A 288,358-nucleotide genomic window follows, 5' to 3' on the forward strand; every position below is an offset into this window, starting at 1 on the left:
TATGCAAATAAAGGGGCGTGGTATGCAAATGAAGGGGAGTGGTATGCAAATGAAGGGCGTGGTTCCGGCTACTTTGTGGGAGCGGTTCATGCAAATGAAGGGGCGTGGTTCCCGCTACTTTGTGGGAGTGGGTTATGAAAATTTGAAGGGCGTTGTTTCGGCTACTTTGTGGGTGTGGGCTATGCAAATTAGTGGGTGTCGCTTATGCAAATTAGTGGGTGTCACCACGCCCTTCATTTGCATACCACGCACCTTCATTTGCATACCATGCCCCTTCATGTGCATACCACGCACCTTCACTTGCATACCACTCCCCTTCATTTGCATACCATGCCCCTTCATTTGCATACCACTCCCCTTCATTTGCATGCCACGCACCTTCATTTGCATAAGCCAATCCCACAAAGTAGCAGAAACATGCCCTTCATTTGCATACCACTCCCCTTCATTTGCATACCATGACCCTTCATTTGCATACCACGCACCTTCATTTGCATACCACTCCCCTTCATTTGCATACCACGCACCTTCATTTGCATACCACGCACCTTCATTTGCATAAACTAATCCCAAAGTAGCCGGAACCATGCCCTTCATTTGCATACCACTCCCCTTCATTTGCATACAACGCCCCTTAATTTGCATACCACACCCCTTCATTTGCATAAACTAATCCCACAAAGTAGCCGGAACCATGCCCCTTCATTTGCATACCTCTCCCCTTCATTTGCATACCAAGACCCTTCATTTGCATATCCCCTTCATTTGCATACCACGCCCTTTCATTTGCATAAACTAATCCCACAAAGTAGCCGAAACACGCCCTTCATTTGCATACTACTCCCCTTCATTTGCATACCACACACCTTCATTTGCATATCCCCTTCATTTGCATACCACGCCCTTTCATTTGCATAAGATAATCCCACAAAGTAGCCGAAACACGCCCTTCATTTGCATACTACTCCCCTTCATTTGCATACCACACCCCTTCATTTGCATATCCCCTTCATTTGCATACCACGCCCTTTCATTTGCATAAGCCAATCCCACAAAGTAGCCGAAACACGCCCTTCATTTGCATACCACTCCCCTTCATTTGCATACCAAGACCCTTCATTTGCATATCCCCTTAATTTGCATACCACGCCCTTTCATTTGCATAAACTAATCCCACAAAGTAGCCGAAACACGCCCTTCATTTGCATATCCCCTTCATTTGCATACCAAGACCCTTCATTTGCATATCCCCTTCATTTGCATACCACGCCCTTTCATTTGCATAAGCCAATCCCACAAAGTAGCCGAAACACGCCCTTCATTTGCATACCACTCCCCTTCATTTGCATACCAAGACCCTTCATTTGCATATCCCCTTCATTTGCATACCACGCCCTTTCATTTGCATAAACTAATCCCACAAAGTAGCCGAAACACGCCCTTCATTTGCATACTACTCCCCTTCATTTGCATACCACACCCCTTCATTTGCATATCCCCTTCATTTGCATACCACGCCCTTTCATTTGCTTAAGCTAATCCCACAAAGTAGCCGAAACACGCCCTTCATTTGCATACTACTCCCCTTCATTTGCATACCACACCCCTTCATTTGCATATCCCCTTCATTTGCATACCACGCCCTTTCATTTGCATAAGCCAATCCCACAAAGTAGCCGAAACACACCCTTCATTTGCATACTACTCCCCTTCATTTGCATACCACACCCCTTCATTTGCATATCCCCTTCATTTGCATACCACGCCCTTTCATTTGCTTAAGCTAATCCCACAAAGTAGCCGAAACACGCCCTTCATTTGCATACTCCTCCCCTTCATTTGCATACCACACTTTCATTTGCATATCCCCTTCATTTGCATACCAAGACCCTTCATTTGCATATCCCCTTCATTTGCATACCACGCCCTTTCATTTGCATAAGCCAATCCCACAAAGTAGCCGAAACACGCCCTTCATTTGCATACCCCTCCCCTTCATTTGCATACCAAGACCCTTCATTTGCATATCCCCTTCATTTGCATACCACGCCCTTTCATTTGCATAAGATAATCCCACAAAGTAGCCGAAACACGCCCTTCATTTGCATACTACTCCCCTTCATTTGCATACCACACCCCTTCATTTGCATATCCCCTTCATTTGCATACCACGCCCTTTCATTTGCTTAAGCTAATCCCACAAAGTAGCCGAAACACGCCCTTCATTTGCATACTCCTCCCCTTCATTTGCATACCACACCCCTTCATTTGCATATCCCCTTCATTTGCATACCAAGACCCTTCATTTGCATATGCCAATCCCACAAAGTAGCAGAAACATGCCCCTTCATTTGCATACCATACCCCTTCATTTGCATATCCCCTTCATTTGCATACCAAGACCCTTCATTTGCATAAGCCAATCCCACAAAGTAGCAGAAACATGCCCCTTAATTTGCATACCACTCCCCTTCATTTGCATACCATGCCCCTTCATTTGCATACCATGCCCCTTCCTTTGCATACCATGCCCCTTCATTTGCATACCACGCACCTTCATTTGCATACCACGCACCTTCATTTGCATACCACTCCCCTTCATTTGCATACCACTGCCCTTCATTTGCATACCACGCACCTTCATTTGCATACCACTCCCCTTCATTTGCATACCAAGACCCTTCATTTGCATATCCCCTTCATTTGCATACCACGCCCTTTCATTTGCATAAGCCAATCCCACAAAGTAGCCGAAACACACCCTTCATTTGCATACTACTCCCCTTCATTTGCATACCACACCCCTTCATTTGCATATCCCCTTCATTTGCATACCACGCCCTTTCATTTGCTTAAGCTAATCCCACAAAGTAGCCGAAACACGCCCTTCATTTGCATACTCCTCCCCTTCATTTGCATACCACACCTTCATTTGCATATCCCCTTCATTTGCATACCAAGACCCTTCATTTGCATATCCCCTTCATTTGCATACCACGCCCTTTCATTTGCATAATCCCACAAAGTAGCCAAAACACGCCCTTCATTTGCATACTACTCCCCTTCATTTGCATACTACACCCCTTCATTTGCATATCCCCTTCATTTGCATACCACGCCCTTTCATTTGCATAAGCTAATCCCACAAAGTAGCCGAAACACGCCCTTCATTTGCATACTACTCCCCTTCATTTGCATACCACACCCCTTCATTTGCATATCCCCTTCATTTGCATACCAAGACCCTTCATTTGCATATCCCCTTCATTTGCATACCACGCCCTTTCATTTGCATAAGCCAATCCCACAAAGTAGCCGAAACTACGGCCACAAAGGAGGCGGGACGCCGCCCACTAATTCACATAGGCCACGCCCACAAAGCGGACGGGACGACGGCCATCAATAAGCATAAACGACGCCCATGCAATTTGCATAGACCACGCCCACAAAGCAGGCGGAGTTACATAGCGAGTAGGCGTGGCCTAAGACAATGAGAGGTGTGGCCTAACATTACGAGAGGCAGAGTCATTAACGAGAGGGGGTGGAGTTTGTAAGGTGGAGTTTGTAACCAATGTGAGGTGTGTGTGTAGTAGTAGTAGTAGAAGTAGAAGTAATACATACGAGATGATGCCTGATCTTCTGACATCCATATTTGGTTGACTGGATGGCGTTGTCCTCACCTGGAGAGAAATGCCCCCGGAAATATGATTATTTATTAATGAATGAATGAATGTATGTATGTATGTATGTATGTATGTATGTATGTATGTATGTATGTATTCATTCATTCATTCATTCATTCATTCATTCATTCATTCATTCATTCATTCATTCCCTCCCCCGGGAAATAAATAAATAAACAATGCTAATCATCCATCCATGTGTGACAATTGTTTGACACACATCATGTCATGTCATGTCATGTCATGTCATGTCTGTCTATAGACAAGAGGAGAGGTGGAGGGGGGGGGGGGGGGGCGCCAAAGCATATTTTAGACTGATTCAGTATTGACCATATTAAGCCAGGTCTCACGGCAGACAGCACTAATATAATAAACAAACGTGAACGGAGCACTGCTGCCAACATAATACACGCATAATGTGGCCATACTGGCATACTCACCATAGCCTGGTCAAGGTTTCCCCCAGGTGGACGTGTCATTTCCAACTATTGCCAGCACATGGAAACTAGGGGCTACTGATATATACTATTCTCTGCCTATCGGGACGTAACTCGGACGGCGCTGAGTCGGGTCTTAAATACATTTCAATTGTACATTTAGGTAATGTGTGATTTATTTGGATTTATCCTTATTATTGTGAAAGATGTCCCCCAAATGTAAATTATTAATGTATTATTATTATTTTAATAATTATTATAAATGTGCAAAAAATATATATATAATTTATTTTACATGATTTCCTCTGATAAGTCCTAGTAGTAAAAAGTAGTAGTAAGGTTGAAATCGTTTTTTTGCAAGTAGAAATTAATCCGGGTTTTACAGGGTTAGTCATTCATTCATTCATTCATTCCCCCCGGAAATAAATAAATAAACACGGCTAATCATCCATCCATGTGTGACAATTGTTTGACACACATCATGTCATGTCATGTCTATCTATAGCAAGAGGTGGAATTGCGTCAGATCTTCTACACAAAGCAAAACAAAAGGGAGCAGTGCACCACCCTGTGGCAACAACTGGCACTGCTGACTGTTACAAGTTGACAGAGTGGATTATCTTGGATTACGTCCGCCAACATACATTCCAATAGTACATTTACTTGACCAAAAGGTAAAGACTGATTTATTTTGATTTATTCATTCTGGATCCTTAGTCCTTGGTCCGAGGTCACGAATCTTGACTGCAGACTTGTTGACTGTCTCGAACCAGCGTCCTCTCACACCATCAGCAACTGCCAGAACCACTGAGCCATCGTGGAATACTCTTAACCATGGATTTGGGGTAATTTTATCTTTTTTCTTTTTTTGGAAGGGAAGACAAAAAAAAAAAAAAGTCTATTTTACCAATGCAAAGGGTGAAATATTGTCATAATGTACGTTGTGTTTGTTTTGGAAAGGAAAAAGTGTTTTAATGTACTTTTTACTGACGTTAGGGTAGAGTTTGTTTTAACAGTACAGGACTCTCTCTCACACACACACCAGAGACTGGCAGCTGACTGGCTCATTCAGGGTTGCCAGGTTGGTGGCTGTCAGGTTGTCTAATGCCTGCTGCATTGTGTGTGTGTGTGTGTGTGTGTGTGTGTGTGTGTGTGTGTGTGTGTGTGTGTGTGTGTGTGTGTGTGAACCAGCTACACTGGCATTTAAACACATTCATATTGTAACTGTTGCCACTATAGGTGATATAGTTTGCTTTATTCCTAAAAGGTACAAGTTCATAATGAAGAAGTTCATAATTAAGTCACATTTAAAACATTATTTCATGTATTTGTCTCAAGTTGTTGTTGTAACTGTTGCCACTATAGGGGATATAGTTTGCTTTATTTCTCTAAGACAAAGTTCATAATAAGGTTAAAATAAGTTCATAATTGTTTATTATCTTTCTAAGTGTACAAGTGCATAATTAAGAAGTTCATAGTTAATAGTTACATTCTTCCACTCACAATTTAGGTGGCTTTTTAATGCGGTACTTATTCCTTCATTAAAAAATATGATTGGCACCTCATAAGTGTAAATATAAAATCAAATATAATATAGCCTACAATTGAAACCGCAGTGATTTTATCCTGTGTTCAATGCGTTTCTGCGTGGACTCAGATATCTGTCGTATGGGCAGGGATTTTTTCTAAAACGGAGGACGGAAATACTGACTGATGGCAGCAGCCAGGCGAGCCAGCCTCATTTTAATAATATCATCATTATCTAAACTAGAAATGCCAACTAGCCTACGTATCTCCACACCTCTCTGACTCTATCTCTCCTCTCTCACTTTCTTTGCCCACAACCATTTTTGATGAATTGAAAATGCGTGGGCCCTATTGTAAACAAGTGTAATGCTTTATGGTGTCGTCCACTCACAGTTAACAGTTTTTGTATTGAGTTGTACTTGAAATGTACTGTAATTCTGCAAACTGTTAATACATCAATCAATCAATCAAAAAAGCCCCGACACGGTCGAGGCAGACGGCCACCCACCCTAGAGTCGGCGGGTTCGGTTCAGCTTTACGTTTCTTCCTAATATAAGAGTAGGCCTATATATAAATATAAGGGGGAGCTTTTTTTTCTTCTTTTTTTTTAAATAGTTACCACTGTCGCAAAATTGCTTGGTCAGTGTGGGGCATAGGTGTGGGGTCTCTGTCGGTCCTTTGCTCTATATCTGGTGGCGCCTTGAGACAACTTGTGATTTAACCCCCTGGATTTAACGCTTTAATACAATTGATGAGCCCGTCTCTGCTGCCATCTAGTGGAACCTAAAGTACAGTAGCTCAACAGACCACCCTAAACACCCCAGCCAAGGCCTATCTCACAGCCCGCTTTCCACGCCCGGTAAATAGTGGTGTCTTTAACATTAGCATTTACACGTTTTTTTCTCTGGAGAATCTAAGTACATTTTCTAATGTAAAAATGTGACAGACCAATATTATTATGAAGCAAACAAGATGGTAAATCAGCTCGAACAGATAGAACAAACCTTACCTTGAGAAAACAAAAGTTGTAGACTTCTTAAATTACCTCTGTTAACATGTAGCGTCTATGGAGTGACGTCACGCTATCACCACTAACCTAAGGGGGGCGTATTAAGGGGGGCGGGGAAATTCTGTGAGATAGGCCCATAACAGGTGCGTCGGCGACAAAGCAGCAGACTGCAAACACGTAGAGAAGGAGGGAGACCCGCACACTGTCACTTTCTGGTTCAAGAGCTTTTTATTCATTGTCCAAAATGCAACGATTCGGTCCTTCGACCTTCCTCAGGCATCTGCCTGACACACACACACTAAATATATAAATCAAGTAAACATGTTAAATATCAAAGCAGCACTACGTGTAACTTTCCTCTTTTACCCCGGATTTTAACTTAGTTTCCTGTGCATGTGCTGAGATTTTGACTATTGAGCTAATTAGAGCCGGCCTGCTTGCTCTGGGGATAAATTTAATCTTGACCATACATCAGGTCAAACGTGGCGTCAGATCCTGTGTCTAGGTGAGACATGACCTTTGACCTCATGTCAGATCCTGTGTCTATGTGAGACATGACTTTGACGCAATCTGCAGTATGTCTCAATAGAATAGCAGGGAGACAAAATACAACCACCCCAATTGGATAAGTTATATTGTATTATACCACAGGTCGTTTCGAGGAAGCAATCTGATTGGTTGAAACAGCCTTCTAGCCGTGGGTTAAACCAGCACCATTCACCACCTAATCAAAACAAAGAATTCAGCTGCTCTGTTCTCCCAGAGCGCTAGCAAACTCGGTGGCTAGGCTAGCTAGTTTCTTGGGACATTTGTGGTCGTAGTGACTACATCTGTCATTCAAAAAATATATTCTTTCAGCGATTTTCTTAGTTTTAAGGGTAACTGTTGTATTATTGCCACTTCAGTGATGCTTGCGGAACTCGACTTCGTCTCGTTCCTCACCGCATCCCTGTCGTGGCAATAATCACGTTAACGCACACCCTCTCGTGTAATATTGCTTAATTAACATACTCTGCCATACAGATTGGACACACTTACATTTCATTCATTATAAAAAAGTTACAAAGTGAACCTTCAGGCAAGTTTAGGGTATGGAAAATATGTGCTTTTGCTACTACTCCTACAGATCAAAAATGCACAAATCAGTGCATATTATCTCTGACTGGGCCCTGGGACTGGGGTCATATTATCTCTGACTGGGCCCTGCAGGGACTGGGGTCATTTGAGTAACATCCGCTATGACTCCATGGCTGCCTTCCAACGTTTGCAGGCCCTGGGTAGTCAACACCATAGACATATATACATAGACGCCCCTTCCGGCTCTGAGACGTGTGTCAAAATTGAAGGCACTATTTTCCCGACATTCCTTGCGAAGAATAGCGGAAGCAAAGCGGAAGCTTGTCAAGCTTCCGCGTGCGTAACATAAGTCCCGGAAAAGACGCGCTGTGATTGGCCAGTAGTCACTTGAGTGACAGCGAGAGACATGGAGGATTCACATGAGTGACGTCACTCGGGCAGCGACGCAGTCGCCTTCAGCAAATGCCTTCAGCACTTCTAAATAAGAAAGCTGCGGAGAACTGTTGCTTTGTGTTCACTCTTTTAATGTTTTCTGTTAGTAATCTAATCCCCCCTGGCTCTGATGTTGTATTGTTAATAACTTTGTTGTTTGTGTTTGTTTGTTTGTCTTGTTTTGTAATGTATATTGTAATGACTGTTAAAAAAAAAAAAAGCCTTCAGCACTGCACTTCCGCCTTCATTGGGATACACGTCGCTCCAATGAACTGCAGCGGCAAATGAGGCGTCTATGTATATATGTCTATGGTCAACACAGTCTGGCGGAGATGTGCGCTCCGAGGTTCACACTTTTCTAATAGGCCTATCTCACAGCCCGCTTTCCACGCCCACTTCCGGTAAATAGTGGTGTCTTTAACATGAGCATTTACACGTTTTTTTCTCTGGAGAATCTAAGTACATTTTCTAATGTAAAAATGTGACAGACCAATATTATTATGAAGCAAACAAGATGGTAAATCAGGTCGAACAGATAGAACAAACCTTACCTTGAGAAAACAAAAGTTGTAGACTTCTTAAATTACCTCTGTTAACATGTAGCGTCTATGGAGTGACGTCACGCTATCACCACTAACCCCGAAAGGGGGCGTATTTAGGGGGGGCGGGGAAATTCTGTGAGATAGGCTTATTCTGTTAAGGGCCTGTGCTAGATGCTGTATGGCAAATGCTTGCCTTGATTTCATGTTTACATTTTGTTCCCCTTTTCTTCTTAATTTATATTATTAGCGCTACAGTAAACACGTGTGCCTTTGACATGATCCATTTAACTACTTTTAGCAGATGAGCTTCAATGTTTATTTTAATGGAATTATACTCCACTCTGCCCACTTCAGTAACACCTTTGCAACAAGGAGAATACTGTACATAGTTTGTGTTTTTTGTCCTTTTAGTCACAAGAGGGTGCTGTTCCCTAGGTGTTCTATGTTGCTCTATCATGCATGTATCATGTTCTGTAGACACTACACTAGAGTTCTTACAAACAAATGTATCACAACAGGGCTGGTCGGCCGGGGCTCCCATAGGCGGCTGCCTGGGGCAATGTTCAATGTCATTTGCCAGCATGTTTAGGAAAAAGCTAAATAAAAACAAAAATAACCATTAAGTTTGATATAGACCCAGAGATCAGTGTAAGAGACAAAAAACAATCAAGCAAAAAAGAAAACACCTCTGTTTATTTTTTGCTAAACTGTCCAAGACAGAGGGTAAACTTCTTAGACTTGTGATATGAATGACAGTCAGTGAAAGATATTAGAGGAATTATAGACTATAGGGTATGCACGTGACATCATCATAATACCCGGAAGTTACAGTACGCCTACTGAGTGGCAAGAAACTACTTTATGGCCTTGACAGCGCATACATCCAAACAGAAAAGTCCTATCTGATTGCATTAAACAACGTTAAATAACGTTAAACTCACTTTGCCATTCACTTTGTCACTCAATTTGCCACTCACTTTATGCATGCATACCCTCTATTAGGAGACAGAAAACAATCCTTTGCGATGTGTAGTTTGTGTAGCATGAACTCAATCCGAATACCATCTCGTGTTTGTGCTTAATGCAAAAGCAAATGTTGGAATTAGTTGGAAAGTACTGTGACTAATGCCCCAGTTTCTTAAAAAAATTAAATAACAAAAAAATAAAAGAACCATTTAATTCTGAGGGACAATCATATTATAGTCAATATGCATTTAAGTCCTTCACCTACACCTCACCAACACTCACATTGACATTAAAAGTACAAATTGTACCCGTTTACATTGTACTGCGGTTCCATGTGAATGACACTTTAAATGGGCTAATAAGCCTGATTTGCCATAATATATTACAATTGAGCTCTATAACTTTTATTTTTTTCCAGCTATTTTTTGAGTGGTGCAACCACTCCAAGGAACAGCTTTGTCCCTATGGGACTATGTTTAGAGTACCAATAGGGGGTTCTGTTGCACCACTCACTTCAGACTGGTCTGATTTCATCTATTTTTAGAAATAGTTCATCTTTTACTTAAGGGAGACAACATATATCACAAGTTGTGTGGTCCAGCCCCATGGAGAATGGATATTGTAACTAAAAACAACGTAATAATACTTCCTAAGAGCACGTTTTTATTAGTACATGCATTGCATTCCATATTGCTGGACGATGATGGACAAATGACATCATCTTGCAACAGGCGGTCCCCTTAAAAGATGAACTATTTTGCAAATAATATATTATAATAATTATAATTTAAGGTGTTTTAAAAAAACATATAAGGCTTATTAGCCAGGGATCCTTTAAAGAAATGTCTTTTTGGCATCGGGACAAGTGCATTATGTTAGAAGGGACACATGCATGCCATCACATAGGGTCATTTAACCTAAAAATTCAGGTCTTTTATTCATAGCTCGTCTACCTTTGAATGTTTTTTAGAATTTTTGCAGATCAATCTGATTTTAGATTGACACTTCATTCTCTTCACTTTAAAACTGGCCTCTTTATTTGGGCATGTCATTACAGGCAGAAAAAAAAAGTCATTGTTCTTTTTTCAAAAATAGCAGATCTACCAGCTCACTAGCATCACAATGCGTTGTGAGCTTGTAGATGGGCTATTCTTTTTGCATTTTTTTGCAATCAGGCTTACAGTAAGTGCAGTCACTTTATATTTTGCCAGCGTCTAGTCTGCCATCCCTCAAACAAAGACAACCACCCGGCTCCGTCACCTTCTTCTCGGAGTAGGGAGGAGTCAAGTCTCGTCTTGCCCACCAGGTGAGCCTGACAGAAGGCATGAAGTACTTAGCTTGAAGAGTCCTCCTCAAACCTCCATCTAAGAAATGGCACTGTGACATCACATGACATTCACGTGTGACATCTGTGGTGTCTTAAGGCCTGGTCCACTTTGGTGGAGAACCGGGTTCAGAACCAAATACAGCCAAGATCAGTGATGCGTCATGACATCTTCAGAGAGCTCCATTTCTATCACAGCTTTCCTGTGGAGAGAATTAAACACAGTCTATATTTCACGCGTGCGCGCACACACACACCTCTGACAAAAAAAATTGAGATATGCTTGAGACAAAATCTGTGCACAGACAATTTGGCTCCATCTTAAATCAGATCACGCAGTCAGAATATTAACATACCCAGGCCTTTTCCCATTGTTTTAGCAGCTGTTCGTGTTCAGTGAGTGCACTCCTCCACTGGTTCAAATCTCTGGATGGAATGCTCTCCTCATCTGTTAATTGATAAGAGGCTTTATGCATATAAAACATACCTAACAATGTCATGTCAGGAGTCATGGCAAAACAGCAAAGGTTCAGGGAAACCAATCATTTATCCTCAATTCAAAGTTGATTGCAGGGGCACTATAGTCTCAAAAATATGGAGGAAAAAGAGTGGAAAAAGAGTTGCAAGAAGTTTAACGATGACTCAAGTCTACTCAAAGATGACAAAAAGTGCTCAAGTGTAAAGCTCTGGGACAATGCGATCAGTGTAACTGATGACTGTAACGTTTGTCTTAGCATTTCACTTTCTCTTAAATAGAATGGTCAAAAACAGGGGTGGTTAACTTTGACGACGGAGAGTGCCACAAATTATTTCCACTCACTCCAGAGGGCCACATTGCATATATATTGTAGCAAAAATAGCCAATCTACAAGCTCAAAATGCGTCACAGTGTGACGCGTTTTGAGCTTGTAGATCGGCAATTTTTGCTATTATTTGAATTGAAATCCTGAATTATATTTTGCCATTTTTCAATTGGTACAAATGGACCTTTTCACCCAAACCAATCACCGATACAGATTTAGGCATGCTACATCTGTTGATTAATCAGGTGATGATTAATCATCTACCTCCAATAGTGAGGTGCAGATCGACCTCAGAGACGTCACGTCCTACGCTGGCTTCAGCGATACAGTGGTAACGGGCGTCCTTAAGCAGCGGCCCCTCCCTGAGCCAGCTGCTCACTAGCGCCTCCCCATGGCCCGTCTGCCGTCGGTGCTCCATGACGGGGCCATCGAGACCTTGTCCGTTTACTAGCCAGTGAATGTGGACGTCACTAGGACCTAAGAGGACAGAATGGGACTTCATGTTTGACCCCTGATTGGTCGACAACTCTGCCAAGACACCCGTCACTCCACAGGGCCAAAAATAGCCGATCTACAAGAAGTTCACAATTGTGAGTGAGCTTGTAAATCTGCTATTTTTGGCGAATCGAGTTGTGTAGAGTGAAGTAAGATCGTACCAAATGTGCTCTTTACAGGTCTGTTTTTTATCAAGTACAGAGGGTTTAAGTAGTACGGAATTTGCAGCTCAGCAACACATAATTCACCAGTTATTTATATATTTAAAAAAAGAAACTTACCCTAAAAAGGTTTTCTTTCATTCTAAATGTTTCTATCGTTGTTAATGCCAGTAATAAAAATGATGACGTAACACAACTGAATAAATAGGCACCAGCATTGATAACATTTGAAATCAAGATTTATTTAACCTCCCTAACAGCAATAACCCCAAAATGTTTGAGAATATTATGTACATCTTGAAAGTATTTCCCAATATATACAAATATATTTACATTTGTTTACAGGCAAAGAAAATCCAAGTTACACATTTAACCTACAATATTTCTACAAAAAAAACATCGTTCTTGACACTGCTTGAGAAGTACCTACTTATAAATATCTCATATATCAGGTCAGATTTTCCAGTTATAAAAACAAAATTCAGTACCATGGAACTGAGGCATGTGAGACATGAAACCACATGTCGGAGGTTTTTAGGAAACTCCAATTTATTCAGATTAGCCTCATATACAGTTTAGGTATAGTCCAAATGGGCCTAAAGTTAAGGTACACCAATTGTAACAGTAAAAAGGCAGTTTTGTTGTGAGAAACTTTGCACATGCGCACATACAGCACACACACACACACACACACACACACACACACACACACACACACACACACACACACACACACACACACACACACACACACACACACACACACACACACACACACACACACACACACACACACACACACACACACACACACACACACACACACACACACACACACACACACGTGGGGGGGGTAAATATCTATGCAGGTTAGGTTGGGGGTAGGGAAGTGATGTCAGGTAATATTGTAGCCACATGCACAAAGAGAGAGCGAGAGAGGAAAAGGAGGAGATAGAGAGAGAAGGGTGAAAGAGGGGACATAGAGAGAATGGGAAAAGAGGGGAAGACAGACATATAGAGAGGAATAAAAAGAGAAAGCGTGACCGACAGGCAAAAACCAGGCAGTGTGAGTTCCTGAAGAAGGGGTTTTGGGTGGGGGTGAGTCAGTGTCACAGGCACCACTCACCCAAGGCCAGGCAGAAGAGCAGGAAGGCCTCCTGGGCGTGAACCCCCCAGGCCTGATCCTTCAGCAGGGGGGGCAATAGTCTCACCTCTGCCTCCCTCTGGCCCTGCACACCGCCGCCGCGAGGCCCGGCGGAGGAAGAGGTGGCAACGGAAAGAGGAGGAGAGGAGGAGCAAGGGAGGACAGAGGGAGTAGTACTACTACTTCCAGATGAGGAATGGGAGGAGGAGGAGGAGGATGCACTGGAAGAGGAGGAAACAGCAGCGGAGGCTGTGAGGGGAGAAGGGAGCACATGGCAGGGGAGGGAGGGAGTGATGGAGAAACGGTAAGAACTGAGGAAAGTCGAGGAGGAAAAAGGGTTTGACGTGCAAAACACACAAGGAAGGATAACAAAAGGTAAATTAGAGGTCTGCACAGGAAATGACCCGAGAATAACCATACCCGGTTCCAAACGGACCTTAACCCATTTAGACCTGAGGACGCATGTGTGTCATATTATACCGATATTATTATATATTATATGGTCTTATATATTATTATACCATATTATTACCGATTTTGGGCGGGAACCCCTTTTGGTGTTTTAACTCAGCATTATGTTATACTTTAGCTATTGAAAAATAGCAGATCTACAAGCTCATAGCGCGCCACCGAGTGGCGCGCTATGAACTTGTAGGTCTGCTATTTTTGAAAAATCGTAAAAATGCGGCACAAATCTTTGAATATATATTCTTTCAGAGCGAACGTTTTTTTTATTTCGACGTCAGGCCTGAATGGGTTAATGGGTCTCGACCCGAACGTACTGGACCCGAAGCAGGCTACATTATACGTACACTGAAATTATATTTTCAGCAAGGCCTTGCAAAAACAATGCTCGTTTCACCGCTGAGACTTGCCTGTCTTGGTTGCATCAAATCTGCAGTAGTGCATTGCAGAGAGTACATTTAGCCGCGCCAATGTTCTTAAATTGCCCTTCGATAATATCCACTACCGATGACGATCCTGGTGGCTTTTGCACACTATATTGTTTCTCTCGTAGTTTGGGTTTAATCTCACTATATGGAAAATGTCCATGGTGTTCAGGCAACGCACTGCACCTACTTGAGATTGGCTGAGTTTCAATCGGCTGTAAACGTCATTCAAACCAAACAGACAATATGGATTTTAGAATGTAATTATACCGAAGCAGATTAAAGCAGCTCACCAGCTCAGTGGCCTTGTGGTCAGAGTGTCTGCCCTGAGACTGGGAGGTCGGGGTTCAATCCCTGGCCGGGTTATACTAAAGACTCTAAAAATGGGACCCAGTGCCTCCCTGCTTGACACTCAGCATCAAGGGTTGGATTGGGGGTAAGTCCCTGCGACATACTAGCGTCATGTCCAGGGGGGTGTACTTGTACATCAAGCTGCCTCACGCTACAGAAACAGGAGATAGGCTCCTGCCCTATGGGCCTCATGGCTCGGCAAGGCTACTTACTAGATTAAAGCAGATGGGGTCAGAGTCTTACTCGAGACACCGCAGCAATTAAAATAGATCTGACCCGTACCTGAGAGAAAGTAAATATGTTTTACCCTGATCCGCTCCAGTCTCGGGTAGGCCCTCGGGTTTCCGGTTTCGGGTTGACCTGTGTAGACCTCTAGTTCCAATGCCTGATTTAAACAGTACTTGGTTGCGCATCGTGACGATCCACATGCTCCCAACACGTCGCAATGTGCAACACGCTGTAAGCTTGCAGATCAGCCATTTTTGATGTGCGACACTGGTACAAATCAAAAGTATAAAGTACAAATCAAGCCACAATGGGGAACATCATAACTAAGTACTGTATGCTATCAATAAAATGAGAATGTTACCACAGATGTGAGATTCATACTTTAACTAATCATGCTCTAGGGGGGGAAAATCTAGAATTTAAAGCTGAATGAAATAGAAAATTGGAAATGAAAACATGGTAAAAGATTGTTTTCAGGGCTCATTTGAAGACAAAAGAGAAAAAAAAGGATAATCAATCAGCGTATTTCTGTACATTAATGGGTTATTGTCAGCCAATAGGGAGGAAGAGTAGTAGAGGTTAATATGGCCCTGGGGGGGCAGAAGTGACTTTGTACCATCAGGGTTTCATAGGGTGAAAAACAAAACAAAAAAAGATTGTGCGACTCTGGTCACATCTACACAGTTCAGACAGTGGTTTGAAATCTTCCAGCACTTTTCCCCATTTTGTGAGTCAAAGTTCCCACCTCCCTCCTTCCCCTCACCCCACTGTAGGGTTGATTGGTGCCGTCTAAGCAATAATAGGGTTCTGATTGACAAAACCTTTGTGCGAATATCATCTTCCTCTTCCTCCAGACGTATGATTCGGTAAATCCACCCAATCTCACGTAGGAGAATACAGCATAAAGTCTTCATAAACATACAAATTGCTGTACCGGCGACCAGTTTTGTTCTTTTTCTTCCTTTGTATCTTCGCTGGTCCTATACAGTACCTCAACAGGTGGAACATCCATAGTCCACAGACCACGTACGTCGTACGTGCTAGAGGTGTGACGATTGTACACAAAGCTAGGTAGTATAATGACAGCGTACTGAGCAAACCTTCCCTGAGAAATTTAACTACATCCACTAGCCCAAATTGCAAAATAATAAAAAACAAACTAATAAAATACATGAATTTAACAAAATCACACCCTCCACACCCACCCACCCCAATCTCACACTGTACAAAAAGGTAACATGCATCCAATTTGGAGAACATCAGGGTAACTTACCAATTTGGTAAACAATGTTTCCAATTTGGAAATTTTAAATAGCTTCTTTACTTTTCTTTTCTGCTGGACTATGCACAGAGAGTTACGACATTCATGAGTTGCCTTGATATTAAATACTTTGTAGCCCTTTGCATCAGAAAAGAAATCCAATCTCTGGAGTCTGATGCACGACCTTAAATTTGAAATAAACGTATCCTCATCTGGCACTGTAAATAGTACTATGTACTGTGAGGCAACAATAGCGTAGTATTCCCTAAAGTTTCTGGGTTAAGGGAAATAACAGGCAAATCTATGGTTTCTCGCTAGCAGCAAGGCTCATCGGCATCTGCAAACTCAATCGGTTGAGATTCACAATCTACGTCAAATGGTTTCTCCTTGGATGGACTGTCGTCAGGGAAACTGTGAGAGGGGATCCTTCCGTTTCCACACTCCGGTTCGGTCTCGTACCCGGTGTCGCGCAGCGCACGCAGCTGATTATTTGGGGTGACTTTGCTGCCGTTCTGGGTCGGGCGCTGTTCCGTGAGGTTCAGTTTTTCCGTCACGGCTTGCTCTGTCGTCAGGCCCGACTCACAGGACCGGTACTCGGGCTGGATGGGGTTCTTGTGGCTGCCCAGGAGGGCCGCTCGCAGCCGCAGGCAGGGCGCCGGGAGGTACTGCATGTAGCAGTTGTACGCCAGCGCAGCCAGGAAGAGGAGGAAGAAGAGGAGGAAGAGGGCGAGGAGGGCCGAGCTATTGTTGTACTGCAAAAACTCCGCTGACGGGTCCAGGGTCTCTGGCCGGGGAACGTTGGGATTCGGGGGGAGGTGATTAGGCTGTAACCTGATGGTAGTACTACTGGTGGGTGGGGTTAGTGACAAGTCAGTTTGAGCCGGGGACGTGAAGAGGTTTGTGGCCGCGGGGCTGGGAGGGGCACGGGCCGAAGTTAGTGGAGGTTTGGCTGTGTTACCGTTACCTTCAGAGAACCGGGGGCTTTCCGTCTCCTTCTGCCCGAGATTGGTGCGGAGGGTGGTCACGGTGCGACCGGCCTGATACGGCGGTCTGGATGGGGCCTCCAGAGATAGAGAGTATCCAGCTTGGAGGTGGCTAAAGTTCTTCCCGGAGGCAGGGCTCCACTCCAGGGACCAGCACTCATAGAGGCCCTGGTCCTCCGGAGCCACGCTGTAGATGAGGAGGCCAGCCTCCCCTATGAGGTGGAAGCGAGAGGCCTCGGTCAGCGCCGAGCCATTGGACTTCCATATCAACTGGGCTAGGTTGGAGCGCACCAGACAGGGCAGCTCAGCAGAACTCCCTGGCTTCACGGTGACATGCTTGTAGTCCTGCACAGACAGGACTGGCACTGGGGGATACACAGGAGGAAAACACCATGTTTTTGAAGGCCGACATTTAATTTAACATATTTAGACCTGACGTCGAAATTTAAAAAAAAAAGTTTTCTAAATCATGACAATTTTCGGAAAGATTTGAGGCACATTTTAACGATTTTTCAAAAATAGCAGACCTACAAGTTCATAGCGCGCCACTCGGTGGCGCGCTATGAGCTTGTAGATCTGCTATTTTTCAATAGCTAAATTATAACAATGTTTAAAACACCAAAACGGGTTCCCGCCCCAAAATGGGTTAATGGTTAATGTGGTTAAACGCTAACGTGACATGGATGCGTTCCAGGTCTCAATGGATTAACATATTTAGACCTGAGGCTGATTCTAAAAGAAATCTTCTAATCTAAATCCTAACAGTTTTCTGAAAAATTTATGTTATCAGTGGTGCTCAAAACTTTTTCGCTGGCTCATCAGCCATGAGGTGCTGGAATCACAATTAAGTAAAAAGGTAAAGGGAGTGGCAGCGGTGGCCGAACGGATTGCGGAGCGGTCTTGATACCGGAAGGTCGCCAGTTCGAATCAGCGGTCCGACACGTTAAAATTACCACCGCTGAAGTGCCCTTGAGCAAGGCATTGAACCACTACCATGAAATGTTCTATGAGCAGGGCCTGGCTGGAAACAAGTTCTTGAGCTTAGCCCAGATACCCTGGGTAAATATAGTAACTTTGCTTTGCTTTGGAGGCTCCGCACACTCAAATCTGTGCACAATCGGATATTTTTATTTATATGATTAAGATAGCAAGCTTTCATTTAGCAAGCTTTTGTCATGCCTTCTTCAGGCATCTCAGGCCGCCGACCCCCCAAAATATTTTGTCCAGACACCCCCAGAAGCAAGGATTTGAGTTAAAGATTTGCACAAATTGTCACGATTTTTCAAAAATAGCAAGTGATGCTATATGAGCTTGTAGATCTGCTATTTTTGAATGGCCAAAGTATAAAGTGGTTAAAATATGTAAAAATGACACAGATGCTTTCTCCGTCTTAATGGGTTAAGCAACAACAAAAAGAAGCTTGTCAATGATGAGTCGAGCCCGACCGATGTAAGAGCTCAAAATTGAGAGACTAGACCATTACCAATATGGGTCAGGCTCCAACAGTGAGACAGAATGACATGTTGCACTACCTGTTGGACAGCCGTCTGCATCGCCATTAAGACTCTGGAGTAGACTCCTGGTAAAACAAATATGCATTATGTACACAAGTGTCTAAAACACGCACAGAGACAAACACCAACTCTGAAAGAAACAGGCCAAACAGGAAGGGGTGCGGTGACCGTTAAGATGGCTTTGGTTTGATAATGTGGTTTCTGCTTTTGGTTACTGCTGTTAGACAGATAGTGAGAGACAGCTAGCGTGAGAAAAAAAACAATGTGGGAAAATACCAGAACTTGAATTACCCGTGTGTGTGGCTGGGGGCATCGAATATATTCACACAGGCAGTTTTTTTAGGGTCCCAGGCGCAGTAGGGGTCCCGGGCCAGAATGCAGTCTTCACAGGACAGGTATTTGTCACAGAAGGCTGTGGGTGACTGGACCACTCCTGAGTCTGAGCCAGCATATAGAAAACGTGTCTGTGGACACACACACACACACACACACACACACACACACACACACACACACACACACACACACACACACACACACACACACGTTAAGGGAGTCCATGTCCTCAGTGGAACTGGTGGCTTTGCTTTGAAACAGATTGTAAGGTGCACTAGACAACACTAGATGTCACACTTTAACCACTAAATCAATTAATAGTTAAATAAATAGTTTTCAATAAATGCCTCAGTCAAAATATTGCTATAGCATTTAATATGAATATCAGAACGCTCGCCTCAAAACACAGTCGCCACCATTCACTTCAATGTTAACTCGAAGTGAAACATCGCTATATAACATGTCCCGCGAATGTCATTTAATTAACTCAAAACATACATTTTGTAACCGGCGTTACAAAATGTAACCATTTGTAATCATATCGTTTAAAGAAATGAGCTGCAAATCAAGACAGCAGACTTCTCACTTCAGATTTATTTTCATCGCTCGGCAACCGGAGTGTTACGAGCGCGTGCAGAACAGAGTTGTGAAGTGTTATCAATATATATATTAAAACAGACATCCAAAGTCGATGAGGGCCCAAGAAGGTTAACTGAGTTAACCTCAGTAAAACGGTGGCACAACCTAACCCTGCCTAACCCTAAACTTATTTCTAACCTTATCCTTGCAAGATTGCAAGATGCAAGATTACAAGAACCGCCCCACAGAGCAGCTGGCGTGCGGTTGGCAGAAAGAAAATGAGGGCAAGGGTGTTTCGAGGCGAGCATTCCAGTTACCTAATAAGTAAAATAATTATGTATATGATCTTACACCAGCAAGTTTCCAATTCTATAACCCACTACATGAATACACACCTGTGAGGACAGCACTAAGTTCTTAATGGACTCAGAGTTCTTCAGTAGTTGAATCTCTTCCACGCTGTGTACGTCTCCTTCATACACTACTGACTTGTGTAAGACTCCCTTGTCTATGGAGCAGAAATAAAAGGGAAAAGCATGCTGAACATGTAGACTTTCACAGCATAGTTTTAGACTAGTTATTATTTATGCATGATTAAGAGGATAATCTAAGCCAGTGGCTCTCAAAGTGGGCTCAGGGACCCCGAGGGGTTCTTGAGGGGGTCCCCAGCAAACATCAGGACCTGATGATGTTTGAAATTACCTGAGGCATATATATATATATTTAAAAAATCACACCCGTGTGAACTGAGTGGTGCAAGGTCTTATATAGCCTGATCAGCTGTGGTCTGACGTAATGTCAGTGACCATAGTAACCATGCTCATTCTTTTGGGCCCCCACGTACAGGTACACACATACACGGGTACAAACAAAGCCGGTTGTTGGAGTGGTTTGCACCACTCAAAAAAAGATATAATCTTGAAAAAAATGGCACTACACAACATTCAGCCACTAGATCAGGGGACCCCACTTTTTGGCCGGGGACCCCCGAAAATGCTTTGGCAACGTCTCGGGACCCCCCCATTGTTATAATTTAGCTATTTAAAAATAGCAGATCTACAAGCTCATAGCGCGCCACCACCGAGTGGCGCGCTACGAGCTTGTAGATCTGCTACTTAAAACCTTTGCTTCTGTAGAACGCCACAACGGTAAGGCCTTCCGGTCTGATTTAGGGATATGTTATAGAGCTCCACGAGACGCACGCGTGGAACTGTAGTACGTCCTCGGGCGACCTTTCTAGTCGACATGGCACGCGCGAACGTTCCACTACACCGAGTGGCGCGCTACGAGCTTGTAGATCTGCCACTTAAAACCTTTGCTTCTGTAGAACGCCACAACGGAAAGGCCTTCCGGTCTGATTTAAGGATATGTTATAGAGCTCCACGAGACGCACGCGTGGAACTGTAGTACGTCCTCGGGCGACCTTTCTAGTCGACATGGCGCGCGCGAACGTTCCACTACACCGAGTGGCGCGCTACGAGCTTGTAGATCTGCTACTTAAAACCTTTGCTTCTGTAGAACGCCACAACGGTAAGGCCTTCCGGTCTGATTTAGGGATATGTTATAGAGCTCCACGAGACGCACGCGTGGAACTGTAGTACGTCCTCGGGCGACCTTTCTAGTCGACATGGCGCGCGCGAACGTTCCACTACACCGAGTGGCGCGCTACGAGCTTGTAGATCTGCTACTTAAAACCTTTGCTTCTGTAGAACGCCACAACGGTAAGGCCTTCCGGTCTGATTTAGGGATATGTTATAGAGCTCCACGAGACGCACGCGTGGAACTGTAGTACGTCCTCGGGCGACCTTTCTAGTCGACATGGCGCGCGCGAACGTTCCACTACACCGAGTGGCGCGCTACGAGCTTGTAGATCTGCTACTTAAAACCTTTGCTTCTGTAGAACGCCACAACGGTAAGGCCTTCCGGTCTGATTTAGGGATATGTTATAGAGCTCCACGAGACGCACGCGTGGAACTGTAGTACGTCCTCGGGCGACCTTTCTAGTCGACATGGCGCGCGCGAACGTTCCACTACACCGAGTGGCGCGCTACGAGCTTGTAGATCTGCTACTTAAAACCTTTGCTTCTGTAGAACGCCACAACGGTAAGGCCTTCCGGTCTGATTTAGGGATATGTTATAGAGCTCCACGAGACGCACGCGTGGAACTGTAGTACGTCCTCGGGCGACCTTTCTAGTCGACATGGCGCGCGCGAACGTTCCACTACACCGAGTGGCGCGCTACGAGCTTGTAGATCTGCTACTTAAAACCTTTGCTTCTGTAGAACGCCACAACGGTAAGGCCTTCCGGTCTGATTTAGGGATATGTTATAGAGCTCCACGAGACGCACGCGTGGAACTGTAGTACGTCCTCGGGCGACCTTTCTAGTCGACATGGCGCGCGCGAACGTTCCACTACACCGAGTGGCGCGCTACGAGCTTGTAGATCTGCTACTTAAAACCTTTGCTTCTGTAGAACGCCACAACGGTAAGGCCTTCCGGTCTGATTTAGGGATATGTTATAGAGCTCCACGAGACGCACGCGTGGAACTGTAGTACGTCCTCGGGCGACCTTTCTAGTCGACATGGCGCGCGCGAACGTTCCACTACACCGAGTGGCGCGCTACGAGCTTGTAGATCTGCTACTTAAAACCTTTGCTTCTGTAGAACGCCACAACGGTAAGGCCTTCCGGTCTGATTCTCGGATATGTTATAGAGCTCCACGAGACGCACGCGTGGAACTGTAGTACGTCCTCGGGCGACCTTTCTAGTCGACATGGCGCGCGCGAACGTTCCACTACACCGAGTGGCGCGCTACGAGCTTGTAGATCTGCTACTTAAAACCTTTGCTTCTGTAGAACGCCACAACGGTAAGGCCTTCCGGTCTGATTTAGGGATATGTTATAGAGCTCCACGAGACGCACGCGTGGAACTGTAGTACGTCCTCGGGCGACCTTTCTAGTCGACATGGCGCGCGCGAACGTTCCACTACACCGAGTGGCGCGCTACGAGCTTGTAGATCTGCTACTTAAAACCTTTGCTTCTGTAGAACGCCACAACGGTAAGGCCTTCCGGTCTGATTCTCGGATATGTTATAGAGCTCCACGAGACGCACGCGTGGAACTGTAGTACGTCCTCGGGCGACCTTTCTAGTCGACATGGCGCGCGCGAACGTTCCACTACACCGAGTGGCGCGCTACGAGCTTGTAGATCTGCTACTTAAAACCTTTGCTTCTGTAGAACGCCACAACGGTAAGGCCTTCCGGTCTGATTTAGGGATATGTTATAGAGCTCCACGAGACGCACGCGTGGAACTGTAGTACGTCCTCGGGCGACCTTTCTAGTCGACATGGCGCGCGCGAACGTTCCACTACACCGAGTGGCGCGCTACGAGCTTGTAGATCTGCTACTTAAAACCTTTGCTTCTGTAGAACGCCACAACGGTAAGGCCTTCCGGTCTGATTTAGGGATATGTTATAGAGCTCCACGAGACGCACGCGTGGAACTGTAGTACGTCCTCGGGCGACCTTTCTAGTCGACATGGCGCGCGCGAACGTTCCACTACACCGAGTGGCGCGCTACGAGCTTGTAGATCTGCTACTTAAAACCTTTGCTTCTGTAGAACGCCACAACGGTAAGGCCTTCCGGTCTGATTTAGGGATATGTTATAGAGCTCCACGAGACGCACGCGTGGAACTGTAGTACGTCCTCGGGCGACCTTTCTAGTCGACATGGCGCGCGCGAACGTTCCACTACACCGAGTGGCGCGCTACGAGCTTGTAGATCTGCTACTTAAAACCTTTGCTTCTGTAGAACGCCACAACGGTAAGGCCTTCCGGTCTGATTTAGGGATATGTTATAGAGCTCCACGAGACGCACGCGTGGAACTGTAGTACGTCCTCGGGCGACCTTTCTAGTCGACATGGCGCGCGCGAACGTTCCACTACACCGAGTGGCGCGCTACGAGCTTGTAGATCTGCTACTTAAAACCTTTGCTTCTGTAGAACGCCACAACGGTAAGGCCTTCCGGTCTGATTCTCGGATATGTTATAGAGCTCCACGAGACGCACGCGTGGAACTGTAGTACGTCCTCGGGCGACCTTTCTAGTCGACATGGCGCGCGCGAACGTTCCACTACACCGAGTGGCGCGCTACGAGCTTGTAGATCTGCTACTTAAAACCTTTGCTTCTGTAGAACGCCACAACGGTAAGGCCTTCCGGTCTGATTCTCGGATATGTTATAGAGCTCCACGAGACGCACGCGTGGAACTGTAGTACGTCCTCGGGCGACCTTTCTAGTCGACATGGCGCGCGCGAACGTTCCACTACACCGAGTGGCGCGCTACGAGCTTGTAGATCTGCTACTTAAAACCTTTGCTTCTGTAGAACGCCACAACGGTAAGGCCTTCCGGTCTGATTTAGGGATATGTTATAGAGCTCCACGAGACGCACGCGTGGAACTGTAGTACGTCCTCGGGCGACCTTTCTAGTCGACATGGCGCGCGCGAACGTTCCACTACACCGAGTGGCGCGCTACGAGCTTGTAGATCTGCTACTTAAAACCTTTGCTTCTGTAGAACGCCACAACGGTAAGGCCTTCCGGTCTGATTTAGGGATATGTTATAGAGCTCCACGAGACGCACGCGTGGAACTGTAGTACGTCCTCGGGCGACCTTTCTAGTCGACATGGCGCGCGCGAACGTTCCACTACACCGAGTGGCGCGCTACGAGCTTGTAGATCTGCTACTTAAAACCTTTGCTTCTGTAGAACGCCACAACGGTAAGGCCTTCCGGTCTGATTTAGGGATATGTTATAGAGCTCCACGAGACGCACGCGTGGAACTGTAGTACGTCCTCGGGCGACCTTTCTAGTCGACATGGCGCGCGCGAACGTTCCACTACACCGAGTGGCGCGCTACGAGCTTGTAGATCTGCTACTTAAAACCTTTGCTTCTGTAGAACGCCACAACGGTAAGGCCTTCCGGTCTGATTTAGGGATATGTTATAGAGCTCCACGAGACGCACGCGTGGAACTGTAGTACGTCCTCGGGCGACCTTTCTAGTCGACATGGCGCGCGCGAACGTTCCACTACACCGAGTGGCGCGCTACGAGCTTGTAGATCTGCTACTTAAAACCTTTGCTTCTGTAGAACGCCACAACGGTAAGGCCTTCCGGTCTGATTTACGGATATGTTATAGAGCTCCACGAGACGCACGCGTGGAACTGTAGTACGTCCTCGGGCGACCTTTCTAGTCGACATGGCGCGCGCGAACGTTCCACTACACCGAGTGGCGCGCTACGAGCTTGTAGATCTGCTACTTAAAACCTTTGCTTCTGTAGAACGCCACAACGGTAAGGCCTTCCGGTCTGATTCTCGGATATGTTATAGAGCTCCACGAGACGCACGCGTGGAACTGTAGTACGTCCTCGGGCGACCTTTCTAGTCGACATGGCGCGCGCGAACGTTCCACTACACCGAGTGGCGCGCTACGAGCTTGTAGATCTGCTACTTAAAACCTTTGCTTCTGTAGAACGCCACAACGGTAAGGCCTTCCGGTCTGATTTACGGATATGTTATAGAGCTCCACGAGACGCACGCGTGGAACTGTAGTACGTCCTCGGGCGACCTTTCTAGTCGACATGGCACACGCGAACGTAAAAACCTTTGCTTCTTTAGAACGCCACAACGGTAAGGCCCTCCGGTCTGCTTTTCGGATAGGTTATAGAGCTCCCAGATACGCACGCGTAGAACTGTAGTACGTCCTCGGGCGACCTTTCTAGTCGACATGGCGCGCGCGAACGTTCCACTACACCGAGTGGTGCGCTACGAGCTTGTAGATCTGCTATTTAAAACCTTTGCTTCTGTAGAACGCCACAACGGTAAGGCCTTCCGGTCTGATTTTCATATGTTATAGAGCCCAGCAACACCGGCCGACACCTCCAAGGCTTCCTGGGTGATGGCGAGGAGGAGGAGGAGGGCTGCCACGTCACCTCACAGTCCAACTGTCTGTGTACGCCTCTGCTGTGCCTGAGGGAGGCACGCGCGCACACACACGCACGCGCACACACTCACCTGCCCAGGCCATTGATGCCAGACGACCCTCGGGCCAGGCACTGCAGCCTCAGCCTCTCCACGGGATCTGAACTCACACACAGACGTCTCTTGGCGTCCAGCGCCATCTCTCGGTCGTGCCTCGACGTCCTGGCCATGGCTGAACACACAGAGCACATTAATATAATGTGTAACATTATAGTGGATGCAGTTAGCTTAATGCTAATTCCGATTAGCATAGTTAGCTTCTTATCCATGCTACTGGTTTATCACAATACAAACTCGGACTCATTACATAACATGCAAATCACACCACCAATCAATATAAAAATAAAACGTTGTCTTATAAAGCAGCATATACTTTGTTTACATTCAGACCCATGGCTTTGTACAACTACTGGCCAAAGTTGAAGTTCATATAGTTGTAAAACATTCACCATAAAAGCCAAAATCGCGACAGAGTCAGCTATTCATTCATTACTAACTATTTCACAGACCTTGATGTGACTGTTAGCTGTGATAAAGTAAAGTAAACAAAGTGATGATGAATGACACGACACGAAACACACACGTAGGGTGTAGCTCTTCTCACAACATTGACGACACAGGTCGGTTCTTTATAAACGGGCATTTATTGGGCATTCTTCTCATCCCTCTGCTGTTCCATGCCGTGAGAACTATGTTCACACAAAATAATAAACACATAAACAATCAACAAATTACGTCGCAATACATAATATTGATCAAACAAAGAAATACAAAACATGTAGAAATGCGCGATGCGCAGGTGAACGTGTCCGTCAAAACACCACAATACAACACAACAAAGATAACTCTCAAATAATAATACCTCGTTGGCCGCTTGTTGTGTAAAGAGGTTCTTGATGCTTCTTGAGTTTCATACAGTCCTTTGAATGTCCTTTTGACCGTGTTTAATAACTTTAAACAGTTCAAACACACTACTCTGCTGCGAGTGTGCTTCCTTGTGCAGACCAGAGTCTGAATGAGTGAGAGAAATGTTTGTACCACCTGTGTGCAATGCCAGGCAATCATGCATCAATCAGTCAATCAATCATGGTCCAGTGTTGCTACTGACAGACAGGGAACTTGGTTCTGCCTCAGAAAGTTATCATCACATCATGTTTACATTTTTAACCTCATATGAAATCAATTATGAACCACATATTTATTATTGTATCATGACATTATTATGAATTATGCTTTATGAACTTATGACCATGAATTGTTGTATTTTAGCTATTTTAGTCTTTTTAAAGTAAGCATTTTAATAGCAGCACTTACATAGGAAGTCAGAGAAACGAATCAAAGAAAAGACCGTCATCTGCCAGTGGAATTCAGAACAGCGCCACAGCCCATCCACATGTATGAAGGCATATGCCTCTCCCCTCCTCTCCTCTCTCTCCTCTCTTTTTGAATGAACAGACAAAACACAAAACACAACATGTTCATTAATGTTATTCTTCACAAACTAGACATTTTATTCATATTTAGAAAATGCAGAATCCAATGGCGTCGGTCTGGGCTCTCCACGCCGTTTGCAAAGGTCAATGGTCAGCAAAAAGACTGCCTCCTCTCTCCCCTCTCTCCACAGAAGTGAAAACAGACAAAACACACCTTTAAAATATGTTCCCTAACCCTATTCTTCGCAAACGAGACATTTTATTCATATTTAGAGCGTCCCAAATTCAATGGGGCCGGTCTCGACTTTCCAGGACGTTTGCAAAGGTCAATGGTCAGCAGAAAGACTGCAACGGTGACCCTTTGGGCCAAATTCTTAAAAAAACGGGGTGATATATAATTTAAAAAATATGTAAGAACCTCCAATATCCATATTCAGGACATGTCGAATCCAATGGAACCAGTCTCGAATTTCCACGACGTTTGCAAAGGTCAAAGGTCAGCCGAAAGACTGCCACGGTGACCTTTGGGCCAAATGCCTTAACAATTAAGTGATAGATATTTTTTTAAATATGTAACACCCCCGAATATCCATATTCAGGCCATGGCGAATAAAATGGCGTTGGTCTCGATTTTGTGGGACTCTTACAAGCGTCCGATAAAGGGAACTACACTGCAATGCTAGGCCTCGGGTCAGATTTGAGGTTCCCGAGGTCGCAGAAAAAAACTCAGACCATCACGAAGATCGGCTCGTCGCCGCGATCGCAGAGGTGTTCGGCCCATCCCGAACAGACTTACGATCGTCGGCGTAGGCGCGCGTGAACGTCAAACTTTGCTTCACTGGAACGCCACGACGGTGAGGCCTTCCGGGCTGATTTTCGGATATGTTATAGAGCTCCCGGAGACGCACGCATGGATCTATAGAACGTCCTCGGGCGACCTTTCTAGGAGGTGCGGTCTCGTTTCAATTTTTCAGCCAGGACACTGTTAGAGTCTATGGTCCTCATTCACAACGGCGTTTACGCTCATACCGTTACGTAACGTGAGCGGAGCGTGAGCGGACAGGCATTTACGTGGATTCCCACATTACGTGGGAATTCATGAACTTGAACGTGAACTTGACGGTGACGTCGGATGGTCGGAATCTCCGCTAAAAGCTGCGCCAGCTCAGAGGGTCGTGTACTGCTTGCGTAGATTTATTCAGAAGGCTTTAGTCTTCATTCTGAATCAATTAAAAGTCCCCAAATCTCAGATAAAATATGTAGGAATGTGTCCAAAACATTGGTCAGCACATAAAAAAATGATAGCTTATATAAAAGCCAAGTATCACTTGGATGCCTAAATGCATGCATTCTAGAGGCAGGTTAGCCTAGAGTCCCATACAGAAACTGCCCCTGCAAACCTGACACCTTTTTATTTATTTATTAGGATATTTCTAGCATGCGCGATTGCGATGCACTTGACAGCTTTCTACTCGCAGTGCAACGCGTTGTGAGCTTGTAGATCGGCTCTCGCGGACTCGCGCTGCATGTTAAAAAACAAACTCACAATTATAATAAGAACATACACTTATCTGCATTCTGCACTGTACGAATTCATTGGAAAATGAATTAGCCCTATAACAAAATAGAAGTCCACATTATTGCATCAGCGTGCAATTCGGCCAGTCATAGTTTTAAGCCAGTGCACCTTAATTAATTATAATATGGGGAACTTATAGCTGGGCTGTAGGCTACTATATTGATGAGATCAATCAAGTTTGGTGCCAAATGTCCCGCGAAATTCGCGAATCATTTTAATATGACATCATCATAAATGAACCTGCACTACGTGTCCATGATCAGAACAAATCCATTCTCCACATGGCATTCAGACAGATGACAGTGAGATGATATTAATCTATTCCCCGCATGAATCAATGCAGCTCTGATAAAAATATCGGATATATGTTTTACCTCTGCAAAGGTGTGAGTGAGCAATTGTTTAATAGAAAAGAAAAGGCTTTATAATATAATTGCCAAGTATACGCTAGCTTGCTGCCTTGGTCCCGAACTTAAATAAATAAATAAAAAAGCTGCATTTTATACCGTAAATCAGCTTGACATTGCTGCAGCGGTGCGGAGCAGCGTTCACCGTTCTGTAAGCTTGGGAAAATGATTTATATAGTTTAATGGTAGGCTATAGACAATATAAAGAATCACGCACAAATGTAATGGTATATGGATGTAAAAAAAAGAGACTGCAGGTGGTGGTCGTCGCTCCGGCGCTTGACATGGTCAGATCATTTTCTTTTAATTTCCTAATATAGCCTAATTTCTTTCCAGCAATCATTTTTATTTTAATTTGTGAAGCCACTATACTGGAAAATATCATTATTTTGTTGCATTCCGTCAGGAGGACCTCTATTTCGTTTGAGCTGTAAGGCCTATAGTTCTTTTTTGTTTTTTTACTGCTGTCTGCTGAGTCATGCTTGACGCCTTTTATGGTGTGAAATGGGGCGTGGATCAATGCAAATTAAGTTATCCGCTGATTTTCCGATCATTTGGCACCCGTTCGCATTCACCTGCGTACCTCACAACATACACCTGCGTACCTGTGGTACACACCGCTCTTTGAATTGCACGGCAAAACAACGTTGCGTGATCGGACGGAATTTCCCGCATCAGTTTACGCTTCCGTTCCGCTTCCGTTACACTCTTGCGTATTTCTCCTTTGTGAATGAGGACCTATGGGTCTATGACGTGTCTGCATGCACAGAGCCAAAGTGAAGGACGTTTTGTACGACTGTCGGAGGCGTACGTCCGAGACACCTAACCGTTCGTCTCGGCTGGCTCTCCGACATATCCGAACGTCGGACCGTGATGTTTTATCGTTGGCGCGTTGTCGCGCGTCAAAGTCGGCAATTTGTAGGCGTTCGTTCAAGGCTACCGCCGCGGCCGTATGTCCGTTTGGCCCGAAACCTATACGGCTACGATCGGGGCCGCGACCCGGCCGCGGTGATGGTCTCGGATTTGTTCTGCGACTTTCGCGTCAAAGTCGCAAATTTCGATGCTTTCGTGCAGGGCTACTGTCGCGACCGTATGTCCGTTTGGCCCAAACCCTATACGGCTGCGATCGGGGCCGCGACCCGGTTGCAGTGATGGTCTCGGATTTGTTCTGTCGAATTTCGCGACTATTCTCGCTAACTTAGGCCTTACTTTGTGGGAGCAGTTTATGCTAATGAAGGGCGTGGTTCCGGCTACTTTGTGGGTGTGGGTTATGCAAATTTGATGGGCGTGGTTTCGGCTACTTTGTGGGTGTGGTATATGCAAATTAGTGGGTGTCGCTTATGTAAATTAGTGGGTGTCACCCCGCCTACTTTGTGGGAGTGGTTTATGCAAATGAAGGTTGTGGTTCCTGCTACTTTGTGGGTGTGGGCTATGCAAATTAGTTGGTGTCGCTTGTGCAAATGAGTGGGTGTCGCCCGCCTACATTGTTGGAGCGGTTTATGCAAATGAAGGGCGTGTTTCGGCTACTTTGTGAGATTGGCTTATGCAAATGATGGGGAGTGGTATGCAAATGAAGGTGCGTGGTATGCAAATGAAGGGGCATGGTATGCAAATGAAGGGGAGTGGTATGCAAATGAAGGGGCATGGTATGCAAATGAAGGGGCATGGTTCCGGCTACTTTGTGGGATTAGTTTATGCAAATGAAGGTGCGTGGTATGCAAATGAAGGGGAGTGGTATGCAAATGAAGGGGAGTGGTATGCAAATGAAGGGGAGTGGTATGCAAATGAAGGGACATGGTTCCGGCTACTTTGTGGGATTAATTTATGCAAATGAAGGTGCGTGGTATGCAAATGAAGGGGAGTCGTATGCAAATGAAGGGGAGTGGTATGCAAATGAAGGGACATGGTTCCGGCTACTTTGTGGGATTAATTTATGCAAATGAAGGTGCGTGGTATGCAAATGAAGGGGAGTGGTATGCAAATGAAGGGGAGTGGTATGCAAATGAAGGGACATGGTTCCGGCTACTTTGTGGGATTAGTTTATGCAAATGAAGGTGCGTGGTATGCAAATGAAGGGGAGTGGTATGCAAATGAAGGGGAGTGGTATGCAAATGAAGGGGAGTGGTATGCAAATGAAGGGGCATGGTTCCGGCTACTTTGTGGGATTATTTTATGCAAATGAAGGGGAGTGGTATGCAAATGAAGGGGAGTGGTATGCAAATGAAGGGACATGGTTCCGGGTACTTTGTGGGATTAGCTTATGCAAATGAAGGTGCGTAGTATGCAAATGAAGGGGAGTGGTATGCAAATGAAGGGGAGTGGTATGCAAATGAAGGGCATGTTTCGGCTACTTTGTGGGATTGGTTTATGCAAATGAAGGGGCGTGGCATGCAAATGAAGGGGAGTGGTATGCAAATGAAGGGGCATGGTTCCGGCTACTTTGTGGGATTATTTTATGCAAATGAAGGGGAGTGGTATGCAAATGAAGGGGAGTGGTATGCAAATGAAGGGCATGTTTGGCATGCAAATGAAGGTTCGTGGTATGCAAATGAAGGTGCGTGGTATGCAAATGAAGGGGAGTGGTATGCAAATGAAGGTGCGTGGTATGCAAATGAAGGGGAGTGGTATGCAAATGAAGGGGCATGGTATGCAAATGAAGGTGCGTGGTATGCAAATGAAGGGGAGTGGTATGCAAATGAAGGTGCGTGGTATGCAAATGAAGGGGAGTGGTATGCAAATGAAGGGGCATGGTTCCGGCTACTTTGTGGGATTAGCTTATGCAAATGAAGGTGCGTGGCATGCAAATGAAGGTGCGTGGTATGCAAATGAAGGTGCGTGGTATGCAAATGAAGGGGAGTGGTATGCAAATGAAGGGGCGTGGCATGCAAATGAAGGGGAGTGGTATGCAAATGGAGGGGAGTGGTATGCAAATGAAGGGGCATGGTTCCGGCTACTTTGTGGGATTAGTTTATGCAAATGAAGGTGCGTGGTATGCAAATGAAGGGGAGTGGCATGCAAATGAAGGGCATGTTTGGCATGCAAATGAAGGTGCGTGGTATGCAAATGAAGGTGCGTGGTATGCAAATGAAGGGGAGTGGTATGCAAATGAAGGTGCGTGGTATGCAAATGAAGGGGAGTGGTATGCAAATGAAGGTGCGTGGTATGCAAATGAAGGGGAGTGGTATGCAAATGAAGGGGCATGGTTCCGGCTACTTTGTGGGATTAGCTTATGCAAATGAAGGTGCGTGGCATGCAAATGAAGGGGAGTGGTATGCAAATGAAGGGGAGTGGTATGCAAATGAAGGGGAGTGGTATGCAAATGAAGGGACATGGTTCCGGCTGCTTTGTGGGATTAATTTATGCAAATGAAGGTGCGTGGTATGCAAATGAAGGGGAGTGGTATGCAAATGAAGGGGAGTGGTATGCAAATGAAGGGACATGGTTCCGGCTACTTTGTGGGATTAATTTATGCAAATGAAGGTGCGTGGTATGCAAATGAAGGGGAGTGGTATGCAAATGAAGGGGAGTGGTATGCAAATGAAGGGACATGGTTCCGGCTACTTTGTGGGATTAGTTTATGCAAATGAAGGTGCGTGGTATGCAAATGAAGGGGAGTGGTATGCAAATGAAGGGGAGTGGTATGCAAATGAAGGTGCGTGGTATGCAAATGAAGGGGAGTGGTATGCAAATGAAGGTGCGTGGTATGCAAATGAAGGGGAGTGGTATGCAAATGAAGGGGCATGGTTCCGGCTACTTTGTGGGATTAGTTTATGCAAATGAAGGTGCGTGGTATGCAAATGAAGGGGAGTGGCATGCAAATGAAGGGCATGTTTGGCATGCAAATGAAGGTGCGTGGTATGCAAATGAAGGTGCGTGGTATGCAAATGAAGGGGAGTGGTATGCAAATGAAGGTGCGTGGTATGCAAATGAAGGGGAGTGGTATGCAAATGAAGGTGCGTGGTATGCAAATGAAGGGGAGTGGTATGCAAATGAAGGGGCATGGTTCCGGCTACTTTGTGGGATTAGCTTATGCAAATGAAGGTGCGTGGCATGCAAATGAAGGGGAGTGGTATGCAAATGAAGGGGAGTGGTATGCAAATGAAGGGGAGTGGTATGCAAATGAAGGGACATGGTTCCGGCTGCTTTGTGGGATTAATTTATGCAAATGAAGGTGCGTGGTATGCAAATGAAGGGGAGTGGTATGCAAATGAAGGGGAGTGGTATGCAAATGAAGGGACATGGTTCCGGCTACTTTGTGGGATTAATTTATGCAAATGAAGGTGCGTGGTATGCAAATGAAGGGGAGTGGTATGCAAATGAAGGGGAGTGGTATGCAAATGAAGGGACATGGTTCCGGCTACTTTGTGGGATTAGTTTATGCAAATGAAGGTGCGTGGTATGCAAATGAAGGGGAGTGGTATGCAAATGAAGGGGAGTGGTATGCAAATGAAGGTGCGTGGTATGCAAATGAAGGGGAGTGGTATGCAAATGAAGGTGCGTGGTATGCAAATGAAGGGGAGTGGTATGCAAATGAAGGGGCATGGTTCCGGCTACTTTGTGGGATTAGCTTATGCAAATGAAGGTGCGTGGCATGCAAATGAAGGGGAGTGGTATGCAAATGAAGGGGAGTGGTATGCAAATGAAGGGGAGTGGTATGCAAATGAAGGGACATGGTTCCGGCTGCTTTGTGGGATTAATTTATGCAAATGAAGGTGCGTGGTATGCAAATGAAGGGGAGTGGTATGCAAATGAAGGGGAGTGGTATGCAAATGAAGGGACATGGTTCCGGCTACTTTGTGGGATTAATTTATGCAAATGAAGGTGCGTGGTATGCAAATGAAGGGGAGTGGTATGCAAATGAAGGGGAGTGGTATGCAAATGAAGGGACATGGTTCCGGCTACTTTGTGGGATTAGTTTATGCAAATGAAGGTGCGTGGTATGCAAATGAAGGGGAGTGGTATGCAAATGAAGGGGAGTGGTATGCAAATGAAGGGGAGTGGTATGCAAATGAAGGGCATGTTTCGGCTACTTTGTGGGATTGGTTTATGCAAATGAAGGGGCGTGGTATGCAAATGAAGGGGAGTGTTATGCAAATGAAGGGGCATGGTTCCGGCTACTTTGTGGGATTATTTTATGCAAATGAAGGGGAGTGGTATGCAAATGAAGGGGAGTGGTATGCAAATGAAGGGCATGTTTCGGCTACTTTGTGGGATTGGTTTATGCAAGTGAAGGGACGTGGCATGCAAATGAAGGGAAGTGGTATGCAAATGAAGGGGAGTGGTATGCAAATGAAGGGGCATGGTTCCGGCTACTTTGTGGGATTAGTTTATGCAAATGAAGGTGCGTGGTATGCAAATGAAGGGGAGTGGTATGCAAATGAAGGGCATGTTTGGCATGCAAATGAAGGTGCGTGGTATGCAAATGAAGGTGCGTGGTATGCAAATGAAGGGGAGTGGTATGCAAATGAAGGTGCGTGGTATGCAAATGAAGGGGAGTGGTATGCAAATGAAGGGGCATGGTTCCGGCTACTTTGTGGGATTAGCTTATGCAAATGAAGGTGCGTGGCATGCAAATGAAGGTGCGTGGTATGCAAATGAAGGTGCGTGGTATGCAAATGAAGGGGAGTGGTATGCAAATGAAGGGGCGTGGCATGCAAATGAAGGGGAGTGGTATGCAAATGGAGGGGAGTGGTATGCAAATGAAGGGGCATGGTTCCGGCTACTTTGTGGGATTAGTTTATGCAAATGAAGGTGCGTGGTATGCAAATGAAGGGGAGTGGTATGCAAATGAAGGGCATGTTTGGCATGCAAATGAAGGTGCGTGGTATGCAAATGAAGGTGCGTGGTATGCAAATGAAGGGGAGTGGTATGCAAATGAAGGTGCGTGGTATGCAAATGAAGGGGAGTGGTATGCAAATGAAGGGGCATGGTATGCAAATGAAGGGGCATGGTTCCGGCTACTTTGTGGGATTATTTTATGCAAATGAAGGGGAGTGGTATGCAAATGAAGGGGAGTGGTATGCAAATGAAGGGACATGGTTCCGGGTACTTTGTGGGATTAGCTTATGCAAATGAAGGTGCGTAGTATGCAAATGAAGGGGAGTGGTATGCAAATGAAGGGGAGTGGTATGCAAATGAAGGGCATGTTTCGGCTACTTTGTGGGATTGGTTTATGCAAATGAAGGGGCGTGGCATGCAAATGAAGGGGAGTGGTATGCAAATGAAGGGGCATGGTTCCGGCTACTTTGTGGGATTATTTTATGCAAATGAAGGGGAGTGGTATGCAAATGAAGGGGAGTGGTATGCAAATGAAGGGCATGTTTGGCATGCAAATGAAGGTTCGTGGTATGCAAATGAAGGTGCGTGGTATGCAAATGAAGGGGAGTGGTATGCAAATGAAGGTGCGTGGTATGCAAATGAAGGGGAGTGGTATGCAAATGAAGGGGCATGGTATGCAAATGAAGGTGCGTGGTATGCAAATGAAGGGGAGTGGTATGCAAATGAAGGTGCGTGGTATGCAAATGAAGGGGAGTGGTATGCAAATGAAGGGGCATGGTTCCGGCTACTTTGTGGGATTAGCTTATGCAAATGAAGGTGCGTGGCATGCAAATGAAGGTGCGTGGTATGCAAATGAAGGTGCGTGGTATGCAAATGAAGGGGAGTGGTATGCAAATGAAGGGGCGTGGCATGCAAATGAAGGGGAGTGGTATGCAAATGGAGGGGAGTGGTATGCAAATGAAGGGGCATGGTTCCGGCTACTTTGTGGGATTAGTTTATGCAAATGAAGGTGCGTGGTATGCAAATGAAGGGGAGTGGCATGCAAATGAAGGGCATGTTTGGCATGCAAATGAAGGTGCGTGGTATGCAAATGAAGGTGCGTGGTATGCAAATGAAGGGGAGTGGTATGCAAATGAAGGTGCGTGGTATGCAAATGAAGGGGAGTGGTATGCAAATGAAGGGGAGTGGTATGCAAATGAAGGGGAGTGGTATGCAAATGAAGGGGCATGGTTCCGGCTACTTTGTGGGATTAGCTTATGCAAATGAAGGTGCGTGGCATGCAAATGAAGGGGAGTGGTATGCAAATGAAGGGGAGTGGTATGCAAATGAAGGGGAGTGGTATGCAAATGAAGGGACATGGTTCCGGCTGCTTTGTGGGATTAATTTATGCAAATGAAGGTGCGTGGTATGCAAATGAAGGGGAGTGGTATGCAAATGAAGGGGAGTGGTATGCAAATGAAGGGACATGGTTCCGGCTACTTTGTGGGATTAATTTATGCAAATGAAGGTGCGTGGTATGCAAATGAAGGGGAGTGGTATGCAAATGAAGGGGAGTGGTATGCAAATGAAGGGACATGGTTCCGGCTACTTTGTGGGATTAGTTTATGCAAATGAAGGTGCGTGGTATGCAAATGAAGGGGAGTGGTATGCAAATGAAGGGGAGTGGTATGCAAATGAAGGTGCGTGGTATGCAAATGAAGGGGAGTGGTATGCAAATGAAGGTGCGTGGTATGCAAATGAAGGGGAGTGGTATGCAAATGAAGGGGCATGGTTCCGGCTACTTTGTGGGATTAGCTTATGCAAATGAAGGTGCGTGGCATGCAAATGAAGGGGAGTGGTATGCAAATGAAGGGGAGTGGTATGCAAATGAAGGGGAGTGGTATGCAAATGAAGGGACATGGTTCCGGCTGCTTTGTGGGATTAATTTATGCAAATGAAGGTGCGTGGTATGCAAATGAAGGGGAGTGGTATGCAAATGAAGGGGAGTGGTATGCAAATGAAGGGGAGTGGTATGCAAATGAAGGGGCATGGTTCCGGCTACTTTGTGGGATTAGCTTATGCAAATGAAGGTGCGTGGCATGCAAATGAAGGGGAGTGGTATGCAAATGAAGGGGAGTGGTATGCAAATGAAGGGGAGTGGTATGCAAATGAAGGGACATGGTTCCGGCTGCTTTGTGGGATTAATTTATGCAAATGAAGGTGCGTGGTATGCAAATGAAGGGGAGTGGTATGCAAATGAAGGTGCGTGGTATGCAAATGAAGGGGAGTGGTATGCAAATGAAGGGGAGTGGTATGCAAATGAAGGGGAGTGGTATGCAAATGAAGGGGCATGGTTCCGGCTACTTTGTGGGATTAGCTTATGCAAATGAAGGTGCGTGGCATGCAAATGAAGGGGAGTGGTATGCAAATGAAGGGGAGTGGTATGCAAATGAAGGGGAGTGGTATGCAAATGAAGGGACATGGTTCCGGCTGCTTTGTGGGATTAATTTATGCAAATGAAGGTGCGTGGTATGCAAATGAAGGGGAGTGGTATGCAAATGAAGGGGAGTGGTATGCAAATGAAGGGACATGGTTCCGGCTACTTTGTGGGATTAATTTATGCAAATGAAGGTGCGTGGTATGCAAATGAAGGGGAGTGGTATGCAAATGAAGGGGAGTGGTATGCAAATGAAGGGACATGGTTCCGGCTACTTTGTGGGATTAGTTTATGCAAATGAAGGTGCGTGGTATGCAAATGAAGGGGAGTGGTATGCAAATGAAGGGGAGTGGTATGCAAATGAAGGTGCGTGGTATGCAAATGAAGGGGAGTGGTATGCAAATGAAGGTGCGTGGTATGCAAATGAAGGGGAGTGGTATGCAAATGAAGGGGCATGGTTCCGGCTACTTTGTGGGATTAGCTTATGCAAATGAAGGTGCGTGGCATGCAAATGAAGGGGAGTGGTATGCAAATGAAGGGGAGTGGTATGCAAATGAAGGGGAGTGGTATGCAAATGAAGGGACATGGTTCCGGCTGCTTTGTGGGATTAATTTATGCAAATGAAGGTGCGTGGTATGCAAATGAAGGGGAGTGGTATGCAAATGAAGGTGCGTGGTATGCAAATGAAGGGGAGTGGTATGCAAATGAAGGTGCGTGGTATGCAAATGAAGGGGAGTGGTATGCAAATGAAGGGGCATGGTTCCGGCTACTTTGTGGGATTAGCTTATGCAAATGAAGGTGCGTGGCATGCAAATGAAGGGGAGTGGTATGCAAATGAAGGGGAGTGGTATGCAAATGAAGGGGAGTGGTATGCAAATGAAGGGACATGGTTCCGGCTGCTTTGTGGGATTAATTTATGCAAATGAAGGTGCGTGGTATGCAAATGAAGGGGAGTGGTATGCAAATGAAGGGGAGTGGTATGCAAATGAAGGGACATGGTTCCGGCTACTTTGTGGGATTAATTTATGCAAATGAAGGTGCGTGGTATGCAAATGAAGGGGAGTGGTATGCAAATGAAGGGGAGTGGTATGCAAATGAAGGGACATGGTTCCGGCTACTTTGTGGGATTAGTTTATGCAAATGAAGGTGCGTGGTATGCAAATGAAGGGGAGTGGTATGCAAATGAAGGGGAGTGGTATGCAAATGAAGGTGCGTGGTATGCAAATGAAGGGGAGTGGTATGCAAATGAAGGTGCGTCGTATGCAAATGAAGGGGACTGGCATGCAAATGAAGGGCGTGTTTTGGTTACTTTGTGGGATTGGCTTGTGCAAATGAAGGGGTGTGGTATGCAAATAAAGGGGCGTGGTATGCAAATGAAGGGGAGTGGTATGCAAATGAAGGGCGTGGTTCCGGCTACTTTGTGGGAGCGGTTCATGCAAATGAAGGGGCGTGGTTCCCGCTACTTTGTGGGAGTGGGTTATGAAAATTTGAAGGGCGTTGTTTCGGCTACTTTGTGGGTGTGTCGCTTATGCAAATTAGTGGGTGTCACCGCGCCCTTCATTTGCATACCACGCACCTTCATTTGCATACCATGCCCCTTCATGTGCATACCACGCAGCTTCATTTGCATACCACTCCCCTTCATTTGCATACCATGCCCCTTCATTTGCATACCACTCCCCTTCATTTGCATGCCACGCACCTTCATTTGCATAAGCCAATCCCACAAAGTAGCAGAAACATGCCCTTCATTTGCATACCACTCCCATTCATTTGCATACCATGACCCTTCATTTGCATACCACGCGCCTTCATTTGCATACCACTCCCCTTCATTTGCATACCGCGCACCTTCATTTGCATACCACACCCCTTCATTTGCATAAACTAATCCCACAAAGTAGCCGAAACATGCCCTTCATTTGCATACCACTCCCCTTCATTTGCATACCTTGCACCTTCATTTGCATAAACTAATCCCACAAAGTAGCCGGAACCATGCCCCTTCATTTGCATACCTCTCCCCTTCATTTGCATACCACGCACCTTCATTTGCATAAACTAATCCCACAAAGTAGCCAGAACCATGCCCCTTCATTTGCATACCACTCCCCTTCATTTGCATACCATGCCCCTTCATTTGCATACCACTCCCCTTCATTTGCATGCCACGCACCTTCATTTGCATAAACTAATCCCACAAAGTAGCCGGAACCATGCCCCTTCATTTGCATACCACTCCCCTTCATTTGCATACCATGCCCCTTCATTTGCATACCACTCCCATTCATTTGCATACCATGCCCCTTCATTTGCATAAACTAATCCCACAAAGTAGCCGAAACATGCCCTTTGTTTGCATACCACCCCCCTTCATTTGCATACCACTCCCCTTCATTTGCATACCAAGACCCTTCATTTGCATATCCCCTTAATTTGCATACCACGCCCTTTCATTTGCATAAACTAATCCCACAAAGTAGCCGAAACACGCCCTTCATTTGCATACTACTCCCCTTCATTTGCATACCACACACCTTCATTTGCATATCCCCTTCATTTGCATACCACGCCCTTTCATTTGCATAAACTAATCCCACAAAGTAGCCGAAACACGCCCTTCATTTGCATACTACTCGCCTTCATTTGCATACCACACCCCTTCATTTGCATATCCCCTTCATTTGCATACCACGCCCTTTCATTTGCATAAGCCAATCCCACAAAGTAGCCGAAACACACCCTTCATTTGCATACTACTCCCCTTCATTTGCATACCACACCCCTTCATTTGCATATCCCCTTCATTTGCATACCACGCCCTTTCATTTGCTTAAGCTAATCCCACAAAGTAGCCGAAACACGCCCTTCATTTGCATACTCCTCCCCTTCATTTGCATACCACACCTTCATTTGCATATCCCCTTCATTTGCATACCAAGACCCTTCATTTGCATATCCCCTTCATTTGCATACCACGCCCTTTCATTTGCATAAGCCAATCCCACAAAGTAGCCGAAACACGCCCTTCATTTGCATACCACTCCCCTTCATTTGCATACCAAGACCCTTCATTTGCATATCCCCTTCATTTGCATACCACGCCCTTTCATTTGCATAAACTAATCCCACAAAGTAGCCGAAACACGCCCTTCATTTGCATACCACTCCCCTTCATTTGCATACCAAGACCCTTCATTTGCATATCCCCTTCATTTGCATACCACGCCCTTTCATTTGCATAAACTAATCCCACAAAGTAGCCGAAACACGCCCTTCATTTGCATACTACTCCCCTTCATTTGCATACCACACCCCTTCATTTGCATATCCCCTTCATTTGCATACCACGCCCTTTCATTTGCTTAAGCTAATCCCACAAAGTAGCCGAAACACGCCCTTCATTTGCATACTCCTCCCCTTAATTTGCATACCACACCCCTTCATTTGCATATCCCCTTCATTTGCATACCAAGACCCTTCATTTGCATAAGCCAATCCCACAAAGTAGCAGAAACATGCCCCTTCATTTGCATACCATACCCCTTCATTTGCATATCCCCTTCATTTGCATACCAAGACCCTTCATTTGCATAAGCCAATCCCACAAAGTAGCAGAAACATGCCCCTTAATTTGCATACCACTCCCCTTCATTTGCATACCATGCCCCTTCATTTGCATACCATGCCCCTTCCTTTGCATACTATGCCCCTTCATTTGCATACCACGCACCTTCATTTGCATACCACGCACCTTCATTTGCATACCACTCCCCTTCATTTGCATACCACTGCCCTTCATTTGCATACCACGCACCTTCATTTGCATACCACTCCCCTTCATTTGCATACCAAGACCCTTCATTTGCATATCCCCTTCATTTGCATACCACACCCTTTCATTTGCATAAGCCAATCCCACAAAGTAGCCGAAACACACCCTTAATTTGCATACTACTCCCCTTCATTTGCATACCACACCCCTTCATTTGCATATCCCCTTCATTTGCATACCACGCCCTTTCATTTGCTTAAGCTAATCCCACAAAGTAGCCGAAACACGCCCTTCATTTGCATACTCCTCCCCTTCATTTGCATACCACACCTTCATTTACATATCCCCTTCATTTGCATACCAAGACCCTTCATTTGCATATCCCCTTCATTTGAATACCACGCCCTTTCATTTGCATAAGCCAATCCCACAAAGTAGCCGAAACACGCCCTTCATTTGCATACTACTCCCCTTCATTTGCATACTACACCCCTTCATTTGCATATCCCCTTCATTTGCATACAACGCCCTTTCATTTGCATAAGCTAATCCCACAAAGTAGCCGAAACACGCCCTTCATTTGCACACTACTCCCCTTAATTTGCATACCATACCCCTTCATTTGCATATCCCCTTCATTTGCATACCAAGACCCTTCATTTGCATATCCCCTTCATTTGCATACCACGCCCTTTCATTTGCATAAGCCAATCCCACAAAGTAGCCGAAACTACGGCCACAAAGGAGGCGGGACGCCGCCCACTAATTCACATAGGCCACGCCCACAAAGCGGACGGGACGACGGCCATCAATAAGCATAAACGACGCCCATGCAATTTGCATAGACCACGCCCACAAAGCAGGCGGAGTTACATAGCGAGTAGGCGTGGCCTAAGACAATGAGAGGTGTGGCCTAACATTACGAGAGGCAGAGTCATTAACGAGAGGGGGTGGAGTTTGTAAGGTGGAGTTTGTAACCAATGTGAGGTGTGTGTGTAGTAGTAGTAGTAGAAGTAGAAGTAATACATACGAGATGATGCCTGATCTTCTGACATCCATATTTGGTTGACTGGATGGCGTTGTCCTCACCTGGAGAGAAATGCCCCCGGAAATATGATTATTTATTAATGAATGAATGAATGTATGTATGTATGTATGTATGTATGTATGTATGTATGTATGTATGTATGTATGTATGTATGTATGTATTCATTCATTCATTCATTCATTCATTCATTCATTCCCTCCCCCGGGAAATAAATAAATAAACAATGCTAATCATCCATCCATGTGTGACAATTGTTTGACACACATCATGTCATGTCATGTCATGTCATGTCATGTCATGTCATGTCTGTCTATAGACAAGAGGGGAGGTGGAGGGGGGGGGGGGCGCCAAAGCATATTTTAGACTGATTCAGTATTGACCATATTAAGCCAGGTCTCACGGCAGACAGCACTAATATAATAAACAAACGTGAACGGAGCACTGCTGCCAACATAATACACGCATAATGTGGCCATACTGGCATACTCACCATAGCCTGGTCAAGGTTTCCCCCAGGTGGACGTGTCATTTCCAACTATTGCCAGCACATGGAAACTAGGGGCTACTGATATATACTATTCTCTGCCTATCGGGACGTAACTCGGACGGCGCTGAGTCGGGTCTTAAATACATTTCAATTGTACATTTCGTAACTCGGACGGCGCTGAGTCGGGTCTTAAATACATTTCAATTGTACATTTAGGTAATGTGTGATTTATTTGGATTTATCCTTATTATTGTGAAAGATGTCCCCCAAATGTAAATTATTAATGTATTATTATTTTAATAATTATTATAAATGTGCAAAAAATATATATATAATTTATTTTACATGATTTCCTCTGATAAGTCCTAGTAGTAAAAAGTAGTAGTAAGGTTGAAATCGTTTTTTTGCAAGTAGAAATTAATCCGGGTTTTACAGGGTTAGTCATTCATTCATTCATTCATTCCCCCCGGAAATAAATAAATAAACACGGCTAATCATCCATCCATGTGTGACAATTGTTTGACACACATCATGTCATGTCATGTCTATCTATAGCAAGAGGTGGAATTGCGTCAGATCTTCTACACAAAGCAAAACAAAAGGGAGCAGTGCACCACCCTGTGGCAACAACTGGCACTGCTGACTGTTACAAGTTGACAGAGTGGATTATCTTGGATTACGTCCGCCAACATACATTCCAATAGTACATTTACTTGACCAAAAGGTAAAGACTGATTTATTTTGATTTATTCATTCTGGATCCTTAGTCCTTGGTCCGAGGTCCGAGGTCACGAATCTTGACTGCAGACTTGTTGACTGTCTCGAACCAGCGTCCTCTCACACCATCAGCAACTGCCAGAACCACTGAGCCATCGTGGAATACTCTTAACCATGGATTTGGGGTAATTTTATCTTTTTTCTTTTTTTGGAAGGGAAGACAAAAAAAAGAAAAAGTCTATTTTACCAATGCAAAGGGTGAAATATTGTCATAATGTACGTTGTGTTTGTTTTGGAAAGGAAAAAGTGTTTTAATGTACTTTTTACTGACGTTAGGGTAGAGTTTGTTTTAACAGTACAGGACTCTCTCTCACACACACACCAGAGACTGGCAGCTGACTGGCTCATTCAGGGTTGCCAGGTTGGTGGCTGTCAGGTTGTCTAATGCCTGCTGCATTGTGTGTGTGTGTGTGTGTGTGTGTGTGTGTGTGTGTGTGTGTGTGTGTGTGTGTGTGTGTGTGTGTGTGTGTGTGAACCAGCTACACTGGCATTTAAACACATTCATATTGTAACTGTTGCCACTATAGGTGATATAGTTTGCTTTATTCCTAAAAGGTACAAGTTCATAATGAAGAAGTTCATAATTAAGTCACATTTAAAACATTATTTCATGTATTTGTCTCAAGTTGTTGTTGTAACTGTTGCCACTATAGGGGATATAGTTTGCTTTATTTCTCTAAGACAAAGTTCATAATAAGGTTAAAATAAGTTCATAATTGTTTATTATCTTTCTAAGTGTACAAGTGCATAATTAAGAAGTTCATAGTTAATAGTTACATTCTTCCACTCACAATTTAGGTGGCTTTTTAATGCGGTACTTATTCCTTCATTAAAAAATATGATTGGCACCTCATAAGTGTAAATATAAAATCAAATATAATATAGCCTACAATTGAAACCGCAGTGATTTTATCCTGTGTTCAATGCGTTTCTGCGTGGACTCAGATATCTGTCGTATGGGCAGGGATTTTTTCTAAAACGGAGGACGGAAATACTGACTGATGGCAGCAGCCAGGCGAGCCAGCCTCATTTTAATAATATCATCATTATCTAAACTAGAAATGCCAACTAGCCTACGTATCTCCACACCTCTCTGACTCTATCTCTCCTCTCTCACTTTCTTTGCCCACAACCATTTTTGATGAATTGAAAATGCGTGGGCCCTATTGTAAACAAGTGTAATGCTTTATGGTGTCGTCCACTCACAGTTAACAGTTTTTGTATTGAGTTGTACTTGAAATGTACTGTAATTCTGCAAACTGTTACTACATCAATCAATCAATCAAAAAAGCCCCGACACGGTCGAGGCAGACGGCCACCCACCCTAGAGTCGGCGGGTTCGGTTCAGCTTTACGTTTCTTCCTAATATAAGAGTAGGCCTATATATAAATATAAGGGGGAGCTTTTTTTTCTTCTTTTTTTTTTAATAGTTACCACTGTCGCAAAATTGCTTGGTCAGTGTGGGGCATAGGTGTGGGGTCTCTGTCGGTCCTTTGCTCTATATCTGGTGGCGCCTTGAGACAACTTGTGATTTAACCCCCTGGATTTAACGCTTTAATACAATTGAGTACCACAGACGAAAAACAGTCTAAGTCCAAATTTCAGACTGACCCCTCCACGAAAAGGCCTTGTTGTCCTGAACCCTTATCTATAATTTATATATTATGGATCAATAGTGTGGACTTGAACTGTTATTCGTCTGTGGTACTCAATTGATGAGCCCGTCTCTGCTGCCATCTAGTGGAACCTAAAGTACAGTAGCTCAACAGACCACCCTAAACACCCCAGCCAAGGCCTATCTCACAGCCCGCTTTCCACGCCCGGTAAATAGTGGTGTCTTTAACATTAGCATTTACACGTTTTTTTCTCTGGAGAATCTAAGTACATTTTCTAATGTAAAAATGTGACAGACCAATATTATTATGAAGCAAACAAGATGGTAAATCAGCTCGAACAGATAGAACAAACCTTACCTTGAGAAAACAAAAGTTGTAGACTTCTTAAATTACCTCTGTTAACATGTAGCGTCTATGGAGTGACGTCACGCTATCACCACTAACCTAAGGGGGGCGTATTAAGGGGGGCGGGGAAATTCTGTGAGATAGGCCCATAACAGGTGCGTCGGCGACAAAGCAGCAGACTGCAAACACGTAGAGAAGGAGGGAGACCCGCACACTGTCACTTTCTGGTTCAAGAGCTTTTTATTCATTGTCCAAAATGCAACGATTCGGTCCTTCGACCTTCCTCAGGCATCTGCCTGACACACACACACTAAATATATAAATCAAGTAAACATGTTAAATATCAAAGCAGCACTACGTGTAACTTTCCTCTTTTACCCCGGATTTTAACTTAGTTTCCTGTGCATGTGCTGAGATTTTGACTATTGAGCTAATTAGAGCCGGCCTGCTTGCTCTGGGGATAAATTTAATCTTGACCATACATCAGGTCAAACGTGGCGTCAGATCCTGTGTCTAGGTGAGACATGACCTTTGACCTCATGTCAGATCCTGTGTCTATGTGAGACATGACTTTGACGCAATCTGCAGTATGTCTCAATAGAATAGCAGGGAGACAAAATACAACCACCCCAATTGGATAAGTTATATTGTATTATACCACAGGTCGTTTCGAGGAAGCAATCTGATTGGTTGAAACAGCCTTCTAGCCGTGGGTTAAACCAGCACCATTCACCACCTAATCAAAACAAAGAATTCAGCTGCTCTGTTCTCCCAGAGCGCTAGCAAACTCGGTGGCTAGGCTAGCTAGTTTTTTGGGACATTTGTGGTCGTAGTGACTACATCTGTCATTCAAAAAATATATTCTTTCAGCGATTTTCTTAGTTTTAAGGGTAACTGTTGTATTATTGCCACTTCAGTGATGCTTGCGGAACTCGACTTCGTCTCGTTCCTCACCGCATCCCTGTCGTGGCAATAATCACGTTAACGCACACCCTCTCGTGTAATATTGCTTAATTAACATACTCTGCCATACAGATTGGACACACTTACATTTCATTCATTATAAAAAAGTTACAAAGTGAACCTTCAGGCAAGTTTAGGGTATGGAAAATATGTGCTTTTGCTACTACTCCTACAGATCAAAAATGCACAAATCAGTGCATATTATCTCTGACTGGGCCCTGGGACTGGGGTCATATTATCTCTGACTGGGCCCTGCAGGGACTGGGGTCATTTGAGTAACATCCGCTATGACTCCATGGCTGCCTTCCAACGTTTGCAGGCCCTGGGTAGTCAACACAGTCTGGCGGAGATGTGCGCTCCGAGGTTCACACTTTTCTAATAGGCCTATCTCACAGCCCGCTTTCCACGCCCACTTCCGGTAAATAGTGGTGTCTTTAACATGAGCATTTACACGTTTCTTTCTCTGGAGAATCTAAGTACATTTTCTAATGTAAAAATGTGACAGACCAATATTATTATGAAGCAAACAAGATGGTAAATCAGGTCGAACAGATAGAACAAACCTTACCTTGAGAAAACAAAAGTTGTAGACTTCTTAAATTACCTCTGTTAACATGTAGCGTCTATGGAGTGACGTCACGCTATCACCACTAACCCCGAAAGGGGGCGTATTTAGGGGGGCGGGGAAATTCTGTGAGATAGGCTTATTCTGTTAAGGGCCTGTGCTAGATGCTGTATGGCAAATGCTTGCCTTGATTTCATGTTTACATTTTGTTCCCCTTTTCTTCTTAATTTATATTATTAGCGCTACAGTAAACACGTGTGCCTTTGACATGATCCATTTAACTACTTTTAGCAGATGAGCTTCAATGTTTATTTTAATGGAATTATACTCCACTCTGCCCACTTCAGTAACACCTTTGCAACAAGGAGAATACTGTACATAGTTTGTGTTTTTTGTCCTTTTAGTCACAAGAGGGTGCTGTTCCCTAGGTGTTCTATGTTGCTCTATCATGCATGTATCATGTTCTGTAGACACTACACTAGAGTTCTTACAAACAAATGTATCACAACAGGGCTGGTCGGCCGGGGCTCCCATAGGCGGCTGCCTGGGGCAATGTTCAATGTCATTTGCCAGCATGTTTAGGAAAAAGCTAAATAAAAACAAAAATAACCATTAAGTTTGATATAGACCCAGAGATCAGTGTAAGAGACAAAAAACAATCAAGCAAAAAAGAAAACACCTCTGTTTATTTTTTGCTAAACTGTCCAAGACAGAGGGTAAACTTCTTAGACTTGTGATATGAATGACAGTCAGTGAAAGATATTAGAGGAATTATAGACTATAGGGTATGCACGTGACATCATCATAATACCCGGAAGTTACAGTACGCCTACTGAGTGGCAAGAAACTACTTTATGGCCTTGACAGCGCATACATCCAAACAGAAAAGTCCTATCTGATTGCATTAAACAACGTTAAATAACGTTAAACTCACTTTGCCATTCACTTTGTCACTCAATTTGCCACTCACTTTATGCATGCATACCCTCTATTAGGAGACAGAAAACAATCCTTTGCGATGTGTAGTTTGTGTAGCATGAACTCAATCCGAATACCATCTCGTGTTTGTGCTTAATGCAAAAGCAAATGTTGGAATTAGTTGGAAAGTACTGTGACTAATGCCCCAGTTTCTTAAAAAAATTAAATAACAAAAAAATAAAAGAACCATTTAATTCTGAGGGACAATCATATTATAGTCAATATGCATTTAAGTCCTTCACCTACACCTCACCAACACTCACATTGACATTAAAAGTACAAATTGTACCCGTTTACATTGTACTGCGGTTCCATGTGAATGACACTTTAAATGGGCTAATAAGCCTGATTTGCCATAATATATTACAATTGAGCTCTATAACTTTTATTTTTTTCCAGCTATTTTTTGAGTGGTGCAACCACTCCAAGGAACAGCTTTGTCCCTATGGGACTATGTTTAGAGTACCAATAGGGGGTTCTGTTGCACCACTCACTTCAGACTGGTCTGATTTCATCTATTTTTAGAAATAGTTCATCTTTTACTTAAGGGAGACAACATATATCACAAGTTGTGTGGTCCAGCCCCATGGAGAATGGATATTGTAACTAAAAACAACGTAATAATACTTCCTAAGAGCACGTTTTTATTAGTACATGCATTGCATTCCATATTGCTGGACGATGATGGACAAATGACATCATCTTGCAACAGGCGGTCCCCTTAAAAGATGAACTATTTTGCAAATAATATATTATAATAATTATAATTTAAGGTGTTTTAAAAAAACATATAAGGCTTATTAGCCAGGGATCCTTTAAAGAAATGTCTTTTTGGCATCGGGACAAGTGCATTATGTTAGAAGGGACACATGCATGCCATCACATAGGGTCATTTAACCTAAAAATTCAGGTCTTTTATTCATAGCTCGTCTACCTTTGAATGTTTTTTAGAATTTTTGCAGATCAATCTGATTTTAGATTGACACTTCATTCTCTTCACTTTAAAACTGGCCTCTTTATTTGGGCATGTCATTACAGGCAGAAAAAAAAAGTCATTGTTCTTTTTTCAAAAATAGCAGATCTACCAGCTCACTAGCATCACAATGCGTTGTGAGCTTGTAGATGGGCTATTCTTTTTGCATTTTTTTGCAATCAGGCTTACAGTAAGTGCAGTCACTTTATATTTTGCCAGCGTCTAGTCTGCCATCCCTCAAACAAAGACAACCACCCGGCTCCGTCACCTTCTTCTCGGAGTAGGGAGGAGTCAAGTCTCGTCTTGCCCACCAGGTGAGCCTGACAGAAGGCATGAAGTACTTAGCTTGAAGAGTCCTCCTCAAACCTCCATCTAAGAAATGGCACTGTGACATCACATGACATTCACGTGTGACATCTGTGGTGTCTTAAGGCCTGGTCCACTTTGGTGGAGAACCGGGTTCAGAACCAAATACAGCCAAGATCAGTGATGCGTCATGACATCTTCAGAGAGCTCCATTTCTATCACAGCTTTCCTGTGGAGAGAATTAAACACAGTCTATATTTCACGCGTGCGCGCACACACACACCTCTGACAAAAAAAATTGAGATATGCTTGAGACAAAATCTGTGCACAGACAATTTGGCTCCATCTTAAATCAGATCACGCAGTCAGAATATTAACATACCCAGGCCTTTTCCCATTGTTTTAGCAGCTGTTCGTGTTCAGTGAGTGCACTCCTCCACTGGTTCAAATCTCTGGATGGAATGCTCTCCTCATCTGTTAATTGATAAGAGGCTTTATGCATATAAAACATACCTAACAATGTCATGTCAGGAGTCATGGCAAAACAGCAAAGGTTCAGGGAAACCAATCATTTATCCTCAATTCAAAGTTGATTGCAGGGGCACTATAGTCTCAAAAATATGGAGGAAAAAGAGTGGAAAAAGAGTTGCAAGAAGTTTAACGATGACTCAAGTCTACTCAAAGATGACAAAAAGTGCTCAAGTGTAAAGCTCTGGGACAATGCGATCAGTGTAACTGATGACTGTAACGTTTGTCTTAGCATTTCACTTTCTCTTAAATAGAATGGTCAAAAACAGGGGTGGTTAACTTTGACGACGGAGAGTGCCACAAATTATTTCCACTCACTCCAGAGGGCCACATTGCATATATATTGTAGCAAAAATAGCCAATCTACAAGCTCAAAATGCGTCACAGTGTGACGCGTTTTGAGCTTGTAGATCGGCAATTTTTGCTATTATTTGAATTGAAATCCTGAATTATATTTTGCCATTTTTCAATTGGTACAAATGGACCTTTTCACCCAAACCAATCACCGATACAGATTTAGGCATGCTACATCTGTTGATTAATCAGGTGATGATTAATCATCTACCTCCAATAGTGAGGTGCAGATCGACCTCAGAGACGTCACGTCCTACGCTGGCTTCAGCGATACAGTGGTAACGGGCGTCCTTAAGCAGCGGCCCCTCCCTGAGCCAGCTGCTCACTAGCGCCTCCCCATGGCCCGTCTGCCGTCGGTGCTCCATGACGGGGCCATCGAGACCTTGTCCGTTTACTAGCCAGTGAATGTGGACGTCACTAGGACCTAAGAGGACAGAATGGGACTTCATGTTTGACCCCTGATTGGTCGACAACTCTGCCAAGACACCCGTCACTCCACAGGGCCAAAAATAGCCGATCTACAAGAAGTTCACAATTGTGAGTGAGCTTGTAAATCTGCTATTTTTGGCGAATCGAGTTGTGTAGAGTGAAGTAAGATCGTACCAAATGTGCTCTTTACAGGTCTGTTTTTTATCAAGTACAGAGGGTTTAAGTAGTACGGAATTTGCAGCTCAGCAACACATAATTCACCAGTTATTTATATATTTAAAAAAAGAAACTTACCCTAAAAAGGTTTTCTTTCATTCTAAATGTTTCTATCGTTGTTAATGCCAGTAATAAAAATGATGACGTAACACAACTGAATAAATAGGCACCAGCATTGATAACATTTGAAATCAAGATTTATTTAACCTCCCTAACAGCAATAACCCCAAAATGTTTGAGAATATTATGTACATCTTGAAAGTATTTCCCAATATATACAAATATATTTACATTTGTTTACAGGCAAAGAAAATCCAAGTTACACATTTAACCTACAATATTTCTACAAAAAAAACATCGTTCTTGACACTGCTTGAGAAGTGTACCTACTTATAAATATCTCATATATCAGGTCAGATTTTCCAGTTATAAAAACAAAATTCAGTACCATGGAACTGAGGCATGTGAGACATGAAACCACATGTCGGAGGTTTTTAGGAAACTCCAATTTATTCAGATTAGCCTCATATACAGTTTAGGTATAGTCCAAATGGGCCTAAAGTTAAGGTACACCAATTGTAACAGTAAAAAGGCAGTTTTGTTGTGAGAAACTTTGCACATGCGCACATACAGCACACACACACACACACACACACACACACACACACACACACACACACACACACACACACACACACACACACACACACACACACACACACACACACACACACACACACACACACACACACACACACACACACACACACACACACACACACACACACACACACACACACACACGTGGGGGGGGTAAATATCTATGCAGGTTAGGTTGGGGGTAGGGAAGTGATGTCAGGTAATATTGTAGCCACATGCACAAAGAGAGAGCGAGAGAGGAAAAGGAGGAGATAGAGAGAGAAGGGTGAAAGAGGGGACATAGAGAGAATGGGAAAAGAGGGGAAGACAGACATATAGAGAGGAATAAAAAGAGAAAGCGTGACCGACAGGCAAAAACCAGGCAGTGTGAGTTCCTGAAGAAGGGGTTTTGGGTGGGGGTGAGTCAGTGTCACAGGCACCACTCACCCAAGGCCAGGCAGAAGAGCAGGAAGGCCTCCTGGGCGTGAACCCCCCAGGCCTGATCCTTCAGCAGGGGGGGCAATAGTCTCACCTCTGCCTCCCTCTGGCCCTGCACACCGCCGCCGCGAGGCCCGGCGGAGGAAGAGGTGGCAACGGAAAGAGGAGGAGAGGAGGAGCAAGGGAGGACAGAGGGAGTAGTACTACTACTTCCAGATGAGGAATGGGAGGAGGAGGAGGAGGATGCACTGGAAGAGGAGGAAACAGCAGCGGAGGCTGTGAGGGGAGAAGGGAGCACATGGCAGGGGAGGGAGGGAGTGATGGAGAAACGGTAAGAACTGAGGAAAGTCGAGGAGGAAAAAGGGTTTGACGTGCAAAACACACAAGGAAGGATAACAAAAGGTAAATTAGAGGTCTGCACAGGAAATGACCCGAGAATAACCATACCCGGTTCCAAACGGACCTTAACCCATTTAGACCTGAGGACGCATGTGTGTCATATTATACCGATATTATTATATATTATATGGTCTTATATATTATTATACCATATTATTACCGATTTTGGGCGGGAACCCCTTTTGGTGTTTTAACTCAGCATTATGTTATACTTTAGCTATTGAAAAATAGCAGATCTACAAGCTCATAGCGCGCCACCGAGTGGCGCGCTATGAACTTGTAGGTCTGCTATTTTTGAAAAATCGTAAAAATGCGGCACAAATCTTTGAATATATATTCTTTCAGAGCGAACGTTTTTTTTATTTCGACGTCAGGCCTGAATGGGTTAATGGGTCTCGACCCGAACGTACTGGACCCGAAGCAGGCTACATTATACGTACACTGAAATTATATTTTCAGCAAGGCCTTGCAAAAACAATGCTCGTTTCACCGCTGAGACTTGCCTGTCTTGGTTGCATCAAATCTGCAGTAGTGCATTGCAGAGAGTACATTTAGCTGCGCCAATGTTCTTAAATTGCCCTTCGATAATATCCACTACAGATGACGATCCTGGTGGCTTTTGCACACTATATTGTTTCTCTCGTAGTTTGGGTTTAATCTCACTATATGGAAAATGTCCATGGTGTTCAGGCAACGCACTGCACCTACTTGAGATTGGCTGAGTTTCAATCGGCTGTAAACGTCATTCAAACCAAACAGACAATATGGATTTTAGAATGTAATTATACCGAAGCAGATTAAAGCAGCTCACCAGCTCAGTGGCCTTGTGGTTTGAGTGTCCGCCCTGAGACTGGGAGGTCGGGGTTCAATCCCTGGCCGGGTTATACTAAAGACTCTAAAAATGGGACCCAGTGCCTCCCTGCTTGACACTCAGCATCAAGGGTTGGATTGGGGGTAAGTCCCTGCGACATACTAGCGTCATGTCCAGGGGGGTGTACTTGTACATCAAGCTGCCTCACGCTACAGAAACAGGAGATAGGCTCCTGCCCTATGGGCCTCATGGCTCGGCAAGGCTACTTACTAGATTAAAGCAGATGGGGTCAGAGTCTTACTCGAGACACCGCAGCAATTAAAATAGATCTGACCCGTACCTGAGAGAAAGTAAATATGTTTTACCCTGATCCGCTCCAGTCTCGGGTAGGCCCTCGGGTTTCCGGTTTCGGGTTGACCTGTGTAGACCTCTAGTTCCAATGCCTGATTTAAACAGTACTTGGTTGCGCATCGTGACGATCCACATGCTCCCAACACGTCGCAATGTGCAACACGCTGTAAGCTTGCAGATCAGCCATTTTTGATGTGCGACACTGGTACAAATCAAAAGTATAAAGTACAAATCAAGCCACAATGGGGAACATCATAACTAAGTACTGTATGCTATCAATAAAATGAGAATGTTACCACAGATGTGAGATTCATACTTTAACTAATCATGCTCTAGGGGGGGAAAATCTAGAATTTAAAGCTGAATGAAATAGAAAATTGGAAATGAAAACATGGTAAAAGATTGTTTTCAGGGCTCATTTGAAGACAAAAGAGAAAAAAAAGGATAATCAATCAGCGTATTTCTGTACATTAATGGGTTATTGTCAGCCAATAGGGAGGAAGAGTAGTAGAGGTTAATATGGCCCTGGGGGGGCAGAAGTGACTTTGTACCATCAGGGTTTCATAGGGTGAAAAACAAAACAAAAAAAGATTGTGCGACTCTGGTCACATCTACACAGTTCAGACAGTGGTTTGAAATCTTCCAGCACTTTTCCCCATTTTGTGAGTCAAAGTTCCCACCTCCCTCCTTCCCCTCACCCCACTGTAGGGTTGATTGGTGCCGTCTAAGCAATAATAGGGTTCTGATTGACAAAACCTTTGTGCGAATATCATCTTCCTCTTCCTCCAGACGTATGATTCGGTAAATCCACCCAATCTCACGTAGGAGAATACAGCATAAAGTCTTCATAAACATACAAATTGCTGTACCGGCGACCAGTTTTGTTCTTTTTCTTCCTTTGTATCTTCGCTGGTCCTATACAGTACCTCAACAGGTGGAACATCCATAGTCCACAGACCACGTACGTCGTACGTGCTAGAGGTGTGACGATTGTACACAAAGCTAGGTAGTATAATGACAGCGTACTGAGCAAACCTTCCCTGAGAAATTTAACTACATCCACTAGCCCAAATTGCAAAATAATAAAAAACAAACTAATAAAATACATGAATTTAACAAAATCACACCCTCCACACCCACCCACCCCAATCTCACACTGTACAAAAAGGTAACATGCATCCAATTTGGAGAACATCAGGGTAACTTACCAATTTGGTAAACAATGTTTCCAATTTGGAAATTTTAAATAGCTTCTTTACTTTTCTTTTCTGCTGGACTATGCACAGAGAGTTACGACATTCATGAGTTGCCTTGATATTAAATACTTTGTAGCCCTTTGCATCAGAAAAGAAATCCAATCTCTGGAGTCTGATGCACGACCTTAAATTTGAAATAAACGTATCCTCATCTGGCACTGTAAATAGTACTATGTACTGTGAGGCAACAATAGCGTAGTATTCCCTAAAGTTTCTGGGTTAAGGGAAATAACAGGCAAATCTATGGTTTCTCGCTAGCAGCAAGGCTCATCGGCATCTGCAAACTCAATCGGTTGAGATTCACAATCTACGTCAAATGGTTTCTCCTTGGATGGACTGTCGTCAGGGAAACTGTGAGAGGGGATCCTTCCGTTTCCACACTCCGGTTCGGTCTCGTACCCGGTGTCGCGCAGCGCACGCAGCTGATTATTTGGGGTGACTTTGCTGCCGTTCTGGGTCGGGCGCTGTTCCGTGAGGTTCAGTTTTTCCGTCACGGCTTGCTCTGTCGTCAGGCCCGACTCACAGGACCGGTACTCGGGCTGGATGGGGTTCTTGTGGCTGCCCAGGAGGGCCGCTCGCAGCCGCAGGCAGGGCGCCGGGAGGTACTGCATGTAGCAGTTGTACGCCAGCGCAGCCAGGAAGAGGAGGAAGAAGAGGAGGAAGAGGGCGAGGAGGGCCGAGCTATTGTTGTACTGCAAAAACTCCGCTGACGGGTCCAGGGTCTCTGGCCGGGGAACGTTGGGATTCGGGGGGAGGTGATTAGGCTGTAACCTGATGGTAGTACTACTGGTGGGTGGGGTTAGTGACAAGTCAGTTTGAGCCGGGGACGTGAAGAGGTTTGTGGCCGCGGGGCTGGGAGGGGCACGGGCCGAAGTTAGTGGAGGTTTGGCTGTGTTACCGTTACCTTCAGAGAACCGGGGGCTTTCCGTCTCCTTCTGCCCGAGATTGGTGCGGAGGGTGGTCACGGTGCGACCGGCCTGATACGGCGGTCTGGATGGGGCCTCCAGAGATAGAGAGTATCCAGCTTGGAGGTGGCTAAAGTTCTTCCCGGAGGCAGGGCTCCACTCCAGGGACCAGCACTCATAGAGGCCCTGGTCCTCCGGAGCCACGCTGTAGATGAGGAGGCCAGCCTCCCCTATGAGGTGGAAGCGAGAGGCCTCGGTCAGCGCCGAGCCATTGGACTTCCATATCAACTGGGCTAGGTTGGAGCGCACCAGACAGGGCAGCTCAGCAGAACTCCCTGGCTTCACGGTGACATGCTTGTAGTCCTGCACAGACAGGACTGGCACTGGGGGATACACAGGAGGAAAACACCATGTTTTTGAAGGCCGACATTTAATTTAACATATTTAGACCTGACGTCGAAATTTAAAAAAAAAAGTTTTCTAAATCATGACAATTTTCGGAAAGATTTGAGGCACATTTTAACGATTTTTCAAAAATAGCAGACCTACAAGTTCATAGCGCGCCACTCGGTGGCGCGCTATGAGCTTGTAGATCTGCTATTTTTCAATAGCTAAATTATAACAATGTTTAAAACACCAAAACGGGTTCCCGCCCCAAAATGGGTTAATGGTTAATGTGGTTAAACGCTAACGTGACATGGATGCGTTCCAGGTCTCAATGGATTAACATATTTAGACCTGAGGCTGATTCTAAAAGAAATCTTCTAATCTAAATCCTAACAGTTTTCTGAAAAATTTATGTTATCAGTGGTGCTCAAAACTTTTTCGCTGGCTCATCAGCCATGAGGTGCTGGAATCACAATTAAGTAAAAAGGTAAAGGGAGTGGCAGCGGTGGCCGAACGGATTGCGGAGCGGTCTTGATACCGGAAGGTCGCCAGTTCGAATCAGCGGTCCGACACGTTAAAATTACCACCGCTGAAGTGCCCTTGAGCAAGGCATTGAACCACTACCATGAAATGTTCTATGAGCAGGGCCTGGCTGGAAACAAGTTCTTGAGCTTAGCCCAGATACCCTGGGTAAATATAGTAACTTTGCTTTGCTTTGGAGGCTCCGCACACTCAAATCTGTGCACAATCGGATATTTTTATTTATATGATTAAGATAGCAAGCTTTCATTTAGCAAGCTTTTGTCATGCCTTCTTCAGGCATCTCAGGCCGCCGACCCCCCAAAATATTTTGTCCAGACACCCCCAGAAGCAAGGATTTGAGTTAAAGATTTGCACAAATTGTCACGATTTTTCAAAAATAGCAAGTGATGCTATATGAGCTTGTAGATCTGCTATTTTTGAATGGCCAAAGTATAAAGTGGTTAAAATATGTAAAAATGACACAGATGCTTTCTCCGTCTTAATGGGTTAAGCAACAACAAAAAGAAGCTTGTCAATGATGAGTCGAGCCCGACCGATGTAAGAGCTCAAAATTGAGAGACTAGACCATTACCAATATGGGTCAGGCTCCAACAGTGAGACAGAATGACATGTTGCACTACCTGTTGGACAGCCGTCTGCATCGCCATTAAGACTCTGGAGTAGACTCCTGGTAAAACAAATATGCATTATGTACACAAGTGTCTAAAACACGCACAGAGACAAACACCAACTCTGAAAGAAACAGGCCAAACAGGAAGGGGTGCGGTGACCGTTAAGATGGCTTTGGTTTGATAATGTGGTTTCTGCTTTTGGTTACTGCTGTTAGACAGATAGTGAGAGACAGCTAGCGTGAGAAAAAAAACAATGTGGGAAAATACCAGAACTTGAATTACCCGTGTGTGTGGCTGGGGGCATCGAATATATTCACACAGGCAGTTTTTTTAGGGTCCCAGGCGCAGTAGGGGTCCCGGGCCAGAATGCAGTCTTCACAGGACAGGTATTTGTCACAGAAGGCTGTGGGTGACTGGACCACTCCTGAGTCTGAGCCAGCATATAGAAAACGTGTCTGTGGACACACACACACACACACACACACACACACACACACACACACACACACACACACACACACACACACACGTTAAGGGAGTCCATGTCCTCAGTGGAACTGGTGGCTTTGCTTTGAAACAGATTGTAAGGTGCACTAGACAACACTAGATGTCACACTTTAACCACTAAATCAATTAATAGTTAAATAAATAGTTTTCAATAAATGCCTCAGTCAAAATATTGCTATAGCATTTAATATGAATATCAGAACGCTCGCCTCAAAACACAGTCGCCACCATTCACTTCAATGTTAACTCGAAGTGAAACATCGCTATATAACATGTCCCGCGAATGTCATTTAATTAACTCAAAACATACATTTTGTAACCGGCGTTACAAAATGTAACCATTTGTAATCATATCGTTTAAAGAAATGAGCTGCAAATCAAGACAGCAGACTTCTCACTTCAGATTTATTTTCATCGCTCGGCAACCGGAGTGTTACGAGCGCGTGCAGAACAGAGTTGTGAAGTGTTATCAATATATATATTAAAACAGACATCCAAAGTCGATGAGGGCCCAAGAAGGTTAACTGAGTTAACCTCAGTAAAACGGTGGCACAACCTAACCCTGCCTAACCCTAAACTTATTTCTAACCTTATCCTTGCAAGATTGCAAGATGCAAGATTACAAGAACCGCCCCACAGAGCAGCTGGCGTGCGGTTGGCAGAAAGAAAATGAGGGCAAGGGTGTTTCGAGGCGAGCATTCCAGTTACCTAATAAGTAAAATAATTATGTATATGATCTTACACCAGCAAGTTTCCAATTCTATAACCCACTACATGAATACACACCTGTGAGGACAGCACTAAGTTCTTAATGGACTCAGAGTTCTTCAGTAGTTGAATCTCTTCCACGCTGTGTACGTCTCCTTCATACACTACTGACTTGTGTAAGACTCCCTTGTCTATGGAGCAGAAATAAAAGGGAAAAGCATGCTGAACATGTAGACTTTCACAGCATAGTTTTAGACTAGTTATTATTTATGCATGATTAAGAGGATAATCTAAGCCAGTGGCTCTCAAAGTGGGCTCAGGGACCCCGAGGGGTTCTTGAGGGGGTCCCCAGCAAACATCAGGACCTGATGATGTTTGAAATTACCTGAGGCATATATATATATATTTAAAAAATCACACCCGTGTGAACTGAGTGGTGCAAGGTCTTATATAGCCTGATCAGCTGTGGTCTGACGTAATGTCAGTGACCATAGTAACCATGCTCATTCTTTTGGGCCCCCACGTACAGGTACACACATACACGGGTACAAACAAAGCCGGTTGTTGGAGTGGTTTGCACCACTCAAAAAAAGATATAATCTTGAAAAAAATGGCACTACACAACATTCAGCCACTAGATCAGGGGACCCCACTTTTTGGCCGGGGACCCCCGAAAATGCTTTGGCAACGTCTCGGGACCCCCCCATTGTTATAATTTAGCTATTTAAAAATAGCAGATCTACAAGCTCATAGCGCGCCACCACCGAGTGGCGCGCTACGAGCTTGTAGATCTGCTACTTAAAACCTTTGCTTCTGTAGAACGCCACAACGGTAAGGCCTTCCGGTCTGATTTAGGGATATGTTATAGAGCTCCACGAGACGCACGCGTGGAACTGTAGTACGTCCTCGGGCGACCTTTCTAGTCGACATGGCACGCGCGAACGTTCCACTACACCGAGTGGCGCGCTACGAGCTTGTAGATCTGCCACTTAAAACCTTTGCTTCTGTAGAACGCCACAACGGAAAGGCCTTCCGGTCTGATTTAAGGATATGTTATAGAGCTCCACGAGACGCACGCGTGGAACTGTAGTACGTCCTCGGGCGACCTTTCTAGTCGACATGGCGCGCGCGAACGTTCCACTACACCGAGTGGCGCGCTACGAGCTTGTAGATCTGCTACTTAAAACCTTTGCTTCTGTAGAACGCCACAACGGTAAGGCCTTCCGGTCTGATTTAGGGATATGTTATAGAGCTCCACGAGACGCACGCGTGGAACTGTAGTACGTCCTCGGGCGACCTTTCTAGTCGACATGGCGCGCGCGAACGTTCCACTACACCGAGTGGCGCGCTACGAGCTTGTAGATCTGCTACTTAAAACCTTTGCTTCTGTAGAACGCCACAACGGTAAGGCCTTCCGGTCTGATTTAGGGATATGTTATAGAGCTCCACGAGACGCACGCGTGGAACTGTAGTACGTCCTCGGGCGACCTTTCTAGTCGACATGGCGCGCGCGAACGTTCCACTACACCGAGTGGCGCGCTACGAGCTTGTAGATCTGCTACTTAAAACCTTTGCTTCTGTAGAACGCCACAACGGTAAGGCCTTCCGGTCTGATTTAGGGATATGTTATAGAGCTCCACGAGACGCACGCGTGGAACTGTAGTACGTCCTCGGGCGACCTTTCTAGTCGACATGGCGCGCGCGAACGTTCCACTACACCGAGTGGCGCGCTACGAGCTTGTAGATCTGCTACTTAAAACCTTTGCTTCTGTAGAACGCCACAACGGTAAGGCCTTCCGGTCTGATTTAGGGATATGTTATAGAGCTCCACGAGACGCACGCGTGGAACTGTAGTACGTCCTCGGGCGACCTTTCTAGTCGACATGGCGCGCGCGAACGTTCCACTACACCGAGTGGCGCGCTACGAGCTTGTAGATCTGCTACTTAAAACCTTTGCTTCTGTAGAACGCCACAACGGTAAGGCCTTCCGGTCTGATTTAGGGATATGTTATAGAGCTCCACGAGACGCACGCGTGGAACTGTAGTACGTCCTCGGGCGACCTTTCTAGTCGACATGGCGCGCGCGAACGTTCCACTACACCGAGTGGCGCGCTACGAGCTTGTAGATCTGCTACTTAAAACCTTTGCTTCTGTAGAACGCCACAACGGTAAGGCCTTCCGGTCTGATTTAGGGATATGTTATAGAGCTCCACGAGACGCACGCGTGGAACTGTAGTACGTCCTCGGGCGACCTTTCTAGTCGACATGGCGCGCGCGAACGTTCCACTACACCGAGTGGCGCGCTACGAGCTTGTAGATCTGCTACTTAAAACCTTTGCTTCTGTAGAACGCCACAACGGTAAGGCCTTCCGGTCTGATTCTCGGATATGTTATAGAGCTCCACGAGACGCACGCGTGGAACTGTAGTACGTCCTCGGGCGACCTTTCTAGTCGACATGGCGCGCGCGAACGTTCCACTACACCGAGTGGCGCGCTACGAGCTTGTAGATCTGCTACTTAAAACCTTTGCTTCTGTAGAACGCCACAACGGTAAGGCCTTCCGGTCTGATTTAGGGATATGTTATAGAGCTCCACGAGACGCACGCGTGGAACTGTAGTACGTCCTCGGGCGACCTTTCTAGTCGACATGGCGCGCGCGAACGTTCCACTACACCGAGTGGCGCGCTACGAGCTTGTAGATCTGCTACTTAAAACCTTTGCTTCTGTAGAACGCCACAACGGTAAGGCCTTCCGGTCTGATTCTCGGATATGTTATAGAGCTCCACGAGACGCACGCGTGGAACTGTAGTACGTCCTCGGGCGACCTTTCTAGTCGACATGGCGCGCGCGAACGTTCCACTACACCGAGTGGCGCGCTACGAGCTTGTAGATCTGCTACTTAAAACCTTTGCTTCTGTAGAACGCCACAACGGTAAGGCCTTCCGGTCTGATTTAGGGATATGTTATAGAGCTCCACGAGACGCACGCGTGGAACTGTAGTACGTCCTCGGGCGACCTTTCTAGTCGACATGGCGCGCGCGAACGTTCCACTACACCGAGTGGCGCGCTACGAGCTTGTAGATCTGCTACTTAAAACCTTTGCTTCTGTAGAACGCCACAACGGTAAGGCCTTCCGGTCTGATTTAGGGATATGTTATAGAGCTCCACGAGACGCACGCGTGGAACTGTAGTACGTCCTCGGGCGACCTTTCTAGTCGACATGGCGCGCGCGAACGTTCCACTACACCGAGTGGCGCGCTACGAGCTTGTAGATCTGCTACTTAAAACCTTTGCTTCTGTAGAACGCCACAACGGTAAGGCCTTCCGGTCTGATTTAGGGATATGTTATAGAGCTCCACGAGACGCACGCGTGGAACTGTAGTACGTCCTCGGGCGACCTTTCTAGTCGACATGGCGCGCGCGAACGTTCCACTACACCGAGTGGCGCGCTACGAGCTTGTAGATCTGCTACTTAAAACCTTTGCTTCTGTAGAACGCCACAACGGTAAGGCCTTCCGGTCTGATTTAGGGATATGTTATAGAGCTCCACGAGACGCACGCGTGGAACTGTAGTACGTCCTCGGGCGACCTTTCTAGTCGACATGGCGCGCGCGAACGTTCCACTACACCGAGTGGCGCGCTACGAGCTTGTAGATCTGCTACTTAAAACCTTTGCTTCTGTAGAACGCCACAACGGTAAGGCCTTCCGGTCTGATTCTCGGATATGTTATAGAGCTCCACGAGACGCACGCGTGGAACTGTAGTACGTCCTCGGGCGACCTTTCTAGTCGACATGGCGCGCGCGAACGTTCCACTACACCGAGTGGCGCGCTACGAGCTTGTAGATCTGCTACTTAAAACCTTTGCTTCTGTAGAACGCCACAACGGTAAGGCCTTCCGGTCTGATTCTCGGATATGTTATAGAGCTCCACGAGACGCACGCGTGGAACTGTAGTACGTCCTCGGGCGACCTTTCTAGTCGACATGGCGCGCGCGAACGTTCCACTACACCGAGTGGCGCGCTACGAGCTTGTAGATCTGCTACTTAAAACCTTTGCTTCTGTAGAACGCCACAACGGTAAGGCCTTCCGGTCTGATTTAGGGATATGTTATAGAGCTCCACGAGACGCACGCGTGGAACTGTAGTACGTCCTCGGGCGACCTTTCTAGTCGACATGGCGCGCGCGAACGTTCCACTACACCGAGTGGCGCGCTACGAGCTTGTAGATCTGCTACTTAAAACCTTTGCTTCTGTAGAACGCCACAACGGTAAGGCCTTCCGGTCTGATTTAGGGATATGTTATAGAGCTCCACGAGACGCACGCGTGGAACTGTAGTACGTCCTCGGGCGACCTTTCTAGTCGACATGGCGCGCGCGAACGTTCCACTACACCGAGTGGCGCGCTACGAGCTTGTAGATCTGCTACTTAAAACCTTTGCTTCTGTAGAACGCCACAACGGTAAGGCCTTCCGGTCTGATTTAGGGATATGTTATAGAGCTCCACGAGACGCACGCGTGGAACTGTAGTACGTCCTCGGGCGACCTTTCTAGTCGACATGGCGCGCGCGAACGTTCCACTACACCGAGTGGCGCGCTACGAGCTTGTAGATCTGCTACTTAAAACCTTTGCTTCTGTAGAACGCCACAACGGTAAGGCCTTCCGGTCTGATTTAGGGATATGTTATAGAGCTCCACGAGACGCACGCGTGGAACTGTAGTACGTCCTCGGGCGACCTTTCTAGTCGACATGGCGCGCGCGAACGTTCCACTACACCGAGTGGCGCGCTACGAGCTTGTAGATCTGCTACTTAAAACCTTTGCTTCTGTAGAACGCCACAACGGTAAGGCCTTCCGGTCTGATTTACGGATATGTTATAGAGCTCCACGAGACGCACGCGTGGAACTGTAGTACGTCCTCGGGCGACCTTTCTAGTCGACATGGCGCGCGCGAACGTTCCACTACACCGAGTGGCGCGCTACGAGCTTGTAGATCTGCTACTTAAAACCTTTGCTTCTGTAGAACGCCACAACGGTAAGGCCTTCCGGTCTGATTCTCGGATATGTTATAGAGCTCCACGAGACGCACGCGTGGAACTGTAGTACGTCCTCGGGCGACCTTTCTAGTCGACATGGCGCGCGCGAACGTTCCACTACACCGAGTGGCGCGCTACGAGCTTGTAGATCTGCTACTTAAAACCTTTGCTTCTGTAGAACGCCACAACGGTAAGGCCTTCCGGTCTGATTTACGGATATGTTATAGAGCTCCACGAGACGCACGCGTGGAACTGTAGTACGTCCTCGGGCGACCTTTCTAGTCGACATGGCACACGCGAACGTAAAAACCTTTGCTTCTTTAGAACGCCACAACGGTAAGGCCCTCCGGTCTGCTTTTCGGATAGGTTATAGAGCTCCCAGATACGCACGCGTAGAACTGTAGTACGTCCTCGGGCGACCTTTCTAGTCGACATGGCGCGCGCGAACGTTCCACTACACCGAGTGGTGCGCTACGAGCTTGTAGATCTGCTATTTAAAACCTTTGCTTCTGTAGAACGCCACAACGGTAAGGCCTTCCGGTCTGATTTTCATATGTTATAGAGCCCAGCAACACCGGCCGACACCTCCAAGGCTTCCTGGGTGATGGCGAGGAGGAGGAGGAGGGCTGCCACGTCACCTCACAGTCCAACTGTCTGTGTACGCCTCTGCTGTGCCTGAGGGAGGCACGCGCGCACACACACGCACGCGCACACACTCACCTGCCCAGGCCATTGATGCCAGACGACCCTCGGGCCAGGCACTGCAGCCTCAGCCTCTCCACGGGATCTGAACTCACACACAGACGTCTCTTGGCGTCCAGCGCCATCTCTCGGTCGTGCCTCGACGTCCTGGCCATGGCTGAACACACAGAGCACATTAATATAATGTGTAACATTATAGTGGATGCAGTTAGCTTAATGCTAATTCCGATTAGCATAGTTAGCTTCTTATCCATGCTACTGGTTTATCACAATACAAACTCGGACTCATTACATAACATGCAAATCACACCACCAATCAATATAAAAATAAAACGTTGTCTTATAAAGCAGCATATACTTTGTTTACATTCAGACCCATGGCTTTGTACAACTACTGGCCAAAGTTGAAGTTCATATAGTTGTAAAACATTCACCATAAAAGCCAAAATCGCGACAGAGTCAGCTATTCATTCATTACTAACTATTTCACAGACCTTGATGTGACTGTTAGCTGTGATAAAGTAAAGTAAACAAAGTGATGATGAATGACACGACACGAAACACACACGTAGGGTGTAGCTCTTCTCACAACATTGACGACACAGGTCGGTTCTTTATAAACGGGCATTTATTGGGCATTCTTCTCATCCCTCTGCTGTTCCATGCCGTGAGAACTATGTTCACACAAAATAATAAACACATAAACAATCAACAAATTACGTCGCAATACATAATATTGATCAAACAAAGAAATACAAAACATGTAGAAATGCGCGATGCGCAGGTGAACGTGTCCGTCAAAACACCACAATACAACACAACAAAGATAACTCTCAAATAATAATACCTCGTTGGCCGCTTGTTGTGTAAAGAGGTTCTTGATGCTTCTTGAGTTTCATACAGTCCTTTGAATGTCCTTTTGACCGTGTTTAATAACTTTAAACAGTTCAAACACACTACTCTGCTGCGAGTGTGCTTCCTTGTGCAGACCAGAGTCTGAATGAGTGAGAGAAATGTTTGTACCACCTGTGTGCAATGCCAGGCAATCATGCATCAATCAGTCAATCAATCATGGTCCAGTGTTGCTACTGACAGACAGGGAACTTGGTTCTGCCTCAGAAAGTTATCATCACATCATGTTTACATTTTTAACCTCATATGAAATCAATTATGAACCACATATTTATTATTGTATCATGACATTATTATGAATTATGCTTTATGAACTTATGACCATGAATTGTTGTATTTTAGCTATTTTAGTCTTTTTAAAGTAAGCATTTTAATAGCAGCACTTACATAGGAAGTCAGAGAAACGAATCAAAGAAAAGACCGTCATCTGCCAGTGGAATTCAGAACAGCGCCACAGCCCATCCACATGTATGAAGGCATATGCCTCTCCCCTCCTCTCCTCTCTCTCCTCTCTTTTTGAATGAACAGACAAAACACAAAACACAACATGTTCATTAATGTTATTCTTCACAAACTAGACATTTTATTCATATTTAGAAAATGCAGAATCCAATGGCGTCGGTCTGGGCTCTCCACGCCGTTTGCAAAGGTCAATGGTCAGCAAAAAGACTGCCTCCTCTCTCCCCTCTCTCCACAGAAGTGAAAACAGACAAAACACACCTTTAAAATATGTTCCCTAACCCTATTCTTCGCAAACGAGACATTTTATTCATATTTAGAGCGTCCCAAATTCAATGGGGCCGGTCTCGACTTTCCAGGACGTTTGCAAAGGTCAATGGTCAGCAGAAAGACTGCAACGGTGACCCTTTGGGCCAAATTCTTAAAAAAACGGGGTGATATATAATTTAAAAAATATGTAAGAACCTCCAATATCCATATTCAGGACATGTCGAATCCAATGGAACCAGTCTCGAATTTCCACGACGTTTGCAAAGGTCAAAGGTCAGCCGAAAGACTGCCACGGTGACCTTTGGGCCAAATGCCTTAACAATTAAGTGATAGATATTTTTTTAAATATGTAACACCCCCGAATATCCATATTCAGGCCATGGCGAATAAAATGGCGTTGGTCTCGATTTTGTGGGACTCTTACAAGCGTCCGATAAAGGGAACTACACTGCAATGCTAGGCCTCGGGTCAGATTTGAGGTTCCCGAGGTCGCAGAAAAAAACTCAGACCATCACGAAGATCGGCTCGTCGCCGCGATCGCAGAGGTGTTCGGCCCATCCCGAACAGACTTACGATCGTCGGCGTAGGCGCGCGTGAACGTCAAACTTTGCTTCACTGGAACGCCACGACGGTGAGGCCTTCCGGGCTGATTTTCGGATATGTTATAGAGCTCCCGGAGACGCACGCATGGATCTATAGAACGTCCTCGGGCGACCTTTCTAGGAGGTGCGGTCTCGTTTCAATTTTTCAGCCAGGACACTGTTAGAGTCTATGGTCCTCATTCACAACGGCGTTTACGCTCATACCGTTACGTAACGTGAGCGGAGCGTGAGCGGACAGGCATTTACGTGGATTCCCACATTACGTGGGAATTCATGAACTTGAACGTGAACTTGACGGTGACGTCGGATGGTCGGAATCTCCGCTAAAAGCTGCGCCAGCTCAGAGGGTCGTGTACTGCTTGCGTAGATTTATTCAGAAGGCTTTAGTCTTCATTCTGAATCAATTAAAAGTCCCCAAATCTCAGATAAAATATGTAGGAATGTGTCCAAAACATTGGTCAGCACATAAAAAAATGATAGCTTATATAAAAGCCAAGTATCACTTGGATGCCTAAATGCATGCATTCTAGAGGCAGGTTAGCCTAGAGTCCCATACAGAAACTGCCCCTGCAAACCTGACACCTTTTTATTTATTTATTAGGATATTTCTAGCATGCGCGATTGCGATGCACTTGACAGCTTTCTACTCGCAGTGCAACGCGTTGTGAGCTTGTAGATCGGCTCTCGCGGACTCGCGCTGCATGTTAAAAAACAAACTCACAATTATAATAAGAACATACACTTATCTGCATTCTGCACTGTACGAATTCATTGGAAAATGAATTAGCCCTATAACAAAATAGAAGTCCACATTATTGCATCAGCGTGCAATTCGGCCAGTCATAGTTTTAAGCCAGTGCACCTTAATTAATTATAATATGGGGAACTTATAGCTGGGCTGTAGGCTACTATATTGATGAGATCAATCAAGTTTGGTGCCAAATGTCCCGCGAAATTCGCGAATCATTTTAATATGACATCATCATAAATGAACCTGCACTACGTGTCCATGATCAGAACAAATCCATTCTCCACATGGCATTCAGACAGATGACAGTGAGATGATATTAATCTATTCCCCGCATGAATCAATGCAGCTCTGATAAAAATATCGGATATATGTTTTACCTCTGCAAAGGTGTGAGTGAGCAATTGTTTAATAGAAAAGAAAAGGCTTTATAATATAATTGCCAAGTATACGCTAGCTTGCTGCCTTGGTCCCGAACTTAAATAAATAAATAAAAAAGCTGCATTTTATACCGTAAATCAGCTTGACATTGCTGCAGCGGTGCGGAGCAGCGTTCACCGTTCTGTAAGCTTGGGAAAATGATTTATATAGTTTAATGGTAGGCTATAGACAATATAAAGAATCACGCACAAATGTAATGGTATATGGATGTAAAAAAAAGAGACTGCAGGTGGTGGTCGTCGCTCCGGCGCTTGACATGGTCAGATCATTTTCTTTTAATTTCCTAATATAGCCTAATTTCTTTCCAGCAATCATTTTTATTTTAATTTGTGAAGCCACTATACTGGAAAATATCATTATTTTGTTGCATTCCGTCAGGAGGACCTCTATTTCGTTTGAGCTGTAAGGCCTATAGTTCTTTTTTGTTTTTTTACTGCTGTCTGCTGAGTCATGCTTGACGCCTTTTATGGTGTGAAATGGGGCGTGGATCAATGCAAATTAAGTTATCCGCTGATTTTCCGATCATTTGGCACCCGTTCGCATTCACCTGCGTACCTCACAACATACACCTGCGTACCTGTGGTACACACCGCTCTTTGAATTGCACGGCAAAACAACGTTGCGTGATCGGACGGAATTTCCCGCATCAGTTTACGCTTCCGTTCCGCTTCCGTTACACTCTTGCGTATTTCTCCTTTGTGAATGAGGACCTATGGGTCTATGACGTGTCTGCATGCACAGAGCCAAAGTGAAGGACGTTTTGTACGACTGTCGGAGGCGTACGTCCGAGACACCTAACCGTTCGTCTCGGCTGGCTCTCCGACATATCCGAACGTCGGACCGTGATGTTTTATCGTTGGCGCGTTGTCGCGCGTCAAAGTCGGCAATTTGTAGGCGTTCGTTCAAGGCTACCGCCGCGGCCGTATGTCCGTTTGGCCCGAAACCTATACGGCTACGATCGGGGCCGCGACCCGGCCGCGGTGATGGTCTCGGATTTGTTCTGCGACTTTCGCGTCAAAGTCGCAAATTTCGATGCTTTCGTGCAGGGCTACTGTCGCGACCGTATGTCCGTTTGGCCCAAACCCTATACGGCTGCGATCGGGGCCGCGACCCGGTTGCAGTGATGGTCTCGGATTTGTTCTGTCGAATTTCGCGACTATTCTCGCTAACTTAGGCCTTACTTTGTGGGAGCAGTTTATGCTAATGAAGGGCGTGGTTCCGGCTACTTTGTGGGTGTGGGTTATGCAAATTTGATGGGCGTGGTTTCGGCTACTTTGTGGGTGTGGTATATGCAAATTAGTGGGTGTCGCTTATGTAAATTAGTGGGTGTCACCCCGCCTACTTTGTGGGAGTGGTTTATGCAAATGAAGGTTGTGGTTCCTGCTACTTTGTGGGTGTGGGCTATGCAAATTAGTTGGTGTCGCTTGTGCAAATGAGTGGGTGTCGCCCGCCTACATTGTTGGAGCGGTTTATGCAAATGAAGGGCGTGTTTCGGCTACTTTGTGAGATTGGCTTATGCAAATGATGGGGAGTGGTATGCAAATGAAGGTGCGTGGTATGCAAATGAAGGGGCATGGTATGCAAATGAAGGGGAGTGGTATGCAAATGAAGGGGCATGGTATGCAAATGAAGGGGCATGGTTCCGGCTACTTTGTGGGATTAGTTTATGCAAATGAAGGTGCGTGGTATGCAAATGAAGGGGAGTGGTATGCAAATGAAGGGGAGTGGTATGCAAATGAAGGGGAGTGGTATGCAAATGAAGGGACATGGTTCCGGCTACTTTGTGGGATTAATTTATGCAAATGAAGGTGCGTGGTATGCAAATGAAGGGGAGTCGTATGCAAATGAAGGGGAGTGGTATGCAAATGAAGGGACATGGTTCCGGCTACTTTGTGGGATTAATTTATGCAAATGAAGGTGCGTGGTATGCAAATGAAGGGGAGTGGTATGCAAATGAAGGGGAGTGGTATGCAAATGAAGGGACATGGTTCCGGCTACTTTGTGGGATTAGTTTATGCAAATGAAGGTGCGTGGTATGCAAATGAAGGGGAGTGGTATGCAAATGAAGGGGAGTGGTATGCAAATGAAGGGGAGTGGTATGCAAATGAAGGGGCATGGTTCCGGCTACTTTGTGGGATTATTTTATGCAAATGAAGGGGAGTGGTATGCAAATGAAGGGGAGTGGTATGCAAATGAAGGGACATGGTTCCGGGTACTTTGTGGGATTAGCTTATGCAAATGAAGGTGCGTAGTATGCAAATGAAGGGGAGTGGTATGCAAATGAAGGGGAGTGGTATGCAAATGAAGGGCATGTTTCGGCTACTTTGTGGGATTGGTTTATGCAAATGAAGGGGCGTGGCATGCAAATGAAGGGGAGTGGTATGCAAATGAAGGGGCATGGTTCCGGCTACTTTGTGGGATTATTTTATGCAAATGAAGGGGAGTGGTATGCAAATGAAGGGGAGTGGTATGCAAATGAAGGGCATGTTTGGCATGCAAATGAAGGTTCGTGGTATGCAAATGAAGGTGCGTGGTATGCAAATGAAGGGGAGTGGTATGCAAATGAAGGTGCGTGGTATGCAAATGAAGGGGAGTGGTATGCAAATGAAGGGGCATGGTATGCAAATGAAGGTGCGTGGTATGCAAATGAAGGGGAGTGGTATGCAAATGAAGGTGCGTGGTATGCAAATGAAGGGGAGTGGTATGCAAATGAAGGGGCATGGTTCCGGCTACTTTGTGGGATTAGCTTATGCAAATGAAGGTGCGTGGCATGCAAATGAAGGTGCGTGGTATGCAAATGAAGGTGCGTGGTATGCAAATGAAGGGGAGTGGTATGCAAATGAAGGGGCGTGGCATGCAAATGAAGGGGAGTGGTATGCAAATGGAGGGGAGTGGTATGCAAATGAAGGGGCATGGTTCCGGCTACTTTGTGGGATTAGTTTATGCAAATGAAGGTGCGTGGTATGCAAATGAAGGGGAGTGGCATGCAAATGAAGGGCATGTTTGGCATGCAAATGAAGGTGCGTGGTATGCAAATGAAGGTGCGTGGTATGCAAATGAAGGGGAGTGGTATGCAAATGAAGGTGCGTGGTATGCAAATGAAGGGGAGTGGTATGCAAATGAAGGTGCGTGGTATGCAAATGAAGGGGAGTGGTATGCAAATGAAGGGGCATGGTTCCGGCTACTTTGTGGGATTAGCTTATGCAAATGAAGGTGCGTGGCATGCAAATGAAGGGGAGTGGTATGCAAATGAAGGGGAGTGGTATGCAAATGAAGGGGAGTGGTATGCAAATGAAGGGACATGGTTCCGGCTGCTTTGTGGGATTAATTTATGCAAATGAAGGTGCGTGGTATGCAAATGAAGGGGAGTGGTATGCAAATGAAGGGGAGTGGTATGCAAATGAAGGGACATGGTTCCGGCTACTTTGTGGGATTAATTTATGCAAATGAAGGTGCGTGGTATGCAAATGAAGGGGAGTGGTATGCAAATGAAGGGGAGTGGTATGCAAATGAAGGGACATGGTTCCGGCTACTTTGTGGGATTAGTTTATGCAAATGAAGGTGCGTGGTATGCAAATGAAGGGGAGTGGTATGCAAATGAAGGGGCATGGTTCCGGCTACTTTGTGGGATTAGCTTATGCAAATGAAGGTGCGTGGCATGCAAATGAAGGGGAGTGGTATGCAAATGAAGGGGAGTGGTATGCAAATGAAGGGGAGTGGTATGCAAATGAAGGGACATGGTTCCGGCTGCTTTGTGGGATTAATTTATGCAAATGAAGGTGCGTGGTATGCAAATGAAGGGGAGTGGTATGCAAATGAAGGTGCGTGGTATGCAAATGAAGGGGAGTGGTATGCAAATGAAGGTGCGTGGTATGCAAATGAAGGGGAGTGGTATGCAAATGAAGGGGCATGGTTCCGGCTACTTTGTGGGATTAGCTTATGCAAATGAAGGTGCGTGGCATGCAAATGAAGGGGAGTGGTATGCAAATGAAGGGGAGTGGTATGCAAATGAAGGGGAGTGGTATGCAAATGAAGGGACATGGTTCCGGCTGCTTTGTGGGATTAATTTATGCAAATGAAGGTGCGTGGTATGCAAATGAAGGGGAGTGGTATGCAAATGAAGGGGAGTGGTATGCAAATGAAGGGACATGGTTCCGGCTACTTTGTGGGATTAATTTATGCAAATGAAGGTGCGTGGTATGCAAATGAAGGGGAGTGGTATGCAAATGAAGGGGAGTGGTATGCAAATGAAGGGACATGGTTCCGGCTACTTTGTGGGATTAGTTTATGCAAATGAAGGTGCGTGGTATGCAAATGAAGGGGAGTGGTATGCAAATGAAGGGGAGTGGTATGCAAATGAAGGTGCGTGGTATGCAAATGAAGGGGAGTGGTATGCAAATGAAGGTGCGTCGTATGCAAATGAAGGGGACTGGCATGCAAATGAAGGGCGTGTTTTGGTTACTTTGTGGGATTGGCTTGTGCAAATGAAGGGGTGTGGTATGCAAATAAAGGGGCGTGGTATGCAAATGAAGGGGAGTGGTATGCAAATGAAGGGCGTGGTTCCGGCTACTTTGTGGGAGCGGTTCATGCAAATGAAGGGGCGTGGTTCCCGCTACTTTGTGGGAGTGGGTTATGAAAATTTGAAGGGCGTTGTTTCGGCTACTTTGTGGGTGTGTCGCTTATGCAAATTAGTGGGTGTCACCGCGCCCTTCATTTGCATACCACGCACCTTCATTTGCATACCATGCCCCTTCATGTGCATACCACGCAGCTTCATTTGCATACCACTCCCCTTCATTTGCATACCATGCCCCTTCATTTGCATACCACTCCCCTTCATTTGCATGCCACGCACCTTCATTTGCATAAGCCAATCCCACAAAGTAGCAGAAACATGCCCTTCATTTGCATACCACTCCCATTCATTTGCATACCATGACCCTTCATTTGCATACCACGCGCCTTCATTTGCATACCACTCCCCTTCATTTGCATACCGCGCACCTTCATTTGCATACCACACCCCTTCATTTGCATAAACTAATCCCACAAAGTAGCCGAAACATGCCCTTCATTTGCATACCACTCCCCTTCATTTGCATACCTTGCACCTTCATTTGCATAAACTAATCCCACAAAGTAGCCGGAACCATGCCCCTTCATTTGCATACCTCTCCCCTTCATTTGCATACCACGCACCTTCATTTGCATAAACTAATCCCACAAAGTAGCCAGAACCATGCCCCTTCATTTGCATACCACTCCCCTTCATTTGCATACCATGCCCCTTCATTTGCATACCACTCCCCTTCATTTGCATGCCACGCACCTTCATTTGCATAAACTAATCCCACAAAGTAGCCGGAACCATGCCCCTTCATTTGCATACCACTCCCCTTCATTTGCATACCATGCCCCTTCATTTGCATACCACTCCCATTCATTTGCATACCATGCCCCTTCATTTGCATAAACTAATCCCACAAAGTAGCCGAAACATGCCCTTTGTTTGCATACCACCCCCCTTCATTTGCATACCACTCCCCTTCATTTGCATACCAAGACCCTTCATTTGCATATCCCCTTAATTTGCATACCACGCCCTTTCATTTGCATAAACTAATCCCACAAAGTAGCCGAAACACGCCCTTCATTTGCATACTACTCCCCTTCATTTGCATACCACACACCTTCATTTGCATATCCCCTTCATTTGCATACCACGCCCTTTCATTTGCATAAACTAATCCCACAAAGTAGCCGAAACACGCCCTTCATTTGCATACTACTCGCCTTCATTTGCATACCACACCCCTTCATTTGCATATCCCCTTCATTTGCATACCACGCCCTTTCATTTGCATAAGCCAATCCCACAAAGTAGCCGAAACACACCCTTCATTTGCATACTACTCCCCTTCATTTGCATACCACACCCCTTCATTTGCATATCCCCTTCATTTGCATACCACGCCCTTTCATTTGCTTAAGCTAATCCCACAAAGTAGCCGAAACACGCCCTTCATTTGCATACTCCTCCCCTTCATTTGCATACCACACCTTCATTTGCATATCCCCTTCATTTGCATACCAAGACCCTTCATTTGCATATCCCCTTCATTTGCATACCACGCCCTTTCATTTGCATAAGCCAATCCCACAAAGTAGCCGAAACACGCCCTTCATTTGCATACCACTCCCCTTCATTTGCATACCAAGACCCTTCATTTGCATATCCCCTTCATTTGCATACCACGCCCTTTCATTTGCATAAACTAATCCCACAAAGTAGCCGAAACACGCCCTTCATTTGCATACCACTCCCCTTCATTTGCATACCAAGACCCTTCATTTGCATATCCCCTTCATTTGCATACCACGCCCTTTCATTTGCATAAACTAATCCCACAAAGTAGCCGAAACACGCCCTTCATTTGCATACTACTCCCCTTCATTTGCATACCACACCCCTTCATTTGCATATCCCCTTCATTTGCATACCACGCCCTTTCATTTGCTTAAGCTAATCCCACAAAGTAGCCGAAACACGCCCTTCATTTGCATACTCCTCCCCTTAATTTGCATACCACACCCCTTCATTTGCATATCCCCTTCATTTGCATACCAAGACCCTTCATTTGCATAAGCCAATCCCACAAAGTAGCAGAAACATGCCCCTTCATTTGCATACCATACCCCTTCATTTGCATATCCCCTTCATTTGCATACCAAGACCCTTCATTTGCATAAGCCAATCCCACAAAGTAGCAGAAACATGCCCCTTAATTTGCATACCACTCCCCTTCATTTGCATACCATGCCCCTTCATTTGCATACCATGCCCCTTCCTTTGCATACTATGCCCCTTCATTTGCATACCACGCACCTTCATTTGCATACCACGCACCTTCATTTGCATACCACTCCCCTTCATTTGCATACCACTGCCCTTCATTTGCATACCACGCACCTTCATTTGCATACCACTCCCCTTCATTTGCATACCAAGACCCTTCATTTGCATATCCCCTTCATTTGCATACCACACCCTTTCATTTGCATAAGCCAATCCCACAAAGTAGCCGAAACACACCCTTAATTTGCATACTACTCCCCTTCATTTGCATACCACACCCCTTCATTTGCATATCCCCTTCATTTGCATACCACGCCCTTTCATTTGCTTAAGCTAATCCCACAAAGTAGCCGAAACACGCCCTTCATTTGCATACTCCTCCCCTTCATTTGCATACCACACCTTCATTTACATATCCCCTTCATTTGCATACCAAGACCCTTCATTTGCATATCCCCTTCATTTGAATACCACGCCCTTTCATTTGCATAAGCCAATCCCACAAAGTAGCCGAAACACGCCCTTCATTTGCATACTACTCCCCTTCATTTGCATACTACACCCCTTCATTTGCATATCCCCTTCATTTGCATACAACGCCCTTTCATTTGCATAAGCTAATCCCACAAAGTAGCCGAAACACGCCCTTCATTTGCACACTACTCCCCTTAATTTGCATACCATACCCCTTCATTTGCATATCCCCTTCATTTGCATACCAAGACCCTTCATTTGCATATCCCCTTCATTTGCATACCACGCCCTTTCATTTGCATAAGCCAATCCCACAAAGTAGCCGAAACTACGGCCACAAAGGAGGCGGGACGCCGCCCACTAATTCACATAGGCCACGCCCACAAAGCGGACGGGACGACGGCCATCAATAAGCATAAACGACGCCCATGCAATTTGCATAGACCACGCCCACAAAGCAGGCGGAGTTACATAGCGAGTAGGCGTGGCCTAAGACAATGAGAGGTGTGGCCTAACATTACGAGAGGCAGAGTCATTAACGAGAGGGGGTGGAGTTTGTAAGGTGGAGTTTGTAACCAATGTGAGGTGTGTGTGTAGTAGTAGTAGTAGAAGTAGAAGTAATACATACGAGATGATGCCTGATCTTCTGACATCCATATTTGGTTGACTGGATGGCGTTGTCCTCACCTGGAGAGAAATGCCCCCGGAAATATGATTATTTATTAATGAATGAATGAATGTATGTATGTATGTATGTATGTATGTATGTATGTATGTATGTATGTATGTATGTATGTATGTATGTATTCATTCATTCATTCATTCATTCATTCATTCATTCCCTCCCCCGGGAAATAAATAAATAAACAATGCTAATCATCCATCCATGTGTGACAATTGTTTGACACACATCATGTCATGTCATGTCATGTCATGTCATGTCATGTCTGTCTATAGACAAGAGGGGAGGTGGAGGGGGGGGGGGGCGCCAAAGCATATTTTAGACTGATTCAGTATTGACCATATTAAGCCAGGTCTCACGGCAGACAGCACTAATATAATAAACAAACGTGAACGGAGCACTGCTGCCAACATAATACACGCATAATGTGGCCATACTGGCATACTCACCATAGCCTGGTCAAGGTTTCCCCCAGGTGGACGTGTCATTTCCAACTATTGCCAGCACATGGAAACTAGGGGCTACTGATATATACTATTCTCTGCCTATCGGGACGTAACTCGGACGGCGCTGAGTCGGGTCTTAAATACATTTCAATTGTACATTTCGTAACTCGGACGGCGCTGAGTCGGGTCTTAAATACATTTCAATTGTACATTTAGGTAATGTGTGATTTATTTGGATTTATCCTTATTATTGTGAAAGATGTCCCCCAAATGTAAATTATTAATGTATTATTATTTTAATAATTATTATAAATGTGCAAAAAATATATATATAATTTATTTTACATGATTTCCTCTGATAAGTCCTAGTAGTAAAAAGTAGTAGTAAGGTTGAAATCGTTTTTTTGCAAGTAGAAATTAATCCGGGTTTTACAGGGTTAGTCATTCATTCATTCATTCATTCCCCCCGGAAATAAATAAATAAACACGGCTAATCATCCATCCATGTGTGACAATTGTTTGACACACATCATGTCATGTCATGTCTATCTATAGCAAGAGGTGGAATTGCGTCAGATCTTCTACACAAAGCAAAACAAAAGGGAGCAGTGCACCACCCTGTGGCAACAACTGGCACTGCTGACTGTTACAAGTTGACAGAGTGGATTATCTTGGATTACGTCCGCCAACATACATTCCAATAGTACATTTACTTGACCAAAAGGTAAAGACTGATTTATTTTGATTTATTCATTCTGGATCCTTAGTCCTTGGTCCGAGGTCCGAGGTCACGAATCTTGACTGCAGACTTGTTGACTGTCTCGAACCAGCGTCCTCTCACACCATCAGCAACTGCCAGAACCACTGAGCCATCGTGGAATACTCTTAACCATGGATTTGGGGTAATTTTATCTTTTTTCTTTTTTTGGAAGGGAAGACAAAAAAAAGAAAAAGTCTATTTTACCAATGCAAAGGGTGAAATATTGTCATAATGTACGTTGTGTTTGTTTTGGAAAGGAAAAAGTGTTTTAATGTACTTTTTACTGACGTTAGGGTAGAGTTTGTTTTAACAGTACAGGACTCTCTCTCACACACACACCAGAGACTGGCAGCTGACTGGCTCATTCAGGGTTGCCAGGTTGGTGGCTGTCAGGTTGTCTAATGCCTGCTGCATTGTGTGTGTGTGTGTGTGTGTGTGTGTGTGTGTGTGTGTGTGTGTGTGTGTGTGTGTGTGTGTGTGTGTGTGTGTGAACCAGCTACACTGGCATTTAAACACATTCATATTGTAACTGTTGCCACTATAGGTGATATAGTTTGCTTTATTCCTAAAAGGTACAAGTTCATAATGAAGAAGTTCATAATTAAGTCACATTTAAAACATTATTTCATGTATTTGTCTCAAGTTGTTGTTGTAACTGTTGCCACTATAGGGGATATAGTTTGCTTTATTTCTCTAAGACAAAGTTCATAATAAGGTTAAAATAAGTTCATAATTGTTTATTATCTTTCTAAGTGTACAAGTGCATAATTAAGAAGTTCATAGTTAATAGTTACATTCTTCCACTCACAATTTAGGTGGCTTTTTAATGCGGTACTTATTCCTTCATTAAAAAATATGATTGGCACCTCATAAGTGTAAATATAAAATCAAATATAATATAGCCTACAATTGAAACCGCAGTGATTTTATCCTGTGTTCAATGCGTTTCTGCGTGGACTCAGATATCTGTCGTATGGGCAGGGATTTTTTCTAAAACGGAGGACGGAAATACTGACTGATGGCAGCAGCCAGGCGAGCCAGCCTCATTTTAATAATATCATCATTATCTAAACTAGAAATGCCAACTAGCCTACGTATCTCCACACCTCTCTGACTCTATCTCTCCTCTCTCACTTTCTTTGCCCACAACCATTTTTGATGAATTGAAAATGCGTGGGCCCTATTGTAAACAAGTGTAATGCTTTATGGTGTCGTCCACTCACAGTTAACAGTTTTTGTATTGAGTTGTACTTGAAATGTACTGTAATTCTGCAAACTGTTACTACATCAATCAATCAATCAAAAAAGCCCCGACACGGTCGAGGCAGACGGCCACCCACCCTAGAGTCGGCGGGTTCGGTTCAGCTTTACGTTTCTTCCTAATATAAGAGTAGGCCTATATATAAATATAAGGGGGAGCTTTTTTTTCTTCTTTTTTTTTTAATAGTTACCACTGTCGCAAAATTGCTTGGTCAGTGTGGGGCATAGGTGTGGGGTCTCTGTCGGTCCTTTGCTCTATATCTGGTGGCGCCTTGAGACAACTTGTGATTTAACCCCCTGGATTTAACGCTTTAATACAATTGAGTACCACAGACGAAAAACAGTCTAAGTCCAAATTTCAGACTGACCCCTCCACGAAAAGGCCTTGTTGTCCTGAACCCTTATCTATAATTTATATATTATGGATCAATAGTGTGGACTTGAACTGTTATTCGTCTGTGGTACTCAATTGATGAGCCCGTCTCTGCTGCCATCTAGTGGAACCTAAAGTACAGTAGCTCAACAGACCACCCTAAACACCCCAGCCAAGGCCTATCTCACAGCCCGCTTTCCACGCCCGGTAAATAGTGGTGTCTTTAACATTAGCATTTACACGTTTTTTTCTCTGGAGAATCTAAGTACATTTTCTAATGTAAAAATGTGACAGACCAATATTATTATGAAGCAAACAAGATGGTAAATCAGCTCGAACAGATAGAACAAACCTTACCTTGAGAAAACAAAAGTTGTAGACTTCTTAAATTACCTCTGTTAACATGTAGCGTCTATGGAGTGACGTCACGCTATCACCACTAACCTAAGGGGGGCGTATTAAGGGGGGCGGGGAAATTCTGTGAGATAGGCCCATAACAGGTGCGTCGGCGACAAAGCAGCAGACTGCAAACACGTAGAGAAGGAGGGAGACCCGCACACTGTCACTTTCTGGTTCAAGAGCTTTTTATTCATTGTCCAAAATGCAACGATTCGGTCCTTCGACCTTCCTCAGGCATCTGCCTGACACACACACACTAAATATATAAATCAAGTAAACATGTTAAATATCAAAGCAGCACTACGTGTAACTTTCCTCTTTTACCCCGGATTTTAACTTAGTTTCCTGTGCATGTGCTGAGATTTTGACTATTGAGCTAATTAGAGCCGGCCTGCTTGCTCTGGGGATAAATTTAATCTTGACCATACATCAGGTCAAACGTGGCGTCAGATCCTGTGTCTAGGTGAGACATGACCTTTGACCTCATGTCAGATCCTGTGTCTATGTGAGACATGACTTTGACGCAATCTGCAGTATGTCTCAATAGAATAGCAGGGAGACAAAATACAACCACCCCAATTGGATAAGTTATATTGTATTATACCACAGGTCGTTTCGAGGAAGCAATCTGATTGGTTGAAACAGCCTTCTAGCCGTGGGTTAAACCAGCACCATTCACCACCTAATCAAAACAAAGAATTCAGCTGCTCTGTTCTCCCAGAGCGCTAGCAAACTCGGTGGCTAGGCTAGCTAGTTTTTTGGGACATTTGTGGTCGTAGTGACTACATCTGTCATTCAAAAAATATATTCTTTCAGCGATTTTCTTAGTTTTAAGGGTAACTGTTGTATTATTGCCACTTCAGTGATGCTTGCGGAACTCGACTTCGTCTCGTTCCTCACCGCATCCCTGTCGTGGCAATAATCACGTTAACGCACACCCTCTCGTGTAATATTGCTTAATTAACATACTCTGCCATACAGATTGGACACACTTACATTTCATTCATTATAAAAAAGTTACAAAGTGAACCTTCAGGCAAGTTTAGGGTATGGAAAATATGTGCTTTTGCTACTACTCCTACAGATCAAAAATGCACAAATCAGTGCATATTATCTCTGACTGGGCCCTGGGACTGGGGTCATATTATCTCTGACTGGGCCCTGCAGGGACTGGGGTCATTTGAGTAACATCCGCTATGACTCCATGGCTGCCTTCCAACGTTTGCAGGCCCTGGGTAGTCAACACAGTCTGGCGGAGATGTGCGCTCCGAGGTTCACACTTTTCTAATAGGCCTATCTCACAGCCCGCTTTCCACGCCCACTTCCGGTAAATAGTGGTGTCTTTAACATGAGCATTTACACGTTTCTTTCTCTGGAGAATCTAAGTACATTTTCTAATGTAAAAATGTGACAGACCAATATTATTATGAAGCAAACAAGATGGTAAATCAGGTCGAACAGATAGAACAAACCTTACCTTGAGAAAACAAAAGTTGTAGACTTCTTAAATTACCTCTGTTAACATGTAGCGTCTATGGAGTGACGTCACGCTATCACCACTAACCCCGAAAGGGGGCGTATTTAGGGGGGCGGGGAAATTCTGTGAGATAGGCTTATTCTGTTAAGGGCCTGTGCTAGATGCTGTATGGCAAATGCTTGCCTTGATTTCATGTTTACATTTTGTTCCCCTTTTCTTCTTAATTTATATTATTAGCGCTACAGTAAACACGTGTGCCTTTGACATGATCCATTTAACTACTTTTAGCAGATGAGCTTCAATGTTTATTTTAATGGAATTATACTCCACTCTGCCCACTTCAGTAACACCTTTGCAACAAGGAGAATACTGTACATAGTTTGTGTTTTTTGTCCTTTTAGTCACAAGAGGGTGCTGTTCCCTAGGTGTTCTATGTTGCTCTATCATGCATGTATCATGTTCTGTAGACACTACACTAGAGTTCTTACAAACAAATGTATCACAACAGGGCTGGTCGGCCGGGGCTCCCATAGGCGGCTGCCTGGGGCAATGTTCAATGTCATTTGCCAGCATGTTTAGGAAAAAGCTAAATAAAAACAAAAATAACCATTAAGTTTGATATAGACCCAGAGATCAGTGTAAGAGACAAAAAACAATCAAGCAAAAAAGAAAACACCTCTGTTTATTTTTTGCTAAACTGTCCAAGACAGAGGGTAAACTTCTTAGACTTGTGATATGAATGACAGTCAGTGAAAGATATTAGAGGAATTATAGACTATAGGGTATGCACGTGACATCATCATAATACCCGGAAGTTACAGTACGCCTACTGAGTGGCAAGAAACTACTTTATGGCCTTGACAGCGCATACATCCAAACAGAAAAGTCCTATCTGATTGCATTAAACAACGTTAAATAACGTTAAACTCACTTTGCCATTCACTTTGTCACTCAATTTGCCACTCACTTTATGCATGCATACCCTCTATTAGGAGACAGAAAACAATCCTTTGCGATGTGTAGTTTGTGTAGCATGAACTCAATCCGAATACCATCTCGTGTTTGTGCTTAATGCAAAAGCAAATGTTGGAATTAGTTGGAAAGTACTGTGACTAATGCCCCAGTTTCTTAAAAAAATTAAATAACAAAAAAATAAAAGAACCATTTAATTCTGAGGGACAATCATATTATAGTCAATATGCATTTAAGTCCTTCACCTACACCTCACCAACACTCACATTGACATTAAAAGTACAAATTGTACCCGTTTACATTGTACTGCGGTTCCATGTGAATGACACTTTAAATGGGCTAATAAGCCTGATTTGCCATAATATATTACAATTGAGCTCTATAACTTTTATTTTTTTCCAGCTATTTTTTGAGTGGTGCAACCACTCCAAGGAACAGCTTTGTCCCTATGGGACTATGTTTAGAGTACCAATAGGGGGTTCTGTTGCACCACTCACTTCAGACTGGTCTGATTTCATCTATTTTTAGAAATAGTTCATCTTTTACTTAAGGGAGACAACATATATCACAAGTTGTGTGGTCCAGCCCCATGGAGAATGGATATTGTAACTAAAAACAACGTAATAATACTTCCTAAGAGCACGTTTTTATTAGTACATGCATTGCATTCCATATTGCTGGACGATGATGGACAAATGACATCATCTTGCAACAGGCGGTCCCCTTAAAAGATGAACTATTTTGCAAATAATATATTATAATAATTATAATTTAAGGTGTTTTAAAAAAACATATAAGGCTTATTAGCCAGGGATCCTTTAAAGAAATGTCTTTTTGGCATCGGGACAAGTGCATTATGTTAGAAGGGACACATGCATGCCATCACATAGGGTCATTTAACCTAAAAATTCAGGTCTTTTATTCATAGCTCGTCTACCTTTGAATGTTTTTTAGAATTTTTGCAGATCAATCTGATTTTAGATTGACACTTCATTCTCTTCACTTTAAAACTGGCCTCTTTATTTGGGCATGTCATTACAGGCAGAAAAAAAAAGTCATTGTTCTTTTTTCAAAAATAGCAGATCTACCAGCTCACTAGCATCACAATGCGTTGTGAGCTTGTAGATGGGCTATTCTTTTTGCATTTTTTTGCAATCAGGCTTACAGTAAGTGCAGTCACTTTATATTTTGCCAGCGTCTAGTCTGCCATCCCTCAAACAAAGACAACCACCCGGCTCCGTCACCTTCTTCTCGGAGTAGGGAGGAGTCAAGTCTCGTCTTGCCCACCAGGTGAGCCTGACAGAAGGCATGAAGTACTTAGCTTGAAGAGTCCTCCTCAAACCTCCATCTAAGAAATGGCACTGTGACATCACATGACATTCACGTGTGACATCTGTGGTGTCTTAAGGCCTGGTCCACTTTGGTGGAGAACCGGGTTCAGAACCAAATACAGCCAAGATCAGTGATGCGTCATGACATCTTCAGAGAGCTCCATTTCTATCACAGCTTTCCTGTGGAGAGAATTAAACACAGTCTATATTTCACGCGTGCGCGCACACACACACCTCTGACAAAAAAAATTGAGATATGCTTGAGACAAAATCTGTGCACAGACAATTTGGCTCCATCTTAAATCAGATCACGCAGTCAGAATATTAACATACCCAGGCCTTTTCCCATTGTTTTAGCAGCTGTTCGTGTTCAGTGAGTGCACTCCTCCACTGGTTCAAATCTCTGGATGGAATGCTCTCCTCATCTGTTAATTGATAAGAGGCTTTATGCATATAAAACATACCTAACAATGTCATGTCAGGAGTCATGGCAAAACAGCAAAGGTTCAGGGAAACCAATCATTTATCCTCAATTCAAAGTTGATTGCAGGGGCACTATAGTCTCAAAAATATGGAGGAAAAAGAGTGGAAAAAGAGTTGCAAGAAGTTTAACGATGACTCAAGTCTACTCAAAGATGACAAAAAGTGCTCAAGTGTAAAGCTCTGGGACAATGCGATCAGTGTAACTGATGACTGTAACGTTTGTCTTAGCATTTCACTTTCTCTTAAATAGAATGGTCAAAAACAGGGGTGGTTAACTTTGACGACGGAGAGTGCCACAAATTATTTCCACTCACTCCAGAGGGCCACATTGCATATATATTGTAGCAAAAATAGCCAATCTACAAGCTCAAAATGCGTCACAGTGTGACGCGTTTTGAGCTTGTAGATCGGCAATTTTTGCTATTATTTGAATTGAAATCCTGAATTATATTTTGCCATTTTTCAATTGGTACAAATGGACCTTTTCACCCAAACCAATCACCGATACAGATTTAGGCATGCTACATCTGTTGATTAATCAGGTGATGATTAATCATCTACCTCCAATAGTGAGGTGCAGATCGACCTCAGAGACGTCACGTCCTACGCTGGCTTCAGCGATACAGTGGTAACGGGCGTCCTTAAGCAGCGGCCCCTCCCTGAGCCAGCTGCTCACTAGCGCCTCCCCATGGCCCGTCTGCCGTCGGTGCTCCATGACGGGGCCATCGAGACCTTGTCCGTTTACTAGCCAGTGAATGTGGACGTCACTAGGACCTAAGAGGACAGAATGGGACTTCATGTTTGACCCCTGATTGGTCGACAACTCTGCCAAGACACCCGTCACTCCACAGGGCCAAAAATAGCCGATCTACAAGAAGTTCACAATTGTGAGTGAGCTTGTAAATCTGCTATTTTTGGCGAATCGAGTTGTGTAGAGTGAAGTAAGATCGTACCAAATGTGCTCTTTACAGGTCTGTTTTTTATCAAGTACAGAGGGTTTAAGTAGTACGGAATTTGCAGCTCAGCAACACATAATTCACCAGTTATTTATATATTTAAAAAAAGAAACTTACCCTAAAAAGGTTTTCTTTCATTCTAAATGTTTCTATCGTTGTTAATGCCAGTAATAAAAATGATGACGTAACACAACTGAATAAATAGGCACCAGCATTGATAACATTTGAAATCAAGATTTATTTAACCTCCCTAACAGCAATAACCCCAAAATGTTTGAGAATATTATGTACATCTTGAAAGTATTTCCCAATATATACAAATATATTTACATTTGTTTACAGGCAAAGAAAATCCAAGTTACACATTTAACCTACAATATTTCTACAAAAAAAACATCGTTCTTGACACTGCTTGAGAAGTACCTACTTATAAATATCTCATATATCAGGTCAGATTTTCCAGTTATAAAAACAAAATTCAGTACCATGGAACTGAGGCATGTGAGACATGAAACCACATGTCGGAGGTTTTTAGGAAACTCCAATTTATTCAGATTAGCCTCATATACAGTTTAGGTATAGTCCAAATGGGCCTAAAGTTAAGGTACACCAATTGTAACAGTAAAAAGGCAGTTTTGTTGTGAGAAACTTTGCACATGCGCACATACAGCACACACACACACACACACACACACACACACACACACACACACACACACACACACACACACACACACACACACACACACACACACACACACACACACACACACACACACACACACACACACACACACACACACACACACACACACACACACACACACACACGTGGGGGGGGTAAATATCTATGCAGGTTAGGTTGGGGGTAGGGAAGTGATGTCAGGTAATATTGTAGCCACATGCACAAAGAGAGAGCGAGAGAGGAAAAGGAGGAGATAGAGAGAGAAGGGTGAAAGAGGGGACATAGAGAGAATGGGAAAAGAGGGGAAGACAGACATATAGAGAGGAATAAAAAGAGAAAGCGTGACCGACAGGCAAAAACCAGGCAGTGTGAGTTCCTGAAGAAGGGGTTTTGGGTGGGGGTGAGTCAGTGTCACAGGCACCACTCACCCAAGGCCAGGCAGAAGAGCAGGAAGGCCTCCTGGGCGTGAACCCCCCAGGCCTGATCCTTCAGCAGGGGGGGCAATAGTCTCACCTCTGCCTCCCTCTGGCCCTGCACACCGCCGCCGCGAGGCCCGGCGGAGGAAGAGGTGGCAACGGAAAGAGGAGGAGAGGAGGAGCAAGGGAGGACAGAGGGAGTAGTACTACTACTTCCAGATGAGGAATGGGAGGAGGAGGAGGAGGATGCACTGGAAGAGGAGGAAACAGCAGCGGAGGCTGTGAGGGGAGAAGGGAGCACATGGCAGGGGAGGGAGGGAGTGATGGAGAAACGGTAAGAACTGAGGAAAGTCGAGGAGGAAAAAGGGTTTGACGTGCAAAACACACAAGGAAGGATAACAAAAGGTAAATTAGAGGTCTGCACAGGAAATGACCCGAGAATAACCATACCCGGTTCCAAACGGACCTTAACCCATTTAGACCTGAGGACGCATGTGTGTCATATTATACCGATATTATTATATATTATATGGTCTTATATATTATTATACCATATTATTACCGATTTTGGGCGGGAACCCCTTTTGGTGTTTTAACTCAGCATTATGTTATACTTTAGCTATTGAAAAATAGCAGATCTACAAGCTCATAGCGCGCCACCGAGTGGCGCGCTATGAACTTGTAGGTCTGCTATTTTTGAAAAATCGTAAAAATGCGGCACAAATCTTTGAATATATATTCTTTCAGAGCGAACGTTTTTTTTATTTCGACGTCAGGCCTGAATGGGTTAATGGGTCTCGACCCGAACGTACTGGACCCGAAGCAGGCTACATTATACGTACACTGAAATTATATTTTCAGCAAGGCCTTGCAAAAACAATGCTCGTTTCACCGCTGAGACTTGCCTGTCTTGGTTGCATCAAATCTGCAGTAGTGCATTGCAGAGAGTACATTTAGCTGCGCCAATGTTCTTAAATTGCCCTTCGATAATATCCACTACAGATGACGATCCTGGTGGCTTTTGCACACTATATTGTTTCTCTCGTAGTTTGGGTTTAATCTCACTATATGGAAAATGTCCATGGTGTTCAGGCAACGCACTGCACCTACTTGAGATTGGCTGAGTTTCAATCGGCTGTAAACGTCATTCAAACCAAACAGACAATATGGATTTTAGAATGTAATTATACCGAAGCAGATTAAAGCAGCTCACCAGCTCAGTGGCCTTGTGGTTAGAGTGTCTGCCCTGAGACTGGGAGGTCGGGGTTCAATCCCTGGCCGGGTTATACTAAAGACTCTAAAAATGGGACCCAGTGCCTCCCTGCTTGACACTCAGCATCAAGGGTTGGATTGGGGGTAAGTCCCTGCGACATACTAGCGTCATGTCCAGGGGGGTGTACTTGTACATCAAGCTGCCTCACGCTACAGAAACAGGAGATAGGCTCCTGCCCTATGGGCCTCATGGCTCGGCAAGGCTACTTACTAGATTAAAGCAGATGGGGTCAGAGTCTTACTCGAGACACCGCAGCAATTAAAATAGATCTGACCCGTACCTGAGAGAAAGTAAATATGTTTTACCCTGATCCGCTCCAGTCTCGGGTAGGCCCTCGGGTTTCCGGTTTCGGGTTCACCTGTGTAGACCTCTAGTTCCAATGCCTGATTTAAACAGTACTTGGTTGCGCATCGTGACGATCCACATGCTCGCAACACGTCGCAATGTGCAACACGCTGTAAGCTTGCAGATCAGCCATTTTTGATGTGCGACACTGGTACAAATCAAAAGTATAAAGTACAAATCAAGCCACAATGGGGAACATCATAACTATATACAGTACTGTATGCTATCAATAAAATGAGAATGTTACCACAGATGTGAGATTCATACTTTAACTAATCATGCTCTGGGGGGGAAAATCTAGAATTTAAAGCTGAATTAAATAGAAATTGGAAATGAAAACATGGTAAAAGATTGTTTTCAGGGCTCATTTGAAGACAAAAGAGAAAAAAAGGATAATCGATCAGCGTATTTCTGTACATTAATGGGTTATTGTCAGCCAATAGGGAGGAAGAGTAGTAGAGGTTAATATGGCCCTGGGGGGGCAGAAGTGACTTTGTACCATCAGGGTTTCATAGGGTGAAAAACAAAACAAAAAAAGATTGTGCGACTCTGGTCACATCTACACAGTTCAGACAGTGGTTTGAAATCTTCCAGCATTTTTCCCCATTTTGTGAGTCAAAGTTCCCACCTCCCTCCTACCACCGAGTCCCCTCACCCCACTGTAGGGTTGATTGGTGCCGTCTAAGCAATAATAGGGTTCTGATTGACAAAACCTTTGTGCGAATATCATCTTCCTCTTCCTCCAGACGTATGATTCGGTAAATCCACCCAATCTCACGTAGGAGAATACAGCATAAAGTCTTCATAAACATACAAATTGCTGTAACCGCCGACCAGTTTTGTTCTTTTTCTTCCTTTGTATCTTCGCTGGTCCTATACAGTACCTCAACAGGTGGAACATCCATAGTCCACAGACCACGTACGTCGTACGTGCTAGAGGTGTGACGATTGTACACAAAGCTAGGTAGTATAATGACAGCGTACTGAGCAAACCTTCCCTGAGAAATTTAACTACATCCACTAGCCCAAATTGCAAAATAATAAAAACAAACTAATAAAATACATGAATTTAACAAAATCACACCCTCCACACCCACCCACCTCAATCTCACACTGTACAAAAAGGTAACATGCATCCAATTTGGAGAACATCAGGGTAACTTACCAATTTGGTAAACAATGTTTCCAATTTGGAAATTTTAAATAGCTTCTTTACTTTTCTTTTCTGCTGGACTATGCACAGAGAGTTACGACATTCATGAGTTGCCTTGATATTAAATACTTTGTAGCCCTTTGCATCAGAAAAGAAATCCAATCTCTGGAGTCTGATGCACGACCTTAAATTTGAAATAAACGTATCCTCATCTGGCACTGTAAATAGTACTATGTACTGTGAGGCAACAATAGCGTAGTATTCCCTAAAGTTTCTGGGTTAAGGGAAATAACAGGCAAATCTATGGTTTCTCGCTAGCAGCAAGGCTCATCGGCATCTGCAAACTCAATCGGTTGAGATTCACAATCTACGTCAAATGGTTTCTCCTTGGATGGACTGTCGTCAGGGAAACTGTGAGAGGGGATCCTTCCGTTTCCACACTCCGGTTCGGTCTCGTACCCGGTGTCGCGCAGCGCACGCAGCTGATTATTTGGGGTGACTTTGCTGCCGTTCTGGGTCGGGCGCTGTTCCGTGAGGTTCAGTTTTTCCGTCACGGCTTGCTCTGTCGTCAGGCCCGACTCACAGGACCGGTACTCGGGCTGGATGGGGTTCTTGTGGCTGCCCAGGAGGGCCGCTCGCAGCCGCAGGCAGGGCGCCGGGAGGTACTGCATGTAGCAGTTGTACGCCAGCGCAGCCAGGAAGAGGAGGAAGAAGAGGAGGAAGAGGGCGAGGAGGGCCGAGCTATTGTTGTACTGCAAAAACTCCGCTGACGGGTCCAGGGTCTCTGGCCGGGGAACGTTGGGATTCGGGGGGAGGTGATTAGGCTGTAACCTGATGGTAGTACTACTGGTGGGTGGGGTTAGTGACAAGTCAGTTTGAGCCGGGGACGTGAAGAGGTTTGTGGCCGAGGGGCTGGGAGGGGCGCGGGCCGAAGTTAGTGGAGGTTTGGCTGTGTTACCGTTACCTTCAGAGGACCGGGGGCTTTCCGTCTCCTTCTGGCCGAGATTGGTTCTGAGGGTGGTCACGGTGCGACCGGCCTGATACGGCGGTCTGGATGGGGCCTCCAGAGATAGAGAGTATCCAGCTTGGAGGTGGCTAAAGTTCTTCCCGGAGGCAGGGCTCCACTCCAGGGACCAGCACTCATAGAGGCCCTGGTCCTCCGGAGCCACGCTGTAGATGAGGAGGCCAGCCTCCCCTATGAGGTGGAAGCGAGAGGCCTCGGTCAGCGCCGAGCCATTGGACTTCCATATCAGCTGGGCTAGGTTGGAGCGCACCAGACAGGGCAGCTCAGCAGAACTCCCTGGCTTCACGGTGACATGCTTGTAGTCCTGCACAGACAGGACTGGCACTGGGGGATACACAGGAGGAAAACACCATGTTTTTGAAGGCCGACATTTCATTTAACATATTTAGACCTGAGGCTGATTCTAAAAGAAATCTTCTAATCTAAATCCTAACAGTTTTCTGAAAAATGTATGTTATCAGTGGTGCTCAAAACTTTTTCGCTGGCTCATCAGCCATGAGGTGCTGGAATCACAATTAAGTAAAAAGGTAAAGGGAGTGGCAGCGGTGGCCGAACGGATTGCGGCGCGGTCTTGATACCGGAAGGTCGCCAGTTCGAATCAGCGGTCCGACACGTTAAAATTACCACCGCTGAAGTGCCCTTGAGCAAGGCATTGAACCACTACCATGAAATGTTCTATGAGCAGGGCCTGGCTGGAAACAAGTTCTTGAGCTTAGCCCAGATACCCTGGGTAAATATAGTAACTTTGCTTTGGAGGCTCCGCACACTCAAATCTGTGCACAATCGGATATTTTTATTTATATGATTAAGATAGCAAGCTTTCATTTAGCAAGCTTTTGTCATGCTTTCTTCAGGCATCTCAGGCCGCCGACCCTCCAAAATATTTTGTCCAGACACCCCCAGAAGCAAGGATTTGAGTTAAAGATTTGCACAAATTGTCACGATTTTTCAAAAATAGCAAGTGATGCTATATGAGCTTGTAGATCTGCTATTTTTGAATGGCCAAAGTATAAAGTGGTTAAAATCTGTAAAAATGACACAGATGCTTTCTCCGTCTTAATGGGTTAAGCAACAAAAAAAAAGCTTGTCAATGATGAGTCGAGCCCGACCGATGTAAGAGCTCAAAATTGAGAGACTAGACCATTACCAATATGGGTCAGGCTCCAACAGTGAGACAGAATGACATGTTGCACTACCTGTTGGACAGCCGTCTGCATCGCCATTAAGACTCTGGAGTAGACTCCTGGTAAAACAAATATGCATTATGTACACAAGTGTCTAAAACACGCAGAGAGACAAACACCAACTCTGAAAGAAACAGGCCAAACAGGAAGGGGTGCGGTGACCGTTAACAGACAGCTAGTGTGAGAGAAAAAAAACAATGTGGGAAAATACCAGTGACTTGAATTACCCGTGTGTGTGGCTGGGGGCATCGAATATATTCACACAGGCAGTTTTTTTAGGGTCCCAGGCGCAGTAGGGGTCCCGGGCCAGAATGCAGTCTTCACAGGACAGGTATTTGTCACAGAAGGCTGTGGGTGACTGGACCACTCCTGAGTCTGAGCCAGCATATAGAAAACGTGTCTGTGGACACAGACACAGACACAGACACAGACACAGACACAGACACAGACACAGACACAGACACAGACAGACAGACAGACAGACAGACAGACAGACAGACAGACAGACAGACAGACAGACAGACAGACAGACAGACAGACAGACAGACACACAGACACACACACACACACACACACACACACACACACACACACGTTAAGGGAGTCCATGTCCTCAGTGGAACTGGTGGCTTTGCTTTGAAACAGATTGTAAGGTGCACTAGACAACACTAGATGTCACACTTTAACCACTCAATCAATTAATAGTTAAATAAATAGTTTTCAATAAATGCCTCAGTCAAAATATTGCTATAGCATTTAATATGAATATCAGAACGCTCGCCTCAAAACACAGTCGCCACCATTCACTTCAATGTTAACTCGAAGTGAAACATCGCTATATAACATGTCCCGCGAATGTCATTTAATTAACTCAAAACATACATTTTGTAACCGGCGTTACAAAATGTAACCATTTGTAATCATATCGTTTAAAGAAATGAGCTGCAAATCAAGACAGCAGACTTCTCACTTCAGATTTATTTTCATCGCTCGGCAACCGGAGTGTTACGAGCGCGTGCAGAACAGAGTTGTGAAGTGTTATCAATATATATATATTAAAACAGACATCCAAAGTCGATGAGGGCCCAAGAAGGTTAACTGAGTTAACCTCAGTAAAACGGTGGCACAACCTAAACCTATTCCTAAACTTAACCCCAGTAAAACTATACCTAACCCTAAACTTATTTCTAACCCTTATCCTTGCAAGATTGCAAGATGCAAGATTACAAGAACCGCCCCACAGAGCAGCTGGCGTGCGGTTGGCAGAAAGAAAATGAGGGCAAGGGTGTTTCGAGGCGAGCATTCCAGTTACCTAATAAGTAAAATAATTATGTATATGATCTTACACCAGCAAGTTTCCAATTCTATAACCCACTACATGAATACACACCTGTGAGGACAGCACTAAGTTCTTAATGGACTCAGAGTTCTTCAGTAGTTGAATCTCTTCCACGCTGTGTACGTCTCCTTCATACACTACCGACTTGTGTAAGACTCCCTTGTCTATGGAGCAGAAATAAAAGGGAAAAGCATGCTGAACATGTAGACTTTCACAGCATAGTTTTAGACTAGTTATTATTTATGCATGATTAAGAGGATAATCTAAGCCAGTGGCTCTCAAAGTGGGCTCAGGGACCCCGAGGGGTTCTTGAGGGGGTCCCCAGCAAACATCAGGACCTGATGATGTTTGAAATTACCTGAGGCATATATATTTAAAAAATCACACCCGTGTGAACTGAGTGGTGCAAGGTCTTATATAGCCTGATCAGCTGTGGTCTGACGTAATGTCAGTGACCATAGTAACCATGCTCATTCTTTTGGGCCCCCACGTACAGGTACACACATACACGGGTACAAACAAAGCCGGTTGTTGGAGTGGTTTGCACCACTCAAAAAAAGATATAATCTTGAAAAAAATGGCACTACACAACATTCAGCCACTAGATCAGGGGACCCCACTTTTTGGCCGGGGACCCCCGGAAATGCTTTGGCAACGTCTCGGGACCCCCCCATTGTTATAATTTAGCTATTTAAAAATAGCAGATCTACAAGCTCATAGCGCGCCACCACCGAGTGGCGCGCTACGAGCTTGTAGATCTGCTACTTAAAACCTTTGCTTCTGTAGAACGCCACAACGGTAAGGCCTTCCGGTCTGATTTACGGATATGTTATAGAGCTCCACGAGACGCACGCGTGGAACTGTAGTACGTCCTCGGGCGACCTTTCTAGTCGACATGGCACGCGCGAACGTTCCACTACACCGAGTGGCGCGCTACGAGCTTGTAGATCTGCCACTTAAAACCTTTGCTTCTGTAGAACGCCACAACGGAAAGGCCTTCCGGTCTGATTTAGGGATATGTTATAGAGCTCCACGAGACGCACGCGTGGAACTGTAGTACGTCCTCGGGCGACCTTTCTAGTCGACATGGCGCGCGCGAACGTTCCACTACACCGAGTGGCGCGCTACGAGCTTGTAGATCTGCTACTTAAAACCTTTGCTTCTGTAGAACGCCACAACGGTAAGGCCTTCCGGTCTGATTTAGGGATATGTTATAGAGCTCCACGAGACGCACGCGTGGAACTGTAGTACGTCCTCGGGCGACCTTTCTAGTCGACATGGCGCGCGCGAACGTTCCACTACACCGAGTGGCGCGCTACGAGCTTGTAGATCTGCTACTTAAAACCTTTGCTTCTGTAGAACGCCACAACGGTAAGGCCTTCCGGTCTGATTTAGGGATATGTTATAGAGCTCCACGAGACGCACGCGTGGAACTGTAGTACGTCCTCGGGCGACCTTTCTAGTCGACATGGCGCGCGCGAACGTTCCACTACACCGAGTGGCGCGCTACGAGCTTGTAGATCTGCTACTTAAAACCTTTGCTTCTGTAGAACGCCACAACGGTAAGGCCTTCCGGTCTGATTTAGGGATATGTTATAGAGCTCCACGAGACGCACGCGTGGAACTGTAGTACGTCCTCGGGCGACCTTTCTAGTCGACATGGCACGCGCGAACGTTCCACTACACCGAGTGGCGCGCTACGAGCTTGTAGATCTGCCACTTAAAACCTTTGCTTCTGTAGAACGCCACAACAGAAAGGCCTTCCGGTCTGATTTAGGGATATGTTATAGAGCTCCACGAGACGCACGCGTGGAACTGTAGTACGTCCTCGGGCGACCTTTCTAGTCGACATGGCGCGCGCGAACGTTCCACTACACCGAGTGGCGCGCTACGAGCTTGTAGATCTGCTACTTAAAACCTTTGCTTCTGTAGAACGCCACAACGGTAAGGCCTTCCGGTCTGATTTAGGGATATGTTATAGAGCTCCACGAGACGCACGCGTGGAACTGTAGTACGTCCTCGGGCGACCTTTCTAGTCGACATGGCGCGCGCGAACGTTCCACTACACCGAGTGGCGCGCTACGAGCTTGTAGATCTGCTACTTAAAACCTTTGCTTCTGTAGAACGCCACAACGGTAAGGCCTTCCGGTCTGATTTAGGGATATGTTATAGAGCTCCACGAGACGCACGCGTGGAACTGTAGTACGTCCTCGGGCGACCTTTCTAGTCGACATGGCGCGCGCGAACGTTCCACTACACCGAGTGGCGCGCTACGAGCTTGTAGATCTGCTACTTAAAACCTTTGCTTCTGTAGAACGCCACAACGGTAAGGCCTTCCGGTCTGATTTAGGGATATGTTATAGAGCTCCACGAGACGCACGCGTGGAACTGTAGTACGTCCTCGGGCGACCTTTCTAGTCGACATGGCGCGCGCGAACGTTCCACTACACCGAGTGGCGCGCTACGAGCTTGTAGATCTGCCACTTAAAACCTTTGCTTCTGTAGAACGCCACAACGGAAAGGCCTTCCGGTCTGATTTAGGGATATGTTATAGAGCTCCACGAGACGCACGCGTGGAACTGTAGTACGTCCTCGGGCGACCTTTCTAGTCGACATGGCGCGCGCGAACGTTCCACTACACCGAGTGGCGCGCTACGAGCTTGTAGATCTGCTACTTAAAACCTTTGCTTCTGTAGAACGCCACAACGGTAAGGCCTTCCGGTCTGATTTAGGGATATGTTATAGAGCTCCACGAGACGCACGCGTGGAACTGTAGTACGTCCTCGGGCGACCTTTCTAGTCGACATGGCGCGCGCGAACGTTCCACTACACCGAGTGGCGCGCTACGAGCTTGTAGATCTGCTACTTAAAACCTTTGCTTCTGTAGAACGCCACAACGGTAAGGCCTTCCGGTCTGATTTAGGGATATGTTATAGAGCTCCACGAGACGCACGCGTGGAACTGTAGTACGTCCTCGGGCGACCTTTCTAGTCGACATGGCGCGCGCGAACGTTCCACTACACCGAGTGGCGCGCTACGAGCTTGTAGATCTGCTACTTAAAACCTTTGCTTCTGTAGAACGCCACAACGGTAAGGCCTTCCGGTCTGATTTAGGGATATGTTATAGAGCTCCACGAGACGCACGCGTGGAACTGTAGTACGTCCTCGGGCGACCTTTCTAGTCGATATGGCACGCGCGAACGTTCCACTACACCGAGTGGCGCGCTACGAGCTTGTAGATCTGCCACTTAAAACCTTTGCTTCTGTAGAACGCCACAACGGAAAGGCCTTCCGGTCTGATTTAGGGATATGTTATAGAGCTCCACGAGACGCACGCGTGGAACTGTAGTACGTCCTCGGGCGACCTTTCTAGTCGACATGGCGCGCGCGAACGTTCCACTACACCGAGTGGCGCGCTACGAGCTTGTAGATCTGCTACTTAAAACCTTTGCTTCTGTAGAACGCCACAACGGTAAGGCCTTCCGGTCTGATTTAGGGATATGTTATAGAGCTCCACGAGACGCACGCGTGGAACTGTAGTACGTCCTCGGGCGACCTTTCTAGTCGACATGGCGCGCGCGAACGTTCCACTACACCGAGTGGCGCGCTACGAGCTTGTAGATCTGCTACTTAAAACCTTTGCTTCTGTAGAACGCCACAACGGTAAGGCCTTCCGGTCTGATTTAGGGATATGTTATAGAGCTCCACGAGACGCACGCGTGGAACTGTAGTACGTCCTCGGGCGACCTTTCTAGTCGACATGGCGCGCGCGAACGTTCCACTACACCGAGTGGCGCGCTACGAGCTTGTAGATCTGCTACTTAAAACCTTTGCTTCTGTAGAACGCCACAACGGTAAGGCCTTCCGGTCTGATTTAGGGATATGTTATAGAGCTCCACGAGACGCACGCGTGGAACTGTAGTACGTCCTCGGGCGACCTTTCTAGTCGACATGGCGCGCGCGAACGTTCCACTACACCGAGTGGCGCGCTACGAGCTTGTAGATCTGCCACTTAAAACCTTTGCTTCTGTAGAACGCCACAACGGTAAGGCCTTCCGGTCTGATTTAGGGATATGTTATAGAGCTCCACGAGACGCACGCGTGGAACTGTAGTACGTCCTCGGGCGACCTTTCTAGTCGACATGGCGCGCGCGAACGTTCCACTACACCGAGTGGCGCGCTACGAGCTTGTAGATCTGCTACTTAAAACCTTTGCTTCTGTAGAACGCCACAACGGTAAGGCCTTCCGGTCTGATTTACGGATATGTTATAGAGCTCCACGAGACGCACGCGTGGAACTGTAGTACGTCCTCGGGCGACCTTTCTAGTCGACATGGCGCGCGCGAACGTTCCACTACACCGAGTGGCGCGCTACGAGCTTGTAGATCTGCCACTTAAAACCTTTGCTTCTGTAGAACGCCACAACGGTAAGGCCTTCCGGTCTGATTTAGGGATATGTTATAGAGCTCCACGAGACGCACGCGTGGAACTGTAGTACGTCCTCGGGCGACCTTTCTAGTCGACATGGCGCGCGCGAACGTTCCACTACACCGAGTGGCGCGCTACGAGCTTGTAGATCTGCTACTTAAAACCTTTGCTTCTGTAGAACGCCACAACGGTAAGGCCTTCCGGTCTGATTTAGGGATATGTTATAGAGCTCCACGAGACGCACGCGTGGAACTGTAGTACGTCCTCGGGCGACCTTTCTAGTCGACATGGCGCGCGCGAACGTTCCACTACACCGAGTGGCGCGCTACGAGCTTGTAGATCTGCCACTTAAAACCTTTGCTTCTGTAGAACGCCACAACGGAAAGGCCTTCCGGTCTGATTTAGGGATATGTTATAGAGCTCCACGAGACGCACGCGTGGAACTGTAGTACGTCCTCGGGCGACCTTTCTAGTCGACATGGCGCGCGCGAACGTTCCACTACACCGAGTGGCGCGCTACGAGCTTGTAGATCTGCTACTTAAAACCTTTGCTTCTGTAGAACGCCACAACGGTAAGGCCTTCCGGTCTGATTTAGGGATATGTTATAGAGCTCCACGAGACGCACGCGTGGAACTGTAGTACGTCCTCGGGCGACCTTTCTAGTCGACATGGCGCGCGCGAACGTTCCACTACACCGAGTGGCGCGCTACGAGCTTGTAGATCTGCTACTTAAAACCTTTGCTTCTGTAGAACGCCACAACGGTAAGGCCTTCCGGTCTGATTTAGGGATATGTTATAGAGCTCCACGAGACGCACGCGTGGAACTGTAGTACGTCCTCGGGCGACCTTTCTAGTCGACATGGCGCGCGCGAACGTTCCACTACACCGAGTGGCGCGCTACGAGCTTGTAGATCTGCTACTTAAAACCTTTGCTTCTGTAGAACGCCACAACGGTAAGGCCTTCCGGTCTGATTTAGGGATATGTTATAGAGCTCCACGAGACGCACGCGTGGAACTGTAGTACGTCCTCGGGCGACCTTTCTAGTCGACATGGCACGCGCGAACGTTCCACTACACCGAGTGGCGCGCTACGAGCTTGTAGATCTGCCACTTAAAACCTTTGCTTCTGTAGAACGCCACAACGGAAAGGCCTTCCGGTCTGATTTAGGGATATGTTATAGAGCTCCACGAGACGCACGCGTGGAACTGTAGTACGTCCTCGGGCGACCTTTCTAGTCGACATGGCGCGCGCGAACGTTCCACTACACCGAGTGGCGCGCTACGAGCTTGTAGATCTGCTACTTAAAACCTTTGCTTCTGTAGAACGCCACAACGGTAAGGCCTTCCGGTCTGATTTAGGGATATGTTATAGAGCTCCACGAGACGCACGCGTGGAACTGTAGTACGTCCTCGGGCGACCTTTCTAGTCGACATGGCGCGCGCGAACGTTCCACTACACCGAGTGGCGCGCTACGAGCTTGTAGATCTGCTACTTAAAACCTTTGCTTCTGTAGAACGCCACAACGGTAAGGCCTTCCGGTCTGATTTAGGGATATGTTATAGAGCTCCACGAGACGCACGCGTGGAACTGTAGTACGTCCTCGGGCGACCTTTCTAGTCGACATGGCGCGCGCGAACGTTCCACTACACCGAGTGGCGCGCTACGAGCTTGTAGATCTGCTACTTAAAACCTTTGCTTCTGTAGAACGCCACAACGGTAAGGCCTTCCGGTCTGATTTAGGGATATGTTATAGAGCTCCACGAGACGCACGCGTGGAACTGTAGTACGTCCTCGGGCGACCTTTCTAGTCGACATGGCGCGCGCGAACGTTCCACTACACCGAGTGGCGCGCTACGAGCTTGTAGATCTGCCACTTAAAACCTTTGCTTCTGTAGAACGCCACAACGGTAAGGCCTTCCGGTCTGATTTAGGGATATGTTATAGAGCTCCACGAGACGCACGCGTGGAACTGTAGTACGTCCTCGGGCGACCTTTCTAGTCGACATGGCGCGCGCGAACGTTCCACTACACCGAGTGGCGCGCTACGAGCTTGTAGATCTGCTACTTAAAACCTTTGCTTCTGTAGAACGCCACAACGGTAAGGCCTTCCGGTCTGATTTACGGATATGTTATAGAGCTCCACGAGACGCACGCGTGGAACTGTAGTACGTCCTCGGGCGACCTTTCTAGTCGACATGGCGCGCGCGAACGTTCCACTACACCGAGTGGCGCGCTACGAGCTTGTAGATCTGCCACTTAAAACCTTTGCTTCTGTAGAACGCCACAACGGTAAGGCCTTCCAGTCTGATTTAGGGATATGTTATAGAGCTCCACGAGACGCACGCGTGGAACTGTAGTACGTCCTCGGGCGACCTTTCTAGTCGACATGGCGCGCGCGAACGTTCCACTACACCGAGTGGCGCGCTACGAGCTTGTAGATCTGCTACTTAAAACCTTTGCTTCTGTAGAACGCCACAACGGTAAGGCCTTCCGGTCTGATTTAGGGATATGTTATAGAGCTCCACGAGACGCACGCGTGGAACTGTAGTACGTCCTCGGGCGACCTTTCTAGTCGACATGGCGCGCGCGAACGTTCCACTACACCGAGTGGCGCGCTACGAGCTTGTAGATCTGCTACTTAAAACCTTTGCTTCTGTAGAACGCCACAACGGTAAGGCCTTCCGGTCTGATTTACGGATATGTTATAGAGCTCCACGAGACGCACGCGTGGAACTGTAGTACGTCCTCGGGCGACCTTTCTAGTCGACATGGCGCGCGCGAACGTTCCACTACACCGAGTGGCGCGCTACGAGCTTGTAGATCTGCCACTTAAAACCTTTGCTTCTGTAGAACGCCACAACGGTAAGGCCTTCCGGTCTGATTTAGGGATATGTTATAGAGCTCCACGAGACGCACGCGTGGAACTGTAGTACGTCCTCGGGCGACCTTTCTAGTCGACATGGCGCGCGCGAACGTTCCACTACACCGAGTGGCGCGCTACGAGCTTGTAGATCTGCTACTTAAAACCTTTGCTTCTGTAGAACGCCACAACGGTAAGGCCTTCCGGTCTGATTTAGGGATATGTTATAGAGCTCCACGAGACGCACGCGTGGAACTGTAGTACGTCCTCGGGCGACCTTTCTAGTCGACATGGCGCGCGCGAACGTTCCACTACACCGAGTGGCGCGCTACGAGCTTGTAGATCTGCTACTTAAAACCTTTGCTTCTGTAGAACGCCACAACGGTAAGGCCTTCCGGTCTGATTTACGGATATGTTATAGAGCTCCACGAGACGCACGCGTGGAACTGTAGTACGTCCTCGGGCGACCTTTCTAGTCGACATGGCGCGCGCGAACGTTCCACTACACCGAGTGGCGCGCTACGAGCTTGTAGATCTGCCACTTAAAACCTTTGCTTCTGTAGAACGCCACAACGGTAAGGCCTTCCGGTCTGATTTAGGGATATGTTATAGAGCTCCACGAGACGCACGCGTGGAACTGTAGTACGTCCTCGGGCGACCTTTCTAGTCGACATGGCGCGCGCGAACGTTCCACTACACCGAGTGGCGCGCTACGAGCTTGTAGATCTGCTACTTAAAACCTTTGCTTCTGTAGAACGCCACAACGGTAAGGCCTTCCGGTCTGATTTAGGGATATGTTATAGAGCTCCACGAGACGCACGCGTGGAACTGTAGTACGTCCTCGGGCGACCTTTCTAGTCGACATGGCGCGCGCGAACGTTCCACTACACCGAGTGGCGCGCTACTAGCTTGTAGATCTGCTACTTAAGACCTTTGCTTCTGTAGAACGCAGCAACGGTAAGGCCTTCCGGTCTGATTTACGGATATGTTATAGAGCTCCACGAGACGCACGCGTGGAACTGTAGTACGTCCTCGGGCGACCTTTCTAGTCGACATGGCACACGCGAACGTAAAAACCTTTGCTTCTTTAGAACGCCACAACGGTAAGGCCCTCCGGTCTGCTTTTCGGATAGGTTATAGAGCTCCCAGATACGCACGCGTAGAACTGTAGTACGTCCTCGGGCGACCTTTCTAGTCGACATGGCGCGCGCGAACGTTCCACTACACCGAGTGGTGCGCTACGAGCTTGTAGATCTGCTATTTAAAACCTTTGCTTCTGTAGAACGCCACAACGGTAAGGCCTTCCGGTCTGATTTTCATATGTTATAGAGCCCAGCAACACCGGCCGACACCTCCAAGGCTTCCTGGGTGATGGCGAGGAGGAGGAGGAGGGCTGCCACGTCACCTCACAGTCCAACTGTCTGTGTACGCCTCTGCTGTGCCTGAGGGAGGCACGCGCGCACACACACGCACGCGCACACACTCACCTGCCCAGGCCATTGATGCCAGACGACCCTCGGGCCAGGCACTGCAGCCTCAGCCTCTCCACGGGATCTGAACTCACACACAGACGTCTCTTGGCGTCCAGCGCCATCTCTCGGTCGTGCCTCGACGTCCTGGCCATGGCTGAACACACAGAGCACATTAATATAATGTGTAACATTATAGTGGATGCAGTTAGCTTAATGCTAATTCCGATTAGCATAGTTAGCTTCTTATCCATGCTACTGGTTTATCACAATACAAACTCGGACTCATTACATAACATGCAAATCACACCACCACTCAATATAAAAATAAAACGTTGTCTTATAAAGCAGCATATACTTTGTTTACATTCAGACCCATGGCTTTGTACAACTACTGGCCAAAGTTGAAGTTCATATAGTTGTAAAACATTCACCATAAAAGCCAAAATCGCGACAGAGTCAGCTATTCATTCATTACTAACTATTTCACAGACCTTGATGTGACTGTTAGCTGTGATAAAGTAAAGTAAACAAAGTGATGATGAATGACACGACACGAAACACACACGTAGGGTGTAGCTCTTCTCACAACATTGACGACACAGGTCGGTTCTTTATAAACGGGCATTTATTGGGCATTCTTCTCATCCCTCTGCTGTTCCATGCCGTGAGAACTATGTTCACACAAAATAATAAACACATAAACAATCAACAAATTACGTCGCAATACATAATATTGATCAAACAAAGAAATACAAAACATGTAGAAATGCGCGATGCGCAGGTGAACGTGTCCGTCAAAACACCACAATACAACACAACAAAGATAACTCTCAAATAATAATACCTCGTTGGCCGCTTGTTGTGTAAAGAGGTTCTTGATGCTTCTTGAGTTTCATACAGTCCTTTGAATGTCCTTTTGACCGTGTTTAATAACTTTAAACAGTTCAAACACACTACTCTGCTGCGAGTGTGCTTCCTTGTGCAGACCAGAGTCTGAATGAGTGAGAGAAATGTTTGTACCACCTGTGTGCAATGCCAGGCAATCATGCATCAATCAGTCAATCAATCATGGTCCAGTGTTGCTACTGACAGACAGGGAACTTGGTTCTGCCTCAGAAAGTTATCATCACATCATGTTTACATTTTTAACCTCATATGAAATCAATTATGAACCACATATTTATTATTGTATCATGACATTATTATGAATTATGCTTTATGAACTTATGACCATGAATTGTTGTATTTTAGCTATTTTAGTCTTTTTAAAGTAAGCATTTTAATAGCAGCACTTACATAGGAAGTCAGAGAAACGAATCACAGAAAAGACCGTCATCTGCCAGTGGAATTCAGAACAGCGCCACAGCCCATCCACATGTATGAAGGCATATGCCTCTCCCCTCCTCTCCTCTCTCTCCTCTCTTTTTGAATGAACAGACAAAACACAAAACACAACATGTTCATTAATGTTATTCTTCACAAACTAGACATTTTATTCATATTTAGAAAATGCAGAATCCAATGGCGTCGGTCTGGGCTCTCCACGCCGTTTGCAAAGGTCAATGGTCAGCAAAAAGACTGCCTCCTCTCTCCCCTCTCTCCACAGAAGTGAAAACAGACAAAACACACCTTTAAAATATGTTCCCTAACCCTATTCTTCGCAAACGAGACATTTTATTCATATTTAGAGCGTCCCAAATTCAATGGGGCCGGTCTCGACTTTCCAGGACGTTTGCAAAGGTCAATGGTCAGCAGAAAGACTGCAACGGTGACCCTTTGGGCCAAATTCTTAAAAAAACGGGGTGATATATAATTTAAAAAATATGTAAGAACCTCCAATATCCATATTCAGGACATGTCGAATCCAATGGAACCAGTCTCGAATTTCCACGACGTTTGCAAAGGTCAAAGGTCAGCCGAAAGACTGCCACGGTGACCTTTGGGCCAAATGCCTTAACAATTAAGTGATAGATATTTTTTTAAATATGTAACACCCCCGAATATCCATATTCAGGCCATGGCGAATAAAATGGCGTTGGTCTCGATTTTGTGGGACTCTTACAAGCGTCCGATAAAGGGAACTACACTGCAATGCTAGGCCTCGGGTCAGATTTGAGGTTCCCGAGGTCGCAGAAAAAAACTCAGACCATCACGAAGATCGGCTCGTCGCCGCGATCGCAGAGGTGTTCGGCCCATCCCGAACAGACTTACGATCGTCGGCGTAGGCGCGCGTGAACGTCAAACTTTGCTTCACTGGAACGCCACGACGGTGAGGCCTTCCGGGCTGATTTTCGGATATGTTATAGAGCTCCCGGAGACGCACGCATGGATCTATAGAACGTCCTCGGGCGACCTTTCTAGGAGGTGCGGTCTCGTTTCAATTTTTCAGCCAGGACACTGTTAGAGTCTATGGGTCTATGACGTGTCTGCATGCACAGAGCCAAAGTGAAGGACGTTTTGTACGACTGTCGGAGGCGTACGTCCGAGACACCTAACCGTTCGTCTCGGCTGGCTCTCCGACATATCCGAACGTCGGACCGTGATGTTTTATCGTTGGCGCGTTGTCGCGCGTCAAAGTCGGCAATTTGTAGGCGTTCGTTCAAGGCTACCGCCGCGGCCGTATGTCCGTTTGGCCCGAAACCTATACGGCTACGATCGGGGCCGCGACCCGGCCGCGGTGATGGTCTCGGATTTGTTCTGCGACTTTCGCGTCAAAGTCGCAAATTTCGATGCTTTCGTGCAGGGCTACTGTCGCGACCGTATGTCCGTTTGGCCCAAACCCTATACGGCTGCGATCGGGGCCGCGACCCGGTTGCAGTGATGGTCTCGGATTTGTTCTGTCGAATTTCGCGACTATTCTCGCTAACTTAGGCCTTACTTTGTGGGAGCAGTTTATGCTAATGAAGGGCGTGGTTCCGGCTACTTTGTGGGTGTGGGTTATGCAAATTTGATGGGCGTGGTTTCGGCTACTTTGTGGGTGTGGTATATGCAAATTAGTGGGTGTCGCTTATGTAAATTAGTGGGTGTCACCCCGCCTACTTTGTGGGAGTGGTTTATGCAAATGAAGGTTGTGGTTCCTGCTACTTTGTGGGTGTGGGCTATGCAAATTAGTTGGTGTCGCTTGTGCAAATGAGTGGGTGTCGCCCGCCTACATTGTTGGAGCGGTTTATGCAAATGAAGGGCGTGTTTCGGCTACTTTGTGGGATTGGCTTATGCAAATGATGGGGAGTGGTATGCAAATGAAGGTGCGTGGTATGCAAATGAAGGGGCATGGTATGCAAATTAAGGGGAGTGGTATGCAAATGAAGGGGCATGGTATGCAAATGAAGGGGCATGGTTCCGGCTACTTTGTGGGATTAGTTTATGCAAATGAAGGTGCGTGGTATGCAAATGAAGGGGAGTGGTATGCAAATGAAGGGGAGTGGTATGCAAATGAAGGGGAGTGGTATGCAAATGAAGGGACATGGTTCCGGCTACTTTGTGGGATTAATTTATGCAAATGAAGGTGCGTGGTATGCAAATGAAGGGGAGTGGTATGCAAATGAAGGGGAGTGGTATGCAAATGAAGGGACATGGTTCCGGCTACTTTGTGGGATTAATTTATGCAAATGAAGGTGCGTGGTATGCAAATGAAGGGGAGTGGTATGCAAATGAAGGGGAGTGGTATGCAAATGAAGGGACATGGTTCCGGCTACTTTGTGGGATTAGTTTATGCAAATGAAGGTGCGTGGTATGCAAATGAAGGGGAGTGGTATGCAAATGAAGGGGAGTGGTATGCAAATGAAGGGGAGTGGTATGCAAATGAAGGGACATGGTTCCGGCTACTTTGTGGGATTAGTTTATGCAAATGAAGGTGCGTGGTATGCAAATGAAGGGGAGTGGTATGCAAATGAAGGGCATGTTTGGCATGCAAATGAAGGTGCGTGGTATGCAAATGAAGGGGAGTGGTATGCAAATGAAGGTGCGTGGTATGCAAATGAAGGGGAGTGGTATGCAAATGAAGGGGCATGGTTCCGGCTACTTTGTGGGATTAGCTTATGCAAATGAAGGTGCGTGGCATGCAAATGAAGGTGCGTGGTATGCAAATGAAGGTGCGTGGTATGCAAATGAAGGGGAGTGGTATGCAAATGAAGGGGCGTGGCATGCAAATGAAGGGGAGTGGTATGCAAATAAAGGGGCATGGTTCCGGCTACGTTGTGGGATTAGTTTATGCAAGTGAAGGTGCGTGGTATGCAAATGAAGGGGAGTGGTATGCAAATGAAGGTGCGTCGTATGCAAATGAAGGTGCGTGGTATGCAAATGAAGGGGACTGGCATGCAAATGAAGGGCGTGTTTTGGTTACTTTGTGGGATTGGCTTGTGCAAATGAAGGGGTGTGGTATGCAAATAAAGGGGCGTGGTATGCAAATGAAGGGGAGTGGTATGCAAATGAAGGGCGTGGTTCCGGCTACTTTGTGGGAGCGGTTCATGCAAATGAAGGGGCGTGGTTCCCGCTACTTTGTGGGAGTGGGTTATGAAAATTTGAAGGGCGTTGTTTCGGCTACTTTGTGGGTGTGGGCTATGCAAATTAGTGGGTGTCGCTTATGCAAATTAGTGGGTGTCACCACGCCCTTCATTTGCATACCACGCACCTTCATTTGCATACCATGCCCCTTCATGTGCATACCACGCACCTTCACTTGCATACCACTCCCCTTCATTTGCATACCATGCCCCTTCATTTGCATACCACTCCCCTTCATTTGCATGCCACGCACCTTCATTTGCATAAGCCAATCCCACAAAGTAGCAGAAACATGCCCTTCATTTGCATACCACTCCCCTTCATTTGCATACCATGACCCTTCATTTGCATACCACGCACCTTCATTTGCATACCACTCCCCTTCATTTGCATACCACGCACCTTCATTTGCATACCACGCACCTTCATTTGCATAAACTAATCCCAAAGTAGCCGGAACCATGCCCTTCATTTGCATACCACTCCCCTTCATTTGCATACAACGCCCCTTAATTTGCATACCACACCCCTTCATTTGCATAAACTAATCCCACAAAGTAGCCGGAACCATGCCCCTTCATTTGCATACCTCTCCCCTTCATTTGCATACCAAGACCCTTCATTTGCATATCCCCTTCATTTGCATACCACGCCCTTTCATTTGCATAAACTAATCCCACAAAGTAGCCGAAACACGCCCTTCATTTGCATACTACTCCCCTTCATTTGCATACCACACACCTTCATTTGCATATCCCCTTCATTTGCATACCACGCCCTTTCATTTGCATAAGATAATCCCACAAAGTAGCCGAAACACGCCCTTCATTTGCATACTACTCCCCTTCATTTGCATACCACACCCCTTCATTTGCATATCCCCTTCATTTGCATACCACGCCCTTTCATTTGCATAAGCCAATCCCACAAAGTAGCCGAAACACGCCCTTCATTTGCATACCACTCCCCTTCATTTGCATACCAAGACCCTTCATTTGCATATCCCCTTCATTTGCATACCACGCCCTTTCATTTGCATAAACTAATCCCACAAAGTAGCCGAAACACGCCCTTCATTTGCATACTACTCCCCTTCATTTGCATACCACACCCCTTCATTTGCATATCCCCTTCATTTGCATACCACGCCCTTTCATTTGCATAAGCCAATCCCACAAAGTAGCCGAAACACACCCTTCATTTGCATACTACTCCCCTTCATTTGCATACCACACCCCTTCATTTGCATATCCCCTTCATTTGCATACCACGCCCTTTCATTTGCTTAAGCTAATCCCACAAAGTAGCCGAAACACGCCCTTCATTTGCATACTCCTCCCCTTCATTTGCATACCACACCTTCATTTGCATATCCCCTTCATTTGCATACCAAGACCCTTCATTTGCATATCCCCTTCATTTGCATACCACGCCCTTTCATTTGCATAAGCCAATCCCACAAAGTAGCCGAAACACGCCCTTCATTTGCATACCCCTCCCCTTCATTTGCATACCAAGACCCTTCATTTGCATATCCCCTTCATTTGCATACCACGCCCTTTCATTTGCATAAGATAATCCCACAAAGTAGCCGAAACACGCCCTTCATTTGCATACTACTCCCCTTCATTTGCATACCACACCCCTTCATTTGCATATCCCCTTCATTTGCATACCACGCCCTTTCATTTGCTTAAGCTAATCCCACAAAGTAGCCGAAACACGCCCTTCATTTGCATACTCCTCCCCTTCATTTGCATACCACACCCCTTCATTTGCATATCCCCTTCATTTGCATACCAAGACCCTTCATTTGCATATGCCAATCCCACAAAGTAGCAGAAACATGCCCCTTCATTTGCATACCATACCCCTTCATTTGCATATCCCCTTCATTTGCATACCAAGACCCTTCATTTGCATAAGCCAATCCCACAAAGTAGCAGAAACATGCCCCTTAATTTGCATACCACTCCCCTTCATTTGCATACCATGCCCCTTCATTTGCATACCATGCCCCTTCCTTTGCATACCATGCCCCTTCATTTGCATACCACGCACCTTCATTTGCATACCACGCACCTTCATTTGCATACCACTCCCCTTCATTTGCATACCACTGCCCTTCATTTGCATACCACGCACCTTCATTTGCATACCACTCCCCTTCATTTGCATACCAAGACCCTTCATTTGCATATCCCCTTCATTTGCATACCAAGACCCTTCATTTGCATATCCCCTTCATTTGCATACCACGCCCTTTCATTTGCATAATCCCACAAAGTAGCCAAAACACGCCCTTCATTTGCATACTACTCCCCTTCATTTGCATACTACACCCCTTCATTTGCATATCCCCTTCATTTGCATACCACGCCCTTTCATTTGCATAAGCTAATCCCACAAAGTAGCCGAAACACGCCCTTCATTTGCATACTACTCCCCTTCATTTGCATACCACACCCCTTCATTTGCATATCCCCTTCATTTGCATACCAAGACCCTTCATTTGCATATCCCCTTCATTTGCATACCACGCCCTTTCATTTGCATAAGCCAATCCCACAAAGTAGCCGAAACTACGGCCACAAAGGAGGCGGGACGCCGCCCACTAATTCACATAGGCCACGCCCACAAAGCGGACGGGACGACGGCCATCAATAAGCATAAACGACGCCCATGCAATTTGCATAGACCACGCCCACAAAGCAGGCGGAGTTACATAGCGAGTAGGCGTGGCCTAAGACAATGAGAGGTGTGGCCTAACATTACGAGAGGCAGAGTCATTAACGAGAGGGGGTGGAGTTTGTAAGGTGGAGTTTGTAACCAATGTGAGGTGTGTGTGTAGTAGTAGTAGTAGAAGTAGAAGTAATACATACGAGATGATGCCTGATCTTCTGACATCCATATTTGGTTGACTGGATGGCGTTGTCCTCACCTGGAGAGAAATGCCCCCGGAAATATGATTATTTATTAATGAATGAATGAATGAATGTATGTATGTATGTATGTATGTATGTATGTATGTATGTATGTATGTATGTATGTATTCATTCATTCATTCATTCATTCATTCATTCATTCATTCATTCCCTCCCCCGGGAAATAAATAAATAAACAATGCTAATCATCCATCCATGTGTGACAATTGTTTGACACACATCATGTCATGTCATGTCATGTCATGTCTGTCTATAGACAAGAGGAGAGGTGGAGGGGGGGGGGGGGGGGGGGGGGCGCCAAAGCATATTTTAGACTGATTCAGTATTGACCATATTAAGCCAGGTCTCACGGCAGACAGCACTAATATAATAAACAAACGTGAACGGAGCACTGCTGCCAACATAATACACGCATAATGTGGCCATACTGGCATACTCACCATAGCCTGGTCAAGGTTTCCCCCAGGTGGACGTGTCATTTCCAACTATTGCCAGCACATGGAAACTAGGGGCTACTGATATATACTATTCTCTGCCTATCGGGACGTAACTCGGACGGCGCTGAGTCGGGTCTTAAATACATTTCAATTGTACATTTAGGTAATGTGTGATTTATTTGGATTTATCCTTATTATTGTGAAAGATGTCCCCCAAATGTAAATTATTAATGTATTATTATTATTTTAATAATTATTATAAATGTGCAAAAAATATATATATAATTTATTTTACATGATTTCCTCTGATAAGTCCTAGTAGTAAAAAGTAGTAGTAATCCGGGTTTTACAGGGTTAGTCATTCATTCATTCATTCATTCCCCCCGGAAATAAATAAATAAACACGGCTAATCATCCATCCATGTGTGACAATTGTTTGACACACATCATGTCATGTCATGTCTATCTATAGCAAGAGGTGGAATTGCGTCAGATCTTCTACACAAAGCAAAACAAAAGGGAGCAGTGCACCACCCTGTGGCAACAACTGGCACTGCTGACTGTTACAAGTTGACAGAGTGGATTATCTTGGATTACGTCCGCCAACATACATTCCAATAGTACATTTACTTGACCAAAAGGTAAAGACTGATTTATTTTGATTTATTCATTCTGGATCCTTAGTCCTTGGTCCGAGGTCACGAATCTTGACTGCAGACTTGTTGACTGTCTCGAACCAGCGTCCTCTCACACCATCAGCAACTGCCAGAACCACTGAGCCATCGTGGAATACTCTTAACCATGGATTTGGGGTAATTTTATCTTTTTTCTTTTTTTGGAAGGGAAGACAAAAAAAAGAAAAAGTCTATTTTACCAATGCAAAGGGTGAAATATTGTCATAATGTACGTTGTGTTTGTTTTGGAAAGGAAAAAGTGTTTTAATGTACTTTTTACTGACGTTAGGGTAGAGTTTGTTTTAACAGTACAGGACTCTCTCTCACACACACACCAGAGACTGGCAGCTGACTGGCTCATTCAGGGTTGCCAGGTTGGTGGCTGTCAGGTTGTCTAATGCCTGCTGCATTGTGTGTGTGTGTGTGTGTGTGTGTGTGTGTGTGTGTGTGTGTGTGTGTGTGTGTGTGTGTGTGTGTGTGTGTGTGTGTGTGTGTGTGAACCAGCTACACTGGCATTTAAACACATTCATATTGTAACTGTTGCCACTATAGGTGATATAGTTTGCTTTATTCCTAAAAGGTACAAGTTCATAATGAAGAAGTTCATAATTAAGTCACATTTAAAACATTATTTCATGTATTTGTCTCAAGTTGTTGTTGTAACTGTTGCCACTATAGGGGATATAGTTTGCTTTATTTCTCTAAGACAAAGTTCATAATAAGGTTAAAATAAGTTCATAATTGTTTATTATCTTTCTAAGTGTACAAGTGCATAATTAAGAAGTTCATAGTTAATAGTTACATTCTTCCACTCACAATTTAGGTGGCTTTTTAATGCGGTACTTATTCCTTCATTAAAAAATATGATTGGCACCTCATAAGTGTAAATATAAAATCAAATATAATATAGCCTACAATTGAAACCGCAGTGATTTTATCCTGTGTTCAATGCGTTTCTGCGTGGACTCAGATATCTGTCGTATGGGCAGGGATTTTTTCTAAAACGGAGGACGGAAATACTGACTGATGGCAGCAGCCAGGCGAGCCAGCCTCATTTTAATAATATCATCATTATCTAAACTAGAAATGCCAACTAGCCTACGTATCTCCACACCTCTCTGACTCTATCTCTCCTCTCTCACTTTCTTTGCCCACAACCATTTTTGATGAATTGAAAATGCGTGGGCCCTATTGTAAACAAGTGTAATGCTTTATGGTGTCGTCCACTCACAGTTAACAGTTTTTGTATTGAGTTGTACTTGAAATGTACTGTAATTCTGCAAACTGTTAATACATCAATCAATCAATCAAAAAAGCCCCGACACGGTCGAGGCAGACGGCCACCCACCCTAGAGTCGGCGGGTTCGGTTCAGCTTTACGTTTCTTCCTAATATAAGAGTAGGCCTATATATAAATATAAGGGGGAGCTTTTTTTTCTTCTTTTTTTTTTAATAGTTACCACTGTCGCAAAATTGCTTGGTCAGTGTGGGGCATAGGTGTGGGGTCTCTGTCGGTCCTTTGCTCTATATCTGGTGGCGCCTTGAGACAACTTGTGATTTAACCCCCTGGATTTAACGCTTTAATACAATTGATGAGCCCGTCTCTGCTGCCATCTAGTGGAACCTAAAGTACAGTAGCTCAACAGACCACCCTAAACACCCCAGCCAAGGCCTATCTCACAGCCCGCTTTCCACGCCCGGTAAATAGTGGTGTCTTTAACATTAGCATTTACACGTTTTTTTCTCTGGAGAATCTAAGTACATTTTCTAATGTAAAAATGTGACAGACCAATATTATTATGAAGCAAACAAGATGGTAAATCAGCTCGAACAGATAGAACAAACCTTACCTTGAGAAAACAAAAGTTGTAGACTTCTTAAATTACCTCTGTTAACATGTAGCGTCTATGGAGTGACGTCACGCTATCACCACTAACCTAAGGGGGGCGTATTAAGGGGGGCGGGGAAATTCTGTGAGATAGGCCCATAACAGGTGCGTCGGCGACAAAGCAGCAGACTGCAAACACGTAGAGAAGGAGGGAGACCCGCACACTGTCACTTTCTGGTTCAAGAGCTTTTTATTCATTGTCCAAAATGCAACGATTCGGTCCTTCGACCTTCCTCAGGCATCTGCCTGACACACACACACTAAATATATAAATCAAGTAAACATGTTAAATATCAAAGCAGCACTACGTGTAACTTTCCTCTTTTACCCCGGATTTTAACTTAGTTTCCTGTGCATGTGCTGAGATTTTGACTATTGAGCTAATTAGAGCCGGCCTGCTTGCTCTGGGGATAAATTTAATCTTGACCATACATCAGGTCAAACGTGGCGTCAGATCCTGTGTCTAGGTGAGACATGACCTTTGACCTCATGTCAGATCCTGTGTCTATGTGAGACATGACTTTGACGCAATCTGCAGTATGTCTCAATAGAATAGCAGGGAGACAAAATACAACCACCCCAATTGGATAAGTTATATTGTATTATACCACAGGTCGTTTCGAGGAAGCAATCTGATTGGTTGAAACAGCCTTCTAGCCGTGGGTTAAACCAGCACCATTCACCACCTAATCAAAACAAAGAATTCAGCTGCTCTGTTCTCCCAGAGCGCTAGCAAACTCGGTGGCTAGGCTAGCTAGTTTCTTGGGACATTTGTGGTCGTAGTGACTACATCTGTCATTCAAAAAATATATTCTTTCAGCGATTTTCTTAGTTTTAAGGGTAACTGTTGTATTATTGCCACTTCAGTGATGCTTGCGGAACTCGACTTCGTCTCGTTCCTCACCGCATCCCTGTCGTGGCAATAATCACGTTAACGCACACCCTCTCGTGTAATATTGCTTAATTAACATACTCTGCCATACAGATTGGACACACTTACATTTCATTCATTATAAAAAAGTTACAAAGTGAACCTTCAGGCAAGTTTAGGGTATGGAAAATATGTGCTTTTGCTACTACTCCTACAGATCAAAAATGCACAAATCAGTGCATATTATCTCTGACTGGGCCCTGGGACTGGGGTCATATTATCTCTGACTGGGCCCTGCAGGGACTGGGGTCATTTGAGTAACATCCGCTATGACTCCATGGCTGCCTTCCAACGTTTGCAGGCCCTGGGTAGTCAACAGTCTGGCGGAGATGTGCGCTCCGAGGTTCACACTTTTCTAATAGGCCTATCTCACAGCCCGCTTTCCACGCCCACTTCCGGTAAATAGTGGTGTCTTTAACATGAGCATTTACACGTTTTTTTCTCTGGAGAATCTAAGTACATTTTCTAATGTAAAAATGTGACAGACCAATATTATTATGAAGCAAACAAGATGGTAAATCAGGTCGAACAGATAGAACAAACCTTACCTTGAGAAAACAAAAGTTGTAGACTTCTTAAATTACCTCTGTTAACATGTAGCGTCTATGGAGTGACGTCACGCTATCACCACTAACCCCGAAAGGGGGCGTATTTAGGGGGGCGGGGAAATTCTGTGAGATAGGCTTATTCTGTTAAGGGCCTGTGCTAGATGCTGTATGGCAAATGCTTGCCTTGATTTCATGTTTACATTTTGTTCCCCTTTTCTTCTTAATTTATATTATTAGCGCTACAGTAAACACGTGTGCCTTTGACATGATCCATTTAACTACTTTTAGCAGATGAGCTTCAATGTTTATTTTAATGGAATTATACTCCACTCTGCCCACTTCAGTAACACCTTTGCAACAAGGAGAATACTGTACATAGTTTGTGTTTTTTGTCCTTTTAGTCACAAGAGGGTGCTGTTCCCTAGGTGTTCTATGTTGCTCTATCATGCATGTATCATGTTCTGTAGACACTACACTAGAGTTCTTACAAACAAATGTATCACAACAGGGCTGGTCGGCCGGGGCTCCCATAGGCGGCTGCCTGGGGCAATGTTCAATGTCATTTGCCAGCATGTTTAGGAAAAAGCTAAATAAAAACAAAAATAACCATTAAGTTTGATATAGACCCAGAGATCAGTGTAAGAGACAAAAAACAATCAAGCAAAAAAGAAAACACCTCTGTTTATTTTTTGCTAAACTGTCCAAGACAGAGGGTAAACTTCTTAGACTTGTGATATGAATGACAGTCAGTGAAAGATATTAGAGGAATTATAGACTATAGGGTATGCACGTGACATCATCATAATACCCGGAAGTTACAGTACGCCTACTGAGTGGCAAGAAACTACTTTATGGCCTTGACAGCGCATACATCCAAACAGAAAAGTCCTATCTGATTGCATTAAACAACGTTAAATAACGTTAAACTCACTTTGCCATTCACTTTGTCACTCAATTTGCCACTCACTTTATGCATGCATACCCTCTATTAGGAGACAGAAAACAATCCTTTGCGATGTGTAGTTCGTGTAGCATGAACTCAATCCGAATACCATCTCGTGTTTGTGCTTAATGCAAAAGCAAATGTTGGAATTAGTTGGAAAGTACTGTGACTAATGCCCCAGTTTCTTAAAAAAATTAAATAACAAAAAAAATAAAAGAACCATTTAATTCTGAGGGACAATCATATTATAGTCAATATGCATTTAAGTCCTTCACCTAAACCTCACCAACACTCATAATGGTGGATGCTACATACTATTATGGTAATGGACCACATTGACATTAAAAGTACAAATTGTACCCGTTTACATTGTACTGCGGTTCCATGTGAATGACACTTTAAATGGGATAAAAAGCCTGATTTGCCTTAATATATTACAATTGAGCTCTATAACTTTTATTTTTTTTCAGCTATTTTTTGAGTGGTGCAACCACTCCAAGGAACAGCTTTGCCCCTATGGGACTATGTTTAGAGTACCAAATGTGACTATGTTTAGAGTACCAATAGGGGGTTCTGTTGCACCACTCGCTTCAGACTGGTCTGATTTCATCTATTTTTAGAAATAGTTCATCTTTTACTTAAGGGAGACAACATATATCACAAGTTGTGTGGTCCAGCCCCATGGAGAATGGATATTGTAACTAAAAACAACGTAATAATACTTCCTAAGAGCACGTTTTTATTAGTACATGCATTGCATTCCATATTGCTGGACGATGATGGACAAATGACATCATCTTGCAACAGGCGGCCCCCTTAAAAGATGAACTATTTTGCAAATAATATATTATAATAATTATAATTTAAGGTGTTTTAAAAAAACATATAAGGCTTATTAGCCAGGGATCCTTTAAAGAAATGTCTTTTTGGCATCGGGACAAGTGCATTATGTTAGAAGGGACACATGCATGCCATCACATAGGGTCATTTAACCTAAAAATTCAGGTCTTTTATTCATAGCTCGTCTACCTTTGAATGTTTTTTAGAATTTTTGCATTTCAATCTGATTTTAGATTGACACTTCATTCTCTTCACTTTAAAACTGGCCTCTTTATTTGGGCATGTCATTACAGGCAGAAAAAAAAAGTCATTGTTCTTTTTTCAAAAATAGCAGATCTACCAGCTCACTAGCATCACAATGTGTTGTGAGCTTGTAGATGGGCTATTCTTTTTGCAATCAGGCTTACAGTAAGTGCAGTCACTTTATATTTTGCCAGCGTCTAGTCTGCCATCCCTCAAACAAAGACAACCACCCGGCTCCGTCACCTTCTTCTCGGAGTAGGGAGGAGTCAAGTCTCGTCTTGCCCACCAGGTGAGCCTGACAGAAGGCATGAAGTACTTAGCTTGAAGAGTCCTCCTCAAACCTCCATCTAAGAAATGGCACTGTGACATCACATGACATTCACGTGTGACATCTGTGGTGTCTTAAGGCCTGGTCCACTTTGGTGGAGAACCGGGTTCAGAACCAAATACAGCCAAGATCAGTGATGCGTCATGACATCTTCAGAGAGCTCCATTTCTATCACAGCTTTCCTGTGGAGAGAATTAAACACAGTCTATATTTCACGCGTGCGCGCACACACACACCTCTGACAACATTTTTTGAGATATGCTTGAGACAAAATCTGTGCACAGACAATTTGGCTCCATCTTAAATCAGATCACGCAGTCAGAATATGAACATACCCAGGCCTTTTCCCATTGTTTTAGCAGCTGTTCGTGTTCAGTGAGTGCACTCCTCCACTGGTTCAAATCTCTGGATGGAATGCTCTCCTCATCTGTTAATTGATAAGAGGCTTTATGCATATAAAACATACCTAACAATGTCATGTCAGGAGTCATGGCAAAACAGCAAAGGTTCAGGGAAACCAATCATTTATCCTCAATTCAAAGTTGATTGCAGGGGCACTATAGTCTCAAAAATATGGAGGAAAGAGAGTGGAAAAAGAGTTGCAAGAAGTTTAACGATGACTCAAGTCTACTCAAAGATGACAAAAAGTGCTCAAGTGTAAAGCTCTGGGACAATGCGATCAGTGTAACTGATGACTGTAACGTTTGTCTTAGCATTTCACTTTCTCTTAAATAGAATGGTCAAAAACAGGGGTGGTTAACTTTGACGACGGAGAGGGCCACACATTATTTCCACTCACTCCAGAGGGCCACATTGCATATATATTGTAGCAAAAATAGCCAATCTACAAGCTCAAAATGCGTCGCAGTGTGACGCGTTTTGAGCTTGTAGATCGGCAATTTTTGCTATTATTTGAATTGAAATCCTGAATTATATTTTGCCATTTTTCAATTGGTACAAATGGACCTTTTCACCCAAACCAATCACCGATACAGATTTAGGCATGCTACATCTGTTGATTAATCAGGTGATGATTAATCATCTACCTCCAATAGTGAGGTGCAGATCGACCTCAGAGACGTCACGTCCTACGCTGGCTTCAGCGATACAGTGGTAACGGGCGTCCTTAATCAGCGGCCCCTCCCTGAGCCAGCTGCTCACTAGCGCCTCCCCATGGCCCGTCTGCCGTCGGTGCTCCATGACGGGGCCATCGAGACCTTGTCCGTTTACTAGCCAGTGAATGTGGACGTCACTAGGACCTAAGAGGACAGAATGGGACTTCATGTTTGACCCCTGATTGGTCGACAACTCTGCCAAGACACCCGTCACTCCACAGGGCCAAAAATAGCCGATCTACAAGAAGTTCACAATTGTGAGTGAGCTTGTAAATCTGCTATTTTTGGCGAATCGAGTTGTGTAGAGCAGGGGTTCTCAACCCGTGGGTCGCGACCCCTCGGGGGGGGGGGGGGGGTCGCCAAATTATTTTATTTTCACGATTTTTCAAAAATAGCAGACCTACAAGCTCATAGCGCGCCACTCGGTGGCGCGCTATGAGCTTGTAGATCTGCTATTTTTCAATAGCTAAATTATAACAATGCTTAAAACACCAAAAGGGGTTCCCGCCCAAAATGGTTTAAGGTTATTGTAGCAGTCAATTTATATTGGGGGTCGGGAGGGGGCGGGGCGGGGGTCCCGAGACATTGCCAAAGCATTTCCGGGGGTCCCCGGCCAAAACGTTGAGAACCCCTGGTGTAGAGTGAAGTAAGATCGTACCAAATGTGCTCTTTACAGGTCTGTTTTTTATCAAGTACAGAGGGTTTAAGTAGTACGGAATTTGCAGCTCAACAACACATAATTCACCAGTTATTTATATATTTAAAAAAAGAAACTTACCCTAAAAAGGTTTTCTTTCATTCTAAATGTTTCTATCGTTGTTAATGCCAGTAATAAAAATGATGACGTAACACAACTGAATAAATAGGCACCAGCATTGATAACATTTGAAATCAAGATTTATTTAACCTCCCTAACAGCAATAACCCCAAAATGTTTGAGAATATTATGTACATCTTGAAAGTATTTCCCAATATATACAAATATATTTACATTTGTTTACAGGCAAAGAAAATCCAAGTTACACATTTAACCTACAATATTTCTACAAAAAAAACATCGTTCTTGACACTGCTTGAGAAGTACCTACTTATAAATATCTCATATATCAGGTCAGATTTTCCAGTTATAAAAACAAAATTCAGTACCATGGAACTGAGGCATGTGAGACATGAAACCACATGTCGGAGGTTTTTAGGAAACTCCAATTTATTCAGATTAGCCTCATATACAGTTTAGGTATAGTCCAAATGGGCCTAAAGTTAAGGTACACCAATTGTAACAGTAAAAAGGCAGTTTTGTTGTGAGAAACTTTGCACATGCGCACATACAGTACACACACACACACACACACACACACACACACACACACACACACACACACACACACACACACACACACACACACACACACACACACACACACACACACACACACACACACACACACACACACACACACACACACACACACACACACACACACACACACACACACACACACAATGTAAATATCTATGCAGGTTAGGTTGGGGGTTGGGAAGTGATGTCAGGTAATATTGTAGCCACATGCCGAGAGAGGAAAAGGAGGAGATAGAGCGAGAAGGGGGAAAGAGGGGACATAGAGAGAATGGGAAAAGAGGGGAAGACAGATATAGAGAGGAATAAAAAGAGAAAGCGTGACTGACAGGCAAAAACCAGGCAGTGTGAGTTCCTGACGAAGGGTTTTGGGTGGGGGTGAGTCAGTGTCACAGGCACCACTCACCCAAGGCCAGGCAGAAGAGCAGGAAGGCCTCCTGGGCGTGAACCCCCCAGGCCTGATCCTTCAGCAGGGGGGGCAATAGTCTCACCTCTGCCTCCCTCTGGCCCTGCACACCGCCGCCGCGAGGCCCGGCGGAGGAAGAGGTGGCAACGGAAAGAGGAGAGGAGGAGCAAGGGAGGACAGAGGGAGTAGCACTACTTCCAGATGAGGAATGGGAGGAGGAGGAGGAGGATGCACTGGAAGAGGAGGAAACAGCAGCGGAGGCTGTGAGGGGAGAAGGGAGCACATGGCAGGGGAGGGAGGGAGTGATGGAGAAACGGTAAGAACTGAGGAAAGTCGAGGAGGAAAAGGGTTTGACGTGCAAAGCACACAAGGAAGGATAACAAAAGGTAAATTAGAGGTCTGCATAGGAAATGACCCGAGAATAACCATACCCGGTTCCAAACGGACCTTAACCCATTTAGACCTGAGGACGCATGTGTGTCATATTATACCGATATTATTATATATTATATGGTCTTATATATTATTATACCATATTATTACCGATTTTGGGCGGGAACCCCTTTTGGTGTTTTAACTCAGCATTATGTTATACTTTAGCTATTGAAAAATAGCAGATCTACAAGCTCATAGCGCGCCACCGAGTGGCGCGCTATGAACTTGTAGGTCTGCTATTTTTGAAAAATCGTAAAAATGCGGCACAAATCTTTGAATATATATTCTTTCAGAGCGAACGTTTTTTTTATTTCGACGTCAGGCCTGAATGGGTTAATGGGTCTCGACCCGAACGTACTGGACCCGAAGCAGGCTACATTATACGTACACTGAAATTATATTTTCAGCAAGGCCTTGCAAAAACAATGCTCGTTTCACCGCTGAGACTTGCCTGTCTTGGTTGCATCAAATCTGCAGTAGTGCATTGCAGAGAGTACATTTAGCTGCGCCAATGTTCTTAAATTGCCCTTCGATAATATCCACTACAGATGACGATCCTGGTGGCTTTTGCACACTATATTGTTTCTCTCGTAGTTTGGGTTTAATCTCACTATATGGAAAATGTCCATGGTGTTCAGGCAACGCACTGCACCTACTTGAGATTGGCTGAGTTTCAATCGGCTGTAAACGTAATTCAAACCAAACAGACAATATGGATTTTAGAAAGTAATTATACCGAAGCAGATTAAAGCAGATGGGGTCAGAGTCTTACTCGAGACACCGCAGCAATTAAAATAGATCTGACCCGTACCTGAGAGAAAGTAAATATGTTTTACCCTGATCCGCTCCAGTCTCGGGTAGGCCCTCGGGTTTCCGGTTTCTGGTTGACCTGTGTAGACCTCTAGTTCCAATGCCTGATTTAAACAGTACTTGGTTGCGCATCGTGACGATCCACATGCTCGCAACACGTCGCAATGTGCAACACGCTGTAAGCTTGCAGATCAGCCATTTTTGATGTGCGACACTGGTACAAATCAAAAGTATAAAGTACAAATCAAGCCACAATGGGGAACATCATAACTATATACAGTACTGTATGCTATCAATAAAATGAGAATGTTACCACAGATGTGAGATTCATACTTTAACTAATCATGCTCTGGGGGGGGGGGGGGGGAATCTAGAATTTAAAGCTGAATTAAATAGAAATTGGAAATGAAAACATGGTAAAAGATTGTTTTCAGGGCTCATTTGAAGACAAAAGAAAAAAAAGGATAATAAATCAGCGTATTTCTGTACATTAATGAGTTATTGTCAGCCAATAGGGAGGAAGAGTAGTAGAGGTTAATATGGCCCTGGGGGGGCAGAAGTGACTTTGTACCATCAGGGTTTCATAGGGTGAAAAACAAAACAAAAAAAGATTGTGCGACTCTGGTCACATCTACACAGTTCAGACAGTGGTTTGAAATCTTCCAGCATTTTTCCCCATTTTGTGAGTCAAAGTTCCCACCTCCCTCCTACCACCGAGTCCCCTCACCCCACTGTAGGGTTGATTGGTGCCGTCTAAGCAATAATAGGGTTCTGATTGACAAAACCTTTGTGCGAATATCATCTTCCTCTTCCTCCAGACGTATGATTCGGTAAATCCACCCAATCTCACGTAGGAGAATACAGCATAAAGTCTTCATAAACATACAAATGACTGTACCGCCGACCAGTTTTGTTATTTTTCTTCCTTTGTATCTTCGCTGGTCCTATACAGTACCTCAACAGGTGGAACATCCATAGTCCACAGACCACGTACGTCGTACGTGCTAGAGGTGTGACGATTGTACACAAAGCTAGGTAGTATAATGACAGCGTACTGAGCAAACCTTCCCTGAGAAATTTAACTACATCCACTAGCCCAAATTGCAAAATAATAAAAACAAACTAATAAAATACATGAATTTAACAAAATCACACCCTCCACACCCACCCACCCCAATCTCACACTGTACAAAAAGGTAACATGCATCCAATTTGGAGAACATCAGGGTAACTTACCAATTTGGTAAACAATGTTTCCAATTTGGAAATTTTAAATAGCTTCTTTACTTTTCTTTTCTGCTGGACTATGCACAGAGAGTTACGACATTCATGAGTTGCCTTGATATTAAATACTTTGTAGCCCTTTGCATCAGAAAATAAATCCAATCTCTGGAGTCTGATGCACGACCTTAAATTTGAAATAAACGTATCCTCATCTGGCACTGTAAATAGTACTATGTACTGTGAGGCAACAATAGCGTAGTATTCCCTAAAGTTTCTGGGTTAAGGGAAATAACAGGCAAATCTATGGTTTCTCGCTAGCAGCAAGGCTCATCGGCATCTGCAAACTCAATCGGTTGAGATTCACAATCTACGTCAAATGGTTTCTCCTTGGATGGACTGTCGTCAGGGAAACTGTGAGAGGGGATCCTTCCGTTTCCACACTCCGGTTCGGTCTCGTACCCGGTGTCGCGCAGCGCACGCAGCTGATTATTTGGGGTGACTTTGCTGCCGTTCTGGGTCGGGCGCTGTTCCGTGAGGTTCAGTTTTTCCGTCACGGCTTGCTCTGTCGTCAGGCCCGACTCACAGGACCGGTACTCGGGCTGGATGGGGTTCTTGTGGCTGCCCAGGAGGGCCGCTCGCAGCCGCAGGCAGGGCGCCGGGAGGTACTGCATGTAGCAGTTGTACGCCAGCGCAGCCAGGAAGAGGAGGAAGAAGAGGAGGAAGAGGGCGAGGAGGGCCGAGCTATTGTTGTACTGCAAAAACTCCGCTGACGGGTCCAGGGTCTCTGGCCGGGGAACGTTGGGATTCGGGGGGAGGTGATTAGGCTGTAACCTGATGGTAGTACTACTGGTGGGTGGGGTTAGTGACAAGTCAGTTTGAGCCGGGGACGTGAAGAGGTTTGTGGCCGCGGGGCTGGGAGGGGCGCGGGCCGAAGTTAGTGGAGGTTTGGCTGTGTTACCGTTACCTTCAGAGGACCGGGGGCTTTCCGTCTCCTTCTGGCCGAGATTGGTTCTGAGGGTGGTCACGGTGCGACCGGCCTGATACGGCGGTCTGGATGGGGCCTCCAGAGATAGAGAGTATCCAGCTTGGAGGTGGCTAAAGTTCTTCCCGGAGGCAGGGCTCCACTCCAGGGACCAGCACTCATAGAGGCCCTGGTCCTCCGGAGCCACGCTGTAGATGAGGAGGCCAGCCTCCCCTATGAGGTGGAAGCGAGAGGCCTCGGTCAGCGCCGAGCCATTGGACTTCCATATCAACTGGGCTAGGTTGGAGCGCACCAGACAGGGCAGCTCAGCAGAACTCCCTGGCTTCACGGTAACATGCTTGTAGTCCTGCACAGACAGGACTGGCACTGGGGGATACACAGGAGGAAAACACCATGTTTTTGAAGGCCGACATTTCATTTAACATATTTAGACCTGAGGCTGATTCTAAAAGAAATCTTCTAATCTAAATCCTAACAGTTTTCTGAAAAAATTATGTTATCAGTGGTGCTCAAAACTTTTTCGCTGGCTCATCAGCCATGAGGTGCTGGAATCACAATTAAGTAAAAAAAGTAAAGGGAGTGGCAGCGGTGGCCGAACGGATTGCGGAGCGGTCTTGATACCGGAAGGTCGCCAGTTCGAATCAGCGGTCCGACACGTTAAAATTACCACCGCTGAAGTGCCCTTGAGCAAGGCATTGAACCACTACCATGAAATGTTCTATGAGCAGGGCCTGGCTGGAAACAAGTTCTTGAGCTTAGCCCAGATACCCTGGGTAAATATAGTAACTTTGCTTTGGAGGCTCCGCACACTCAAATCTGTGCACAATCGGATATTTTTATTTATATGATTAAGATAGCAAGCTTTCATTTAGCAAGCTTTTGTCATGCTTTCTTCAGGCATCTCAGGCCGCCGACCCTCCAAAATATTTTGTCCAGACACCCCCAGAAGCAAGGATTTGAGTTAAAGATTTGCACAAATTGTCACGATTTTTCAAAAATAGCAAGTGATGCTATATGAGCTTGTAGATCTGCTATTTTTGAATGGCCAAAGTATAAAGTGGTTAAAATCTGTAAAAATGACACAGATGCTTTCTCCGTCTTAATGGGTTAAGCAACAAAAAAAAAAGCTTGTCAATGATGAGTCGAGCCCGACCGATGTAAGAGCTCAAAATTGAGAGACTAGACCATTACCAATATGGGTCAGGCTCCAACAGTGAGACAGAATGACATGTTGCACTACCTGTTGGACAGCCGTCTGCATCGCCATTAAGACTCTGGAGTAGACTCCTGGTAAAACAAATATGCATTATGTACACAAGTGTCTAAAACACGCAGAGAGACAAACACCAACTCTGAAAGAAACAGGCCAAACAGGAATGGGTGCGGTGACCATTAAGATGGCTTTGGTTTGATAATGTGGTTTCTGCTTTTGGTTACTGCTGTTAGACAGATAGTGAGAGACAGCTAGCGTAAGAAAAAAAAACAATGTGGGAAAATACCAGTGACTTGAATTACCTGTGTGTGTGGCTGGGGGCATCGAATATATTCACACAGGCAGTTTTTTTAGGGTCCCAGGCGCAGTAGGGGTCGCGGGCCAGAATGCAGTCTTCACAGGACAGGTATTTGTCACAGAAGGCTGTGGGTGACTGGACCACTCCTGAGTCTGAGCCAGCATATAGAAAACGTGTCTGTGGACACGGACACCACGCACACGCACACGCACACGCACACACGTTAAGGGAGTCCATGTCCTCAGTGGAACTGGTGGCTTTGCTTTGAAACAGATTGTAAGGTGCACTAGACAACACTAGATGTCACACTTTAACCACTAAATCAATTAATAGTTAAATAAATAGTTTTCAATAAATGCCTCAGTCAAAATATTGCTATAGCATTTAATATGAATATCAGAACGCTCGCCTCAAAACACAGTCGCCACCATTCACTTCAATGTTAACTCGAAGTGAAACATCGCTATATAACATGTCCCGCGAATGTCATTTAATTAACTCAAAACATACATTTTGTAACCGGCGTTACAAAATGTAACCATTTGTAATCATATCGTTTAAAGAAATGAGCTGCAAATCAAGACAGCAGACTTCTCACTTCAGATTTATTTTCATCGCTCGGCAACCGGAGTGTTACGAGCGCGTGCAGAACAGAGTTGTGAAGTGTTATCAATATATATATATTAAAACAGACATCCAAAGTCGATGAGGGCCCAAGAAGGTTAACTGAGTTAACCTCAGTAAAACGGTGGCACAACCTAACCCTGCCTAACCCTAAACTTATTTCTAACCTTATCCTTGCAAGATTGCAAGATGCAAGATTACAAGAACCGCCCCACAGAGCAGCTGGCGTGCGGTTGGCAGAAAGAAAATGAGGGCAAGGGTGTTTCGAGGCGAGCATTCCAGTTACCTAATAAGTAAAATAATTATGTATATGATCTTACACCAGCAAGTTTCCAATTCTATAACCCACTACATGAATACACACCTGTGAGGACAGCACTAAGTTCTTAATGGACTCAGAGTTCTTCAGTAGTTGAATCTCTTCCACGCTGTGTACGTCTCCTTCATACACTACTGACTTGTGTAAGACTCCCTTGTCTATGGAGCAGAAATAAAAGGGAAAAGCATGCTGAACATGTAGACTTTCACAGCATAGTTTTAGACTAGTTATTATTTATGCATGATTAAGAGGATAATCTAAGCCAGTGGCTCTCAAAGTGGGCTCAGGGACCCCGAGGGGTTCTTGAGGGGGTCCCCAGCAAACATCAGGACCTGATGATGTTTGAAATTACCTGAGGCATATATATATATATTTAAAAAATCACACCCGTGTGAACTGAGTGGTGCAAGGTCTTATATAGCCTGATCAGCTGTGGTCTGACGTAATGTCAGTGACCATACGAGCTTGTAGATCTGCTACTTAAAACCTTTGCTTCTGTAGAACGCCACAACGGTAAGGCCTTCCGGTCTGATTTACGGATATGTTATAGAGCTCCACGAGACGCACGCGTGGAACTGTAGTACGTCCTCGGGCGACCTTTCTAGTCGACATGGCGCGCGCGAACGTTCCACTACACCGAGTGGCGCGCTACGAGCTTGTAGATCTGCTACTTAAAACCTTTGCTTCTGTAGAACGCCACAACGGTAAGGCCTTCCGGTCTGATTTACGGATATGTTATAGAGCTCCACGAGACGCACGCGTGGAACTGTAGTACGTCCTCGGGCGACCTTTCTAGTCGACATGGCGCGCGCGAACGTTCCACTACACCGAGTGGCGCGCTACGAGCTTGTAGATCTGCCACTTAAAACCTTTGCTTCTGTAGAACGCCACAACGGTAAGGCCTTCCGGTCTGATTTAGGGATATGTTATAGAGCTCCACGAGACGCACGCGTGGAACTGTAGTACGTCCTCGGGCGACCTTTCTAGTCGACATGGCGCGCGCGAACGTTCCACTACACCGAGTGGCGCGCTACGAGCTTGTAGATCTGCTACTTAAAACCTTTGCTTCTGTAGAACGCCACAACGGTAAGGCCTTCCGGTCTGATTTAGGGATATGTTATAGAGCTCCACGAGACGCACGCGTGGAACTGTAGTACGTCCTCGGGCGACCTTTCTAGTCGACATGGCGCGCGCGAACGTTCCACTACACCGAGTGGCGCGCTACTAACTTGTAGATCTGCTACTTAAGACCTTTGCTTCTGTAGAACGCAGCAACGGTAAGGCCTTCCGGTCTGATTTACGGATATGTTATAGAGCTCCACGAGACGCACGCGTGGAACTGTAGTACGTCCTCGGGCGACCTTTCTAGTCGACATGGCACACGCGAACGTAAAAACCTTTGCTTCTTTAGAACGCCACAACGGTAAGGCCCTCCGGTCTGCTTTTCGGATAGGTTATAGAGCTCCCAGATACGCACGCGTAGAACTGTAGTACGTCCTCGGGCGACCTTTCTAGTCGACATGGCGCGCGCGAACGTTCCACTACACCGAGTGGTGCGCTACGAGCTTGTAGATCTGCTATTTAAAACCTTTGCTTCTGTAGAACGCCACAACGGTAAGGCCTTCCGGTCTGATTTTCATATGTTATAGAGCCCAGCAACACCGGCCGACACCTCCAAGGCTTCCTGGGTGATGGCGAGGAGGAGGAGGAGGGCTGCCACGTCACCTCACAGTCCAACTGTCTGTGTACGCCTCTGCTGTGCCTGAGGGAGGCACGCGCGCACACACACGCACGCGCACACACTCACCTGCCCAGGCCATTGATGCCAGACGACCCTCGGGCCAGGCACTGCAGCCTCAGCCTCTCCACGGGATCTGAACTCACACACAGACGTCTCTTGGCGTCCAGCGCCATCTCTCGGTCGTGCCTCGACGTCCTGGCCATGGCTGAACACACAGAGCACATTAATATAATGTGTAACATTATAGTGGATGCAGTTAGCTTAATGCTAATTCCGATTAGCATAGTTAGCTTCTTATCCATGCTACTGGTTTATCACAATACAAACTCGGACTCATTACATAACATGCAAATCACACCACCACTCAATATAAAAATAAAACGTTGTCTTATAAAGGAGCATATACTTTGTTTACATTCAGACCCATGGCTTTGTACAACTACTGGCCAAAGTTGAAGTTCATATAGTTGTAAAACATTCACCATAAAAGCCAAAATCGCGACAGAGTCAGCTATTCATTCATTACTAACTATTTCACAGACCTTGATGTGACTGTTAGCTGTGATAAAGTAAAGTAAACAAAGTGATGATGAATGACACGACACGAAACACACACGTAGGGTGTAGCTCTTCTCACAACATTGACGACACAGGTCGGTTCTTTATAAACGGGCATTTATTGGGCATTCTTCTCATCCCTCTGCTGTTCCATGCCGTGAGAACTATGTTCACACAAAATAATAAACACATAAACAATCAACAAATTACGTCGCAATACATAATATTGATCAAACAAAGAAATACAAAACATGTAGAAATGCGCGATGCGCAGGTGAACGTGTCCGTCAAAACACCACAATACAACACAACAAAGATAACTCTCAAATAATAATACCTCGTTGGCCGCTTGTTGTGTAAAGAGGTTCTTGATGCTTCTTGAGTTTCATACAGTCCTTTGAATGTCCTTTTGACCGTGTTTAATAACTTTAAACAGTTCAAACACACTACTCTGCTGCGAGTGTGCTTCCTTGTGCAGACCAGAGTCTGAATGAGTGAGAGAAATGTTTGTACCACCTGTGTGCAATGCCAGGCAATCATGCATCAATCAGTCAATCAATCATGGTCCAGTGTTGCTACTGACAGACAGGGAACTTGGTTCTGCCTCAGAAAGTTATCATCACATCATGTTTACATTTTTAACCTCATATGAAATCAATTATGAACCACATATTTATTATTGTATCATGACATTATTATGAATTATGCTTTATGAACTTATGACCATGAATTGTTGTATTTTAGCTATTTTAGTCTTTTTAAAGTAAGCATTTTAATAGCAGCACTTACATAGGAAGTCAGAGAAACGAATCACAGAAAAGACCGTCATCTGCCAGTGGAATTCAGAACAGCGCCACAGCCCATCCACATGTATGAAGGCATATGCCTCTCCCCTCCTCTCCTCTCTCTCCTCTCTTTTTGAATGAACAGACAAAACACAAAACACAACATGTTCATTAATGTTATTCTTCACAAACTAGACATTTTATTCATATTTAGAAAATGCAGAATCCAATGGCGTCGGTCTGGGCTCTCCACGCCGTTTGCAAAGGTCAATGGTCAGCAAAAAGACTGCCTCCTCTCTCCCCTCTCTCCACAGAAGTGAAAACAGACAAAACACACCTTTAAAATATGTTCCCTAACCCTATTCTTCGCAAACGAGACATTTTATTCATATTTAGAGCGTCCCAAATTCAATGGGGCCGGTCTCGACTTTCCAGGACGTTTGCAAAGGTCAATGGTCAGCAGAAAGACTGCAACGGTGACCCTTTGGGCCAAATTCTTAAAAAAACGGGGTGATATATAATTTAAAAAATATGTAAGAACCTCCAATATCCATATTCAGGACATGTCGAATCCAATGGAACCAGTCTCGAATTTCCACGACGTTTGCAAAGGTCAAAGGTCAGCCGAAAGACTGCCACGGTGACCTTTGGGCCAAATGCCTTAACAATTAAGTGATAGATATTTTTTTAAATATGTAACACCCCCGAATATCCATATTCAGGCCATGGCGAATAAAATGGCGTTGGTCTCGATTTTGTGGGACTCTTACAAGCGTCCGATAAAGGGAACTACACTGCAATGCTAGGCCTCGGGTCAGATTTGAGGTTCCCGAGGTCGCAGAAAAAAACTCAGACCATCACGAAGATCGGCTCGTCGCCGCGATCGCAGAGGTGTTGGGCCCATCCCGAACAGACTTACGATCGTCGGCGTAGGCGCGCGTGAACGTCAAACTTTGCTTCACTGGAACGCCACGACGGTGAGGCCTTCCGGGCTGATTTTCGGATATGTTATAGAGCTCCCGGAGACGCACGCATGGATCTATAGAACGTCCTCGGGCGACCTTTCTAGGAGGTGCGGTCTCGTTTCAAATTTTCAGCCAGGACACTGTTAGAGTCTATGGGTCTATGACGTGTCTGCATGCACAGAGCCAAAGTGAAGGACGTTTTGTACGACTGTCGGAGGCGTACGTCCGAGACACCTAACCGTTCGTCTCGGCTGGCTCTCCGACATATCCGAACGTCGGACCGTGATGTTTTATCGTTGGCGCGTTGTCGCGCGTCAAAGTCGGCAATTTGTAGGCGTTCGTTCAAGGCTACCGCCGCGGCCGTATGTCCGTTTGGCCCGAAACCTATACGGCTACGATCGGGGCCGCGACCCGGCCGCGGTGATGGTCTCGGATTTGTTCTGCGACTTTCGCGTCAAAGTCGCAAATTTCGATGCTTTCGTGCAGGGCTACTGTCGCGACCGTATGTCCGTTTGGCCCAAACCCTATACGGCTGCGATCGGGGCCGCGACCCGGTTGCAGTGATGGTCTCGGATTTGTTCTGTCGAATTTCGCGACTATTCTCGCTAACTTAGGCCTTACTTTGTGGGAGCAGTTTATGCTAATGAAGGGCGTGGTTCCGGCTACTTTGTGGGTGTGGGTTATGCAAATTTGATGGGCGTGGTTTCGGCTACTTTGTGGGTGTGGTATATGCAAATTAGTGGGTGTCGCTTATGTAAATTAGTGGGTGTCACCCCGCCTACTTTGTGGGAGTGGTTTATGCAAATGAAGGTTGTGGTTCCTGCTACTTTGTGGGTGTGGGCTATGCAAATTAGTTGGTGTCGCTTGTGCAAATGAGTGGGTGTCGCCCGCCTACATTGTTGGAGCGGTTTATGCAAATGAAGGGCGTGTTTCGGCTACTTTGTGGGATTGGCTTATGCAAATGATGGGGAGTGGTATGCAAATGAAGGTGCGTGGTATGCAAATGAAGGGGCATGGTATGCAAATTAAGGGGAGTGGTATGCAAATGAAGGGGCATGGTATGCAAATGAAGGGGCATGGTTCCGGCTACTTTGTGGGATTAGTTTATGCAAATGAAGGTGCGTGGTATGCAAATGAAGGGGAGTGGTATGCAAATGAAGGGGAGTGGTATGCAAATGAAGGGGAGTGGTATGCAAATGAAGGGACATGGTTCCGGCTACTTTGTGGGATTAATTTATGCAAATGAAGGTGCGTGGTATGCAAATGAAGGGAAGTGGTATGCAAATGAAGGGGAGTGGTATGCAAATGAAGGGACATGGTTCCGGCTACTTTGTGGGATTAATTTATGCAAATGAAGGTGCGTGGTATGCAAATGAAGGGGAGTGGTATGCAAATGAAGGGGAGTGGTATGCAAATGAAGGGAAATGGTTCCGGCTACTTTGTGGGATTAGTTTATGCAAATGAAGGTGCGTGGTATGCAAATGAAGGGGAGTGGTATGCAAATGAAGGGGAGTGGTATGCAAATGAAGGGGAGTGGTATGCAAATGAAGGGACATGGTTCCGGCTACTTTGTGGGATTAGTTTATGCAAATGAAGGTGCGTGGTATGCAAATGAAGGGGAGTGGTATGCAAATGAAGGGCATGTTTGGCATGCAAATGAAGGTGCGTGGTATGCAAATGAAGGTGCGTGGTATGCAAATGAAGGGGAGTGGTATGCAAATGAAGGTGCGTGGTATGCAAATGAAGGGGAGTGGTATGCAAATGAAGGGGCATGGTTCCGGCTACTTTGTGGGATTAGCTTATGCAAATGAAGGTGCGTGGCATGCAAATGAAGGTGCGTGGTATGCAAATGAAGGTGCGTGGTATGCAAATGAAGGGGAGTGGTATGCAAATGAAGGGGCGTGGCATGCAAATGAAGGGGAGTGGTATGCAAATAAAGGGGCATGGTTCCGGCTACGTTGTGGGATTAGCTTATGCAAGTGAAGGTTCGTGGTATGCAAATGAAGGGGAGTGGTATGCAAATGAAGGTGCGTCGTATGCAAATGAAGGTGCGTGGTATGCAAATGAAGGGGACTGGCATGCAAATGAAGGGCGTGTTTTGGTTACTTTGTGGGATTGGCTTGTGCAAATGAAGGGGTGTGGTATGCAAATAAAGGGGCGTGGTATGCAAATGAAGGGGAGTGGTATGCAAATGAAGGGCGTGGTTCCGGCTACTTTGTGGGAGCGGTTCATGCAAATGAAGGGGTGTGGTTCCCGCTACTTTGTGGGAGTGGGTTATGAAAATTTGAAGGGCGTTGTTTCGGCTACTTTGTGGGTGTGGGCTATGCAAATTAGTGGGTGTCGCTTATGCAAATTAGTGGGTGTCACCACGCCCTTCATTTGCATACCACGCACCTTCATGTGCATACCACGCACCTTCACTTGCATACCACTCCCCTTCATTTGCATACCATGCCCCTTCATTTGCATACCACTCCCCTTCATTTGCATGCCACGCACCTTCATTTGCATAAGCCAATCCCACAAAGTAGCAGAAACATGCCCTTCATTTGCATACCACTCCCCTTCATTTGCATACCATGACCCTTCATTTGCATACCACGCACCTTCATTTGCATACCACTCCCCTTCATTTGCATACCACGCACCTTCATTTGCATACCACGCACCTTCATTTGCATAAACTAATCCCAAAGTAGCCGGAACCATGCCCTTCATTTGCATACCACTCCCCTTCATTTGCATACAACGCCCCTTAATTTGCATACCACACCCCTTCATTTGCATAAACTAATCCCACAAAGTAGCCGGAACCATGCCCCTTCATTTGCATACCTCTCCCCTTCATTTGCATACCAAGACCCTTCATTTGCATATCCCCTTCATTTGCATACCACGCCCTTTCATTTGCATAAACTAATCCCACAAAGTAGCCGAAACACGCCCTTCATTTGCATACTACTCCCCTTCATTTGCATACCACACACCTTCATTTGCATATCCCCTTCATTTGCATACCACGCCCTTTCATTTGCATAAGATAATCCCACAAAGTAGCCGAAACACGCCCTTCATTTGCATACTACTCCCCTTCATTTGCATACCACACCCCTTCATTTGCATATCCCCTTCATTTGCATACCACGCCCTTTCATTTGCATAAGCCAATCCCACAAAGTAGCCGAAACACGCCCTTCATTTGCATACCACTCCCCTTCATTTGCATACCAAGACCCTTCATTTGCATATCCCCTTCATTTGCATACCACGCCCTTTCATTTGCATAAACTAATCCCACAAAGTAGCCGAAACACGCCCTTCATTTGCATACTACTCCCCTTCATTTGCATACCACACCCCTTCATTTGCATATCCCCTTCATTTGCATACCACGCCCTTTCATTTGCATAAGCCAATCCCACAAAGTAGCCGAAACACACCTTCATTTGCATACTACTCCCCTTCATTTGCATACCACACCCCTTCATTTGCATATCCCCTTCATTTGCATACCACGCCCTTTCATTTGCTTAAGCTAATCCCACAAAGTAGCCGAAACACGCCCTTCATTTGCATACTCCTCCCCTTCATTTGCATACCACACCTTCATTTGCATATCCCCTTCATTTGCATACCAAGACCCTTCATTTGCATATCCCCTTCATTTGCATACCACGCCCTTTCATTTGCATAAGCCAATCCCACAAAGTAGCCGAAACACGCCCTTCATTTGCATACCACTCCCCTTCATTTGCATACCAAGACCCTTCATTTGCATATCCCCTTCATTTGCATACCACGCCCTTTCATTTGCATAAACTAATCCCACAAAGTAGCCGAAACACGCCCTTCATTTGCATACTACTCCCCTTCATTTGCATACCACACACCTTCATTTGCATATCCCCTTCATTTGCATACCACGCCCTTTCATTTGCATAAGATAATCCCACAAAGTAGCCGAAACACGCCCTTCATTTGCATACTACTCCCCTTCATTTGCATACCACACCCCTTCATTTGCATATCCCCTTCATTTGCATACCACGCCCTTTCATTTGCATAAGCCAATCCCACAAAGTAGCCGAAACACACCCTTCATTTGCATACTACTCCCCTTCATTTGCATACCACACCCCTTCATTTGCATATCCCCTTCATTTGCATACCACGCCCTTTCATTTGCTTAAGCTAATCCCACAAAGTAGCCGAAACACGCCCTTCATTTGCATACTCCTCCCCTTCATTTGCATACCACACCTTCATTTGCATATCCCCTTCATTTGCATACCAAGACCCTTCATTTGCATATCCCCTTCATTTGCATACCACGCCCTTTCATTTGCTTAAGCTAATCCCACAAAGTAGCCGAAACACGCCCTTCATTTGCATACTCCTCCCCTTCATTTGCATACCACACCCCTTCATTTGCATATCCCCTTCATTTGCATACCAAGACCCTTCATTTGCATATGCCAATCCCACAAAGTAGCAGAAACATGCCCCTTCATTTGCATACCATACCCCTTCATTTGCATATCCCCTTCATTTGCATACCAAGACCCTTCATTTGCATAAGCCAATCCCACAAAGTAGCAGAAACATGCCCCTTAATTTGCATACCACTCCCCTTCATTTGCATACCATGCCCCTTCATTTGCATACCATGCCCCTTCCTTTGCATACCATGCCCCTTCATTTGCATACCACGCACCTTCATTTGCATACCACGCACCTTCATTTGCATACCACTCCCCTTCATTTGCATACCACTGCCCTTCATTTGCATACCACGCACCTTCATTTGCATACCACTCCCCTTCATTTGCATACCAAGACCCTTCATTTGCATATCCCCTTCATTTGCATACCACGCCCTTTCATTTGCATAAGCCAATCCCACAAAGTAGCCGAAACACACCCTTCATTTGCATACTACTCCCCTTCATTTGCATACCACACCCCTTCATTTGCATATCCCCTTCATTTGCATACCACGCCCTTTCATTTGCTTAAGCTAATCCCACAAAGTAGCCGAAACACGCCCTTCATTTGCATACTCCTCCCCTTCATTTGCATACCACACCTTCATTTGCATATCCCCTTCATTTGCATACCAAGACCCTTCATTTGCATATCCCCTTCATTTGCATACCACGCCCTTTCATTTGCATAATCCCACAAAGTAGCCAAAACACGCCCTTCATTTGCATACTACTCCCCTTCATTTGCATACTACACCCCTTCATTTGCATATCCCCTTCATTTGCATACCACGCCCTTTCATTTGCATAAGCTAATCCCACAAAGTAGCCGAAACACGCCCTTCATTTGCATACTACTCCCCTTCATTTGCATACCACACCCCTTCATTTGCATATCCCCTTCATTTGCATACCAAGACCCTTCATTTGCATATCCCCTTCATTTGCATACCACGCCCTTTCATTTGCATAAGCCAATCCCACAAAGTAGCCGAAACTACGGCCACAAAGGAGGCGGGACGCCGCCCACTAATTCACATAGGCCACGCCCACAAAGCGGACGGGACGACGGCCATCAATAAGCATAAACGACGCCCATGCAATTTGCATAGACCACGCCCACAAAGCAGGCGGAGTTACATAGCGAGTAGGCGTGGCCTAAGACAATGAGAGGTGTGGCCTAACATTACGAGAGGCAGAGTCATTAACGAGAGGGGGTGGAGTTTGTAAGGTGGAGTTTGTAACCAATGTGAGGTGTGTGTGTAGTAGTAGTAGTAGAAGTAGAAGTAATACATACGAGATGATGCCTGATCTTCTGACATCCATATTTGGTTGACTGGATGGCGTTGTCCTCACCTGGAGAGAAATGCCCCCGGAAATATGATTATTTATTAATGAATGAATGAATGTATGTATGTATGTATGTATGTATGTATGTATGTATGTATGTATGTATGTATGTATTCATTCATTCATTCATTCATTCATTCATTCATTCATTCATTCATTCCCTCCCCCGGGAAATAAATAAATAAACAATGCTAATCATCCATCCATGTGTGACAATTGTTTGACACACATCATGTCATGTCATGTCATGTCATGTCTGTCTATAGACAAGAGGAGAGGTGGAGGGGGGGGGGGGGGGGCGCCAAAGCATATTTTAGACTGATTCAGTATTGACCATATTAAGCCAGGTCTCACGGCAGACAGCACTAATATAATAAACAAACGTGAACGGAGCACTGCTGCCAACATAATACACGCATAATGTGGCCATACTGGCATACTCACCATAGCCTGGTCAAGGTTTCCCCCAGGTGGACGTGTCATTTCCAACTATTGCCAGCACATGGAAACTAGGGGCTACTGATATATACTATTCTCTGCCTATCGGGACGTAACTCGGACGGCGCTGAGTCGGGTCTTAAATACATTTCAATTGTACATTTAGGTAATGTGTGATTTATTTGGATTTATCCTTATTATTGTGAAAGATGTCCCCCAAATGTAAATTATTAATGTATTATTATTATTTTAATAATTATTATAAATGTGCAAAAAATATATATATAATTTATTTTACATGATTTCCTCTGATAAGTCCTAGTAGTAAAAAGTAGTAGTAAGGTTGAAATCGTTTTTTTGCAAGTAGAAATTAATCCGGGTTTTACAGGGTTAGTCATTCATTCATTCATTCATTCCCCCCGGAAATAAATAAATAAACACGGCTAATCATCCATCCATGTGTGACAATTGTTTGACACACATCATGTCATGTCATGTCTATCTATAGCAAGAGGTGGAATTGCGTCAGATCTTCTACACAAAGCAAAACAAAAGGGAGCAGTGCACCACCCTGTGGCAACAACTGGCACTGCTGACTGTTACAAGTTGACAGAGTGGATTATCTTCGATTACGTCCGCCAACATACATTCCAATAGTACATTTACTTGACCAAAAGGTAAAGACTGATTTATTTTGATTTATTCATTCTGGATCCTTAGTCCTTGGTCCGAGGTCACGAATCTTGACTGCAGACTTGTTGACTGTCTCGAACCAGCGTCCTCTCACACCATCAGCAACTGCCAGAACCACTGAGCCATCGTGGAATACTCTTAACCATGGATTTGGGGTAATTTTATCTTTTTTCTTTTTTTGGAAGGGAAGACAAAAAAAAGAAAAAGTCTATTTTACCAATGCAAAGGGTGAAATATTGTCATAATGTACGTTGTGTTTGTTTTGGAAAGGAAAAAGTGTTTTAATGTACTTTTTACTGACGTTAGGGTAGAGTTTGTTTTAACAGTACAGGACTCTCTCTCACACACACACCAGAGACTGGCAGCTGACTGGCTCATTCAGGGTTGCCAGGTTGGTGGCTGTCAGGTTGTCTAATGCCTGCTGCATTGTGTGTGTGTGTGTGTGTGTGTGTGTGTGTGTGTGTGTGTGTGTGTGTGTGTGTGTGTGTGTGTGTGTGTGTGTGTGTGTGTGTGTGTGTGTGTGTGTGTGTGTGTGTGTGTGTGTGAACCAGCTACACTGGCATTTAAACACATTCATATTGTAACTGTTGCCACTATAGGTGATATAGTTTGCTTTATTCCTAAAAGGTACAAGTTCATAATGAAGAAGTTCATAATTAAGTCACATTTAAAACATTATTTCATGTATTTGTCTCAAGTTGTTGTTGTAACTGTTGCCACTATAGGGGATATAGTTTGCTTTATTTCTCTAAGACAAAGTTCATAATAAGGTTAAAATAAGTTCATAATTGTTTATTATCTTTCTAAGTGTACAAGTGCATAATTAAGAAGTTCATAGTTAATAGTTACATTCTTCCACTCACAATTTAGGTGGCTTTTTAATGCGGTACTTATTCCTTCATTAAAAAATATGATTGGCACCTCATAAGTGTAAATATAAAATCAAATATAATATAGCCTACAATTGAAACCGCAGTGATTTTATCCTGTGTTCAATGCGTTTCTGCGTGGACTCAGATATCTGTCGTATGGGCAGGGATTTTTTCTAAAACGGAGGACGGAAATACTGACTGATGGCAGCAGCCAGGCGAGCCAGCCTCATTTTAATAATATCATCATTATCTAAACTAGAAATGCCAACTAGCCTACGTATCTCCACACCTCTCTGACTCTATCTCTCCTCTCTCACTTTCTTTGCCCACAACCATTTTTGATGAATTGAAAATGCGTGGGCCCTATTGTAAACAAGTGTAATGCTTTATGGTGTCGTCCACTCACAGTTAACAGTTTTTGTATTGAGTTGTACTTGAAATGTACTGTAATTCTGCAAACTGTTAATACATAAATCAATCAATCAAAAAAGGCCACCCACCCTAGAGTCGGCGGGTTCGGTTCAGCTTTACGTTTCTTCCTAATATAAGAGTAGGCCTATATATAAATATAAGGGGGAGCTTTTTTTCTTTTAAAAAAAAAAAATAGTTACCACTGTCGCAAAATTGCTTGGTCAGTGTGGGGCATAGGTGTGGGGTCTCTGTCGGTCCTTTGCTCTATATCTGGTGGCGCCTTGAGACAACTTGTGATTTAACCCCCTGGATTTAACGCTTTAATACAATTGATGAGCCCGTCTCTGCTGCCATCTAGTGGAACCTAAAGTACAGTAGCTCAACAGACCACCCTAAACACCCCAGCCAAGGCCTATCTCACAGCCCGCTTTCCACGCCCGGTAAATAGTGGTGTCTTTAACATTAGCATTTACACGTTTTTTTCTCTGGAGAATCTAAGTACATTTTCTAATGTAAAAATGTGACAGACCAATATTATTATGAAGCAAACAAGATGGTAAATCAGCTCGAACAGATAGAACAAACCTTACCTTGAGAAAACAAAAGTTGTAGACTTCTTAAATTACCTCTGTTAACATGTAGCGTCTATGGAGTGACGTCACGCTATCACCACTAACCTAAGGGGGCGTATTAAGGGGGGCGGGGAAATTCTGTGAGATAGGCCCATAACAGGTGCGTCGGCGACAAAGCAGCAGACTGCAAACACGTAGAGAAGGAGGGAGACCCGCACACTGTCACTTTCTGGTTCAAGAGCTTTTTATTCATTGTCCAAAATGCAACGATTCGGTCCTTCGACCTTCCTCAGGCATCTGCCTGACACACACACACTAAATATATAAATCAAGTAAACATGTTAAATATCAAAGCAGCACTACGTGTAACTTTCCTCTTTTACCCCGGATTTTAACTTAGTTTCCTGTGCATGTGCTGAGATTTTGACTATTGAGCTAATTAGAGCCGGCCTGCTTGCTCTGGGGATAAATTTAATCTTGACCATACATCAGGTCAAACGTGGCGTCAGATCCTGTGTCTAGGTGAGACATGACCTTTGACCTCATGTCAGATCCTGTGTCTATGTGAGACATGACTTTGACGCAATCTGCAGTATGTCTCAAATTCAATAGAATAGCAGGGAGACAAAATACAACCACCCCAATTGGATAAGTTATATTGTATTATACCACAGGTCGTTTCGAGGAAGCAATCTGATTGGTTGAAACAGCCTTCTAGCCGTGGGTTAAACCAGCACCATTCACCACCTAATCAAAACAAAGAATTCAGCTGCTCTGTTCTCCCAGAGCGCTAGCAAACTCGGTGGCTAGGCTAGCTAGTTTCTTGGGACATTTGTGGTCGTAGTGACTACATCTGTCATTCAAAAAATATATTCTTTCAGCGATTTTCTTAGTTTTAAGGGTAACTGTTGTATTATTGCCACTTCAGTGATGCTTGCGGAACTCGACTTCGTCTCGTTCCTCACCGCATCCCTGTCGTGGCAATAATCACGTTAACGCACACCCTCTCGTGTAATATTGCTTAATTAACATACTCTGCCATACAGATTGGACACACTTACATTTCATTCATTATAAAAAAGTTACAAAGTGAACCTTCAGGCAAGTTTAGGGTATGGAAAATATGTGCTTTTGCTACTACTCCTACAGATCAAAAATGCACAAATCAGTGCATATTATCTCTGACTGGGCCCTGGGACTGGGGTCATATTATCTCTGACTGGGCCCTGCAGGGACTGGGGTCATTTGAGTAACATCCGCTATGACTCCATGGCTGCCTTCCAACGTTTGCAGGCCCTGGGTAGTCAACACAGTCTGGCGGAGATGTGCGCTCCGAGGTTCACACTTTTCTAATAGGCCTATCTCACAGCCCGCTTTCCACGCCCACTTCCGGTAAATAGTGGTGTCTTTAACATGAGCATTTACACGTTTTTTTCTCTGGAGAATCTAAGTACATTTTCTAATGTAAAAATGTGACAGACCAATATTATTATGAAGCAAACAAGATGGTAAATCAGGTCGAACAGATAGAACAAACCTTACCTTGAGAAAACAAAAGTTGTAGACTTCTTAAATTACCTCTGTTAACATGTAGCGTCTATGGAGTGACGTCACGCTATCACCACTAACCCCGAAAGGGGGCGTATTTAGGGGGGCGGGGAAATTCTGTGAGATAGGCTTATTCTGTTAAGGGCCTGTGCTAGATGCTGTATGGCAAATGCTTGCCTTGATTTCATGTTTACATTTTGTTCCCCTTTTCTTCTTAATTTATATTATTAGCGCTACAGTAAACACGTGTGCCTTTGACATGATCCATTTAACTACTTTTAGCAGATGAGCTTCAATGTTTATTTTAATGGAATTATACTCCACTCTGCCCACTTCAGTAACACCTTTGCAACAAGGAGAATACTGTACATAGTTTGTGTTTTTTGTCCTTTTAGTCACAAGAGGGTGCTGTTCCCTAGGTGTTCTATGTTGCTCTATCATGCATGTATCATGTTCTGTAGACACTACACTAGAGTTCTTACAAACAAATGTATCACAACAGGGCTGGTCGGCCGGGGCTCCCATAGGCGGCTGCCTGGGGCAATGTTCAATGTCATTTGCCAGCATGTTTAGGAAAAAGCTAAATAAAAACAAAAATAACCATTAAGTTTGATATAGACCCAGAGATCAGTGTAAGAGACAAAAAACAATCAAGCAAAAAAGAAAACACCTCTGTTTATTTTTTGCTAAACTGTCCAAGACAGAGGGTAAACTTCTTAGACTTGTGATATGAATGACAGTCAGTGAAAGATATTAGAGGAATTATAGACTATAGGGTATGCACGTGACATCATCATAATACCCGGAAGTTACAGTACGCCTACTGAGTGGCAAGAAACTACTTTATGGCCTTGACAGCGCATACATCCAAACAGAAAAGTCCTATCTGATTGCATTAAACAACGTTAAATAACGTTAAACTCACTTTGCCATTCACTTTGTCACTCAATTTGCCACTCACTTTATGCATGCGCATACCCTCTATTAGGAGACAGAAAACAATCCTTTGCGATGTGTAGTTTGTGTAGCATGAACTCAATCCGAATACCATCTCGTGTTTGTGCTTAATGCAAAAGCAAATGTTGGAATTAGTTGGAAAGTACTGTGACTAATGCCCCAGTTTCTTAAAAAAATTAAATAACAAAAAAATAAAAGAACCATTTAATTCTGAGGGACAATCATATTATAGTCAATATGCATTTAAGTCCTTCACCTACACCTCACCAACACTCACATTGACATTAAAAGTACAAATTGTACCCGTTTACATTGTACTGCGGTTCCATGTGAATGACACTTTAAATGGGCTAATACGCCTGATTTGCCATAATATATTACAATTGAGCTCTATAACTTTTATTTTTTTCCAGCTATTTTTTGAGTGGTGCAACCACTCCAAGGAACAGCTTTGCCCCTATGGGACTATGTTTAGAGTACCAATAGGGGGTTCTGTTGCACCACTCACTTCAGACTGGTCTGATTTCATCTATTTTTAGAAATAGTTCATCTTTTACTTAAGGGAGACAACATATATCACAAGTTGTGTGGTCCAGCCCCATGGAGAATGGATATTGTAACTAAAAACAACGTAATAATACTTCCTAAGAGCACGTTTTTATTAGTACATGCATTGCATTCCATATTGCTGGACGATGATGGACAAATGACATCATCTTGCAACAGGCGGTCCCCTTAAAAGATGAACTATTTTGCAAATAATATATTATAATAAGGTGTTTTAAAAAAACATATAAGGCTTATTAGCCAGGGATCCTTTAAAGAAATGTCTTTTTGGCATCGGGACAAGTGCATTATGTTAGAAGGGACACATGCATGCCATCACATAGGGTCATTTAACCTAAAAATTCAGGTCTTTTATTCATAGCTCGTCTACCTTTGAATGTTTTTTAGAATTTTTGCAGATCAATCTGATTTTAGATTTAGACTTCATTCTCTTCACTTTAAAACTGGCCTCTTTATTTGGGCATGTCATTACAGGCAGAAAAAAAAAAGTCATTGTTCTTTTTTCAAAAATAGCAGATCTACCAGCTCACTAGCATCACAATGCGTTGTGAGCTTGTAGATGGGCTATTCTTTTTGCATTTTTTTGCAATCAGGCTTACAGTAAGTGCAGTCACTTTATATTTTGCCAGCGTCTAGTCTGCCATCCCTCAAACAAAGACAACCACCCGGCTCCGTCACCTTCTTCTCGGAGTAGGGAGGAGTCAAGTCTCGTCTTGCCCACCAGGTGAGCCTGACAGAAGGCATGAAGTACTTAGCTTGAAGAGTCCTCCTCAAACCTCCATCTAAGAAATGGCACTGTGACATCACATGACATTCACGTGTGACATCTGTGGTGTCTTAAGGCCTGGTCCACTTTGGTGGAGAACCGGGTTCAGAACCAAATACAGCCAAGATCAGTGATGCGTCATGACATCTTCAGAGAGCTCCATTTCTATCACAGCTTTCCTGTGGAGAGAATTAAACACAGTCTATATTTCACGCGTGCGCGCACACACACACCTCTGACAAAATTTTTTGAGATATGCTTGAGACAAAATCTGTGCACAGACAATTTGGCTCCATCTTAAATCAACCTTAAAATCAGATCACGCAGTCAGAATATGAACATACCCAGGCCTTTTCCCATTGTTTTAGCAGCTGTTCGTGTTCAGTGAGTGCACTCCTCCACTGGTTCAAATCTCTGGATGGAATGCTCTCCTCATCTGTTAATTGATAAGAGGCTTTATGCATATAAAACATACCTAACAATGTCATGTCAGGAGTCATGGCAAAACAGCAAAGGTTCAGGGAAACCAATCATTTATCCTCAATTCAAAGTTGATTGCAGGGGCACTATAGTCTCAAAAATATGGAGGAAAAAGAGTGGAAAAAGAGTTGCAAGAAGTTTAACGATGACTCAAGTCTACTCAAAGATGACAAAAAGTGCTCAAGTGTAAAGCTCTGGGACAATGCGATCAGTGTAACTGATGACTGTAACGTTTGTCTTCGCATTTCACTTTCTCTTAAATAGAATGGTCAAAAACAGGGGTGGTTAACTTTGACGACGGAGAGTGCCACAAATTATTTCCACTCACTCCAGAGGGCCACATTGCATATATATTGTAGCAAAAATAGCCAATCTACAAGCTCAAAATGCGTCGCAGTGTGACGCGTTTTGAGCTTGTAGATCGGCAATTTTTGCTATTATTTGAATTGAAATCCTGAATTATATTTTGCCATTTTTCAATTGGTACAAATGGACCTTTTCACCCAAACCAATCACCGATACAGATTTAGGCATGCTACATCTGTTGATTAATCAGGTGATGATTAATCATCTACCTCCAATAGTGAGGTGCAGATCGACCTCAGAGACGTCACGTCCTACGCTGGCTTCAGCGATACAGTGGTAACGGGCGTCCTTAATCAGAGGCCCCTCCCTGAGCCAGCTGCTCACTAGCGCCTCCCCATGGCCCGTCTGCCGTCGGTGCTCCATGACGGGGCCATCGAGACCTTGTCCGTTTACTAGCCAGTGAATGTGGACGTCACTAGGACCTAAGAGGACAGAATGGGACTTCATGTTTGACCCCTGATTGGTCGACAACTCTGCCAAGACACCCGTCACTCCACAGGGCCAAAAATAGCCGATCTACAAGAAGTTCACAATTGTGAGTGAGCTTGTAAATCTGCTATTTTTGGCGAATCGAGTTGTGTAGAGTGAAGTAAGATCGTACCAAATGTGCTCTTTACAGGTCTGTTTTTTATCAAGTACAGAGGGTTTAAGTAGTACGGAATTTGCAGCTCAACAACACATAATTCACCAGTTATTTATATATTTAAAAAAAGAAACTTACCCTAAAAAGGTTCTCTTTCATTCTAAATGTTTCTATCGTTGTTAATGCCAGTAATAAAAATGATGACGTAACACAACTGAATAAATAGGCACCAGCATTGATAACATTTGAAATCAAGATTTATTTAACCTCCCTAACAGCAATAACCCCAAAATGTTTGAGAATATTATGTACATCTTGAAAGTATTTCCCAATATATACAAATATATTTACATTTGTTTACAGGCAAAGAAAATCCAAGTTACACATTTAACCTACAATATTTCTACAAAAAAAACATCGTTCTTGACACTGCTTGAGAAGTACCTACTTATAAATATCTCATATATCAGGTCAGATTTTCCAGTTATAAAAACAAAATTCAGTACCATGGAACTGAGGCATGTGAGACATGAAACCACATGTCGGAGGTTTTTAGGAAACTCCAATTTATTCAGATTAGCCTCATATACAGTTTAGGTATAGTCCAAATGGGCCTAAAGTTAGGGTACAGTAAAAAGGCAGTTTTGTTGTGAGAAACTTTGCACATGCGCACATACAGTACACACACACACACACACACACACACACACAGCCACACACACACACACACACAAACACACACACACGTGGGGGGGGGGGGGGGGGGGTAAATATCTATGCAGGTTAGGTTGGGGGGGTAGGGAAGTGATGTCAGGTAATATTGTAGCCACATGCACAAAGAGAGAGCGAGAGAGGAAAAGGAGGAGATAGAGAGAGAAGGGTGAAAGAGGGGACATAGAGAGAATGGGAAAAGAGGGGAAGACAGATATAGAGAGGAATAAAAAGAGAAAGCGTGACCGACAGGCAAAAACCAGGCAGTGTGAGTTCCTGAAGAAGGGTTTTGGGTGAGGGGTGAGTCAGTGTCACAGGCACCACTCACCCAAGGCCAGGCAGAAGAGCAGGAAGGCCTCCTGGGCGTGAACCCCCCAGGCCTGATCCTTCAGCAGGGGGGGCAATAGTCTCACCTCTGCCTCCCTCTGGCCCTGCACACCGCCGCCGCGAGGCCCGGCGGAGGAAGAGGTGGCAACGGAAAGAGGAGAGGAGGAGCAAGGGAGGACAGAGGGAGTAGCACTACTTCCAGATGAGGAATGGGAGGAGGAGGAGGATGCACTGGAAGAGGAGGAAACAGCAGCGGAGGCTGTGAGGGGAGAAGGGAGCACATGGCAGGGGAGGGAGGGAGTGATGGAGAAACGGTAAGAACTGAGGAAAGTCGAGGAGGAAAAGGGTTTGACGTGCAAAGCACACAAGGAAGGATAACAAAAAGGTAATTAGAGGTCTGCACAGGAAATGACCCGAGAATAACCATACCCGGTTCCAGACGGACCTTAATGGGTCTCGACCCGACACATACTGGACCCGAAGCAGGCTACATTATACGTACACTGAAATTATATTTTCAGCAAGGCCTTGCAAAAACAATGCTCGTTTCACCGCTGAGACTTGCCTGTCTTGGTTGCATCAAATCTGCAGTAGTGCATTGCAGAGAGTACATTTAGCTGCGGCAATGTTCTTAAATTGCCCTTCGATAATATCCACTACAGATGACGATCCTGGTGGCTTTTGCACACTATATTGTTTCTCTCGTAGTTTGGGTTTAATCTCACTATTATGGAAAATGTCCATGGTGTTCAGGCAACGCACTGCACCTACTTGAGATTGGCTGAGTTTCAATCGGCTGTAAACGTCATTCAAACCAAACAGACAATATGGATTTTAGAATGTAATTATACCGAAGCAGATTAAAGCAGCTCACCAGCTCAGTGGCCTTGTGGTTAGAGTGTCTGCCCTGAGACTGGGAGGTCGGGGTTCAATCCCTGGCCAGGTTATACCAAAGACTCTAAAAATGGGACCCAGTGCCTCCCTGCTTGACACTCAGCATCAAGGGTTGGATTGGGGGTAAGTCCCTGCGACATACTAGCGTCATGTCCAGGGGGGTGTACTTGTACATCAAGCTGCCTCACGCTACAGAAACAGGAGATAGGCTCCTGCCCTATGGGCCTCATGGCTCGGCAAGGCTACTTACTAGATTAAAGCAGATGGGGTCAGAGTCTTACTCGAGACACCGCAGCAATTAAAATAGATCTGACCCGTACCTGAGAGAAAGTAAATATGTTTTACCCTGATCCGCTCCAGTCTCGGGTAGGCCCTCGGGTTTCCGGTTTCGGGTTGACCTGTGTAGACCTCTAGTTCCAATGCCTGATTTAAACAGTACTTGGTTGCGCATCGTGACGATCCACATGCTCGCAACACGTCGCAATGTGCAACACGCTGTAAGCTTGCAGATCAGCCATTTTTGATGTGCGACACTGGTACAAATCAAAAGTATAAAGTACAAATCAAGCCACAATGGGGAACATCATAACTATATACAGTACTGTATGCTATCAATAAAATGAGAATGTTACCACAGATGTGAGATTCATACTTTAACTAATCATGCTCTGGGGGGGAAAATCTAGAATTTAAAGCTGAATTAAATAGAAATTGGAAATGAAAACATGGTAAAAGATTGTTTTCAGGGCTCATTTGAAGACAAAAGAGAAAAAAAGGATAATCGATCAGCGTATTTCTGTACATTAATGGGTTATTGTCAGCCAATAGGGAGGAAGAGTAGTAGAGGTTAATATGGCCCTGGGGGGGCAGAAGTGACTTTGTACCATCAGGGTTTCATAGGGTGAAAAACAAAACAAAAAAAGATTGTGCGACTCTGGTCACATCTACACAGTTCAGACAGTGGTTTGAAATCTTCCAGCATTTTTCCCCATTTTGTGAGTCAAAGTTCCCACCTCCCTCCTACCACCGAGTCCCCTCCCCCCACTGTAGGGTTGATTGGTGCCGTCTAAGCAATAATAGGGTTCTGATTGACAAAACCTTTGTGCGAATATCATCTTCCTCTTCCTCCAGACGTATGATTCGGTAAATCCACCCAATCTCACGTAGGAGAATACAGCATAAAGTCTTCATAAACATACAAATTGCTGTACCGCCGACCAGTTTTGTTCTTTTTCTTCCTTTGTATCTTCGCTGGTCCTATACAGTACCTCAACAGGTGGAACATCCATAGTCCACAGACCACGTACGTCGTACGTGCTAGAGGTGTGAAGATTGTACACAAAGCTAGGTAGTATAATGACAGCGTACTGAGCAAACCTTCCCTGAGAAATTTAACTACATCCACTAGCCCAAATTGCAAAATAATAAAAACAAACTAATAAAATACATGAATTTAACAAAATCACACCCTCCACACCCACCCACCCCAATCTCACACTGTACAAAAAGGTAACATGCATCCAATTTGGAGAACATCAGGGTAACTTACCAATTTGGTAAACAATGTTTCCAATTTGGAAATTTTAAATAGCTTCTTTACTTTTCTTTTCTGCTGGACTATGCACAGAGAGTTACGACATTCATGAGTTGCCTTGATATTAAATACTTTGTAGCCCTTTGCATCAGAAAAGAAATCCAATCTCTGGAGTCTGATGCACGACCTTAAATTTGAAATAAACGTATCCTCATCTGGCACTGTAAATAGTACTATGTACTGTGAGGCAACAATAGCGTAGTATTCCCTAAAGTTTCTGGGTTAAGGGAAATAACAGGCAAATCTATGGTTTCTCGCTAGCAGCAAGGCTCATCGGCATCTGCAAACTCAATCGGTTGAGATTCACAATCTACGTCAAATGGTTTCTCCTTGGATGGACTGTCGTCAGGGAAACTGTGAGAGGGGATCCTTCCGTTTCCACACTCCGGTTCGGTCTCGTACCCGGTGTCGCGCAGCGCACGCAGCTGATTATTTGGGGTGACTTTGCTGCCGTTCTGGGTCGGGCGCTGTTCCGTGAGGTTCAGTTTTTCCGTCACGGCTTGCTCTGTCGTCAGGCCCGACTCACAGGACCGGTACTCGGGCTGGATGGGGTTCTTGTGGCTGCCCAGGAGGGCCGCTCGCAGCCGCAGGCAGGGCGCCGGGAGGTACTGCATGTAGCAGTTGTACGCCAGCGCAGCCAGGAAGAGGAGGAAGAAGAGGAGGAAGAGGGCGAGGAGGGCCGAGCTATTGTTGTACTGCAAAAACTCCGCTGACGGGTCCAGGGTCTCTGGCCGGGGAACGTTGGGATTCGGGGGGAGGTGATTAGGCTGTAACCTGATGGTAGTACTACTGGTGGGTGGGGTTAGTGACAAGTCAGTTTGAGCCGGGGACGTGAAGAGGTTTGTGGCCGAGGGGCTGGGAGGGGCGCGGGCCGAAGTTAGTGGAGGTTTGGCTGTGTTACCGTTACCTTCAGAGGACCGGGGGCTTTCCGTCTCCTTCTGGCCGAGATTGGTTCTGAGGGTGGTCACGGTGCGACCGGCCTGATACGGCGGTCTGGATGGGGCCTCCAGAGATAGAGAGTATCCAGCTTGGAGGTGGCTAAAGTTCTTCCCGGAGGCAGGGCTCCACTCCAGGGACCAGCACTCATAGAGGCCCTGGTCCTCCGGAGCCACGCTGTAGATGAGGAGGCCAGCCTCCCCTATGAGGTGGAAGCGAGAGGCCTCGGTCAGCGCCGAGCCATTGGACTTCCATATCAACTGGGCTAGGTTGGAGCGCACCAGACAGGGCAGCTCAGCAGAACTCCCTGGCTTCACGGTGACATGCTTGTAGTCCTGCACAGACAGGACTGGCACTGGGGGATACACAGGAGGAAAACACCATGTTTTTGAAGGCCGTCATTTCATTTAATCCATTGAGACCTGGAACGCATCCATGTCACGTTAGCGTTTAACCACATTAACCATTAACCCATTTTGGGCGGGAACCCCTTTTGGTGTTTTAAACATTGTTATAATTTAGCTATTGAAAAATAGCAGATCTACAAGCTCATAGCGCGCCACCGAGTGGCGCGCTATGAACTTGTAGATCTGCTATTTTTGAAAAATCGTTAAAATGTGCCTCAAATCTTTCCGAAAATTGTCATGATTTAGAAAACTTTTTTTTTTAAATTTGTCAGGCCTGAATGGGTTAACATATTTAGACCTGAGGCTGATTCTAAAAGAAATCTTCTAATCTAAATCCTAACAGTTTTCTGAAAAACACTGTTATCAGTGGTGCTCAAAACTTTTTCGCTGGCTCATCAGCCATGAGGTGCTGGAATCACAATTAAGTAAAAAAAGTAAAGGGAGTGGCAGCGGTGGCCGAACGGATTGCGGAGCGGTCTTGATACCGGAAGGTCGCCAGTTCGAATCAGCGGTCCGACACGTTAAAATTACCACCGCTGAAGTGCCCTTGAGCAAGGCATTGAACCACTACCATGAAATGTTCTATGAGCAGGGCCTGGCTGGAAACAAGTTCTTGAGCTTAGCCCAGATACCCTGGGTAAATATAGTAACTTTGCTTTGGAGGCTCCGCACACTCAAATCTGTGCACAATCGGATATTTTTATTTATATGATTAAGATAGCAAGCTTTCATTTAGCAAGCTTTTGTCATGCTTTCTTCAGGCATCTCAGGCCGCCGACCCTCCAAAATATTTTGTCCAGACACCCCCAGAAGCAAGGATTTGAGTTAAAGATTTGCACAAATTGTCACGATTTTTCAAAAATAGCAAGTGATGCTATATGAGCTTGTAGATCTGCTATTTTTGAATGGCCAAAGTATAAAGTGGTTAAAATCTGTAAAAATGACACAGATGCTTTCTCCGTCTTAATGGGTTAAGCAACAAAAAAAAAGCTTGTCAATGATGAGTCGAGCCCGACCGATGTAAGAGCTCAAAATTGAGAGACTAGACCATTACCAATATGGGTCAGGCTCCAACAGTGAGACAGAATGACATGTTGCACTACCTGTTGGACAGCCGTCTGCATCGCCATTAAGACTCTGGAGTAGACTCCTGGTAAAACAAATATGCATTATGTACACAAGTGTCTAAAACACGCACAGAGACAAACACCAACTCTGAAAGAAACAGGCCAAACAGGAAGGGGTGCGGTGACCGTTAAGATGGCTTTGGTTTGATAATGTGGTTTCTGCTTTTGGTTACTGCTGTTAGACAGATAGTGAGAGACAGCTAGCGTGAGAAAAAAAACAATGTGGGAAAATACCAGAACTTGAATTACCCGTGTGTGTGGCTGGGGGCATCGAATATATTCACACAGGCAGTTCTTTTAGGGTCCCAGGCGCAGTAGGGGTCCCGGGCCAGAATGCAGTCGTCACAGGACAGGTATTTGTCACAGAAGGCTGTGGGTGACTGGACCACTCCTGAGTCTGAGCCAGCATATAGAAAACGTGTCTGTGGACACACACACACACACACACACACACACACACACACACACACACACACACACACACACACACACACACACACACACACACACACACACACACACACACACACACACACACACACACACACACACACACACACACACACACACACACACACACACACACACACACACACACACACACACACACACACACACACACACACACACACACACGTTAAAGGAGTCCATGTCCTCAGTGGAACTGGTGGCTGTGCTTTGAAACAGATTGAAAGGTGCACTAGACAACACTAGATGTCACACTTTAACCACTCAATAAATATATATTTAATAGTTAAATAAATAGTTTTCAATAAATGCCTCAGTCAAAATATTGCTATAGTATTTAATATGAATATCAGAATGCTCGCCTCAAAATACAGTCGCCCTGGGCGCAATTCTGGTCAACTCTGAATGGTCTCTACCTGGTAATCCTAAACGTAACCTCAGTAAACTATGGCTAAACGGTTAAACTTTACCTCATTCCTAACCTTAACTCATTCGCTGACACCGCCAACTCTGGCTGCAAATCAAGACAGCAGACTTCTCACTTCAGATTTATTTTCATCGCTCGGCAACCGGAGTGTTACGAGCGCGTGCAGAACAGAGTTGTGAAGTGTTATCAATATTAAAACACACATCCAAAGTCGATGAGGGCCCAAGAAGGTTAACTGAGTTAACCTCAGTAAAACGGTGGCACAACCTAAACCTATTCCTAAACTTAACCCCAGTAAAACTATACCTAACCCTAAACTTATTTCTAACCTTCTAACCTTATCCAAGATTGCAAGATGCAAGATTACAAGAACCGCCCCACAGAGCAGCTGGCGTGCGGTTGGCAGAAAGAAAATGAGGGCAAGGGTGTTTCGAGGCGAGCATTCCAGTTACCTAATAAGTAAAATAATTATGTATATGATCTTACACCAGCAAGTTTCTAATTCTATAACCCACTACATGAATACACACCTGTGAGGACAGCACTAAGTTCTTAATGGACTCAGAGTTCTTCAGTAGTTGAATCTCTTCCACGCTGTGTACGTCTCCTTCATACACTACTGACTTGTGTAAGACTCCCTTGTCTATGGAGCAGAAATAAAAGGGAAAAGCATGCTGAACATGTAGACTTTCACACTATAGTTTTAGACTAGTTATTATTTATGCATGATTAAGAGGATAATCTAAGCCAGTGGCTCTCAAAGTGGGCTCAGGGACCCCGAGGGGTTCTTGAGGGGGTCCCCAGCAAACATCAGGACCTGATGAGGTTTGAAATTACCTGAGGCATATATATATATTTAAAAAAATCACACCCGTGTGAACTGAGTGGTGCAAGGTCTTATATAGCCTGATCAGCTGTGGTCTGACGTAATGTCAGTGACCATAGTAACCATGCTCATTATTTTGGGCCCCCACGTACAGGTACACACATACACGGGTACAAAAAAGCTGGTTGTTGGAGTGGTTTGCACCACTCAAAAAAAGATATAATCTTGAAAAAATGGCACTACACAACATTCAGCCACTAGATGGCGGACTTTTACCAAAGGCAACAGCAATGTGCACAGTGGTTCCCAAACAACGGATCAGGGCCCATTTATGAGTCATGGGCACATTTTTATGGGTCTTGTGCCTGTTTTAGTGAAAATAGCCGCTCTACAACTCACAACATGAGTCGCAATGTGATGGTAATTAATACTGTATTTTTGTAAGTTTGGGTCCTGAGAAGAAACCAAATGTATATTTCGGATCTCAGCTCGGATGCCGCGTTAAGCGGTCAAATGGGTGGGCCCGGGGTCGCGAACACTTTGGAGACATTCTAGTTGTGACACGGTTGTGAAATCGCTGCGGTGCCTTTTACCCGTTCCGGTGAAGATGACGTCGTATATGTTGCCGTCGAGCGCTCGAACCCTCTCCACCGCTATCTGGGTGTAGTTGACGTCCTTGGTGATGAAGCGGGGCCTGTTGCCTATGGGGAGGATGGGGTCCTCCAGCAGAGGGTGGTCCTTCACGAACTGGAGGGTCTTGTCCGGCAGGTGGAGAGAGCTGCTGATGTTGTGCTGCCGGTTGAGGTTGTTGATACACTGGGGAACGGGGAGAGACGAGGACTAAACATTCAGAGTGGCTGGACAACGTTGAAGCCGCCCCACTCTACTGGCCAAAGCTGGAACTGCAGGCGGGCGTTTTTTTTTGCCCGTGCATGTAGCACAAGTAACACAGCGCAGCTGGGGTTCAACACCGAGCGCTCGTTAGCACTTCCGCATTTGGACACCAAACTTTGGTGTCCAAATGTGGAAGTGCGTCGAGAAAATGCGGAAGAAGAGCATTCTTCTGGGTCCTTCAAACACCACTGAGCAACTTCCATTGAAATGAATAGTGGGGGCGTAGCAGTCCGCCCTCTAGTTTATATACGTATAACTATGGTTTATATGCATATTCGTCTACTTTGAAAATGATGCAAAGGTATGGATGGAATTGGAATAGCTGACACGTTTCCTTGCAGTGTGAAGGAATATCTAGTGTCATTAAATCTGATGATTGACAGATTAACACATTTTTGCAAAGGTGCCCTTACCGCTCCCGGCCGCGGGGAAGGAGTCATCCCGTTGTAGCGCACCCACTTGGTGTGGGACTGTTCCACGGTGGCCTTCTGCATGTACTTCCCCCTGGAGAACACCTCCTCCACTGCGGTCATGTTGTAGGCACACACCGCTGACAGGCCCACGTTAGCCCTGGGACACGAAGGACAGCCAGAAGACAAAGAACAAAGGACAGCTTTAAAACCACTTAAAACCCCTGTAGTCTTAACTGGACTTTGGCTACAACTGCACTTTGACCACTTCTTCCCTCTAAACCAGTGGTTTTCAACCGTTTTCATATCAAGGTCCATTATATTTGAGCCACAGACCACCATTTGATGAGATTTAGCCTTGCAGACCCAAAACTAAAGAATATTTTGTTATCGTTGGATAAGACTTTGTCCACAATTCCATGCTGTATTGATGTTGTACCATTAGGAGAGACAACAGGCAAACGATCAAAATAACAATTGTTTTACATTCTCTAATTGTATATACTTATTGTAAATTAATTAATGCAGATGTTTAACAATAATTTAACTCTTGATCAAGAGTTAACAATCTACAAGTGTCTATTTGGTTACCAACTCTCCATCATTTAGCTGGGGACCACCTGGAACCCCCTCATGGACCACTGGTGGACCCCGGACCACTGGTTGAGAACCACTGCTCTAAACCAATTCCCTTTGCAAAAAATAATATATAACACTGCTCTCAGGTTGGAACCAGACAGAATTAACCACTTTCAAAATAGCTGATCTACAAGATCTTTTTACACTCTCAAGAGTTAAGTGAACACTGAGGATTTTATAGTGTTGTGTGTGTATATATATATATATATATATATATATCTATCCATGGACAAAAGCATATCAAACGGGGGGTCCTTGAGATCCAAAAAGCTTGGTAAAAAGTGGTAAAGGCCACTGACCACTGGGAGGTGAAGACTCCATAGATGACGGTCTCCTTGGAGTTGTCTGCTTTCAGGATGAACACGTCGTGGACCACGTTGAACACAAAGTTGAGCTCGGGCATGGAGCACACCAGCTTGGCCTTCAGGAAGGACGTCCACTTCTTCTGCAGGGTCCGCTGGCCTCCGAGGTCTCCCTGGAGAGACAAACGGAACGGTTATTATAATCTCTACAGATGTAACACCAAAAATACCTAGAGAAAAAATCATTGGTGAACAGTCAGTGGCAATAAAATGGATATTGTCTACAGGTATCACAATACATTTTTGAGCAGTGCCAACTGCTCCAACAAGTGGCTTTGTGTGTAGGGCCCCCACCCCCCTGTGATGTCATGTGACAACCATGTCAATGGCAAAAATCACACTCGTGTGAGGCGAGGGGCGCTAATATATTAAAGTCTAACTCATGTTGATTAGGTGATGTAATGGTGATGTAAAACAAACGATGCCAACACAAACATTAAACGCCATTAACAATAAAGAGACAAATTATGACGTAATGAGGCACCTTATGACCTAAGTTTTCCCTTCATTGTCAATGGCGTTTACAAAACAAACATTGAACTAAAGACAAACATGTGTATAGGAGGGGCTGGCATCCCCTCAAAAATGTATTTATTCCGTATAAACCTTTTAGGAGCCTAAAAGGTGATGTATCACGACGTTCTCATCATCATACATCGTGATAAAAGGCACTGCTCACTTGATTTTCAGGCCGGTATGTAGCCTTCAAATCTGGTCCTATATTGCGCTCCACCCACAAGGACATACAGGATTGAGAGAGAGAGATAGAGAGAAAGAGGGAGAGAGAGAGAGTGGTGCAGTGCTCTGGATGGACAGCAATAGAAAAAGATGCAGATAGATGTAGGGCAGGACATATGCCCACATGGCCCCATGCTGCAGGTTCTGGGCAGATGGCAGATGGCCGCGTGACGTTGCACTGACCTTACAGACACGTGCCACCCTGGGAATGAGCAGCTTGCCAAAGAACTCGTACTCCACCGACACCTCGGTGAAGAAGTAGTAGATCTTGTCGTCCTCGCCATCTGCCGCGCCGCCTCCCTCCCTGATCACATCGGCGAAAACAAAGCTGGGCTCTGCGAGGAGGAGAAAGATGGAAGGGGATCGGAAGGAAATACCATGACCATCTTTAATAACAGTGGCTCCCAAACATTGGGTTGGGACCCATTTGTGGGTAACGGACATATTTTAATTGGTCCCTTTATGTTTTGTTTCCTACATTTTGTTTTTAATCAATATTATTATATATTAAAACACATTCTGTGCCATAAATGTGTATATACATTTTATCAAATCCCATGCTTGTGTGCCATAGTCGTATATATACTTTTTAATAACGCTTTATATTGATATGAAACGTTTTCGCTAAAACACCCGGCGTGTTTCATGCTCACACAACATTTACTTCGGTTTTAACACCGACTTTAAATGATATATTCTCGGAAACTAGGGCGCACTCCATGGTGATGATCAGATCCGCGAGGTTCAGGGCTCATTTCTGATTTTACACTGCATCGCAATTACAATATTAAGGTTTCTGGAGAAAGATAGCTACCGTGAGTTAACGCTAGCTTCTTCTGCTTTCGGAAAACGGAAAAAAACGGAAGTGCTTCAAATTAAAAGCTCTCTGCATCTGTCTAGCAGCCAAGCGATATCGCTGGTGGCTACACGGTGGCAGCCAAAGTGTTCAAAGAACACTCCCAAAAAAGCTAAACATTTCATGAATTAAAAACAAATTGAATGATTGTTTTTAAAGTATAAATGAATAAATAAATGAAAAAGAAATTCCATGAATTAGAAAACAAATGTTTAAGAAGTAGTGAAAATTGCCAAAGTGGTTCTCAAAGTGGGGTCCTTGAGGGAATGGCAATTATCGATTAATTCATGAATTGATACCTTATCGATCAATTAACCGGTTAGTTGATAAGCGCCGTTTTCTTTTTAAATCTGAGAATCTTAATTTCCCTCAATGTCTAACATAAAAATCTACATTTTGCCGATATACAGAAAGAATACAAGACACACGGCCAGGAAATGGCATCTTTGTATGAGGAATACAATGAAATGTGCACTGTCTTGTATGTCACATCACATGCAAAAGAAGAGACATTTCTGTGGCTACCAAGGTGTGGGGACTTTTTTACCCGGCCCAAATGTGTGTTCCTCGGCCACGGGCAGACAGCATTACATTCACAGAAAACCTATTAATTCATTGTAAAATGTTAAGCGTAGCGTACAGTACAGTACAGTACAGTACAGTACAGTACAGCGATGCTATGCTGAACGATCGATTCATTGTTTAACGATTAACTATTAACATCCCCCCCAGCAAAAATTGTCAATATAGCATCAAAACATTTTAAAGGGCAAGAACACTTTGGCAGAGGTTTGGGTTGTGAAGTTACCTTGTTGATGTCCGTTTACTCTTTGAGAGCTGTTTAACCATACATTGCATACAACGTAAGTCACTGAGGGGCATATTTTGAATGATCAATTTCTAATCAATGCAGGAATTCTTTTTGATTTATTGTCCACCTTTGGAGTTACTGTACATCATGGCAACACAAGCCAAGCATCTACCAACGTGAACACATTTGATATATTTAAACTATTCAAAAACAGACAATCTACAAAGTGAAAGATAATGAGTCAAGAACATGACAGATGTTTGTCATAATATAAGATCCCAACTTACCATTGAGCCAGGATGTGGAGTATTCTGTCCTCAGCAGAGCCTGAGGAGTTGGAGAATATCTGGAAATAATAGGTTCACTGCCTAAGAAGTTGTAGGCTGTTCCAGAATACAGTTCTCCATCTGATGGGGGGGTAAAAATAGGACAAAGATTTATTGTCAAGCCATCCATAACGTTTATTATTTTTTGAGGGGCGCTAGGGGGTCATTTGGGTCTGAATGTCTCTGCACTATTGGGGGATGACTGGTCTAGTCTAGCAGATACCCACGGGGCTCGCGGGAAAAAAATAGAAATGTCCCCAAAAATGTCCTCAAATGTTTTGAGCGCCTGAGGGCTCCCCTGACGCGTGCCTCACCCCTCTGGGCGGTACTATGATTATCCTAGTGATGGGAAGCATCCAATAACATTTTACCAGTGGAAGAGCCTCACCTTGGTTTTCACATGCACAACCATGCTAAAGTCTTGTGAGACAAAAACTGAAACCAACACTAAAACCTAATTAAAACAAAAAAAAAGACGAAGCCATTTCAACAATAAAACAAAAATAGAAAACTCGCAAGTCTGCGACATTTCAAGTGTTCTAGTACAGTATGATGATGATGTATTGACCCACATGACATCACAGACTGCTTCAGTGACAGTGGGACACAAAGTGTACCTCCTTGGAGGAAGCCGTGATCAGATTGGTGTCCATGTCTTCAACACAGTGTCTTTACGCTGTATGAAGTTGCCCCCAGTAACATCTGGACGCTGTATGAAGTTTCCCCCAGTAACATCTGGAAGAGTAAAACGGCCTCCAGAGGTTCCCTTCAGTCGCATTGGCCACACAGCTGTGCTGATCGGAGATTTCATCTACACCTGGGGAGGTTGTTCTTACTTGCTAAAGCGTATGATAACTGCAGGTAAGTCTTACTGTAATGAGCTGTATACATTCAATGTTGATGACCACAGATGGTTCAAGAACAGTGTTTCTGGGAATGTTCCAGAGGCGAGGATGGGCCACTCAGCCTGTGTCTTGGGGAATGTCATGTTTATCCATGGAGGATGTAAGCTCACTTGGTTTTCCTTTGTTTTCCATAATGACATATACAAGTTGGACACCACCTGAATGGCCTGGTCTTTAATTAGCATTAGAGGTTACTGGCCACCTGTTTCAACACATCAATCTGCCACCATCATCGGGACAAAGATGTTTGTATTTGGGGGATTTGGAGACACTGGCAACTACTACCAGCTCAGAGTGTTTGACACAGAGACCAACTCTTGGCTGAGTACGCCTTCTGCACGCCGTCCAAAAGGACATTCAGCCTTTGCCTACAATGGAGAGCTGTACATATGGTGGCGAAAGATTTTTTCGGTGCTTTAATATGTGGAAATCCAGAGACCTTCTCTTGGACGAAGGTTGTACCCAATGGAAATAGCCTACGTTCGTTTGTGACGTGCTGTAGCATCGTTGGTAATCGCATCATCAGCTTTGGGGGAAGCTTAAAAGACCTGTATATAGACCTGAGTCCTAGTCTGAAGACATTATGCAAGCTAGCAGTTATCAAGTACACAGTCGGAACTCCCACACAACATCAGGTGGGAACTGGCAGCCATGACTACAAACAGCAGACACACAAAGTACAACTAAATTGTGAAAATGTTTCTAAACTGCCACAGGATATCAGCTAGGAACAGAAAAATATCGCAGCCAGCCGGATCCTCACATCATTTTTTGAAGGGCGTTGGCCCCGCCTATGCCCAGCTTTGTGTGTTTGTTTGTACCCCATAGCGATGATTTGATTGGCTGAGCAGTGAGCACAGAATGTGAGGATAAAAAGTGAGGACAGAAACGTGAGGACGCCAAAAGTCATTGGCCAGAATGTAATGATGTTTGATGATGTAAGAGCGATAAGAGCGCCCATCACTTCACACGAGTGTGATTTTTCTAACTCCTTTAGCGCCATCTAGTGTTAGCATGCTCACACTGCCGATATGCCGCTCATCTGCTTCCATTCTACGGAGCTTGTTTCCGTTCCGGGTTAAACAGGAAGGTGGGGGCCCCCGGGAGGAGTTCAACACTACTGGCATTAGCTCACAGCCTTTAGCTAGCAGTACAACCAGCTACATTTTCTCAGTGATGCGGTCGGGTGCACGGCGGCGCACCATGGACAGCTCTCGAACCTTTGGAGATACGGCGCTTTGAAAATCGGGTTATAATGGAGGCTCAACGGAGCTGAATTTAAAAATCGCATCGCTGGTGGGGAAGGAGGAGGTCCATACTAGCCAGTGTCCGCCTCGTGGAAGTGGTTACAAATTGTTCCGACTCACCAACCATGACGCTGGTGAAGCTTTGCGTCGGGTCAAAGGAGCACTTCCCCCTGCCGTCCTCGGCTCGGCCCGCTAGCGTGAAGTCTGACAGGCTCTGGGAGAAAGAGGAGGTCAGGGTTATTTGATGAAAGTGAGCCACACTAAACCCTAATCATAATCACAATTTAAACATTTTATTTATTTTAGCAATTTATTTTATTTTAGTTTTTATTAAACGCATTTTCATAGTGATACATAGTGATCATATAGTTCAACTGATCCAAGTCAGTACACAATCACGTGTGTCCTCGTGGCCCGGGCCGTCCTAGCGGTTTGGGCACCTAGGCTGGTCGGGGTTCGAGTCCCGACGACCTTTGCTGCATGTCCCCCCCCCCCCCCCCCACCTCTCTGTCAACCTACTGTATATCTATCATGATAAGGCAAAAAAGCCCAAAACAAAATAATAAAAATAAACATGTGTGTGCTCGCTTCTTTTGGGCTTAAAGAAGCTCGCTTCTTTTGGGCTTATTTTCGTTTCTCTCGAGAAATCTGCCAACACCGTATATGGGAGCCGCCACTCACCAGGTAGTCACACTGCGGTTGGAAGGCATGCGTCCCACAGACAAACAGCCGCTCATCGTCCAACACTTGAAGCACCCGGATGTAGTTTAGACAGTCCTTCTGTAAACGGTCAAGTGATGAGACTAGTAATAACGACTTATTCTTAATAATGAAGCATTTCATTTGGGCAAGTTTCTTTGAGACAAGATATCTATAGGCAATGGCATAAACAAGCAAAAATTCCAATCTGACCTCTTTTGATTTTCCTTTGAGTGTGCACATCGTCATTGGAGTTTCTGCAACTGTCCATTGAACCTTTTAGAAGGGACAAAAGAATCTCAGCGTGAACACTCATTAAAGAGAGCACCCCTCATCTTTCTTCATATATCGAAACCAGTGGTTCCCAAGGTGGGGTCCAGGGACCCCCAGGGGTCCTTGGAGTTCCAGGGGGTCCCCAGCTAAATGATAGTTTGGAACCAAATGGACCCTTATGGGTCTGTAACTCAAGAGAGCGTACAAATGGAACCAAATGGACCCATTACACTCTCAGAGTTCAAATATACATTGGGTGTCCCAGAGATAGAAATGGGGGAACCGTAGACTAACGCATGTCAAACTGGGGGTCCTTGAAATGAAAATGGTTGAAAATCACTGCTAGAGCCGTAAAGATCTTCTCTTATGGGGGTCTTTGACATATATTTTCAAATAGGGGGTCCGTGGGCTAATTAGTGTCAATTTGGGGGTCCTTGAGATGAAAAGGTTTGGGAACCCCTGATCTAAAGCAGGGGTTCTCAACGTTTTTGGCCGGGGACCCCCGGAAATGCTTTGGCAATGTCTCGGGACCCCCGCCCCGCCCCCTCTCGACCCCCAATATAAATTGACTGCTACAATAACCTTAACCCATTTTGGGCAGGAACCCCTTTTGGTGTTTTAACTAAGCATTGTTTAGCTATTGAAAAATAGCAGATCTACAAGCTCGTAGCGCGCCACCGAGTGGCGCGCTACGAGCTTGTAGGTCTGCTATTTTTGAAAAATCGTGAAAAAGAATCTTTTTTTTTTTTTTTTATAATTTGGGGACCCCCTAAAATAATTTGGCGACCCCCCGAGGGGTCGCGACCCACGGGTTGAGAACCCCTGATCTAAAGGATGGATTCCACATCACATTGTGATACCTTGTTGTTCTTGACTGTAACATTGGTCTTGCTGAGTTCAAAGATGGCCTCCCTGGCTCCCACGTACAGCGCGTCTCTCTCCTCGCTCAGCAGCAGAGTGGAGTAGTTGAAAATCCCTGGCTCTGAAAACTCCATCAGGTCCACCTCTGAACACACACAAAAACATTAGATCACATGAGAGCAGATCTACAAGCTGGGAAAGAGATTTGGGAAAAAAGCAGTCCAAGTACAGTTGTATCCCCGGTCCGGGTTTTACTAAAATAGAGGGTTTTGATTAAAACCAGGAAAAGACAACACTAATAACACAATATCCAAAGTATTTAGTCTCATATCACAATATCGATATAATATCTACATATTCCTAGGGCTGTCACGATTACACCTTTAAGTTGGCAATTAATTGTCAGTTGTCACACAAATAATTGCGATTAACGATTATTATTATTTTTGGCGTTGGAACCTTATGAATAGAAATCACATTTCTGTTTGCCTTTTAGGCTTCGTAATGAAAAAGTGCACAGATATGCCAACTGAAATATACCAAAAAAAAATTTTTTAAAGGGTAAAAATAGCAGAAATAGCTGATCTACAAGCTTACAACGCGTCAGCTTATAATCTACAGCTACAAGTGTACAACATGTAAGCTTGTAGATCTGCTATTTCTTCTTTTTGAGCGGTGCCTCCGCTCCAATACGCAGCTATGTGTGTCCGTATGTGCGTGTGTGTGTGTGTGTGTGTGTGTGTGTATGCATGCATGCATCTATGTATGTCAAGGGGCCAGTAGAGTACAGCACAGAGTAAAGTGGCACAGAGTACAATACAGTACGAGCCCTGGGCGCGTTCTTGGGGGTCTGGATGTTCCGGGGACCCCCACACGTTAACTCTGTCATTTCTCGAAGATTTGTTCCAAAAATAATCCAAATACAGTACAGTACAGTACAGTACAGTACAGAGCACAGTACACTACAATACAGTGCAGAGCACAGTACAGTAACTATAACAATAAATGTATAGTTGCACCGCTCAGTTCACACAGGTGTGATCTTTATGTATATGAACATCTTTCAACATGGAAACGATGACAATAATGACAAAATAATTTGCGATTATCTCAAATGATTGCGATTAGACGATTATGTAATAATTGTGACACAGCCCAACATATTGCCCAGCCTTACTTGTGGGGCATGGGTCTCTGTACACTTGTGCAACGTGTCCCATTACTGTCTCTCTAGCTATGGCATATCGAAGCATCCTGTGAGTGTACCCATGTGTCACTATGTCGGGGGTGATTTATCGTGGCCCTAGCAGAGTTTGTGTTAGGCAGGCTAGCTGGCATGGGGTGTGCCAGGTGTGAGCAGGCTCAGGTTGCGGGTGCCAAGACATAAACATCACAACCATGAAAGCAAACACCCTCACTGACTGACCGAATAACTGGCTGAGTCACTCGAGAGAAGAGAAACTCCATTTTGCCTTGAGCCGAGTTACCACGGGCCGCCTGCCGCTGGGATAGTTACGAGAGCTATTTATGTCAATGGCGGCGTACAAATAGAGCTTCCGCCCTGGCCATTAGGAGGCATTACTTGAGAATCTGCGATGCGACAGAGAGGCGAAGGTGTTGACCCAATGTACATGTCTGGAAATAGATGCCGAGTATAATATTTCAAAAACGTTGAAATTGTCTGTAACCTCAAATGAGAGCAGGCTCTTTCACATGCATAACTACATGCTGTACTTTATTGTACGATGAACAGAGAAAAAAAATCAAGCTATGAGCTTGTAGATTGTCTGTTTTCTCATATGTTTTATCTTTTAGGAGAAACTGCTTGCAAAAGGAAAACAGAATTACAAATAACGCAATCTTATCTTGAATCTTCACAAGAAAAGAAAGGGGGGGGGGGATATCTATCTTTTTTTAAAGTTTTTTGGGGGGGCCATTTTATTTGTATAGTAGTAGTGGAGAGTGACAGGAAACGGGGAGAGAGACAGGGAGTGACACCAGGCGCGGGAATCGAACCCACAACATGCTGTTAGGCTGCATTAGAGCCTATATGTGGCATGCGCCTTAACCACTAGGCCATCGGCGCCCCGGAGGAAGAGAAATATTTGACATTTTCTTTTGCCTATAATGACATGCCCAAAATAGGGACATCAGGTCGCACGCGGTTGACCTCAAGTGAGTGTCTGAACTTTCACATCCTTCAAGTGGATTACAGTTGAATTTCATCCTTGACATACGATCCTGCATTAGTCAGTGTTCCTGTCTCTCGTAGCCACAAACACAACTTGAGGAGGTCGTCTGCCCCATCCGCAGAGACGTACTCCAAAATGAAAAGCCTTGGGTTACAGCGGTGGTTCTCAAAGTGGGGGTCCCTCAGGAGGGGGTTTCAGTGGGTCCTTTGTGGCAATGTTGTCACTGCTGGCAAACGTAGCCTACTCCTGGTCTTAATGATTACCTTGGTGCTTGAAGGAGGTGCGAGGCACAGTGTGGGGTCCATGCGTGGACACCTCCAGCAGCAGGCCCAAGAAGACCCCCAGCACTCCAAAACCCATGTTGGACTCCGGCAGCTTTGGAACCGTGAAGTTACCCCTGCAGCACACAGAGAGAGACCACAGTGCTTTTAACATACGGAGACTTTACACACAGAAAATATCTCCAACACAGGCACACGGTTTCTTTAAATGTTGGTCTTGTGTTAATTGTAGATCCGCTATTTTTGGTGAAGAGACATGGTGTATTGTAGGCTAAAAACGTATAGAGCGTCTAAGTGATTAAACTGAAGTGATATTGATGAATTCTAAATATTATCAAAGTATTCTGAGGCACCCCTGGACTTGCGTCAACCGCCAAGGCACCCACTTTGAGACAATCCTGGTGTACAGTTATGATGTCCGAAAAACAGATGGGCATGGGTGTGAAGTTGGGCCAAGGGCTCAGAGATGAGTAACAGCCAGGATCAGAGAAAGGCATGATTACGTGACGTGTCATCAAGGCTCTGAACAGAAACCAGAGCACATCCATTATGCTGCTCTGGTTCGATTTAGTCAGACCGACCACCCACACCCACCCACCCACACACCCACACACCCACACACACACACACACACACACACACACACACTTTAGTTTGAATGAGATTAAGTGTGAAAATATATTTATCGTCATATTTGGTGTGTTATGCAATGACAGCACCTCAGGCATTAAGAGAGGAAAATTGATTCTATTGTCATGTATTGTTGGAGCAAAAAAAAGAGGCGGGCTCCATGGGTCTCGGGTGATGTGGATGACGCCAGCATTCCTGGTTTGCTATCATTCCTGGTAGCTATCAGGCCTGTCCTGATCTGGTTGTTGTTCTCCGTTTGCCAATCTGCGGGGCCTTGTGCTCCCCCGCCCCCCCCCTTCCCACAGGCCTCTCCTGATGCAGTCGCTGCCGGATGGCCAAGATAAGGAAGCCATTAGCAAGGTTCTGTGTCATCTCTGTCAGCTTATTATCACACTGGTTCTCAATGTCGGGTTCGGGGACCACCAAGGGGTCCAGATAGACCCTTATGGCAGGGGTTCTCAACCCGTGGGTCGCGACCCCTCGGGGGGGGTCGCCAAATTATTTTAGGGGGTCCCCAAATTATTTTCAGAAAATAAATAAATAAAAAAATACTTTTTTTTAATTTTTATTTTCACGATTTTTCAAAAATAGCAGATCTACAAGCTCATAGCGCGCCACCGAGTGGCGCGCTATGAGCTTGTAGATCTGCTATTTTTCAATAGCTAAATTATAACAATGCTTAAAACACCAAAAGGGGTTCCCGCCCAAAATGGTTTAAGGTTATTGTAGCAGTCAATTTATATTGGGGGTCGGGAGGGGGCGGGGCGGGGGTCCCGAGACATTGCCAAAGCATTTCCGGGGGTCCCCGGACAAAAACGTTGAGAACCCCTGCCTTATGGCAGTGGTTCTCCAACCGAACCTTTGGTGAAGGGTTACATCCCTACATGGTTTTTTATGCATTTTTGTCTACCATTTGGATTGTTCCAGTGGACTACGTAGTTTGAACCCGACAATGCAAGCGACACGTTGCGAGTCAACACGTTGCAAGCTTGTAGATCTGATATTTCCCCCACATTAACACAGGGGGATTTGGTTTTTTACTGTGTAGTGTGTAACTTAATGGAATGCCAAGATTGAGTATTCATCTGCATGATTATGTTGCACATTGACCTGTCGTGTGCAAATAGCTTACATAAAAAAGCATAATGTAAAAATATGTTGGGACAAAAATGCAACAAGCCTTTTAAGCTCGAGTAGAATATTAAAATAAATCTCTAAATCTGCCAACTCCTCAGTCCTGAATGTACCGTAATACATTTCTATTTCCGTCAAATAACCAAAAATAATCTCAACAGAAAAATATCATGTTATCATGAGCAGATTAGCCCATTTCCCACACGGACAGAAGGCAGATTGCTTCATTTCTGCTCTGTGCATGGTATTAACAATGTAAGAGTTTTATGTTGAAAAGCCATTAACTGCCATAATTCAAGAGCACGGCTCACGTTCTTCCTTTCACTTGATCCAATCATGTGGAAGGAGGGGATTTATGAATAAAGAGGTGTCCTATACAATGCTGTCTGTGCCATTATCGTTCACAATAACTCAAAATTACTTTTTTCCTATCGATTGCACACCTCATGCCAAAACATTTCAGGTGACTGAAATATGACAAAACTAAATTAAGTTTTATTCAAAAGACAAAAACCAAATCAAAATGTGCTTTCAAAATCAACACTGCCTGCAGCCAGGACATATAATGCTATAATAATGGTGTAGTAGTTAAGAGTAGTAAGCACCAAGGCACATGGGGGCCAGTAGTTAAGAGTAGTAAGCACCAAGGCACATGGGGGCCAGTAGTTAAGAGTAGTAAGCACCAAGGCACATGGGGGCCAGTAGTTAAGAGTAGTAAGCACCAAGGCACATGGGGGCCAGTAGTTAAGAGTAGTAAGCACCAAGGCACATGGGGGCCAGTAGTTAAGAGTAGTAAGCACCAAGATACATGGGGGCCAGTAGTTAAGAGTAGTAAGCACCAAGGCACATGGGGGCCAGTAGTTAAGAGTAGTAAGCACCAAGGCACATGGGGGCCAGTAGTTAAGAGTAGTAAGCACCAAGGCACATGGGGGCCAGTCGGCTATAATAATGGTGTAGTAGTAAAGAGTAGTAAGCACCAATATAATGCTATAATAATGGTGTAGTAGTTAAGAGTAGTAAGCACCAATATAATGCTATAATAATGGTGTAGTAGTTAAGAGTAGTAAGCACCAATATAATGCTATAATAATGGTGTAGTAGTTAAGAGTAGTAAGCACCAATATAATGCTATAATAATGGTGTAGTAGTTAAGAGTAGTAAGCACCAATATAATGCTATAATAATGGTGTAGTAATTAAGAGTAGTAAGCACCAATATAATGCTATAATAATGGTGTAGTAGTTAAGAGTAGTAAGCACCAAGGCACATGGGGGCCAGTCTGCTATAATAAAGGTGTAGTAGTTAAGAGTAGTAAGCACCAAGGCACATGGGGGCCAGTCGGCTATAATAATGGTGTAGTAGTTAAGAGTAGTAAGCACCAAGGCACATGGGGGCCAGTCGGCTATAATAATTGTGTAGTAGTTAAGAGTAGTAAGTACCAAGGCACATGGGGGCCAGTCGGCTATAATAATGGTATAGTAGTTAAGAGTAGTAAGCACCAAGGCACATGGGGGCCAGTCGGCTTGCTGTTGTGCTTTCTTCTCCTCTCTGAGGAACAGAAAGTGACCCAGCACCAAAAGCAGGTTCTTCTGGTTTTCCAGGCAGAGAGGATAAGGTACCAGCAGCACACTCACCTGGCCAGAACAGGAGGGGCACACCTGTGTCCTCCTGAGTGAGTGTGCAGGAGATTCTTCTCCTCTCTGAGGAACAGAAAGTGACCCAGCACCAAAAGCAGGTTCTTCTGGTTTTCCAGGCAGAGAGGATAAGGTACCAGCAGCACACTCACCTCGCCAGAACAGGAGGGGCACACCTGTGTCCTCCTGAGTGAGTGTGCAGGAGATTCTTCTCCTCTCTGAGGAACAGAAAGTGACCCAGCACCAAAAGCAGGTTCTTCTGGTTTTCCAGGCAGAGAGGATAAGGTACCAGCAGCACACTCACCTCGCCAGAACAGGAGGGGCACACCTGTGTCCTCCTGAGTGAGTGTGCAGGAGATTCTTCTCCTCTCTGAGGAACAGAAAGTGACCCAGCACCAAAAGCAGGTTCTTCTGGTTTTCCAGGCAGAGAGGATAAGGTACCAGCAGCACACTCACCTCGCCAGAACAGGAGGGGCACACCTGTGTCCTCCTGAGTGAGTGTGCAGGAGATGAAGGGTTATCGGGTGTCTTCTACCACAGTGGTGCTCAACCTTTGTTATGCCGCAACCCCCCAAAATAATCATATTGTAACTGGGTACCCCCCCCCCCCCCCCCCACCCTGACAGACACTTGGAATCGTGAAAATAGCAGATCTATATAAGTCTGTAGATTGGCTATTCTCAATATGTTTGCCTATTTCTTATATACTTTGACAAATCTTCACCAGTTTTTATAATCTAGTTTGATTACTTTTGATGCAGTAATGGTGTTTTTTATTTCTTCATTTTCTTAAAAAGGTATTATTAACACAACCCCAAGGATTCATTATTTATTTCACCTCGTATTACCAGGGACTTTCCCCCGTTCAACCCTTATTTTGAGTGCCAGAAATCCACGACTGGATGTTATGTCGTCTAACTAGTGTGTGAGTGAAAGTGGCCCAAGAGGTTGGGTGCAGCTGGGGTGACGCTGACAGACCTGATGCTTCCAAAACATCAACATACTGCACATGTATCAGAGTGTGGACAGGACACTCTCTCTCTGGCAGGCTGTGTGTGTGTGTGTGTGTGTGTGTGTGTGTGTGTGTGTGTGTGTGTGTGTGTGTGTGTGTGTGTGTGTGCAGTGATGTAAATAGGTTTTCAATGTAATGAGTCCCGGGATGCAGGGATGGTCTTTTAGATGAGTCCCAGGGACATTTTATGAGTCCTACTTTATCATATTTTGCCATTTTTACAAATTGCAGCATTTAACTGTGGTTATATTCATGTAGAAAACAGAAGAAGAAATTATTATTATAACTAAAGCTAGCAAAATAAACTAGAATAAAAAACAGTACAGTAGTGCATCCCGTGGATGCAGAGGTCATTGTTTTATTGCGTCCCTTAACTATAAACTGAGTTTTGGGATGCAAAATGCACCCTATTTTAATCTCTGTGTGTGTGTGTGTGTGTGTGTGTGTGTGTGTGTGTGTGTGTGTGTGTGTGTGTGTGTGTGTGTGTGTGTGTGTGTGTGTGTGTGTGTGTGTGTGTGTGCCACATGTTCTGAAGAAGAAAATGTATATTTTCATACTAATGTTATATTATCAAATATCTATATCAAAATCAAATCAATCAATCTTAAGTGTTTTGGTAACTATTTGGGGTCCCACTTGCACACTTCCTCACGGCCCACCAGTGGTCCCCGGCCCACAGGTTGAGAGCCAGCTGCCTTGTAGCCCGTTGAACTGAGGTGACTGAGAGTTTGCCTCAGAGCATGAAACCAGACACCTGGAGATATGACTAGTCTGGACAGCCAAGCTACTGAAATCATGACAGTCACAGTCAAAATGCCGGAACAAAATGGCTGTCTGCTTCATGTAAACCCATTACAACCGGGACTCTGAACCTTTTTTCATTTCAAGGATTCCCAGTTTGATATGCATTATTAGGCCATGGACCCCCATTTGATAAAATTTGGGATGGCTAACTACACGGTAAAATAGTCAGTGTTTACTTAACTCAAGAGTGCACAAATGGACCCATTTCACGGGTACATTTGGTTTTGTGCACACACACACACACACACACACACACACACACACACACACACACACACACACACACACACACACACACACACACACACACACACACACACACACACACACACACACACACACACACACACACACACACACACACACACACACACGATTATATTACAGAACACACTGTTACAGGAAGCACATCGATAACGCTCTAGCTCAAACAATCACATAAAAGAAGCCTAGTCTTCTTATTTATCTATATTTGCCATTAATTTCCAGTCAGACAACGTATACCATCCTCAAATACTGATTAATGACCTAGTGGCACAGATCTGGACATTTCCATCACTAAATAGGTTAGAAATAGGTTAGTAATTAGTTAGCCCATGGGGGGATAAATCACACAGTGAGACAAGTTCAGACAATCAATACAGGAGGACAACTAGCTCGAAAAAGTATAATTGATTATCGATCGGGCTGGAGAATGAGAACAAATGGCCGCAGGAGTGAATTTCAGTCCCCAACACAACCCCTCCCATGCTATGCGTTTGAGGAATACCTTCGGTACTGGAATAGCAGTCAAGCAGGGGTATTCTTAGGGTTTCCACTAAACAAATCCAGCGCTAATGGAATTCTACCCTAGTATCAACTGTAGCCAAGGACTCTACTCTACTTCTAAAGGGGGTCAAGTACACAAAGAGCCATTGTTTACTGTGGATGAGGACAAGCTCCCCTCCCCTCTTCATCCTATCTACATCATCTCTGCACCGTCACGAACAATGCACAGAGACAGAGGAGAGAGAGGGAGAGAGAGAGAGAGAGAGAGAGAGAGGGGTGGGGGTTAAATAAAGAGAAAGACATCACTTCTTCCCTCTCACCCAGTTCTGTTCTCCAATCTTGCCAATCTAAATGCCAGGCCAGCTTTAGCTGTGGGAGCCAAACCCAGCGTTTCAAAGATCACATGGGCTCATGAGACCTGGAGCCTCCGGTCTAAAGAGCGGATCCACAGAGAGACTGTGTCAGGACTATGTCTGTTCAGGGGGGAAAACACATGCTGAATGGATGAGATTATACAGGAATATTACACACTGATGGTGTGCTCAACGCTATTAACCACTTTATTTAATATTACACACTGATGGTGTGCTCAACGCTATTAACCACTTTATTTAATATTACACACTGATGGTGTGCTCAACGCTATTAACCACTTTATTTAATATTACACACTGATGGTGTGCTCAACGCTATTAACCACTTTATTTAATATTGCACACTGATGGTGTGCTCAACGCTATTAACCACTTTATTTAATATTACACACTGATGGTGTGCTCAACGCTATTAACCACTTTATTTAATATTACACACTGATGGTGTGCTCAACGCTATTAACCACTTTCAACATGGTGATTATTTGGGCGTGTCCTTATAGTGAAATTGTGTGAAAATAGCACATTTACAACCTTACAGTAGATCTGCTATTTTCGCTATTGGACCATTTTTATTTTCTACAAATGTTCTTGCTACTTTCTTACAATCTTTCTGCTATTTGTTAACCTAAAACATTGCGATGCCATGTGTTATGAGCTTGTAGATCAGTTACTTTCGCTATCCATCCTACGACATATAGGGCTCATGCCTCATGTGGATAAAAGTCACATTTTCTTGTTTTGACCTAGCAAAAATCCTCTCCCCAAAAGAGGACACAAATCAAAGCTTCAAACTAGATTGCTCATTGCGCCCACTGTCTGCGCGCTCCTAATGTCCCCCTATCAATCTACCCATGGCATACACCACCGAGACTTCTCTTTAGAGAAAAGCTTTAAAAAGTGTCAAAGTCCGTGGAGAGGCACTGTTTACAGTAACATAAAAAGAGCGTGCTGGCAGCCAGCCGATGGTGCTTAGAGATTTAGGAGCGACCACACTGGCCCTGGGATATTTAAGACGGTAACCATGCTGGCATGCCTCTCTGAGCGCTTTGTGTTCCACTCTCAGCGCCTTTGGTTGCACAGGGAGGTTGACACCTGCTCGGGGCACTGGGGCTCCCAGCGCTCTCTACTGCTTGCTAACCGGGCCCAGTACAGAGGTTGGCAGACTGCCCATACAACCACAAGGGATGGTGGTGGTGATGGGGGAGGAGGAAACGGGAACTGTATGGAAGCAGTGCGTGTGTGTGTGTGTGTGTGTGTGTGTGTGTGTGTGTGTGTGTGTGTGTGTGTGTGTGTGTGTGTGTGTGTGTGTGTGTGTGTGTGTGTGTGAGTGAGTGAGTGAGTGAGTGAGTGAGAGAGAGAGAGAGAGTGAGTGAGTGAGTCGTGTGAGAAAGAGAGCAAGAGAAAGGGATCAAGATTGAGAGAGATCTGAAGAAATGGAAAGAGCAGTGGTTCTTGAACTTTTTCGCGTCAAGGACACCCAAATTAATTTGTATTTGGCCGCAGACTAGTACTTCTTATTCGTGAAAGTAGTCTGACTTGTAAATAGTGACACAAGAATATACCATGTTGGATGAATTTTGTCACGTTCATTTGTGATGACCGATTAGCTACAGAGCAGCAGAAGTGAATGTTTCTACTTGATGACGATAACTCGGTTAGCTAATAGCTACGCTACAGTATGTCACTGTTCTCAAGGTGGGGTCCGGGATCCCCCAGGGGTCTTTGAGGGGATTCCAGGGGTCCCCCACCCAGCTAAATTATTGATTGTTGGGAAGCTTTGGAAATTGGTCCCAGATATATATAAAACATCATGTTTTGACATGACTTTGAGCGAGATGAGGTTGAGATTGAGAATCACTGATCTACCATCTGTGAATGTCCGCTGCGGTCCAGGGAAGGAGTCTGGTTGGGACGTTAGTCAATTTCCTCTGTGGTCTGTCAAAACATTCAATCAATAGGAAACCATCTGTACTCCTGGCTGAGACGAACCTGTGTCAGCACATTATGGTAATGTACTGTACTGTTGAGGTCTGCCTGCAGCGCCGTTTCTCAACGTTGGGTTCAGGGAACACCAGGAGTCCATGTGTCGTGGACCCTTACTGATCTGTAACTCTGAGAGGGTACAAATAGAACCAAACAAACCCCAACAAAAGGGAGTTCCACCTACGAAGCCAAAGTCTGGACGACATCCTTGCCAACGATGTTATTGGCGAGACACAAGTGGGAATATCCCATTAAATAATGGCAAATCAATTTCTCCAAAATTGTAGTTGCTGCATTTTCAGAATTACAGAAAGGATGTTAAAGTCTAATGTTCAGGACAGCCAACAGGACGGATGGCAAGTGATTTGTGGAGTCGTTCATCACCAACAACAATATTCATGTATTAAAGCAAACTAAAATCTCACTCACATCTTTTTGCATTAGGTCAAGTCCTAACGTGCGATTTGTGAAACAGTGTGAAAGGAGACCCACACGCTAGCGCTGTCTCATAAACAATTAACAAAATGTAAAAGTATGATGTTTTAGTAATATTTGCTCCCGATGTTCTACATACAGCCAACCAGGTGAAGACATCACAGATTGAGGCTTTAACCTTTTCTTTTATGAAATAGCCGAGACTATTAAGATTTATGGAAAACAAACGCATTGAGAGCTTGTAGATGGGCAATTTTCTCTGTGCAACATGCTTCCATACTCCATAGAAGACATGCTGACTAATATGAAACCCAAATGACTGATATATCAGTCGTGGCGACTGAGAACTTTAATCCATATTGGAGAGACATTGGTGGTCATATCCCTTTAATCCATTGAGACCTGGAACGCATCCATGTCACGTTAGCGTTTAACCACATTAACCATTAACCCATTTTGGGGCGGGAACCCCTTTTGGTGTTTTAAACATTGTTATAATTTAGCTATTGAAAAATAGCAGATCTACAAGCTCATAGCGCGCCACCGAGTGGCGCGCTATGAACTTGTAGGTCTGCTATTTTTGAAAAATCGTTAAAATGTGCCTCAAATCTTTCCGAAAATTGTCATGATTTAGAAAACTTTTTTTTTAAAATTTCGACGTCAGGCCTGAATGGGTTAAATTATGTTTTAACCACCTAGTACTATTTCATACATTATCATACGTTTTGAGTCGTGCGGCAGAAATAGAGCGAGCAACAAGCTTCTAGGTCTGCAATTTCTATTAATTCTTTCGATATGACATGCCCAAAACGGGGACGGCAGGTTGAAAGTGGCCCAAGAGGTTGTGTGCAGCTGGGGTGACACTGACAGACCTGATGCTTCCAAAACATCAACATAACATGCACATGTATCAGAGTGTGGACAGGACACTCTCTCTCTGGCAGGCTGTGTGTGTGTGTGTGTGTGTGTGTGTGTGTGTGTGTGTGTGTGTGTGTGTGTGTGTCATCTATCTCAGAGAGTGAGCGAGAGAGAGAGAGAGAGGACCCTCATGTGAAACACAATACGGAGATCACAGAGGACGGATTTGTGTGAAGGGGCCGGGGCACATGTCTGCTCCAATGCAAGCAACAGACGAATGGGGTTTGGCTACAGATGTGAGACACACACACACACACTCTCTCTCTCTCTCTCTCTCTCACACGCACAAGGCCACGCGTGCACACACACACAACACACACACACACACACACACACACACAACACACACACACTCCTGTCATGACTTCATAGTATTGCCCACTGTGTGCATGGAATTCCACTGCTGGGACCAGACAGCTCATCTTAAAATATTCAGTGGTGGAAAAATAACTATTTTTTACTTAGAAAAAGCATCAATAGAGGGTATGCACATGCTTAAAGTGAATGGCACATCGAGTGGCAAATAGAGTGGCAAAGCAACATGCAAAGTGAGTTTAACATTGTTTAATGTTGTTTAATGCAATCAGATATGACTTTTCTGTGTGGATGTATGGGCTGTCAAGGCCAGAAAGTAGTTTTTAGCCACTCAGTAGGCGTTCCTGCATAACTTCCTGGTTTGATGATGATGTCACGTGCATACCCTCTATACTGCAATGTAGAAATACTCTGTTACAAGTAAAGGTCTAAAATACTAAATGTACTCGAGTAAAATTATAAAAGTATTGTCATGAAAATGTACTTAAAGTACCAAAAGTAAAAGTACTTACTGTACTTAATGAATGTCCGTCCCATTTCATGTTTTCAAATAAACATCTTTTGAAAATAGCAGATCTACAAGCTCACAATGAGTCACATGTGGCATCACCAACAACCGCTATGAATTGAACATTTTATGTCGAATGTCCAGACAAAAATAAGAACCAGACCAATTGTAAGTCACAAGTACTGTCATTTAAGTGTCTGTGTGTAGATGAATCATTAAAATAAAACCCCACCAACGACATTGGAATAAAGTGACAGAGCAGGGCTCCTGTCCAAACCCAAACCACCTGGGGTGATGGACGATAAACATCACTCTTCACTTGTCAGTGTGTGAAGCCACGGTGTCAAAGCCACACCACGTTGCATCTTCTGGTGAACATGCACTACACAACAACGTCCAACATTTAGCCTAGCTTACTGTCAGCCACGTGGATGAAATTATCTAAACACAGTTACTTATAAGCCGGTAAAAAGACTGTGAAATATATATATATATATATATATATATATATAAAAGATAGAGAGAGAGAGAGAGAGAGAGAGAGAGAGAGAGAGAGAGAGAGAGAGAGAGACGCCCGCACACTGTTAATAAATATATCCTCTTGTACCGAGCAGATTACGTAGGTAACGTTTCGGTCACTGTTGACCTTCTTCAGGCAACAGTAGTGACCGAAAGTTACCTACTTAATGCAACTTTAATCTAACCTCGCGATTAATAAACTACGGTTTACATCGGCAGATCACGGCCGCGCCACTCACCGAGTGGCGCGCTACGAGCTTGTAGGTCTGCTATTTTTGAAAAATCGTGAAAATATTTTTTTTTTTTTTTTTTTTTTGAAAATAATTTGGGGACCCCCTAAAATAATTTGGCGACCCCCCCGAGGGGTCGCGACCCACGGGTTGAGAACCCCTGCTCTAAAGAGTCTCATTTCCGTGCATTATGCTGGCACTGGCTCCTGAGTGGAGCCATCTGGTGGCAGCATCTAATCGGTTTTAATAGTCTCCCGTTGCCAGACTGCTGCCTCTCGCAATGTTCAAATGCTTCCGTCATGCAGACTGGAGAACGGAAGCTCTGATCATGAGCAAGCGATAAAGCGGAATTATACAACTATCTCGTTTCGAGAAAGCAATCCGATTGGTTGAAACAGCCTTCCATCCGTGCTTAGTTCAAACCGGCATCATGGAACACCTAATTAAAACAAAGAATTCAGCTGTGTTGTTCTCCCAGAGCGCAGCAGACTCAGTGGCTAGGCTAGCTAGTTTCTTGGGACATTAAAAGAAATCATGATTTATTTTGGCGACTATCTTAGTTTTTAGGGTAACTGTTGTATAATCGCAATATTACACTCAAACTTCTGCGCTGCTTACAGAACTCGCCTTCGGCTCGTTCTTGCAGCAACGCAGGCGTGCCATTAATGGCAGTAACGCACACCCTCTCATGTAATATTTCTGAAGCCTCCTAACGAGCCCCAACGTTAACATAGGTTTTTCAGAAAACGTTTAGGATTTACATTTGTAGAATCGTCCGCGGGTCTTAATAGGTTAACCACTTGAAAAGGGAGTGTGGGTGATATGTCAAGTGTTGAATAGCTCTATATTCTGATTGTAATCATTGCTAAGTGTGTTTGTTCAGGGACAGGGGGTATCCCTGTCTATTGAGCTCTTTAGAAAACCGAAATTACATTGACCGGTCAGGATACACACGTGATCCAATCAGGAGAGAGAACTCATACAGGATGAACAAGTTAATTTGGAAGTAATGAAACAAAAAAATGAGCTCGCCATTTTTGAATTGGAACACATTGGAATCTGATGCTGATAAATGGGTTCTCTCTCCTGGCATCCCCACCTGAATAAAAATATATTTTCCGTTTAGTAAAGAGACCCCCGTTACTGAAGAAAACACTAGCAATGATTACCATCAGAATATAAAAGCCTTTTAAGTTGCATAGTTCATTGCGCGATGAACAGCAAATTTTATGATGTTTTTGACCATAATGATCATAATGATGATGCTCAAAAGGACATCAGTCATGAAGCTTGTAGCCTTTATATGATGCCCTTGAACACTGAAGGACAGATGGCAGGAGTATTTCATATTTAAACCCGATTCAAACTCATCCGTTTAAATTCAAACAAAAATGTCTACATCATGTGCAAATACCTGGCTGCAAAATCTGACTAAAATGTTAAGAAATAAATGTCGTTAATTCGTCCATTTGCCAACTCTGAGACCATAGGAATCCGGTCGGTTTGGTTACGTTTGTTTGTATGTATTGCACGCTCTCAGGAGCTACATTAACACTGATGGGTTTTTCTTTTTTACTGTGTGTTTAGTTATATTAAGAAAAAAGTAGGTAGAAGACGTCTAAAGTAGGTAAACCATAAACGACAACCAAATGTCTAAATTTGAGGAGGAGAGCGGAGAGCTTGTGTGAAGGAAACACTATACAGAGGATGTCGAATGGGAGCTCTCCTATGTAATTACCAGTTGCGGAGCCCCTGCTGAGCTAGCAAGTCGACCTAAAGTGACCACAGCAAAGGCAAATGAGGGGTCAGTTCTAGTAAAGGGTATATTTAGTCCGTGATGGAGAGGTTTTTCAAAACAACACGCCCTTCTCCTGGGTCACATGGCCCTGATGGATTTGGAAAAAAAGGGGACCTATAAACACTCAGCCGAGTGAAGTAAGCTAGCAAAAAGGGATGGCATTGATGTATGTATGGCGTTCCCCTTTTTTCAAGTGCCGAACATGTTTCTGTAGCCCAACATTAAAACATAATCACCATGTGCTCTTTCTTTTAATTACAAACGGCGGCAGGGGAAGGGAGAGAGAGGGGGGGGGGGGGTGGAGTTTTGCTATTGACATCTGTGAACTTGAACTAGAATGAGGTAAGCTGGTCTGGCTTGCTGGTCAACTAGACCAGGGGTTCTTAACCTTTTGGGCTTGGACCTTTTGGACGTTGGCCATGTCTTGCGTTTCAGTAATATTACAGCTGTTTTAATGAGATGGTTGGGCCTGGCTTTCAAACGTAACAGGTGGATTCAATCTTGGTTTTACTGGGATACACACAGCAACCCTGTATTTGCTTTTGACACATCAGTGAATAAGCTCTTCTTGCATACATATAGATTCTAAACAAAAGTAGAAAGTATATTCTGAAAAAATGTTCTTTGTGCTTTTACTGAATTAGTCCTATTTAATCGAGTAAAAATCCTACACGGTAATTAATATTCATGTCAACATTACACGCAAAGACATCCTCTGCTATAACATTATTATAATACAGTAAAAGTTGCTTGGTGGTTATAGTGCAAGAATTGTCTAAGTACAAAGGTTTAGAAGATTATCAACTATCAGCGCCATTAATAAAACCTTGATATTTCTTGAATGACATTGAACCTCTTGTGAAATCGCTGATCAGTGTGAGTGGTGCACGTTCATCAGGCATGACAAGCATTTGAAAGGGAGTCCTTCGACATTATAAAATAAAGTTGTTTACATTCATAACAAAAAGCCACAATCCTTTCACTTTCATGTGGATTCCTTGGGGCAAATTGCTTTAACCAACCAACCCTTTATACTTTGTTGTACGCCAGCGTCTACACTTACAAGCTCACAACGCGTTGCAATTGAAAGTGGTTTAATTTTTTTTTATAATAATGAATAAATAAAACGCTTAAAAACCTAACGTATTCTACTTAGTTGACAAGGGTGCCACTATTTCCGTCATGTACCCCAGAATAGGGACACTAGGGTTCAAGTAGTTAAGGCCAGCCAAGCCTCGGTAGATAATGTACCATGGAAGTATTTTTGGAAACTGTGAAAGCTCAGGGGCCCCTACCCTACCCGACTGAAGGCCTAGTGTGATGTGCTGCTGGTGAATGAGAAATCATAGTGGTGCTGCTTCTCTGCACCGTGCAGTGACAGCCTACAGCAGGTGTCTCTTACAACATTAGACATTTCCCTGGGTGGAATAATGGAATGAAGAGGGTTTTACACATTCGTGCACGCGTGTGTTGCCACCACAAATCCGCGCACGCTCGCACACGCACAAACACACACACAAAAACCCGACCAATGTAAGATTTTTGTGTCGCGATGCCCATCCCAAGTTCTATGAATTTGATAGGGCCCTTTCAAAAAAATTAAAATAAATCCGCTATATATTCCCACTGTGCATTTTAACACTTCTCTCTCCTGCATTGTCTCGTGGCTGTTTTTAGCAGCCTATCGATTTCACGCCACGGTGGTGATCTTGGCCCGGAGAAGACAAATCCTGGCTGGCTGTCCGTGTGAAAAAAAAAGACCCATCCCCTCATCACCCACACTGGCTGCCACAACACTTTTTAGTGCACGCACGTGCATTTTTGGAGAAGCGCGTGCACATTTTTGGAGAAGCGCGCACACACACACACACACACACACACACACACACACACACACACACACACACACACACACACACACACACACACACACACACACACACACACACACACACACACACACACACACACACACACACACACACACACACACACACACACACACACACACACACACACACACACACACACACACACACACACACACACACACACACACACACACACACACACACACACACACACCCTGTGTTTCCAATGGATCCAATGTAGTATTTACTGAAAACTCTTGTTAATACTTGTCTACAAATTTGTAGATTGGCTATTTTCGTACTTTTGCACGTCACTCTTGTTAAGGTACGATGTTCGGAGCTTAATAAGACATTAGAAAAAAGAGAGACGATCCGGGCACTCAAAGTTAAAGAGGAGGATTCTTGCCCTGATGGAGAGACCAGTTAATGGTCGAAACATGTTGGCAGTTGCCTTTTTAATTTAATCCATTGAGACCTGGAACGCATCCATGTCACGTTAGCGTTTAACTACATTAACCATTAACCCATTTTGGGGCGGGAACCCCTTTTGGTGTTTTAAACATTGTTATAATTTAGCTATTGAAAAATAGCAGATCTACAAGCTCATAGCGCGCCACCGAGTGGCGCGCTATGAACTTGTAGGTCTGCTATTTTTGAAAAATTGTTAAAATGTGCTTCAAATATTTCCGAAAATTGTCATGATTTAGAAAACTTTTTTTTTTTAAATTTCGACGTCAGGCCTGAATGGGTTAATAAAGGCTTTGCTCCTCTTTTTTCTACTCCTTGATCCCGTTTGATCCGTGCGAGTACCCCTTTACCGGCGTCACCTTTTTATATCTCCGTTGAGCACCTGGTTTTTCCCTCTTTTTCTCTTAATTAAACATTAATTGGAGGTCGCGCTAACAATAACAATGATCCGAGCATCAGAACACAGCTGTGATCATGGCACGCAAGTTGAAATATGGAGATACAAGCGAGAAAGGTGCATGTGTTGTTTTTTGGGCTTTGTTGTTGGCCTGATTTCATGCTCTTGGCCTTTTTGGCTCTTTGTTTTAATGTTTATATCTGGCGTTAATAGTTGTATTACCATTTTTGAGTGGTGTAAACCACTCCTACAACTGGCTTTGTTAGTCTGTCTGTCTGTCTGTCTGTCTGTGCAGAAAAAATGAGCATTGTTGCTACGGTCACCCAGTTCACCCGGGTGTGATTTCATTACGTCAGACATTACGTCAGACCACAGCTGATCAGGCTATATAAGACCTTACACCACTCAGTTCACACGGGTGTGATTTTTTATGACATGCTGTAATTGCCATGGTGGCATTTCCCCCAGAGTAGCAATAAAGGTATATCTATTTATCTATGTAGGAACCTTTTTGTTATTGAAAATATAATATGTACACAAAATAATACAAATTATTGTATTGTTAAAGAACATTTGACAAAAAAAAACATTTGCAATTTTCCCAAAATATGCCCCACAATAGGGACACTGACGTTAAAGTAGTTACATTTATGATATCATACAGTTATCAAAAACAAATATGCTGTTATGATTGGGGTGTTGGTTTCAAACACAAAGCAAGGTCAAATCGGAAGCAAGTGAACCACAAGTCCACTGGACACCCAGTGACGTGGCAGCAACTTACTCCCACTCACAACATGTCGCACTGAAAGTGGAGAAAGTTGTTAAAGAGATCACAACTCAAAGAAAGAAAAGTAAAAAACATCTCAGATCATTTGGATTTGTCTTTTTTCCAATCAACGGAGAAAAATAGTTTTTGGAGAAGCAAAGCCAGAGGGGATCACTGCAACTTCACCCAGGTGTGGTCATGCACGCATTGGTGGAGGGAGAAAATGTTTTTTAGAGCACTAGTTCTTAACGTTCGGGGCCTGGAGCACCTGGGGTCCAAATTCACCAATCTACACAGTTAAAAATCCTCTGCGTTCATTTAATTCTAAGCGCACAAATGGAACCCAACGAAAGGACTGTCGGTTCCATTTGTACACTCTTGAGTTACAGACCTGTAAGGATCCAATTCCGGACCCCCTTTGTGGTCCCCAGACCCAGTGTTGACAAACCAATGCCTGAAGAGAGGTGATTACAGGAGGGGGGTTGGGGGGGAAAAGCATACGGGCCAGGCAGCATGCATGCATGCATGTGGCAGCATGCAAGGCCGCGGGCAGCGCAGTACGCCAGGCGTTTGTAGCGATAGGGGGGGATGGAGGGGAGCAGGGTGGAGGGGGTGGTAGTTATCTGACCTGTGGCTCGTCAACGAGCTGCGACGTTCTCCCTCTGGACAGAATTATAAAATCCTCAAGCTGGGGCAGAGGGGTGAGAAAGACAAGACAGGTCAGAGACACCGTAGTTATGTGTGTGTGTGTGTGTGTGTGTGTGTGTGTGTGGCAATAGGCATTGCCTGTATAATGAAGTCATCCAGGATTATCAACATAATATCAGCACACGCAGCATAATGAAACTTCAAAACAGACTTGCAAAATCATCTCCATCTTGCTCTCTGAATAAGGATGTATTATTACTCATCACTGAGGAACTTTACGAAGCCTTTTCATAAATCATACTTTTGTCCTCACTATGGGAAAGAAAAGAGTCATTTCTATCTAGATCTCTAGGCTCTACTGTGTCTCAGAGGTGGACTGTGGATGGTTCAGAAATGTGATCGTTTCAAACAACCTTTATAATGGGTTTTTTTTATCATTATTGATATGCCTTCCACAGCATGCTAAGTTATTTAGTTTCCAGTAAGAGAAATGCTGTAGTTTCCATTAACATGGAAATCCCTACCAATGAGGTCATTGGTTGGCAGGTTTCTGAACTGTCCGCAGTCCTCCTCTGAGACACAGAGCGAGTAGACAGAAATGGTGCCATCTTAGAATGAGCATATGATGAAGTGAGTTTGCTTTTTTGTGAATGTTTTTTTAAAGTGTATTGAAATAAATATTAAAAACAAAATGTAGGAAACAAAATAAATAAAAAAAAGGAACCCATAAAAATGTGTCCGCGACATGCAGGTTCCATGTTTAATTCCAGCGTGTGTAACCTACATTGTTTAAGTGACAGATAGTTTTCAATCATATTATGGTCGCTAACGTGGTTTACAGCTGAGCTCACCATAACTTTCCCTTTTAAAAACTGTCATCGTAGCTTGTAGACTTCCTGTCCTCTGACTTCCTCATCAAAATAAGAGCCACTTGTAATGATTAGTCAACACTAGCAGGTCCACTGCATAACCCATGTTCCCCGCTATTTAATCCAATATTCTACGCTGCCTAGATTGTTTTATTACCTTTGGAGCATAGCATACGCCAAAGTATTTGCAGCTTTCAACCACAAAAATCCGGCGAAATATAGTCCGATCGTTTGTTTTTGATGAGAAAAACCAGCCGCCATGACAATGCGATACGAGAACAGCCTCCACAGCCTGTTGTAGTCCAAACAAGCCCCCCATTCACTTGCATTGAGCTTATTTCCTTGGCCCTACCACCACTGGGCCCCGGAAGTTTGATTTCCGGTTTCGTCATCATAGCGCGACGGCCTCGTCACCAGGTCTGCGACAATTTTTTTTTTTTTTATTATTAAAAAAAATCAGAAAAATCAAAACACTTTTTTTTTTTTTTTTTAACACGTGGTGCCAAAGTTTGTGTTTTCGCCATTGAGAATGCATTTGGCGTTTAAATTAAATAACTCAGAAACAATGTGTTAAGCAGGGATGATCGTTGGATTAAACAATTCAAGGCTGGCAAAGTGCTAGTCTACCTACAGGACGTTAACATCTCATTTGAGTGCCTTTTGAGTGCCCGTCAGCATTCTCTAAATTCCTGTCTCTCAGCTGTTGGCGCACAAATGCGCCTTGCATGCCTTTGATGTACCGCGCAGCAAACATTTGGCGACGCATGCGCACTGGCGCACCGCTTGTGTGCACCGCTGTCCATAGCATAGTTTGTACTGCGAACACCCCACTCCTCCTGCGCCCCACCACATCCCCCGTCAAAGAAAGTTGTCAAAGGATCATGAATCATGGATTGTATGGTCTACCACGGTCTAATAGCGTTTTACAAGCAAGTCTCAGGTGAAAGAATAAACATGTCTGAGTGTGACCACCACCTGTAGTTATTGTAAAGCACTCCCCATTCACACTTGGTTCCATTACATCCGAGACCTCTGCTAAGATGGGTCTGTAGTTTTGCATCATCTACCCACTTTCTTGCATACGTAGAAAAGAGTTTTTTTTTCTTCTAAAAGATCGACTTTCTTTTTAAGAATTTCAATTGCAGATAAACAAATCATACAGGAAAGAAAGGGCAGGAAAATAAAGGAACCGCTATCGAGACAGATGGCTGCTTCACTATGCACAGCAACTTGCTTCCCTGCCTGAGCAAAATGAAAACACTTGCTAAAGCTGAATACATTCAGCCAACACAACAGCACAGGCTGTATTCAAACACTGCCCCTTAATCCAAATAGCCCCGTCAAAAGAGTGCTCACTTCACCTTCCTTTGAAAAGGGCTTTGCTGTGCATTCAAAATAACTGCTGCAAAATGGTTTACAAATTAACCCAGAGGAACACAGACAGAACCATTGCCAACTAAGTTCCAACCATCGCAAACGACATCCATCCATTCAATCCATTTTAAGTCAATACAGAGAAACCATGAACGTTTAGACTACAGCGATTCAAAAATAAATGCCAACAAGGTTGTTGTCCTTGTGTCTCTCGCTATGCAACGAAGATTGTTATAGAGATAAGGAGTCTTTCTTTAGCTACTTTCATACAGCAGATCCAGCAATAGTGGCGTAAAGAAGATCTGTCATTAACATCAGCTATGCTTTTTTAACCACCACAACCCCAGCGCCCCTATTCTGGGGGAGAACATTCCACAAAAATAGACGATCTACAAGCGAGCTATTTTTGGCAAAGACGTTTGGTATAGACTATAGAGCGTCGCAGTCCCGCCTCCTACCCTGGACCAGGAAATGAAACCCAATGCATTATTCTCATAGACATTTCTTAAAGTATTTATTTAAAGACGGTTACGCCGCGGACAAAGCCAACTCGAGTCGTGACAACTCATGACAACACAAACAATATTTTGGACCAAACAAATAATTACAAAGAAGAAAAACAACAAAAAAAGTGTTGTAACCTGCCGTTTTTTTCTTCTTTCTAATTATTTGTTTGGTCCAAAATATTGTTTGTGTTGTCATGAGTTGTCACGACTCGAGTTGGCTTTGTCCGCGGCGTAACCGTCTTTAAATAAATACTTTAAGAAATGTCTATGAGAATAATGCATTGGGTTTCATTTCCTGGTCCAGGGTAGGAGGCGGGACTGCGACGCTCTATAGAGTGAAACCCTGGCGGACCTTGTCATTTTTTTTATTTAATTTCTTTTTAAGATATTTTTGGGGCATTTTCTGCCTTTATTGATAGGTTTGAAAGTAATCTCTGGGAGAGAGATAGGGGGGAAGACACACGGCAAAGGCCGTCGGGATCGGCAGTCGAACCCGCGGCACGCCGTCAGGCTGAATCAGCAGCCTAGGTGCCCAGACGGTTGAGCTAACCGTGCGGGGCAGACCCCAGTCCGTTTATACAGTGTAACAGACGGTTGAGCTAACCGTCCGGGGCAGACCCCAGTCCGTTTATACAGTATAACAGACCAAACAACGCCGCCCACAAATGTGCTTTTACATGACATGACGGCGTTATGGAATCAGAGGCGTGACGTGTAACACCAAAGCATCAGCGTCGGCTAGACTCCTGTTACGCTATATGATGTTGAAGATGATAGCCGTTGTCGGTAGATTCTACTACACATTTACAACTACAGCCTAAGAATTTATTTCACAAACCGCAGGCACAACCATGGACTGACGACATAGCAGACTACAGTCACAGAATCTCCAGTACGGAAGCATTTTCCTTCACAAAAGACAAAGACATAAGATGAGCATGCTAAAGGTGTATAACACACTCAGCTGCTGTAAACAAATATCTAAGTTAAAAGTTCCTAGACTCACATTATAACATAATATAATTTCAGTTCCTCTCTCCCATTCTCTTGTTTACTAAATCACATTCTCTCGCATGTGTACATACAACTTTAAATGCAGTGAATTTAACATTTACAGCAACAATAGCCTATGCATTTATTTCACAAAATACCGACAAAAGATTTATGTATGGATTGTTAGACTAGGGCTATTAATTTAGGGTAACCAATTAAAATCTGTTGCACTTGCCTCTGTAAGGGGAGGATTAACTTGTCGCCAATTTTCTCACCTTTTTTCATTTATTTTAAAAGACAGACCCAAACACACATCACTCTTGGTGCGTGAGAAAGCGAGAAAGTGCAAGAGAGACAACAACATGTTGATGTGTAATGTTACAATAGTGAATTCGTGCGAGCAAGTGTTTTGGTGATCGGAAATGCATCGGAGGAGAAATAGAAGAGAAGCAGGGAGCGGTCCAAGGTAGAAACCTTAGACGTCACGCCCGTCTCTCGCCCTGCCGGCTGTCCCTTGTATGCAGACGTTGATTTGGCTCTGGGACTACCTTTAGCCCAAGGCTCAACAACAATGCCCCCTCCCCCTTCTCCCCACAATCTGTGCCCATGACTTTTATACAGATCAGCAGGGCGGAATAGCAGCGCCACATTCCCACTTTGAACTGGCTGGTGTAAAAGGGTATTCATTTTGTGGACACCCGAGGCTATGCAACAAAGATGCTCCTGGCTAAGTATGCAACAGAGATCATTATCCCCGAATGCGGAATCAACCGAATTCCCTGGCATCTTCTTGGTAATGCAACCCACTGTTTAACAAAGAACAATCAACAAATCAGTAAGTTATGCAGAGAGGATTCTACAGACCAAGGGAATGAATAACCAATTGAAATGCAATGAGATTAAAATTAAAGTCACAATTTGTGTATACATGAATGTGGAAGTTCTATTGCTCCAAGTTTCAAATGTGTGATAGTGTGACAGAAGAACGACAATTAAATGGTGGAACTGGAAACGCTTGAGCCGAAAAGGCCTTGGGGAGCAATTATTAATATCAAAATAACATATTGCATTTCTGTCGAGTGCATAGATTCAAATTTACGGTAAGAAGGGATTAGTGTCGGTTTTCAGGTCATCCATTGCCAATGATGCTGCCGTCTGCAAGCATCAAGGTCAAGAGGCATGTGGCCGTCTGTAGACACTTCCAGACAGTCAAAACAAAGCCAGCGTGGTCCTCAACAGAGACGGATGGATGCTTCTCTGTTCTCTCTAATCTCTGCCCCTTCGCACTGACACCCCTTCAGCAGGGATGGAATAGGTACTCTGTTGTTTTACTTAAGTAAAAGTATCAATAAAATACTGCAATATAGAAGTAAAAGTCTTGAATTTCAAAATGCACTCGAGTAAAAGTACAAAAGTATTGGCATCAAAGTGTACTTAAAAGTAAAAGTACTGTAAAAGTCCTCATTGTGCAGAAATCACATTTCAAATTTTGAAATGTATCACTATCTACGATCTACAAGATCACAATGCGTTGCATCTCTTTTGTAACAATAATCCAAATCTACAAAGCAACCAGTAACTAAAGTTTTCAAATAAATGTAGTGGGGTAAAAGTACCGGATCAGAGATGTAGTGGAGTAGAATTATATGTATTGGAAATACTCAAGTAAAGTACAAACACCTTAAAATTGTACTTAAGTACAGTACTTGAGTATATATATATACTTAGTTACTTTCCACCACATGCATATTGTATGCATATTATGCATACAAAGCACAGGCACGATGAAGCAACACACACACACACACACACACACACACACACACACACATCGCTGGACCCTTCCCCATGTCTTCCTCCGCCATGCAGCATCAATTGAGCACGGGGACATGTGACAATAGCACAAGACGGATGAGTCGCAGGTTACAGGGTCACATCCCCCTTGACATCTTAAGGAAGCATTTTGACTAGGCGTCCCTCCGTTCCCACAAAAACCCTGTGACAGCCGATACCAGTACGTGCACCACAAAACCCAGGCTGACACCCAGGGCACACCCTCAGATGTCTCCATTCCTTTCAGGACGTCCTCCTCGAGTGGGTGTCGAGTCGCCCAAAAACCAGGAGCCCCGTGGAACCCCCCCCCCCCCCCCGCGCGTTAACGCCCTCCGGTGACACCGTGGTCTGAAGGAGAGGGGAACGGAGAGGAAGTGGCAATGTCACGGGGGGGGGGGGGGGGTCCGTTAATTGATAAGTGAACCTGAATAAGGAGCGGCCGATGCAAGCCTTTTTTTTTTTTTTTTTAAGGGTCTTTTCAAGCCGGAACAAACAGGCCCTACTTCAGGACCACAGCACATGGTAAACATAGTGACAGGAGGGGCTATACAGCTCACTTCACCGTGACACCTGATTTACTCAATTTGATAAAGCGGTCTAAAAGCAGTAAGTAAATGTCCCATCTCTACTCGCTAGCACACACTGCTGTTATTAATCATCTTTACGCTTTCTGCTCAAGAATGACAAGCCTAATATGACCAACCAAGGGTGACAATTTAGGCATTTAGCAGACACTCTTAATCCAGAGCGATTTACAATAAGCAAGGACAACACAAGGTAATACATCAAATGCATAGAAATAGTCTAGTCTTGAGACTATACACACACTATAGAATGCTATAGAAAGCCAGGTCAATAATGACCTGGCATCTTGACTACATAACATGCTATCTAAATTACATATTTTTGCCTTTGCATAAGCCTGCAAGCTCGTCGAGGATAGGGCAAGTGACAAGACATAGGTTGAGCTCACTCGAGCCTCAGCTGGCCGTTTTTTAACATGGGGTCCGGTGTCCACCAAGGGGTCTTGAGGGGGTCCCCAGATTGACATTTAGGAACCATACAGGTCTGTAAGCTCTGAAAGTTACATTTACACTAAGGATTTGAAGTAGATTCGGTAGAATAAAAAACTAAAACGTATCAAATCTGGTCCGTGGCCTAATATGCATATCAAACTGGGGGTCCTTGGAATGTGAAAGGTTGAGAATCACTGAACTAGACATTTTAGACAACACCTGAGCAGGCTTAATCCTAAATGAGCCAAACCTCTCCTCTCAGCGGTGCAGCTTAATCCATTGAGACCTGGAACGCATCCATGTCACGTTAGCGTTTAACCACATTAACCATTTACCCATTTTGGGCGGGAACCCCTTTTGGTGTTTTAAACATTATGTTATAATTTAGCTATTGAAAAATAGCAGATCTACAAGCTCATAGCGCGCCACCGAGTGGCGCGCTATGAACTTGTAGGTCTGCTATTTTTGAAAAATCGTTAAAATGTGCCTCAAATCTTTCCGAAAATTGTCATGATTTAGAAAACTTTTTTTTTTAAATTTCGACGTCAGGCCTGAATGGGTTAAAAAGACCAACTGAGGGAGATGTCGTGGGCAGGGCCACAGAGTCGAGCTCAGTCAGACCTCGGGATAATCAGCAAGTCGGGACAGTTGACATTTTCGCTCGGTGAAAGGTTGAGAGGCCTTGGCCTGCTTCTATATGAGGCTGTGTGTATCCCCACACACACCCGACACTGACATTGAGCCTCACACACGGGACTCTGTGGCCGTCACAGATACACACCGGCGCAGAATGAGGAAGGCCACACTCATCTATCTTCCAGTAAAAAGACCCCTCCTCCTCATCCATAGACAGAGCATACCCATGGGCGCAGTCACGCTACTTTACTGTCCCTACACCCCAACTCTCTTGACATGGCTGTCTGTCAGCATGCGGCACCCAGAGCGGGGGAGGGGAGGGAAATGGCATGGAATGAGGAGAGAAAGAGACAGGGGTAGGAGGGGTGGATATTTGAGAGTGGGGGTTGACAATGCGATGGAGGCCGAGCAAGTAGAACAGTAGTGGTGGTTCTCAAACTTTGTCATGTCAAGGACCCCCAAATGAATATGCATTTGGCCACGGAGGGGACTCCCATCTGAAAAGATTGTGTGCCAGGGACCCTCATACAAGATTTGTGTTGTTAAAATGTTTCAAACATATTCCACATTTCAAAAAAAATAAATAAAAAAAAAATCAAGATTCTTTGAAAATAACTGATGCATATAGGGTTGAAGTGGTTAAACCGATTTTGATGCTATATTTTTGCTGGGGATCTGCCGCCCAGAACACGATCGGTTTGAGAAACAATTTAGGCATTTAGCAGATGCTCTTAATCCAGAGCGATTTATATTAAGCAAGACCAACACATGGTAATACATCAAATACATAGAAATAGATCTTAGGATCAAAAGCAAACATCTGTCTAACAGTAGAATATCTGTTCAACAAAACTATGAATATACACTATAGAGAGTACTATGTGCTACATAATATGCCATCTAAATTACATTTAGTAGTTAAAGGACCACTTCACCACTTTTCAACCTATCTTCATATAATAGGTCCTCACTAATAATCATGATAAAATGGCATGATTTTTTCTACTCAGTCTGTGTCTCATAGGAGGGCTGTGGGCAGTTTAGAAACCGTCCTCAAGTGACATCATCATTAGGCAGATTTTTTTTAAAACAAGATATTTTTACAAAAATGTTTAGATTTTCATTATCGTGAGAACGATGGCTTCCATTTTCGCATTGCAACTTTTCAGGACTAGAAAGCCTGCCGTTTCTATTAGCTTGTATTCCCCATTGATGATGTCACTGGAGGACGGTTTCTGAACTGCCCACAGCCCTCCTATGAGACACAGACCGAGTAGAAAAAAAATTCGCCATTTTTCCATGATTATTAGTGAGGACCTATTATATGAAGATAGGTTGAAAAGTGGTGAAGTGGTCCTTTAATAGCCTTTGCATACAAAACATTGGAGTAGAAAGAAATCAGGTGGTGGGTTTCTTTCGGTGAATTCGTACTGCACTCCATACTGCACTGCAAACATACACAAAAACACAGGTAAAAAACAAAGGAAATAAAGCCAAATGAATGTGGTAAACTTCCTGGCAGTGGCTAAACGAGCTGATGGAACTTCTTCCATCAGCTCGTCAAAACTGAAACAAGGTTCATTGTTCACACATTGACAGTGTGTGTTAGAGCTTTCCAAACACATGCTTTCATTTTAATTTAGACATTGACCGTCGGCATCCAAGCAGATGTTTGCTGTCAAGAGAGTGTGTGTGTGCGTGTGTGTACTGTATGTGTGTGTGTGTGTGTGTGTGTGTGTGTGTGTGTGTGTGTGTGTGCATACACATGTCCATGCATGCGCGCATATGAGTTTTCTCCTATTTTGTTATGAAAAGGAGAACATCTATCCAGCTTTTTAAATGTGTATTTTGTATGGCATCACAACTCCATTCTCTCAAGACAGTTCTTTTGGAGGGAAAATCACCTTAATCCTTCTGCCCTACATTCACCATTAGTGCCCTAAAGTAAACCACACAACAGAGAGCGAGAGAGAGAGAGAGAGAGAGAGAGCAGGCAAGAAAGACAGAACTATGTGAAATTATGTTAATTCACTTCATGATTGCGGGGTGCATGGTGTACAAGTTGTGTATGCACACACACGCACACCCCCACACCTCCACCCACCCACCCACACACACACGGATTATGCAGGCTTGAATTTCAACAGAAAGAATTCTGGTCTGCAAGTATTAGAGGGCAAAGCTGGCTTTAGAAACTTTCTACAACAGAGAGCATCCCGCAACAATAGGACAGTGTTCTTACAATACGACAAATAGTAAATCCCTGTGGTTTCTAACAGCTCACACACAATGTTTAAACTTTATATGCACACCTGGCAGCTCAGATAAATTCACCCACCAACTGAATGGCAGCATTTGGACATACATAATTATCTTAAAGGTATATTCAGTGATTTGACTTAATTCAAATATCACTTATTTTTTTCTGGATAATCCTCCCTACTATAGAGTGTGCTGACCATATAAGGAGTTCCTCCCTGTCCCCAGTGAGCCCCTGGGGTCAAAAAACCCTAGTTTCAGTTTTGGTGGCGGGTGGCAAAGCCTTCATCCAATCAGGATGAGAGGGGCCTTCCTCCAATCATGATCGAGTGGGGGCGGGCCTTGGTGCACATGCTGTTGGCCTGTTGCACTTCCCCCCACTGTAGAGCGTGCATGTGCACATTTTGTTACCGGGGCGGACTGGGTGGTTTTCCAAATCACCCAAATCACTGAATGCTCCTTTAAACAACTACTGGACATATATAGACACAGGTGCCACCTTGTACAACGTAACCGCTTGATCGCATGTCAAATAGCAAAAATACTATAGCTCATCTACACAAGCTTCATCTACAATGTGTCGGGATGTCTGCCAGATAAAATTAGGTTTACATACATTTTTAAATTGTGTGACATTATCAAAACATACATAACAAACAGTCTAGTTACTCTAGCGCGCACGCACGCACGCACGCACACGCACACGCACACGCACACACACACACACACACACACACACACACACACACACACACACACACACACACACACACACACACACACACACACACACACACACACACACCCACACCCTCTGAGGCCACGTGTATCTGCAAATATGAAGCAGAATGCACGCATCTTCAACAATGTCTAAGATGATAACCCCAAAGGGCAAATGTTTGCTCATGAGAATGTTTGATCAAAATGAGCTGTGTGTCCAAAAAAACGAGAGCCCTGTCCTCCCTATATAAATCTTAAGTAGTTCCACATGGGATGGGGTCTTTTGTCTGTGGTCATTATTAGGGTGCGGTGAGGTGGGAGGGGTTGGTTGGGGGTGACCATGTCTTCCAAACTTCCCTCACTTCCTTTTGGCACAACATTTGTCATTCTTCTCTCACTGACCGACAATCGGTCCACAACACTGACTACCATCTATCTAGCAAAAGGGACAAACAATGAAGTGCCCCCAACCGACCCCTTCCGTTGCTGGGATACCTTTGATCCAACGGGGGCAGCTTGTCAACAGCATCATTTACTAAAGCCTGATTTATGCTTCGGCGACAAATGTGTCGCGCAACCTGTCGCTCGACAAATATACGATTTTCGAACTGAAAAACACTTTATGTTGAAGGTGCGTTATTTTTGTCGAGCGACAAGCATGAGACACTTAATACTCTTTATGGCTGAAACATAAACGAGGCATTCGAAACTAACCTAACTAACCACCTAAACACGGCTCTTCTCACATGGATAAATACAGACTCTCGAAAAAAACTGTGGGTCGAGCTGGGTCGCGGACACAAAACAAATCTATGGGTCCCTTTATGTTTTCATTTTAATTATAATTTCTTATTCAAATGTGCAAAAAAAACATTCCCAAAAAGCTAATGTTTTCATGAATTATAATAAAAAATGCAATGTTTTTTTTCCCAGTAATTTCATGAAGAAATCAAAGACATTCCATAAATATTACCGATGATGTTGAAGAAGTAGTGATAGCCGCTCACAATGCGGCACCAAGCAACGCGTTGTGAGCTTGTAGATATTTTCACTACTTCCTGGTCCTGGGTCCTAGGCAAACATCTAATTTCTCTTTTGGGTCACAAGATAAAACGTCTGGGAACCACTGCTCTAAAAGACATCTCACAGCTGCTTCTCAAAGGGAAGTTCCCCCTCCACAATTTTCTCATTAGACCCTCTGCCCTACATCCGAGTCATTAGTCTTAAGCTTTGGCTCCTTAAACTTGTTATGCTTCCTCAAGGCTGAAGTCATAAAAGTTCATAATTTGCCAGATCCTTTCTGGGCAAACGTAACACTACTCTCCTCCACGAACCAACTGGTTTGAACCGAGTTTAACAGGGAGGACGCCCCGTGGGTCTTACTGTGAATGTTACATAAAACGATGGCGTGCTGAGCCTGTGCCGTTATTCAATATCCTCCACTGTAGCGGCACCCAAACCGCACTGCGTGCCTTTCAAGGGTTAATGTGTCTCACTCTCCAACAACAGGTGCAGCGGTGGTTTGTGCGCTCGCGTGCGCACGTGCGTGTGTTCAGAGTAAGACAGGGGTTCTCAACGTTTTTGGCCGGGGACCCCCGAAAATGCTTTGGCAACGTCTCGGGACCCCCGCCCCGCCCCCTCCCGACCCCCAATATAAATTGACTGCTACAATAACCTTAAACCATTTTGGGCGGGAACCCCTTTTGGTGTTTTAAGCATTGTTATAATTTAGCTATTTAAAAATAGCAGATCTACAAGCTCATAGCGCGCCACCGAGTGGCGCGCTACGAGCTTGTAGGTCTGCTATTTTTGAAAAATCGTGAAAATAAAATTTAAAAAAAATCTTTTTCTTTTTTTTTTTTTGAAAATAATTTGGCGACCCCCTAAAATAATTTGGCGACCCCCCGAGGGGTCGCGACCCACGGGTTGAGAACCCCTGGAGTAAGATATGAGGCTGAATGAGCATAACCGAGGGCACACTGCAATCTGAATGTAAAGGTGAAGCATCACACTTTAAACAACATCTGGCTGGAAACATCACTTTACACCAGTGTTGTTTTCGTCGACTAAAACTAAACAAAACATGTTCGTCGACTACCTTTTTTCACGGACAAAAAATAAATAGAAACTAAATAAAAACTAAGCTATGATGACTAAAACTAAGACTAAATATATCGACAATTTCGTCAACAAATAAAAACTAGACTAAAATGTTAGGAAGGGAATAGTGGACAAGAGATCCAGTATAAGTCATTTTACACTTGGTTGCATGCTGAAAATAGCCGATCTACAAGCTCACAACGCGTCGCAGTGCGACGCGTTGTGAGCTTGTAGATCGGCTATTTTCAGTCATTACGACGGCATCAAGCCCCGCCAAAATACATTTTAGTCGACTAAATCAACCGTAGATTTAGTCGACTAAAATCTCATGACATTTAGTCGACTAAAACTAGACTAACACTAAAACATTCCAGGTGACTAAAATGTGACTAAAACTAAGTGAAAACTATTCAAAAGACGATGACTAAAACTAAAATCAAATGTTGCTGCCAAAAACAACACTGCTTTACACACACAAAGATACAGACAGACAAACATGCAGTCTAGTCTCCCACAATTGACAATTGTAGTACGTTTCCTCCTAACAGCCTCTGCAAATTAGTCAAATATAAAAAAGTCCTCATTTCCCCACTAGTAAACCAAATTAGTCGAAGCCCATCTAGCTAGCTGCTTTGCAGAAATAGAAATACATTCAAATACATTTTTTCTGAACAATGTCGTTATTGGTGGAATACCTGGCAGAAAATACAGAATTGTCTGGCTTTTTAACCAACATCTGCTTGGAAACTTCACTTTACCACCCACGCCTCTGTGGCAGGTAAAAAGCCACAGTGGCAGGCAAAAAGCAGACATTCTTCAGTTACCACGCACTATGGCAGCCTTGGCAGGTAATAATAAAACGTTCTACTTTGAAACTTACAGGAAAGGTAAGGTGATAAGCACACACACACATGACACATGCAGTATACTGATACAAAACCTTTAAATGAGCATCTATTCTACGTCCGAGCATAGACATGGTAACGCCCCTCCTGCCTCTGATTGGCCTACAGCATATATGTCAAACTCAAGGGCCGGGGGCCAAATCAGGCCCGTGAATGAATTATCTTTGGCCCGCGGGATGATATTTAATTAGTATTAGAACTGGCCCTCTGGTATATTGCACGGACCACCATAATACTACAAGTCCGACAATTCACTGCGAGTGCATTGGCACATATCACATACTATGAAAGCAGTGCTTGGTGAGGAACAAACAGGAAACTGAGCTTATTAATAATGCATTTTCAGTTTTAAATGCATTTACTATTGTTTGCCTGGGACGTCCTCATGACCGCGGTGCCAGTGTGTTGAAACACAGTCCGGCCCTCGACTTGTACCAATTTCTTTATTTTGGCCCACTGTGTATTTGAGTTTGACATCCCTGGCCTACAGAGTACCGACACTGCCCGTCTAGCCCCCATGGTCTCACCAGACTGTCCTCCGAGACGCGAGGTTACTCCGAGGTGGGAAACAATACAGTAAGTACAACTTGTACAAGACAATGGCAGCTTGGCACACGCGACAGCAACTAACTTTTATATTTGTAGAAGAGGCAAACTAATATTGTTGATTGAATGATTGATTGATCACGTACGTTGTATGCGTTCATTTGTATGTGTTCTAATTAAAGTGTTCGTGTTGATTATCGTGTATTAATCTAATTATAGTAAACTAATACAATTATACTAAAAAAGATAAAGATCAAGGGAAAAGAGACTTTTTACAGTACAATGTTTGTAAATAAACGGCATAAAGAATATTAGCACGGAGTCCGCCAGAAACGAGGAACACGAAGGTTTAAATTAGTACCCTAGCCCGCCAAACACGAGACTCTCGTGTTTGAGGGCTTGTATTCTTTAACCCATCCGATCGTATCGCTAGCTAATGTTGCTACCCGCGTCAACACAAAGTGGGACACTGGCCACAGCCATTTTGAAGATGCGTGCGCATATAGGCCTGTATTCAAAGCTCTGTGTCTCAGAATGGACATTAAGGGGGCCGTTTTCTGGTGAATACAAGGGTTTTCAACGGGCTGTAGCAGGCGGGCTGACACTCGCAGTCGGGTTTTTCCAACACCGACCGAGACAACAACATCCGGTCATGACACCACACACAGCAGTTTGTCATTGTAACATCCGGTTACGGATACTTGGCTCTTCAAAGTAGAGGTTACCTTGGCAATACGCTATCGAGGGATTAATTAATGCTGGCGTGTATTGAGTTAGTTTGCCTCTTCTACAAAAATAAAAGTTACTGTCGCACGTGCCAAGCTGTCATTCTCTTCTATTATATCGTACTATTAATAATAATATTAAAGTATTATTTATTTATTTCCCACCAAGGAGTAACCTGGCATCAGACTATCCAGCATAGCGCTATCCACCTCGGAGGAAACTCTGGTAAGGCCGGCAGTCGGTCCATGGTGCCGGTAGGCCAATCAGAGGCAGGCGGGGCATTACCATGTCTATGCTTGGACGTAGAATAGATATACGCTTTAAATGACTGGATTTCATCATCAGGAAAGCAAAGTCCAACGAGCACCAGAAGCAACAGTGAACATACCAGCAAAGGAATGCAAATCAGGGCTGATGCAAATGGCATACGTCTTCAGGGCCAAGACAGACGCAGTCTTTATACAACCAACCCCCCACCATAGGACGCTTATTTTCTGTAGTATAAGAACCCCCCCCCACCACCACCACCTATTATCCCACATTTCTGTACTAGTCCAAGACGGACACACACAGAGTGAAAGCAGCATGCATGACAACACACACACACACACACAGTGATGACGTTATCCTAGCCAGAGAGAACACACTATACAGTGAAAACAAATGGCAAGCGTCACAAACACTTACTTGTCCGTCATGGCTTCAGCTAGCGAATATTGATTCATTAAAACTGCTCTTCAGTTTTCTTCACAAGGAGGTGGAAAAACAGCCGAGTTTGAGTTTCAAGGGAAACTTGTGGAACACCGTTCTGTAGGAAGAGAGAAGGGAAAAGTATGTTAGAACAACATAAACATTCATATTCATGTTTAAGAAGCCTCCATTTGATTCAAGTCTTCTTGATAATACACACAAACACATTTTAACTCAAATTAAATATGATGAATCTACTTCGTTGACCAGGATAGCGCAGGGGTCTAGCTTTTATTGGCTCTCTTCTCTATTTTCCCCCTCTACACACCAAAACTCTTCTCAGAAAATAGCACCTCTACAATGTCACACCACACCGCGTTAATCGTTATGATTCGTTGAAAGCTTTTATATATATATGCTATTGTCACCAAATGTTCACTTATTTCTGCTGAATGTTTTACCTATTGTATGGAATGCCCTGAATAGATATGCTAGGGTTCATCTTATAAGTTATTTATTACCATATACAGTTATACACGATGGGTTTGCCATTTCCAATACTAAAATCGGGATGCCAAAGACGAGGAATCCAAGCCATAGTTAAAAGGACCCCCCAGGTCCTCAACTGTGTCCAGATCTGTTATACAGACAGCAAGCTCATTGGAACACTTTACTTCACCAGGGGGACAACAATGAAAAAGCCAGGGCTTCTTGAACACAAAGACCTCTGGAAACAAACCAGCACTATGACTGTGGCTAACTTTGCAGCCATGCCTCACTCACTTGCACACAATCAGTCTAGCAAGGATTGGTCTCTTCACTTTCCGTTTCTGGGTATACGGTTGCTACGGTAACCAAAGCAGCCAGCCAGCAAGTGAGCATAAATTGAGCGCACACACACACACACACACACACACACACACACACACACACACACACACACACACACACACACACACACACACACACACACACACACACACACACACACACACACACACACACACACACACACACACACACACACACACACACACACACACACACACACACACACACACACACACACACACACACACACACACACACACACACACACACACACACACACACACACACACACACACACACACACACACACACACTTAAACCCTCCCTGTCTGCACTTAGTAAAACTTATCCGAGTTACTGTACTTGGTATTCTGTTTGGTTTTTTTTCCACTCAAAAACCCAAAATCTCCTTGCCAAAAATAGCAAGCTTATAGATCTGCTATTTTTTGCAACATTCGCCCCAGAATAGGGATGTAGGCCTGTCACAATTATTACATAATCGCAATTATTTGAGATAATCGCAATTATTTGAGATAATCGCAATTATTTGAGATAATCGCAATTATTTTTGCATAATATACGTTTCCATGTTGAAGAATGTTCACATATTTTCAAACATTAATAGTGGAAATAGCAAGCTCACAACGCGTCGCGAGCTTGTAGATCTGCCATTTCCACTATTAATGTTCTTCAAAGTATAAAGTTATTAAATATTCATATATTCAATATTCAAATATGAATTTCTTTGTATATTTAGGCTATTTGTCATATCTGCCCCGTGTAACTCCAAAGCTTAAAAGCCAAACAGAAATTAAATTTTTAATCATGTTCATGTTCAACGGTAAAAACACAATTAAATCGTTAATCACAATTATCGGTATGACTCGCAAATTTCACGATCGTGACACACAAAACCAAATGGACCCATATGTGTCAATTTGGTTTCATGTTACACTCTCAACAGTTAACTAGCCAAAAATGCATCAGCAAAACCTGGGTTTGGCCTATCAGTAAAATGTTAGATTAGCAAAACATCATGATTCATCTGCTAGTTTAGGTTGTGGTGGGCGGTGTCTGTTGGTGGCTGTGCAGTGCGCATATATGCCCATATATGGACTGAGCATGCCCAACATAATTGCAATTTGGCAATTCGGCGTTGGGCAACAGTGAGTCAGCGCAAATATCAGTTGTAAAGGTATCGGTTTCTCTGCTGTGTGACAAGAGGTCTGAGGCAGGAAGGCAGAGTGAGAGGGGAGCAAACGAGCAAGCCGATTTAGGGTTGTCAGTGTCATGATTATGACATTTTACTTGACGATTAATTGTAGCTCAAATAATTGCGATTAACGACTTAATTGTGTTTTTGTCGTTGAATAATGGAACATTATGAACAGAACTAACATTGTGGCTTTTAGGCTTTAATACTAAGGTTGCACAGGACAGAGATGACAAATAACTTTATACTTTGTAACTTTATACTTAAAAAAACATTCATAGTGGAAATAGCCGATCTACAAGTTCAAAACGCGTCACGATGCGACGCGGTTTGAGCTTGTGATCTACAAGCTATTTACACTATTTTGTGAAGACGGAAAGATGGAAATGATTGATGATTACACAAAAAATAATTGTGATTATTTAAAATAATTGCGATCATGCGATTACATAATAATTGTGACAGCCCTAGCCGATTTCACTCGTGCCATTACCTGGCCAATGCGGGGTAGAGAACCTGAACTCACTGATCGGAAAAGGCGATATGTTGTCAGCACGACGGACCAGCGCAAATGCCAGGCAAGCTGATGAAGTGCAGAGTTTTCTGCTTGCAGATTATAATCTTCTGTCTGTCCACAGCACATTGGCATAAGACAGACTTGTGACTTGCCCGTAAAGGATCAATCAGATAATCAGATATAGACTAGATTAACTTCAACCCCGACAGGCAACAACGCACGCACGAACAGCTGATCTATCTAGTACAGAAATGGTTCCCATATGGCCGGCCGGCTCTGTGGTCATTCACAAACTTGTCAGTTGCAGCGCATAATCCACAACTAATTTGTTAAAGGTCCTTAATGGTTTTATGGGAGTCAGATGATACGGTTACCATAAACTCTCCAGGGAGGGCGGGGCGGGCAGGCCCCCATCCTGAGAGGCCTTCGTCCCAGACAGCAGATAAACCAAAAACATAGTGAAACCTCTATTTGGAACCAATAACCGACAAAGTAATGTTTTGTTTTTTGCTTTTTTTTCAATTATATATATTTTTTATTTCCTATATCAACGTATCGACACAAATACATTAACCAATCCATTAAGACTTGATGCCATTCTACAAATGCCTTCTAAATCAGTAGATCTCACATTTTTCAAAAATGTTCAAAGTACATCTGTTATTTTTGAGTAGCCAACGCAAAAATTGAAAACGACACAGATGGGGTTAATGGGTTAACCCCCCATTTTAGTTTGTTGTACAAAAATAGTGAAAATAGGCAAGATCATGCCTAAAGTCTCCAGAGAGGGCGTGGCAACTGGCAAGCAGGCCCCCATCCCAGACACAGTCACTTGCAGCCACAGGCAGTCTGTCTGAATCCCCCCCCCCCCCCCCCCCATGTAGACTTGGTACCTCCGCTATCTCTCTCCTGTTGTGTCTGTTCGCCTGCTTTCCGGTTTGTCTTTTATCCGCTAGTCTCATCCGTGTCTCTCTCTTGTGCTTTCTGTCAAACACATTATCACTCTTATGCCAGTCTGTGCACAGCTTTGCACGGCTAAGAACATTCAACATTTTATTCAGGCCCATTTCCTCCGGTATCATTCAAGTGCATTGTTCTTATAAAGAGCGCCGTGTTCGATGTCATTATTAAAATCATTATAATTGCCTTAAGGCAGCCTTCGTAGACAATTCCTGTATTATGGGCTTACAAAACTAACAATAAACATCCCAATTCTCTGCCAAAGAGTTTATCTCAGGTCTTTAGCATAAAAAGGGCAGGCTACCGCAGAACTTTCCAAATGCCATTTCCTTATACAACCATAACGGTTGAAATATGCAAAGGATTCCATGAGTTTTACATAATGCGGTCAGAGACGCAACAGTAAACGTTTTCTTTTCCTTTTATATATATATATATGGAAAGATAGGCCATGCAGTTTGCATGTCATGTGTTTTAGTGTTTTCCTTGTGGAAAGAATGGAAAGCATGACTGGGCTAAAAAAAACGTTTGTCTCTCCAATCAAAATCATATTCCCCACCACCACATACACTAAACATCAATCACGCAGTACACATACCGAAGAGCTTGGTTTAATACTTAAAAACACGATGACTTCTGGATCCCAGGGTGAATAATAAGGTGTTGGCACAAGCCAAAGCCCTGGCTGCATCTCTGTAGGTGGTAGTTAGATGCCACATGAATGACAACAGACTGTTGAGGATCAGGACCTGCTCGGAACCACGAAAACCAGGTCCTTTGAAGTTGAGCAATAGCACTTAAAATGACATGTCAGCTAGCTTTGAACCATCTACTACTGCATATTCCCTTGTATTAGACAGCATCAGTCCTTTGACAGGGCAAGCTGAGCTCACAAACAAACAAAAACACACGTTCCTCCTCTTTTAGTGTCTGGGTAATGAGAGCATAAACCACAGGCAAACTGTGTACTGTAGGGGAAATACAAATGTTCACACTGGGAGAGCTGAGTAGTTAAACACGTTACTTCCCCTCTTAAGCTAGATTTACAAGCTGCCAGGCACAGCTAATTCAAGAGAGAAACTTGTGGATCTGTCCAGCAGAATCCCACTAGAAACAATGTATACATCATATTTTATGAATATTTTCTTCTTTTAAGCATCTTACATTACTCAGCTGGTAGCCCATATCTTGAAATTGAGAGACAATATTATTTTGCGATAACAGTCAACATTTTGCACGATGTCTGTATTTCATCAACAGAAAACACAGACTTGTACTACTCACATGAGAGATGAGATTCCACCATCATCGACCAGAGCACTAAATTATTCAACATCAAGTGAGGGATTTAAGTAAAAATAGCATGCACTTGAGGCATGAGACTGTGCCCACTCGGCACTGCACAATCTAAACACAATCAAAAGTGTTATCCCTTTGTCAGCGCCATAACAAAGGAAGATTCTGTACTCCTGCCAGGCATCCACACACCAAGCTGTTCAAGATGTGAATAATCTTACCATTCTGTCAGTCAGTTAGGCATTCTTCCAGGTATGGATGGAGATGCTGCACCCTTAACCCAGCCCAGTGAGTGCGTGTGTGTCATGTATCCCCAAACATTTCTCTTGACGGAGATGATTAAAAAGAATTGTCTAGAGCACGATTATTCACCAAGCCTCGACTGTCACCCGCCTTCCCTTCCCTCCTCATTTGCGCTCTCATTTTCCCTTTCTCACATCATCCCTCCTGCTGCCGTCTCTCACCGTTTCTCTCCCGCTAAACAAATAATTGCCCTAAACAAAAACACAGCAGCAGACAAGGCTGAAAATCATAAGGCAGTACTTGCATCATTCACAGCCCACTTTTCCCCCAAACCCACGGCAGCAGCATCAGAATGCTTCCACCTCCTCCTCCTCCTCCTCCTCGTGAAACCGTCTGAGACAAGAAGACGAGTCCATCTGCCTTGTCACAGCGGTAAAGCTACGGCGGTCACCGGTCACCAGACCAGAGGAGGACGGTAGCCATCAGGCTGCGCCTCTGGACAGCGTCAATGCACACAGTTCCTGGGGAGGGGGAGGGGAATTGAGGAATGGGGGGGGGGGGGGGGGTTAGAGGGGGGATGGTTGAGGTTGTGTGTGTGCGTTTGTGTGTGTGTGTGTGCCTTTTGTATTGGGGGATTTAATAGGCGATACAGACTGGAGATCGAGCGGCTGACCCCTTTGCTCCGTTTTCAGCCATAGGTGATGCTGACATAGCTTCTGCTGTGCATAACATTATGATTCAAGCAAGGCAAGTGTACATGCACTATAGCGTCCACATGTTTCTGAACAGATGGGTTTTGTACTTTTTTTAGGCAATGCCCTCATAGATGCTGTGATATGAGTGAGTTCTCACCATAAGGAGAAACAAAAACACTGAACCATTACCAACTAATTAGCGATGTTATACTTGTTATTATACTACTGTTACTACTGGTTATTTTTGAAGATGTTTTTTTAAACAGAATGTTGCCTATACATCCTTGCCAAAACTAGGGCTGCCAGGGTTCATGTGGTTAATAATTTCAACGCCGTACAATAAAGATTCCCCCAGAAGATCATCGTGTTATCGTCACAGCTAGAATTCCTTTTAACCTCTTCGCCAAGCCGGGAAACCCATCTCTGGACGACGGCCTCCAACAACGAACTTAATAATAAAAGCTGAACGATCCACATAAGAACATTTTTTTCCTCCAGTCAGCTGTGTCAGATGGCACCGTGGTAACAGAATGTACTGTATGTGGACTCGCACGCACGCACGCACGCACGCACGCACGCACGCACGCACGCACGCACGCACGCACGCACGCACGCACGCACGCACGCACGCACGCACGCACGCACGCACGCACGCACGCACGCACGCACGCACGCACGCACGCACGCACGCACGCACGCACGCACGCACGCACGCACGCGCGCGTGCGTGCGTGCGCGCGCGTGCGTGCGTGTGTCGTCTTCTTGTCTCAGACGGTTTCACGAGGAGGAGGAGGAGGAGGAGGTGGAAGCATTCTGATGCTGCTGCCGTGGGTTTGGGGGAAAAGTGGGCTGTGAATGATGCAAGTACTGCCTTATGATTTTCAGCCTTGTCTGCTGCTGTGTTTTTGTTTAGGGCAATTATTTGTTGAGGGGAGCGAGAGAGAAACGGCGAGAGACGGCAGCAGGAGGGATGATGTGAGAAAGGGAAAATGAGAGCGCAAATGAGGAGGGAAGGGAAGGGGGGTGACACACCCCGCACACACACACACACACACACACACACACACACACACACACACACACACACCCCGCACACACACACACACACACACACACACACACACACACACACACACACACACACACACACACACACACACACACACACACACACACACACACACACACACACACACACACACACACACACACACACACACACACACACACACACACACACACACACACACACACACACACACAATACCCTTCCAGCTCCCTGCTCACAGCCATGCTGCTGGGAAGCTTTTCAAAACATCAAGCATGCTGTCAATAGCACTGCAGCAGCGCTTCAGTTCACTTTCTACAACAGTGGTTCCCAAACTTTGTCATGTCAAGGACCCCAGAATGAACACTTATTTGCCCGCGGACCACCATTTGAAAAGTTATGCCAAGGACCCCCATAAGAAGAAGATTTTTATGGTTCTAGCAGTGATTTTCAACCATTTTCATTTCAAGGACCCCCAGTTTGACATGCGTTAGGCTACGGACAGACCTCAATTTAATGGGATTTCTATCTCTGGGACCCCCAATTTATATTGTAAAATCAAAAGTTAATTTAACTCTGAATCCTGAAAACCAGTGGTGGACATTTTGTGACATTTTAGTGGCAGCGGTGGCCGAACGGATAGCGGCGCGGTCTTGATACCGGAAGGTTCCCAGTTCGAATCAGCCGTCCGACACGTTAAAATTACCACCGCTGAAGTGCCCTTGAACAAGGCATTGAACCACTACGATGAAATGTGTTCTATGAGCAGGGCCTGGCTGGAAACAAGTTCTTGAGCTTAGCCCAGATACCCTGGGTAAATATAGATTTCATTTCATTTCATTTGTAATTTGTACTTGAGTAAAAGTACCAATACTGCAATGTAGAACAACTCCCGTTAAAAGTAAAAGTCCGGTACTTGAGTGAAAGTACAAAAGCATTGGCAATTTGGCATCAAAATGTACTTAAAGTCCTAAAAGTAAAAGTACTCATTATGCAGAATGTGCCATTTCAAGTTTTCAAAAGGTATAAACATCTTTTGAAAACAGCCGATCCACAACCTCATGTGTCGCATCACGACGCATTGTGGGCTTGTAGATCGGCTATTTGCAAATGGCTGAAATGTATATAGTGAAATGTATATAGTGAAGTGGTTACTGTATGTTTTGTCAAAATAATCAAAATCTACAAAATAACTAAAGTTTTCGAATAAATGTAGTGGAGTAAAAGCACAACATTTGCCTACAAGATGTAGTGGAGTAGAGGTAAAAGTACTGGACATTGGAAATACTCAATTAAAGTATAAATACCTCAAAATTGTACTTAAGTACAGTACTTGAATAAATGTACTTAACTTAGTTACTTTCCACCACTGCTGAAAACCCACCAAGGAGTGGTTTCAGCATTTATTCCAGTATATTTGTACAAAAGGACAGCCATTTCTCTCTTCTTTTTTTTTTTAGGAAAACCATCTTCTTGAGCGTCTCGTTGATGTGGCTTTCACCTAACATCTGTCAAAACATTTCACTCGCTCATCTGCAGGCTGCAGTTCAGATTGCCAATGTGCTCCTTTTTCTTTTTAAATGTAGCCCCTGAAACCATTCAAGCAGTGTATTTTTTCAATGTGTCATGGAGTGATAATAGTTCAATTACTTTGACCAATAAAGCAATATAAGGCCTATATATTTATTCAGAATAAATGGTATCATGTACAGCACAGAATTAAAATGCAGCATCACCCTTGAAAGTTCTATTCTATGTTGACATGACGTTAGGAACACAGCCTTCATTGCAAATTAAATACACACACACACACACTTAAATACGTATCTTATTGCCAAGAACATGTTATCCTCTATATAATATCGAACAACTCATTTGTCATAATATGAACAAACAAACATTGCAATGACATCTCAGGAATGCTGAAATTCATTTGGGCAGACAGCACATACACCACTAGCTATCTACATCTGCCTTTGCTTGGAGCCAGATGTTATTACTCCTTGTTGTTGCCTAAGGGGGTGGGGGGAGGGGGGGGCTAGGGCGTGGCAGGACATTGTGTATCAAAGGTGGTTGTCAGATCCATTGATCTATATATGACAAGAACAAAATGGCCTGTAGGTCGGCATAAAACACTTCAAAATGTTATAGTGTTCCAGACTGGCCACTGACACTATGAGTCACATTACACTGAATACACACTATAGTCTTTCTAGTCAACTGTAAACGTGTGTTCAGACTTGAATTTAAATATTCGCCTTGGTTCATCCCGTTTGTGCTACGTACATAATATATTCAGTATTCACCACGTTTTACAAATAGTGGCAATAGCTACAAGCTCATAACACATCACATTGCAATGCACCGTGAGCTTCTAGATCAAGAATCAAGAGAATAAATCAACAGATGGAAGGAGAAGGAGTGAACCATATTGTGCCGTGTGGTGTCTGGTCTCTTATAGAACATTGTTTACAGTGTGTTTTCCACAGCAGGAGGTACAGTGCTACTGTTCAAACACTCTAAAAGCCATTTGCAGATTTATTGCACTTGTTTTATGCCAGGCAAGTTGACTGATGATGCCAAATACCCTCACAGGGGCAACTTGTAGGATAAAGGCCCACCAAGCAGACTTGTTTGGACAAAAGGCCGGTCCACACAACTATTAAATATGTTGTTTTATAAATCGTTCGACAGCGGTATGAACGATATTGTTGGGATCACTTTTTAGATTAACCATAGAAACACTGACAGGCAGCCAATTCAAATCAATCCGGATTTACATGTTCAACATATCACTCACGTCACATGCAACATGTTTACCGAACATTAGCATCAGCGTGGATGCTCACATCATTATCACCCTACGTAGATATTGTTAATTATCATTCTTGGCACTTACCTGTGACTAATAACTGACTACATCACTTTGCGTCGCCGTCACCTGATATCTCACATTCAAAGAAGCTCCAAACACACCCACACACAAGACTATATGGTTATATACAAGTCAGAGTCAGACTCAGAACTAATGTTACAGCTACATTACTGAGTGTTCAGTTTAAGGCCGTTACCAACACTAGGGAGACTATGTTGTCAGCTGGTATAGTTCTATTATGTTTGACCCCAGAATAGGGATGCTAGGTTAATAGGTTCATGTGGTTAATAAGAGCCATGCAGTGCAGTCTGTGAGTAAACCATCGTGGTAACGAATCGCCTCAAATCCATTAGTCTTCTTTATTAAATTACCTGTAGGTAGGGTTGAGGGATTTCTCTTTTTGTCTTGTCTTGTCTTGTATTTTTTCTTTCATTTTTTGTTTTCTATAAAAGAAAAATGTATTTCATATCATAATGTTTGTGCGCATGGGCTACAATGCGATTCTGAGACGATACATTTTATATACAGAACGATTCGATTCAGTGCAATTCGATACGATTGAGGAATTTCGTGGATGCGATTCGATACAGTGCGATCTGACCTTTTTATTTTGAATTTGAAGCTAGAACTATAAAGAACAGGGTTGATTAAAAACGTTATCCAATTTATTGGAGGCTTTGTGATTAATTCATCTCAATTAATCACATTTTAATTGCATATCAATATTTGACCTGAGAACAGTGAGGAGCTTTTTTTCTTTTTCAAATGGATTTGGATATGAGTGAATCAATGAATAGTGACTAAAAAACAAGTAGTAATAATAAGTGATAACTAGATAAAGTGCGCCTTTGGGCACAGGTCTCCACCAGGGCAGGTCAGGTTGTGGCCTTCTGGTGGTGCTATAATAGGACAATGTGAAAAGGGTGCCATTTCTTCTTACGCCTTGGATGGCAATTGGATGATTGCATTTTTCCGAAAATGTGTTTTGCAAAAATCCACCTGTCGGTGGTGCTATAACAGGCCAATGTGAAAAGGGTGGGATATATTCCTCAGCCTAGTAAGAAAGTCTGTGAAAGATTTCACGTAAATTGCACGCTGCGTTCATGATTTGAGGCTTTTTGTTCAAAACGGGCCAATCCTGCAAACACTGAAAGCCAATGTTAATGTAAAGCCAATTAGGATCGAACATGAAATATCAGACAGATCCGGCTTGAACACATGACTATAGAGATAGTGTGTAACAATTTGCGGGATTTTTGGACAGAATCTGGAGGAGTAATATCAAAATAATGTTTTCATTCAGTTTCAGTTTCATTGTTAGCATCCAGGGAGTGTGTGTGCAAAATTTGGCATCGACCGGGTTAACGGTGCCGGAGATTAGCTACGGACGGACGGACGGACGCACGCACGTCTTCGGCCTGGTGGAGACAATAATTTGAAACAGTGGAATGAGAGAGCTGAGGAAAGCAATATTCTAGAGGTGGGTTTGAACTTAGGGTGGTGGCATGTCTCTGAGTTTTGGGAAGTGCATCGTTTTGCCAGGTCTGCCTGCTGTGGAGTGTGGACAGTGAAACCATTAAACACTGGCAGATGGTAATTTGAATGGAAGCCAGCAACATGACCATGCAAAGACCTGTAGCTGCTCCAAATGATATTTCCATTCGTCTTTGCATCTGCCCGGGGAACGCAGCATCAAGTGTGAGGGGTTGAGGAAATTATGGAAAGTACCATAGTGTTATGGAGAGCTCCTCCTAACGCTATGTACCAGAGCTAGACTAACGTTAGCCACTTAGCTCCTATGCTATTGCTAGCTAGTAGCTACCCTCGTCAGACAACAACACCACCACCCAAATCAGGTGTAAGCTGCTGATATCACTTTGCTTGTTCCCGTGGATGGGAAATAAGATTTAAAAGGCTATCGGATGGACGCGTGGATTAAAAAAACAGATGTGTGCAATTATGCAATAAAGTTGTGTCGGATCTGCGTGTGCATCCCGTCTGACGAGTGGCTTATGCTGTGCTGCAGACACATAGTTAAGGAGTGTCATAAGCACACGCCCGTCCTGCGCTGGAAGTAGCAGATCTACAAGTTCTCTACCCGTCGCAATGCACAGCGCTTTGGGCTTGCTTGTACATCTGTGTTTTTCCCGCAGTAAGTTGAATGGACTGATTCATAACTTTAGGATCGAACCAACGTCCGAGTCAGACGCAATTTTGACCGATCCAGACAAACGTGCATCGACGTAGTCGCATCGTTAAAATCAATTACCGATTCATATCGATATTTATTGACACCACACACACATCAATTACCGATTCATATCGATATTTATTGACACACACACACACACACACACACACACACACACACACACACACACACACACACACACACACACACACACACACACACACACACACACACACACACACACACACACACACACACACACACACACACACACACACACACACACACACACAGTTAGAACCAATGTCAACATTGCATTTTATTCCATAGGGAGATCTTAGACTCCAAGACCTAAACAAGGCATGCCAAGTAAATAATCCTTCTGACATCCAAACATGTGCCACTTCTGCACACAAAGTTCATGTTCACAACAAAGCTCCTTTTCAACCAAGCTGTTCCTGACTGAATTCCCCCATTCCCTACGCATTTTAAATTGATTATCGGTCAAGAAGAATAAAGTCTAGCTCTGGTTTGCGTGCCTATGCACGACTAGCGTTAATGTGCCTATGTACGGTTGGAGTGTTCCAAGTAATTCAATCTAAATGTGAATCCTGTGCTTCCAATGAATGACATGAACAGCAACTTTAACACAGGATAGTTTTTACACTAATACAAATTAAACACAGAAGCAAACTAATTATAGGCTAAAACTAATGTATTGCTTAGCATTCTTAAAATAGAAGGTCCCATTAAATAGTAACATTCAATTCCGTGTTTCCCCCAACAAAAAAAAACGCTACAAAAAGTAGGACTAAGGTGGTGGCTCAGTGGTCCAGGCACCTTGGCTGGTAATCCAGTCTGGCAGTGTGCCGCGGGTTCGACTCCCGATCCCGACGGCCTTTACTGCATGTCTTCCCCCCATCTCTCTCCCCATTTCCTGTCAGCCTACTGTCTGTCCCTCCATAAAAATATAAAATAAAGGCCAAAGCCACAACAAAAAAAATAATTAAAAAAAGTAGGACCAATAGTCGCTAAATCAATACAAAATCACACCTGTGTGAACTGAGCGGTGCAACTATACGTACTACTACGCTACTAGCCCTCCTCCCTGGTGCGCGTGCGTGTGTGTCTTTGACGCTGCTCAACAGTGCCATCCAGCAGTATTGGCGAGGTGTTGCAGCTGTCCGTGCTCAGACATACAGACACAGAGACAGACATACACACATAGCTGCGTAATGGAGCGGTTAGGCACCGCTCAAAAACAGACCAGTGTTTGTAACAATGTTACAAAGTGTGTATAGAATTAAAATTTTATGCAAAATCCTGAAAATTGTATTGTACATGGGTCAATTATAGGATAATTGTCCATATTGTTTTGCAATTCTCTTTGGCTGTTTGGGCCTTCAAATTATTTGATTTAATTTGTATACGTCTGTACTTCCATACTCAATTTTTTTCCAACTGACTACATATGCATTTAGCTTCGCAATCAGGGCTCATCTGTTCACAGCTTCTAACTACATATCAAGATAAATGTTGTTTACACAAACAGCATGAACAAAAGAAAGAGGAATTGAAAAAATGTCTCCGGATTGAGTTTTCAGTGATAAGACCAAAAGCACTCAGCCTTAAGACAAAGTCAGGGAGACTGCTACAACTCAACAGCACGCATCCAGTGGTTTAATGATTTGTCTCCAGCTGGTGAATGATCACACAGCAATATCCTGTTCTAGCCAGCTATCCAGGCCCCCAGGGCTCTGGCTGACATGATTCTGGCATGCATGCCGTCCTGCAGTGCCAGGCAGCCATCATATCGACAAGGTCCTGGTAGCTGCCCCATGCCTCATGTGACCCAGCCAAGGACCTGTGCAGTCGAACTTGATGAGGCAGAATAATTACTTATTGAGGCCCTAAGGGAAGGCCAGTCATATATAGCCTGCATTTGGTGACACGTTGAGGGAAGTAGAAGAGTGGGAGGATTTAAATGTCACTAATGAAACTGGAAAATAGATTTAGACAACAAAGTAGCTCCAGTTAAGTGAAACATTGAATAGCTCACAAGTCTCCAACTCTCCCACACTGCTTAATAAGGAAACTAAATCTGTAGTGGAGCTGGAATGCATTCATTTAACTTGAATGTAAGACATGGCAAGTAAAATTGTATAGCACATTTCAATAAGAAGGCAATTCAATATGCTTTACATGATAAAACAATAAGATTTTAGACATTAACCACTTAATATATACTTTGTTGACCGGGGTCCCCTATGGGTCTGTACGTGGCATCCTCCTTTTATCCCTGTACACCTGTTCTTTTTTTTTTTTTTGACGGTAAACCGAAGTCTTTTGTACACCCAGTACTCAAACAGCTCAGGGACAGGTGTGTTGGTAGAGCAGATAAAATATAAGAACCTGAACACCGCCTTCGCTTCCCTTAAAGGGCCACTTCACCCCTTTTGCAACCAGAGCTTATTTTAATGATGTTTAGGAGTTTTTGTGTGTGTAATGTGTTTTTTTAGAAAATGTAATTGACGCCATATTCATGACCAAAAACCTGTCATGAAAATGTGGTCTCACTTCCTTCCTGGACTACAAAGTCACACTCTCCATGCAGCCTCCCCCCTCTCCACAAGGAGGGGAAGTGCACTAAAGCATTATGGGCATTGTAGGAATTCAGCAATCCAGTCAAACACTAGTCAAACACACAGACTTCATTCTTTTTCTGGCCATAGGGTGCAAATTTCAAATTGTGCTACTGTTATCTATTACAAATACTATTAATATTGAGTGACTGCAGTTTCTTCCAGTGGTTAAATGTCCCTTTAAGACAACAGTATTTTGGGCTGAAAATCGACAAGCTCACAATGCCTTGCCTTGCGAACATAAGATAAAAAATAATCAAATTACAACACTGAAATAAAAACCTCAGTAAAGTCGCATGAGTCATTCATCGATGCATGCTTAGAATCTAAGCTGATCATGGGCATGCATCGATGAATGACTCATCTGCCATTATCTAAGCCTTAGATAATGGCAGATGAGTCATTCATCGATGCATGCTTAGAATCTAAGCTGATCATGGGCATGCATCGATGAATGACTCATCTGCCATTATCTAAGGCTTAGATAATGGCAGATGAGTCATTCATCGATATCGATATCTAAGGCTTAGATTCTAAGCCTTAGATAATGGCATGACGACAACAAGTGCGTTTTTAAATGCATCACTGTCATCCGATGTCTAACCTACAGACAGGGACAGATTAACCCCCACGAGGGCCCCTGGGCCGGTAATATTTGCAGGGCCCCCATAGCGTGCGTGCGCATTTTTGTGTTTTTATCCTATTTCTAACCTAAATTTAACAAAATATACAGCCAATGAAGGGCCACAGGAGCCCTTTTCAGGGCGTCAAACCTATTATCTCACAGTCCAATTTCCCCGAAGGTCCCCTGAGAGCCAAGGGCCCCTGGGCCACGGCCCCAATGGCTAATTTGTCCCTGCCTACAGCAAAATAAGACTTGTCAGACAATATCGCCACCACCGATGATTCAACACAACCCTTAGCTTCTCAAAATAGTGTCCCTAATTTGAGAGGGAGGTGAACTTGAGAGGGAAAAGAAAGCCAGGCGGAAAGAAAGCAGAATGAATAGAGAACTTAGCCTAGCTACGGTGGCTGAGAGCCATTAACTGCCCTCCTTGGGACAGAGGGCAAGTTGGAATGAGGTGAAGAACTTCTAATTCCTCCCAATTCATAGCTTACACTACAGCTTCAGGTTGATTTACACATACTAGACATGCACACACACAGATGAAGGTTTATTCGTAAAACCCTGACCTAAGAAACACATTATTGCCCACATCTCAAATATCATGGTAGGGTGATCTGGGCAGAATCAGTTATCACAATATTTTTTAAATGAATGTTAAACTCAATATCAATATTGTGAGGATGATAATCGTATTCTGATTACCTGTTAAAAAGCAGATCTACAAGCTCACAACACATTGTGAGCTTGTAGGTCAGCTATTTTGTTTTTAATAGGATTTCCATCAGTACCTTTACAGGCGTAAATGATTAAAATCAGGAAAAGCACTTATGCCATATCCAAAATCCCAATAGGTAGTCTCATATCAAGATAGAGATATTGACCAGCCCCCATGCTCTCTGATTTACTAGTACTTTTCCAAATGCCTTGGCACTGGCAGAAGAAGGGTGGACTTACGAGACTAAAAAGGTAGACAGCCAGCCATACAGGTGCTCTTGCTGCCTGCCTGCAGCTCCCGTTCTCCAAACAACCCCCCATATAAACTGTGGTTAGGTGGATAGGCTCTTCACTCATTTCAATAAAGGTCTTTTGTTGTTGCAATGAAAGAGCGTCCTTTATTTATGCGTGCCAAGGGTAGAAGCCCCTCAATGACCTCTGAGTGCCAGTCTGGCATTTAGACAGCCGTGCGATCGTGGTCGTGAGACAAACTGTTCAGGAATGATTCCAACAACAAGCTTCAAGGACACGGAATGACTGACAGCAACTGCAGTAAAACTTTCAGTTTGAGAGTGAGCGCAACATACCGCCACCACGAGCAAAGTTTCAGCAAACCCCAGTCAATTATAAAATTATCTCTCTGGGTCTCATAAAGTAGACACCGTAATGTTAAAACGCATTATCTACTATTTTAAACTGTAGCTATGATACCTGTTTGATGTTTCTCTAGTCTAGACTCTAAAGTACAGAGCAACAACAACAAGTGCAACAGCAATGAGATCGAAGTCTGCAAACCAGTCGCACTGTGCGAGAGCACGCCTGTCCTGTCCCACCCGACCCACCGGCGGAGCAACCAGGAGTAAACCAAAATGACCAACTTGAATAAATGAAACAGTTCAGAGTTTGCTTTTAACTACAGACGGTCGGCTATTAAACGGTGCATTCATTTACACACACACAGACACACACACCGAAGAAACACACGAACAATCGCACTCACCCGGTGAGAGATATCCTCTTTGTGTCGCCGTAAAGAGATGAGTTTAAGTTCTGTGCACTGCAAGCAAGGAGGAGCGTGACAAGTTTGGTTTGTCGCTCGGCTCAGCGCAGCATGGCGGCTGTGGACGGGGGGATTCAAACCTCTGGGGCCGGGCTGTGTGTGTGAATCACCGAACACTACACACAGATCAGGAGGGGGTGGCCGCAGGGTGGGCGTGTGTGCATTGCAAGTAACCAAGGTAGCGAGCAGATCAAGTTCCCACTCCCAGAGACAACTCCGAGATTGTGCAAATGCCAAATGGGGTCCATTTTGGTTACATTTGTACAATCTCAATCAGAGTTACGAATGTTGCAGCTACAAAAATACTGTACGTTACTTTACGGATCCTGCTTGTTGCACTTCAGTTTGCTTATTGAATTTCTTGTTTAAAAATGAGTCAAGACAAGAGAGACACTGCAGTCAGAATAATGCAATGAAATAATTCTGTAATAGGCCTACTCGTGGCATCCATCCATCCTACTAGTTTTTGTAAAAAAAATGATTATAATTAGACTACAGTGTTTTGTTTTGCTTTTTTATGCTGAGCGAGCGGGATTCTCTTTTCTCTGTGGATTGCGAGTGTGAGTTCAAAAGGTGATTGCCATTAAGCAAAGGCTATGCAACTTTTCCCAATACACAAAAACACTTCGAAGGAAAGACAGACAGACCCTTGTGTGCGGGGTGGAGGGGCTGCATGGGGCTGAATACAATACGATCTTTGATTCACAGAGATGCTACAAGTGTGTTGCGGTTTGCCTCTCTGGTGTTGCTCTGCACGGCAGCCAGGTGTTTTTTCTCTGAATTGTCAATTATTAAATGGCATGAATGGCATCTTATATTGGCAAGCTGGCATTGCAAAAATACTTAACTTTATAGGAGTAGCATACCTTTAATTTATTTCTGAAGTATATAGGCCCCACTTCTGTAATATATCAAAACCTTAGAATATGCTACATTATATTTGGTATTTTCCTAGTCAGTGAAGGAGCTTAGCCTATAAGCTCTGCATTTAAGTGGGTTTAATACAAAAAGCTGCTGGGTTTATCTTCAATTTGACATGTGTTGGTAAAAGAAAGAAAGTGACCATGAAATATAAATACTAAATGATAATGTCGTAAAGGTCAAAGGCAAGGTCATCTTTATTGTCTCACAAGGATATTTGGCTTGGGCTTTTCCACCATGCTGCAAATGTAAGGCAAAAAAACTACAAAATACAAAGATGATAATGAATAAAAATCCTCCATTAACAAAAAATAATCCTGGTCTCATTATGTTTCCTATTTAGACCATGTTGGGTCTTCAACAGGGGATCCGGTGCCCCTAGCCTAGGGGGTCCTCAGAAGTAGGCCTATTATCGGGAAGGTGCCATTACAATCTTTGTGTGATAGGAACTTTGAATCCTCGAATCTGGAACATTCACCAAAAATATCTACCTACAACTTCACAACACATTAGATGGATCACGTACGTCACGTGTTGTGAGCTTGTTTATGAGCTATTTTATGCGAAGAGGTTTGGTGTACGAGGCGAAAAGAACAATCCAACTATCAGAAGTTCCAAGTACAGAGCCACTCAGCCAAGGTCAAGTTGTCTATATTGGGGGATTAAGTGGTTAACTATCTGACAAAGGCACATTAAAACGACAATTGTGTATAAACAAACAAAAAACATTTGCACAACACTGATGCTAGTGCTGTCAACAAATCTGAAAAAGTTAATCTGCAACATCATTTCAGTGTGACTACTACTAGTGTCCTGCTTCATCTCTCTTTCAGCTCGTTCTAAGAAATGTTGAACTTATTTAAGTTTTATTTAAAATATTTGTTTGTATTCATTTTATTAAAATGCTCTAATTCGGATTTTCAAATAAAAGGAAAATTAGACTTACAAAATGGAATGGTCTGCTGCTCATGGCTAACCAGTGCCATCTAGTGGAAATGAGGCATAATTTGCATGTGCTGTGACACATTGCTGCCTTTATTGTGGTCTCATAAGGGGTTAGCTTTAGCATTTAATGTATGGGACAAAAATATAAATAATTCTGCTACAGTAAGGTGCAGACCAACTAGCATCCAATGCTTTTAATTGAGATATTGGTGCAGTTAACCAGTAAATGTCTTGAAATATTCATGATTCAGATTGTGAGATGTGATTTATTCTTTCTTTTCATGTGATAAGACAACAGCATAGCCAGATTTACACGTCATCATATGGTACGTTTTCAGACTTTTCACATGTCAAAAATAGTACTGGACTGGACACTGCATCGATTTGTTATAGGCATGTTTGTAACATTGGATAACATTGAGGTTATTTTATTGCATGATACAGGCAAGCATGTGTTGTACAGCAGCTGAAAGATAGAAGCATCAAATTTACAATGCTTTCACATTGCATGGATCTGTATCCGAGTACACTTCAATCGGTCCCGATGCGGTCCTGGGAACGGTTGGGTGATCCGCTCCCGGGAACGGTACGCAGCATTCACACTACCACAACATGTGCCAAGTGGTCCCGAGTGCGCATCCGGGACCATATGTCAATCCCCCCTTACTGTAAATCTTTGGCTGAGGATAGTTCACAGCTTGTCAACCACCAGCAAAAATACATTCATCATCAGAATATCAGTTATGAATTTGAAGTATTCTGCATTGTATTGGGCTGGACATTGTATTGGTATGGACAGACACCTAATCTCTTGTCCCCTTTCTCCCTCTTCTTATCACCAAGTCCACATTGTTGGAGGTGGAAAGAAACTCCCCCTGGCAGGCTGAAATGGAAGTCACAGGATCAGCTTGAACTTCCTCCCAAAACAACAATCGAGATAGTGTACTGCAACTACAGCAAATTGTTACTTACATTTCCTAGTTAAAATAGATAACATTGAGGTCATTTTATTGCATGATACAGGCAAGCATGTGTTGTACAGCAGCTGAAAGAGTCCTGTACGTTAATTTTGATCAGTTTAGTGATTATGTAGTCAAAAACACAATAATAATCCAACATTTCCACATTTGCAAATGGATAAATACTAAAAAGGTCTTATCTTGCACTGGTCCAACAGCAGATCTGTGTACATATATTCTTTGTTATTACAATTAATTTCCGCTATAAGATCCTGGATGTTGCTGTGGGAGTTAAAAAACATTTCCTTTCCTCCACTGTTTGAACTCTGTGTTAAATGAAAAGCAAAACATGAAGTGTATTATAATTGGAAGGTTTTGATGAGGCCATCATTCGTACATAAGAAACAGTACAATGCATCTTTGAAAGAAGACAAAAAGGAAGAAGAAAGGGAAAAAAAGAAAGAAGACCAAAGTCTGATAATACAGACTTTCCTAGGCATCAAAGACAACATATGGCTTCAAATTACCACCGAATTTTACTTTCACTTCCATTGGTTTTCATCATTTAGGGAATGTGTTTTGTGTTTTTGCATATTTGTCACTAGATAAAATCACTAGATTTCTTCATCCGAGTGACTGGTACTCATGTCGCTTATCCTCTGCTGCTTCCCGGCATCTTTTCCCCCTGTGTCAGCCGTGTTAGGCTGGGACCCTGGTCCCATCTGAACCTCTGCCGCCTCTCTGGGTAGGTAGTTCCCCACAGTATTGATCAGGTTGTTGCGGAAACTCTTGCTGAGGAAGTTGTAGAGAATGGGGTTGGCGATGCAGTGGAAGAGCGTCAGGCACTGCATCACGGTGTGTGAGTTTTGGAGCACCATTACTGTATTACAGCTAAAAATAAAGATGGGACTTAGGACTTCTATGAGTAGCAGGAGATTCACCAGGTGATATGGCAACCAGCACACCACGAACACCAATGAGTAAACGTGCACCAGCCACACATCTCGTCGGCCCTGCACATCCGGAGCCGTGCGAACCGCGCGAGCTATGAGGATGTTGAAGGTGATGATGACGGCCGCAGGGCCAAGGAACTGGACAGAAAGATTGAATAAATCAATAAAAATATACCACTCCATGGTATTGTTCTCAGGCATCATGTAGCAGCCCGGTTCATCCCATTCCACGAGGTCCACATGAACGTTCTCCAACAGTGCCAGGACGAAGGATAGCAGCCACAGGCCTCCGCAGAGCAACCAGCGGCGCCGGCCCACCACAGGGAAGCAGGTGGCAGATGAAGGCCTGGTCAGGGATAAGTAACGCTCCAAGGTCATGAAGGCCAGGAAGAAGGTGCTGCTGTAGAAGTTGACCTCGTAGATGAAGGCGGTTGCCTTGCAGAGGAAGCGGCCCCACAGCCACACATGGTCCATGGTCATCTCCATCATGGTGAAGGGCAAGATCATGATTATCATGAGGTCCGACAGGCTCATGTTGATGATGCAGAAGAGGACCCCGTTGGCCGAGTGGCGCCGGCGCCAGTTGACCCAGACGACCACAACGTTCTCCAACAGGCCCACCGTGAAGAAGAACAGGTAGAGGAGGAAGAGTGCAATGCGCCGGCCGTCCCTGTTGAGGTGGAGGGTGCACTCGTTGATCCACCACGGTGTGTCATTGTGGAAGGAGTGGTTGCTGTTGTCTTCAAGAGACATGGTCTGGGGTTAAAAGCAGAGAGGACATTATTGTTTCAAACTCTGGCTCAAAGTGTTTGATTATGTTTTCAAACATTACATAAGAAAACTACAGCACAAAAGCAGGGTCTAGGTGGACCTAGACTTTTCATAGCCCAGCATGTCTACCTACCTACTAGACTTTAGTTAGACTAGACATGCTAGGCTGTGAAAATATGGCGTTTCCAGGATAGTGGCTTATTATAATAGTGCGGTTGGAAAATGCATTTTAGAACCCTTTTTTGCAGATTGTTTGAATCTATGCCTTGTATTGTTTGAACTCAGTGCATGCTTCAAATTCATAAATCGTATGTAAGACCAACACTCTCAAGGAATACGAGACGGCTCGCCCCTTTGCCAACTCGCCCCAAGCGGCGAAGATCGGTCGCCCCCAACGGGAAGATCGGTCGCCCCAAAGCCCGGAGAAGTCGCCCCCAAAAGTCTGGAGAAGTCGCCCCCTAAAGTCCGGACAAGTCGCCCCGTAAAACCGTTGTATTTTCGAGGTAACAGCAGAGAGAGAGAGAGAGATTTTTACCTGTGCTTTTAAACAGAGACAGAGAGAGAGATTTTGACATGTTATGTCTCACTGACAGCTGTTTGATTGTGCTGCGCTCGTTGCCTATTCCTGTGTTGCCTTTGTGATGATTGGGGGGATTATCTGGGATCGACTACAACATGATGTGTGATGATGTTGCTTTGCTGTTATTATGACTCTGAGTTTTGAAAGTAAAGAAGAGTTGTGTTTAAGCTGTTGTCATGGTCCACTGATTCACAATAGTAGCCTACTTTTAAACAGAGAGAGAGAGAGAGAGAGATTTTTACCTGTACTATATTTTTTGATTTTTCCTGTACTTTTAAACAGAGAGATAGAGAGAGAGGAGGAGGTAAAGTGTCTAGTTATAGTGAGAGTGGAGGGGGCCCAAGGGGGGTCATCAGCCTCTTTTGTTTGAGTGTGCTGGGTCGTTACTACAACAAGAACAACAACAACAACAGATCAACTGTAGGAATGTAACCATTTATTTGATGCTTCTATCTTTTATATATATATGCCTCAGCCTAAAATCTTCATGATTTGAGTCATTTTCAAAAATCCACCTGTTGGTGGCACTGTAACTGGCCAATGTGAAAAGGGTGGGATATATTCCTCAGCCTAGTATGAAAGTCTGTGAAAGATTCCACGTAAATTGCACGCTGCCTTCATGATTTGAGTCATTTTCAAAGATCCACCACCTTCAAGATTTCACAGACTCTAGGTCCCCAGCTAAATCTTTACTTTTAGGCAGACATAGAATAGTACAACAATAGTACAACAACAACAACAACAACAACAACAACAACTAATTTCAGTAATGGAGGAATGGAACACCTTTCCAGAATGGAATTTCAAGAAGGCCTACTGTACTTTTAGGCAGACATAGTAGTAGGCCTACAACAACAACTAATTTAACAAATTAGTAACAATGGAGGAATGGAACACCTTTCCAGAATGGAATTTCCAGAACAATGGACAAACTGGTTCTAAATGTTCTCCTTTGACAAACAACATTGATTCTAAATTCTGAGAAATAAGGTAAAATAAACATGGGCCAAGATATCCGTGCTTTGGGGCGAGATATCCACGCTGTGGGGCGAGATATCCACGCTTTGGGGCCGAGCTATCCACGGCTTGGGGCGAGCCGTCTTCACTTTTCGAAACTCCGGGGCGAGCCGTCTTCACTTTTCGCGGGGGCGAGTTGCAAAGGGGCGAGATGACCTGTTAGGCTGTTGCCCTCTCGAATGCCATGACTGAAATGCCCCCACTTTCCACTATCATTCACAAAATTATCTATAATACTTAGAAAAGTTAAACCACATCAACTGAATTTGAGGCAGCAAATTGGTCACATTACCTTGATATGTTGGTGTGGAAAGGATCAATGATGAAGAGGGAGGGTTCGTCTCAGTGTGAGCAGCCTGGGGTTTGTGTCAATCACAACAAGACAACTCTACTCCAACTCTGCTGTCCTGGACTATCTGGGCAGTCAGGCAGCCTGAGCTTCTCCCCTCCCATCGGCCGCACACACGCACGCACGCACACACGCACACACACACACACACACACACACACACACACACACACACACACACACACACACACACACACACACACACACACACACACACACACACACACACACACACACCTAACAGGACATCCTCAGTGGCTTGGGGGAGTGGTACAGACAGAGCAGCAGGAAAGCCTACATAACTAAATATCTAGATTTTGGGTCCTTGAAGGATCTTTGTCTCCTACACAGTTCCTGGTTGTTGAATTGTAGACATTAATGAATTGTGAAGGTGTTTTTCCATAGGTTCCATTAGTGTCTACCTACAGGTAGACTCCATCCATCCATAATCAGAACAAGTCTAATGTCCCTCTAAACAGAGGGGCATTTGTTCATATTGTTTTCCCCCTTCTATTTCCCATTCCAAGTGTGTTTGTCTTATATGTAACGCCTCAGGCAAGTGGTTACTATTTTCAGCAATGGGATGGGTGGGTATATTGGGTACTACTGGGTAGATCTTGTTGAGCTGGTGGGTCAAAAAAGTGTGGGCACCCACACAGCATGTTGCTCTGACAGTTGTAAGAAGTTTTTAAAAAATGAGTTAGTGCCATCTGGTGGATGTTTTGGGACTGTGCAGGTCAGATGTTAAAGTCTAAATTCACAATTCTATGTATTATGAATCATAATACATGGAATTGTGAATTTAGCAGAGAAAACAACTTTATGAAGGAAGGAGCACTACTGGCATCCCTCAAACCACCGATGCTCATGTAAGGGAATAATATTCAGGAGAATATGACCAAAATGTAGTAAAAATGTCCAGGTCCAGCCAGGCACCAAGGTTAGGTTTGACAAGTAAAAAGCCTTTATTTCAGGTGGGCTACAAGCATACAAATACAACCAACACAAACAACAACAACAACAACATGCAGTCCAAGTAGGGAATGAGGCATTACCCCAGGTGAAGGAGTTTAAGTATCTCAGGGTCTTGTTCACAAGTGAGGGGAGGACGTAGACGGAGAAGGAGATCAGCCGCAGAATCGCAGCAGCAGGGGCGGTATTGCAGTCGCTCTACCACACTGTTGTGACGAAAGGAGAGCTGAGCCAGAAGGCAAAGCTCTCTGTTTACCGAGCAATCTGGTTCCTACTATGGTCATGAAGTGTGGGTCATGACCGAAAGAATAAGGTTGCGAATACAAGCGGCCAAAATGAGTTTTCTCCGACGGGTGGCTGGCATCTCCCTTAGAGATAGTGTGAGAAGTTAAGTCACGCGAGAGAGACTCGGAGTAGAACCGCTGCTTCTTCACCTGTCAAGGAGCCATCTTAGGTGGTTCAGGCATCTGGTTAGGATGCCTCTCGAGCGTCTCCCTAGGGAGGTCCTCGATGCACGTCCCACTGGGAGGAGACCCCGGGGCGGACCAAGGATCAGATGAAGGGTTACATCGACTGTCGATGTAACCCTTCATCTGATCCCTTCATCTGATCCTGAGGCGTTCCAAGGCCAGTGAGACTGTCGATGATCGACAGTCTCACTGGCCTTGGAACGCCTCGGGATCCCCCAGGAGGAAGTTACTAATGTTGCTCTGGTCTGGAGAGGAAAGTCTGGAGCTCTCTGGTGGAGCTGTTGCTGCCACGACCCAACTACGGATAAGCAGTTGAAGATGGATGGACAACAATAAGAACATTTTAGGCTGAATTCACACATAACACTGTGTCGTGTCTTGTCCATGTTTAATAGCTGCTCCATTATTGTTGTGAATTGTTGTGTTAAAACAAAAGTATAAAGCTCTATATACTGAGATGAACCATTGCTGCTACTATAGGCCGACTGCTAGTTCAGTAACAGGTGTATAGCTCCCCTCCTGGTTTTCTTTCCTGTGTAGACATTTATTAGAACCAATGCTATATTGCCATCAAATGCCAAATGCTGTGAGAACTGAATTGAGGCTAGCTCTAGTCCATAGCCTTAAACTTCTCCTTAGTCTGCACTTTAAGTCTAATAATGATGTGCAGTGCATGTTTAAATTGAATATGCTTTTTTCCCGTAATGTTTAGAGCCTCACTCGATTAGTTCATCTGTCTCGCTTCTTCATTGATGAGATGGGATGTATAATGTAACCAGCAGGTGGGGTGATAGCATAGCTTCTGTTCCCAATAGCATCTGTCCAGTGATACTAAAACCATGCAGACCCATAAGGGTCCATTTGGGACCACCGGTAGAACCCGGACCAGACGTTGAGTGACAGAAGTGCATTTGCAGGTTTAACAGACCCCATGACCCCCCTCCCCCCAACACACACACACACACACACACACACACACACACACACACACACACACACACACACACACACACACACACACACACACACACACACACACACACACACACACACACACACACACAGCCACAGTGACTCCAGTACTGACTGTGACCTTGCACTGTGAACTTTAATTTAATTGAGTTGATCTGTAGACCTTATTAATCCCAAGGGGCAAAATTCAGTTGCACAGCGGTCCTTGACTCATCTGCCAAAGTTTCAAAATTGGATTCATAGTTATTGCTGTGTGACATATAGGGGTGATTATAATACACCCTCTCCATTGGGTACGGGTGTAACTATGAGGTTTCATATATTATTTTAACTACCTTTGTTTGGATTCCAGTGTATTTTCTGATTTATCGATAACTCAAAAGTAAATGAGAACAGCTTTGGCTCTGTTTCTGCAGGTTTGTAATGCTAATCTTAATGACCATGGTACTGACATGATACTGACATGGTACTGACATGATACTGACATGGTACTGACACGATACTGACATGATACTGACATGGTACTGACACGATACTGACATGATACTGACATGGTACTGACATGGTTGATACTGACATGGTACTGACATTATACTGACCATGATACTGACATGATACTGACCATGATACTGACATGATACTGGCCATGGTACTGACATGATACTGACATGGTACTGACATGATACTGACATGGTTGATACTGACATGGTACTGACATGGTTGATACTGACATGGTACTGACATGATACTGACCATGATACTGACATGGTACTGACATGATTGATACTGACATGGTACTGACATGATACTGACCATGATACTGACATGATACTGACATGGTACTGACATGATTGATACTGACATGGTACTAACATGATACTGACATGGTACTGACATGGTTGATACTGACATGGTACTGACATGGTACTGACATGGTTGATACTGACATGGTACTAACATGATACTGACATGGTACTGACATGGTTGATACTGACATGGTACTGACATGGTTGATACTGACATGATACTGACCACGATACTGACATGGTACTGACATGATTGATACTGACATGGTACTAACATGATACTGACATGGTTGATACTGACATGGTACTGACATGGTACTGACATGGTTGATACTGACATGGTTGATACTGACATGGTACTAACATGATACTGACATGGTACTGACATGATTGATACTGACATGGTACTAACATGATACTGACATGGTACTGACATGGTTGATACTGACATGGTACTGACATGATACTGACATGGTACTGACATGATTGATACTGACATGGTACTGACATGATATTGACCATGATACTGACAAAATGTTGTGTGCATTTTTCCAAAGATTATATTGAAAATATGTGACACTATTTTTAAATAGTCAATATACAGCATATAGGGATAAAATGATCGAAGCTATATATGAACTCAATTTTGCAGGGACCCTTAATGGAAACCGCCCTCACAGGCCCCACTTTGGCCCCTTTTCCCCTTTGGTTCTTTTTTCCCCGCCTAATATTGAACCAGTTCAGAGTGTTTCCTCTGAAAATGAATTGGTTCAGAACTCTTCAAATTAAAGTTGGTTTAGAACTGGAACCAAAAAATGACCACCGGTTCCATGAAAGCACCAAGGTTCCAAGAATCTATAGTACAGAACCAGTTCTAGAACCAAAGTTCTTTTGGTGGAAAAGAGGGTAAGGGGCCTTTGAGAACCACTGACTCAGATGACCCAGCCAAGCTTTCATCCACTGGAACATTGTTACGTTTGTGGCCAATTGTCAGTGGCGTGCACAGATAGACACTAGGGGGTGCTAGAGCACCCCCTGCCCTTTTGGCAATGTGCCCTTTTGAAAAAAAAAAGAAAAAAAAACTTTTTTTTTCCTACTTTTTTTTTTATTTTTCAAAAATAGCAGACCTACAAGTTCATAGCGCGCCACTCGGTGGCGCGCTATGAGCTTGTAGATCTGCTATTTTTCAATAGCTAAAGCATAACATAATGCTAACACCAAAAGGGGTTCCCGCCCAAAATGGATTAAGGCAACCGGCCGGTTCCACGCGCTGCACAAGGTGCCCTTTTTTAACTTGAGCACCTGCCCCTCTAAATGTCTGTGCACGCCACTGATTGTCACTCTAGTCTGCACGGTTGTGTAACGGATAAGCACGTTTAAATGGCAACAATAGCTCACAGTAGGCTCGCCTATAATATCATCTGCTGGTAATAGTGACACTGCCGCGGGCGAGCGGAGACAATGTTAGCGCTAAAAAGATGTAAAAAAAAAATGCACTTCTACAATGTCCTCTTTCCATGGGGGTTGTATTCCACCTGTCACAGGAAAGAATGGGCAGGAAAGCCAAGCTATTGGTTGACATTCAGTGCTGCTGACATCAAATCTGATTGCAACTCTGTACTATATCAGGTGGAGCTATGTAAAGGCCTGGCTACGACAGTGGTCCTCAAGGTCCTCAGGCAAGGACCACCCAAATTGATGTGTGTTGTAGGTTGCGCCCCCCCCCCCCCCCTCCCCATCTGAAAAGAGAAGATTTGTGAAAAAAATAAAAATATATATATTTTTCCATTTCTCTTCAAACATGTAGATACAGTAGGTATAAACTTATTTTCATGCTATTAGCTGCATGAATAGAGTCAGCTCTTCTTCCTGAGGCGGCTCAGGCCTTGACGTGTGTAACAAAATAAGAGTATGTTACCATACTGTAATACAATATAACTTATACAATTGGGGTGTTTGTTTTTGTCTCCCATCTCTTCTAGAGATCTTTATATCGTGTCAAAGGTCATGTCTCACCTAGACACAGGATCTGACACAAATTTTGACCTGATGGTCAAGATTAAATTTGTCCCCCGAGCAGCATTAGCTCAATGGTAAAAAATGTCAGCACTTGCGCAAATTGGGTTCAAATGAGGAAAGTTACATAGTGCAGCTATATTCTTCTTGTGTCTGGTTTTATTCAATATTTATAGAATATTTGAAGGAATGATGGCAAAAATGAATTATTATCAACTAGTTGGGCTTGTCTTAAGTTCTGAATAGAATAATTCATTTGGGAAATAAATAATGTCAGCCAAGTCAACTTGACTGAATTGATAACGTAGTGCAACCACTCAAGGAGTTATTTTGTATATTGTACAAGACTGCTGCATCTCAAACCACAGACTAACGTAAACGTATTACATATTGTGGGTCGATTGAGAGAAAATACACAACACAACAATAATTTTAAAAGTTTTATTTCATTGTATTGTAAAGTATGTAAAATACAAAACATTAAAGTGTTTTTTTTTTATTTACAAATGTACAAAACTTGAGATTATATTACAATATTTGGCTATAAACAAAAAAGAACTTTGTTCAGAGTTACTCATTTATTTAAAAATATGAATATCTCATAAATTATTGCACTTTGCGATTGCAGTGCATTGAAGATTGCCTTCACCACTGAGGAGCGAAATGTTCACCTGATTTCATGTCAGATTGTATAAGAGGTCACCAAGAAACGCACAGACAACCATATATGGCACTTTTCATATTTCATACCGTTGTTGTCGGGTGGAAACCTTGTATGTCCTAACCGTTCCTTTTTAAATATTATTTAAAAGAAAAACTTTTTAAAATAGCTCTGAGCTTGTATATCGGCTATTTTCACCCCGGGCTTAACCCATTAAAACTGGGAGAGCATTTTAGATTTTAGACACATTTTATACTTTGGTCTTTGGCTATTTTCCAAAAATAGCAGATATACAAGTAAAGCTCATAGCACGGCACTTTTTTTTTAAATAAAATCTTTGATTCTGGGGGTCCCTGCAACAAACTATTTTGAGATGGGGGCCGACGGCCAAATTCATATAGTTTTGTGAGTCCTTGACATGAAAATGTTTGAGAACCACTGATATAGCATGTCTATATAGAAGTGTCTATTTGTACGTCTCTAAATGTTTTGATGAATTGAACATGGTGGACCCTATTGTAAACAAGTGTAATGCTTAATTGGGTCGTCCACTCACAGTTAACAGCCTTTGTATTGAGTTTGTGCTTGAAATGTACTGTAATTCTGCAAACTGTTAATAAATATTTCAATCAATCAATCAATACAGATTTTCAGAAAACTGTTAGGACATTGGACTCAGGTCGGCTTTAATGCATGGGCTTTAGGGGCTGCAGCCCTGGGCACCAACCTCTAGGGGGCACCAAACGCCTGGCCAAGTAATGCTCTGAAATGTTGTCCTGGGGCTGCTGACAACACGCTAAAAGGGTAGCAGAGCGTTCATTTACGAAAATAAGGAAAATATGTCAATACAAAGTTTCTGCCCGACATCAACGACATCTTAATCCATTTCGTGTTTTTTTTTTCTTCCTATTGATCTTTGGTACCTTTTCTTACAATACTTCTTTAGTCACTGAGCACCATCATCCTGTAACATATAAATTACATTTGTACCTGAAAATTAATGTGTTCTACAGGTGAATTGTGTATAAATATAGATTTTAATACTTAAAAGCAAGTGCTCGAGTAACTCAAACTACAAATTTGAGTAATATTTGACCAGGAGTGTCTATACTTTGAGTATAAAACCGCGGTTGAGTACTTGATAAAAGGCCTCTGGGAGTGGTTTGTCTGTTTGTTCCTGGTTTCCCTGACAACAATAATACATTTTCCAGTCATACATCGTCCGTTGGCACCTTGGTCCTCCAAGTTTTGTCACTTTTAAATAAGACAAATTTCCAGTTTTGGTCCCTCAAGAAAGGTGTCCCACACACGACTGAGAGGGTCTCGTCCAATCACCTGCCCAAATACTGAAGAGCAGGATCAGTCTATAAGACAATGATTCTTTTGTGTAGAAAAAAAGGTCCTTATTGCTGCGAACAACACAGCTTGTCTTGACGAACAGCTTGAAGGCAAAAGATGGTTTTAAAAGTATGTAAGTCACAAGTTTGTTCAGGGTTTGGATACGGTACTTCTTTACTTTCTTTTCTTTTTTCCTTCTTATTTTTGGCTTGAGCATCAATGGCAGTCCAGTTTGGTCCCAATCCAGTCTCACAGATCACTGGTTCTCAAAGTAGGGGTCCGGGGACCCCCAGGCGGTCCTTGAGGGGCATTCCAGGGGTTCCCCAGCAAAATGAGGAACAGTTGAAATACTTAAATGTTTTGGCTATTCGGAAATAAAATTAGAAAATGTGTATCTACAATGTGCATCTACAAGCTCGCAATGCGTCACGACGTGACGCATTGTGAGCTTGTAGATCAGCTATTTTCTAAATTTGTCGACAAATATTGACAAATCATTTCTTATGGCGGTTCACATAAATTCGGGGGTCCTTGACATGTGAAAACGTGTGAGAACCAGTGTCATAGATGCCTCTTCATGTGAAGAGCGAGATGATCTGACCTCGAAAAGGCTCGGTCGCATTTCGCACACTGGAAGGGCCGGTGGCCCGTGTGCTTCCTGTAGTGGCGCGTGAGCTCGTCCGAGCGGGCAAATTTCCAGCCACAGCCCTCCCAGTCGCAGCAATAAGGCTTCTCTCCTGTAATTGAGAACATAACACACACACACACACACACACACACACACACACGCACACACACGCACACACACACACACACACACACACACACACACGCACGCACACACATGCACGCACGCACGCACGCACACACAGACAGACACAGACAGTCAGTTAGTGTTTGGCCCTGAGGTTAACTTGGACAAACTGTCACCACATCAGTACAACCGAGAGGTTTCTCCGTGTTCAGCAGCCAGTTTATAGAAGGTAATTACTTAATCAGGTTGTGGTTCGTATTAGGTGAGGAATCAGTAATAAGTTGTTCATCACACCTTGCCCTCTCCCCCCGTCCCACGCACGCACTATATTCACCTTGCTCTGCCCTGTGGTTTTAAAACTCTATGTTATATTAATGGATTTTCTGAACACATTCTTACACCTATCTGTTGATGATCTATAGCTGTGTCCTATCGCATGGTACTTATGTCAGCCATGTGTATTGGCACATTTTTATTATGCTTTACTGTGTTTCCTTGCTATTGTGTTATTGTGCTATTGTGTTTTTTGCTGTTTATTGTTGTGAAGTCCACAGAGACACCTTGGGGTGATGTTTCACTAAAAATAAACTGAACTGAACTGAACTGAACTGAACTGAACTGAACTGAACTGAACTGAACTGAACTGAACTGAACTGAACTGAACTGATCTGAACTGAACTGAACTGAACTGAACTGAACTGAACTGAACGCACGCACGCACGCACGCACGCACAGTTCTACAAGCTCACATTGCATCAGTTGTGAGATTTTAGATAAGCTATTTTCGCGATACATCATACCACTAATACCTTTGCATTTGATGCTTAACACAGCATACTGTAAGTATAATAGTGGGCAATCTATAGTATACCAAACACTATAACTATTATTGTTCAACAATGTCATCATTATAGTTGAAAGATTGTTGAAATCTTCATAGTTAAATAAATAAATATACTGCTTGTGTGGATGGCCCATTAATATATCGTCAATGTAAAAAAAACATTATAGTGAAAATAGATGACCTCACAATGCATGGCATTGCGACAATTGCAGATCTGCTATTTTCATGACTTGTGCTGTAGTATGGAGTAGGTAGTAGGGCATTCATTTACAAAAAAGGACCCCAACAGCATAAAAGTTGAAACATGGATACATAAGGTTTCGAGGGGGCGCGGCGTACCGACCTGTGTGTGTGCGGTGGTGTGCTTTGAGGTGGGAGCTCTTGGTGTAGGTCTTCCCACAGCCTACGTAGTCGCACGTGTGTGTGGCGATCCTCTTCCGGGGCCACGAGCGCCTGCCACGTTTAGGCTTCGCTTCCTCTGGCAGGCAGTCTCCGTTGGAGATCATCAGCTCTGAGGAGACACAAGTTAGAAACAATACGGTCAGTGGGGGACAGTCACTGTAAAGGGCAGCCATTTGCCTGAGAACAATATTATGAATTAACCACTTAAGCCCTGTTTCAAAAATAGTGAAATACAAGCTCATATCCGAGCTTGTTGTTGGGTTGGATGAAGAAGATTGAATCTGCCAAATCTTAATTAGATAGAAAACGAATATCACTTTGTTTTGTATTGTCCTATTGATTGGCAGGTCCAAGGAGAGTTGTTTAACAATATTAATTATGCTGATATGTGACTCACAACTTGTTTGAAAGGGGACATTTAAACTGACAAACTATACTTGGACAAAGCCTTTTGTTTTGTTTTGTTCTGTTGTTAAGGCCATCTACTGTACGTTGTATATGACCAGCATTGCCTGTAACGATTGTTTATTTATCAAAAAATTTACTTTGTAATATTGTCATTATGGTTGAAAAGACGACATATAATCCCATGTGGGATCGGCCACTAGATAGCATGACACTAAAATTATAATAAATCATCATAATCAATCATCACAATGCATTGATTTAAAAAAAAATGTCTAAAATAGACATTTGTACTTTTGAATACTTGAGGATTTACTTCAGCATTTACTTTGTCCACCACTATTCAAGGTCAGCATCACTGTACTTGATAATACCTCCATGTGTAAACATAAAGTCAAAAATGGATCACACATCAGTCATATTACACAATGTGTATAATGAACCACTTTCAACTTGGTCGTCGCTGTTTTTGGCATGTTTTTGGCATGGAAGAAATTGTTGACCATTTTCAGACATAGCAAAAATAACACATCCACAAGCTGACTGTACCTTGTGCTGTTTACAGTTCTGTCTAATAAAGTATTCAACCAATCAAACAATCAATCAACGCATCACAATGCTGTTGGGAGCTTACATTATAGTCTAATTTAGCTATTTGTTGTATGACGTATAATATAGAGCTAAAGTTATATACATACATACATACATACTGTGTGTAAATAGCTTGTGCATTGTGCCTGAGGAAGTACTCTAGTCCGTAATGCGCTGTCTGGTGTTGAACATGTACAGTACTGTACAGTACTGTATAGGTGACAGGCCTGTGGTCCTTACCTTTAAGCTGCCTTTTCTTTTTACTGTGCACTACTTGATAGCACCAAGGAGCTTCCTGCTTAGATTCTTTCCCCCTACTTTTGTGCCAGTTAGGAAGGCCCCCAACCCCACCCCACCGCAACCCCCACTGTTCTTTGTTATAATAATGTAATCACCAGTAAATTCATATATGGTTCCCTATATGGTCATTTTGCTGACATCTTTGTTTCCTTCTAGGAAACATTTACTGGTTAAGAGTGGCTTCATCCCTTCCACGGTTTCATTTTAAATTCAGGTCTATTTAATGTGCTTTAACGGTTTCGTTTATAAGAACTGAAGATCGTTTTTCATTGGACAGTTTAAGACTTGAGTAAAAGTGGCAAAGATACACCTAGCATAATTGTGTGACCAAGCAAAATTATAGTTTTGTCATTATGAGTTGGGTTAGGGCTATAACAAACCAGTTTATTTATTCTTTAAATGTTAGTACAGTAAGAAAAAGGTGACATATGTAAATTCAATTATAGAGTGAATGAGGACTAAACAAATATGTATGGTATTATTTTTGTAATATAATCTGTCTACAGTGTACAGTCTGTATTGTTAGAATGTATACGTCTATACAGTATATATGAGAGAGAGAGAGAGAGAGAGAGAGAGAGAGAGAGAGAGAGAGAGAGAGAGAGAGAGAGAGAGAGAGGAATTAGATATTATTATTATTTAATAATGAGCAGCCGGGCCTGTCACTAGATGCACTGACCTTGGTACTGCATGGAGGGTGGCTGTGGGAAGGGGGAGTAGCCCTGAGGGGAGCTGTGGTGGAAGCCCTGCGGAGGCAGAGAGAGCTGCTGGTGTGAGTGTCCCAGCACCTGGTGCTCTCTGCCCACGGAGTGGTCCGGGGACAGAGAGGACGACGACGACAGCCTCCCACCGGCCATGGGACGCCCCCCTCCCCCGGGGAAGCCGTGGGGGGGTTCCAGGTGGCCCGGCCTCTGCTGGCCTCCCCGGGCTTGAGGGCTCAGGTGGAGGTCCATGGGCTGCGAGATGCTGCAGGGGATGTCGCCGGGGCTCTCCTGCTTTATCCTGTGGCACGCGAATGGGAGCGACGCGGACGCACCGGGCTCCGACGCGGCGTTCATGCAGGCCTTGCTCACAGTCACGCCCTGGCTATAGTCGCCCACGTCCATGGTCGTCTTGACCACGAACTTGCCCTGGAGGCTGGTGGCGTGGAGGTATGCGGGGTCCAGCTCGGGCCTCATGAGCTCCGCCACGAAGCCGCCGGACGGAGAGACGTCGTTGATGTCCGGGATGGTGTAGAGCAGCTCGCTCCCCTGCGGGGACGGGAGGGCGTAGGACGAGGGATAGCCAGGGGACGGAGGCAGGGCCTGGGATGAGCTGCAGGCCATGGCAGCCTCTTGTTGCTGTTGTTGCTGCTGCTGTTGCAGCATGGAGTTGGACAGAATGAAGTCGTAGTCCAGCAGGTCCAGGTCTTGCTCTTCTTTCTTGGCCTGCATGCCAGGGCTGCTGCTGCTGCGGGCGGTGGTGGTGGCGAGGTCTGTGTCCGAGCAGCTGCTCCCGCTTGACATGCTGGGTCTCTTAAGATGGCACAGCTCCTCCTTCCATCTCTAGAGGACACACACACATGGACCCATTGAGACCAGCAGAATTTACAAAATGTCTTCTAAATCCTAACCGTTTTCTGAAAAAACTCAAGTCAGTGGTGCTCAAACCTTTTCATGTCAAGGACCCCCCGGAATTATCTGTATTTGGCCGCTGACCCACATCTGAAAATATTTTGTACCAGGGAGGGACCCCCCCAGAGTTAGAACCATTCTCTGGGAAAGAATATATATTCAAATATTTCTGCCACATTTTCACGATTTTTCAGCTAAAGTTTAAAATAATAGTCAAAGTGGTTAAACGCTAAAGTGACACAGATGCATTCCAGGTCTTAATGGGGTAATTATGCTTCAGTAAATAAAGTAGGCTACCTGAAATGAATACACCAGGCAGTGGGTTCACACACTTTTTTCAATTTCAAAGACTTCCATAGGCTATAACTCTGAGAGTGTACAAAATGGAACAATTATTTTGTACACTGAGAGTTACTACAGACCTTTAATGGTCCATTTGGAAACCTGGAGAGGCCATGGACCCCACTTTGAGCAGGAGTCAGGACCACTGCTGGAATACACTATTGAAGTAACTATAGCCTACAGAAGGAACAGAGAACCTAAGACACTGCCCTAAAACATTTGCCCATACTAAATTAATTCATATTGCAGTTAAACATAAACTTAAGGTGGTTGCACACTGGGCACGTTTTGAGGAAAACCGATGGAGAAACGCCGCCAAAAATCCGAAAAACGCGCTCAGTGTGCAGGGACCTTTAGTGCTCGTTTTAGATATAGCCTACAATCAGTTGACAATGTCGTTTTAGGGCATTTCAGATAGAAGCACAGTCTGAGTTAAATGAGTTAATAGCACAGGCAGACTCTTCACATACTAGAGCATGTCTGAAATAAGTGTCAGAGCTGCAATTGACATGTAAATATGAAATAAATGCCCAAACATGTAGCTAGGTGTAATGTTAGAGACCACAGAAGTGAACCTTTCAAACCTGTTTTCTCAACTCGCTGTTTTCTGCAAGACATTACTCTATAAGCCATATCTCCAAAACTGGTGGGTCAAACTGAACAACCAATATGTCAATTTGAAGCTATGATTCCCTGCTTTCATATGACATGAAAAAACGAAAATTCAAAAAAATCCAATGGCAGTCCCTCAGTCAAATTTAGTCACAGTGCCTGTAAATAAAATGCAATTAACTGTGAATCTGATAATTATGGTGACGGTCATAAGTCATAGTTTGAGACAGCTATAAAGCGGTATGTGTGTCCTTAGGACAGAGACTACAGCAGCACACACACAGTACACACTGATCATCATTCTCATTCCCTCATATCAAGGACCCCCACATTGATACACTGACTGTAGCTTATAATATTTGGCTGTGGACCAACATCTGAAATAGTTTTTGTGCCAGCTAGGGACCCGTACTTGTGAGCTTGTAAGATTGACTTATTGGCTTCTGAATTTGAGTTAGTGGTGAACCTGTTTTGCTGCTATATAATATCAACATGATATATAGGTTTGGTTATATACCCCCTGAATCCCCCTTAAGGACCCCTGGGGGTCCCTGGACCCCCACTTTGAGAACCACTGGCATGGACAACTGTCACTGAATCGGCAGTAGGGGACACAAGTCACACTGTCACTGAATCGGCAGTAGGGGACACAAGTCACACTGTCACTGAATCGGCAGTAGGGGACACAAGTCACACTGTCACTGAATCGGCAGTAGGGGACACAAGTCACACAACATGAGAGAATAATAATAAACAAGAGTCTCAGTTTGCTCTCCATTTGAAACATTTTTTGGGGTCATGCAAGACTAATACAGTAAAAAATAAATAAATAATCAGAATTACGAGCCGTTCCTGCATAATACTAATTCAGTCCATGTGGGTTTATTATTCATTCAGTCATTCTCCACACGCTCCAAATAAACACGTAGACTAGGCTACAGCAGGCTAGCCTAGGACAGGTCCCTGTTCTATGAGTGCATGCTGCTGGACTGGTGCACGCCCCAATACAGCGACGCAGACTGTGCCAATAACCTAACAGCAAATAGGCCTTATTAAATTAATAACCAAAGGCAAAGGGAATTTAAAGTATATTAGGCTACGCTAAAGGGATTTGCTTTTATAAATATGAAATTATGCTTGTTATTGCACAGTTTACTTTAGATTACATGTTTGATAATGAAAACAGCCCATAGATAGCAGCCTACTCACGAAATTGGCAGGTCCCATAGATTTACTCTTGATGGTCGGACCGCTGGCAAATGTAGATATGGATGGGAGAAGTGTTCCACTTAATGCCATCTCGAAGTCATGTGGTGGTTGCCTGGAATAATAATCAAAAATCAAAAATAAAGAAAAAATAAATTTAAAAAACGTGTAAATCCTTATTGTAGGCAATATCCCAAGGAATAATATTGAGGGGGGGAAAAACTACAAAAATATTAAAAAATAATAACTGTTAGTCCAAGTTTTAAAAGATCCACACCTCATCAATGAGAATCTGCTGGTTTGGTCCTTTGGAATGAACGCGTTCCCGAGAAATAGCCAAACAGGCTGCTATGTGCGTTGGTTATGTCCCCGTGCGTGGAGCTGTGCATTCATAATCATTGTCCCGTAATGTTCTTTGGTCCATTATTAAGTCATGGTGGCGCTGATGGTGATGGGCGCGCCGGCCGCCCAGCCCGGTTCAACGTTGATGCAAATCGCCCAGGAGGAGCGAGAGAGAGTGGGAGAGGGGGGAGGGAAGGAGAGAGAGAGAGGGAGAGAGAGACAGAGGCGACACGCGGGGATTCCCTGGTCACGAAGTGAACGAGACTGAGCCTGACAAACCCGCGTGAGACGGCTATCCCTTAAATCATTGTCGTTTGGACACGCCCTCGTTGCCCGGCAACGTCGAGCACTACAGGAACAACACGCACACGAGGGAGGGAGGGAGACCCGGGGAGGCGGGGCGGGAGAGAGAGAGAGAAAGAGAGAGAGAGAGAGAGCGAGAGAGAGAGAGAGAGTGTGTGTGTGTGTGTGTGTGTGTGTGTGTGTGTGTGTGTGTGTGTGTGTGTGTGAGAGAGAGACGTTTGTTTGTGTTCATCATAGCAACAGTGCCTGTTACTGCTGCTTTATTTATGTCATTCCACACTATATAGATTGTGTGGAATTTAAATAAAACCTACTCTTTAACTACTTTTATGTATGAAAGGTCAATGGCCCTTAAGAGCAGTTTCATCTACAGACTCCAAGCTCTGAAATTGCAGACTTTGATTAATTCAGTGTTCTCAAACATTTTCATGTCAAGGGTTCCCCAAATTGAAGTATTACGTGGACCTCCTCCTCACCATTTGAAAAGATATGCCCCCCCCCCCCACCCCCTAGCCATAATAAGAGAAGATATAGTTGTTACGACGATTTAGTACATCATTATCTACAATAAAGTGAAACCTATTCCTCTCATTGGACTGCCTTCTATAGCCGGTGAAATTATAGTGAATACTTTCAACCTGGTGTCTCTATTTTGAGAATGTCAGAGGCAAAAATGTCTTGCTGGGAGCTGATCTTCAAGTTGTGAGATTCACTATTTTTGGCGAATGTTGTCCCCAGAATAGTAATGCTTAATTGGTTCAAGTGGTATAGTAGAATAGTGATATGGCCAGCTTTGTGTACACAGACCAACCTAATACAGAATGATTGATTTGGTAGACATATTGTCATTGACAATGTTATGGAAAGACATTAGTTTTACACAGTTATCACTGTTATCAAATATACAAAATCTGATCTAAATGCAAACCGTAACTACTCCAATAGTCGAATTCAGTTCATAAGCAGTTGCTACAATAAGCATCTGACAGACTTCCCAGGCCCTAGGGAAAGTCTACTTTTTATGAAGAAAAAACAAACAAAAACAAAATGTCATAGTGTAGGCCTCGCTTGATCCTGTGTATGGGAACCAAAAAAACGAGACCTGCATTTTACAAATCCTAAAAAGTTCAGAATTGTTTGATCAGCTCTCGATCGTTGTATGCTCATGATGTGGGTTTAGTGCTGTGTTTGCTCAGAGCTCTGCAAGCTAACATAAAACTATCTGGCATAATTAGAGGTTTAGTTCTTGTATGAGAGCAAACAAAGCGCTTGCTGTTGTTCCTGCTGCATCAGGATCTTGACTGTTGGGCATGTCAACAAACGGCCTCTCTTTGGCTTCAACAGGACATTTAAATAGCTGCACCTGTCATCTCCACAATCGCACTTTCGTTATCAGTAGGCTATTCTACTGCGCGATTGCATGGTCCTCTTTGGAAGGCAAACAAAAGTGGCAAGAAATATACACAACAACGAAGGAAACACAGATAGGACAGTCTGTTAAAAAGTACCAAATAAAATTGCTCCAAACTGCCACCACACATATCGACACTAAACAGATGTTCAGAGCAAAATTCCCAGGTTGCAAACTTGCAATGTGAGCACTCTCAGAGTTACAAATGGCATTTATAAACTCTATAGTCTAATATGGACAACATATGACCATTTTGAACCACTGTGACTCTATGGAGAGAAATTATGGTTTCAGTGTCATAGTGTTTTCACTCACCTGTTGTCTTTAAAAGGCTGCTTCCTGCAACAGGCAGGAGCACAAAGATAATAGCCATATTCTTTATGGTGCAGGATAATGGCTTTGTAAATGAGTCTGAAAAGAAAGGATTCACTTTCACGACTGAGGTGGGCCTGGCGTTGTGAGAAGGACAGAGAGGAGAGAAACAGAGAGAAAGATGGTGAGGAGATAAAGAGAAGGGAAAGATGATGACACCATTGTGTGCCCTCCTGTCACAATGTCACAATGAAGTCATGGTGGGTATAGTAACTCGCAGTCGCAACCGGGATGGAACTTGATTCTATAACGCTTCACTTATCTGAACTGGAACTTAAAGGGCTGCAGAATGTGAGAGTTTCGATATCCCGCCAACAATGCACCATTTCAAGTTATAACACAATTCCCATTATCAGAGGGAAATATTGTCCTGTCCGCGTGCTATAGACACTGGTGACATAATGAGAGAATCGGAAGTGGAAAGAACTGAGGTAATGTTATTGTATCAACAGGGGCGGTCGTGTGAATGCTGTCGATACTTAAGAAGTGTCATATTCTCCCCAATTAACTCCACAATTTGGTCACACGGTTGCCATGTTATTCTTGTCCTATCGCAGCAGTTTGACATAACTACGCTGAAGCAACGCCTCCACTTTGTCTCGTACAGGTGAGCTCAGGTGTTGTTTCTGGCCACCTCCATGAAGTTTCCCCGTGATGAAACCACTTGTGTTTTCACAACAGTTGCTGTAAGAGTATTTTTCCTTTTATTAGAAAGAGGAGAGAGAAAAAAAGGAACCAGTGATCCAGCACTTTCAACCTAGCGTCACTGTTTTGGACATGTGTCAAATTTGTCAAAAATGTTGACGTGACACAGAGTGACGTACGTAGATCGACTGTTTTCGTTGTTTTAAAATGATTAAAAAGTACTTTTAAGTGGTAAATAATAATACAAATTGATGCAGACCAAGATACGCCGCTCTACTCATATTATCAGTTCAAGACAAACAGACAAATAACTCAAACTCAATCAAGTGTGAGTGTTTTTCTCATACTTGTAACTGACTGGCAGTCTAGTCCCACTGGAAGACGTCCAAGTGAACATGAGCAACAGTGGATCATAACTCCAGATATTGAGGTTTTCGACGCTCTCTTCCAGATGCTGTTCAGTAATTAAAAAATAGCTTTCATTCTTTCCTTAACTCTTGAAAGTTGAGTGGAGTTTTTTATTTATTTATTCTTAATGCCCCCACTCCCCACGCCCCTCAACTACACTCCCCCCCCCGATTAGTTCTAATGCAATTATATTTGTCATGACCGTTTTTTTCACCCAAGTAAGATTGAACTTGAACCTCAACTCCAATGATTGTTTGCAATAACACCAATGTTTCAATCATGAACGTTTCCTAACTCCTAAATGGGATTTTAGTTATGTAACCTTATATTTTATTTTATACTATTCGTACCTAAAACAACATTTCAGATAAAGTGAGATAATTACATAGAAGGGTCACAGAGAGGTCATTTATACACCAGTGAAACATTCTTTCTTGAACTTTATGATTACAATGTTAGACATGTTCATCCCTTTGCACTTGTTAAAAAGCTGCAAATACTGTATTGTATTGTATTGTCTTGTAGATTGGCCATTTTCGTAGAATGTTCGCTTCCAGAATACAGACTCTAGCGTTCATGTGATTAAGAAACAAATAGTGGTGTGTATACTGTAGTTAAAGAGACATTATCTTTATGTCCTCTCAAGACATACAATTACAGTATAGAGAGCAATCACACATCAAACATTTTAAAAGAGCACGTCACGGCCTGGGCCATGGCTCAGCGGTCCAGGCACCTTGGCTGGTAATCCAGTCTGGCAGTGTGCCGGCATGTCTTCCCCCCATCTCTCTCCCCATTTCCTGTCAGCCTACTGTCTGTCCCTCCATAAAAAAATATAAAATTAAGGCGAAAGCCACAAAAAAAAGAGCACGTCAATGAATGAATAATAACAATGAAATTAAATTAAGTTTGAAATCTTGTTTGAAATGACCAAAACTGCCTACTGATGATATCACTGGTAGGTGGGTTTATGAACTTGCCTGGCCACAGCCCTTCTCTGATACCTATATAGGCTAACCCGTTTGGAACCTCACCCTCCGCTAGTAGCCCAGAGAAGAGGTTCCGTGTCAGGATATCCCTGCATAGGTAGAAATGGGTAGAGCCCGTTCAAGTGCAGTGTAGAAAACCCTTTTTGCAGTGTCGTATCCAAAAAGTAAAGGAATTTCCTGAGATGATAGAATTCTTTGCGAGCATTACAAACTTTGGAGCGGGGTGAAACAACCCCTTAAAAGTTATTTAGTTAGCCTGTGTCAGACCTTTCTTTTATCAAGCCAATATACAATACTAGCTGATCTGAGCTCATATTTACAAATCCTCTCAGAATTCTAGTAATGATCTATATACAGTAAGATGACAGATCCACTTGATTAATCTCGATGCATTATAATTAAAAAGCCAAACCTGATCCTGAATCAGCACTATAATACTCTCACTCGCACGATGAACCCCAGGGCCAGTGATTGAGCTCAGCTCAGCATAATCTGTTACCACACAGACCACAGTTCATTATACCTGTCACCTTAGTGCAGGCATCCACCCAGTGTTCCATTTGTAAATAAATAAATACAAATAAAACAGAGGTACATTTTTGTAACTACAGATACCTCTTATCTCCATATTTAAACATTTTGTGTTGTTTTTTTCCTGTCCTACTTGATCATACTGTACTACAGCATCACACAAAATGCATCAAAAAAGGAGACCTGCAAGTAAAAGAAAAACTACTTTTGCCCCATTTTTAAATTTGAATTCTGAAAAGTAGTAACAGTTTTGGACATAATGAAGTTTCCGCCCCAACAGACATGATACTTTGTCGACAAGTAGCAAAAATAGCCACTCTACAAACTCACAATGCGTCGCAATGCGACACATTGTGAGCTTGTAGATCGATCGGCCATGAAAATGAATAACCAGAGGGTTTTCAAAAGCAGAGGCATAGGTTTTCACCCCCCCCCCCGCCCCTGCAAATCAAACCCAAACTTTAGCACCACATAGAAGAAACCACAGTTCATTACATGTGTCACCTTAGAGCAGAGTGCAGACATCCACCAACACACACTGCCTTGTGAAACCACGACAGCACGCCTAAAAGCCTTGCGGTGGCATAGACTGGTTATTGCTCCCTTCACAACAAAACAATTCCCAGCTTGTTTTCCTGACAGCTCCTGTTATCGGCAAACCATAACAACAACAACAACAACAGCAGCAGCAGGAGCTCGGACTGAAAGCTACACTGTGTGGTGTGGTGCTGGGCACGCATATGTGATGTGTGCGGCCCCCCGAGACTGTGGGGGACGTATGTTTACAGAACCCCAGCCAAGAACCTAACAGCCGGGCAGGGATGCGGCTGACCACTAAAGCTGCTGCGCTTGCACAAGTACGATACGGTTTGGAGCTGGGTTCCCAGTTCAGTAAAGGGTGGGGGAGCTGGAGCAAAGGACATTATGGAAGGTGAAAGTCATAGGGAGAGGGGTGAGGGAGAAGTGTAGAGAGAAAGTGTAAGAGAGAAAGGAGAGGAAAGCAAATTGTGTGGGAGGGGAGAGAGAGAGGGAGAGAGAGAGAGAGATAGTCTCTATCTCTCTCTTTCTCTCTGAGAGAGCTCCTGCCGGTTTGCAGGCTGTCCAGCCTCTGCCTGAGCTGGGATTCCTCAGCAGCCTTAAATATGCCAGTTATTTTTAACCGGCAACGTAACAGAGCCCAGCGCCGGCCCACTCCGTTAGTTACAATGTTTCCCCTCTGTCAGGAGGGGAAATGGATGGGAGCCACACTTCCTGGTCACATGACAGAGCCGGCCGGCCGGCAGGGAGCCGAGTCAGAGGAATTACAACAGGGGAAGTGGGGGAGAATGAAGGGGGGAGGAAACAGGGCACGCGTACACGCGCACGCACGCACACACGCGCACACACACGCACACAGTATTACTATACTTGTGTTGACTTCAACATTTCAGTATATTATACGGCAATTTTATGAATGACATTTTTTGCACTTTTTAACACTAACCCAAAAGCTGGAAATAGCCGAATCAAGGCTCACGGAATACGTCACACAATGTGACTCGTTGTGAGCTTGTAGATCAGGTATTTTCGGTGAGTGACAACGGAACCAAGTACAATTCATGCAAAACTCCAAAACCAAATTACAATGTCTAACCCTAACCCCCTTCCTGAATCTTTTCCTAATCGTAACTTGCCTAAACTCTAAGAATCGACCAGGAAAATCGACCACGCAATGATGGTTTCTCAAATTCTACCATACTTTGGCCCTCATAAGTATAGCAACACAAGTACACACGCACGCACACACGCACGCACGCACGCACGCACGCACGCACGCAGCTATCCCTCTCATAACTTTAACCCTCTGCGCTCTGAGAGGGCACACCGGCCAGCGAGAGAGCCTGCAGACGAAGGCAGGCTGTTTCAATCAGCTGCTCGGATGTCGGGAGCCAAACAAACAGAGCAGATGGTGGAGATTGGTGTTCGTGAGTCGTGGAGGAAATGAGAGCGTGGGTACGGGTACATCGGCAGACGAAGGGGGCGTAGGGAGGGAGGGAGGGAGGGCAGGGGAGGGCTCCCGTGACGTCAGCGCAGGGCCCCGCCAGGATTAGAAGCCTCTAAAAAGAAAAGGTCCGGGTCCTGGATGGCTACAGCCATTTCTCTGCCGGGCAGAGAGGAGACTGGAGAGAGAAAACATGTCTCTCTCGGTCTGTCTGACAGGGAGAGAATCAGGGGCTTCCCATGAGCTCAGCTGGTTGACATACTGTAGGAGGAACTTGGGATGGCAGCTAAACAAAACTACAGTGTAGTTAGATTAGTTGACAATAGTAGTGCCAACTTTGAGTCATGGATTATTGTGTACAACTGTTCAATAACTGTACAGCCATTGGCAGTTTGCAAATTTACAGCATATCATCTCTGTCGGGTGGGAAACCTCACATGTCCAAAACTGTTAATCTGATTCAAATTCTAAAGCATCAAAAGTAGTAGATCGACAAGCTTTAAAAAGGTTTATATTTGCGCTGCGCTTCAAGAGTGCTACTTTTGTGATGCTTTATGTCAAGTAGGGCATTCATTTACGGTATGAAAAAACACAAAAAGTTAAAAAGATTTTACCAGTCTACTGTACACATCTACAGTTCATTTTGTCAACACAGATGTATTTTGGCAGGGCTTGATGGCGTCGCAATGGCTGATTTTACACTTGGTTGCATACTGAAAATAGCCAATCTACAAGCTCACAGGGTGTCGACACGTTGTGCTTGTGAGCTTGTAGATCGGCTATTTTCAGAGTGCAACCAAACATAAAATGACTTGTCTTTTAGTTCTACTGGATCTCTTCTCCACTACCTCCCTAACATTTTGAGTCTATTTCTATTTGTTGACGAAATTGTCAATACATTTAAATTGTATTTTCGTCTGTGAAAAAAGGTAGTCAACAAACATTTTTTGTCTTAGTTTTAGGCGACAAAATCAACACTGGGCTGTGCGTGCGTTTGAGTGTGTGTGCATGCGTGAGTGTATGCAGATACACGCGTGCATGAGAGTTGGTGTTGGGGTAAATGAGATGGTTTTGCACCGTGGACTACAAGCACAGGTTCTGTGTGAATAAGTGACTCTTTCAGCTCAGAACATTCTTGAGGTTTTTTGGGGGTAGAAGGGCCTCTTTCAGCCCTGTGTATGTATCTGAGAACATTTATGTTCCTGTGCAATGTGGTGGACAATATTAACCATCAACTCGCAATCCATTATTAGACTTTTGTGTTATTTTTTTTTAATGAAATAATACCTGGAATTGATATAGTGCTTTAATCAAAGTCACTGTACATGCATGTGTGGGTAGCCGGGGCCCGGGGGGGGGGGGGGGGGGGGGGGTGGACGACACACGCGCACACACACACATGCGCACGTGCACACGCACACACACACACACAAGCACAGATATGCGCACACACACGCACACGCACACACACACACACACTAGCACGAGCACATATATGCACGCACACACACACACACACACACACACACACACACACACACACACACACACACACACACACACACACACACACACACACACACGCACACACACACACACACACACACACACACACACACACACACACACACACACACACTACCATAAACCTCAAGATTCATTAAACGTGCCAAACAGCTCTATGACTCCCAGGCTACACCTACTAGTGTTAGAAAGGTTCCCTGAGAAACAAACGGACATTACAGTTTTTAAACAGTCCCAGAAATCAGATGCCAAACTGCACTGAGCAATTATTGCGATCACCAACTTTGTGAAGCCTTCCAGAGCATGCTGGCATACAGTGGCGTGCACAGACATTTAGAGGGGCAGGTGCTCAAGTTAAAAAAGGGCACCTTGTGCAGCGCGTGGAACCGGCCGGTTGCCTTAATCCATTTTGGGCGGGAACCCCTTTTGGTGTTAGCATTATGTTATGCTTTAGCTATTGAAAAATAGCAGATCTACAAGCTCATAGCGCGCCACCGAGTGGCGCGCTATGAACTTTTTTTTCTTTTTTTTTCAAAAGGGCACATTGCCAAAAGGGCAGGGGGTGCTCTAGCACCCCCTAGTGTCTATCTGTGCACGCCACTGCATGCTGGCATATATTCACAGGCAGCTAATAGGTCACCTATCCTTCTCCATGCTCAACACACTGCCTTCAGACCACAAGCCATTACATTTTCATTTTTATCCCACTGTGCTTTTGAAGCACACTGAAATATGAGATGCCGTATGAGAGTTCCAGTGGTCGCTTGCTATAGAAATGTAGCCTGAATGTATTTTAACCACTTAAAACTCGAGTCCCTCAGCGCTCTAGGCTGATGTGTTCACTCTACAATAAATATCTTCCGCAAAAATAGCCGTTGCAACCCGTTGTGAGTTTATAGATCTGCAATGTTCTTTCTAAATGTCTGCTCCCCTATAGGGACATCGGAGTTTAACTGGTTAAATCTTTGTCTATAGCTACTCACACAGCACACTTGATTTGGATACTGTATAGGTCTTTTGACATTTAAGGTGTGAATGATCATTTTAGATAATTGGCCTGAGGAGGAGCCCACAAGGGGAGATAAATCTAATTTCCCCATCTCTTTTGTACATATGTGTTTGTATTTGTTGATTGTTAATTGCGTACCGTATGCTATGTTGATGAAGTGAATACATAGGACTGCAATGGACTTTTTTGTGTTATCCTTATAGCTTTAAGGTAGTCTCTCGAGACTATGGGTTCTCAGAAGGTGGTTGCGCACTGGTAAATGTTTTCGCTGCGTTTTGCGGATCCGAAAGTAGGCTATCACTAGCTGTCAGCCTGTCACCAACACCCCACTAGACCCCACTAGACAGCTACAACAGATCAAATCGACCCTGGTCTGAAAAAAACGTTATACGGACAAAATATTCGGCGGCAGTGTGCAAACGTGATTGACATAAAGTGAGTTGGATTTTGTTTTACATCCTCCGAAAATTCGCTCCGATATTCGGCCGACAAAACACACCAGGGGTGAACACCTTTAATGTCTTTAGTCTGTGCCAGAGCCATAGAATAAGACAGTTATGACAACTCCGTTCACTTCATGGGGCCAGTCCAATGGCGGGCCTTCTACATAGACTTATATTGGCGAATAGTGACGAAGGCCTGAACCGGAAGTTTACGGAATGCATTGGAGTCTATAGGCTTTACAGTGACAAACGAGTTACATGAACCACGTGACCGAAACTCTGTCTTATACTCTATGGTTCTGGTCTGTTTACATTTCTGAATAATGAAGTATTCAATCAATCAGTCAATCAATATGATGATTTAGTTGCCTCAAAAGTGGATATCGAGCATCACTACCGTTTTTGGGGGGATTTGTGATGCTACACTGCCGTTGGTTCTCGAACGGCGAATGACTGACATCGTTCTTCGCCCCGTCGTGATGAACTCCAGACCGAAGAACAACTGAGTCGAGGTCCACATATAGAGTTTGGCGTTATAATTTGCTGAAATGCACGTGGTAATTGTTGTCAGATTTCTGGGTACCAGGCAGGCGTGCGTTCCCGTGAAGGTGTGGGCTCTCCTGATTTCCCACTGGGACTGGCGCAGAATGTGTGACCTTTTACTGGGTCTTTCTTTTTTTCAGGCCTGAACTCAACGACTGGAAACATGCCTGGATTTGGTGCAACCATCCAGAGATGTGAGATGACAATAATAATCCCAAACACAGTGGTGGAAAGTAACTATAAGTACATTTACTTAAGTACAATTTTGAGGTTTTACTTGAGTATTTCCAATTTCCAACACTTTTACTTCTACTCCACTACATCTCAGAGGCAAATATTGTACTTTTGCTCCACTACAATTATTTGACAACTTTAGTTACTAGTTAGTTTGTAGATGATTTGATTATTATTTAAAAAAAAAAAAAACATATTAACCACTTCAGCCCTATTTACATTTCGGCCACTTGAAAATAGCCGATCTACAAGCTCACAATGCGTCGCAATAGGAGGCATTTTGAGCTTGTAGATCTGCTACCGGTATTTTTTTTACAATTCTTTTTTTACACATTTCAAAACTTGAAATGGGACATTAATTCTGCATAATGAGTACTTTCTACTTTTGGTACTTTAAGTACATTTTGATGCCAATACTTTTTGTACTTTTACTCAAGTAGGCTACATTTTGAATTCCAGACTTGAATTCCAGACTACTGGTAACAGAGTATTTCTATATTGCAGTATTTATGCTTTTACTTAAGTAAAACATGTGAGTACTTTTCCCACCACTGCCAGAGATGCGAGATGACAATAATAATCCCAAACATCAACACGTTGGGGTTTATCGGAATGATCCATGGTTTCTAACCCTGTTGAGAAACTCCCTTAACTCAGACAAGGGAACTCCTAATAAATCAGTCGTTTAATGAACGAGGAGCAATAGAAATGTCACCACAGTTTGTATAAGCTCTGCTCCGGTATGAAGCTGAACCGTGGACCTTTTCATTCCTTGGTGGAAAAAAAGAAAAGACGACAAAAGGCGAAGTGTGGGAAAAAAGAAACGTTATGAAAAGTGAAGGACAAGGACAAAGCATGGAAAATACTGTCACAGAACAAGGATTATAGGAGTTCAGTTGAAAAATTGCTATATACAGTATGGTGTGTATATATACTGTATTTACAGTATACAGTAGGCTATATCGTCACTGTCCCAGAGAAACCATATTTCTCCATATTTCAACGTATGTTTTTTTTCTTCGTAAATGAATGGCCTATGTCATCATCCAAGAGTGTAAAAGAAGGAAGAAGTCTGCACACATTTTTAAAAGCTCCCCAAAAACTTTATTTACCAGAGCGGAAAAAACATACAACGTTTGGGCCTCTCAGCCTCTGTGGCCTTCGTCAGGTAGGCCTTTATTCTTTATTCAGCTTGCAGTTTATTATTTTGTTCGAGCACCCGTTTAATTGACTGAGATGTGCGTGCACCTCATGAGCATCATCCAAGGGTGTCACACAAAAGTAGTGAGAATAGCTGATCTACAAGCTCTCAACGCGTCGCGTTGTGAGCTTGTAGATCGTCTATTTTCACTATAGTTAATTTATTTCTTAATAATAAAAAGGATTGGTTTAGGTCATACAACAGGTCATACAACAGTGTAGCGCAGGGGTTCTCAACGTTTTTGGCCGGGGACCCCCGAAAATGCTTTGGCAACGTCTCGGGACCCCCGCCCCGCCCCCTCCCGACCCCCAATATAAATTGACTGCTACAATAACCTTAAACCATTTTGGGCGGGAACCCCTTTTGGTGTTTTAAGCATTGTTATAATTTAGCTATTTAAAAATAGCAGATCTACAAGCTCATAGCGCGCTACGAGCTTGTAGGTCTGCTATTTTTTTTTAAATCGTGATTTTTTTTTTTTAAAACAAAATCTTTTTTTTTTTTTATATAATTTGGGGACCCCCTAAAATAATTTGGCGACCCCCCGAGGGGTCGCGACCCACGGGTTGAGAACCCCTGGTGTAGCGGCTACACTGTAGAGCGGCGTATGTATAGCCTACACTGTAGCGTATACGGTATACATACATATTGCCTATACTGTACATATTGCATATGGTAGTGTACTTACAGCAGTGGTTCCCAAACTTTGTAGCCTGTGACCCAAAAGAGAAATTTGATGTCCCCCCGGGGCCCGGGAGTGAAAATAGCCGATCTACAAGCCTCGCGCTGCGTTGCGACCTTGTAGATCGGCTATTTTCAATACTATACTTAAACATTTGTTTTCTTTGAAATGTATGGATTTGTCATCTATTTCTTCATGATTTCTTCATAATAATCATTGCATTTGTTTTTAATTCATGGAAAGTTTTGCTTTTTTGGAGGGAATGATAATAATTAAAAACAACATGTAGGTAGGAAACAAAAAATAGAGGGATCAATAAAAATGGCACTGTTTGGGAAACGGTGACTTACAGTACATTCAGTCTCTCTCTCTCTCTCTCTCTCTCTCTCTCTCTCTCTCTCTCTCTCTCTCTCTCATTTAGACACGGTATCATCATCAGGTTCACATAGCCTTTAAGATTGTTCTTTTGGGAGGAGGACGTTTTGAAGGCCAAAGTGACCAAATTAAATCACAAATGGCATATTGCGGTAACCCTAATCAAACTACAAATCATTTCAAATTGATTAGCCCAGCTGGAATGTTAAGGAAAGAACAATACACGACAGGCCTAATTTAAGTGATGGCTTCTCCAGTCTGACATTTTATTGACATCATGCTGAGTTTAATTGAGGAGAGAGAGAGAGAGGAGGGGGGGGGGGGGGGGGGGGGGGGGACCTACATAACCAAAACCAGATGGGCCACCAGCTCAGGGACTAGTAACAACCACCCTCCCCCTTCTGCGCGCTCTCTCTCTCTCTCTCACGCACGCACACACACATGCGCGCACGCACGCACACACACACACACACACACACACACACACACACACACACACACACACACACACACACACACACACACACACACACACACACACACACACACACACCCCTATACAGTATATTTTATACAGTATATTGTTGCTGTCACTGTGAGGCAGAAACCTCATATATCCATATTTCAATTATTTGGTACATTAATGCCCTATACTTCATCATACAAGTGTCGCACAAAAGTAGTGAAAATATAGCAGATCTACAAGCTCAGAACGCATTGCGATGCGACGACTTGTGTTCTTGTACATCGGCTATTCTCACTATACAGTGGACAATTTGGACATACAAGGTTTCCACCCGACAATATGAGCTAGCTGGCTCCATGAAATATTTTGTAACAATGTTTAAAAAAAAAGCTAATGAAGCTTTTCATATAAAATGTTATGTTTGGCACTTCAATGATGAGTATTCTGTCCAACCGCCTGAAAAAGGTCCCCCCCCCCCCCCTGCCCCCCCCCCCCCCCCACACACACACACACACACACACACACACACACACAGGCTCTTCATTAGACACATGGATTTAATGTGTGTGAAATGAGCGCAGGCTGTTAGAGAGTTAAATTAGTAGGTTCACATGGACGTCTTTATGATGATGGGAATTTTGCCACATCAGCGGGGGAAAAAAACCTCTTCATTTGTGGAGGTTTTTGAACAGACATCAGAGACTTTTGATTTCATACCAACTGTGATCAATAGGGGGCTTTGAAGGAACTAAAGTCATTTCACCAGCAATTAATGACTATTCATGCTATTGCTTGTAAACTACAGTACTGTAATCGAACACAGAAAAACCTTGATAGTACTATTATATTATTATTTAACTGGCAAAACTTTCCACATAAATATGCATACGCAGGAAGGAAACATGGCTATGATTAACTTTTGGCCATCGGTTGAAGTAAATCACTTTTCACTCTTCTTTAATAGTTTGTTTTTTGTTTTTAATTCGACTTTTTTAAAGGACTAACATATTGGTAAAAAAAACCGAACAAACCCAAAACTAAAAAAACTAAACAAAGTACAGTCTAATAAAGGCATGGCCTCCCTGTCCGATATTGAACGATGACAAACCAATCATCACTGTGCCGTAGAAGGCTGTTGGCTGTGCATGTCCGCGTGTGGCGACGGTCTATTCTTTAGAGCAGGGGTTCCAAAAGTTGGGGTCGCGGGACACTGACGCTGGGGTCGCAAAATTATTTTGGGTCATCAAAAATATTTTACAAACCTGAATAGAATTCAAGAGAATGAGTGAAATACAATGATTACAAATACATTTTAACATTATTGTTACAAAACCCCGTAACATAGCCCTAATGCGCACCGAAGGTGCACGTTTATGTGCATAAAATTACCTCCGGGTTTAGGTTGGGGTCACGCGTCAATGGCAGCATTATTTTGGGGATGGAGACTGAAACGTTTGGGAACCCATTTTCTAGAGCAGGAGTTTTCAAACCTTTTCATATCAAGGCCCATTATTTATTCTGCATTTGAGCCACGGACCACCATTTGTTGAGATTTAGCCTTGCAGACCCAAAACTAAAGAATATGTCCCCATTTCCATGCTGTATTGATGTTGGTAGCATAGGAGAGTTAACAGGCCAACGTTGATCAGAATAGCAATTCTTCTACATTCTCTAATTGTGTACACTTCTTGTAAATGAACTTACCGGTAAGTTCAGTCAGATATCTCACGAATAGATTGGACAAATATTTATTATATAGAACGGGAATTGTGCATACAACATATACAACTTATTGTAGTTTGACTACAATAAGTTTCCCTGCTGGGCACAATTATACAACCATCATTAACCATTAAGAGTAGGGAGAAAGATATACAATAACAATCCCCCCATGGGGAACAGAAATAGCAGAACCCACCGGTGGTGCTGGGGTGGCGGTGGGAGCAAACACCAGGGACCCTAAGGGTCTATTTGGTTCCATTTTACACACTCACACTCCATTTAGCTGGGGACCACCACTAGATCTTCACACTCCCACTCCATTTAGCTGGGGACCACCACTAGATCTTCACACTCACACTCCATTTAGCTGGGGACCACCACTAGATCTTCCTCCACTCCATTTAGCTGGGGACCACCACTAGATCTCACTCACACTCCATTTAGCTGGGGACCACCACTAGATCTCACTCACACTCCATTTAGCTGGGGACCACCACTAGATCTTCACACTCACACTCCATTTAGCTGGGGACCACCACTAGATCTCACACTCACACTCCATTTAGCTGGGGACCACCACTAGATCTTCACTCCATTTAGCTGGGGACCACCACTAGATCTTCACACTCACACTCCATTTAGCTGGGGACCACCACTAGATCTTCACTCACACTCCATTTAGCTGGGGAACACCACTAGATCTTCACACTCACACTCCATTTAGCTGGGGACCACCACTAGATCTTCACTCACACTCCATTTAGCTGGGGACCACCACTAGATCTTCACTCACACTCCATTTAGCTGGGGACCACCACTAGATCTTCACTCACACTCCATTTAGCTGGGGACCACCACTAGATCTTCACTCACACTCCATTTAGCTGGGGACCACCACTAGATCTTCACTCACACTCCATTTAGCTGGGGACCACCACTAGATCTTCACTCACACTCCATTTAGCTGGGGACCACCACTAGATCTTCACTCACACTCCATTTAGCTGGGGACCACCACTAGATCTTCACTAACACTCCATTTAGCTGGGGACCACCACTAGATCTTCCTCACACTCCATTTAGCTGGGGACCACCACTAGATCTTCCTCACACTCCATTTAGCTGGGGACCACCACTAGATCTCACACTCACACTCCATTTAGCTGGGGACCACCACTAGATATTCACACTCACACTCCATTTAGCTGGGGACCACCACTAGATATTCACACTCACACTCCATTTAGCTGGGGAACACCACTAGATCTCACACTCACACTCCATTTAGCTGGGGACCACCACTAGATCTTCACTCACACTCCATTTAGCTGGGGACCACCACTAGATCTTCACTCACACTCCATTTAGCTGGGGACCACCACTAGATCTTCACTCACACTCCATTTAGCTGGGGACCACCACTAGATCTTCACACTCCATTTAGCTGGGGACCACCACTAGATCTTCACTCACACTCCATTTAGCTGGGGACCACCACTAGATCTTCACTCACACTCCATTTAGCTGGGGACCACCACTAGATCTTCACTCACACTCCATTTAGCTGGGGACCACCACTAGATCTTCACACTCCATTTAGCTGGGGACCACCACTAGATCTTCACTCACACTCCATTTAGCTGGGGACCACCACTAGATCTTCACTCACACTCCATTTAGCTGGGGACCACCACTAGATCTTCACACTCCATTTAGCTGGGGACCACCACTAGATCTTCACACTCCATTTAGCTGGGGACCACCACTAGATCTTCCTCACACTCCATTTAACTGGGGACCACCACTAGATCTTCCTCACACTCCATTTAGCTGGGGACCACCACTAGATCTTCACACTCACACTCCATTTAGCTGGGGAACACCACTAGATCTCACACTCACACTCCATTTAGCTGGGGACCACCACTAGATCTTCACACTCACACTCCATTTAGCTGGGGACCACCACTAGATCTTCACACTCACACTCCATTTAGCTGGGGACCACCAAGATCTCACACTCACACTCCATTTAGCTGGGGACCACCACTAGATCTTCACACTCACACTCCATTTAGCTGGGGACCACCACTAGATCTTCACTCACACTTCATTTAGCTGGGGACCACCACTAGATCTTCTACTCACACTCCATTTAGCTGGGGACCACCACTAGATCTTCACACTCCATTTAGCTGGGGACCACCACTAGATCTTCACACTCCATTTAGCTGGGGACCACCACTAGATCTTCACTCACACTCCATTTAGCTGGGGACCACCACTAGATCTTCACTCACACTCCATTTAGCTGGGGACCACCACTAGATCTTCACTCCATTTAGCTGGGGACCACCACTAGATCCATTTAGCTGGGGACCACCACTAGATCTTCCTCGTACGAGACTTCCGGTGGCATTTCCAGTCATCCTGATCCTCCTCCATACATCTGGCTAGCCCGCCAGTACTTTCCGTCCGCATATGACGCCCTGGAGATGGATGCCAGTGTGTTGGCTGTGGCTCCCACAGCACCAGCTTGCTGTGTGTGGGAACCAGTGGTGGAAAGTACTTTTACTCACATCCAAATATTATACTTTTACTCCACTGCATTTATTTGAAAACTTTAGTTACTATTATAGTTACTTTGTAGATTTGTATTATTATTACAAAACATACACTAACCACTTCAGCCCTATAGGTCTATAGGCTACATTTTGGCCATTTGAAAATAGCCGATCTACTGTATTGTGAGCTTGTAGATCTGCTATTTTTTTACATTTTTATACATTTGAAAACTTGAAATGGGACATTCTGTATAATGAGGACTTTTACTTTACATTTTTATGCCAATTATAATAAAATGCCTTTTATTCAAGTACATCTTGAATTTTTACTTAAGTAAAGAATACTTTTTCCACCACCGGTGGGAACTCCCACTGTATGTGGCAGTGACCGGCCATACATATTTTCCTGGCTGCTATCTTCTCACTCGCTCTCGGTAACCGTGAGAGATGCTGGTTGGTTGATGTTAAGTACAGTTGGAGGCCATCGGTATTGTCCTTTTCTTTTTGCTGAGGTTTGCGTGATCTGCGCAAAAGGACAGTTAACCCATTTTGGGTGGGAACCCCTTTTGGTGTTTTAAACATTATGTTATAATTTAGCTATTGAAAAATAGCAGATCTACAAGCTCATAGCGCGCCACCGAGTGGCGCGCTACGAGCTTGGAGGTCTGCTATTTTTGAAAAATCGTGAAAAGGATTTAGAAGGATTCTTTAAAATTTTGAGGTCAGGCCTAAATGGGTCAAATGATAAGGGACAATATCGGTGGCACCCAACTGTATGCTGCCACGTTACATTCTGGTGTATAGTACAACATCCAGGGACGTCTGCCAGACGGGCTTCAGGGTCCAGCACTTGGTCAAACGGAAAAACGCAACTTTATATACTGTAGTCAGTGTAGTGTATATCCAATAAGAACAAATGTTGGTGTAAACTTAAGGTTTGCTCCCTATAGAGCGTCGCAGTCCCGCCTCCTACCCTGGACCAGGAAATGAAACCCAATGCATTTCAAGTATTTATTTAAAGACGGTTACGCCGCGGACAAAGCCAACTCGAGTCGTGACAACTCATGACAACACAAACAATATTTTGGACCAAACAAATAATTACAAAGAAGAAAAACAACAAAAAAAGTGTTGTAACCTGCCGTTTTTTTCTTCTTTCTAATTATTTGTTTGGTCCAAAATATTGTTTGTGTTGTCATGAGTTGTCACGACTCGAGTTGGCTTTGTCCGCGGCGTAACCGTCTTTAAATAAATACTTTAAGAAATGTCTATGAGGAAAATGCATTGGGTTTCATTTCCTGGTCCAGGGTAGGAGGCGGGACTGCGACGCTCTATATGGGTGCCATTGAGCTCCCCCCCCCCCCAACTCCTAATAGCTGGGATGGGTTCCTGTGCAGAGGACAAATTTCACTTTCAGGCAAATGTACAGTGACAAATTACCAAACAACTAAATGGGACTAAATGATACAAACAAGAAATGATTTACATGGACAGATTTTTGAATTTCACCCAACTTTTGTTTTCTTCTTGGCTTCTGTTTTTGGAACATCATGCATAGCAGCATGAGTGGGATTTGTCTACTTTTGAGTGTCCATCCATCCATCCATCCATCCATCCATCCATCCATCCATCCAGTACATACATTTATACACGCAGAATAAATGTTATAACATGTGAGGAACCGCCAAGGTGTTTATGAAATGCGAGAGAAGTATTCTCCATGCCATACCAGCTCAATAAACATGACAACAGAGCATAAGCATTTTCAAAGTAGGCCTATTATTGAAAAAGTATAGGTCTAAGAATAATTGCAGAAATCTTAGTAAGCAATAGAAATGGAAAGGACATGTTGGGACTGTCTTTTCTGTGCACCGGGTAAAATTTGTCAAGAAGACACTGGAGTGATAATCTGAATACTGAATACTAAACTAAATAGGAGCCAGCAAACCAGAAAGAGAAGAAAGGCATTAAGGGGAAACACGTTAGGCTTCCTGGTGATATGATGCCACTGAAGCAGACCAAACAGTAAATAGAGGATCAGATTAATTACTGGTGTTGAACAACCTTCTGATGGTAAATGGTAAATGGTGCATTTATATAGCGCCTTTATCCAAGGCGCTTTACATAGATTGTGCATTACATTCACCCATTCATACACCAATTGTGGCGGAAGCCATGCAAGGTACCAACCAGCACATCGGGAGCAATTTGGGGTTCAGTGTCTTGCCCAAGGACACTTCGACATGTAGACAGGAGGAGCCGGGATTCGAACCGCTGACCCATGGATCATTGGACGACCTGCTCTACCTCCTGAGCCACAGTCGCCCTGATGTCTAGGTGAAGACCACACTATGTCCTGTACACTCCTGGCAGTACATACTCTGCAGTATCTGGACTAGAGGAAATGTTTCCTTTATTTTGGTTTGGTGCACTTGGCAAGAGTTGCTACTTGGCCGTAGCAATTTAGGGTGAACTAAGATAACAAAAGCTTACGCAACGCATTGGCTTCAAACATGAGGCTGAAGAGGTCAGAAAATAATGGAGTTGTAGTTAATGTGGACATGTTATGGCATGTTTAGGAACTGGGATAGCAGATGTATTGTAGGCCAACAGTTTATACTGCCCCTGATATAGTCAGTAGGCCTACCTAGTCTCGCATAGCCAGAAAACTTTTCCATAATCTTTTAATGCTATATAGAGTCTAGAACTACACCTCCCGAAAGCAGAGAAACGAAGCTGTCATCAGTTCATCATATCTGTTCACGAAAATATTAAAACATTTTATTTTTGAATTTCCATTTCTGATAAGCATGCAGCAAGCTATATTGGCCTATAGATTAGTTTCCTTTACATTAGGACAAATTTGCACACGACTGCAAAGACAAAACGGAAGGAGGAGGGACATCCAATTTTACTCCCGGATAATTTTCAGAGCTTCCGTTGCACAAACTTGTGTGACAGAAGCATTTGAGAATTGTGGGAGTCAACATTCTGGCTCGAGAGACTATAGTCATACCAAATCTTGACCAGGTAGACTCCTTCTCATTTAGTGCAAGTCACTGTTCCATATGGGAAGAAGAACAAGTAATGAACCACATGAGAGAACAAATATGTACAGTAAAGCTAAGTAACAAAGCAGGAAAAGCTTGAAAGGGAGCACAAACTGAAGAGGTTGGAGTCCATGAATGTCATGGAATGATTACACAGAGTTAGATATTTGTGGACAGTAATTAAGTACTTAAACCCAATACACGTACAACGAATAACGAACTTAAAAGGCGAAAATAGCTACTTAAAAAACAAAAATATTTGGACATGCAGACATTTTTTACCTTTAATGAGTGACTAAACTACAGAGGATGTGAATTGTTTTTATCTCTAGTATTTGACATTTGTCACATTAGTTATGCGTTTTTTACCTGTCTGGTAAAACATGTGTATTCATCCATGAGAAAACTAAGCTAGGTAATACCTGGCAACAAGAAATGGGTTGCAATGTGAAATGATGTTGAGTGCTCATCCAAAACCTGTCTCACCCCTATGTGTGCATGTATATCAGGCTTCCTCTGGCCTATACTGTATGTATGAATTAACCTAATCCTCTGGGCTCCAGGTGTCAAGGAAAGGAGAAAACAGCCATAGGAGTTAAGGTGAGGTTTGAAGGTTTAAAGGGACATTTCACTGCTGGAGGAAACTGCAGTCACTCAATGTTAATAGTATTTGTAGTAGATAATAGTAGCACAATTTGAAATGCATGCACCCTATGGCCAGAAAAATAATGTAGTCTGTGTGTTTGACTATAGGGTTTGACTGGATTGCTAATTTCCTACAATGGACATAATACTTTGGTGCACTGCCTCTCCTTGTGGAGAGGGGGAGGGCTGTCTTACTGAGTCCAGGAAGAAAGTGAGACCAATGCCTGATGACTCAGGCATTTGAAATACTAAAATATTTAAAAACACATACTGTATTACACATAGAAAACTCCCAGGAAAGTGTTTCTTGTGTCCTAAACTAAACATCATTAAAATAAGATCTGGTTGCAAAAGGGGTGAAGCGGCCCTTTAACTGCAAGGGAGCAGTGGTCAACGGTGTGAGCAGGTTGGAATGGCATGCAGATGTCTGGTCAAATTCCCATTTATACATTAATGGCATGAAACGGCTTCTGCAACCAGCAGGAGTGAAAATAGTGCCGTATAGCGGAAATAGTGGTTTCAAACCAGTGTTCATTTAGTCATCTTGTTCTTTTGAACAGAACACACCTTTAAGTTTTAGTCATATTTAGTCATCTGAAATTGTTTAGTCTAAAGCCCAAGCCACACCAAAGGGTCGGGTTGGGACAAAACGTTTTAGGGCGAGATCACGCTGAAACAACAGAGCTTCTTAATACGGCACAGTTAAGAAGCAGGAGTTACTGCTACTATAAATATGGTGTCCATGAGGTCACATGTAGAGTTGAGTGTACAGGTTTTGATGAGGTCAGATCAGCGGCCAATTAAACACTTGCACACAACATGGCGTTCCTATTTTGGGCATGTCAAATGAAATAGGTGAACATTTTCAAAGATCTTCAAAAATCTTCACAAATAGCAGACCTACGTGTGTTCCCATGCAGCTTGTGTAGGCTGTTGTCATTATTCAACATACAACAAAGGATGAAATGTATCAGTAGGGCCCAACCTTCTCTGCATCAGGGCCCACTTGAAAATCATGAAAGCGTTTGCGGCGTTAAAAATAAAGGCAAGAAAAATAGAAACAAGAAGAGACAAGAAAATGCAAAGGTCAGCAGGTTACATAATGATTAACATGCAAGAATGAATTAAGTGTTTTGCCAATTATATTTGGGAGCCCAATTCCAATACCCTCACGGGTCGCGGCCCACCGCGAGGGCCCCTGCTCGCATGTTGAGGTTTCTTCTTGAGGACCACTGAAACGGAGCTTAAGTGGTTAACGTGGTTAGAGAATGGTCTGACTCACATAGCAGGTGTGTTTACTACAGTGTGTGACCTAGTTGCCCTGCCTTAGTTTATAGACCTACCGTCTGAATGTACTCTACCCACCCTAGCCAGTGTGTGACGTATTCTAATATCCTACTTAGGTCTATATTGTCCTTGTAGCTCCTTATTTCATATTTGTTTTTTTTGTCTTTTTGTTTTGAATGAATGCCCTATTTTATACTATGTAATGACATGTGTCATGTAAAAGTAGCAAAAATAGCCATAAGCTCACAATGCCTTTGTGAGCCTGTAGTGTAGATTGCCAGTATAATTTTTGCTGAAGATGTGGGCCTCCAAACAAGGATGCCACCACGTCACGTGTTTATGAATATGGAACCAAAGAGAAGTATTAACAACAGCTTGTGACTAAATAATAACTACACTGGATCCATTGGAACGTTTCCCCTGTTTCCCCGTTTCCTGAAAAGGTAACAGTTTTGGACATGTATGGTTTGGAACCAACAGCGACTACGTGCACAGTACTGTGTGTGTGTGTGTGTGTGTGTGTGTGTGTGTGTGTGTGTGTGTGTGTGTGTGTGTATATATGTATGTATGGTCACTCACATGCATGGCAGACGTGAGCTAGCAACACTTCGACCAGGAAAATGTGATTCAGGACGTTGAGCTGTGGTGACATGTCTGAACATTATGGAACTTAGCCGAGATCCACGGAGACATGGGGGCGCGCGCGCACACACACACACACACACGCACGCGCACGCGCACGCACACACACACACACACACACACACACACACACACACACACACACACACACACACACACACACACACACACACACACACACACACACACGTGTGCATACAGGCATGGGCATACACACACGTGTGCATACAGGCATGGGCATGTGCGCAAACACACACAGGCATATGCACACACACGTTACGCACACACACACACACACACACACACACACACACACGGACGCACGTGCATGTGTACACACACACACACACACACACACACACACACACACACACACACACACACACACACACACACACACACACACACCGTGTCTATGTGGCTGCATGGGGAAAAATACAACTTTTTGTTTGTCTTGGAGACTTATGGGGCACCAGTGTCACCACATTCAAATGCAGCGAAAAAGGAGTCATCTTGCTATTTAAAGCTCACCAACGTTAACAATGAGGGACTTTATTCGGCTTGGCCTTTTATTTGTGTTTTCTAGTTAAATAAGTCAGGGGCTCCTTCCTGTGCAAAGCAAACAAATGCAGGAACCGGCTCCACGGAGTGCGGAATGACGTGGACTCGTGGAGTAAGAACAGTGCGACAGTGTTTGTACCTGTTGTGGCCCAAGACAGATTGGAACTGAACCTGTCGCAGTGGCTTTACTGTGCACAAGAAACCATAGTGTGTAAATACTGGAGTTTTATTGTGCATTTCCTCTGGGTATTAGTTGACTGACAAGTCAGTCTCCAAATAACCGTGCTGTGTGTGTGTGAGGGGGGGGGGGGGGGGGGAGAGAGAGAGAGAGACAAAGAGAGAGAAAGAGAGATTTAACACTGTGTGTGTGTGTGTGTGTGTGGGGGGGGGGGGGGGAGAGAGACAAAGAGAGAGAAAGAGAGATTTAACACAGTGTGTGTGTGTGTATGTGTGGTGCGACCTGGAAGAACATGGTTGGTTTAGTGTGACACCTTCTCACCTTTGTCATTGAGCTGAGAACCACTGCAGGGTAGGCAACCACACAACCACACAACACACACACACACACACACACACACACACACACACACACACACACACACACACACACACACACACACACACACACACACACACACACACACACACACACACACACACACACACACACACACACACACACACACACACACACACGCCTATTTTTGGAACAGCCAACCAGAGTCCTTTGTTTCCAGACCGATTTCATGAACACTATATGCCTATATGGTCTTGGCCATTATATGAAGTCATCAAATATCTGGCTACCAAAGTATTGCATGCATCTGATGATTGTAGCTTCTGCAAAAGCTACAAAGCTACAAAAACGTTGAGCTGGTTTCAACTTCAGATACAAAGATAGCTACAAAGCTACAAATACGCTGTGTAGCTTTGCATCTTTGTATCTATTGCATCTGCCCATGTGAACGCATGAAAAATCTTTATCAAGAGAAATACATTTCCATTATTTCAACTCCATTTGACAAAAATATGATTGATCCATCATGCACTCTGGTACCACTAAGAGTCATTACATTCCTAGATGTGCTTCTCCGTCTGTAAGTAATAAAGTACATTTAATTAAGTACTGTTCATATGTATATTCCTATGGGATTTTGATAACTTGATTTGATAACTTAAAATGGGACATTCTGCATAATGAATACTTTTGGTATACTTGAAGTACATTTTGACGCCAATATCTTTGTACTTTCACTCAAGTACATATTGAATTCCAGACTTTTACTTGTTACGGAGTATTTCTATATTGCAGTATTGATTTTTTTACTTGACTTTTACTCAAGTAAAAAAAAAGTGTTACTTTCACTGGGTTCTCCACCACTGTTCTCATCTACTCAACTACCTTCACTGGGTTCTCCACTGTTCTCATCTACTCAACTACTTTCACTGGGTTCTCCACCACTGTTTTCATCTACTCAACTACTTTCACTGGGTTCTCCACCACTGTCCTCATCTACTCAACTACTTTCACTGGGTTCTCCACCACTGTTTTCATCTACTCAACTACTTTCACTGGGTTCTCCACTACTGTTCTCATCTACTCAACTACTTTCACTGGGTTCTCCACCACTGTTCTCATCTACTCAACTACTTTCACTGGGTTCTCCACCACTGTTTTCATCTACTCAACTACTTTCACTGGGTTCTCCACTACTGTTCTCATCTACTCAACTACTTTCACTGGGTTCTCCACCACTGTTCTCATCTACTCAACTACTTTCACTGGGTTCTCCACCACTGTTTTCATCTACTCAACTACTTTCACTGGGTTCTCCACCACTGTTTTCATCTACTCAACTACTTTCACTGGGTTCTCCACTACTGTTCTCATCTACTCAACTACTTTCACTGGGTTCTCCACTGTTCTCATCTACTCAACTACTTTCACTGGGTTCTCCACCACTGTTTTCATCTACTCAACTACTTTCACTGGGTTCTCCACCACTGTTCTCATCTACTCAACTACTTTCACTGGGTTCTCCACTGTTTTCATCTACTCAACTACTTTCACTGGGTTCTCCACCACTGTTCTCATCTACTCAACTACTTTCACTGGGTTCTCCACCACTGTTTTCATCTACTCAACTACTTTCACTGGGTTCTCCACTGTTTTCATCTACTCAACTACTTTCACTGGGTTCTCCACTGTTTTCATCTACTCAACTACTTTCACTGGGTTCTCCACCACTGTTCTCATCTACTCAACTACTTTCACTGGGTTCTCCACCACTGTTTTCATCTACTCAACTACTTTCACTGGGTTCTCCACCACTGTTTTCATCTACTCAACTACTTTCACTGGGTTCTCCACCACTGTTCTCATCTACTCAACTACTTTCACTGGGTTCTCCACCACTGTTCTCATCTACTCAACTACTTTCACTGGGTTCTCCACCACTGCAGTTTATACACATTGTGTAATTGGCTGTCAAACCTGTTCCTGCAGCATTCAATACCTCACCACAAGTTGCACAGAGCGAGCGAGGGAGGGAGGGGGAGGGAGGGGGAGGGCCCTCCCCCTCCCTGTGAGTCATTCACAGTTTGTGCGTAAGCAGCTTCATACGGCGCTAGGAGTAGTATTCCATTACTCTCACCACCATCATCATCATTGTCTTCATCCTCAACGTCATCCGTGCGCCAGACGAGGCCGGGGGCCCCACTGGCTTTAACCGCTTAAACCCTATACACTTAGTTGATCGGCGGGGTCCCCCAGGGCTATATACTGGGGCCGCTCCTCCTCCCCCCCCCCTCTACACAAAATGTCATAGGCGGAAATATGGCGATCGACAAGCATAGAAAGCAACGCGCTGTAACCAAACGTTGTAGAACTGCTATTTTCGTGGGATGCGGGAACTAATGAAAGAGGTTAGAAATGAGCAGCGGAGAGAACCGCCATGCGTTCACATAGGGTGAATGTTCGTTCATGTAGCACAGGGGTTCTCAACGTTTTTGGCCGGGGACCCCCGGAAATGCTTTGGCAATGTCTCGGGATCCCCGCCCCGCCCCCTCCCGACCCCCAATATAAATTGACTGCTACAATAACCTTAAACCATTTTGGGCGGGAACCCCTTTTGGTGTTTTAAGCATTGTTATAATTTAGCTATTGAAAAATAGCAGATCTACAAGCTCATAGCGCGCCACCGAGTGGCGCGCTACGAGCTTGTAGGTCTGCTATTTTTGAAAAATCGTATTTTTTTTTTTTTTTTAACTTTTTTTTTAAACTTTTTTTTAAAAATAATTTGGGGACCCCCTAAAATAATTTGGCGACCCCCCCGAGGGGTCGCGACCCACGGGTTGAGAACCCCTGATGTAGCAGACAACATCGACATGAGACATTCGATATGACGGGAGAGAGCGGGAGAAGAGAAAAGAGAGAAACAAAGAAAGAATCAAACAAAGAAACAAATGTGTTGTTTGAACAAACAATTAGAGGTGCTAAACAGTACATCACACTATAGTCTCTATAGTATTCTGTTACCATTACAGCCCTGTCAACACTTAATGAGGGTGTTACTGCACATAAGGTCATTTCAGACACCAGTGATACTATTACATTTAATTGTTTCATGAACTATTACAGGCTGTCGGTATCAATTACCACGCTGTATAACTCTGCCTCAGAGGGGACACAGAAAGCATGCTTTATGCTTTATAACTCAGCCTCAGAGGGGCCTCAGAAAGCAGCCAAATGGGAAGATTATTCATTTCTTTGGCACAGTCAGATTATGGTTCTATGCATACGGTTGACATGCACTATACATCTTTGCTGTCGGGTGGAAATCTTATAGGCCTATGCTCGAAACCGTTACTTTAAAGGAAATGGAAACGAAAATCTTCTGAAATAGTGAAAATAGATGATCCACACGCTCACAATGCGACGCATTGTGAGCTATTTTCACTAGCTTGACATCATTGGATCTGCCTGACAGTGGCGATATGTAGGCATATGAAAGAGTCAAACAGTTGCCACTGTACAAAGTAAATATTCACTTGATGATAATGTGTGTGTATGCGTGCGTGCGTTTGTGCGTGCTGATGCCTACACACCCTCCAGCCACTGATAGTAGCAGAGTTTAAGCTTAAACGACACACATACTGGCGTTCTAATTGTGACCACAGTCCACAGCAGTGGAGAAATGCTGATTTTGCGTCCCCTAAAAACTAGGGTAAGGACATGTATTTATACAGAATGTGTTTAGCTGCTAATTCTTTGATTCAACCAACAAAATAATTTGTAGTCTGAACTGACTGAGAATCGAGTGTGGTTCGACGCTAAATGCTGTGAATATAAAACATATTCAGAGGAATTTGGCTTATCATCCAGTTGAATTTCCTGATGGTATTTGGACACCCAACAAGGTCCTGTCCTGTCTTGTTCGCGCTCCTCTTTTTATAACGGCAGCTGCAAATTATCACAAATGTTAAAAAATAAAGAGCAAAACAAAAGTGTAAGTGCATGAGCTTGGTGTGAACTTGGTATACTATGAGTTTGGTATTGTTCTCTTTTCTCTCTCTCTTTAACTTCATCACAATAAACTATTTGTTTAAACAAAAACAAAAGAATCAGCTTACAGCATCTTTAATTTAACTCTGAAAGTAACAAACCTGTAAGGGTCTGTTTGGTTCATAACTATCACATTTGTGAGTCAATAACTCCTGTATGAGTTCTTAAGAGGTTAACTTGACCATGGCCAAGTTAACGAGGCAGTTGAGGGGTACGAAAAACCATATAAGTCCATGATCCATATATCCATAATGTATAAATCAGTATAGGTGTTTTTGGGGAGGAGTCAGAATAAATTATGGACAGCATGTCTATTCTGGGGGGAACATCCTCCGAAAATAGCCTATGAAATGAAATGAAATGAAATGAAATGATTACTATATTTACCCAGGGTATCTGGGCTAAGCTCAAGAACTTGTTTCCAGCCAGGCCCTGCTCATAGAACACATTTCATCGTAGTGGTTCAATGCCTTGTTCAAGGGCACTTCAGCGGTGGTAATTTTAACGTGTCGGACAGCTGATTCGAACTGGCGACCTTCCGGTATCAAGACCGCTCCGCTATCTGTTCGGCCACCGCTGCCATTCTACAAGCTGCCTATCTATCCGCTGCCTATCTACAAGCTCAACCGCGTTGCACGTGTCACATTTTGAGCTTGTAGATGGGCAAATGTTTAAGAGATTTGGTGCATTAGACAGACTTCAAAAAAACAGTCAAAGTACACTTAGTACAGTAGTAACTGCGCTTCTAAGACTACAGAGTTGAATCCATTCAAACCAGGAAAGCATCTGTGTAATTTTAGATTGTAGCTATTTAAATGAGTGTGCGTGCGTGCGTGCGTGCGTGCGTGCGTGCGTGCGTGCGTGCGTGCGTGCGTGCGTGCGTGCGTGCGTGCGTGCGTGCGTGCGTGCGTGCGTGCGTGCGTGCGTGCGTGCGTGCGTGTGTGTGTGTGTGTGTGATGAATTGAACATGGTGGACCCTGTTGTAAACAAGTGTAATGCTTAATTGGGTCGTCCACTCACAGTTAACAGCCTTTGTATTGAGTTTGTGCTTGAAATGTACTGTAATTCTGCAAACTGTTAATACATTTTTCAATCAATCAATCAATCAATCAATCAGTGTGTGTGTGCGTGTGTCACGATTCTTAAAAATAACAGATATACAAGCCCCTGAACGGTACGCCACTTCCTCCATGGTGGTGGGCAGGGCCACATGATCTTTGTTTCTGGGGGTCCTTTTGGAACAAAATACTTTGAGACAGGGATCCGAGGAATCAAATACATATCATTTTTAGCGCCACTGATATAGCGACATCAGAAAACTATTAGGATTTAGAAGACATTTGTAGAACCGGCATCAGGTCTTGAAGTGGTTAAAATCAAAATGCCAGCCAAACGACCAATTTGTGTTAATTTCAGCAGTATTTGTCTTTGTTGTCGTTCCTTGCATAAATAATTCAACAGTGTTTCTTTCTGTGCAAAGCCCTGTTTTAAACAGCCCCAGTCTCTAAATCAGTGAACAGTGAGCGTGCACAGCTAGTTTTAGCCGTTGATTGGGGTAATTTGATGCTTATCACTGTCTCTGGTCTCCACTGCATGGCCTACAAAATGTCATAATCTTGTTGGTGGGCAATAGGAAATGCTCGTATGGACTATACTGTGTACATCTGATAAAGACACTTTGGGTCATTATTGGACCACAAGTGACAAAACGCACCTGAAAAGCTTCTCAAAGACCCACCTTATAAAACACCATCCCTTATTACAGTCTGTGCTATACACGAATACCCCGACTGTACTCTGTAACAAGGTCCGTTTATGAACGACACATAAAGCATGTATTTATTGAAGCGTAATTGGAGAGGCAAGTCCAACGTTATGGTACAGAGGCAGCCGTGGCCATTAAAAGGCCATTTCCTGATGAGGGCCTTCTGATGCGTCCATCGATAAGGAAAAAGACGCAGCTTTAGTTCTTGAGTTTAAAGATGCCCAGCCAAAAGTGAAAGGTAGCGCAGCATAGTGGTCTTATTGTACACTATGGAAATTATATTTTATAATCAGTGCGAAACAATGAATGACGTGCAAAACTGCATCATAGCTGCTCATTGTCGTTTTCTTTTTGAGTACTGCTGCATGTGTGACTAGTCAAAGGTAAGGTGAGGTTGGTTAAAACGCTCTATATTGTGATAGTACTCATTGCTATGGAGTGTTTGTTCAGTAACATGAGTCACCATGTCTCTCCAGCTTTTTACAGAAAATGCATTTGTTTTTGTTTTACCAAAAAACACACTCACACCTTTCAAAATCGCTTACACCTTTAAAGTATGCAATAGTCTACATCACTGGTTCTCATGTGGGGTCCTGGGACCCCTAAATGTCCTTGAGGAGCTCTCAGGGGGCCCCCAGATAAGTGAGGAACCAAATAGAGGTTTGTAACTTTAAGAGTTCATTTAAAGGTGCTTCAAAACAAAACGTTTATTGTCAGAAAGTTAAAGATAGAGCTAGAAGCACACAGAAATAATTTATCAGCTTGTGCTCCAGTTCTCTCTCATTGGTATCCTTACCTGAACGTGTATTTTCTGTTTACTAAAGAGCTGGAGAGACAGGTGACACTGAACAAACACTAGTCTAAAACAATGATTACTACCAGAATATAAAGCTATTATGACACCTGTTTATTATAACCGGGAAAGCATCCATGTGTTATTTTAGATTTTAGCGTTGGCTATTCAAAAATAGCAGATATACAAGCTCACATGTGCCCTTTTTGGAACCGGAGGAACCGGATCCAACATTGAGGAACCGGAACCGGTTTTATCACATTGTCAGAGCTGGTATGTAGACGTCACGTCTGCTATACAATTACAATACGAGAGGTTAATTTCAAGGACCACTATAACTCTCAGAGTTAGTTACATCAGGGGTTCTCAACCCGTGGGTCGCGACCCCTCGGTGGTCGCCAAATTATTTTAGGGGGTCCCCAAATTATTTTCAAAAAAAAAAAAAAAAAAAGATTTTGTTTTTTAATTCTTTTTTCACGATTTTTCAAAAATAGCAGACCTACAAGCTCATAGCGCGCCACTCGGTGGCGCGCTATGAGCTTGTAGATCTGCTATTTTTCAATAGCTAAATTATAACAATGCTTAAAACACCAAAAGGGGTTCCCGCCCAAAATGGTTTAAGGAGGGGGGCGGGGCGGGGGTCCCGAGACATTGCCAAAGCATTTCCAGGGGTCCCCGGCCAAAAACGTTGAGAACCCCTGAGTTACTGTACATACCTGCATGGGTCCATTTGGAACCCCCTCAATAACCCAGACTGGACCTCACTTTGAGAACCACTACAATAATATATGCAATACTGAATTTGCGTTTATCCAAAATTATAATGAAGGCCAAAATTATATAGATTTTTTTTTAAATATAGGAATCTTTAAAGGGAACCGTTAAGGAATCAGAATGGTTAAAGGAAGACTTCAACACTTGTCTCATCGATGGGAATGCAAGCTAATAGAAACAAGAGGCTTTCTATTCCTGAAAAGTTGCAATGCAATAATGGAAGCCATCGTTCTCACGATAATACAAATCTAAATATTTTTTTAAAGAAATCTTGTTAAATATATATACTGTATCTGCCTAATGATGATGTCACTGGAAGACGGGTTTCTGAACTGCCCACAGCCCTCCTATGAGACACAGACAGAGAAGAAAACAAATTGTGCTATTTTATCATGAACATAAGTGAGGACCAATTAAATATGAAGATAGGTTGAAAAGTTACAGTGGTCCTGTAAAATCCTAAAGGATCCCGAAAAAGAGAAGCAGGCATATTGGACATAATAAGTATGTCAGTCAAGAGTCAACGGGGTGGTGACCTCATAACATTGTGCCTGGTTACGCAACAGCGGCAGGCAGCACCACCCATGTACCGGCAAGGTGGAGGAGGAAGCAACGGGGACAGACAAGACCCCCCCCCCCTCTCCCCCCTCTATCCTTCTCCCCAGTGGTGGAAAGTAACAAGTACAATTTTGAGGTATTTATTTTTTATTTTACTTGAGTATTTCCGATTTCCAATTTTACTTTCCAGATTTCCTTTTACTTCTAACTCCACTACCATCCAAATATTGTACTTTTTACTCCACTACATTTATTTGAAAACTTTAGTTTCTATAGTTACTTTGTAGATTTTGTTTGCCCTATATGCACATTTCGGCCATTTGAAGATTTTTTTTTATACATTTGCAAACTTGAAACAGAACATATTCCGCACAATGAGTTCTTTGTACTTTTGGTAGGCTATACTTCAAGTACATTTTGATGCCAATACCTTTGTACTTTTACTCAAGTATACATTTTGAATTCCGCACTTTTACTTGTAACATGTAGTATTTGCATTGTTGATACTTTTACTTAAATACAAAAATGTGAGTACTTTTTCCGCCACTGCTGGGATGGGGCCGGGCCGGCGGCGGCGGGTGGAGAGACAGGAGGCCAGCGGCCTCTGAGATCAGATGTTTGACAGGAAGGAAAGGAGAAGGCAGCGTGCAGAGGGATAAGGCCACCGACACTTGTGTGCTTTAGGCTTCCTCCCTTTTAACTTTGACCCAGACTGAGTTCTATGAATGCCTCGGGACGAGACGGGGGGGGGGGGGAGGACGGGGTTATTAGTGGTCATACAAAAGGCAACCAGGTCTAATCTTGTTCTTGTGTGGCTATTCTGGACGTTAAACAATGAAGCTGCTCTCCTTCCATATACCGGAGCCTGCAGAGTGAGATATGAGGAGGAAGAGAAATTAAAGTAAACCACTTAAAACACTATATGGGCCCTATTTTGTGTGACTTAAGTACCAGGTCTTACTACTTAACGTGATCAGAGGCGTGATCAATACCATTTGGTTATGCTGAGTGGCCAAACAGCATTGACCACGCCTCCAGGTCTTAAGTTAAGTCATACTGGTACTTAAGACACGCAAAATAGGGCCCTCTATGCTTAACCCTTGAACACTAAACCCAGGTAATTTTCATACGGACAAAATGATGTTCATGTGATTTTCATAATGTTGCTGATGTCTGAGGTGGGTGGGTCCTTGGGTAGCTTCATGATGCTCAGTGACGTCATAGAAGGTATAGGTTTGTTTCCCTGCCCACATTCCTGTTTTTGAGTGGTGTAAACCACTCCTACAACTGGCTTTGTTAGTTTGTCTGTCTGTCCGTTCGTACCAAAAAATGAGCATGGTTGCTATGGTCACCCAGTTCACACGGGTGTGATTTCATTACGTCAGACATTACGTCAGACCACAGCTGATCAGTCTATATAAGACCTTACACCACTCAGTTCACACGGGTGTGATTCTTTTTCTACCAGCAGGTGTTTTGGGTGAATTTCACCCGGTTTAGTGATATTGCACCAATGGGAAAAAAAACATACACCCACAATTTTTTTTAGTAATATCTTTTAAAATAATACCCACATTTTGAAGGATTTTGACACCCCATGATAGGGCACCGCCATACCCGTATCTATTTAGCATTGTTTTGTTTTTTTGTTGTTTTTTTTTATTTCATGTTGAAATATTAAAGAAGACTACCTCAAATTTACATATATTGCTGTACTTTAATATATTTTGAAGATAAATACTTTATGGAATATATTACATGGGGTAAAATATACCCGGGTTTAGTGATGGTTTGGCAAAAGTTTGGTTTAGTTCCTCTCTGTCCCCAAGGGGGAATTAAGGGAGAGAACTGAAATTGGGGCTTAGATGACGGGGGTCCCCCAGGGTTCTATACTATATCCACTGCTTTTTTCCCCCTCAACACAAATCTCCAATATCAATTTCTATCATCACTCCAGATTCCTGACAGCAGCATTTATCTGATCACTAGGGATACCATTTTATCGTGTCAACTTATATACCGTAGGTCTCTGGTCCTTAACCTGTGGGCCGGGGCCCACTGGTGGTTGGCCATGAGATTCTACAGTATATAAAGAAAGGTCATTGTAATGACATTTCATGTATTTTGAGCAGTGCACACCGTCACCAATGAATAGCTTTGTGTGTAGAGTGTAGGTCTGTTTGTATGTCTCCTATATGTCCCTATGTCTGAGTACGACCTATTGACCCCTGCAGCATGCTGATTGGGGACCTATTGACCCCTGCAGCATGCTGATTGGGGACCTATTGACCCCTGCAGCATGCTGATTGGGGACCTATTGACCCCTGCAGCATGCTGATTGGGGACCTATTGACCCCTGCAGCATGCTGATTGGGGACCTATTGACCCCTGCAGCATGCTGATTGGGGATCTATTGACCCCTGCAGCATGCTGATTGGGGACCTATTGACCCCTGCAGCATGCTGATTGGGGACCTATTGACCCCTGCAGCATGCTGATTGGGGACCTATTGACCCCTGCAGCATGCTGATTGGGGACCTAATGACCCCTGCAGCATGCTGATTGGGGTCGCAGGAGGCGTCATTACAACCCTCGTGCTTAAGTCGGTGTATGAATATGTGTGTGACTGTGAATGGGTGAATGTGTAATGCACAACCATTGTTAAACGAATAAAGGCGCTATATAAAATGCACCATTTACCATTTCAAACCTAAAGTTCACACTTGTGTGAAGTGAGGCACGCCCACTGTGGCTGCCACACGATTGCGGTATACGTTACGAGACGTGAATGCAGTGTGTTATTGTATATTAAACAAAACCAGTCACAATTATCATCATTACAATTACAATTCTTGTTCCTTCCCTGCGTTCATTTCGTATGTCTTTGTGCACATTTTCTGAAAGATTGCATACACTAAAATTACGTATCGACAAGGCAGAATTGTGTCAAGTATGTGAGCAATGCTGCTTGCATTCTTAACTTGTACCCATACGTACACTATACAAGTATGTATCTTTCGTAGCCTGTATGTATAGGCTACGTAAGATACACCCTGAATAAGTTACGTATCGACAAGGCGGAATTGTGCCAAGCATGTGAGCAATGCTGCTTGCATTCTGAACTTATACTTACTAACACAAGTAGGCTATGTGTCTTACGTATAGCCTACATGTGCTGCTGTACAGCCTACATACTGTACATACTGTACAGTATGTAGGCTAAGAAAGCTACTCCCCTTCTGAATGTACATATATGTACATTCAGAAGGGGAGTAGCTTTCTTATACAGCAGTAAATGGGTCAACAGGTGATTATGGTGTGCGTGTGTGTGTGTGTGTGTGTGTGTGTGTGTGTGTGTGTGTGTGTGTGTGTGTGTGTGTGTGTGTGTGTGTGTGTGTGTGTGTGTCTGCCTGCCTGCCTAAGGGCAGAGGGAGGCTCAACCTGGCTATAAAAAGATCATTACTACAACAGGAAGCTATACTGTCAGCTGGAGGGAGACACAAAAGGCGGGCCCGGCCCTCCTGAACAAGGAATGCACACACACCCATGTGCTCGAGCGCGCGCGTGTGTGTGCATACATTTTAGAGGCACCAATACTTGAGCACACATCCACCAGTAAGCGTGCAGACATAGTCCCACGCACGCACGCACGCACGCACGCACGCACACACACACACACACACACACACACACACACACACACACACACACACACACACACACAGTCCAAGCTTACGTTCACACATATACTGTACAAGTATGATTTTCTTCTGCCCCTCTCCCTCATTTTTCTACCATGACACAGCGCTTTTTATTATCACTGAACTGACTGACAAATAATCTCTCCACCCAGTGGAGTGACGGTGCCAGGGTTTGGATCTCTCCACCCAGTGGAGGGACGGTGCCAGGGTTTGGATCTCTCCACCCAGTGGAGTGACGGTGCCAGGGTTTGGATCTCTCCACCCAGTGGAGGGACGGTGCCTGGGTTTGGATCTCTCCACCCAGTGGAGGGACGGTGCCAGGGTTTGGATCTCTCCACCCAGTGGAGTGACGGTGCCAGGGTTTGGATCTCTCCACCCAGTGGAGGGACGGTGCCTGGGTTTGGATCTCTCCACCCAGTGGAGGGACGGTGCCAGGGTTTGGATCTCTCCACCCAGTGGAGGGACGGTGCCAGGGTTTGGATCTCTCCACCCAGTGGAGGGACGGTGCCAGGGTTTGGATCTCTCCACCCAGTGGAGGGACGGTGCCAGGGTTTGGATCTCTCCACCCAGTGGAGGGACGGTGCCAGGGTTTGGCCCTTGGCATGGTGGCAAGGAGCTGGAAGGGGAAGTGAACCAACACCCTCCCAGTGGCAAGTGATCAAGTAACACTTTTCCTTTACTTAAAGGGGTGTACCACTCATTTTCAACATTGTACTATATGTCATTAATGTACCTGAGGCCCAAACGACACCAATGCCATGCAACTGGCATTGAGTGGCATGGCAACTCAATGCCATGCAACTGCCATGACCCAACATGTACTCATGGCCTGCAGACCTATTAATCAATTACTCGACCCATGAAGCCTTGAATTCATGGAGATTTGTTTTTGTCACATTCCTGAGGCAATACTCCAATATAGGCTTGCAGGTGTTGGTACAGTCAGTGTAATCACCGGGAGGTGATCTACTGTATGCATGACATGTCTGAATGTGAGACCATCTGTTCCAGAAAGTCTAGTTCTATAAATGTGCAGAATCTCCCAACCAATTATGGACTTAAAACTCAATGTGTGTCTCTTCACACCTGTGCGTGTGAAGTGAGGGGCGCTCTTATCATCGTACATCATCATGACGTAACATGTCGATTTGCTCAGACACATATGACGTAAATTCTCCATCATTGCCGATGGGAATTTAATCTTTGTGTAGGACGCATATAGCCGATTTGCTCAGACACATATGGCGTAAATTCTCCATTCATTTTCAATGGGAATTTAATGGTTGTCGAAAATCTACACTAATAGCTGAAGCCCCACAAAAATATCTATAGATCGGCAAATCATTGTACAGACGTCATATACTGGCCTTCTATGGGTACTGCTCTAAGTACTCTGACAACTGTTGCCTGATGTCACGTTGATGACATCATGTAAGGGGTCAGCTATTTCAAATATAACACTGAACGGATGCTGTGTTAAGTGGTAAAATATTTACAATCTCTGACAGACGCTGTCAACATGCAGTCCAACGGTATCAAGATGGGTTTTTGGGATGATGGACCCGTGCCCGGTCAGTTCTATTCCTTCCCAGGAAACAAGCAACACATCGGCAGCGGCGGCGACGGCCCCACCAAGCGCACGCTCCACCCCACGGTGACGGGCACCTCCGTGGTAGGGGTGAAGTTCACCGGAGGGGTGATGATAGCGTCGGACATGCTGGGCTCCTACGGCTCCCTGGCCCGCTATAGGAACATCTCGCGCCTCATGAAGGTCAACGACGGCGCCATCCTGGGCGTGTCGGGCGACTACGCCGACTACCAGTACCTCCAGCAGGTCATCCAGGAGATGGTGACGGACGGCGAGTTGCTGGACGACGGCCACAGCCTCAGCCCCAAGGCGGTCCACTCCTGGCTGACCCGGGTGATGTACCAGCGACGCTGCAGGATGAACCCGCTGTGGAACACCGTGGTCATCGGAGGCGTCCAGAACGGAGAGAGCTTCCTGGGCTACGTGGACAAGCTGGGCGTGGCCTACGAAGCCCCCCTGGTGGCCACGGGCTTCGGCGCGTACCTGGCCACGCCTCTGATGAGGGAGGCCGTAGAGAACAAGGCGGCCTTGACCAAGGAGGAGGCCCGCGAGCTGCTAGAGCGCTGTCTCAAGGTGCTGTACTACCGCGACTCGCGCTCCTGCAAGCGCTACGAGATCGCCATCGTCACGGAGGAAGGGGTAGAGATCGTGGGTCCTCTCTCCTCGGAGACCAACTGGGACATTGCCCTGATGGTCACCGGCTATGAGTAAAGAGGAATGCCAGCTATACTCTGTTGCTGTTGACATTAGGATGAAACATGGATCATAATGATTCCTGCCAGGTTGAAGGCGGCAAGTGGGGAGATCAATGTGTCTTTTGTGTCTGTGTCTGCGGATAATCTCAAACCGCTGCCGGAAGGCCAAAGGGCGTAAATCCCCAAATATTTTTTTCTCATTATTTGTGGGGTTTTTTCCCCCCCACCTTCCAGTCTTGCCCAAATATGTCGTCCCACGCTCATCAATATGAAGTCAGATCTACTCTCGTTGCGCCGATGCGGCCAAATGGTTATATGACGCCTATACCGCTGCTTGGCAGGGTGTCCCAAGTTTAATTACTGCGTTTGGCTGCAGATTTGCTACATGTCACTCTCCGACTCTCCACTGTACTATATAAAGGCAATAAATAAATCCTAAAAAAAAAAACATTAAAAAGGAATCACACTCGTGTGAAATGAGGGACACCCACTGTCGCTGCCACATGACGTCGCTGCTTAACATCACTGCTTAAAGCAAACATTAAAAGTCCCTAGACTTGGCTGCAGCGGTGGCCGAACGGATAGCGGAGCGGTCTTGATACCGGAAGGTCGCCAGTTCGAATCAGCGGTCCGACAAGTTAAAATTACCACCGCTGAAGTGCCCTTGAACAAGGCATTGAACCACTACGATGAAATGTGTTCTATGAGCAGGGCCTGGCTGGAAACAAGTTATTGAGCTTAGCCCAGATACCCTGGGTAAATATAGTAATCATTTCATTTCATCATTTAATTTCATGTCACGGGTGGGGTTCTGTTTTTTTTCTTCAAGGTCAGGTGGGCCACGACACCATTATATATTTTCAAGTGGGCTCTGATCCACTCACAACTTACATACGGATATCCAGGGGTGAGCTGACGGTAGGGCTATTCAGGGCGCCGCCCTGCAGTTTGACGATGCACGCAAGCCTGTATGAGCTTGCCATTCACAGTTTCCGCACCTCGCTAACCTCATTAACTAAACCTGTCGATTGACGCCGAGTGTCACAGCTTGAAACAATAGGAATGACCGACCTTGGCTTCATATAATAATAATGAATTGCATTTTTATAGCGCTTTTCCAAGTGCTCAAAGCGCTTTACAATGGTTCATTCATTCATACATATGAATGGTGACGGTCCATTGTGTCAACCTGCCTAGTACTAGCCTACTAGTACTACTGTAGGTGTTCTGTTTGACGCAGTCTAAAGAGTTGGATAACGGTGGCTGATGGATTCATGAACAAATGCAATTACAGAGGTGACATTTGCAAGGTAAATGCATAATTATGACAACACTAAAGTAAATAGAATATATTTTGATATATTATATTGTGGGTTAATAAATATAGGCAGGCATTTAAGAGGTTATTTCAATCGGTGATCGCCCGTGAGCACTTGCACGTGCGCGCGGCATAGCCCCACTAGTTAAAAAATCCACAGAACATCCCTGGGTATATCATATCCTTGGCCTAGAGGAGATATGCGCTCTACAGAGTTCCCCTTGTCTGGTGGACCCCTTTTTCCCCTCACTGTATATGTTTCTTTTCCCTTTTTACCTCCTTTATGATGAATTCCTGTTCTGTTCTTTGGCTATATAGAAGTGTCTATTTGTACGTCTCTAAATGTTTTGATGAATTGAACAAGGTGGACCCTCTTGTAAACAAGTGTAATGCTTTATCGGGTCGTCCACTCACAGTTAACAGTCTTTGTATTGAGTTGTGCTTGAAATGTACTGTAATTCTGCAAACTGTTAATACAATATTTAAATAAATAAAAAATCAAACATAGCCTACTGTACATAGATACATACATACATACATACATACATACATACATACATACATACATACATACATACATACATACATACATACATACATACATACATACATACATACATACATACATACATACATACACACATACTGTTCATGCATGCTCAGAATTGTTTTTCGTCTTCGTCTTCAACTCTCAACCACTTAAGCTGATCTTATAAATGCAAATTACAAGTCCATAAAGTAACCTCTGGGGTTTGTGGGGCCATATTGTGAGTTGTGTGACGGCAGCAAAAAAAAGTCCCCTAATTGTGTAAGAGAGTTTAGAGCGGTGGTTTACTCAGATATTAATACTCATGGGAGAGAGAGAGAGAGAGACTGCATCTGCTCGACTCTCTGTGTACCATGATCCTTGCAATGTGAAGACATTGAAACGGCCCTATTACCTCAATTGTTTGGAACTGCTAATTTAAAATTCCACGAGAGACAAATCATTTGTTGGCCGCACACAGCTACGTATGCAGCTGTCCTTCAACCTCCGCTTCGCGCTGACAGCAATGTCACTGGACATATTTTTTTATTGCGTCTAATTTGGGGTTTGGCTTTCCGCAAACACCAAGGCCACCTCTCGGTGAATCGCACTTAATAAATCACATTTTGTTTCTTTTCTTAAACTTTATAATGTTTTGTATGGTTTTGTGTCGTTTTTTGTCCCTTTTTGAGTGGTGTAATTGAGTGGTGTAAACCACTCCTACAACTGGCTTTTGTGTGCATAAAAAAATGACCATGGTTGCTATGTTCAAAATAATTTCTGACGTAATTAAATCACACCCGGGTGAACTGGATGACCGTAGCAACCGTGGTCATTTTCTCTGCGCAAAAAAAGCCAGTTGTGAAATCACATCCGGGTGTGATACATACATTTATCAAAAATGATAGCTTTTTTTACTTAACATATTTTGTGTGATTTCATTACGTCAGACATTACGTCAGACCACAGCTGATCATGCTATATAAAACCTTACACCACTCAGTTCACACGGGTGTGATTTTTTTATTACAAAGAAGAAAAAAAAACACTGTCAAATACAAATACCGGTACACTCACATGCTTACGTTACGCCTGATGTAGGCTACTCTTGGTTTCGCACACAGTGCCACGTCGCATACGAAAATAGTATAAATCATCCTTCACATGTCCTTAGAAATCACAAACCCTCACTAACAGCATAGCAGTATGTACTGCACTACCCTATATAGCCTCGGTACCCAGGCTTTTATTTTCGTTCGCATTCGGCTCAAAAAGAAAAGCCTGGGGAAACCCCTTTGGAAGATTTGGCATAGGAAGCCCACTTCCTTGAATTCCGCTAACCAATAACGGGGCGTCGCTCCAAATTTGGTGACGTCAGTGTTTTCTACCGGGGAGGGGAGGGGAGGAGGGGGCGGGGCAGGGCCGGGCGCTCAGATCAGTGAACCAGTAGGATCCATCGCAACCAATAGGATCCCGCCTTGTACTCGCTGGCACCCGCCTCTGAGGGACGATGTTAGGAACTCAATTAAAAAATGATGGCGACATAGCGGGTAAGGTTATTAGTGCAGTTCTGACGCTGGAGAAGGTGATCGACAGTGGCTCGAAAATGGACGATTACTACTTTTGGTTCACGGGGTCTTCTTCGCTGCCTTTTTCGTGCATTCTGCGCCACAGCGCCGGAGTCAATGGTGGCATGGAATCGGTTCAAATGCAAATCCAAAGTAGAGAAAATGTACATTACAAGCTCAAAACTAGGGGTGTTTTGAGCTAGGGGTGTTTCCACGACCACGTGGAACAAGCTCAGGAGCTCCTGAACAGAGTGGAGTCCGAGTGTGCCAACGTTGGCCTCCGCCTGAACGCCAAGAAAACTGAGGCAAAGTAGTGCTGTGGGAACCAACACACGGGCACCGGTCACGAGGACGTCCCACATTAACATGTGGATGTGCTCAAGAAAGACGCAGGATCGCAAAGCACCAACGAGCTGGCCAGATGTATGGAGAACCGAGATGACTGCATGGAAGCAACGATGCAGGGCTCGTCTGAGGCAGACCCCTCGGGGGGTCGCCAAATTATTTTAGGGCGTCCCCAAATTATTTAAAAAAAGTTCACGTTTTTTCAAAAATAGCAGACCTACAAGCTCATAGCGCGCCACTCGGTGGCGCGCTATGAGCTTGTAGATCTGCTATTTTTCAATAGCTAAATTATAACAATGCTTAAAACACCAAAAGGGGTTCCCACCCAAAATGGTTTAAGGTTATTGTAGCAGTCAATTTATATTGGGGGTCGGGAGGGGGCGGGGCGGGGGTCCCGAGACATTGCCAAAGCATTGCCGGGGGTCCCCGGCCAAAAACGTTGAGAACCCCTGGTCTGAGGTACAGTATATTGAAATGTAAACGGCAACATATCGTATCATTTGACTTTGTATCGTATATCGTACCATTTTGCAATGAAAATAAATGGTATCGAATTGTTTTGAATCGCTTCGAATCGCAAATAATCGATTGTATTCGATTGTAGTACCTGGGGTTTCATTACTTTTCGCTACACTTGGTCTATCAAAAAAAAATTATTCTCTGTGTTGCGGGTTGTCCATATGTGTTCAAATACAATGCATTTTTCTCTTAAAAAACGGCACTATCCATGTTTCACACAGATTTCATTTCTTTGCTAAATACTGTAACGATTTTAAATCATTAAATCGTATCGTATAATTATGCTCGTCATAAATAAACCAATATCGTCCAAGTATCGTATGGTATTTCTGTTGAAATGTATATCGTTACAACCCTACTCAAAACGCATCGCATGCAACAAAGGATATAGCGCTTAAGTGGTTAACCTATTCTCCACCCAAATCCTCCATATCACTCCCATGATAAAATGGAAAATGGTGCATTTGTATATAGAGACTTTCACCCACACATTCATTTCACACACTTTGTTTCTCTCTTTTTTCTTTTAAAATATAAAAATGATGCATTTAGGCGGATACAAATGAATATGCAAAACATGTAAAAAAAGGAAACAGAGGGAAACATCAAATGAGTTGATAATAAATAAAAAATAAAAATAAATTAAAAAAGTTTTATAAAACCTATTTTATATTAAAAAAACTACAAATTGCAATTTGATGCACTCAAGAGGTTGCAAAGCAGCAATGTTGGCCACTGTATGTGACGCGCCAAGCAGCCGGCCAACTTGACGGTCAGTGTTGGAAAAGTTACTCTAAAACAGTAATATATTACCTATTACAGTTACTTTAAAAAAATAAGTAATATTATTACTTTACATTACTACCTGCCAAAAGTAACTGGTTACTTATTACTTTACTTTACTATGTTTCTCTCGCCCCCAGTAATTGCATCTTTCGTCCCCAAAAGTCTCACACCACCCAGTTTGTTCCGGACGGTTTAAGGCCCGCCCTTCCCCATCCGATAATTCCCACGTACAGACACAGGTGCGCATTGTTTCCATATCCGCTCTAGAGTCTAGATCCAGACCGAGTTACTTTTGGGGCTGAGTCGGCAAAGCGAACTTCGCAACGCTCGAGCTCAAGTAAATTTGAAACGGCGCCCCTCCGTCGGGGTCTAAAACTGTACTTTATCCCCTGCCTCTAGTAGGAGGGGGGCGTGGCCACTTACGCGACCATTTCCATGCTCGCTTTTTATACACTGGTATTGCAACATTTACTTAAGTGAAACGAAATCTGTGTACTTCTTCCACCACTGGTGGAATAAACCACGAATCGGTGTGAATCAGCATAATTTGCATCAGCAGTGTGACGAGCACAGTGTTGGGCTGCTGACAGGAACATAATGATTAATCACCACAGAGCTTCCCTGACTGACAGCACCAGTAATAATTCATAGTGGAGCATTCAGGGGAATCCATTGCACTGTGGCTTCGAACAAACACATCAATCATATGAGCCATGTTCACAACTATAGGGCTGATACAGTTCCTCCTGTCCCCTGCCTAGGGCACTGGGCATGGCTGAGGGAAGTAGGGGTGCTGGGGGGGCTGTAGCACCCCCTCCCCTCAGGCACAGCCCCCCCTCGAACAGGAGAGAAAGAAAAAAAAAAGAGATTTAAATATGCTGTATCACAGTATTGGCACCTTATCCTGGTTAATTGCCTGTGTCAGTTCGTTCATATATAACTTGCGTGTGGAGAGGGAAAGTAAAGGCCACGTTTGCGCGTGAAAATGCGCGTGCACGCGCATTTTTGCGGCGCGCGCTACGCGCGCGCACCCCCAGGTACACGTTCAGCCCCTGCTAGTGTAAAGTACTTCCCGCGGGCCTGGCACTGGGCAGTAAAGCTGTCCTCCTGGCATTACCTTTAAGGGTCCTTGAGCAAGACACTGAACCCCCCAACTGCTCCTGATGAGCACATTGTTGCCTTGCATGGTGTGTGTGTGTGTGTGTGTGTGTGTGTGTGTGTGTGTGTGTGTGTGTGTGTGTGTGTGTGTGTGTGTGTGTGTGTGTGTGTGTGTGTGTGTGTGTGTGTGTCAGAGTTTCCCAGTTAGTAAGAGTCAGTAATACTGCAGGTATTGCATGAGAGGGAGTTCCTCTCCGACCTCTGACCGCCTCATGGAGGTCAGCATGGAGACCGCCCGCCTTTTCAAGTCTGATTTCGAGGAAAACCGCTCCATGGAAAACGTTTGTCTCTTCTTGAACCTAGCCAATCACCCCACCATCGGGCACATAATCGACCCACGTCTGCCGATGACCACGGCCGAGTACCTGGCTGGGCATACATACCAGTGTGAGAAACACATCCTCGTCATCCTGACTGACATGAGCTCCTACGCCGAGGCTCTGAGAGAGGTGTCTGCTGCCCGGGAGGAGGTGCCTGGCCGCCGCGCGTCGCGGTTTCCTGGTTACATGAACACAGACATGCCCTGTGTACATGTTGTACAGCTGTATAAGCTTAGAGATACCCTATAGTTGTGTCATTGTGAAACAAGCTTGTAAATCTGAAACCCCTTACCGCTCAAACTTCTTTCCTGCCTTGATCTCCCCTCTTCTTCCCTTTCTTTGTTTTCTTTCTTGGAAAAATGACACGATGGGAACTATGCACAAAAACAAATTTACAACCACTTTTGTATACCTGTTAACCGTTTGACCGCTACCATTATTCAATCCCTCCGTCGCGTCCTTACTTTGAAGAGCCAAATATCCGTAATCGCATTTTACTATGAAACCATTCCGTGTGTGTTGACGAAGCTGGTGCTTGTTCTCTCGGTCGGTGGTGGAAAAAGTGGACCGCGAGTATCACAGCGCCTGCTACAGGCCGTTGAAAACGCTTGTCTGGGACAAAGCGACCCCTGCAATGTCGCTTCTGGAGATAAAGCCGTCTGAAAACAGAGCAGGCAATGTAAGTGGATGCGCGCGCATCTTCAAAATGGCCGCGGCCATTGGCTCAGAAGCATAACAGAGCTAACGAACGGTAGCTTTTAATACGATCGTATTAAAACATGCATTAAATAATTCATCGCTGTTAAAACGGCTTTTCCGGGTTGTGGCACGGTACCCTATTCTACGTGTCTATGTTCCTGGCGGGCCTCGTGTTAAAACTGTGATGCGACAATAAAGCTGTGTGATTGTGATTCTGCCCAGGCTGTGAGGAGGCCCTCTCTTCGGATGACCTGCTGTACCTCGAGTTCCTGCAGAGGTTTGAGAAGAACTTCATTGCTCAGGGCCCGTACGACAACCCGTAAGTGCACGAGACCCTGGACATTGGCTGGCAGCTGCTCCCAGTCTTCCTTAAAGAAATGCTGAAGCAGATTCCTCAGAACACTCTGCTGCATGGCTGAGTTCTACCCAAGGGAGTTTGCCGCCAACCACTGAGGTCCACTTATAGTGGAGGGGATGCTCCGGTTCTAATTTCACCCTCCATTGTTTCAACCCTACAAACCTGTATCCAGAAGGGGGTGTTGTCAACTGGGGAAAGACACCATACAGTATGTACCAGAATATGTTATGTATCCTCATATGTGTAAAGTTAAAGGACCTGTAACATAAAATTCAACTTTTTCAATTTCTTTTGTGTTTTTGGGGCTCCCATATGTGTTTTCTATCCCCACAAATAACCAATTTTGAACAATCAGGCTTTCATGTCATATGGGTGTTTTAATGGAAATTCATCGTGTCATCAATGTCACCCTACTTTGTATAATTCCTCCTCTTCTTCAGTCTTCAGTTCCAAATTTGCTTACACTTTGTTTACAATGTCCACCATTGTTGATTTTCCAAGCTGGCATGGAATGGAAACAAGCCTGGTTTTATCTAGCATCAGTATTATAATGACTCAAATATTAAATAATCTGCATATAAGCACCCCCACCACCTCAGGACATTGTGGTACTGCAGCTAAAACTGCTTTCAAAGTCCAGAAAGACATGACAAGGCCTGGTTATATCAGAGTGGTGATTGAGGCTCGAACCATTAGAAATAACTTTGAGGGACATAGACAATATGATATTAAATATTAAAAGCAGTTTTAAAATGCATGTTATTTGCGCTTTAATAGTTGTTCGTTCTTAAACCTGTATGTGTATCACCTACATTACTATGAAGGGATGCACACACAGATCGAATGTATTCGAATGTATTACTGGTATTTTGAATGTATATACTTTTAGGGGAAGTTCTCGATAAGCCTTTTGGTTCCTGCACAATATTAACATGTATGTATCTTTCTTCTGTTTTTTTAGTTTTTTTTTTTACATATGCTAATAAATAAAACCTAGACATAGGTCCGGCATGCGGAAATATCCCGTCGCTCCCGTCGCTATGTCAGAACTAATTAAAGCCTGTACCCAGTGGGTACAGGCCACAGATGTCATAGTGCAGGGGTTCTCAACCCGTGGGTCGCGACCCCTCGGGGGGTCGCCAAATTATTTTAGGGGGTCCCCAAATTATTTTCAAAAAAATATATATATATATATTTTCTTTTTGATTTTTTTTTTCACGGTTTTTCAAAAATAGCAGACCTACAAGCTCATAGCGCGCCACTCGGTGGCGCGCTATGAGCTTGTAGATCTGCTATTTTTAAATAGCTAAATTATAACAATGCTTAAAACACCAAAAGGGGTTCCCGCCCAAAATGGTTTAAGGTTATTGTAGCAGTCAATTTATATTGGGGGTCGGGAGGGGGCGGGGCGGGGGTCCCGAGACGTTGCCAAAGCATTTTCGGGGGTCCCCGGCCAAAAACGTTGAGAACCCCTGTCATAGTGGGTACTACCCACTGTGACATCCTCCAAGACTAAATTGTGGTTTCCTTGATGTATTTAGTGAGCTGCCAACTCTCCACCAACTTTGCCTGCCCTGTCATCTCCACTGACTTCAATATTCATTTGGACAATTCCACTAACTCGAAACCTAAACGGTGTATACATTTGTTGGACTCATTCAATTTCTCACAACATACTACAGGCTTTACACTTTATTGTACTTTTGACTCCACCACATTTCTAGTAGGGGTGGGACGATATGGGTACCTCACGATACGATATATATCGCGATATTAGGCCCTCGATAACGATATATCACGATATTCGATATATTGCGATATTTGCGATATATCGATATATTGTATGAAATTTCATCAACGATATATCATGATATCTGCAGCTACAAAATACTTGGAACTGAAAAACGCTATTTCCGTGCTCGGACACAGGGAGGGACACACACATAGCTGTCTATAGTGGTTGCACCACTCAAACACTAAATAAATACTCAATAAACTCCCTGCCTCATACCCTCATCATAATACCTCACAAACACACACAAACACTGGTGTCAGTGGACTTGTCCACTGCTGGGGAAATGCATTCTGCATTTTGTATTCCCACAAAGCTGTTTGGACAAATCACCATCCAGTAATTCAGTACTTCAGGTTGCTGTGGAATCTGAGAGTGGGATTTGCTTTATTTTAGCTATAATTTCCTCCTTTTCTAAACATGTTGTTCATCACTTCATAATGAACAACATTTCAAATACAAATATTTTTAATATCGATATTTTAATAATCAATATCGATTATTTATCGCGGGAGGACGTATCGATATATATCGCCATATCGATATTTCAGCACACCCCTAATTTCTAGGAAAGGAAAAAGTACAATATAACCAAAATCCCTATTTCAAATCTAGTAAAAATAGAAGATGTACAAGCTCACAACGTGTCGCAATGTTAGTTGTACTACATTGTACGTGTGCTACGGAGCACCTCTACTTTGACTCAAGTAGCCTACTGCAGGGGTTCTCAACCCGTGGGTCGCGACCCCTCGGGGGGTCGCCAAATTATTTTAGGGGGTCCCCAAATTATTTTCAAAAAATAAATAAATAAATAATAAAAAAAATTATTTTCACGATTTAAAAAAAATAGCAGACCTACAAGCTCGTAGCGCGCCACTCGGTGGCGCGCTATGAGCTTGTAGATCTGCTATTTTTAAATAGCTAAATTATAACAATGCTTAAAACACCAAAAGGGGTTCCCGCCCAAAATGGTTTAAGGTTATTGTAGCAGTCAATTTATATTGGGGGTCGGGAGGGGGCGGGGCGGGGGTCCCGAGACGTTGCCAAAGCATTTCCGGGGGTCCCCGGCCAAAAACGTTGAGAACCCCTGGCCTACTGGAGCTGAGCACCTTCCAGGTTAGTTGTTTGTCACTGCTTCCTCATTGAACTCTGGTGTCATACGCATTCCCGTAAGGTACGGTACTGTACATAGTTCCTTGTAATAGCATCATGTAATGCGACTGTTTGTTTGGTTGGCTGCCTTGACGACATCAATTTAAATATTACCACGAGCGCTGATGTGTGTTGCTGTCTGCTGTGGACTGCGTAGGAGGTTTGTGGCCCAGTCCTCTACCGTGGAGGCCAACCAAAGTCCAACCAATAACTCTAGGCTCTAAAGAGATAGAGGGAGAGAGAGCTGACCTGATGAGGAAACTCCATTGGTGGACTTGGGGGAAGACTAAAGGATATTGGATTAGTCAATCACTGTGCGTCCTGGTACAGATGACATGAGAGTACACATGTGTGTGTACGTGACTGCATGAGTGTGTGTGTGTGCGAGTGAGAGTGTGAGTGCGTGTGCGTGTGTGTGTATTCCCTTTCTGCATGGTCATAATAATGTGTTCAAAGGTTCTGTGACGTCCACATCTGATGGCGGGACGTGTACACTTTGCACTCACGTTTCTTTATTGCAAACTACTAGGATATACAGTATACAGTAGGTCAGAGGCTGGATAAACCAAGAAGGACTTTCTACAATTCTCAGTGCGCACACCAAGAATGATAACTATAGTGATATGCCGAATGTGTGCGCACGTGCATCTGCAGGGTTCGGTGCGTCAGTGACTGAGGGCAGGGCCCGTTTCAATTGAAACGCGTGATAGCTATGGCCGCCAATGGCTAGGGTTCATGTGGTTAATCTACAAGCACCCCCCCCCCCCCTTCTTCCTCCTGTCCTTCTCTCCTCATCCTCCTCCTCCAAAGTATAAGAGCCAGAACTCTGACTTGACTACAGAGAACCCCAGAGGACACTGCATACTTTCACCCTGCCCTAACATGCATGCCTGTGCACACACGCACACGCACACGCACACGCACACGCACGCACACACACACACACACACACACACACACACACACACACACACACACACACACACACACACACACACACACACACACACACACACACACACACACACAAACCTCGCTCAGCTGCCTGTCCAATCGCCACACCCGTCTGAATGACATCAGTCTGTGATGTCATCAAGGGACCAGTGAAGGCATGCTGTCCAGTGCAACTTCATCACATCATCATCTGCTGGCAGAGATGGGTTCCATTTGGACGAGAGGCAGCTGGATCGTAATGTTTCCTATGTGAGTGTGTGTGTGTGTGTGTGTGTGTGTGTGTGTGTGTGTGTGTGTGTGTGTGTGTGTGTGTGTGTGTGTGTGTCTACGTGTGTGCGTGCTTGTATTACTGTACTCGTGAGGGCCAAATGTTCCCACAAGTATAGAATTATTTGAGAAACATTGTGAGGTTAATTTTCTGGGTCCTCACAAGAGAAATGTTTTTTTATTATTTATTAAATGTAATTTAATTTATTAAATTGTATTATTTTTTATTTTTTATCCCACTATGTAACCCTTTTTTTCCCACCTAGTGCTAATTGCCTAAGATGTAATCCTGGACGCTACACTCCCTCTGCCAACCTGGGGAGAGCCCTGAACTGAGCTCATGTATGCTTCCTTCAATGCATGAGGAGTGAACAGAGTTTCATATCACCTGACATGGGGGAGTTTCCCCGGTAGGACATAGCAGTGGAAGGAACACGTTATTCCAAAGAGAACATGCAAACTCCACACAGAAAGGCCCATTCGCCAACCCCATAGGGTTTGGGCGCGGATGACGCGGATGAGAGAACACGCCCCCAGTGCCCACAGTGAACTCGGGACCTTCTAGCTATGAGGCAACAGCGCTACCGCTAGCGACTTGCGCCACCATGCCCCCAGAAATGGCTGTTTTATGGTTCCATACGATTTGGGAAAAGATTAAGGTTGGGGTTAGGATTAGACATTTTAGAGGTTAGATTTAGAGATTGGAGTTATGCCTGATTTATACTCAGTTGGCGCGCCAGCGGAAAACAGACAAGCTTGTAGATCTGCTGTTTTCCTGCTATTTTCAATGCCGAATGTCAAAAATGTTGATGTCCTCACAAGTATAGTAATGCCGCATGCGTGTGTGCGTGCGCGCGTGCATGGGTGCGTGTGCGCGCACGCTTGTAAGCAGATCGAGGAGGAGCAGAGGAGAGGCTATAATCGACGCAATTGCTTTAAATCCAAACAGTCTGAGGCCGACAGAGCTTGGCTTTCTTTGGCTGCTTATCCCCGGCTGTTCATAATAAGCTCCCTGGGTGGATTCTCGTCGTCGTTTTTCACTATTTCAACCGGGAAGTACACATTGCCATGACAGTGCTTGTTAACCCATTCAGGCCTGACGTCGAAATAAAAAAAAAACGTTCGCTCTGAAAGAATATATATTCAAAGATTTGTGCCGCATTTTTACGATTTTTCAAAAATAGCAGAACTACAAGTTCATAGCGCGCCACTCGGTGGCGCGCTATGAGCTTGTAGATCTGCTATTTTTCAATAGCTAAAGTATAACATAATGCTTAGTTAAAACACCAAAAGGGGTTCCCGCCCAAAATGGGTTTAAAGCTATAATATGACACACATGCGTCCTCAGGTCTAAATGGGTTAAGGCAGAGGAAGAGGAGAGGGGAGGACAAGTGGAATAGAGAGAAGGAGGGCCTAGCGGTCCAGGCGCATGCCACATATATAGGCTCTGGCCTGACAGCGCATGGTGTGTTCGAGTCCCGTTCATGATGACCTTTGCTACATGTCTGTCTGTCCCCGTCTCTCCCTCCCTCTTTCCTGTCCATCTTCACTTGAAACTTGAAATAAAGGCAGAAAAGCCAAATACTAATCATAAGAAAAAAAGAATCACACCCGTGTGAAGTGAGGGGCGATCTTATCATCGTACATCGTCATACATCATCTCATTCCGGCCAATCAGAGTTTGCGTCCTCGCCTTCGTCTTCAATGTTTGTGTTTTACGCAATGTTTGTGTTTACACGAACACTCAAAATTGTCCATTCATTGTCAATGGGATTTAATGTTTGTGTAGGACAAAGTTTGTGCAAACACACTAAAGGTGGACATAGGGGCTATCGCCCCTCAAAACAAGGGAATAGAGAGAAGGAAGGACAGACGACAGCATCAACTAGACCAGTGGCTTCTCAAACCTTTTTGTTTGGGCCCCAAAATAATTATGAATTCGGTCACGGACCCCCATCTGAATATATTTTGTGCCAGGGAGGGACCCCCGTGCAAGATTTGTGTTTCAACAAAAATATTGACAACAGATGATCTACAAGCTCACACAACGTACTGCATCGCAACGCGTTGTGAGCTCGTAGATCTGCTATTTTCTATATAACTATAGTGATATTCCGAATGTGTGCGTACGTGCATCTGCAGGGTTCGGTGCAGATGAACGCGCTCAAGGATCCCTGAAGGTCCACGGGCCCCACTTTTAGAGCACACAAAGTAAGTAGAATACACTGTGTTCACTGTGTTCACTTCAACTTTTAAAAGCATATACTGTATAGGGCAAAGTCAAGCTTTGACAAGTAGGGCAGAGATCTTAATGGCCTCTTACAATAATAAGTTAAGAACTAAACGGTAAGAATGTTTCTGATCTAATTTATGTCAGTAAACATAATCCGCTTTTATTCTTCAAGACTTGTGTGAGTTATTGCATTGTATTATTGTAACAATAGAGACATTAATTATGTGGACATGAGATACATATGAGACAGCCAAGCAAGTATTAGGAAAGAACAGCGTCACTTTATGAATGAATGGCCGTGCAGACGTCTGAACGGCTGCCACCCTATATACTGTAAGCTCATTGGTGACAGTTGCCTATACATGATACGCATCACAGACAGTGTAATAGATGGAAACAGCTCTGGTACATCATCTAAAGCAGTGGTTCTCAAAGTGAGGTCCAGGGACCGCCCAGGGTTCCTTGGAGGGGTTCCAAACGGACCCTTAGGTCTGTAAACTGTAAGAGTTATTGGGGGGGGCTAAATGAAAAGGGTTGAAAACCACTGATCTGAACCAGAGAACTAACTGAACAGTGGAGAAGCACAAGTTCTGGCATCCATGTAGTGAGTATCTAGGCAGGGAGATGCTGTACCGGTATTGCTGACAGACGCAGGAGTAACGGACAGCCAGTGAATGAGACAGAAAGATCAACATGGAACAAGACATGGGCACGGTGGCGCAAACGGTAGCGCTGTTGCCTCACAGCTAGAAGGTCCTGGGTTCGATTCCCGCTGGGGACGCTGTGGGCGATGGGGTGTGTTCTCTCCTCCGCGTCATCAGTGCCCACTACCCTAGGTGGGGTTGACCATGTTCTTCCCGTGTCCCCTAGGGTAGGTACCCTCACAAAAAACATGCAGTAATCCTGGTCTCTATACTGCCCCCCCCCCCCCCCCCCTGGTCATCAGGGCGTCTGATGGAGGGGAAAGGAACTGGTTGGAATAACGCGTTCCTTCCACACGCTATACGTCCAACCGGGGAAACTCCCTGTCAGGTGAAACGAAGCGACTTGGACTCATGCATTGAAGGATGAGGTCAGACCATTGCTCTCCCCATTGGCAGAGGGAGAGAGCGCCCAGGATTACATTAGACAATTAACCCTGGGTGAAAAAAATGGGTTCCAAAAATCGTGGGATAAAAATATAGAAAAGAACATGGAACAAGACAGGGTCTAATAACAGCCAGACTTGTAATAACGGCCAGGCCGGACGTCTGTGATGTCAGTCAAACTACTGTATGACGTCATTACCACGTCAGGGATGGACCGCACCGAACAGCCGTACTGGTGTCGTCGGCTGCTTCAAATGGTCCATGAAGAAGTAAGTGGGGCCTGCCATGGCAGACAGCGCGGCATGTGAATGAGGCGAGCCTGGGCAGACTGCCGACCACTTAATCACCAGCACCTGTTCCCTGTGCGGACCACCTTCAGTGGGCGGACTGAGCTGGACATGTGACGATACGCAAAAGGGAGATGTACTATGATGCCCTTAAGGTAGGTCTGCAATAGACATGATTAAACCCTCTGACACACACACACACACACACACACACACACACACACACACACACACACACACACACACACACACACACACACACACTACACGCAAAGACTGGCCTCCTAGGAGCCACGCCATAAGAAAGTGACTCAGGGAGAGAGAGAGAGAGAGAGAGGATCAGTGAGGGCGGTAGGAACCAGAGCGTGCTGCAACCTCAAACCCCATGGCAGCAGCTCAGCTCTCACTGTTGCGTCATCTTGTCGTCGTGTCAGCTGCACAGATTCCTGGGCTCTGATTGAAGCACTCCATGGTCTGTATGTATGTGGCACCAAACGACACTCTATTATGTTCACTAACACCCTTTTGATCTACAGTCCAGTGCACTGGTGGTCCACAGAGCACTGGTAGTCACTCCGCAGCACAATTACAGATGGTCCAAATGTGGGGAAATGTTTATAATGTGTATTGTCAACTTGTTTCTGTTATCACTGCGCCGTGCGTGGTCCGTTGGTCCTCATAAAACATATCGACAAACAATGGCAAGTGAAAGGTCACAATATATATACAGTATATATATATATATATATATATACACTTTCTTGCGTGCGGTCATGCAAACAGCAGATCTTTGCAGCATTGTAGATCTTTGCATCATTGCAGACTGCACATTGTGAACTTGTAGAGCTGATCATTTCGGTGTACGACAACTAAGTATAAATCTGGCTTTTAGATCATTCATTAATCTTAAATAGTAATACACTTTATATTAAATATATTACTTTGTGGGGTGAGGTGGTCCTTGAGGATTGTTCGAAATATGCAAGTGGTCCAGAGCTCAAAAAAAGGTTTGGAAATGCTGGGAAGAGGTAAAGCTTAATACTGCAAAGCGTGCGCCGCAAACGTGTCCAAATATGTCACAGTAGGAATGCCAACGACAAAGTGCTTTCAAAGTGTCTCTGATGCTCTATGAAGATTGAATGATGGGGCTGATTGTGTTTATGTTATGATAGATAATCCCCCGGTTTCCATTCAGCGCGAGTAATCCAGCCTGTCCTTTGGGGGCCACTCTCCATCCCTCTGGCTGTCAGGCCTTAGTGCTAACATCATGTTGTCCTTCCCTATAGATCACCTCCAGATGTTGCGTACTGTTCACTTTCACTATACGTACGCAAAGCCAAAATACCGCTAGAGATGGACTGATATACACTGTATCTGCTTTCTGCTATTCTCAAGCAGGTCGCGTGTGGTCACAGCCTTTTTATAAGGAGATATGATGCAAGATATTGCATTATCGTTGCTGTCGGGACGGAAACCCGTTATCTCCATATATTAACCTTTTGTGTTTTTTAGTAAATTATTATCGCTGCCCTACTTGATACCTACAGCGTCACACAAGACAAAAGCCTCAAAAGTAGCAGTTCCACAAGCTTGAAACACGACGTGAAGCACGTGGATCTGCTACTTTTGAGGCTTTTGTCTTGTGTGACGCTGTCACAACACGGTATCGTTATCACTGTCGGACAGAAACCTTGTATCTCCATATTCAATCTTTTATTGTTTTTTTTGTTTGTTTTAGTTTTATGACAAAAAATATATATCTAAATGCTCATGTGTTGTGAACCTGTACATGAATCGGCTATTTGAGACAAAATGTTTAAGCTAACGTGAGTTAAGACCTTTTCAGATGGGGCGCGCCTGACACGCCTAGTAATTCATTTTCAATGAGAGGCGTGCGTTTATTTTGGACGCGCGGAGAAGTTGAGGGGCGATAAGGCAAGTGTATTTTCATGGCGTGGTCCGGTGCAATTGTCGCGTGTGTGCTCGTTTCGTGCACATGCCCATGGGCGACTAGACCTGGGTTGTGGTGAGCTTTTTTTTTACGCTACGTGCCCCGCATGAGCAGTCCTGGAGCAGAGCTGTCGTTGATCCACGACTGCGACTGCGACTGCGACTGCGTCACCCGCTGCCCATCTGAAAGGGCCTTTAGGCTGTGTGTGTTAAGTCTGTTTCAAGTCTGTCTGTGGGTGTTATAAATATTTAACCAAAGGAAAAGTATTAACAAGAGCTTACGTGACTAAATACTAATTACATTGGATCCATTGGAAGAGTAATGGTTCGGCAACGATAGGTAACAGACGCAGCATTCTGTGCACCAAGCGTATGGCAAATGATGACCTTCAACATAGTACACCAGTAGTTCTCAAAGGGACTCCCTTTTTTGCTGCGCCTGGGAGTCGATGGGTGCTGATGGGGCACATGTTTATAACTCTATGGACTAGACCGCGACGGAGGCCCGCCGGCTCAAGGGAACTTGAGCCACGCGAGACACCACAGAGCGAGCTAAAGCGAGCGAGTTGCTGTGTTGAACGTTGCGAAGTTCGCTTAGCCCAGGGGTTCTCAACGTTTTTGGCCGGGGACCCCCGGAAATGCTTTGGCAATGTCTCGGGACCCCCGCCCCGCCCCCTCCCGACCCCCAATATAAATTGACTGCTACAATAACCTTAAACCATTTTGGGCGGGAACCCCTTTTGGTGTTTTAAGCATTGTTATAATTTAGCTATTGAAAAATAGCAGATCTACAAGCTCATAGCGCGCCACCGAGTGGCGCGCTACGAGCTTGTAGGTCTGCTATTTTTGAAAAACCGTGATTTTTTTTTTTTTTTTTAATCTTTTTTTTTTTTTTTTTTTTTGGAAAATAATTAAGGGACCCCCTAAAATAATTTGGCGACCCCCCGAGGGGTCGCGACCCACGAGTTGAGAACCCCTGGCTTAGCCGACTTAGGGCCGTTCGAGTTGCGACGCGATAGGCAGAGAATAGTAGGTAATGTTCTGGCGAGAGCGTTTTCCCCATAACCACACATACAGTAGCTGTAAAACAAGTGTCCCATCAGTACCCATCGACTGACTCCCAGTTCTCAAAGTAGGATCCAGGCAGGGACCCCCAGGGGTCCTTGAGGAGTTACGTGCAACTCCTTCGTACACTCTTCGTACACTCTTCCATTTGTGTACTGTCGGAGTTAGTACAGTGTAGATTTGGGTCCCAGAGATATAATGGTATCAAATCTGTGGCCTATTATTGCATTACCAAACTGGGGGTTGTTGAAATTAAAACATTTGAGGATCACTTGTACTCAACGTTGCCCAGAGGTAATGTATGTCATTCTGATGATATGGTATGCATTCAGCCAGCCTCGCAGCTACAGCGAACAGAACATTCAACATAAAGTCTGCTGCCATTCTCCAAACTGAAAAAAGAACATCCGCAGCAGTGAATGTTTTACATTATGGCAATAAAGTGGAGGAACCCACATTTGATCAATAGTACCAGGCAAGTAGCCAAACCATGTCATTAACCTCATATTAATTCTGGCAGCAGCCGCCGAGCCACATTGTGATTGGGGCCGGTTTCTAGAGCAGTGTTTACCAAAACAAGACTTCCAGCTCTGCTTTAGCGGTTTCACAGAGAGATCCAGTGACGTAGGAAACCACGACATATTGTTGGCTCCGCGGACGCAGAAACGCAGGGAGATGTGAGGTAATGTTGGTGTTATAGCATGTACTTGCTTTCTCGCAGCATGGGATTTACAATGCTATGGACAGCGTCCCAAGAAAATGTAAACCTAGCAGTTCCCTGAATTGTCCAAAAATGCCCAGCAATAACTTAGGACGATTCTGTCTTTGATTGGCTTCAAATGGGATTAATTTAATGATGATTATCTACAGTTACGTAACTGTTCAAGGGCTTTACGGAAACCCAGAGTCTCGGCGGAAAACTACAAATTCAATGAGAAAGTTCTCACTCAGTCCTTTTGAATTAGCA

General features: G+C 44.3%; 8 protein-coding genes and 2 long non-coding RNA genes across 14 annotated transcripts; 1 reads left to right on the top strand and 9 right to left on the bottom strand.

Annotated features, from left to right (window-relative positions):
* Positions 1 to 10,764: 10,764 nt before the first annotated feature.
* LOC306939202 lies at positions 10,765 to 12,134 on the bottom strand. The gene is made up of 3 exons (XR_013791851.1): positions 12,065 to 12,134; positions 11,354 to 11,445; positions 10,765 to 11,200 (listed from the first exon to the last, which is right to left on the bottom strand). It is a non-coding gene; the product is annotated as an uncharacterized lncRNA (long non-coding RNA).
* A 3,655-nt stretch (positions 12,135 to 15,789) lies between these two features.
* LOC306940155 (semaphorin-4D-like) lies at positions 15,790 to 26,779 on the bottom strand. Its single transcript, XM_079525161.1, has 6 exons — positions 26,643 to 26,779; positions 25,814 to 25,952; positions 20,138 to 20,250; positions 19,119 to 19,291; positions 18,846 to 18,892; positions 15,790 to 17,678 (listed from the first exon to the last, which is right to left on the bottom strand). Exons 2-6 carry the CDS (start codon positions 25,824 to 25,826, stop codon positions 16,645 to 16,647), a joined length of 1,380 nt encoding a protein of 459 aa, XP_079381287.1. The 5' UTR covers positions 25,827 to 25,952; positions 26,643 to 26,779; the 3' UTR covers positions 15,790 to 16,644.
* Positions 26,780 to 49,019: 22,240 nt separating this feature from the next.
* On the bottom strand, positions 49,020 to 50,389 carry LOC306940159. Its single transcript, XR_013791983.1, has 3 exons — positions 50,320 to 50,389; positions 49,609 to 49,700; positions 49,020 to 49,455 (listed from the first exon to the last, which is right to left on the bottom strand). It is a non-coding gene; the product is annotated as an uncharacterized lncRNA (long non-coding RNA).
* Positions 50,390 to 54,045: 3,656 nt separating this feature from the next.
* LOC306940154 (semaphorin-4D-like) lies at positions 54,046 to 65,028 on the bottom strand. Its single transcript, XM_079525160.1, has 6 exons — positions 64,892 to 65,028; positions 64,063 to 64,201; positions 58,387 to 58,499; positions 57,376 to 57,548; positions 57,103 to 57,149; positions 54,046 to 55,935 (listed from the first exon to the last, which is right to left on the bottom strand). The coding sequence occupies exons 2-6, from the start codon at positions 64,073 to 64,075 to the stop codon at positions 54,902 to 54,904; spliced, it is 1,380 nt and encodes a 459-aa protein (XP_079381286.1). The 5' UTR covers positions 64,076 to 64,201; positions 64,892 to 65,028; the 3' UTR covers positions 54,046 to 54,901.
* A 17,222-nt stretch (positions 65,029 to 82,250) lies between these two features.
* On the bottom strand, positions 82,251 to 101,093 carry LOC306940153 (semaphorin-4D-like). Of its 2 annotated transcripts, XM_079525159.1 has the most exons (10): positions 100,971 to 101,093; positions 100,142 to 100,280; positions 91,416 to 91,528; positions 90,253 to 90,425; positions 90,038 to 90,084; positions 88,782 to 89,165; positions 85,059 to 85,325; positions 83,551 to 83,763; positions 82,840 to 82,931; positions 82,251 to 82,686 (listed from the first exon to the last, which is right to left on the bottom strand). In XM_079525159.1, the coding sequence occupies exons 2-10, from the start codon at positions 100,152 to 100,154 to the stop codon at positions 82,657 to 82,659; spliced, it is 1,332 nt and encodes a 443-aa protein (XP_079381285.1). In that variant the 5' UTR covers positions 100,155 to 100,280; positions 100,971 to 101,093; the 3' UTR covers positions 82,251 to 82,656. The 2 variants fall into 2 exon arrangements, with proteins under 2 accessions (XP_079381285.1, XP_079381284.1); XM_079525158.1 differs by lacking the exons at positions 82,251 to 82,686; positions 82,840 to 82,931; positions 83,551 to 83,763; positions 85,059 to 85,325 and having other exon boundaries at positions 87,778 to 89,165.
* A 13,138-nt stretch (positions 101,094 to 114,231) lies between these two features.
* On the bottom strand, positions 114,232 to 125,961 carry LOC306940156 (semaphorin-4D-like). Of its 2 annotated transcripts, XM_079525163.1 has the most exons (10): positions 125,825 to 125,961; positions 124,996 to 125,134; positions 123,234 to 123,346; positions 122,250 to 122,422; positions 121,975 to 122,021; positions 120,717 to 121,100; positions 117,284 to 117,544; positions 115,452 to 115,664; positions 114,741 to 114,832; positions 114,232 to 114,587 (listed from the first exon to the last, which is right to left on the bottom strand). In XM_079525163.1, the coding sequence occupies exons 2-10, from the start codon at positions 125,006 to 125,008 to the stop codon at positions 114,558 to 114,560; spliced, it is 1,326 nt and encodes a 441-aa protein (XP_079381289.1). In that variant the 5' UTR covers positions 125,009 to 125,134; positions 125,825 to 125,961; the 3' UTR covers positions 114,232 to 114,557. The 2 variants fall into 2 exon arrangements, with proteins under 2 accessions (XP_079381289.1, XP_079381288.1); XM_079525162.1 differs by lacking the exons at positions 114,232 to 114,587; positions 114,741 to 114,832; positions 115,452 to 115,664 and having other exon boundaries at positions 117,404 to 121,100.
* Positions 125,962 to 139,710: 13,749 nt separating this feature from the next.
* Positions 139,711 to 210,029, bottom strand: LOC306940152 (semaphorin-4D-like). 3 transcript variants are annotated; one of them, XM_079525156.1, is made up of 20 exons: positions 209,780 to 210,029; positions 192,924 to 193,044; positions 160,518 to 160,651; positions 158,062 to 158,207; positions 157,142 to 157,204; positions 156,911 to 157,009; positions 156,350 to 156,443; positions 154,039 to 154,158; positions 152,268 to 152,419; positions 151,284 to 151,459; positions 150,349 to 150,505; positions 149,635 to 149,857; positions 148,746 to 148,858; positions 147,570 to 147,742; positions 147,297 to 147,343; positions 145,758 to 146,141; positions 142,364 to 142,621; positions 140,951 to 141,163; positions 140,240 to 140,331; positions 139,711 to 140,074 (listed from the first exon to the last, which is right to left on the bottom strand). In XM_079525156.1, exons 2-20 carry the CDS (start codon positions 192,959 to 192,961, stop codon positions 140,045 to 140,047), a joined length of 2,712 nt encoding a protein of 903 aa, XP_079381282.1. In that variant the 5' UTR covers positions 192,962 to 193,044; positions 209,780 to 210,029; the 3' UTR covers positions 139,711 to 140,044. The 3 variants fall into 3 exon arrangements, with proteins under 3 accessions (XP_079381282.1, XP_079381283.1, XP_079381281.1); XM_079525157.1 differs by lacking the exons at positions 139,711 to 140,074; positions 140,240 to 140,331; positions 140,951 to 141,163 and adding an exon at positions 177,734 to 177,793 and having other exon boundaries at positions 142,606 to 146,141; positions 209,780 to 209,797; XM_079525155.1 differs by lacking the exons at positions 139,711 to 140,074; positions 140,240 to 140,331; positions 140,951 to 141,163 and having other exon boundaries at positions 142,606 to 146,141.
* Positions 210,030 to 213,117: 3,088 nt separating this feature from the next.
* Positions 213,118 to 216,395, bottom strand: LOC306940042 (G-protein coupled receptor 182-like). The gene is made up of 2 exons (XM_079524964.1): positions 216,278 to 216,395; positions 213,118 to 214,373 (listed from the first exon to the last, which is right to left on the bottom strand). The coding sequence occupies exon 2, from the start codon at positions 214,368 to 214,370 to the stop codon at positions 213,279 to 213,281; it is 1,092 nt and encodes a 363-aa protein (XP_079381090.1). The 5' UTR covers positions 214,371 to 214,373; positions 216,278 to 216,395; the 3' UTR covers positions 213,118 to 213,278.
* Positions 216,396 to 223,168: 6,773 nt separating this feature from the next.
* On the bottom strand, positions 223,169 to 231,150 carry klf4 (Kruppel like factor 4). Its single transcript, XM_079524962.1, has 5 exons — positions 230,916 to 231,150; positions 230,642 to 230,753; positions 227,545 to 228,409; positions 225,511 to 225,678; positions 223,169 to 224,306 (listed from the first exon to the last, which is right to left on the bottom strand). The coding sequence occupies exons 1-5, from the start codon at positions 230,918 to 230,920 to the stop codon at positions 224,131 to 224,133; spliced, it is 1,326 nt and encodes a 441-aa protein (XP_079381088.1). The 5' UTR covers positions 230,921 to 231,150; the 3' UTR covers positions 223,169 to 224,130.
* Positions 231,151 to 268,242: 37,092 nt separating this feature from the next.
* LOC306940043 (proteasome subunit beta type-4-like) lies at positions 268,243 to 269,022 on the top strand (the record flags this gene model as incomplete). The annotated part of the gene is made up of 1 exon (XM_079524965.1): positions 268,243 to 269,022. The coding sequence occupies one exon, from the start codon at positions 268,243 to 268,245 to the stop codon at positions 269,020 to 269,022; it is 780 nt and encodes a 259-aa protein (XP_079381091.1).
* Between the last annotated feature and the right edge of the window lie 19,336 nt (positions 269,023 to 288,358).

Source organism: Electrona antarctica, assembly GCF_951216825.1.
Source record: "Electrona antarctica genome assembly, chromosome: 16".
Classification (NCBI taxonomy): Eukaryota; Metazoa; Chordata; class Actinopteri; order Myctophiformes; family Myctophidae; genus Electrona; species Electrona antarctica.

Excerpts from the sequence above, each read along its gene's own strand:
- LOC306940153 (XM_079525158.1), bottom strand. Across the intron at positions 90,085-90,252 it reads GCCCCCAGCCACACACACGG|GAGTCTACTCCAGAGTCTTA; the intron begins GTAATTCAAGTC and ends TTGTTTTACCAG. Across the intron at positions 89,166-90,037 it reads TGCAGACGGCTGTCCAACAG|TGCCAGTCCTGTCTGTGCAG; the intron begins GTAGTGCAACAT and ends TGTATCCCCCAG.
- LOC306940042 (XM_079524964.1), bottom strand. The coding sequence starts at position 214,370 with ATGTCTCTTGAAGACAACAGCAACCACTCCTTCCACAATGACACACCG.
- LOC306940155 (XM_079525161.1), bottom strand. Across the intron at positions 18,893-19,118 it reads GCCCCCAGCCACACACACGG|GAGTCTACTCCAGAGTCTTA; the intron begins GTAATTCAAGTT and ends TTGTTTTACCAG. Across the intron at positions 17,679-18,845 it reads TGCAGACGGCTGTCCAACAG|TGCCAGTCCTGTCTGTGCAG; the intron begins GTAGTGCAACAT and ends TGTATCCCCCAG.
- LOC306940156 (XM_079525162.1), bottom strand. Across the intron at positions 122,423-123,233 it reads ACTTAGTGCTGTCCTCACAG|ACACGTTTTCTATATGCTGG; the intron begins GTGTGTATTCAT and ends CCGTGTCCACAG. Across the intron at positions 121,101-121,974 it reads TGCAGACGGCTGTCCAACAG|TGCCAGTCCTGTCTGTGCAG; the intron begins GTAGTGCAACAT and ends TGTATCCCCCAG.
- LOC306940152 (XM_079525155.1), bottom strand. The coding sequence starts at position 192,961 with ATGAATCAATATTCGCTAGCTGAAGCCATGACGGACAA. Across the intron at positions 157,205-158,061 it reads TTACAGTCAAGAACAACAAG|GTTCAATGGACAGTTGCAGA; the intron begins GTATCACAATGT and ends CCCTTCTAAAAG. Across the intron at positions 147,344-147,569 it reads GCCCCCAGCCACACACACGG|GAGTCTACTCCAGAGTCTTA; the intron begins GTAATTCAAGTT and ends TTGTTTTACCAG.
- LOC306940154 (XM_079525160.1), bottom strand. Across the intron at positions 57,150-57,375 it reads GCCCCCAGCCACACACACGG|GAGTCTACTCCAGAGTCTTA; the intron begins GTAATTCAAGTT and ends TTGTTTTACCAG. Across the intron at positions 55,936-57,102 it reads TGCAGACGGCTGTCCAACAG|TGCCAGTCCTGTCTGTGCAG; the intron begins GTAGTGCAACAT and ends TGTATCCCCCAG.
- klf4 (XM_079524962.1), bottom strand. Across the intron at positions 228,410-230,641 it reads CTATGGGACCTGCCAATTTC|AGATGGAAGGAGGAGCTGTG; the intron begins GTGAGTAGGCTG and ends TGTGTCCTCTAG. Across the intron at positions 224,307-225,510 it reads ACACCACCGCACACACACAG|GAGAGAAGCCTTATTGCTGC; the intron begins GTCGGTACGCCG and ends TCTCAATTACAG.